Source organism: Crotalus tigris, unplaced genomic scaffold, assembly GCF_016545835.1.
Source record: "Crotalus tigris isolate CLP2741 ecotype Arizona unplaced genomic scaffold, ASM1654583v1 scf7180000024151.2778019, whole genome shotgun sequence".
Lineage (NCBI taxonomy): Eukaryota > Metazoa > Chordata > Lepidosauria > Squamata > Viperidae > Crotalus > Crotalus tigris.
This window is the reverse complement of record NW_024100413.1, coordinates 1,709,424-1,951,352: the sequence shown is the minus strand read 5'-3', so window position 1 is coordinate 1,951,352 and position 241,929 is coordinate 1,709,424. Positions and strand designations below refer to the sequence as shown.

Here is a 241,929-nt window from a genome sequence, read left to right as displayed (position 1 = left end):
TCACAGCCACCTATTCAGACAAGTTCTGTTTGGAAAAATTTAAAAACTTTCTCTTATAATTTTCATTCATCTTTCTTTGTTCAAAATACCATGGCCTCCTTTCCAGCCCATGCATTTCTTCTTAAAATATATTGACTTAAAGGAACGAAGAATAAATATATCTCCTGTTATCTGTTCTATTAGTAATAGAAAGTTGCGTTGCTAGTTTCAAAGAAATCCATTCTAAATTCCTTATATTCAGTATGTCAGTTTTGCCATATCTTATAGTATACATTGCTTGGACCACAGAAAGTATATTTTTAGCATGAAACATAGTTAGTAATTTCATAAGGTATTCACAGAGAAGGAAAGAAATCCTTTCAGCTTGAATGCAAGAGACTCTGAGGTACCATTAGTTTAATACAGTGCTGAGCTCTTCAGTTTAATCAGCAAGCATGTTTGGATCTTGTATAAATAATACTTTCTTTCTGGATGGATGGATTTATACCCCCCTCAAAGGAGGGTCCCATTCAGCTAAGTCATGCAAACTTGCCTAAAAGAGAAGTTCTGTTTTCTATTTTCTAAGAAACCATACTGACTCAACAAAGCCATGATTAGTAAGAAAAGAACAAGGCAAAGTCAGAATAATGTACCAAATAATTGAAAATAATATCATAGGGATAAAGTGATAAGCTGAGTTAAATGGTGGCACATATGATCAGCATACAGCAGTTATAAATGAAAAGATATGATTTTATAAAAAAAGCATAATTCATTATTATTATTACAAAACCAGCAAGATATTTGGACCACATCTGACATTTTTATCCACCTATCAAGTCCTTCCTGAGGACCTGGGATAGGCAAATTACACTGGCATACACAGGCATGAAGAATCAGGACTACACCTTTACTCAACAGCAGCACTAAATTGGCCCTAGATAAGAATCAATGGAATTTGGGGGGGGGGGGGGCTGGACTTGGATCACTTATGGCAACGTGACAACTCCAGACTAATTTCTCTCTTGACTCCACTCACAGGCTCTGCTTCTTTTCCTATTACCGGTACATTTTACTGAGAATGAAGTTGCTGTATTTGGACAATGGTGAATTGAACTAAAAATTATTGAGTTAATCCAGTTTATTTTTAAAAAGAAAACTAATAGGAGACATGATAGAGATTGGACAAACACATGAGGATTGGAGTAACAGTGATTGCTCATCTTGCTGATTGTTTGCTACCTGTAGATCAGTGGTTCTCAACCTTTCTAATGCCGCAACCCCATAATACAGTTCCCCATGTTGTGATGACCCCCAACCACTTATACATCACCAGGTGCCAGGGGCATGGCCAAAGAAAAGGGGGAAAAAAGGGTGGACAGCCTTGTTTGGCGACCCCCGTGAAATGGTCGTTCAACCCCAAATGGGGTCCCGACCCACAGGTTGAGAAGCACTGCTGTAGATCATAGGCTGACTACCTTGAACACCAGTTGCTGAGGTCTAGAAATGGAGGAAGACAACTGATCTATCACCAATAGTTAGAAACCGACTAGCGATACTGGCTGCTATGTGGCACAGAATGTTGGATTAAATGGCCTGATTTAACAGGTCTCTTTTTATAATTTTAATTTACTGAATAAGTTTATTGAACTGTAGTTAAGGTGTTGGGACTAGACTTACATCTACCTTTAACCATGGAAGCTCACTGGGTGATTTTGGATCAGTTGCTAAACCAATCCAATTCTCAGAATAGTAATTTCAGCTCAACCCAATTCACAGAGCAGTAGTTGTAGTAAAGATCATAAGAGTATACCATCTTCAGCTCTTGGAGGAATGATGGGATATAAGTCTAACAAACAAAAAAGCATAAACTAGTCACACTTGTCAAATTTATATAAAACACTACGCCACAAACTAGCTAGCTACCTTTTAGTCACATACAGTATGTTGCATGAGTATGATGTCAGTGTCCATGCAGAGTATGTTGGAAACATGAGCATTCTATTTCCGATCCTCTTAGAATTTTAAAAAATCTTGATTTGCTGATTTCATGTAAGTGCATTAAGAGCAGGGGTCTTCAAAGTTGAACTGTGTAATGATGTCACCATGAGCATGCCATCATTTTGACATGATCTTGGTTTGCTGTAGAAGTCCATAGTCTAACCTGGGACAAGTTAGCCTCCTGCATCTCTTCCCAATATTTTCGTCATAGTGAAAAATACTCCATATCTGGATTAGAGGAAAAGAAGTCAAAAAACACAAAGACCAAAGCAGCTATAAGACATGCTACTACAGTTAAAAATAAAAAGTGTTGTTATCAGAAATGAGCAGCAGTGCCTAGTAATATTATAAGAGATGCAAGTGAGACTGAGCATTTGTATTTGTCCCTTGATGACTTACCATTTGATTGGTGGTAAGACGATCAGAGCTTGCATCAGCAGGTTTTCATGTGTTTGTCTTTAGGCAATGGAAAATTGCTAGCAGGAGCAATGTTTGCCTTTCTCTTTCTAGGGAAAAATCAAAAGAGTTAGATCAAAGCCTATAGTGCTGACTCTTCTTGCTGAGTTTGGCACCATTAGGAGTCTGCTTTAGTACTATTGATATAACAATGCTTGCAGGCTTTAATAGCACAAAAAATGACAAACGCTGGAAGGGGAGAATCAACAGAATGATTCTTTCTGATTAATTCAAATGTTTAACTCATTATTTTTGCAAGTTATACATTTAAGAATCTTAAAAATTTGCCATAATTGATAATTATGCATTTGGAGTTATTAATGAAGTTAACATTTTGCTATCTAGGTTCTGTAACTGGTGACTGGAAAAGTGCTGTTATTTAAAGCAGAAAAAAAAAAACCTTATGGAGAAGAACATTGAGTAAATAGAGACCAGAGAGCATAATAACAGATAAACTGCTAAAGCAGACAGTCAAATTAGATATTAAAAATTAAAAACTGAAGGGCCTTCCCCCTCCCCAAAGTAAAGATACAGAAATGAAACCTATGAGCTAAAAGAATGTAAAGATATGAACTGTAAGTGTGCTAAAAAAAAGGGACATTTGGGACAGAAGTCCAGCTAGGCTTGATACAATGATAAGGAAGGAGAAAGGAAGAATGCAACAGTAATGTATTATTCAAACATAGTCATAGTCAGTTGAAAAACATTGGAAACAGGTTTTTCATAGAAAGCAAACTGATGAAGTTGATTTAATCTCAATAGAATACAAACTATTAATTGGAACCAAATATGCTACGGTAAGCTAGAAAATCCATCTCATTAAAAGGCCATCCTTTTCTCAAAGGACTTCAATATATAGTCCTTTGAAATCAATTCATTACCTGGAGATCATTTGGAAATTAGTTTCTCCAGGAACATTGTCCAAGTTAATCCTGTTCAATTAATTCTTGACTATTGCCTTTCTTTCAACCAATCTTCTCAGTCATAAATTCATCACTTCCTTCTCTATCTCTTGTCTGTTCCCTATTAGTCATCTGTAATAGCTTATATCATTGCTATGGCAATGTAATGCCAGTCATAATTAGAAATAGGCTGCTTCAATCATAGATGGTTGATTCTGTAAGACATTGTAAAGATTAGCTAATGTGAAAATGGCCCAAGTCTGTCTGTCTGTCTGTCTCTCTTTCCACATATATACTTTTTCTCTACAAATATTATACCATCACAATTCAATGGCCATTTTCACAAAGTGGTTGGGGGTTTGTTTGTTTATTTATTTATTATATCCCACCTTTATTTTTACAAACAACTTGAGGTGACAGATACACACAATACTCCTTCCTCTTGCTATTTTCCACAACAGCCACCCTGTGAGGTGGATTAGGCTGAAAAAGAGAGACTGGCCCAGTTGGCTTTAAAGGCTAAGACAGGACTTGAACTCAAGTTTCTCACTTTCCTGCTTGGTGCTTTAATCACAACTAGACCAAACTAACTAGCTGTGGCTCAAGGTATCATGTTTATTGAGCTTTGTATATTTCAATAAATTTATACCTACCATGATTCCCTCAACAAATGTTGTGGAAAAACAATGCTTGAAGCCCTCCTCCCCTGATGCATATAGGATGGCCTGGAGAGAAGAAATTATTTATTGATTCATTTAAATCTGTAGCATATATATTTTTCAATCCCCTTTGGCAATTCTCAGGCTATAGGTTATATCCACCTTTGCCAGTAAACCTAGCAGATATGTAATTTTTTTCTCCCTTCAAGACAGCTTGATACGTACACAATAGATTATGCTGATTTATGTAAAGTGCATGCAGTTATCACTGGTATTTTACAAGAAAAAAGGACAGCTTGGAATATCCTTTTGGAATTAAATAATAATTCTGCTGACATAGCAAGCATCTCCAAAGCTTTATCCAGTAATAATTATTTAAAATTGTAACTGACAAGATAGTGATTCACTGAAGTGTCATTGAGAGAAAGGAATAAGTTAAGGATAATTAATTGGTGAGTTTTGGAATCCTAAAACCCCAAACTTAACCTGTTTTGTTGGCTAGATCCCTAGTCACATATATATGTTTTTAACTTATGGAAAACAATGCAGTACAACACATTTTTGACCTATTGATGCCACATTGCAAAGTCAAACTTATATTGATTAAGAAAAACATATGGGAAAATATATCATTAATCTTTTATTTGATTTACTATTGATTTTGTAAGCTTGTTCCAACGTATATAACAATAAAACATTCAAAATAAAACTGCATTAAAATTAGCCATTAAAATTAACAGTTTGAAAAAAGAGATGCATTTTTAGCTTGTTTCCTAATTCCCAGGCATGTAGAGCAGGGGTTCTCAACCTTGGCAACTTTAAGACTTGTGGACTTCAACTCCCAGAATTCCTCAGCCAGCAAAGCTGGCTGAGGAATTCTGGGAGTTGAAGTCCATAAGTCTTAAAGTTGCCAAGGTTGAGAACCCCTGATGTAGAGTTTCTACAGAGAACATACCAAAGGCAGGAAACCTCAGGGGAGAAGCCAATTTCTATATACTTAATAGCTGAGCTTTTGGCAATGGAGGCATTCTTTGAAGGCATCTCCCATTGATCTAAATAAATATGCAAGTATATAAAGAGAAGGCTATTAGTTTCCAAGCCATTTGGAGCTTTAAAAGTAGTATCATCACCTTAAATTCAGCCAACAGACAACTGACAGTCAGTGTAATACTGTGCATCACATGACCCAAGGTCTTGCACTCTTCAGCAATCCAGCTCATTTTTTGCTATCTATGGCAATTTCTGAATACATTTCAGGGACAGTCCTAATCTTAATGATTGCTGAAAAAAAAACTATGATGAAATCATACTGAACAGTTCACTAGATATCCATGCTAGCAGTTTATTGCATTTTTCACTTGGTTCTATGATGACATAGGCCTAATAGGGACAGCTTTTATATAATCACGGAGATGCCTGGATGATCTTACAGGTCTCTGTTGTGAATTGAGCATTAGTGGCTATCAGGAAAGAGCAAAAACTTGAAAAGAAATGCATTCCTGGTAATTTGTTTGCATGGTTAGAGATGATGGTAGTTCAACAATTTTGATAGTCAATTGTTTGGAGAAGTCTGGTGTACTGTCTTAAGCCACTGCACATTCTCAACTTCTACTTTGCAGTAGAGGTATCCAATTATCACTAGTTGAATTTTTGCTGTTTAGGTATCTGTGCAGTGCATAAAGTACGATTTAACTAACTTTGCATATGTGCAGGTCATAGAAAATTAAAAGGGCACATTGAAGAGGCTTCTTAATTACCTTTCAGATAGCTATTTGATCTATATGAATTACAATTGTCCTTGCTTTTTTAGCTGGTCTTGACTTCTGTTACAGCCCTTTGCCATGTAGAATACTATGCATGTTGTTGATTCCCAGTCTGTTTGAATACAGTAGATAATCCATAATGGATGCTTCCAATTAAAATAAATCATTAAAAATACTTAAAAGGCCACAATTTAGAAAACCAACAAATGACATACAAACTGATGCCTTCAACAGACTCTGTAAGTCCATATGAAGGTGTCACCCTGTATCTTTTTTGGGTTCATCCTTTTGGATCTTTTGTTGGTTGTTTATAGCAATATGAGCAGATGGTATCCACTTGCAGCTTTGTATATTTGAGAGAGGTGCAACTCTAGAGTTTCCAGTTTCTAGGTCTTACCTTGTTGACATTTGGCTTGCACACAATATCAAAAAGGATCTGTGCTCAGCTTTTACAATGTTAGTAGTTGTTTGGCTTTGTCTACATAGATCTTGACAAGGAATGCTGCTACCACTAGGAGTTGACAGTGTTGATGGTTTAAAGCATGGGTGGCAAACTCAATCACATCATGTATCATGATGTATCGCAACAGTTTTTGCCTTTGTGGAGCTGAGGTGGGCGTGGCCTGCACATGACACATCTGGCCTGCGGGCCGCCAGTTTAACACCCCTGGTTTAAAACAAATACTGTTTTTTTAATAGTGAGGTCCTGTTACAGAAATATGTACTATAGGGTCTGCATGTGCCATTTTGCAAACCTCTGACTCCTGTGGTGATTCTCAAAATATTTCTACGATGTGGTCCAAATAAAGAATTTGGTTAGGCAGCCTGATGCATACTGGGATTCCTTGTACCCCATGGAGAAGCTAGAGCCTATAGATTCTCAGCTCAGAGTTTCCACAATGTACTAAGCCAAACCCAAGCAAATCACGTTATGGTTTAGCACACTGCTACTTGAAGCTGAGCTATTGTGGCTATGTAATTTATGGGTTAAATTGCTGTCTTTAAAAGTTTATCTATATTGTATGTCTCTATATTTTTCTCTAATTTGGCATACAACCCCTTATCCTACCAGGCTAAGATAATATTCAAGTGAAAAATGTAATCTCTAATGGTGACATTGGGTTTTGATGGCATCAATTTGTGCAGAAATGTCTATAAAATCTGGATGATTTTAACATAATTGTATGGAAATTCAATACTACATATTATACATTGTATAATATTGTATATTATAAACAAATGCAACAAGCAGGAACAAGGCAATAGAGACAGTAGAAGTTGAATAATTCTCCCCTGGCTTCATAGAAAGGTTGACTGTGACAAATATAATCAGAAGAACAAACATGCAATAAAAATAATGCCTTGAAGTTTCTCAGTCATTTCTAATGCTCCCCAATGTCTGTCTTCCACACATTGTAACAGTTATTAGTTGAATTATTGTTATTTAAGAAGAAAATTCTAAATTGCTTGCATGAAGCCTTGAATTAATAATGCCTGGTATTTATCCAATTAGAGTGCTGCAACAACACAAAATCTTAATAAATTCATAAACTGAACAATACAGTCTTTTTAGAAACCTGCTTTGCTTAATTAACAGCTACTCTGTTGTTTTTTGTTTTTGCTTCAAAACTATGGATATTATTGTCTTTATTTAAATTCACATATCCTTCCTTTTTAGAAAAAAATGCAACTATAAATCTATCTGATGTTAAAATGGCTCTAATGATGTCAGCTTTTAAAGAGTCTGTAAAGATTCCATGTATTCATTTAAACTTTCCTATGAATAAATCTAGTGGTTCTGCCTATGGTTTCAGTTAGAAATAGGATTTCAGTATTTTGGTTAGGAAGGGGAGTTTTAACTTTTGAGATATTTGGTTTTAATTGTAATTTTATTAATACTTTATGTTATGTATTGAATATATATAAAGTTGTGTTAATCCCTGCTAAAGTGAAACTAACAACTCCAACTGCTTGTAAAGCTAAAATGAAACTAACCTTTAGATGACCCTGACTGTTAACTCCAACTGTTTTGGAGGGAAACTTTAAACATTCATATTTGGGCAAGTTTTTCAAGTATTGTGATTGGTTAAGGCCCTGTGGGCTCAGAGTATAAATTACAGGCAATTGCCTGCATTTTTCCAGTTCTAGTTTGAGTCAATAAATAAAGTTGTAACTATGGTGGTCTGCTCCTTGCCTACTGAAGCCCACTACACAATACTTTATTTCTTTTATGTGGCCTAGAGGTTAGAGCTACCATATTTGGCTTGAAAAAAAAAACCCTGTTATTATTAAATAAATCCTTTTTTGTGTCTTCTACTGGCTAACATATATGATAGCAAGCTGGGGAAATTAATTCAAGGTGTTGAAATGCTGGAAAGATGTTTGGTTGCTGGTATTTCAATATTCACTTAATGGGAAGACAGCAGAGAAATAGAAAAGCATTTTGAAAACTGGTATTTCAGATATTCTCCAGTTTCCTAATCTAAATCAACATCACTCTGAACCAGCTGTCAACGTCTAACCCTTAGCCTGGAGCTGCTGTTCAGTTATTCAAATGCTTTTGACTCTTTATGACCTAATGAATATCATTCCAAAAGGGATCTGTCAGTAATGGCTTGAGTTCTTGTAAATTTATGTTTTTGCATTATTACTGGTAGGATTTAGCTGCCTAGTCTTCTGGCAGCTTTTTTCAATTGCCTTTGTTTTTTACATAGATCAAGTTCTTCTGCAATGACTCTGTTTCTTCAAAGCAACTAAGCTTTATTTCAAGTGAATGGTCTGGTTTTGGTTCATCTGGTAGGGAATGATTTGTTCTTCCTATGGTATCTTGGAGTAGGACTACCATATATGGCTAGCAAAAATCAGGACAACCACTAGAAAGCACCAAGAAATGTATCTAGATGTAACCTGGATTTTTTTCAGGTCAGTTATAACTCCAAAGAAAGTGGCAACCAAAAAACTTAGGGTTGTTGCAGGAATGAAATCTCTCTTTTTGATTTGAAAAACCCTTCCATATATTCTTGCAACATTACGGTGAGATTTTGGAATGGAATATTCAGGCAAAATGTTCAAAGTTCAGAAATATGCATGTTTTCTTTCACGTTGGTAAATGTCTTGAAGTGCACTTATGCTAATTTATAAAGTTTGACTGTCAATCAATTAGCTAACAGGTGCATATAGAGTAGATACTTCTTAATCACTGCTTGGTTTTTTAATCTACAGGTGCAAGCAATGCCATCTTTATTATAGCCAGGTTTAAAACTGCATTGAAAGCAGTCCAGATAATCTGCTTCCTCCAGGACCTTCTGAAGCTACAACAATTTCCTCCTAAGGACAAACTTTTTACCATATCACTGGATGAAGCAATGTTTCTTGAGGATGGAATAGATCACCCTCTCCTTGTATACAGGCAGGACTACATTCTCACTGAAGATGAATTTGCCACTATCTAGGCCCAACTACATGTCTTTTTCCAGAATGCCTAGAAAAATGTCCAGCCAGGAAAAATACATTGAACCAGCTTAATTTCATCAAAGTTGATGTAACCATGTACTTAACTGGAGCCACAGAACATTGCTTTCTTGCATTCTCATTTCTGAATCCCTCATAGACGACCACAGTCTGAATGAATATGGATAATTAGATCAAATTTAATACTGTTCATGCCTAAATTTAATTGGAGCTCTATATGATAAACATATAGTTGCTTCCTTGACTTTAAAGAAAAATGATTTTCAGATTAAGTGTTCACTGGCATCCAACATCAGGTACTAACTTAAAAAAATTACAGTAGCTCTTAGTATGAATCAAATGCCAGCCTCTCCAAAAGGTATTAATATGTTCTTAAAAGGATCTTTGTAAGTAATGGCTGCATTCATTCTTCATGCTAAGCCATTGTCTAGATTGTTTTTGGCTTAATGTGATATGTAAATAATTTAGTTGTATCTGTAAAACAGGCCATTACTTCTTGCTCAATAAATCATTTTTTTTCTAAAAAAAGAATCCTAAGTTATCATTGTGGTTGATATCTGCTATTTAAAATGTTTTGTACTTTGTCATGGATATTTATTGTTTGTTTGGATATGCAATTTTTCTGTGTTTAGTACACAAGGAAACTTCTATGAAATATTTTAAATCCATGTATTATAAGAATTATGTAATTCCTAGAGTCCTTTAAAAATAAAATGTCACAAATATTAGCAAATAGCAAACAGGATGACCTCTTTTCCAAGTACCGTGCTGAGCACTCCATATTCATAACTATAACTATAAAAATTCTGTCTTGTATACACAGAGAAGAAAGATAAAGTGTCTGAAATTAATTCATGCTAGCTGATCTGAGCTGCAAAAATTTAGATAACTACAGGATGGCAGCACAGAGCTAAATTGTCCTATATTTTTTGGGTGCAATCTGAATTTATGGATTTATGTCTTCATGGTTATAAAAATTGGCCCCCTAAAGTTCAAGATTGTGAAAATTAGATGCCTTTGACACTTTTATCTCTGTTGTATCCTTGGTATCACATTTCTATTAATTATCTAAAAAAGAGAAGTGCACAGAAAGTTTAAAACAGTAGCCAACCTGAATTCAATAAAAACAGACAATAAAAAGTGAATAGGCCGTGCATTAGGATTGCCTGACAAACAACTTGTGAGCTGTGAGAATTGTGTTTAAAAAGATGGCAATACAAATGTTTTACATAAATAAATGAATGCGCTAATAAATCTGGCTTTCCTCATCTTTAATAAACGTGAGAATATCCCAATGATGGATTTTGCATTATGGTAAAAAGACTCATTCAAAAAGAAGCAAAAGACATTCTATTGAATCTCCTAAATTTAATAGGATTGCAAGTAGTCCTTGATTTATGACCACAATTGGGACAAGAATTTCTGCTGATACCTGAGGCAGTTGTTAAATGAGTTGTGGCCATTTTTACAACCTTTTTGTACAGTTTTTACGTGAATCACATTGGTTGTTAAGTGAATCATTAAATAAATCCTACTTCCCCCATTGACTTTGCTTCTCTGAAGCCAGCTATGAAGATTGCAAATGGAGAACATATGGTCCTGAGACTCCGCAACTGTATAAACACATACCTGTTCCTAAGCACCTGGATTTTGTTCACTTGACTGTGGGGATGCTACAATGGTCATAAGTGTAAGGACTGATTTCAATGCCATTGTAACTTTGAATGATTGCTAAATGAATGACTGTATAACAAACTGGCAAGTATATTTTGCTACAATAACTTCTGATCATATTCATTTAAAATAAATGATTTTTTACCTCCTATAAGATATGTATATTTGAGTGGACAGGTGTAATAATAAAAAGCACATCAGCCTAGCTGGACAATTTATTTTATTTATTTTATTTTATGAGACTTATATACCACTTTAAGTGCAAGCACTCTCTAAGCGGTGTATACCAGTAAGCAATGTATATATATATTTACATTGCCCCCAACAATCTGGGTCCTCATTTTACCTACCTCGGAAGGATGGAAGGCTGAGTCAACCTTGAGCTGGTGAGATTTGAAACGCTGACCTGCTGAACACAGTCAGCTAAAGTGGCCTGCAGTACTGCACTCTAACTGCTGCGCCACCTCGGCTCAATAATGAAGCTCAAATCGGGCAGTCCTAAAACATATCCTAGAAAAATTGATGAGTTTAGCTGCAAAGAGTGATATATCCTATTGCTAATAGAATTCTGTTCAGTATTTCCTAATTATTACCTCCCCCCCCTTTATGGATTACTGCCTTGTCATGGTGAAGGGGCTTGCATAACTCAATGAAGCTATAAGCTATGCCGTGCAGGGCCACCCAAGACGGACAGGTTATAGCAGAGAGTTCTGATAAAATGTGATCCACTGGAGAAGGAAATGGCAAACCACTCCAGTATCTTTGCCATGAAAACCCCATGGATAGTACTAAAAGGCAAAAAGATATGACGCTGGAAGATGAGCCCCTCAGGTCAGAAGGTGTCCAATATGCTACTGGGGAAGAGCAGAGGGCTAGTACTAGTAGCACCAGAAAGAATGAAGCGACTGGGCCAAAGCCGAAAGGACGCTCAGCTGTGGATATATCTGGTGGTGAAAGGAAAGTCCGATGCTGTAAAGATTTTTTCTCCATAGGAACCTGGAATGTAAGATCCATGAATCAAGGCAAGCTAGACGTAGTCAAAAAAGAGATGACAAGACTGAACATCGACATCTTAGGAATCAGCGAACTAAAATGGACAGGAATGGGTGAATTTAACTCAGATGACCATCAGGTATACTACTGTGGGCAAGAATCCCTCAGAAGAAATGGAGTAGCCTTCATAGTCAATAAAAGAATAGGAAAAGCAATACTGGGATAAAATCCCCAAAATGACAGAATGATCTCAATTCGAATCCAAGGCAAACCATTCAATATCACAATAGTCCAAATCTATGCCCCAACCACTGGTGCTGAAGAGGATGAAATTGGCCGGTTCTATGAAGCCCTACAGCACCTTATAGAATTAACACCAAAAAATGATGTCTTTATCATCATGGGGATTGGAATGCTAAGGTAGGAAGCCAAAAGATAACCGGAATAACAGGCAAGTTTGGCCTTGGAGTATAAAATGAAGCAGGGCACAGGCTAATAGAATTTTGTCAAGAGAATACGATGGTCATAACAAACACTCTTTCCAACAACCCAAGAGACGGCTCTACACATGGACATCACCAGACGGTCAACATAGAAATCAGATTGACTATGTGCTCTGCAGCCAAAGATGGAGAAGCTCTATACAGTCAGTAAAAACAAGACCAGGAGCTGACTGTGGCTCAGATCATGAGCTTCTCGTTGCAAAATTTAGGCTTAAATTGAAAAAAGTAGGGAAAAGCACTAGGCCACTCAGGTATGAACTAAATCATATTCCTGATGAATATACAGTAGAGGTGACAAATAGATTTAAGGAATTAGATCTGATAGACAGAGTGCCTGAAGAATTATGGATGGAAGTTCGCAACATTGTACAAGAGGTAGCAACTAAAACCATCCCAAAGAAAAAGAAATGCAAGAAAGCAAAATGGCTGTCTGAGGAAGCTTTGCAAATAGCTGAGGAAAGAAGGGAAGCGAAAGGCAAAGGAGAAAGAGAAAGATACACCCAATTGAATGCAGAATTCCAGAGAGTAGCTAGAAGAGATAAGAATGCCTTCTTAAATGAACAGTGCAAAGAAATAGAAGAAAACAACAGAATAGGGAGGACCAGAGATCTCTTCAAGAAAATTGGAGATATGAAGGGAACGTTTCATGCAAAGATGGGCATGATAAAGGACCAAAATGGCAGAGACCTAACAGAGGCAGAAGAGATTAAGAAGAGATGGCAAAACTACACAGAAGAACTATACAAGAATGAACTTAACATCCCAGATAACCACAATGAGATGGTCACTGACCTCGAACCAGACATCCTAGAATGTGAAGTGAAATGGGCCTTAGAAAATCTGAGCAACAACAAAGCTAGTGGAGGTGACAGTATTCCAGCTGAGCTATTCAAAATCTTAAAAGACGATGCAGTAAAAGTGCTACACTCAATTTGCCAGCAAATTTGGAAAACTCAACAGTGGCCACAGGATTGGAAAAGGTCAGTTTACATTCCAATTCCGAAAGAAAGGCAATGCCAAAGAATGTTCAAACTATCGCACCATTGCACTCATTTCACATGCTAGTAAAGTTATGCTTAAAATCCTACAAGCTAGACTCCAGCAGTATGTGGATCGAGAACTACCAGAAGTACAGGCAGGATTTCGAAGAGGCAGAGGAACTAGAGATCAAATTGCCAACATACGCTGGATCATGGAGAAAGCTAGGGAGTTCCAGAAAAACATCTACTTCTGCTTCATTGACTATGCAAAAGCCTTTGATTGTGTGGATCACAACAAATTGTGGCAAGTTCTTAAAGAGATGGGAGTACCAGACCATCTCATTTGTCTCTTGAGAAACCTATATGCGGGTCAAGAAGCAACAGTGAGAACCGAACACGGAACCACTGATTGGTTCAAAATTGGAAAAGGAGTCCGGCAAGGCTGTATACTGTCGCCCTGCCTATTTAACTTATATGCAGAGCACATCATGAGAAAGGCAGGGCTAGATGAATCAAAAGTTGGAATTAAGATTGCCGGGAGAAATATCAACAACCTAAGATATGCAGATGATACCACTCTAATGGCAGAAAGTGAAGAGGAACTAAAGAGCCTCTTGATGCGGGTGAAGAAGGAGAGTGCAAAAGTTGGCTTGAAACTCAACATTAAGAAAACCAAAATCATGGCATCCGGCCCTCTCAATTCCTGGCAAATAGATGGGGAAGAAATGGAGGTAGTGACAGATTTTATTTTTCTGGGCTCAAAGATCACCTCAGATGGGGACTGCAGCCAAGAAATTAAAAGACTCTTGCTCCTGGGGAGGAAAGCTATGGCAAATCTAGACAGCATTCTAAAAAGCAGAGACATCACCCTGCCAACAAAAGTGCATATAGTCCAGGCCCATGGTTTTCCCAGTTGCAATTTATGGCTGTGAAAGTTGGACCATAAGAAAGGCTGAGCGCAAAAGAATTGAGACCTTTGAACTATGGTGCTGGAGAAGACTCCTGCGTGTCCCTTGGACTGCAAGGCGTTCAAACCGGTCAGTCCTAAAAGAGATCAACCCTGACTGCTCTTTAGAAGGCCAGATCCTGAAGTTGAAACTCAACTACTTTGGCCACCTAATGAGAAGGAAGGACTCACTGGAGAAGGGCCTAATGCTAGGAAAGATTGAGGGCAATAGAAGAAGGGGACGACAGAGAATGAGATGGCTGGATGGAGTCACTGAAGCAGTAGGTGTGAATTTAAATGGACTCCAAAAGATGGTAGAGGACAGGAAGACCTGGAGGAACGTTGTCCATGGGGTCGTGATGGGTCGGACACGACTTCGCAGTTAACAACAACAACAAATTATTACCCAGTAAACAGAGAAAACTATGAAATTTTGTTAGGCAAAATGAATTCACAATGACTTAATAGTGAGAGTGGTAATCAAACCCAACATCATCAATCCAGGATCATGTACCTATAAATGAATCAATTTAAAGATGCATTGGGGAGATGTTCATTTTTAAACATTGAATGGCAGAACTTACTATATAAAATACAATTAAGTTACATAAAATATAATTTTAATTGGCAAATCCTGAAATGGAAATATACACATCTAGGTTGTCAAATTCCATATGTAATTTAAAAATCAACCGATTTATGCTAATATTTTTGGGAGTCTAATTTGGCAATTCTGACCAATTCACATTTTAAAAAATTAGAACTGGACATAGACATTTTTCAGTTTAGATAATCATAATTTTATCTAGGTGGTCACTAAGAGTTGACATAGACTTGACACCACATTATCAGTCACTTAAATCATAATTTATATACACGACAATTTATGTAAGAGAAATATGGCTCTTGTAACAAAATTGTAATTTTGGGTTACACAAGTGTGTACATGTTACTATCAGGTGGCTCTAGATCAGTGGTTCTCAACCTATGGGGCGCGATCCCATTTGGGGTTGATCGACCATTTCACGGGGGTCGCCAAGCAACGCTGACTGCCATTTTTTCCTTTTCCGGCAGGTGCCTTACCTCCCTTGGGCTGGTGGCCCAGCCAGTGGTCGGTCTGCTCCATCTCTGCCACTTGCCAGCTATGCCTCGGCCGGCGCAGGGGGCGGCACCATGCATGTGCGGCGCTCCCGGGCAGGGAAAGTCCTCGACCTACGACCGGTTGGGTAATCCTCGACTTACGACCGGTTTAGTCCTCGACTTACGACCGGTTTAGTCCTCGACTTACGACCAGTTGGGGGTCGCGGCATTAAAAAGGTTGAGAACCACTGCTCTAGATGATACTCATACACGAAGTATCCCTCATCCATAAACAAGAGGTAGTATATGGATGAAGAATGACAATTTTGAATAGTCATTCCAAAAAGTTCTCTATGTGCCTCTTTGGCAACTGAAGTCCATGACACCAATATTTTCATTAATTACAAATATTCAAAATGTGATTAACCAGAAAGTTAATTTGCAAGTCATTGTACTTGAAGGTATAACTATTCCTCATTTCCCCCTCTCCCCCAGATTTATATCCCATTTTCGTTCCAGGAGTTTAAGATTGTATTCATAGTACACATTTTCTATTAGCCCCCACAATAATTTGGTTTTATAAAATAGGCTGGGGTGAGTGTTAGTGATGGACTTATAATCAACTAGTAAGAGCTTCTATGATGGAGAGTAAATTTGGTCTTCCCGGCCCTAGGCTAACACTTCAGGAATCGTACCCTACTGATTCTTTAAAATGAGTATTTTGAATTTGTCCAAACGTGATGGCTAGAGACTAATGTGCTGTGAAAATACCAATGTTAGATTATCAGGGCCCTGTTGCACACATTTTGGAAAAAATTAAGAGAATTATATGCAATATTTAGTTTTTAATGAACAGCTATCCCTTCTTTAAAGAAAAATCTACAACATTTAAAATTATAATAATAATAAAAACCTCTGCAATCCTTGAAAACTTGAAAAGAATGGGGGGGGGGAAACCCAGCTTTCCTAATTAAGACCATTTCAAGGAACAATATGTCATCAAGAAGCTTGAGAACCATAATTAAGGTTATGAACTACCACATGAATATAAAAGACATTCTTTTTTTAGTTTTTCAAATCAAATATGAATGTTATGACTTCGGTTTTGTCTGCCTGCATTTAGATAACTCTGAGCAATGGATGAGTCATTTCTTTTCATGTATGAATTAGTGCTATTGTGTTCTATAATCTGTTCTCGAAGATGAAGATTTTTTTGTTTTCTTTAAAATTGTATATCTGTGTGATATAGTCTCTCTAGGTGAGTTTTCAAAATAAAGAGCATTTCTTTCAGAGCTTGCAACAAAACATTTTATTACTCCACTTAGGGAAAAAAAGAGACAGAAGAGCAGATGTTTTACAGTTTTGTTGGAGCCAGAAATTCAGCTGATCCCAGTATTAGATGTACCAAAGTAACATCCTAGAATTGTGGGATTAGAAGAAGTCTCAAGGATCATCTAGTCCAGGGGTCCTCAACCTTGGCCACTGTAAGACTTGTGGACTTCAACTCCCAGAATTCCTCAGCCAGCTTTGCTATTAATAGATTTATTTTGTTTGAGATGAGATGAAAGGTCATCTATGATATTGAAACTGTGATGCCCCATTCAAATGTGCAAATGATGTTCATTGCCTCACTAAATGTCAATGTCAGCCTTTATAATATTGAGTCCGGGTTACCAGAGGAACTCTATCACTCCAATGGGATTGGCCTGCCCCACTTGTGCCAGCAGAAGGGTATGCTGTGGACCTTGTCAGCCAAGGAAATCCAGCTGGAGATCCAGGAGAAGATCCTTCTCTGATGTGGCTCCCCACCCTCTAGAACATTGTATTCCTTGAGGTAAGATCTACTAGGGTCCTCTTGACCTGAAAAGGCCTTAAAACCTGGTTCTGCCAATTGGCCTGGGGCCCAGATCAGTGTGTGCCATTTTGGAAGTGATTAGTGGATTAAATCAAAGATTCAGTCCTCCATATTAGCTAATTCTCTGTTGACTTTAATACATGAATTGTGTTTAATATTTTACAATATTGTTTGATTATATTGTAAGCTGTCCAAAGTCAATGTGATGGTGAGATGGGTGGCATGTAAATTTAATAAATATTTTAAAATAAATAAATAAAAAATCTCCACACCTGCATTCTGTTTGTCAGGTAATCTGACAGGTTCTCAAGTTCCCAGGGATACTTGCTTATCTGCACCCCACCAGAGAAGACTAACTAGTGGTTATTTTTTATCTGACAGTTAATGCTTGAATGGAGAGGAAGCAAAGTCAGAGGAATTCATCAATAACTTCTTTAATTTGTTCAAATTAAAACAGTAAAGAGAGCATCATTCTCCAGCCTAATTATGGAGGCAAAATAGAGACCAGCAATAACCGAGCAATTTGTGCTTGTGTAGGTTTCTGATAGCTCATAGATTGGAGGATAGATCTTTACATACCGCTATGGCTGTAGTGAAAGATGTTGGTTTCAACAACATCGGAAATAGCATGGGTTGCATCTTTCTAAGTATATGTTAAATCTGAAAGTCAAAGCAAGATATAATGAAGTGTGTACCATTGATATAGCATGTTTTATCAATAACACTTAGAAGATCTGTGAATATTCTCTACACAAAGCTTATTTTAATGGAAATGATAATTCTGAAAAACATTAAGTGAAGTCATTATCACACCAATTTTCTTGATTATTCAGGGAAGGGATTTGATTTGAAATGAGATTATATTCATCTATTATTAATCTAACCTCGAAGTAATGTATTCTAGCATTGAGTGGAGCTGAAAGGGATTGACTTCTAAGACTTGCTCATGACCATGCATAGATTCAGCTGTACTGCAGTACTATCCACTAGAGAATCCACTAATTCCCTAAACTTAAATTGGATCACTTTCAAGATTAAAGGCCAATGCGATCTGCTTCGTGATTAGTGATAGTTCAGTTTTCTCCTAAAACTTTTATTTATTATTGGTGAATAGACTGAAAATATATATATATATATATATATATGTATATATATATATATATATATATATATATATATATATACACACACACACACACACACACACACACACACACACACACACACTTCAGTTTTAAGTGTGGCTTGCAACAACAACAACAACCCCCCCCACACACAAAATAGTACAGACCGATAATGTATATTTGTATCAGGCAACTTCAAGAAGAGATGGATGTTTAAAGAGACAAAGACAAAAGAAAAACAATCTCCAAAATATAAGAGAAAAAATCATTTTGCTACAGCCAATAGTGTACTGCTGATTCTACATATTTGTATTTAATTTTATGGTTCACATCTGGCAGAACTGGATGTGGATACCTTCTGATTTACTCATTTGTATTTTGAGTAAATTTTGGTTAAAGGAAATAATGAGAACTGGATAGAAAGCTTGTATCCTTTTCAGCTGCAGAGAAATATGCCAAATGCATTATAAGTGGAAAGGCAGTCAGTGTAGGCATTTTAAATGTCAGATTCTATAGACTTTCACTGAAGAGGTGGAGGTCTTCATACATTTTCCCCATGTAGACTGCATTTTAATCAAAAGAATGAGTCACTGGAACCTCCTACTCTTCATTCACAATTGTCAATATGATACTGTGACTTTTCACAAGTGCAGAACTTCCCTTGGAAACAGCCATTTCTTTACATTTTCAAAATCTGTCATTGATTTTACAGCAATTATGAATAAATGTTCAAAGCTTGAAATAAAGATAAAAAAGCAGCCACAATAAGCTCAGAATGTTTTGATGGCCTAACTATACATGAAACTATTTCAGGTTTGGACATAATATACCCAGATATAATTTACCAGGAACATTCCTACTTTCTTTTCTGAACTTTTGGGGATTTCTTATTTTGGCCATAATAAAAGGTTATTAACTTCCTTGGATCTCAACATGTGCAGTACTTGTCATTGTAACTTCTTGGTTTATATTCTTTATTAGAATTGCATTTAAACAGATGCTGGAATACGTCTATACCTTCAAAAATTAGAATAGTGTAAGCCATGGTATTCCCTGTGTCCCGTATGGGAGTGAAAGTTGGACTGTGAATAAGCAGAATATGAAGAGTATTTATTCATTTGAATTGTGGTGTTGAAGAAGACAGGGAAGACCTAACATAACCATGCCTAAACTATTACAAAGTTATTATAATGCATTAATATAGTTATTTCCTAGTTAGTGTCCTTCTGAAAGCCATGTGTCAAGGTTCTGACTAACGAACCCAACCAAGTAAGCACCAATGAGATGATCCAATCTCTTTATGCAAAACTTTATTGAGTACATATTTCGGCATGATTGAAAGCAAAACCAGCTCTGATTATTTCCTGCGTGAACTGCTATAACTAAAACACACAATTCTCCCAATGTGCATGTCACATTGTCCAATCAAGTGTCAAAAGGCTGTTATGAGAAAGTGTCTCTGTGAGTTGGTAAACACCTTCTGAAACATCCTTGGTTCACCTGATCGGATTTCTTGTTGTCTGGAGTCTGTATTTCATTTTTCTCCTCCCCTCCCCCCTAATGCATTGGCAAGCTAAGAAGCAGTAAGGGTGGCAACATTGTTCATGCACTTCAGGCTTGACACCATTGATATGATGTGCAGACTCACCCTTCTTTGATGAGTCTCACTTCACAGTGAAGAAGGGTACATCTGAATAAACTCAATTTCTGGTGACTTTATGACATATTCATATAGTTTTCTTTGCAAGAGCATAAAAATAATTTTCCTTTATTAGGAGGAGGTTTTTTCAACTTCCAATCTTTATATTTTATGACATCCCATCCAAAATCAACAAATGTTATAAGAATTCCAATCTGGCAGATGACAGGGTATAATCCACAGATAGGCCACTCCTAAGGAGTGTCATGTTAAAAGTTGGAGGGATTAATGAATGTATTTACTTATTTATAGTGTTTATAGGCTGCTATACTTCAAACGACTTTTGGAGGTTTCCAGTATAATAATACATAAAAAAATAGCACAATAAAATAAAAAAAACACAAGCAGCATTTGAATTATGGCAACAACTTTTGCATTTCAGTTATTCTGTAACCAAATCCACTTTGCTAGCTTTTCTAAATACAAGCTGGGAAAGGCACTATAGACCTCGGGTGGTGGTTAGGGATGACTATTACAAATAAGCAATAGAAAAAGACATCTTTTAGTGCCTCCTTCACCAAATTAATGTTTGGAAGGTACTTTAAGCATCTCTAGTTGCTGATTTTATTCAAAGGAATCCATTTTAAAGGGAGCCAGGTCAAAATGTTCACTTTGAAATACACTTCAAGAGTACTGTAAAATAATGTAGTGTGCCCAAAATGATTACATGATTAAGCACTTACATGATTAAGCATTCACCTGACAATATGTGGGCCACTGCATTTTGCACCATCTCTGGCAACAGTCCCCAACCTTTCTGGCTTGGCAGCCCTGGAGGGGTAGGGGATGGTCCCGTGTGAAGGGTGGGTCCTCTCTTGTTCACTTATGCTCACACAAATGGAGCTTCGAGTGAGCACAATTGCCCACTGCTCACAAGTGCAGCTATGGGTGAGCATGAGCGCCTGCCACACACGCACGTGGAGGTGCGTGCACATGCACACACTTGCCTTCTTGCGTGGCCTGATTCCAAAGAGGCGGCCTGGACCATGGCCCGGGGGTTGGGACCCCTGATCTATAGTTTCTAATTAAATTTCAAAGGCAGCCTTGTATAAAGGGCTGTGTTAAGGTATAAGTAACTGTTCCAGAACTCCTGTTCCAGAAAGTCTGCAACTGGCACATCAGCCAAACTTGCAAAGGCTGCCAAGTGACAATCATATCCAACACTCTGGCTGTGCCTGAATTTCAGATCTTGACTAAATGCTTGGCATAACTGCCTGCCAGGTTGCTCGGAGAATCTCCAACAGCCACCAGGGTACATGAGTTACTAGGGATGGTCCATCTGAACCCTGAATAGATAGTGACAAGCAGATTCATTCAGACCAAGGAATGATTATGGCAAAGGATGATGGTGATTTGGAGGATGCTTCACTCTAAAATGACTCTTGGTGGTTTACAGTTACATCCCATATACAAACACTCACTCCAAAAAATAAAGCAGCTAAAGTTTTAAAGACTTTCAGGACATCACCAAGGTGGGAGTTACATGGATCTCAGGGAATGGGGAGGGGGAGATATCATTCCAGAAGGTAGAATCCTTAAAACATCCTCCATTTTCAGATTGTACATTAACAACTCTGAGGTGAAAACTAACATGAGTCAAGTTTGAGATTTCATGGGATAAGATGATGGTATTCGTGGAGGCCATTAATTCCTGAGCCTTCCCAGAACAACCCTTCTGCCTAGGGAGATTGAAAACCCCAAATAGTCAGAAAACTCCAAAATCAGCCCAGCAATAAGGTATGGGTATTAAGGAAGGGATACTGCAATGTAACAGTGTATCTGCAAGAACATTTGAGCCTCAGCTTTGTTAGAAAGAGCAGCAAAGCACAAAATTAATGGGGACTTTAAAAATAATGGGTAATGGTAACAGATTTGTATTATAGATCTTTCAATTAGAACAGTGGTTCTCAACCTGTGGGTCGGGACCCCATTTGGGGTCGTACGACCATTTCACGGGGGTCGCCAAACAAGGCTGTCCGCCATTTTTCTCCCTTTTCTTTGGCCACGCCCCTGGCACCTGGTGATGTATAAGTGGTTGGGGGTCACCACAACATGGGAAACTGTATTATGGGGTCGCGGCATTAGAAAGGTTGAGAACCACTGAATTAGAACATCTAAAATAGCCTTGATTAGATCCAGGGGTAGGCAACTTTGGCTCTTTTATGACTCATGGACTTCCCAGAATTCCTGAGCCAGCCATGTTGAGGGGAAAGGGAGGAATTCTGGGAGTTGATGTCCACGAGTCATAAAAGAGCCAAGGTTGCCTACCCCTGGGATAGCCTTTACATATTTTGAGCATTAGAAGAAAGCAAAAGTAAATTCTTCCTTTCAAAAATTTCCTGCCTTTAATTATGCAATACTCTCCCTTGTGGCCTAAGATACTATGAATAGGACAGGTACAACTTAACATGCTGGTCTCTATTTCAGGACACAGCCATAGATTACAAACCACAACAAAAAAAACACACATTATGACTTAATACAATATGTGAAACCTAGATGACTCAGATTTATGCTGTCATTACTTATTTTACTATGGTTTATAAATAATTGTTTTCTATTATAGTAATCCAACATCATAATAAACAATCAATAGCTAATTTCACGGAACACTCTGTTAAAATCAAATAAACCATATTACTACTGTGTTCAAATGAGATACTATGCTATGGTATGGCTTAATTTTGGCTTAGTGTGTCATGTGATCCAGCCACTATGGTTGGCAGACCATGTTTAGCCAGGAATGGTGATTGTTTGTTATTGTACTTCTAAAATTAACTATTATTGGCTCTTTATAATTTGTTGGGTATGTAAAATCCTTCATCAATCTGCTTAGAATTTGAAAGCAGTGACTGATTCCATGGTGACTTTCCCATTTTATTAAAATAGCTTAATTTGTTTTCTGTTTCCCTTGTAGAACAGAAATGGACACCAGTGGATTAGCCATCTGGATCATAATGACTTTTGAAGCAGTTCACTATGACAAATGTTGAATGCCTTGTTATGCAAGCATAAAATAAGCCATGTTGTAAAATAGATTATTTAATTATGAATGCAAGCACAGAGGTAATTATGGTAAACCAAGGTGTCTTTGGGGAAATTTATTAGTTTTATTAGCAGAAATTTAGAAAAGATTAGTTGATAACCAAATACACAGAATGAATTCAAGTCATAGAACTAAGCCCCCCATGACTTAATTAAAAGCAGGCTCAGACTTCATTTAATTCATACTTAGAATAGAAGCACTATTCTTGCGTCCATTCTTGCCACTGTGTAATGATTTACAGCCCCCTCCTTTATCATTACACTATGTATTTAAATCATTTTAAATTATGGCTTCAGATATTAAACTACATCATAGGCACCCTAGTATTACAGGGAAGAATTAATTGCTCTAAGTGTGGATTGAAAACCATAGGATTAGATTCCACCTACCATTGTGCTCATAGTATTAATTGAAGTAATTTCCCCCCACTATATTAAAAAATAACATTAAATAGATGGTGGATTTTTTTTAAAATAGTGACCCTAAAGGCAGCTAGCTGGCAATCTTCCTACTGTTTTTATGAAGGCTAATCTTATTTTGAAGATTGCTGTTTAATTACCAGTGAGAGTTATCAGCATGACATTGTGGTTAGAATGTCTGTGGGAGACCTGTTTTCAAAATTCTGCTTGACCATTAAACTTACTGGTTCAATACTGATCCCTTCCCCAGGGTGACAATAAAATAAGTGAGAAGCAGAAAGTGAAGTATGCATATAAATTAGTTTCCTGGCAGAAAGGTAGAATGCAGGAAACTAAATATAAGAAATCTAATAAATTTTCCTTTTGGTTAGAATAGCACATTTTTCATTTACAAAGACAAATATACACGATCAAATCATGTATTGTAATCTACTGGATACTTTTGAGAGGCAGTGCAAAGAAAAGGTGCACCAAAACATGCTTTTAGTTTAACATGTCACAGCTTAGTTGTGCAAATATGCTTTAAATGTTGAAGATCAAAACACTCTTTTTTTTTCTCAACAGCCCCTAGATTTAAAGACCTATTCCTTTTAAAGTGGAGTCATAACAGAACTAGAAGTTTAAATTTTAGATCAAAACTAAGAAATTATAGCTGTAATCTTAAAGATATTTGGCAACTCATCCATTAAATTCTGAGAGATTTAGTTCTAAATTAACAAGTGTAAGTAAGGTGACCAATTGTCCTCCTTTAGGGAGGACAGTCTTCCTTTTGTGAGTTCTGTCCTCCCTCGAAAAGTGTCCTCCTACATGTCCTCCTTTTCGATATTTGAAGACTAATCTGCAGGGCTTTTTTTTCTCATAGAACTCTCAGAACGGCGTTCCAGCACCTTTTTTTGATGGTTTTTTTTTTCAACTTTTGCATGAGCTGTGCTACTCTCGCTATTGGCTTTTGAAAGCCAATAGGAATTGTTGCTGAGCGCGCCAAAACACCTGGCCGGCAAACTTTGCACATGTAAGTTGTCTGCAGCAAAGGCGAATTGGCAGGAACTTTGCACCCCTCCTTGCTATCCAACTGCACCATCTCCTAGTTAGTCCTGAAGACACCTAGAGGAGACTGGAGTGGCGACACCATGGTCACTTTCTCTTCATCTTCGGCCCTGCTAGGGCAATAATGGCTGCAGGTACAAGAGGCAGGGGTGGCGGGGCTGCTGCAGGTGGGGGTGTGAGGGGCAGCGGTGGCCAGCTGCCCCCTGTGCTGTGGGAGCCGCGGGGCCTGCTCTACATGGGGTTGCACAGGGTGGGGGGTGGTGCTGACAGGGTGGCTGCAGACAGGGTGTGTCGATGGTGGGCTGCCCCCCCCCCAAGGCTAGAGCTGGTGCAGCTGGTGCTTTGGGAGCTGCAGGGCCCGCTCTACACGGTGGGGCAGCAGTGCTGGCGGGGCAGCTGCGGGTGGGAGCATGGCATGAAGCATAATTACAATATAAAATGTTATTGTTACAAATGTTTTTATTATGCATTTATCATATTATAGTGTATTCTGTATTATTGTTGCAATGAATAAAATGTTTTTTTTATTTACGATATTTTTTTCTTCAATTTATTTGTGTCCTCCTTTTCATTGTAAAAAAGTTGGTCACCTTAGTGTAAGATTTTATTGAATTTGAAAATTAAATTTAAATGCAAAATTAATAAAGTTAAGTTGAATTTATGGCCAAACTGCATGCAATGCCCGGATAGCTGTTTACAGAGATTGTGCTCGCTTAGTTACTTCTAAGTCCAACATATTGTTTGCCTCTACCAAATCAAATTATCCTGAGTTTGGGACCATTCTGAGGAGGACCATGTGAATTGTTAACTTAAGTACTTCTGGTTAATGACCTAATATTGACTAGGGTCACTAGTTCACCAAGGATGTGAGACTAAAAATACCAACTGCCCCATTACAAACTCCCTGGCAAAGCCTAGCAGCCACAGGACACGACTTTTAAACCCTTGACTGCAAGCAGTTGGGAAAGGGACAATGGCTATTACTCTCCTAGTACAACAATCCTAGGATATTGGCCAGCCCTTAACCTCGTTAGTAAGACTGTATGTTTCCAGCAGCATCAATAAACTACTGCGACGTTAGCGCCTGCCTACTGCAGTCGACTAATCTCCGCAAAAGGGGCGCGGATCCGCCTGCTCGCCAGCGGTCCGTCCCAGAAGGGAAGCCATGACGGATCTCCCTGGGCGAAACTATTCGTCTCGAGGGGGCGGGGCTTGTTTTCGGGCTAGCCCGGCGGCGTGTGGGGCGCGCGGTAGCCATGGCGACGGTTGCACCTGCTGCCGCGAGCCGGCGACATGTACGACCGGGCTCCCCGCTCTTTCCCTCTGACGGTGGGCTGCACGAGCCCCCACCTAGGCCCCGGCTGCTACGACTTGCCTTCCCAGAACAGACAGATCCGAGGTGAGCGGCGGGAAGACGGGAAACGAGCCTCCCTTCACCCCGCCCGAAACGTTATCTCCTTTCTCCTCGCGCGTCTCTACGACATGCCATTATGTAATGGCCGGAGACGGGGGTGGGTGGATGGGGAGATGAGGAGAGGACTTGCTACGATCAATCTGGCCCTGGGAGCTTTACAGGCCAGCAACGCGACGCGTCTTCCCCAACTACAGTAGCCATTCACTAAAATGTATTGAGACCTTAACTTTCAGACTGCAGCAAGGGCTCCTGGGAATTGTACTCCCAGTACATCTGGAGCTCTTAGGCTGGAGAGTAATTTCCACTACTTCCGCCCTGAATTTAGTGCAGTGTTTCTCGACCCTGGCAACTGTAAAATGTTGGACTTCAGATCCCAGAATTCCTTAGCTGGGGAATTCTTAAAGTTGCCAAGTTTTAGAAAGACTGAATTAGAGCTTTCTTTTTTTCAGTTTCCAGGAGGGTTAGATTTTTCTTAACATCTTCTTTGTAAAAGGTGTTCTTACATAGATTTTTTTCCTGTTTGCCTCTTGATTAAAAATAAGCTTAAAATTAACACGCACTACTTGGTATGTTTCATCCTTGCAACTTTATGCTTTGATCTTGTACATGTTTGCTCAAAACTATGACATTGAGACTTAAGCAGTGCCATGCAGGAGTGTTAAATAGGACTTTTCTGAGCTGCAGTCTTAAAATGTAGTTAAGTGGTTGGAAATTAAGTCGGTTTGTAATGGGGCAGTTGGTATTCTTTTTGGATTTTGACCCCTTCCTCAGCTTTCATCAAAGTGATGGTGGAATATTCTCTCCAGAAAGCATTTACCATGACCTGACTGAAGGATTCCCATGCCAGGAAAAAAAAGCACCAGTGGCTTTTCTTTTGTGGGCAAGTTTTTGATCACATGTAGTTTCCTTTGGTAGCCCTTTTTCATGAGCCCCCATTGCTGAATTCCCATCATACTTAGAATAGAATAACTTCATTGACATTTTAAATGTACACTAATCAGCATACATTAGGCCTTTCCATCTGGTGTAACCATCAGATTTGTTTAACTTGGTTAAACAAGTTAAAAACCAGACCAACGGTGTTACAATTCCTCCAATCACTTGGACTAAAAGGGGAAAATAGCAGAACTCTTGCCAATTTCATCTAATTAAACAGAAAGAAAGATGCAGAGTGAGAGAAAATAAGGCCCAGTGGACCTCTAAAAAATAACTGTTTTAAGTTTAAGTTTAACTTATGGGAAGAGTTGGGATTGTCCAGCATCATCCCTGACTGAATTACTGGACTTATCGTTGGGTTGGTGTAAGAGTTCCCGAGGGTGTTAGTATTCAGGGATTTCAATCTACCTCCTTGTGACATTGAGTCTGGGGCAGATCTGGAGTTCTTGGCCTTCATGGCAACCATGGTTCTTTTTCACATTATTGAGGGCACAACACATAATGGTGGTTGCATGTTAGATCTGGCTTTTGTCTTGAGGCAGTTTCAACATGATCTGAAACATTAGCATTAGTCCATTGCTATGAATAGATCATTCTCATCTTTCAACTCACTGAAGTCACCCCTTCCTGCAGGAATACGGTCTGTTTCATTGGCCCATGTCAAGGTATTGATGGATCCAGTGATATCTCAGAAACAGTCGGGGATTTTCTCTGAAGATCCAACAGGCAATTTGGCTAAGGTCTTAAATGCTGTTTGGATTGATGGGAGACTGGGATCTTGGGCCATATCACCACTATGCAATGTCAGCGTGCTGATATCAAGGTACACATTAGTTTATTGAGGAGCTTCAAAAGATGAAGGCTTCCTCCATTGGAGGAAAACTTGTAGTGAATGTGTTTGAAGTGGAAAAACCCTATATTGCTCATAGTAATGAGAACAGCACAACTTCAGTATTTCTCCACCATGATTGTGTCCAATACCATCATTTAAAGTGACCCACTCCATGTTGTGTCCCCAGGTCACAGGCTGTTCTGAAGAATATTCTGGGTACCTGGTGGATAAAGTTATTCAGATCTACTCTGACTGGGCAAGTCCAGTTGAAGTGCCTGGGGCCCAGTCTTGTGATACAATCTGGAATGAGTTTGAACCAGTGGGCCTTAAGGAAGTAGACAGGGTTCTTTGTGCTGTCAAGTTGACAGTCTCTTATTAAACCTAGTATCCTCCTGGGTTGTGAAAGTGTTTAGAGGAGATGACCTATGATTGGCTTCCTTGATGATTCGTCATGGAGGGCTTTATAGATCATAATCACTGCCTTGAATTGTATCTGGAACATTGGAACCCAGTGCAGCTCACAAAGTAGCAAGATTTTGTTTTATGGGGGACAGAAAAGCCATAAGCACTCAATCTTGGCAAGCTTGAACTGGAACCTGTTCTTCCCCATCCAGACCTTTGCAGCTTCCAGACACCAGAAAGACCCTTGTTACCTTCACTTGGACAGCCTGGATGGAGATGGTTACCTGAGTATGTTGTGCATATCTTTGCTGTATTCGTCCTGAGTATGAAAGCAACATTGTTCATTTTTTGTTTCTTTTTGTATCATGAACAGTAAACAGCATGACTTTCTGACAAAGTGACTAGTTCACTAGTGCCTAAGGTCAATCTGTAGTTGGTTCATTTCACCTTTCCCAAAGGCTTTCCCGCATTCATGCTTTTTATGCTCCATTTTCTCACTGTAGTTTTCCCTTTAGAAAGATCCTCAGCTCTTTATCTTCAGTAACATCTTAGGTGGCATGTGATTAACATCCAGACTGTGGGGCCCCCACCCATTATTATATTATCTGTTTATTTGGTTTTCTTAATAAAATGCAGGTGTGTTTGGTGCTGCTTTCCCCCATCCTGTATGAAATGATTTTTTATGTCGTCACTAAAATGGCATTCTGCTTCCATTATCTTCCTATATTTCTGCTGCTCAGTAAGAACCTCCTTGCTTTAGTTGAGCAGCTGGGATGACCTTCACACCTTGGATGATCCTTCTGATATTATATACTCTTGGCATACATGGACCATCATTCTTTGCTCATCCCTCCCAGGAGCACTCTTTTCCACAATGAAGCAGCATTGGGAGACGAAGGTGTCCTTCATATTAATATTATTCACAGCTGAGTAAACAGCAGAAAAATTCTTAAAAATGCATATATGTTTTCTCTTCAGGTGGCTATGCTCCCTTTCTTTCTCTGGCAAGTCGTGGACTTGAAGTTATTTCTCAAAATGATGAGGATGATGTTCCAGGGCCAGGATCCTATGAGATTAATAGAATACAGGTAGAGCCATATTAATAAACCTGATATAAAAGATATAAGATATTAAGGAATGGTAAATGGATTTATGATATAGATGAAAACTTGTATTTCTTCAAAAATATTTTTATATGGCTTTTCTATTTCTATTCTAAATTAGTGATTTATTTGATGTGGCAGTTCTAAATGCAAGCAATTAGTTGAGTTTTAAAATTCTTTTATTTCCCACTTTAATTTATCACTCCTTTCTAAAATGGTTGTCAAATTATTCTAAAGTTTTTTTCCCCTGTTACTAGGTGATTGGACTAGATCCACTGATGGATATTAGAATTTGTAAAAGAATAGAGTGCCAAGAACTTCAGAGAAGTTTTTAAATTAGTATATATATTATGCTCTGAATCATCTTACTTTTTATACTTTTAAACTGCACTAACTTGTGGCTATGAAATCTATGCTGGAAAAAAATTGAAATGTTTTGTTTTAGTTACAAATCCTAAATTTTCCACTTAAATACCTCTGTGACAACATACTGCATTCAACAATTTGGCAACATATTACATTCGGTCTTATAAGCTATTCATCTCAACAGAATATTATTATTTTTAATTCACAAGATAATAAAGGGAAGATGGGATTTTCATTTTGATTTTTAAAAGCTTCTTTGCTAAGCTTTATTTAGCATTTATGAAACATGTATCAGCATAATTTTTGAAATACTCTGTGAACAAGCAATAACACAAAAGCATTCATTTTAAACCAAGGCCAGGGGTACTCAGGTTCTAGTCATGTCTTGGGCATAGAAAGCAGCTTGGTGACTTGCGACTAGTCACCAGGGGCTCTCTTCGCCCTTAGAAGACAGGAAAAATAAAGCATATTTGAAAAATATTGCCGATTGAAACTGCATGTAATTCACTACTATGTATTCACCAGAAGTCACTGACAGAAACACACACACACACACACACACACACAAACAGAAAGTTTGTTCTCTCTCTCTCTGTGTGTATTCATTTTGAAATGGGGAAGCAAAAGTGTATGAGTTGCTGTGTTTTTGCTTAATAAATATTTAGAAATAGGATATTTAGGATTTAAGTTATATACACAACGGATTTAAATGTGATTGCTTTTTCCAATTTAAAGCATAATATTAGTGTACAACTCCAAAATCAGAATTATTTTTTTCTCACTGGGTATTGAACATTCTGGTGCAGCTTTGTAGTTACGACTTTTTAACAGCCTGCACTAAATGCCTAGTGGTTTGCATACTAAAATGGCACTATAAAAATAGGTGGACTGTGAAAACTTAGGAACTCTTTGTTTTAAACATCTTTGTACTCTCTACTATAAGCTTATCATTACTATGAAACTACAGATAGAGAATAGAAATTCAATTAGACAATATCTAATACAAATAACGCATAGTAACAATAAGTAGTAGAATTAATAAGTAATAATTAGAATTGTTAGGAGCGCAATTGCTCATGGTTAAAGACAGCCTGGGTTCGAGACTCAAGTGCTGCGTGACAGGGTGAGCTCCCATTACTTGCCCTAGCTCCTGCCCACTTAGCAGTTGGAAAGCATGCAAATATGAGTAGATACCATTTCAGTGGAAAGCATCCTATGCCCCTTGGCTTATAGTCATACTATCCACATGACCATGGAAATGTCTTCAGACAATACTGGTTCTGTTGGTTAAGAAATGAGATGAGCGTCCCTACTAGAATCGGAAACAACTGGACAGGGAAAACCTTTGCCTTTAATTAGAATTGTAAGCTGCCCAGAGTTATTTGGTTGAGTTGGGTGGCTATAGATATTCGTATAAATAATAAATAAATAAAACTCAGTGCCCTGAACTCAGTGCCCTGAACCAATTCACAGGAACCAGGCTTCAGTATTCAAAAGTATTTGGGATTAAAAACAGTAGCTGCAGTATCTACTGTAAAAATATTTTTTGAATAACCAGAGGTTTTTTTATTAGCTTCAGAAAAACTGACAGAGGAAGAAGTATACTTTGTATAAAGCTATTCCTAAAATGATGAACGCATTGTCCTTTACCTTCTGATTCCTACTGAACTTCAGTTAGTGAGGGAACAGAGATCAGAAGCTGATCCTGACCAGAACATATGGTATGGCATACATGAGAGAGATAATGATTTTCGAATTACTAGCCATTTTTGATCTTTTAGAGCTAAGAAAAAGCTCCTTAAAATGGATGGGATTTTTCCATTTTTAGTCAGGCATGTAGGCAAAATATTTAATAATTTTAACTTTTATGTAGGTGCAACCTGGGATATTGCTTTATGATTTATTGTCTTTTGTGAACCCAATCTGTTGTATTCATTTAGAAAGTCATGGCAAGAGTGGGTTTGCATGATTTCTGAACCATATAATCTTTTTCTTTACGAGTTTGGTTGGTCTAAGCCACATGATAGGACCTATATTCTCATTCTTGGTAAGTTCATGGAGAGTACGGTATAACCAATGATTATTACTGCATTATGGATGATTTTCCTGTTGTTGTTTTTTTAACTCCAGAAAACTATTAAAGGAGGCAAAAGTCCTCAAAACAAGGAAAAGCGTTTTAAAGTTATAATTAATGATACACCTGGTCCTGGAACATACTGCCAACCTCCTTCATTGAGTCCAGAAGATAGTAAGACAAAAAGACCATTGAAAATGCCTTCTGCACGGGTAGGGCAACATAAAAATGAATATTGTTATTTAATTTTTTTATACGAACAGTTGACATTGATAGTAACATTTTATGTAAATGTTTTCTGTAGTCAGATACTTTCTGAAAAAAGTCCTGTAAAAGACAATACATTCTGGAAATTTCTGTTTTGTTGAAGTTGCAAATATAAGGACTTTGAAGCCTACATTATATGGAAATGTGTTATTAACTATGTAAATGCTTGTATGATTTTTGTTCATCTTTTGCACACATATGTGAGGGCAATGGACTGAAAAAGTTACTATTTTATTCCTTGTAGTGGTTACCAATACTTCTGTTTCAATTACCAATGTTATATGGTTGCAGTATGATTTCTGAATTATGATGAGATTTTTGCTGTGACAATTTTCTTAGAGCAAAACAAACAGATTCCCCTTCACCAAAAATTTGCTATGCAAATATAAGCCTCTGTTTCAATGTGTTATGTATATGTCTGTTTGTCACTCTCTTCCTGAAGAGTTTTCTGAGAACCTTGGGCAATTTTTGGCAGAAATATAATTTCTTTCCTCTAAAGACTACTTCTAAAAACTAAAACACTACTTCTCTGCATTAGGGATGTGCAAGCTGGGCATCTTGTGAAGGCAAACATGTTTGATGTAAATAAACCAAAGAAAGAATTGTTTCGAGAATGCTTGAAAAAGGCTGGATAAAATGTTCTTCAAGGAATTTTATTTTTTATTTAATAAAACAATTGAAACTCAATAAAACAACTGAAACTCATAGAGAATTGGAGAACAAACTATCTTTGTTTTGTAAATATAATTGTATTCTTTTCTCTCTCTCTCTCTCTCTCTCTCTCTCTCACACACACACACACACACACACACACACACACAATCTGTAGAGATCTCATGATCACTCTTTTTATCACAAGGTGGAGCTACCTTCAGTTTATCCTTCTCCTTCATGAATAATTCCTTGATTTCAGGGTATTGGAAGGGAGGTTCAGGCTTGGACATAGAATGGAGATAATATGGGTGGCTGGATTTTTATCAGACCTTGGATGAAGGAAATTCATCCTGGTTCTTTGAGACATCTCAGTGGCTTTTGATAGCCTGCTAGATCTCTAGGTTGCAGCAGTTCTACTTTCTTCCTTAGTGGATAGTTCCTGTCAGTGATGGCGAAGCAGGAAAGATCAACTCAATAGATACTCCTTTGTGGGATGCTGTGGGATGAGTCTCTATCATCTCTTTTTTAAATTTACATGAAGCTACTGAGAGAGGCTTTCAAATTTTGGGTTTCAAGATCATTAATATGCTCATGATACTCAGCTTTACATCAGAAGCCCAGTCAGAATGGTGATTCATTTGAGGTTTTACCCTGGTGCCTAGAGGTTAGAAGGTTTAAACTAAATCCTAGCAAGAGAGAGTTACTATTTGTTTGGAGTTCTCTATGCGCTCTCTCTTGATGGATAGTATTACCCTTGAAAGAGAAGATCTGCTATTTGTGGGTTCTTTTGGATTCATAGATACTGATAAAACAGCATGAGGAACTTCCCCCCCAGTTTGGCTGGTATTCCAGTTGCAACCCTACTTGGGTTGGGAGGATTATATAGAGGTCTTCATTCCATTTCTGGTTATAGTTTGGTTTATTTTATTTTATTTTTATTTTCTTTTAAGAGCCGTGGTGGTGCATTGGTTTGAATGCAGTATTGCAGGGTAATTATGCTGACTGCCAGCTGCTAGCAGTTTGGCAGTTTGAGTCTCACTGGCTTAAAGTTGACTCAGCCTTCCATCCTTCTGAGGTTGGTAAAATGAGGACCCAGATTGTTGGGGTCAATATGCTGACTCTGTAAACCACTTAGAGAGTGGTGTAAAGCAGGGTCCTCAACCCCCGGTCCGTGGACCAGTACTGGGCCACAGCATGCCAACAACTGGTCCGCGTAAACAAGCAAAGCTCTATCCATGGGATGCAGGCAGCACACAAAACCACGCCCTCTCAGGTCCATGGAAAAACTTTTCTCCATGGAACTGGTCCCTGGTGCCCAAAAGGTTGGGAACCTCTGATGTAAAGCACTGTGAAGTGGTATATAAGTCTAAGTGCTATTACTATTATTCATTTTGGAACTTTTATTATTATATATTTTATCTTATAAGCCACCAAGAATCTTTAGGTTGTCTATATATATGATAAACAAACAGTAGGTCATTTCTTAAAGATAGACCAATGGGATGCAATCAAGAGGGCCCATTTATATAGATAAATATATTCTCTGACAAAGATGGCAGTAAGTTTATATATCTTACAAAGGCCTTCCACAACTGGTGCTTTTTAGCAGTAAGAGATCTCATTTCCTGTTTTCCAAGTTAATTTCCAAGAGATTATGCTGAATTCAAGGCACAACTGGATAGTAACAAAGCTGCCTTAAAGAATGAAGAAAATTATAAGATACAGAAAATGCTGGATATGCAATAACAGAGCAATCATAATACATGTGGCTGTGGCAAATATCAAAATAACTAATCTAAATTTAAAGAAAATGTTTGACTTTGAACCTCTTGGAAGGTAATTAAATGGTAAACTCTCTGAAAATCTGGAATAATCTGATGAAATGTAAAGCACTGAAAGATATTACTGAAATGAAGAATGAGAGAAGACATTCAGCATGCATTAAAGGTGAAGTGTCAAGCGTATTGTTCAGAAACTCAGTTACTATAGCCTTTAAAAGGAATCATAGAAGCTAAGTTCTATAATAAGCAGATTTGTTGATTTATTGTGCCATCAAGTAAAGTGTTGAGTTTTGATTACTATCTAGACTTGGCAAGATTTCAGAAGTGGTTTGCCATTGCCTTCTTCCTAGAGCTGAGTAAAAGAATGAATGACCCATTCAGCTGATTTTGTGCTTAAGGCAGACTAGAACTCAGAATCTCCTGACATGAAAGAAATCAAATTCATCGATTACCATATGTTTCCCATGGTTACCTCTAACCAACTAAATTATAAAATTGCCAATTCTTGCCAGCAGTAGCAATAGAACTTGTGTATTATTCATTGGTTTCAGCTAAGAAAATTCCTCACTATTCAAGAAATCACTTAGGTAAGAGAAGCATTAGACAAAAGATAACTACATCTTTTGATAGAAAGAGTGGTATTAAGAGAGATTACTACTGAATGATCTCTCAAAAATCTGCAAAAAATATATTTCAAATTCGTTAAGAATAATTTCCTACTGAGCTTCAGAAAACTTGGATGAAATGGAATGGAAAATGATTTTTTTTATATTAAAGATCTATAGTTCAAATATACCCTGTTCTCTTTGTGATTAAGTTCAGTTCTGTAATTTGATGTTCCTTTGTAAAATAAATTCCAATCTTGTATTATCGATAGAAGAAAATATTTGTAGCTCAGGGTTGAACTGTGGTTGCTCTCTGAATCTGGTGTGCCACAAAAATCAGTGAGCACCAAATACCCCACAATCTTGTATTATGTTTTATGGTTAGAAGAATGGGTTATAAAGGAACTAATAATACTATATTTATTTCCAGAAAATTGCAGGCTGTATCAAATATTTTCGAAAGTCAGAGGCTCCATCCATTCCTTCTCAAGGACAAGCATTTGGTTATGAAGAGGCTGAAGATGGGACACTTATAAAATTTAGCCAACCTGTAAGAGACAGTACGTTGGGACCAGCATACTATCAAACAGTATATGTAAGTAATTTTAAAAGATGGGATACTGTTCTTGGCTTTATAGGATTATGAAGTTGATACTCAGAGCTTCTGGAACCCAAGAGTCCTAAATTGGGGTTATCAGGAACAATCGTATGTTAAGCTAGAAGTAAGTGATTTTCTACCTAAAAAACCTCAGCTTTCCATTTCTTAATTTTTATTATCCAATGCATTTGTCATACAAATGAAATCCTATTTATGGTACTTCACTTTTCACTGGGAAATTTAGTGGTTTTGGATAATCAGTTACAATATCGCTGAGCTTTAGTGCTGGCCATGTTTAACTTGAAGTGATCTATCCAAGGTACTGAAAGCTTTGCCTCTTCCACTACTTTGTGATTTCACTACTAAATTTTGGGCATTCCTTTGCATTTACAGGTAGTCCTTGAGGTATGAACTTAATGGAGCCTGCCCATTAGGCTCATAAGTAAAAAAAATCATCAAATGAATCAGATTCAATTTTACAAATGTTTAAAATCAAATTCATTAATTAAATCAAATGGATCGTTAAATGAACAAAGATCTGCTTTGTTAATTGATCTCTGCCTGAACTGAGGGGCCTTCCAACTGCTGCCAGCTACCAATCAGCTATTTTCTTCCACTCAGGAACTAAATGCCTAAAAGCAGGCTGCATCTCCTTTGCAAAGTTTTTTGCAGTTGCCACTAATTAGCTTATGTCTCCAACTAGGCCAGGGGTAGGCAATCTTGGCTCTTTTATGACTCGTGGACTCCAATTGAAGTCCATGAGTCATAAAAGAGCCAAGATTGCCTACCCCTGAGCTAGGCACTCAGAGAGTGATGGGGGAGAGGTTTACAGAACTGTTGACTTGCAACAGTAACAGAGATGGAAGGGACCTTGAGAACATCTAGTCTAACCCACCGCTCTCAGAAGAGAGTACTGTATTTCTGATAAATGCCTATCCAGTCTCTTCTTAGAAGCTTTCAGTAATGGGGCACCCACAACTTCTGGAGGCAATTTAAATTTAAAACCTACAAACTACAGTAATATTTGCTAACCTCCAAAATAAAAACAAGGAAGCACAACGTTATAGAATGCTTTGTGAGGAGGCTGGCTAGCATTTCTACAAGTATTGTACTTAGAAACACAGTAGTAAAAAGAAGAGCAGTTTCCAAAGTGCTTGCAAATTGTTTGTTTCTAGAGTAACAACAACAACAATTTAAAATACTTACAGAAGCAATTCTAGTCCTGAAGCCCAAGCAGCAGCAGATTCTTTACCAGCACCAATGAAAAAACTCGGCACCAGCTCGGCTCTTGTTTGGCTATGTGACCAGGGACCCTCCCCCCAAAAGCCCTGCCTGCTTTGTAAGCCGAACGGCCCAGGCAAGTGACAGAGTTCAAAATGGCCGTGGCTGCAGCAGGGATTGAATTCAAGTCACATGGTTACACAGGGCTTTTTTTTGCTCGCGGTTTTGAATTTCGAATTAATTCATTTTTGTGAAAATTCTCTAAATAATTTTTTGTACCTGGGGGATTACCTGTATACATATAGTCCTTGACCATTAGTTTAGTGACTGTTTGAAGTTACAATTGCAGTGAAAAAAGTGACATAATTATTTTTCACACTTATGATTGTTGCAGTGTCCCCAGGGCCATGATCAAAATTTGGACGCTTGGTAACTGCCATGTATATATGGTGATTGCAATGTCCCAAGGTCATGTGATCTCCTTTTGCAACCTTCTGACAAGATTGCAAGCAAAATCAATGGGAAAGCCAGAATTCACTTAACAACCATGTTACTAATTTAATAGCTGTAGTGAATCATTTAACAACTGTGGCAAAATTTACTTAACAACTGTGTTGCTTAGCAATGGAAAATTTTGACTCAATTGTGCTTGCAAGTTGAGGAATATCTGTACTGTAGGATTTAGTTGCCAGATTGAATTCTCCCTATCTTTTCGGTTCCAATCAACTGATTCAATTTTTTTTAGCCGATGACTATCCCACTTGTTCTCAGTAAGTTCATTAACTCTTCATTAAATCTGAGATATTTGTCCTTATACATAAGCCTGTGAGTTGTTGCACTTCTTTTACTTTTTTCAATTGACACTTGATCAATTGTATTGACCTTATGCATAGACATTTGATCATTTTTGCTTAAGTATGACTTGGATCTTGTAGCCAGGCATGAGACCATTTATGTATAGCATTACTTTAAGTTGCTTTGGCAGAAGCAATAAAGCAAAATTCATAGAGTGCTATGATACATTAGATCAGGCATGTCAAATTCACGATGTCATGTGGCGTCGCATAATGTATCAGGACTTTTCCCCCATTGCTGGCAATGGGGTGGGCACGGTTTCGGCATGACGCATCTGGCCCGTGGGCCAGCAGTTTGACATGCCTGCATTAGATTAAGATGTAGAAGTATTGGGAAGATTTATATGTGCCATCTGAATGAGAACCATCTCTCCTGGCACATTCAAACTTTGGCAATTTTTAGCAAATCTAAAAATTTATAAAAATACAACTAACATTACAGCCTACAAGAAATAACAAGCTTTATTAGGCGATATAACTTTATTACTTTGAGTTGCTTGGTTGCCCCATCTGATAACATTTCTCTATATATTATATGGTGGTGGCGAACCTATGGCACGCGTGTCAGAGGTGGCACTCAGAGCTCTGAGTTAGCTACTCGCTAACTTGCCGAGGTCCCACATGGCTGGATGCATCCCAGCACCCATGTGCTCGCTGGCCTCTGTGTGAAGGGGCCGATGGTGTCAGGCAGCAACTGCCTCGGCCCCTTCCTCACCTTGCCCTATGACAATGGCACCCCCGCCCTGCCTTGTCTTGCCTTGCCTCACCCTGCAGGACGAGCCTCCTGCCCACCACCCCACCTGCCAGAGACCCCCTGGATCTCCCGCAACCTTGCCCGGCCCCCATAGGCATCCCTCCCCATGAGCAACATTGAGGTGATCACGCCCACCTTGGCAACACCCACCCAATCTGCCATGACCACCACAGCCACACCCATCCAGTGAGCCATGCCCACCTGGCACCTGGCGATAAATAAGTGGGTTTTGGATTGCAGTTTGGGCATTTGGTTACTAAAAGGTTCACCATCACTGGTATATATTAATACTATATATTATATTTTTTGGAAATTAATTTAGTTTAGTTTATGGAACTGATCTCTCAATGTGGCATACATACAAGGAATCCACATGTGAACATGCAAACATTTTTGTTTGCATAACGTTCTTTAAATGTTGCTATAACGTACTTCTGTGGATCCATAATAGAGGAAATGGGAGGAAGTGCACATAAATCATTATAATGTTTCTTGGCTTATTGCTTTTGTTCCTTGGCTTTGTACTGAGTCATGTAGGCATATTATTCCTCTTTTTTTAGAGGAGTGACTTTAAATTCCAGTAGTATAACTATTTTTCTTAGTGTTCTTTTTAACCCTTAGTATTGGTAACTTGGCATAAAAGAGCAAGAACATAAAATACACATTTTGGCAGACATAATAATATATAGTACTTGTGGGTATGAAACTGAGAGGCTTTTTACCCTTCATTGGGAGGGAGGCTCTTTATGAGAATAGAGGTTATTGTTGAAGACAGCATACTGTATGCCTTTGAACACTGATTGGTCATCTGTAAAACTTAAATAAGATTCCTGTTTGTAAAAACCTACCTTAGCCAGATATACTTCCCTCATCTTCATCCAATTTTGTCCCCCCATCTTTTTTTTCTTTTCTTTCCTTATTGATATATCTCCCACTTCCTAATTTCCATCTTGATATTTTTATTTTTTTCTCTTCTGCTGTGTGTCTCTGCATGCATGGAATAGTACATTTTTCTGTGTGAGAGTGGTTTGTGGATATATATTTGAAAGGTTGATATATGCAGATTGCAATCAATTAATTTTATAAATGTGGTGCTTTTATTTTACAGGCAATTAATTTTAATCAGTAGTTATTAATTCAGTTAATATTAATATATTTTCTGTCCTTGTCTTAGCCTTTTTGGAGTGTTTTTTCTGGCATAGTATAGATACATATATACATTTAAGTATACACATACAACCATGTATAACTGGTACAAATTCATAGTGGGTTGGTGGTAGAAATCTTTATTATTAATTTCAAGTAAAGTTAGCAAGTATAGGTGGACAATGTGGGGAAGATAGAAGTTTTATCTGTGTGGGTTTGTGTGTGTGTCTCTATGTGTGCCTTCTTGCCTACTTTTCCTTTGTAAGAAGGATTGACTTAAATTCAGAACCCTTTTGCTAGCTATCTCTGTAGAAATACCCTCTGTACATAAATAAATGCTCAGAAGATTTATCAAAGGCCTTGAAGTCTTGTCAGAGGCTTTGAAGCATCCATGACAAATATCCAAGCAACTGCAACTGTTTCATGGATTCGAGAAATGGATCTGGAAGAGTCACTATGCTCACTGAATTATTTTCATAGAGCTAATTATTTCTATGCATAACGAAATAATTAAAAAAAGGTTTGTAGATATTTCATTGTATAATTGCTTTCAATATTTTTAGTTTTTTACTTTAGAATCTAGATAATGAAGAATATATATTTATTAAATGCATATGCTGTAGTCTGATATATTCTCAGATCTTAAATTTACATGTTCTTTAATTCAACAAAAGATTTTGAAAGCACACTTACGACATATTCAGCGCTTTGTGGAAGTCCTGAGGCAACTGCAAAAATCTTTCACAGGCTACATCTTTAACAATAGAGAACAACAATGCAACCTTTGTGCTTAACTAAAATAAATATGATGTCAATATAATACTGCTTGTAATCCTATGAGCGGTAGGTGAAAAGCAGTGGTGTTCTGTTATTCTGTTTCTCTCGTTTATTGTCAAATCAGTTCCAAGGGAGGACCTCTTAAAAGACTGACCACCAACAGAACTTCATTAGTTGCCTACAGCTTAGATCTTAAGCCATTCTTAATAAGCTACAGACATTCACGATGACTTTGTGCTTTCTCAGATATTGGGTGGAAGGCCCATAACTGCACACAACCATCCAATCTGAAGCAGATTCTCAAAAGCCACAAGATACAGCAGGACAATGATACCAATATGGGAACCAGATTCTATAAAATTCAGATGTCTACTTTGCTCTCACACCAACACCTTTACAGGCCCCAACAGGTACACTCATAAGATTAGAGGTGTATTCTCCTGCTCTTCCCCCAGTGTAATATGTGCCATCATTTGCCAGCAATGCCAATGCATAGGACAGATTTTTCATAAAAGAATTAATGTACAGAAGTTTAACATCAGGATTGAAACCAATTCTAAAATAATATGGCAAATCTCAAAGCGATTATTTTAGAAAAGAATATCACAGTATCATTGAGCAAGAAATTGTTTAACTTCCATCAATCAAAAGTTTTGAGCAATCTTTGAAGGTCTGAACCAGGGGTGTCAAACTTGCAACGTGACGTGTCGCGGTGTATTGTGACTTTTTCCCCATTGCCTGCAATGGAGTGGGCGTGGTTTTGCCATGATGCATCCGGCCCATGGGCCGGCAGTTTGACACCCTGGTCTGAACAGACAGAATGGTGTTTTAATGCATTACAGTTGTAACTTGCAACTACATAACCAAACTGTCTTCCTTTCTTTCCCCAAGAAGTAACCCTAATTTAAATCTCACATCAGTCTAGTCCTCTGTGCATATGATGAAGTGAGTTGCAGCTCACTAAACCCTATGCTTTTTAATAACATTTATTACTTACAAAGAAAAATCAGCCTCTTAATTATAAGTTTTCAGGCAGTGCATTAGAGGGCAGCAGAGTCATTCAGTTGAGCTCCAGGATTTTGGCACTGTAAAGCATTTTTCTATGGAAAATTGCCTGTATTAGATATTAAAAAAGAAAAACCAAATCCTTAAGCTTTTAAAAAGATTAAGGATATCTTATTAAGAATTAAATGAACTATAGATGATTCTATTGATGCATCAATGTTTTATTTTGTTTTTATGAATTATTTATGTTACTGGCTTTGTTTCCAAAAATGATTTGTTTTATTATAATATTCCATAGTTATCTTTGAGTATTCTTACTGATTGGAACCTATATACCTAAGTTTCATCTTGCTTATTGCCATTCCTTCATTTCACTGGAGAACGGGAAGAATTGTGTTTGCAAAATATGGAGTGGAATTAGGTGCTATGATAAGGATGGGACTGTTTTGTCTTGAAAATCTTAAATATTATAAAAATGGTCTACAGAGCCTAAATAGATACTATAGAGTTCCATGAGAAAGGAGAAGAAATAGAACATGCACTTAGTTACCTGTTCCAGAGTAAGTTTTTTCAGGTGAATTGTTGCTGTTTTTTTTTAAAAAAATCAGAACATAAGCTCTCCTCAAATCTGCTAGATTTTAGTTAGAGGTTCAAGGAGGGCAAAATTTGCTAAAGCATCTATGATTTTGTTGTTGTTATAGATATTGAAGCCAAACAACAAAATTCACTTCTTGATTTCCTTCCAAATTATTGCATAACATCAAAAATAGACATAGATATGGTTTCTGGGTTCTTCTCCTCCTTCTCTTCCTCCTCCTCTTCATCTTCATCCTCCTTCTCCTCCTCCTCCTCCTCATCCCTGTTTCAGGACGGATTTATCAACAAACTGGTTAAACATATAAATGAGATAGTCATTGATTTGTACTTCAACTGAGTTTAATATGCCTGAAACCTAATGAACTTTACTTGGACCAGGAAGAGCCATAGTTAAATCCTTATCAACCATAGGGATCAATAAATGAGTTTGGAGCAATGACTTTCTATCACCTCATCCTATTTCACAAGGTTGTTTGCAACTGTTCTGGCCCAAGGGAAAAAATACAAATAGGTCATGGAGGTGAAGTTATCCTCAGGTAGCAAATCTAGTATAGTATCATATAATATTTTGATTTATTCTTTTATTGTAGACAGTGGATATTAGGAGTTTTTCAAACCAGTATTAAGAGAAAAGCATACAATGTAAGTTTTTTTTTACCATATTGGAAGACTACATGCCATCCAGAATCATTTTTGTGAGACTAGCAGTTATACAAATTTAATACCTACGTGGTTAAAGAGTGGTTGTAGGAGACCTGTTTCAATTTTTCTTATTAACATTATATTCTACATAATGTGCCTTCTATTTTTTGTTTTTGTTTTGGAGAACTGTATATGCAATTATGACAATGATTTGAAGTGCTTGCAGCTGGTTGCTTTTAATAATAGAAGACATTTCATGTTTCTGAAAATTTCCTTTCCAAGCATTTTGAAATATGATAAATACTTATTTCCATCTGAGGCAGTATGGGATGCAACCTGAAATCTATGTAGTCTATCTTACATATTCATGCTAGGAATGCTGACACTGATAAATTACCTAATGTTGAGAACATGCTGGGAAATACCTGTGCTGCTGCTGTAGCACTGACAGACAGTCCATTAGTGGCAGAATTAATGCACTTTGGGACTTTTAATTCTTCATGGAATCTATTTCCATATTTAATTACTGGAAAGTCGTGGAAAAAAGTTCTAAAGTACCTTCATCCATTTTTATTGTCAACAGGAGTGTCGATTAGTAATTCTTCAAGTTATATTGTAATATTCACTTAAAATAATGCACCTCCTTGCTGAGTTTGCTTCAATTAAACCATATTTTATTTGCTAATGACATAGCAAGATGACAGCGACCTTGAAGTTGGTATTGTCAACATTTCTTGGCAAAAGAGGATGATGATTTAGACTTAAGAGGGCATCCATTTATTCTGCAGTCTGTGTTTTTAAAAGGTTTGTTTTTTTAAAAAAAATCCATTAGGGATTAGGATTTTATGTGACTAATGCACAGGTTAGTGAGTTAAGTATCAGTCAGTTTTATATTATTTTTAATGCTAAGGTTAACCTAGATATAGGGAAGGAAATAATTATATTCAGTTTATTGAGTCTGAGAAAGAATAGCTTGTAGTCAGAGTGCCTGTTAAAATTGCTTTCAGAACTCAATTGCTAGAAATGCCTTTTGTAAATGTCAAAGAGATATTGACTGAAATGTTCTTTCATAGATACCAAATTTAGTTATTGGGTTTTTAGGTTTGTAATGAAACAAAACACATATTTTCATAATTGCAGAAAAACTTATAGAATCAACTCTTTAACATCAACCCTTTTTTCAGCAAAAGTTGAACAAACAAATGCACAAAAAGCAAATAGTACATAATTATGTGGTTTTTAAAAATCTTTGATACTATATAGTTAGCTCTGTCAGAGAACTGCTGTTAAACTTCTGCTGTAGAAAAAGATACTAGATAAAAGAATTGTGGGACTGTAGTGCTAATACAGATACTTAAGTATATGCTCTCTTAAATTTTCATTGCTTAGAAGCATAAGTACAATCATAAATATAAGAAGTACAAATATGTGAAGTTTTGGGAGAATAATAAGGAAATGAATATAGGTAATTACATACTAATAGTACACATGCAGAGAATGCTAATTAAGTGTGACTCAGTTATTTTTACATTGCCAAAGCTTGCAGCAAAGCTGGTGTATCGTGTGTAATCTATGGAAGCAAATGTTTCAGTACTATTAAACAAGTATTTCTATCATTCTGCATTTCTGTTTATTCTCCTAATACCAAAAGATGATTCTAATAATTTAGTAGTAAAAGTCAAAAGAATATATTCAATTGTTCTTTTAATTTCTTTGATTAGGGCTAGTTTTTTAAGTACACTTCCACAATATTTTTGCAACATACATATATCTTATTTCCAATTACCATAGGAAGAAACAAAGTAGTACTGAGATTTACAAAGAAGTAGCTATTAAACTGCTTGTTGAAGCTATTGGTGAGGAAACTATTAAGGCTGGATCCATGGAGGGGTGCCATTTAAGTGATGGGCCTATTTGAAGTACAAACATAAGATGAACAATGCTTGATCTAAGTGAGTTGCAGAGCATAGTGGAGAAATTCTGAATTGGTGAAATAGATTTAAGCAATTCAAAATGTGGAAGGAAATATAACATTATTTTAAATAACTTATTTTTCAAAAAGCCTTGTATCTCTATTCATGTTTTTTTCATTTAGACAGTTTGTAATTGTTACATAGTTGTACTGAATGAGTGAATTATTGAGATGTATTTTTTCTAAATTCATAATAAAAAGCTTCTTACATGTAGAAAAGAAAGGAGCAGGTTAGTCCTGCCTAGCACAGGAGATAGATCGTCCCCTCATTTTTTTATATAAAGATCATTGTGTTTTTTTAGTAGAAAGGGGTGGATGGGGTTTTAGGGTTGTGTCACATATTTCCTATGGAGCTGCAAAAAAGGTACTGCTCAAATAACTATGGAGAGCTTTGCCTGCTGTTTCTGCCAGCCTGAATATCACTCTTATCAGGTAATTTTGGCAGAATAAATTTGCTATTTGCCCATTTTCAATCAGCATTTTGCAACTGAGTTATTGGAAAGAGGAAGTATCCTCTCTTCACATGCATGAACACATTACATGCACAGAATCTCCATTTCCACCCTGCAATAAGCATTGCTGTAGAGGAAATATGAAGCATTTTTCTCTTCAGGAAGTAGGAACAACAAAATTTGAGGAAGCTACAAAGAAGGTGCCTTTCCTTCCTATTGCCCTTGCTTCTACCCTTTGCCACTATCTCATTCTGTGATTCCATGTTGCTGCAATGAGAACAAATATCCCAACACAGTCTTCTTCACTGGCAGCATTTTTTAAAAATAAGAAAACGGATGTTGATTGACATCTCTTGCTACTGTTAGCACAAATGGATTTGGAAAAGCCTGTCTGTGTTTGTAGTGATATGGGAACTCTTGAGCAAGTTTCTTTGTTAGCAGCCCTTGCTGAAATGGCTTCATGAACATAGGACATCTCAAGGTTTGTATTCATTTGGAAATAAGGTTCCTTTAAACTCAGTGGGACTCGTTTTTGAACAGAAAACATTAGAATTGCCTATTTTGTGACCCGTTACAATTCTGAGTCTTGTTTTCTTTTCAGATTTGAGCAAAGCAAAGTGAAACAGAAGGGTGTCATGATAATTTCATTCAGTGAGAGTAATATATGTAGGACTATTTGTATATGGACTGTAAGAGTTTTAATACACCTTAGTAACATTTACTGCTTATTTGGAAATTTCTTAGATTTGTGAATATACCTTTTAGAAACCACTGGATGGTGCTCTAATTCCATTCCTATAACACTATTGTACTTTTGTGTTCTTTTTCTAGTTTTGCAGGTTACAAACTACTTCATATGTAACATTGTCATGTACATAGAAAACAATTGTCTGCTTATCTATGTTCAGATTTATTCAACCAATTCACTGATCCAGGGGAAAAACTGTTGTCAGATATTTTCTGCTTTATCTATTATAAATGTATTTGTACCATATCTGTGGTTGTAATAGTGATTAGTTTTATATAAGCATCAATTCAATTTACTGAGAAGAAAAATATAGTAGTTGCAGGATATGAACTTATAACTGTGTGTTTTTGGATTTGTTCAGGTACATAAAATGTAGATTTTCAGATTTTGGCAGTGGTATGGATTATTCATTTATGTCTGAATTATGCAGTATATTAACTTTAATATTGCCTACGATTGCTGAACTTATACTATGAAATTGTAGCTCAAACTTTGCTTATGTCTTCTGAAAAAACCGAAAATAAACTCTGTATTCATTTTCTTTCAGAATGAAACGTATCCAACTTTGAAATATAAAGGGGTGCATTTTGGCAATTTGACAGAAAAGCGTCTTGAATTTAAGCCACATGAGGGCCCTGGACCTGCACACTATGATATAATTCCGTATGTAATTCAACCAGTACTTTGAATTGTTTTTGCCCCTTGTAACATTGTAACCAACAAATGCTGTGTAATTCTGGGGGGAGGGGAAGACAGGGAGGACACACTTGGGTTTTGAGGGTTGTTTGGAGGCCATATTCCAAAACCAGGATAATAAAAGTGAAACTAGGATAATGTTGAATAGTTCTAATTATATAGTTCACAGACTCCTAAAATTGAAGTAATATAGGGCAAATAAGCTCATCACTTCCCTCAGAAATTGGTTCTGTTGTTGAACTAATCTTAACATTATAACTTCTTTTCATAAGTTAAACAAGAATGGCTCTTATCTCCATTATGTTTTTCTTGTCCAGTGGTGGGATTCAGCCAATTTGCACCACTTTGGCAGAACCAGCAGCTAATTTTTTGTTGCCCAGGTCCAGAATGGACCTCCAGAAGCAGCATCCACACAGAGAACTGGTTGTTCACATATTTGAATTCCAGCACTGGTCTTGTCCCCTCCCCCCCGTTTGTGTGTGTATGTGTGTGTGTGTGTGTGTGTGTGTGTGTGTGTGTGAGAAAGAGAGAGAGAGAGAGAGAGAGAGAGATACAAAACAGATCTTGATCTTTTTCTATTTCCAACACTTTCAGATTTTTTTAAATGTGCTCTCCTATCTCCCTTCCTATTTATGAAATATATACAGGAGTCTCTCCTCTAAGCCCTAGTTCTTAGCCTTTTAAATTGTGTTATACATATGAGCTGGAAAAACATTTCAGGTCTCTAGCATTTATATCTACAGCTTACGTTGGTTAGATATAGTCTTGGGGCCTCATGTCATGCACTTTTCATTCAACCATATCCCTCATCAATTTGAAGATACAACAGCTCCCAAACTTGCCTTTCCCCTCCCTCTGTTCTTTCATGCCATGCAATTAAATGGTTCTCAATGGTTGCATCATCCCTCTCATCTCCAGTTATTTTAATATTAACTATGGTTTGCTTCAAAGAAGCCAAACCTTCGTTATTATCACCTACTATACTGTCAATTTAGTGCAGAGCTAAGTAGCATGTTCTGAGAAATGACTGAAGGCAGAAAATTTGTTGCTTATTCATGTTGCCTGTAAATAATGTTAACTTGTCAGCCCATCTGTTTCTTTATGATCAGTGTTACTCACTGATAGTTATCTCTTTATGAGTCCCTAGACCAGATTTGTTTTTCAGTATGTGTATGAAACTCTTTTTAGTTAGAATTTAAAGAATGATTTTTCTTGATTCATTTAAGTTCTGAAGGTCAACCTGCACGCAAAGACAAGATATTTCTGTGTTGAAATATGCTGATTCTTCTATCATGGCCATCTTTGAGCTGTTTTTCTTATAGTCTTACTTACTTTGACTAAAGATAGAATAATTTTTATAGAAAATAGAAGGAAAAAGAAATGAGGATAGGGTTGATTTAAACTCCTATCTTCATGTATGTTCTTTTTACTCCTTCAATTAAATTACAAGATGCTACAAGAAGAATACTAAAAGTTTTTGAAACAGGGATGCATTAAAGATACAAATCACAAACAGATTAGTAATAATAAAAACAAATAGCTACAGTTTAAATTTCCATAGTTTTATAAGGCATTAATTATTTATTTAATTAATTAATTAATTAATTAATTTGATTTTGATGCTGTCTGACTCCAACCAAATGGCTTCATTTTATTCAAGCATCTAAACATCTGTTCCAAATTCATCTTTTTTAAAGCATGCTATAAATAAAAAAGGAAACCTAGGATACAGAAATCTTGCCTTGAACAATTAATTATACTTTTTTCAAAATATATTTTCCTGTGAATCTCTGGTTTTGGAAAGAAATATGACCTAAGAGTAAAGCAGCTAAAAACAGTAAGAAGCTTTTAAATGTTAAGAAGAATGTTAAACAATACTGTGGTATTTGTAAAGAGCCAATTTGGTCTAATGGTGAAGGCATCAGGCTAGAAACAGGGAGACCAAGAGTTCTAATCCCGCCTTAGCCATGAAAGCCAGCTGGATGACCTTGGGCCAGTCATTCTCTCTCAGCCTAATTCACCTCACAGGTTGTTGTTGTGGGAAAATAAGAAATTGGATTTGTAACAATGGTAAAGGCAGGATATGAATACATAAACTACCCATTGCTAAATTATTGCAAGAAACATAATTTTTCTGCATCTAATAGTTACACAGCTTTCTAGGCCTCCTCTGCCTCTACTGCAGTTTGATTGGTAATTTACATGCAGGAAGAAAACTTGAAAATGAAAAATAGATCTTATTCCATTATACAGTATAAGTGGAGGCTATTCTATTAGTGAGCAAACTGGCTTTTCATTTGTTCTTGCAAAAGCAGCTGTTTTTAATGTTCCTCTTGAGGGGAAAAGGGTAAAAGCATTTTGTGCATGTTTTAGGAGCTCAGGCATTTAAAAGGCAACTCATAAATCTCCTCAAATTTTCTAAAGGGAAAGTGCAGTGCATTGTGAAAATGTCAACATCAAGAAGGAAGACAAGAAAAAATGTGTTCTCTATATTCCACGGTATCATGAAGAAATAGTATTACAGGAAGAAAAAAAGGTAACGCTAACTGAACATAGTCATTTGCAATATGTAGAAAATTATTTATGACGGGATTGAAAGTTCCCATTTGAAACAGCATACGTTTTAAAAAAAGGAACATGAGCTGTGGAATAAAAATAATTGGTGGGCTTTTACAAAGCAGGGCTTTTAGAAGATGAATTTGCATAGATTTAAGCAAAGTATGATATATTTTTGTTACATTATTATAACACATTCTTTTGTATGACTTTTGAAAGTCATGGAAGAATTGAAGAAACAGCAGGAAAAATGCTGTATTGTATTTCTTCCAAATAGGAAAAAAGTCACAATTTTCACTCTTATTTTTCAAATATAACTTTAAGAGGATAGTTTTCAGTTTGGTGAGTCATTCCTACAGCTTATGGAGTATCCATTTTTTTTTTTTGGTCTAATTCTTTAAGCACTCATACTGTCCCTGCTGTTCCATCTATTTATCTTTCATGTCCACATTGCTCCAGTATATCAGACAATAGCTTCACTTGCCAAGTACTGAGATTTAATAGCATCATTGTGTAAGCATTATAAGATGAGTAAATAGGCTTTTCTTGTTTTGTTCACATGGCTCATTTCCCCCCCCCCCTCTTTGCTACAGAGAAGCATGTCTTCTCTGTAGCATGGCCTATCTTCTGCATGAGGTTCCCCCTGAAATTTAAATGGCTCTTGCCCTGTTGCTATTTTGAAGAGTCCTCAAGATGTGACTCTCCACCCGGCTTTTGGTAAGAATGATTGATGTCCCTTTTCTTTCTTTTTCTTGTTCCCATCTGCGTTTGTTTTCTTTGCATCTTTTTTTGTTTGTATTTCTTAAAATGCTACTTCTTTTTAAATGTTTTAACAATTTGTAAATTGCCCAAAGTTGTTGGATGGCATATAAATTATTATTATTATTATAGACTCTATATAGCATCGATATCATGGATAATAGAATAACAAAGTTTTTAGATGGTTTGTTAAATTAAAATCTTGACAACTGTGAGGTTATTTTATTATTTGCTCATTAAAATTATTTCCTGCTTTTTATTTGTGAGCTCAAGATAGTATATATCAGTGGTGGCGAACCTATGGCACAGGTGCTAGAGGTGGCACTCAGAGCTCTCTCTGTGGGCACGCGCGCCGTCGCCCCAGTCCAGCTGGGTTTTATAAAACCTTTTCGCTTTAGGCCTCTGCCGCTGTGTGCAAAAAAAAAAAAAAAAGGTTCAATTAGTCAATTTCAACTTCTTGCGGGGAAAAAAAAGATTTTGCAAAGTTGGAATTGATTGATTGAACTTTTTAGTCCCACCCAGTCTGCACAGCCACGCCCACCCAATGGGCCACATCCACCCAATTGGCCAAACCCACCCAATGGGCCACATCCACCCGGCATTCGATGATGCATAAGTGGGTTTTGGGTTGCAGTTTGGGCACTCAGTCTCTAAAAGATTCACCATCACTGGTATATATAATGTTCCCTTTATGGTTTGTCATCATTTCAGTTTTGGAGGCTCCTAAGTTAGGGAGATAATCCCATGGCCTTTGTTAATTCTTGATGAAGACTTATTTTTATTGAAATACTGCTGTCAGCTGGGTCTTTCTTAACATAATATAAAGGATGGTACAGGTAGTCCTCAATTTACAATCATTTGTTTAGTGAGCATTCAGAGTTACAACGACACTTATGATGGTTTTTCACACTTAACAACCATTACAGCAGGCATGTCAAACTCGTGACGTCATGTGACATCGCGCGACGTATCACAACTTTTTCCCCATTGCCGGCAATGGGATGGGCGCAGTTTTGTCATGACGCATCCGGCCTGCGGGCCGGCAGTTTGACATGCCTGCATTACAGCGTCCCCACAGTCAGTTTCACTGACCTGGGGTCATTTGATGATGATTTGTAACCTTCCCAGTCAGCTTCTGACAAGCAAATTCAATGGGGGAAGCCAGAATGGCTTAATGACCGCATGATTCACTTAACAATTGCAGTGATTCACTTAATAACTATGTCCAAAAGGTTGTAAAATGGAGCAAAACTCACTTAACAATTGCCCTGCTTAACAATGGAAATTGTGGTCATAAGTCGAGGACTATCTGGTTATTACCTTTGGTTGTACATGAGAAAGTTGTTCACTTAATTTCACTTGATATTAGCAAATGGCAATATAACAAATAAGTATATGAGGATGGAACAATAAGGCAGATAATTTAAAAGCTAGACTTTTCCTTTGTACTTATTCTTTATCCCCATGTTATCTATATGCAGCATTCCCACAAAGGTGTACTTGAAGTTTGTTATTGATACAGAATGAAGTTTGAAGGAACAGTATTTTGAGAATCCAAGTAACTATCTATTCTTCAATTAATCATCTTCTCTCTTCTTTGGGGTATTTGCTGATTTTGCTAAGTATCATATCACCAAATTTTCACTTGTACATTCCTATTCCTGTTGGCAGAAACAGATGGAGAAAGAGTAATTACCTTTCATGTTGTGTGCTTTGATATATGTGATCTATTTATATGATGGATATTTATATATGGGATAGCAGGTTAGAGTTCTGCTACAGAATTTTCTGGAATTCTTTCTTCTAGTATATGAGATACAGTAGAGGAGAGATACAATTATTTTGTACTTTGTAGGATAGAACTGACCTCTGAATGACATACCATACTGTACTGATTGACCTCCATCTTATAATATCAACTAACTTTCCCTCTTATGCTTACAAAGTCTTGATGATTTATAGTTAATCATCATTCAGTTTGACTATTGTAATGCACTGTACACAGATTTATTGGAATAGCTATAGTAACAAAACCTTGCACGTCTGAATGTGCTTCCCTTCCTTCCCCATTTATTTTCATCTGAATTGGGGTGGAGGTTGTATTTGAGGTATTTTCCTAAACCACTTTCTTGGTCTGGGTTCAAGCCTCACTTATGTGATTGTTGCCTTTGTAATGGTTTTTCCATATTTTCTTCAAGGACATCCTCTATACTCATTACGATAGCCTTCCTCATATACTTGAGAGTCCCATGTGGAGGCAAAAATGTGGCCTTCTAGTTACACGAAAAGTCTTTCAGTTGAATGTGAGAAGAAAAATCTAAGTAAGATGTTTGATAGCAGAACCAATTATCAAGAGTTATATAACTATATTGAAGCAGAGGCTGAATAGCTATTAGTCAGGAACGCTTTTTAAGATGGCACCTAGGAGAACATGAAGGTTGTGGAGATTGGGCATTGGTGGAGAAGTTGGTGGAGAGGTTTGAGGGACTAGAGATGAAGAATGGAGAGTAACCACCAACATTAACCTCCAGCCCTGCAAGAAGGGACAGCTCTGACCGCCACTCTGAACACAGAAGCCCGAGACATCGTCGCTCTTCTAGAACCCCTGACCATCGCTACCATCAGTCACACAGCCCAGGGCTTCACTGTCGGTACCACCCAAGCCCGAAATCTATGCAGGGGGAAGACTCAGAAGTGAGCCTGCAACATGATATAATGCAACAGCTGTGTGACCTGTTGGCCAGGCAGCAACAGGTGAGAGCGCTGCAACTGTTGGGGCCCCTGCCACAATTGGGGATGCCACAGCCGCCGCCACCAGGAGGTCAGCAATCGTTGAATATGCAGCAACCACTGGGGGGCCTGCAGCAATTGGGAGCAAATGTTTTTCTTTACTTTTAGAATTCAGGTGCAGCGGGGGTGGGTGGGATGTAAGCTCAGTAAGCCATAATAATACTGCTGCCATAGGAACTCAAGGACAAGCTGATAACGTTTTGGTGGGCTGAGGAGCTGAAGAGAAAGCCCACGCTTGAAGCTAATTGGGGAATGTGTTTTATGACACTTTATTGGGCATGGGAATTATACTTTGTTGCTTTGTATCAGGGGAAAGGAATTTAGTTTTTGGGTTCAACTATGTAGTGCCGATACTTTGTTTCCCGAATAAATGTTCTTTAAGGAAGAATTTTGCCTTGAAGTTCTTTTGATGGGTTTCCTCTATCGGAACCATGACAATAGGTTGGTTTAGATTACAACTGAACGTGGGCCATGATAGGCACGGTGAAGTATGACTAAGTATTACTGACTGTAGCTCTACAAACAACTGAAAAACAAAAACAAAGCACAACTGGATAAGAAAAGGAAGCAAAAAGAGAGAAAAGATAACAGTAAAAGAAGAATTTGGCTGCTATAATATGCCATGCTAGCAGTGGCATATGGTGGAGACAGTGAGGGAGGAGTGATGCAAGAGGAACCATGCCAGTGTTGCTACACAAATAGTTCAGATCAGCCCTTAGACCTGCTGGGTGAATGCTTGGGAACAAGAGGATGGCCTCAGCATTCCGGAGCTCTGGAGGGCCTGGAAGCTATAAGACTTTGGTGCATTTTGCATAATATTTCCATTCTAAATTTTCTCACTTCTTTGAGTGTCATGTGGTGTGCATGTTAAATAACGGATCATTTTGCAATCAAATGCCCTACATGATCTAAACTCAGTTTATCTGAATGTAGGTCCCCACAAGGTCTTAGAATATTTCTATCTTAGATAGAAATTTGACAATTTTAATGTGCTATTTAAAACTTGAGCTATATTATATTTTAAACATAATTGTCATATATTATTTTGGTCATACCTTTTGTGTTAAAATTAATTTTTAATTTTACTTTTTACATTTACATTTAATAGTGTTAATATTTTGAGAATAATAAATAAAATATCCGAATATATCTACATGGCTGACTAATGGATTATTAATTCTTAAAATATAAGCTTTCTCCAAACCTATGAACAGCTTACCCATAATGTTATTTCCTATCACTCAACTATCTGTTTTTATAATGGTTTTATCTTAATTTATTATTTTATCTCTTTTATTGTATTGTCCACATGTGATTGTTCACTTAGGGCAGGGGTGTCAAACTGCTGGCCCATGGGCCGGATGCATCACGTGGAAGCCGCACCCACCCCATTGCTGGCAATGGCAAAACCGGCCTAATATGTTGCGTGACATCACGTGCTGTCGCGAGTTTGACATGCCTGACTTAGGGATACTGAATCATACAATGTGACCAAAGGTGCCTAAAATTTTGCATATAACTGTTTAGTGAACCATGCATTGCATGCATAATATGGAACCGTGTTGATTAGTATTTTACAAATTTTCTAGAGAAATCAAGGGAAGCATTTTGGGTGGAACCTTGAAGCAACTAAGTCAGTGATGGTGAACCTTTTAGAGTCCAAGTGTCCAAACTGCAACGCAAAACCCACTTATGCATCGTCGGGTAACGGGTGGATGTGGCTCATTGGCTGGGTGTGGCCAATTGGGGGGTGAGGCCCATTGGGTGGGCATGGCTGTAGTGATAACGGCAGACTGGGTGAGACTAAAAAGTTCAATCAATCAATTCCACCTTTGCAAGATCTTTTTTTTCCCTGCGAGAAGTTGAAATTGATTGAACCTTTTTTTCTTTTTTGTACACGGCGGCGGAGACCTAAAGCGAAAAGGTTTTATAAAACCCAGCTGAAGGCCTAGGACTGGGTGACGGTGCATGTGCCCACAGAGAGGGCTCTGAGTGCCGCCTCTGGCACCTGTGCCATAGGTTCGCCACCACTGAACTAAGTAATGGAATTTGGAATTAATTTTAATCAATGTTTCTTTTAATTGTGTTACTGTATTAATGAGCGTTTGGTGAATGAATGGTAGGTAGAAAAAGGTATCTGGAACAGGAAACATTGCATTGCAACTCATTTAGCATTGGAGTTAGTTACAAATGGCTATTTTTATGTTTGGAAAGACTTGATGAAGCGGTAAATTGTGAACATATTGCACCTGAATGTTCAGTGTACTAGAGCAGCTCATGTAGTTCATCTAGTAGCAAATTTCTTATTCATTCTCCTGCTTGTGAAAGTAAAATTATTTTTTTTGTATGCTTCAGAATATATATAAAGATCAAACTGAGAAAGATGACAGGAAAGAACAAGGCTGTCAGTATAGAAGAGAGGTAGTAGTAAGACTGATGATAGTCAGCAGTACTCATCTTAGCTTTTCAAGCTTAACCCTTTTGTTCATCAATCAGTTTAAAGTGGCAGGTAGTGACCATTAGGAGGATTCATTAGCACCCCGTAGCAGGTTTGTACAGGGTGACCCACATCTGTCTTTATTAGAAGTTTGCTAGTTGCCAGTAGTGAACAGATGGATCATTATTGTCTACGTTGCCCTTTGGGTGTACCTGGAGGACAAGCAAAGTCATCCTGAGCAGGACACACAAAGAGGAAGAATTTGAATAACATTATGATAGGCACTGATGGTTACTGCTGAGGCATGTCTCTTTGACCTTGGATGAAAATCAAAAGATAGTAATTACCAATATTTGGAATTCAACAAATTTTGCTAACTATTTTTGCAAGAAATAATTTAGCAGGGAGATGTTGCTTGTTTTGCATGATAAGCTTTTTTTTTTAAAGGACAACAGTTATTTTTCCGTAGGTAGAACATTTATTAAAGATGGGACAACGGAAGGAGAATTGTTTAGATAGATATTTCAGATGCTGATGAAAGGTAGTGGGTCGTATATGGCCTGTGCTAAAAAAAATGAATATTTGTAAAAAAATAAAATAAAAATGGAATAGTTTTTCCCATTTTCTTAGGAGGAAGCGAATGTTGGATATGTTAGGAGACACCCTCAGGTGAATTGAGTGGGAAGAGAGTACCTGAGAAGCATGTCTGATAGTTAAAGGAAGACATGAAGTCAAGAATTATGGATGTTCAGTGCATGTAGATTGAAAATAGAGTGAGTCATCCTCAGGTGATATAGAGAAAATGAATGAGGAATGATTTGCAAAAGAAATATATGGATAAGTGATCTATAGAAAAGGAGGGGGAAAACCAAGAAACATGTAGCTGGATGGAGCTGATGATTTCTTCATAAAGAGAAATGTAAGAAATTTAAAAAACCAAACGTACAACATGGAAGTAAAATGTGTGGAAGCAGGCAAAAATAATGTTGCAAATAGCAGCCATTTGACTGTGGGATGAATATTAACTTTAAGGGCAGGTTGTAAGTAGCTTTTTAAAAGTGTCTCATAGTTTTGAATGGTTGTTAAGTGGCTGGTCATAAGGCCTGCTTGGAATGTATTAATCAGTATATGGTTTTGATGGAAGCAAGGATGAATGACAAGGACAGAAAGTTACAGAGGGTATAATAAATAGTCTGGATATAAACTAAATTTAGTTGGATTTTTTTCTGCTTTTAATTTCTTCTGCTTACCACATCTTACTTTTTTCTGTTTACATATTGTTTGTACTAAAAGGGAATAGTCTAGTTTTGTTTAGCCTTTTCAGATCAGCTATAGCGCGTATTACAGGTAATCCTTGACTTAACAACAACAATTGAGCCCAAAATTTCTGTTGCTAAGTGAGACAGTTATTAAGTGAGTTTTGCCCCATTTTATTACATTTCTTGCTACACTTGTTAAGTGAACCATAGCAGTTGTTAAGTCAGTAACATGGTTAAGTGAATCTGGCTTCCCCGTTGACTTTGCTTGTTAAATGGTCACAAAAGGCAATCATATGATCCTGGGACACTTGCAAGCATCATAAATATGAACCACTTGCTAAGTATTCAAATGTTGATCATGTGAGCATGGGGATGCTGTAGTGGTCATAAGTGTGAAAAACAGTCATAAGTCGCTTTTTTAAAGTGATGTTGTATATTTGAAATGAATGGCTATAAGTCAAGTACTACCTGTATTCTAAAATAGGGATATGATATTACAGTTTTCTGATGCTAAGCTGTTCCAGGTGTTAAGTAGTCTTGGATGGGAATTTATCTTGAAAAATATGCTACAGAATCTCACATTTGATCAGGGAAATGTGTTGATGCAATTATAAGACATAACAAAAAATCGAGTGAACAAATTTCCACTTAAATAATTTATGGAAAAAGCTAATTAACTAATAATTGTGAGTTTTGGTGGCATTTGTGTCATCTTGATCATAGGAATCAGCATAATGTGACCTACTTATCAAATGGCAAAATAATACAGATAGTTCAGTTCTTTTTTAAATTTTCAGAGAAAAATATTTTAAAGAAGACTTCATTATCTAACGAAGTTGTAAAATTGAGTATAAAACGTGGGTTTTCTGAATATACTATTAAGGTAGGGTGACATTTACAGCTGTTGCTGGCATTTGCAACTTTTATATTTAATACTATCTTGTGTTATATTGTCAGCTGTGAAAGTGAGATTTGAGTAATTCGAAGCAGCAATATACAAGAAACCATAAAAACTGTAGTTATAATGTCAAAGTCACACACGAACAATCTGCATTTATCTAAATCAGTATTTCTTGTCTTTACTTAGAAGTCAGATAGGAAAGAAGCTTCCTTTATGATTTTTTGTAAGAATCTTAATATTTTACTTCTGCATGAACATCATACTGGGTAGCTATAAAATATAACCAATGGCTAAATTTACCAAGTTTTTATTTTTTTGTTTAAAAATATATATTTTATATTTTCATGTTACATAAAATATATATTTTAAAAATGCTATATTCTCTCTCTTGCTTATGACTATGTATGTCTTGCTGATTTCTAAATATGCCTTATTGCTTTTTCAGATGTGCTGCTACCCTTCAGGTCTTTAATTTTAATTGTTAAGAATTCCAGGGTTCTGATTTTTCTTTTATGCAGTATTCCTGCACTGCTGGATAACAATTGGATATGCAATGTACACACAGTTATGTCTGTAGGCACTGCAGTAGACCTCCACTATCTGGTCTTATCTAATTATATGCTTTGTTAATATTAAATGTAACTGATTTTTTTTTATTTAAACAAAGCTGTGAGGGGCAAAATTTAGGCATCATATTTATTTGATTAATAAATAAAATAAAAGCAAATTTAAAAACTGGAAATAATAACAAATGTAGAAAAAGATATGACTATTGACCATGTAATCAGCAGCTGAGGGAAAATCAACCAGTTTACAGTATATGGCAAGGTAACAAAAATGATTTATTGGAAATTATGCAAATTGGATTTGATGCCCCAGCATATAGGTAAGATCAAATTTTATGGACAACTACAATAGTTTCCTTGTATGTGAGTTTTTCTTGTAATAAAGACTAATAATAATAATAGTAATAATAATAATAATAATAATAATAATAATAATAATAATAATAATAATAATACAGTTGGAAGGGCAATCAGCACCTGGGCAATCCCAGTCATTAGGTACACAGCTGGAATAGTGGACTGGACTCAAGCAGAATTAAAAGCAATGGATAGGCAGACCAGAAAAATAATGACAATGAATCATGCCCTTCATCCACGCAGTGACATTGATAGATTTTATCTACCAAGGCAAATAGGTGGGCGTGGAATGCTACAAGTACATCAGATGGTTGAAGAAGAAAAAATGGCTTTGGAAGAATATCTGAAGAACAATGATGAAGATGTACTGAAATTAGTATATCAGGAAGGCTTACTGACTACTGGAGAGACCAAATTGGCCTACAAGAAAGACCAAATGAAGAACAAAATAGAGGCATGGGAAGACAAAGCACTATATGGCCAATACATTAAAAAAATAGCTGGGAAAGAAGATAATAACAAGACCTGGCAATGGCTAAGAGCAGGAATATTGAAGAAAGAGACCGAGGGACTAATTCTGGCTGCACAAGACCAAGCCTTAAGGACAAATGCATACAAAGTCAAAATTGAGAAGACAGCAACAGACAGTAAGTGCCACCTACGCAAAGAAGCTGAAGAAACAGTGGACCACTTGGTAAGCTGTTGCAAGAAGATTGCACAGACTGACTACAAGCAGCAGCATGACAAAGTAGCAACAATGGTGCATTGGAAGATCTGCAAAAAATATCATTTGCCTGTAAACAAAAACTGGTGGGATCAAAAAATAGAGAAAGTCATAGAAAATGATAAAATTAAACTGCTCTGGGACTTCAGAATTCAAACAGACAAGCACCTGCAACATAACACCCCAGACTTAACAATTGTCGATAAGAAAGACAAAAAAATCTGGATAGTGAACGTGGCAGTGCCTGGAGACAGCAGAATAGACGAGAAAGAACTGGAGAAGATAACAAAATACAAAGACCTACAAGTAGAAATAGAAAGACTGTGGCAAAAGCAAGCGAGGATAGTACCAATAGTAATAGGCGCCTTGGGTGCAATCCCAAAACAACTGGAACACCACTTGAACACCATTGGCATTGACAAATTCGCTATTAGTCAATTGCAAAAGGCAGCCTTACTAGGAACTGCTTCCATCCTGCGATGATATCTGTAATACCATCAAACATCCAAATCTGCCTATCCCAGGTCCTGGGTAAAGACTCGATAGGTAGACAAAATACCAAATCCAGTCTGAACATCTGGCTGATTGTGCGATGATCCATAATAATAATACAGTGGAAGGGACCTTGGAGGTCATCTAGTCCAACCCCCTGCTCAGGGAAGAAACCCTATACCATTTCAGACAAATGGTTGTCCAGTCTCTTCTTAAAAACTTCCAGTGTTGGAGCATTCACAACTTATGGAGGCAGGTTGTTCCATTGATTAATTGTTCTAACTGTCAGGAAATTTCTCCTTAGTTCTGGGTTGCCTCTCTCCTTGATCAGTTTCCATCCATTGCTTCTTGTCCTGTCTTCAGGTGCTTTGGAGAATAGCTTGACTTCCTCTTCCTTGTGGCAACTCCTGAGATATTGGAACACTGCTATCATGTCAGCCTTAGTCCTTCTCTTCATTAATCATCTTTGTTGCTCTTCTCTGTACTCTTTATAGATTCTCAACATCTTTTTTACATCGTGTGACCAAAACTGGATGCAGTATTCCCAAGTGTGGCTTTACTAAGGTGTTATAAAGTGGTATTAATACTTCATGTGATCTTGATTCTATCCCTCTGTTAATGCAGTCTAGCACTGTGTTGGCTTTTTTTGGCAGCTGCAGCACACTGCTGGCCCATAGTTAAGTGATTGTTCACTAGCACTCTGAGATATTGAGCAAAGTACCTTCTATACCAGTGATGGTGAACCTTTTAGAGACCAAGTGCCCCAAAACCACCTCCACCCCCGCCTGCCCCCCCACCTGCCCACAGGGCCACCCACCGCCTCCATGGCCCACAGATCGCCCAGGCGGCCCAGCAGTGCCATGGTGGCCACGCCTTCTGCCTGCGCCCTGTATCATCTGCACACGACAGGGCGCAAGGGCGGAGTTTTGTCCCCACTGCCTGGCTGCCATGTCTTGGCTGTGCTGCTCTGCGTGGGTCGCGCCCGGGGTGACTGTCCTCCAGGGGGCTGCTGGTGAGGCCACTGAGGGAGGCGGGACTGGGGCAATGGCACGCGTGCCCACAGAGAGGGCTTTGAGTGCCGCTTCTGGCACATGTGCCATAGGTTCACCACCACTGTTTTATACTGTATCTGTGTATTTAGTTTTTCTTGCCTAAATGTAGAACCTTACTTTTTTCACTTTTTACTTTTTAAATAAAGTTATTAATGCCTTTATTACTCATAATGTTTTCTGTTGTACTTAATTATACAGTATTAGTTGATATTATTTGGTTTTTAACTGAAAACCACCATTAGTCTATCACAGGGGTAGGCAACCCAAAACACTTAAAGAGCCACTTGGACCCGTTTCCCACCAAAAACAAAACACTGGGAGCCGCAAAACCATTTTGATATCTAAAATGAAGATAACACTGCATATATCCTTTTTTACCTTTATTATAGGTGTGTGTGTGTTTGTGTGTGTGTTTGTGTGTGTGTATGTATGTGTGTGTGTGTATATATATATATATGTATATGTATGTATGTATACACACACACACACACACACACACACACAGGTAAAAAAAGGATATATGCAGTGTTATCTTCATTTTAGATGTCAAAAGGGTCTCTCTCTCCCTCTCTATCTGCCCTTGGTCTGCCACTCCTCTTCCCCCGCTCTCTTTCTTTCTCTCTCTCTCTTTCTCTCTCTCTCTCTCTCCCTCTCTCTCTTTCTCTCTTTCTCCCCCCCCCTCCTATCTGCTGCTCACCTGACAAGCTTCAGGCTGTTGTCCAACAAGATCAGGGGTAGTCAACCTCGTCTCTTTTATGACTCATGGACTTCAACTCCCAGAATTCCTGAGTCAGCCTAGCTGGGCTAGCTAGCTCTCTCCTGCCTGCTTCCTGCAGAGACGCAGCAAAGGGAAGAGCTCCGCCCAGTAAGCTTTTCAGCTCCTCGGAGAACACTGTGAGTGCACTCTCTTTTTTTTATACACACACACACACACACACACACACACACAAAAACACACACAGAGAGAGAGAGAGAGAGGGAGAGAGAGAGAGAGAGAGAGAGAGAGAGAGAGAAGCAGGGAAGCGCAATTCCTCTCTCTGTCTCTGTCTCTCTCTGCAAAGGCAGAGGAGGCTGGGAGCCGCAGGGGAAGGCCCAAAGAGCCGCATGCGGCTCTGGAGCCGCAGGTTGCCGACCTGTGGCTTAGGCCTTTTAATAATAATAATAATAATAAAAAGATCCAGTCAGATTCCTTCTGACTTGTTACTACCATAGATTAACGTGATTCTTTTCCAACACTGCCAGAGGAAGGAGAAATTTTCTAATTATTTCTCAAGGATGGGACTCCCTTTAGCAATAGCAAGACCATCAATATTCAAAACGTTCTAATGCTGAAAGAAAAATCTTCATCAGGGTCCAGTCCAAGCTGGGAATAAACAAAACGGAGGCTGCTTTAGAAAGAAGGTTGCAGTTTATTGAATAGGAGAGCCAGACAGAAAGATGGCTCTGGGAAAACTGACCACATGTAGCTGGGAGTGGTGGGTTTTTATATCTTCTGGGCCTTTTGAGGTTGTTTCTTGTTGCTGTTTGAGGCTTGGTATTTCCTGTGTCATGTACTTTGACCTGAGTCTGAGAGTGCCCTTTTGGTACTGATGGTTAATCCTATTATGTCCCCAAAGGTCATGTCTTTTAGAGTTTGGGTGGGGTATGTACATTTTAGGTGTCTTTGTTTTCCTAATCTCTCCAGTTTCTAGCTGGAAGGCTCCAACCTTTCTGAAAGGATTATTGAATTTGCATTTCTAAAAGCTGGCCTCTGCTGAGTTTTCTGGCTGGGGGGGGGGTGTAGGAGAAGTTTCTGCCTTTTAAGATCTTCTCCATTATTGCTTTGGGGAAATATATTCTGCCTTTTTAATATTCCCCCAAATATTTATTTCTCTGGATTCTTCCCACACCAACATATTCAAAATGTGTTGGTTACCACGATATAAAAAAGATGTTGAGACTCTAGATTAAAGTATACAGAGAAGAGCAACAAGGATGATTAGGGCAGGGGTCCCCAACCCCCGGTCTATGAACTGGTACTGGACTGTAGCATGCCAGCAACTGGTCCGCACAAACAAGCAAAGCCCCATCCATGGGATGCAGGCAGGACACAAAACCACACACTCTCCGGTCTGCGGAAAAACCTCTCCATGAAACCAGTTTCTGGTGCCCAAAAGGTTGGGGACCTTTGGATTAGGGAACTGGAGGCTAAAACATACAAAGAATATTTGCAGGATTTGGGTATATTTAGTTTAATGAAAAGAAGGACTAGGAATGACACGATAGTATTCCAATATCTAAAGGGCTGCCGCAAAGAAGAGGGGATCAATCTATTTTTCAAAGCATCTGAAGGCAAGACAAGTAATAATGGATGGAACCTAATCAAGGAGAGACCCAATCTAGAACTAAGGAGAAATGTCCTGATAGAACAATTAAGCAGTGGAACGAGATGCCTTCAGAAATTGGGTGTGCTCCAACACTGGAGGTTTTTAAGAAGAGATTGGACAGCCATTTGTCTGAAATAGTATAGCATCTCCTGCTTGAGCAGAGGGTTGGTCTAGACCAGGGGTAGGCAACCCAAAACACTTAAAGAGCCACTTGGACCCATTTCCCACCAAAAACAAAACACTGGGAGCCGCAAAACCCTTTTGATATCTAAAATGAAGATAACACTGCATATATCCTTTTTTACCTTTATTATAGGTGTGTGTGTTTGTGTGGGGGGGTATTTGTGTGTGTGTGTCTGTATATATGTATATGTATGTATGTATGTATGTGTGTATATATATATATACATACATACATACATACATACACACACACACACACACACACACATACACATACACACACAGGTTAAAAAAGGATATATGCAGTGTTATCTTCATTTTAGATGTCAAAAGGGTCTCTCTCTCTCTCTGTCTCTCTCCCTCCCTCTCTATCTGCCCTTGGTCTACCACTCCTCTTCCCCCACTCTTTCTCTCTCTCTCTCTCTCTCTCTCTCCTCTCTCCCTCCCTCCCTCTCTCTCTCTCTCTCTCTCTCTCTCTTTCTCCCCCCCCTCTCCTATCTGCTGCTCACCTGGCAAGCTTCAAGCCGTTGTCCAACAAGATCAGGGGTAGGCAACCTCGTCTCTTTTATGACTCATGACTTCAACTCCCAGAATTCCTGAATCAGCCTAGCTGGGCTAGCTAGCTCTCTCCTGCCCTTCCTGCTTCCTGCAGAGACGCAGCAAAGGGAGGAGCTCCGCCCAGTAAGTTTTTCAGCTCCTCGGAGAACATGTGAGTACACTCTCTTTTACACACACACACACACACACACACACACAAAACACAAATACACAAACACACACACAGAGAGAGAGATTGAAGCAGGGAAGCGCAATTGCCTCTCTCTGTCTCTCTCTCTCTGCAAAGGCAGAGGAGGCTGGGAGCCACAGGGGAAGACTCAAAGAGCCGCATGCGGCTCCGGAGCCGCAGGTTGCCGACCTGTGGTCTATCATTATAAAAATACAATGATCAAATACATTGGAGGAAGATGCGTGGGTGGGGGAGATTACCTCAGTGACTTGTAACTTTCCCTGCCAGCTTTCACACTGACTTTCTGGGAAAGCTGTCAGGTAAGGTTGCAAATATGATTGTTAGGTGCTACAACCAGACATAAGTGCAAACCAGGTGCCAAGTACCCAGTTCAGTCAGTAACTGTAAGAGTACTGAGATGACAAGAACACTGAGGATTGGTTATAACTATCATTTGTAATTTTGAATAGTTGCTGAATGAATGGCTATACATCGAAGACTACTTCTCTGTCTCTTTCTCTCTCTGTCTCTCTGTCTCTCTCTCTCTCTCTCTCTCCATCTCTATCACTATTTCTCTTTATATCATATCGCTCCCCACCTGTATGTGTGATATATGTCTTCCTTAATCTTTGTCCTTTACCAAAAGCCTGGGAGTTTGAGGATTTTGCACAGTATCTCACCTGACCCTAGCACTGCATTCTTCTGAACTGTTCCTGGGATCTGTTGGAGCCACTTGTGTGTGTGTGTGTGTGTATGTGTGTGTGTGTGTGTATGTGGTATGTATAACAAATGCATATATTGAAAAAAGGTTGTGAGGACACTTGGACGAAAGAGTTGATAACCAGTTTAGTGATGTTTTATGGTTTCTTTTTCCTGACAGGTGCCCTCAAGGGGTGTTAGAATTTAACTTCTTTAATCAAAATGGCTGAAAATTATAGGAGTTGAAATCCTGCATTTCTGGAAGACCTTAGAAAGGAAAACATTAATTTAGGCTAGGAAAATTGATGGCCGTTCTCTACCAAAATGAAGAATTCATCACACTCACATGGTTACTGTTTTCTTATTCTCAGAATAACTCTGCTCATCTTGTAGATGAAGAATATTTTATAAACCATTTACTATATATGATTGCTCAGGATTTCATCTGCCTAAATTATAGCATAAACAAAGGCATATTTGCAGGAAGTATTAGAACACATACATATATTCAAACATAAATACAAGGTGTAGAGATTAGTTAGTGTTTTCCATATTTTAAAATAGATGACTACATTCTGAATGTCAGAGGAGAAGGTATATAGTCTCTGAATAGGTTTAGTCCATCTAATAAAGAATACAGTTAACTAAGCCTATATTCAGCTCTGGGAAGATCGGGGGGGATGGAGAGGGAGGGTTGGGGTGGGTGGGTTAGGGTTGTTTTTTTTTTTTTTTGCTTTTTGTAAAAATATCTAAAAATTTTCAAAAAAAAAATACAATCATAGTAATCATATTTTGAAATAATCTTTCATAGCTCTTTTCAGTGTTTCTATGAATCCTTATTTTTTTGTTTTGCTTCTATCATTAATACCTTAATCTCAATTATCTTTTTGTAATTTCAGTCACATAGTTTAATTAATATTACCCATATCTTCTTAATTTATAAAACCCACCAATTATGTACTTTCCTTAATAATAAATAATCAGCATTCCCATGAAAAAAAAAAGAATACAGTTACCCTGATTGTCAGAAATAATATACCTCAGAATGAATAAAACACTCACTAGGATAATAAAGGTACATATTCAATATTTCATGATAGAAGTGATTTATTTAACAGTCACTAGTACTTATCACATTAAAAGTGGCATTAATTGTTTAACTTGAGTAAGGTGGGGTACTTGGCTTTTATTATGTTTTACAGAGTTATTTCAGTTGATTAAAATATATTCCACTTATAAATGATATAAAAGACAAAGTATTTTTCGTTCACTTTACAAATAAAATAAAATAAAATTTGCCACTGTGTTAGAATCACACAGTAATGAATTGTGTTAAATATCAAAGCTTAATTGTATATGCTTATATATGAGTCAGATTCTGGGTTGTTTAACCTAGTTCTGTCTATTCAGAAACTCTTCAAAACATCAGCAGTGGCCCTCCTGAGGCTTACTGCTTACAATTATTTCAACTGGAGATGCTAGACATTGAATTTGTGACCTTTAGTATCTCAAGTTTAGGCTTTGCCGTTGAGCAGTAGTATTGCAGGAAAAAAAAGAGAGGAAATGTCCTCCTGGGGAAACATATTATGACACATGTGTTGATAATTTCTAACCAGAACTATTAAACTTCTTATACCCTAACATTTGCCCAGTTACACAGCCTCTTACTTGATGTCTGTTTGTAAGAAGCAGTGTGAACCAAATAATGTATGCCTTGTAATTATGTGACAGATAAACGTATGCCTTTTAAACAGGTGAATTATGAAAGAGTGAACAAATGTCATTTTCTAGCATGATTGTTAATGTTACTCTTATGTGACATATACCCTACAGCCACTCCGAAGTACTACATATCTATAATCTTGTTAATCTTTAAAGCAACCTTGTAAGTCAGTACTTCTTTGTATTACAAATAAGAATCTGGTTAGAGAATTGCTGTAATGAGTATATAATATAGTTAGTTAATGGCATGTTGAGATTTGAATGGGGATCTATCTTTCACCTACTCTATCACTGAATTATTGGAAGATATCCTGTGAATTTGCTTCTGCCCTGCACTATTTAGTAGTAATATGGGTAGACCAATTTTAATTCACTTATGCCAATTAATTGAAATATCATCTAAAATGACTTTACCTCTTCCAATATATGCTTCTCTTTTTTAATGGACAGACTAAAAGTGTAGACTGACAGCAGACCATTCCTTTCTCTTGCTCTTTTTCTGTCTTCTATGAATTTTCTACACACAGCAAATTATATCTGATTATATTATTTTTGACTGCACCTTTTGGGAATGACCCATAACAATGCTGGGTTCCTTTGCTTAAAAATCCAGACAGGGAGCATTTTCTGATGCTTTTTGTATTCTATTTTTGAATGTTCAATAGTAATATTTTAGTTTATGTTAACATTGAATCTTAGATGTTAATACAAGTAAGCCTGACATTTCAGTACACTAATTGGTCTGTAATAAATGAACTTGAGATACAGGAAATAATATGAACATATTGACGAACCATAGAATTTTTTTTATATTAAAGTAATTGGCTGCTGCAGTACAAGATGTTTTTCACAAATATTCATATTTGAATTACTTTAAAATTATGGAAATAAAAGTATATTAAGAGCATTGTCATCACTGTACTGTACTGAGCAATGCCTTTCTTTTCTTTTTAAGAAAAAGAAATTGAGGCAATGGCCCGGGTGAGTGCTTCAATTTTTAACTTAATTAAAGTGACTTTCTTCTGGTGCAATGGAAGCTATTCCCAGAGGCTTCATCATTGTTTTTTCAAATTTAAGAAATTTTTCATGCAAACATGCTATTCTGTCTTTAAGTCTTGCATTTTGTTCTTTCATAATTGGCTCTCTTCATTTCTGTCTCTGTTTCTGTCTTTCTGTCTCTTTATCTCTCCCCATCCGCCAATCGTACATAAATACAGTTGCATAAGGAAATTGTTATGTCACTTATGCTTTTGATTCTAAAAGCCACTTCATTTTAGGCTCATCCATATATCCTAAAAGTATTTTCAAAGATACATTTTCCTTTCCACCTTATCTTGGGATAAACTGTTAAGGCAAATGTCTATTGTTACCTATTATTATAATGGTTACTATTTTGTCAGAATGAACTCAAGTTCATCTTGACAAAATATACTTTACTGCAGAGTTCCACAACCTTTCTGACTTTGTGGACCAGCTGGGGGGGAGAGGGGATGGTTCCACGTGAGCGACAGGCGAGCACACATGCGTGCGCAGTTCCATTTGAATGGTTCCACTTCTGCGACCCAGTTCTGAAGGGCTCGAGGCCATGGCCTGGGTTCGGGGACCTCTGATTTATATATATTTGTGTATAAGTCCATCACTAGATACTATGACCATAAATTTTTAACCAAGACACCATAAAAAATAAGCTATCTGTAAATAAGCTAACGCTCAACATTTTTGTATGTTTTGACTGTTACAATTGGCTTACCTCTGGGTGGCACATTTTTATGGTATTTGGGCCTATATATATACTTTACAAAAAAGCATTACTGTAAAAACTCATGGATAAACCCATTGGATAAGATGAATAAATTTTGGGGGATGTATTTTGGCATCTAAAATTCCCAGTTTATCAGAAAGTATGTGTAGCATTTTGACCTTCCAAGCTTTTAAAACAGCATTTTATATTATTGTGTGGATCATAAAGAAACTGAATTGGTAGAGTCCTAGTCAGTAAATTAATTAAATACCATAATTTTATGGGAAGATAGCTTTGAAGAAAGGATTGAAAAAGCTATCTTGGCAGCGTCCTCTGACAAGTCAGGGACAAGTTCACAATGAATACTTCAAGTTCTCTTTCAATTTTAGGTTTCAACTGGTTTTATTCAGCAGATTAATAGATACAGTCTGTTTTGTCACACATAAGTGCATCACTAACTGAACAGATGAATGGTTTCTCAGTAGCTTCCACTGAGTTTTGTATGACACAAGAACAAAGATGAATTCTCAATTGGAGCAACAAGGAGGAGATGGTTTTTCAGTTCCAGAGTTTCCAACCTTCTAATAGATTATTTCTCAAAAGGGAAAAATTGTCAGTGAACGAGACCTCTTTAACTTTTTTTTCTCTTTTTTAAAAGAAAAATAAGCTAATGAGTTCTGTTTTTAATTCTGATGACCTTGAATTGGATAGTGTTTTGGTTCCATTAATGGCTTTCAGAAGATGAAAAAAATGCAATGGTAGCGCAACAGTTCTGAGAGAGGTTTAAATGGGGGAAAATGATAGGACGACTGTGAAAGGTAAATAGTAATCATTGTTCATTAGTGATTACTGAAAAAAAGACTTCTTAAAAAGGATAAAATATTTATCTCCTGGTGGAATTTTCAGTAGGTAAGGTCCCAGGATTAATTTTATTTTGATGCTAATTTTCTTATTAATATTTATAGCGTCTCAAGTACAATATTCAGTCCCTTTAACAGTGTAATTGTATTGGTAGTTCTTTTCTTTTTGTCAAAAATTCCCCATCCAATGAGTTTGTCTATCTTTCTGCCTAAAAGACAAATATATATCAAGCAATGTTAACAAATTCTCAATACATATTTGTGTTTGTGTGAATTCTCCAGGTAGTTTAGAAACATGGTATTATTATACATATATTTAAGGCAGTAATCTGAATGCCTTCCTGATGTATTAATGTTCTATTTGTGGCTTCCTGTCAGGTTGGGCAATTGATACATATTCCAAAGGCAATATTTTGTAACATGAATCATTCATAACCTAAATCTGAACACATTTTTCTTATATAATTTGATTGATTGCCACAATATGCTTCAATCTCATAGCTACATAGCACACAATTTACCATATTTAGCTGATTCCAATCTTTTAGAATTTAATTAGCTTAGTTTTTTCTGTATAGCATAGGTTTATCTCTTTTATTGAAGCACGATACATTTCAGCCTTGAGTTAAGTAAAGTTTATATACCAGTTATATAAATGAATACTGTCACTTGAAAACTTTGCTATGTTGTGAAGTAGAAGGCATGTTTTAAACAATAATCAACCAAGCATTGGAAACTGTCCACTAAAATTCTTTTTACATTCAAAACTCTCTTATTACCTTAATACAACCTAATCTCCCAGAGCTCCAAAATTGCCAGAGACTATTTTGTTGCAGAACTCCTTCTGAGAGCAACTGTCTGGAACAGTTTTCGGTGATCTCAGTTCTTCTCCTTGTCTTTATTCTAACATGGTCATGACCCCACTTTTTGCAGAATCATCTTCAAGCTGCTGTTTATTCTCGACTTCCTTCCTTCCTTCCTTCCTTCCTTCCTTCCTTCCTTCCTTCCTTCCTTCCTTCCTTCCTTCCTTCCTTCCTTCCTTCCTTCCTTCCTTCCCTACTTCTCTACCTACCTACCTACCCATTTGTATGCAGCTCAATCTTTCAGATTTACATTGAACTGGCTGTCAACGCTGCTAATATTGAATATTCTTGCTCTGACAATATATGCAGAACTGTCTGGTATTTTTAGAGTTAAATCAGTAGACAGTGAAAGGGGAGGAGAATATAAGGAAAGCCCGGGAAAAAGAAACGGAAGTGAATCTTTGCCCTCCAAGTTAATTGGAAGATGTGAATCATGACCCCAAAATAGGGGAGGGGAAATGCCTGGAATGTTATGTGCAAAGGAAAGGAAATTCAGATCTTAGCATTTCCACCATGCCGTGCTGACATCTCTGTAATACTAATAAAGGCTTTTTAGGCTAAAAAAATGCCTGAAAGTTCTTTGAAGTGTTTTGTTAATCAGACACATGACATCATGCTAAGATCTCAAATCCTTTTCAAATGACCTGGGGTTCTGAACTCCGTCCACTGCCTCTAAGCTTGAGAGGAGCTGGTAAAGATTCAGGAAAAAAAATCTCTATCATGAGAAAAGGGAGTTTACTTGAAGACAGCATGCTGTGGGAAGATGAATTTTGGCAGACACATACAAATCAGTGGAATGGCAGCCAGCCAGCTAAGGGAGAAAGAATTTGGCAGATCGCCCAGCCAAGAGCAAAGACTTCAAAAGCAGAATGCAGAGATAACGAAGTTTTGGGTGAGTCGCTGGAAAGATTTCAAACCCCAGATGTGAAAAGCATAAATCAATTCCTGCAGAGAGAAGCCTACAGCCCCTCCCTCGTAGATCAGACCCTGGGTTCCCCAACCAGGGACTGCAGTCATGAAGACAGAGTGCATCCCAAACTGAGGCCTCTGCAGCAATGGGCAGATTGGCACCCCCCACAGATAGATGATCAGCAGCAACTGAGCTTGCCATAGCTAATAGAGGTCTTGCAGCAGCTTGGGATAGTGCAAAAACCAGGAGAGGGCCTGCAGATGAGGGAGGCCCAGCAACCACTCCCACTTGCACAGCTACCATTGGGAGGCATACAGCAGCAGGGGGCACCACCAGCCCCCGCTGGCCAGCAGCAGAGAGCCCAGCAACTGTTGAATCAGCAGGCAGAATGGGGCCAAAAGCAACTGGAGGTACCACAAGCGCGGAGACTAGTCCAGCAGCTGTGGAACCAGCAACCAGGGTGGGGCCAGCAGCAACAGCCCATATTGGCACCTCTTTTCAGAGCAACCTTCGATGGGGACCCAGAGAAGCTGATGTTTTTTCTCAACCAAGGGTTCTCTCACTTGAACTGCTGGGCCTACACTATCCGGACCCAGGTGCCATGGTTGACGTTATTGCGTCCAACCTAGAGGGAGAAGTATCTGAATGGCTGAACAATCTATATAGTGAGTAAGCCCCTGAACTGGGAGATCCCCACCTTTTCCTAGATGATCACCTCTCTCAGGCCTGCATCTATCGAGAAGTACCTGATCGGCTACAGGAGTGGTACCAGATAGCTGTGAAGCTAGATGTTAAGCTCTTTCGCTATAAGAAGCCTCCCCCACATGAACCCGAGCAGCAACCAGCGCTACCCGGACAGCAATCACCTCCACAAAAGCCTTCTACTACTGCAATGGTGAGAAACCCAGGCCACCTACACACCCTTCCTTTAAGTGTTTCCGGTGTGGACAAGGACATCGAGCGGCCACCTGTCCAGTCCCCTACCCCCGACTACAGAGCAGACCAGAACCAGCAATATGAAAGAAATCTGCTCAGCGGCTAACGAGAGAAAAATCCAACCGGCTCACGCAGGAACCTGTCACCCAGATTACAGCCCCCACACAGGAGGACGCCGGGACTCCGAGTGGACCCACTCCTGCTCTACCCTCCTTTGACAGCGATGATGAAGGAGAGAACGACCCGATTGTGAGTTGACAAATTCTGCCTTTTTCGCTGGCCGCCAAACTTATAATCCCTAAGTCTGGGGCACAAATGGACTTAAACGTGCTGATTGATTCTGGATGCACCCGCTGCATTATTACTCTGCTGTTTGCCATGAAAATGGGCATACGAGAAAAACAGCTTTCCAAACCGGTGAGGTTTGAGCAAGCTGATGGCTTCCTGATGGGAGGGACTCTTGTCACACAATTAACCAAGCCCTTATGCCTAGAAATAGGTGCACACTGGGAGTTCATTCGCTTCCTGGTGGCTCCAAAAATGACTGAGGCGGTGATCCTAGGGCTAGCCTGGTTAGACAAATGGAAGCCATTTATCTGGTGGGAGAAAGGAATGAGAACTGTGAAACTACCTATAGAGCCTAATCCCCCCATTGATTCAACAGATGTTGCTGGGCATCTTAGGCCACCCAATGAGCGAGCGCACATGGCCGCCTCACTGCCTCCAGGCGAACCAGTCATCCCAATGAATACTGGGACCTGGCGGAGGCATTTAGTGAAAAAGAATGTGATGCCCTCACAGACCCAATGACTGTGCCATCGAACTGGTGCCAGGAGCCAAACTCCCACGACCAAGAATGTATGCCATGTCCCCCCTCGAAATGGAGGAGATGCAGCGATACGTGAACAAAAACCTAGCGAGGGGGTTTATTGAATGGATCAAATCTACCGTGGGAGCCCCTGTGTTGTTCAAAGAGAAAAAAGATGGGTCTCTTCGTCTCTGCGTAGACTATAAGGGTCTCAACGCTGTGAGTGTGGAAAATAAATACCCCATCCCCCTCCTAAAGGATTTATTAACCCATCTGGCTAAGGGTAGTGTCTTCGCTAAATTAGACCTAAGAGAGGCATATTACCAGGTGAGAATAAAAGAGGGAGAAGAGTGGAAAACTGCCTTCAACTGTCCTATGGGGAGCTATCAGTTCAAAGTCATGCCATTTGGACTACAGGGGACCCAGCCATATTTATGCAGTTGATTAATGAGGTCCTACATGATCACTTGTACAAAGGGGTTTTGGTGTATCTTGATGATATCCTGATATACAGCATGAATATGGCTGATCACATAAAGCTAGTGAGAGAAGTATTAAAGAAATTATTGAATGCCAAGCTTTATGCCAAATTGTCAAAATGTGAATTTCACCAAACCCGATTAGACTATCTTGGCTACAGAATTTCCAACAAGGGTATTGAATGGATCCAGCCAAGGTGAAAGCTATAATCAAATGGCAGCCCCCAAAGACTCACAAACAGCTCCAGAGCTTTCTGGGTTTTTCCAACTTTTATCGTCGATTCATCCCCTCTTTTGCCGAGATTGCCCTACCCCTTACAGAACTACTCAAAACAGGCAAAGGAGGAGGGAAGCCACGACCAGGCCAACCATTAGCATGGACAATGGGCTGTCAAACAGCTTTTGAGAATTTTAAAGAGACTATTTGCTGCTGAACCGGTCCTAAAGCACCCCTGCCCAGGGGAACCCTTTGTGATTCAAGCCGACGCCAGCGGTGTGGCAATCGGAGCTGTGTTACTGCAAAAGAAGAAAAGTGGGATCCTGCAACCCTGCGCCTACACCTCTAAGAAATTTACTGAGAGCGAGCAGAGATGGGCAATCTGGGAGAAAGAGGCCTTTGCGATTAGATGGGCACTATTAAACTGGCGACACTATCTAGAAGGGAGCAAAATAGGGGAGGGGAAATGCCTGGAATGTTATGTGCAAAGGAAGGGAAATTCAGATCTTAGCATTTCCACCATGCCGTGCTGACATCTCTGTAATACTAATAAAGGCTTTTTAGGCTAAAAAAATGCCTGAAAGTTCTTTGAAGTGTTTCGTTAATCAGACACATGACACTGGCAAGGGCTCAGCTTTACTTCTAGAGAAGGACTATTCCATAATATAATGCCTTTCCTGAAAAACAGTTTTTGCTCACTTTAGCTCTATCTTGAACTTTGAGTACTGCAAGCAACTTCACTGTGAGAATTACATCATATGGATCAACTTTTGTTGGAGAAGGAAGTCTTGAAAGTGCTTGGGAACAAAGCCATAGAGGACTTTATTGATCAAACTAGCACTCTGAATGCATCTGGAAACTCATTAATATCCACTGCAGGGCCTGCAAGTGAGATATAAGTACAGCAACTAGACTCAGTTGAGATGGGGTGTTGTGTTTTGGGCGAACTATATTTTTTGAGTATTCTTTGTAGACAGCCAGACACAGAGCACATTGCAGAAGTCTAACTACATGTTAATAAGGACATGAGTTGCAATAGTTAGATTTTCTCTCTTCTGAGCAAAGATCCAAAGCCTCCACCTGGCCATCTAGAAGTAATCATGTTTCCTGGAGGACTCCTGAACTGCAGACCTGCTGCCTCTAAGATAGTACTACTCATCAAATTACAACACAGATAGAGAACCAAAATGACAAATAGTAACTATTTACTTCACTGCGGTTTGTCCCATCCAGACCTCAATAATCTGTAGACACTGGAAAAAGATTTTGATGGCCAAAAGTAGCAGCACGAAGCTAGATATTACTAGCATATTGATGGTAACAGTAGCACTTAGACTTATATACCACTTCACTGTGCTTTATAGCCCTTTCTAAGTCACTTACAGAATCAGGATATTTCCCCCAACAATCTGGGTCCTCATTTTACCGACCTTGGAAGAATGGAAGATTGAGTCAACCTTGAGCCAGTGAGAATCGAACTGCTGAACTGTAGGCAGCCGGTAGTCAGCAGAATTAGCTTGCAATACTGCATGTTAATCACTGTGCCACCATGGCTCTATGGTAGCATGCCAAAAATTGCCAGTTGTTACCTCTCAGTGGCTTCATATAAATGTTAAGCAGCTGTCATGAAAGGACCAACATTGTGATACCCCATAAGAGACAGTCATTAAACTGATACCATCCTTCATCGCCACCAGAACTGCCTTCTGAGGTAGGAAAGGAACTATTTTGGTTCTAATTCCCAATCATCTTAGGTAGACCAGAGGCTATGAAGGAAGATGTCAATCTAATAGCCTCTCTCTTATGGGGTATCACAAGGCTGGTCATTAACCTAGGTAGACAATCTATCCATCACTCAAGATGAGTCAAGACTTTGGTGAATATGAATAATTTTATTGGCACAATGCTGATTGAAATGGGCACAGTTGCCAAGCAGGAGCAACTTCTAAACATCCGTTCAAGAAGGAATTTACTACACCGAACAATGCAGCTAGCTGACAGTCTGCTTATCTGTGATATTAGGAAGGAAAAGCATTGGCATTTCATCTCCATTATAGTGAGCTTGAGCTTGTATTTATATTGTTAAGTTTGTTATTGGCTTTTTGCCACTAACACGCCAAGTGTAATTTCTGGTATTTCATTTCCTGGAACTTTTTGATAAACCAGTGTGTGCATTTTAATAAAGCAGTGTTTGGCTCACAGAAAGAGATTGTTCAGATGGAATCTTGTTGAGAATCCGGTTACCACCAGTTTCCAGAAACTGCCTATCAGATTGCTGAGCATCAACCCCAGTACACTCTAGAAGTTCTCTAGATCCATTAGATATCTGAGCTGGACATGCCTAATGTTTTCTTCTCAATATTTTGAGAGTTTGTCCACCTGTCTCTATACATGCATGATGCATCAATCTGATAAAAGCTTTTATAGCAAGCCTACTATACTCCACAATGAAGAGCTATTTTTTTTTGGCATCCAGCAAATGCAAAAGAACTGTAGCATATGATTGAGTGAAGCTGATTTGGTGATTTATTTTTGACTTGACATTTGCTGATTAAGTTGTATTACAAGTGATACAAATAATAATAATAGTTTCCTTCGCAAAGGTTAACAATTACATTAAAAGCTTCACTTGACAATATAAGGAGTAATCCTTCAGAGTTAGATCTCCCTGAAACTCTAGTGGCTGTTACATGTTTGGATGTTTCATCATTTTTTTTTCTGTTTTTCAGGGTATTCCAGGTCCCGGTAAATATAATATAAAAAGTCAGTTTGGGAAGGCAGATAGCATCATGAAAAGTGAAGCTCAGCATGTTCCTTTTCTTTCTCTTTCTGAGGTAAAAAGTATTATAGTTCTTTCTCATTTGCAACTTTTTTTATATCGTTGGCCTCTGAGAAATTTGAACAGTTTTATGGGATTTTGTTTGTAGAGGAAACAAACAAATGTATTGTGATACTTACAATACATTAAATAGAACATAATGGCAGCAGACAGACTCTGAACATAAGTTCTTATAGATTCTAATTATTCACTAGATTATTTATCAGATCCATAATTAGATATACATTAGATATACATCATATCCAAAACACAACTGTAGCCAGAGATAATTCAGTTATATTCCATTACAAATTTTGGTCTCTCTCTCTCTCTCTCTGTCTAATTCCTAAGCATTGAGGATCATCAATTTTCTAATGATGAACTAACTGCTCTTATGGTAATGTTACACAAAATGTAGTGTGCTTGCCAGAATTTTTAACAGTTTCTGCATGCATGGCACTGCACAGAGAATGGAAATGTCAATTCAAAATGTCAAAAGATTAAGAATTATATATAAATAAAGAGCAGATAACAGAGGAACAAAAACACAAACAGCCAATTTCATTACATATTCAATGGCAAAGAAACCCAATTCTGAAATAGTAGTGTAAGGCTCTTAAGCATTACTCAACCTAATTATATAGATTCTTCTTCAGGATGTTGTGTTTTCTTGGATTCGGATACAAAAAAAATCAGAACATTTTGTTGCTTATTCATGGAAAATAAATTATTTCCAAATTTGGCTTATGCATTGAATGGAGCAGGTTATAAAATATATTTGTTCGATATCATTTCATTTTACTGAACATGCACAGTCAACAAATGCCTCCTGGCATGCCTCCAAAGCTTTTCTTATCTGTGGTTTGTAATCAAGCTAGGATAAATAGACAGTGAACTCTGGATATGAAATGGCATAATGAGATGAATATAGGTCTTAGCAGTGTTAGGTCTTACGTCTTGAGCATGAAGCCATCTGCAGTCATCAAACATCTTGGCACTTTAAAATTGCCTTAATTTTGCAGAGTCTTTGCTCATGGCTGTTTTAATATAACCATAGTTTTGCAGGTGAGATGGCTGGTATAGAAATTTGATAGATAGATAGATAGATAGATAGATAGATAGATAGATAGATAGATAGATAGATAGATAGATAGATAGATAGATAGATTTTAATCTTTTTTGCTCCAATGTAGATTTAATAATTATCTTTATGCATCTAGCCCTGGTAGCTTAGGAATGACTGAAATAGCAATACCGACAGGTTCTTGCTGCTTCCATCACAATGATAAAAACAGAAGTGGTTTTGCAGGATTGAAGTGCAAGTTATATCCCAGTTGTCTGGTGTGTGTTTAGTGTCATAATTTAGACAGAAAAGAGGAGTGACTTGTATCACACTGTTGAAGTGCTGGCCCCCTAGTAGTGCTGGTCAAAATGGCTGGCCACGTCCTACAAAACATTGCATGAATTTATGTAATAAATATACTGTATCGTACTTCTGAAAGCAAACTTCCTGGCTACATAGATGAATTATTTGCAAACAGGCCATCATGTCACTTACAACCTCATTTCTGCCATGGTCATTAAGCAAATCAGCCATAGTTACATGATTACATGATTATGAGTTGCAGTTTTACTGCCAGCTTCTCCATTGACTCTGCTTTGCTTTTACACCAAAATAGAACTCTCTTTACTCAGTAACTATATGAGCAAGTTGCCTGCTATTTCTTTACTTACATTCTCTTGCATTTTCTTAGAGGTTTGCCCCTGTGAAATCTTATACTCCAGCTCCTGGCACATACGATGAAACACGCTCTGCTCTTGAATATTTGAGAAAACCGTGTAGGTCAAAAAGCATCCCATTTGGCCATACCTCAGTTCGATTCACCGAAGATACCAGATTGCAAACATCACCAGGTATATCTTCATCCTCTAATCTGCCAGAAAGGAACCCTGTAGAGTTGATTGGGCCTCTGGCATCTTTCCCCTTCTCAGTTATCCTTTCAGTCTATTGCCCATGCTTGGGGTTCAAAGGTCTTGTAAAGTGATTTTGGTTTTTGAACTGTTTCTGTTGGTTCATAAACCTTTGTTTTGACACTGGTAAAATATCAGTTATCCAAGTTTTCTTTTAAAAGGAATATGTTTAAAATTCAGTATGAAATATGATAAATAGGATCTCATAAAGTGAATCTTTTCAGTTATAGATGTGCAACCTAGTCTTATGCCTTCAGGATAGAAAAAGATGACAAATGTCAAATTAGCAGCTCAGTTTAACAGCCACAACAACACAATAATATTGTGTTCACTATAATTTTAGACAATGAAGGTCCCATGCATCTTCAGTAATCCAAACTTCCAAATCTAGATTTGGTTTCATTTATAGAATTATTCTCAAATGATAAAGAAGTGACAAAATAATTGCATAATTTAATTAACCAATTTTTTATTCATGCTGATATTACGAAGAGATCAAAAGAAAAATAGTCCTTTAGAGATTGTATTTATTTTATAATGCTATTTGCATATTAGGAATACCTTGTGAAGTTGACTGATTTGATAATCCTAAATCTCATTGTAATATTTATTTTGCATTGGCTTTGGGGAATTATTTATTTCCTCATTACCTGAATAATAGCTACTAAATAATAGTTTTCAGTCTCTTTCTTTCTTCCCAATACTTTAGCACTCTTATTAGCGTATGCAACTGCATTAGGCTGCTAGGTCAAACATGACTTCCTGAATGTCAGTTAACTTTCTTGTCATTTAATCTTTTCTGATTTCAAAGTTGAATTTCTCTTTAGCTTGCTTGTTACTACTTCTCAAGGGTCAGATTTTAGTAATTAACCTCCATCTGCTTCTCTCTACATTTTAGTTTTTGTAACACATGGTGAAACGGATGCAACCACTGGGTGCATTTTCCCTCTGGGAAATTAAAATTGGAGGTTGTATTTTTTGCTGTGGGAGTCTGCCTGTTTTAGCTGTGTTCTCTTTTTATATCTGTAAAAATGATACTATAAATTTCTTTAATGCTCTCTCAATCAAAGGAAATTTTATTCTGAATATCTCATTGTGAAAGAAATTGACAATATTTAGTATGTTCTCAACTTGTAACCATTTGTTCAAAGTTACAATGGTTCTGAAAAAAAGTGAATTACAACCAGTCCTTGCACTTATAACTGTCAAAATATCCACAAGGTCATGTGATCAAAATTTGGATGCTTGGCAATTGGAAATTCTGGTCCCAATTGTGGTTGTAAGTCAAGAACTAATACTGTATATAATGTATAGAATAAAATATGTATATATTGAATGTATAAAATGTATAGAATGTATAACATTCTACTCTGCAAGATAAGTACACTGCTTAACTTCAATTTTTTCATTGTGGCAAAGGGAGAACCATCTGAACAATTCAGTGGGAACAGTACATTGGTCAATCAAATATAGAACATCGTTTTCTCTCAATAATTTTATTTGTGATTATATTATACAAGTAAGATGTATACAGCTACAAAATAGATCTAGCAAAGAAAATAAAAATAAAAAGGCACAGAAAAAAGAAGAAAAATAGAACTACAAAAAACCCTCCCCATTTACCACCAGCAAGTATAATCAACATTAAAAATTTATCATTAACTCTTAAAATAAAACCAAATATCTTTTCATTTCATATCTTCTCTCAGTTTTTTATAAGTCTTTCTCTAAAACAGAGTTCCCCAACCTTTCTGGCTTTGTGAACCAGGCAGGGGGGATGGTTCTGTGCGAGCGGCTGGCAAGTGTACAGGCACACAGCTTCATTTGTGCGAGCAGCATGCCCACTGTACACGCAAATGGGGCACACATGCACACGCCCACTGCTCATGCAAGTGGGGATGTGCTTGTACACGTACCCACTTGCTCGCTGTTTTTGTGGCCCAGTTGCAAATAGAGGTTGGAGACCCATGCTCTAAAGCCTTGTACCTATTAAATATCAAAATATCTAGTAGTGGTTATCAGAAATCCACAACATAAATATTAGAAATTATAACTATTTCACATAATCTGAATCCTTTCCCTTTAATAAATCCCCCTCTCATTTCCTTTCTTCAAATAATCAAAATTCAGCTACAAATAATAGCAGAAATAACCATTGTTAGCCAGTCCTAATCAAGAAGTCATTAAATATTTCCCAAAATAGTAGCCCATTATTTCAACCTTGGTCAAATAAATTAATTTTGAGTTCTTTCTTCTTTCAGCCTCAATCTCTAGCAGATGCTAGAACCTCAAAGAAAGTTCTAGCAGATGCTTTCTTATGCTCTCTTCTTCTCTCTCTCAAAGTTCTTTTCCTCCTTTTTACCAAGCTCACTTTGTGCTTCCAACATAGCAATTCCACCAAAACGTCTTGTAAATTCAGTATAAAGAAATAGTCTAACTCTCTCACCTGTTTTATTATTTGTACTTTTTTTTCAATTTTTGAGTCATCATCTTTCATTTGTAAATCCAGTATTTCCATCTTCTTCATGTAAACTGTGATTTTTAATTCCATCTATAAATCAGTTTCATTCAATAGGGCTTGTTCATCTGTAGTTACAGCAACTATGCTTAATAAAGAATTAGAGTTCAAAAGTTTCCTGTTACAATGAATCAATTTTTTTTCTTTTAAAATAGCCATCTGGTACCCACTAATGTCTTATCTTTGAACTCTTTTTATCAACCCAAGTGAAACAGAGTTGTTTTCATGAAAGAAAATCCTTTCAATCAATATCAAAATTTTAAGCCAAATCCATCTGAACCCCTAATCTGCATGGAACTTTCCAGAATGTACAATAGTCATTTTCTTAATTTATATTCCAAAAATGCAAATCTTTAAATTTATAGTTGAAGCACTTTTTTTTAAAGAATTGAAGAACACTCTCCCCCAAACATTTCCCACTATGAAGGTTCTTAATCTTTAAAGAAAACCAAAGAATAAAAAAAATATAGTCCAAAGCGATTAAGAGAGTGCATTTTGGCAACATTAGCAGCTATAAGCTTGATAGAATCCTATGCCTCTCAGCTAATCACAAGCTGACCACAAAAACAGAGTTTCTGTTGTCTGCCTGTAAAAACACAGTTACACAGAGCACCTATGGGTAATCTAACACTCTTAATTCCAGATTCAACTTCAGTTCTTGCATTTGGGCATTTTTTCGTCCACAATATATTCCTTTCTTTTAGAGGAAACATCGATTTGTCAATAGGCTCATCAGAATTAAAATGTAGAAAATCTCCAAGAAAAAAAAAGGTTTCATCATGCATGTTAATAAAATGAAAAGTATGCTGGGAAAATGAGCTAATCTGATCAAAAGTAAGGTTCATTCCTGTCTTAAATTTTCACTTTAGAATTTGGTGATACAGTAGGTATGGGACTCAGAACTAGGAACATCATAAAATGAAGGGTGGGGGGTGTCAACTAATTGTGTATCTTAGATAAGCAGACCTTGCAAAAGTGACAGAAAAATTATTTAAAAAGGTACTGCACATTCTCATTCTCTCTCTCTCTGAAGTTTACAAATAAAAACATAATTAAAACAATTAAAATAGAAATAAAAGCAACTTAAAATTACACATTAAAAATGTAAAGGTTGAAAGATTAAAGAGGCGGGGGGGGTGTCCTTAGGTCACCAAACCACCTGTTGGATTGCATATCACTAAATGCTAAGAAGTAGATAAAGCTGAGCTTTTAAATGTAGGTGTATAGGTTTTTGGTCTTAGAATTTTAAAAGTAAATAACTTATTATTATCCAAGTATGGAAATATTCTAGCTATCTGAAAATGTGTGACTTTATTTTATATACTTGCTGCAACTGTCAATGTCACATCTTCATACTCTTTCATCTCTGACAAGGTCACCCTAGTTGATAGTCTGAAAGAGCTATTTATCCTTGTGTTGCAGATCATGCTAGTTATCCTAACATTGTAGAGGTCATCAGCATCATGACAGTCACTCCTAAGACAAATAGTATCTATTAATATTATTCTCAAGAGTGCTGTCTTTTTTTAAGAAACAAAGCACTGAGTGAGGCTTGTATAGGTAATCAACTACTGAATACGCTAGCTATAGATATTTGGGAAATATTATCCTATGAATAAGCATTCCTTCCATTGATTTTGAGGAAGTCCAAATTTTATCAGATTCTATTTTTCGAATCAAATTTTCATTGTAGAAATGTTTGACTGCAAGCAAATGTAAATGAAATTTATCATTAAAGGACACAATGACCTTCCTTCATTTATTTACCTTGAAAACAGCTACTGATATATTGTCCTTTCTACGTTTATTTTTCTTGCTGCTCTCCTTCTGGGTCCTTGAGCACATACCTTTGCTTATATCCTCTAATCCACAAGAAGTCTGTCATTTATCTTTAACATAACCTTTTTTTTGCTGAACACAGCATTTATTGTAACTTTGGAGAAACTTAAATAAGGAATTTCCTGTCTGATGAAGTTGTGTATCACTGGTTCCAAGTAGTTACAGAGTTTCTGCATCAGTATTTTTAGATTTTGATTTATATTGTTGAAGTCAAGATGGTGTTCAAGGTCTCTGCAGATGGCTTCACAAGCACACCTTATCAGATCCAAATCTGTTAAGCTTCAGCTATTTTGTGACAGTGTAAGCTTTTCCCTGCCATAGTAGTAAAACATAAGATGAGAAAGTAATTTGATCTAGTCTTTTTCCAGTTTATATTGTGCCTAGAATTAATATTTCGATGATCTTTTTTGGTGATTGGTTCAGTTTTAATACTGAAGTTGATATAATGTTCTTTATTAATAGAGTTCTGTGGTTCAGAGCAATCTATATAGGATGGGTTCCTTATCGATATTTAAGTGAGCATTATTGTAATTTAAAATAGGTGGTGCATCATAAAAATGCTTCAAATTATAATTTAAATTACTATAAAACTTAACCACAATTTGTAGATGAATTTTTATTTGGACCAATATTGTTGTACATCATCCAGAATCACTTTTGGTGAGATGGGCAACTGTATAAATTAGATAAATAAATATTCAGAAAAAAAACTCTTTATTTGTCAGTATATATGATATTAATATGAAGTATATTTACTTAAGAAAAATAAAAGGGTGCAGTTATTATATTTGATAGTTTTTTAAAGGAACAAACCTATGAATTATACAATTTATTCCATATACATTATAGAACTCTATACTTAAAATTATAAAAATGAAGTAACCTAGTTCTGTTCAAATCAAGAAACTCTTATGTCAGAAACCTGAGTGGTATTACTGTAGCTGTACTTTTGTCAGCTACCCAGAGTCATATTTGTGAGATGAGTGGCCATTTAAATAGATTTAAATAAAATAAATATCTAAGGATACAGCTCATTTCTCGGCTCCCATCATTGTATTCTGATTCAATTAGCTAATCTTAATTCTAGTTGATTTAAGCTTATTTGACTGAAATTGAATTATATTTATAGGTTTCAGAAATGGTAAATGTTTATCCATATCATTTTATTTTGCTTAAGATTTCAGTTCAAATGAAGCTGCTTAATTTCATTGTGCACTTGCAGGTCCTGCATTTTATAATATCCACAATTACAGAATTGCAACACCCAACCTTAAAAATGTTCTCACAGAGACAAAAAAGAAAGGAGCATTTGGATCTACAGTTCCTCGATTGTTATATTTAGTTAAGAGGGAAGCTTTTGCTACACCTGGACCAGCTGATTATCAGGTAACATTTTTTGTCCACCAGTCTGTCATTGCTCTAAATTAAAGCAAGGTAACTCTCTTCATGAAGAATGGGTAGATCAACCATGATAGCCATATGAAAGTCCTACATTTAAAATTTTTACACAGCTGAATGCCAGATACTATTGCCTTCTTAATTTTCTAATTTCTAATAAGAATTATGGATTATTAGGCCACTTACATGGTCCAATATGGGCTTTGTTCATGTTCCTCTACAAAGAAGCAGACACATATGGGTTTTGAGTCCTGTGTAAACAAATGCAGATTTATTGTTTTGCTCTCATTGCCTTCATTGGCAATGGTGGTGCAGTGGCAGTATGGCAGGCTAACTCTGCCCCAGTCTTGAGTTTTATCTTGAGAGCCTCAAGATTGGCTCAGCCTTTCATCCTTGTGAGGTCGGTAAAATGAGGACCCAGATTGTTGGAGGTAATATGCTGACATTGTAAAGCTACCAGATTGCTATAAAGCACTATGGTGCAGTGTATAGGTCTAAGTGCTATTGCTCTGCTATTTAGGAATTAGTTTAACTTTCTTCTCAACTAATTGTTTTTAATCTTACCCTTCTCTGACCCAATTACCCTTCCTCTCTCTCCTCATCACAGATTTGTAAAGACATCTGTGAATTCATTGTAACTTATCTTGAAGTTTTTGAGCAGCTTTTACATGAAGCTAGAAAAGTTTAGGACTTGGATACACTGTAGATGTATTGTGTGATACTTTAAGAATGCGTAAAGACATTGTCCATAAAATCTTATGCTGCAGGGAACCCACAGTTTGTACATACACAGAAAGCAATTATCTACACTTTGAAAATTCCTAACATTTTAACCCTTGAGAATCATATCCCTCTTCAAAAATGTGTTTATGGGTGGTATAGTTTGCCTTTCTTAAGCAATGTCTTTTTAAATTAGCATAGAAACTCTTATCTTTCACACACACACACGCTCCCATATTATGAAACATAGTAAGGATGACAACCTAGGTATCCATTAACATTCCCTGATGACTTAATTTAATAGAATTACAATCATGTGGAAGATGAAATGAAAACAAATTATCAAATATATTAGTTCTAGGGACAATTTTCTTCAGAATATTTTAGATGTAAATATTTTCCCCTTAGATTCTAATCAAACTGAAGAGCTAATATTATATTATAGATAAATTTAGAAATGAGTCTCTTGATAGCAGAAATGAGAAGAGGGTAGGAAGTACTGTGAAGATAGAAACAAAAGACATAAAATATTATAAGCCTATCCTTAAAAATTACCAAGAGCAAATTAAATATATACAGTATAAATACACACGCACAACACCCCTCTGGTTATATAAATATCCCCCAAGCAGGTAAAACATACATAAGGAATATCATATAATTATCAGAAATAATTCATACATATTCCTTTTTATATATATGTACAGCCTTTATATTGCCTTATGCTAAGGTATAGATCAGCGGTTCTCAACCTATGGGTCGTGACCCCATTTGGGGTCGATCGACCATTTCTCGGGGGTCGCCAAACAAGGCGATCCGCCATTTTTCCCCCTCGGGGGGCGTTGCCGTGCATGCGCGCCGTGCATGGGGGCAGCGCCGCGCATGCGCAGCACGTTTGTGTGGCGGGGGTCGCTGTCACACAAACGTTGAGAAGCACTGGTATAGATGAATACTATACCTTTTAGTTTTATGTAGAAAATCTTCCTTTCATTTAGTTAAATGTAATTTAAATCAGAAGTAATTTACAAACTTTGGTAGGAGGAAATCAATGAATGTATTACTTTGGGGAACACATGCCTTGAAGATGGGGGAGAACATCCTCTCATATACAATATGCTAGTTTTGATGGAATTAATCTGTATAGGGATTTTATAGATTTTATTGAACAGTACAATATTTATACAAATGAATTTACAATAAAATCTAATTATTTGATAAACAATAAAGACTGCAATGGATTGTAAAAGTCCAACTGGACTTCAAAGTATTGTTGTGTATTTAAATTTCAGATGAAACAAGCTGTAGAACAATCACATAAGAAGAAAAAGGAATTATCTGTTTTTGTATCAACAATTGAGAGAATTCCAGCAATCCACTCAGTAAGTTATCTTCAGACTGAGTTTCTTTCCTTAATAGTGTAGGAATAAAAAAAAAATGGAGTAAGAAGTAAAGTTGCAAGTCATATACTTCAAAAGTATGACTCCACTGAAGTCAATATTTATGTGAAACAGGAAATTTTCGCAAGTGTTTAATACAGATAGAAGATAAAATGCTATTAAAATGTGAACATACTTGAAATATACAAGTAGCCTATAAAACAATGTATTTTTATGAACCTGGTAAACACTGAGTGGTTAAAATTATTGTGACACACACATCTTGCATATTTCTTCAGCTAAGAGCTGAAGTGTTAATTAGATAAACATCTGCTTTCCCAATGGTATATAATCGAGAGACAGGTGTTTAATTGAGGCTAGTTAAGAAGAGTGTTAATTACACTTTGCATCTTAGTCCTCATCCTAACTTGGATTGAAAGGCAACAATTTATCTCTTGTGTATTTATTCAGACATGGAATTATAAAATGTAACATTAGTAACTGATTATAGGTAGTCCTCGACTTACGACCACAATTGAGCCCAAAAACTCCAATGCTAAGCAAGACAGTTGTTAAATGAGTTGTGCCCCATTTTACAACCTTTCCTGCCACAGTTGTTAAGTGAATCACTGCAGTTAAGCTGGTAACATGCTTGTTAAGTGAATCTGGCTTCCCCATTGACTTTGCTTGTCAGAAAGTCACAAGAGATGATCACATGAATCTGGGACATTGCAATCATTATAAGTACATATCAGTTGCCAAGTGTCTGAATTTTCATAACATGATCAAGGGGATGTTTCAACAGTCATAAGTGTGAAAAATGGGCATAAATCACTTTTTTCAGTGCCATTGTAAGATTGAACAGTCACTAAATGAATGATTGTAACTCGAGGACTAGATGTATCTGTAGGAACAATTGTCAAATAATATAGGAACAAATATATTAATGGCCACTTTGATTTATGGAGATAGAGTTCTAGGGCTGATAACATCACATTTTTAAGGTAGAATATCAAAACTTGATAATCCCCATTCTGATAAATTTGTCAGCTTTTCAAATATGCAAATTTTGCTGTCCATGTGTCTTGCTAGTTTTAAGGATGTGTATTTGAAAAATCAGCCATAAAACATGAATCTGTGAGGCCCAAAGTCAAGAATGATACATGGCAATTCTTCAGTGCTAAGTTCTTTATTGTTTCACACCTATAGATAAAATATTGCAAGACTTAAAACTCCATTGTCTGCATCTATAATATACTCTGTAAACTAGTAGGGAGGCCTGTCTCCACCCTCTTTCTCTCCCACATAATTTCTGGGCTGAGTTGCCTCTTCTCTGGAATGCACCACCTTCCTTCCTGGGGATTCACTTCCTCACTACATTCCATTACAGAATCTTTTGACAAATCACCTAATTCAACAAGAACAATGATGTTGGATCCTTTATTAAATGGTTTTGCTAAAGCCAGGTTACTTTTTATAACAGGTAATCCACCATTCCATATAGTTTCTTCTGGTGTGCAGAATTTCCGACCTCCCCCTGGCCTTCGCATCCTGCCATCAGTTTGTGTTTTATAAAAAAGTTGTGGACTAATATAGTGTTGTAGACCTTAACCCTTCATTTCCTTATCATGGGACACAACCAGTCTTTTTACTTTCAAAGCACAGATTAAAAGTTCTTTTCTGTTCAGTTCTTAATGTCTAATTAATATTAATAACAAAATTAAATTTGATTCAATCCATGTATGGATTTTCAAAATATTCAAGTTTTCTTCAAATACTATGTTTGGTTTTTTTGGAAGCACATGGAAAAACGAATTCTTAAGCTATATAGCTAGTAGATAGTATATAGTAGATAAGATTTATTTAAAATTATATCATGAATATCTTGCCCACGACTGGAACTTTGTATACAATAGACAAATATTATATGATATTTTGTAGAATTTTTTCAGATAATATGCTAAAAGGAAAAATAAGATACAAGGAGGAGATTTATAATGAAAACTAAGTACTAATTTTCTTCCCCCCATTTCCTATTCTTTCTTTTCTTTCATCATTTAAAGCTCTCTAAGTTGTGTATATATTAAAACAATGTATGCTAGGTACCATAGTATAGTGTGTACTAAAATAATATAAGATATATGTTGTAATCTTAAGAATATGTTCACAGACAGTTCTGGTTATAGTTTTCAGGTATTTGATTAAAAATTAAAGACTAAAATATATCAGGATACTGAAAATCAGTAGAGCCAGTATTTTATTTCTTATCGAAGTAAAAACATGAACACTTAAATCTCATTTTCTTGTGCTTACACTTCATTCAGGTCATATTGCTGAAAAATAATATCCTTGAATTTATATTAATTACAATATATATTAGTATCTGGCCTCATGCGATAAGTTATAACTTATGATGTTTTAATTGACTATAATGAATATTGATGTGATAGTGCATATAATAACATGCCAAAAAGGTAATATGTTGCACCTGACCTCCTATAGTTGTTTAATTAAAAATATAATTTAAACTAATTTTAAACGAATGTATAAAAAAACCATTAAAAAACTGAATGCAGTGGAAATAGAAGCAAGCGATATGTGCTGTCCCAAAATTAAATACAGAACATTGCTATATAAAATTCTTAAGATGGCAAAATAGAGCGCAAGTCCAGGAGTAATTATAAAGGCAGAAAATTTATCTGTAATTCTGATGTATATTTACTGTCAGCGCTGCAAACATTGGATGTTCCCACTCTGACAACTAATGAAAATGCAGCCATGTTCTCTTTTCCTTTAACATGCTTTTTCTTGTATTTAGAAATTAGGTGCAGAAGGGGGGAGAGATTGGAATGAAAGCTCGAACTCAGGTAGCCATAATAATAACTCTGCTTTGTGGGAACCCAAGGACGAGCTGATAAATTTTGGCAGGCTGAGGAGCTGGGGAGAAGACCCTCGTTTTAGGCTAATTGGAGAATGTGATTTATGACAGCTTATTAGGGGTGGGAATTGCACTTTGTTACTTTGTATCTGGGGGAAGGGAATTTAGTTTTTGAGTTCAATTAAGTGCCAATACTTTGTTTCCTGAATAAAATGTTCTTTGAGGAAGAATTTTCCCTTGAAGTTCTTTTCAGGGGTTTCATTTATTGGAATGATGACATTTACATTATTAATATTCATAATACAGTGTTTAAGCACCCTATTTAGATTAGAGAAACTAGGTTCTTGGAAATGGCTTTAGGAGGGATAGCCTTTTTTCCTGTGATCCTCTAAAGAATAGAGCTTTACTACTGTTGTTAACAGAAAGATCCTGGGATTCCTCAGACCACACAAGAATATTTATTAATAAAGGCAAGGTAAGGAATAGGACTGTTGTAGCTCAGAGGTTCTCAAACTTTTCTTTACCATGGACCACGGACCATGGACCCAAACTTAACTCAAGATTTAAATCATAACATTTCTTCAAGCCTTCACAGATTCCTTGTGATCACAGTATGGTCCCCCCAGGGGTCCATGGACCACAGGTTGAGAACCACTGTTGTAGCCAATTCCTTTAATTTTACAATTTACCTTATGTCCATGTCCTAATTGGAATTGTGTACTTTATCGATTATCTATGTGTACTTATTTTTGATATGAGTCAATAACAACCTTATGGTCCATGATTAAAATGGCAAGAGGGTACTTTTTACCATTTTTATCATTTCTGCCAATGCAAGCGAAACTATGATTTTCTTACCTTTAGTGGATAATGTAATGAAATTCTGTTCCTTCCCAGGGTTGTGTGTTTTGCATATTTATCTGAATTGGCTGTACTCAATATTTTTAAAGTATTTATATAATAAATTAAAATAGTGGACCAGGATGGTTGACGATTGGTTTGATATTTGGATTCAAAAGTAACTTGAATTTAGGTCTGAGGAATTATTGTTTTACCTGCAATATTTTCTCCCTTTTGTTCCCTGAATAAAAGATTATATGCAGCTTGCTGAACGGTGTACCACTCACATCCATTCACATTTGTCATGGTTTAAGCATCTGTTCACACAGTTGGAAATGAGGAAATTATACTGAGCACATGGGAATGGAACAGTATCTATATGCATATTTTTAAATCTTGTTCTACAATATAGGAATCTTCCACATTAACTAGCTACACTCCTCTGCACAACATTTTCCCCCCAAACAAGTACCCCATTTCTTAATGAGCATGATAGCATAACTTGATAATAAGTTATTTAAACAACATTTAGACACACTGTAATGAGTAATGTGAATGTTTTGTATGTTATCTCTGCACACCCTTGGTGAATGTGGGGATTGTATGAAAAAGTTTGTTGTGGGTTCCAGTAGTTAGCCTAATGAAATATTTCTGGCTAGCTAGAATTTATTGATAAAATGTTTCTAGATAATTTTCATGAAAATCATAGTTTTGCTAATCCATAGAATGTGGTTTTACCAATTCAGACGTTTACAGGTTTGTTGAATCTGGTCAAGAACACTTTTTCTTCTGATTGCTAAAATTAATATAAATCAATCAAAATTTATTTATGGTCCAAGACTAAACATACTAAAATTAGTATTTTTGCAAATGATATTCTTAACTGAATCTCTTATTATTATTTATTTAAGATGTAATCATGACTAGATGGTCAAAAATCTAGGCATTTGGGCTTTCACAATAGCTTACAATGTTAACTGCTCAAATAACGAAATATGATTGTAAATCCAATTGTATTCACTAGTGGTATTTAACAAAAAAATGTTTGTAAAGTTAGGTGTTTGCATGAAAACAACTTAACCTTTTTAAACTCATATATTGATTTGTAATCCTTTCATAACATAAGTTTTACTGTAAATTAATATTAAATTAATAGAAGTAAGATTTATTTATTTCAAACAAAACTTAATAAGTTGCAAATTTTCTCTGAAGATTTTGAACCTCAGTACATCAAGAAAATGTCTCTCCCTAAAGGCAGATATACATAGGAAGATCAGTGAAAGTAGTTGTTATAAGTATATTTACTAATGGATGAATTGTTCAGTAATATTAATCTCTCTCATAACTGAATCTCTTCCTTCATCAAATCTAGGCCTGGATGTCTTCTGAAGTTGTATAAAATAATGAATACATACTATTTTTATATTATAACGAGCTAATTAATTTTGAACTGACTTTTAACTGTCACATTTAAGCAGCTTGGGATTTATATGCAACTGTATTAATTGCTCATTCTTTCTATTTGAGCAAACCACTCATTGTATTTTTCCCATTCAGTTTTGTATTCCAATCATAGTCATTTAACAACCATTTACTTTTGATTCTAATTCTTCCATTTTACCATACCTACTTCTTAAGTTATCTTTTGTGCTTCATGTAACTTATTCTAATATGCCCAACTTTCATATAACAGTGGGTGGAAGCATACTCCTATACCTGGCTACTTTAAACACAACTACCTATGTCTTTGATATATTACGAGGGCGATTAAGAAATTAAGTGTCTCAATTTGAGTGGCGATTATGTTGAAAAGTAATGTAATGTTGTAGTTTTCTAATGTGTATAATAAAAGTTCTGTATCTCCGAGTGTCTGTCATTGATAACCAAATGGAGATTTATTTCCGAATTGCCCTCGTAATTTTCTTATTAGATATATTTTGCTACTGTTTGAAGCAGCTTCTTCCATATCCTCATTTGTTCTTTTTGTCTTATATTATTTGATTCCAATTAGAAAATTTTATGGTCTTTTATTGCTTTTTTGTACAAGATTCATATTCTTATATTCATTCTATTTTGCTGTAGTTCACTTCTTTGTTTTTCTTCCACATCAATTTTTTCCCCCAGTACCAATGTTTGGTACTACCAAATAATGGTCTGTCCTATGTTCAGAATTTCTCATCGCCCATGATTTTTTCACTAAGCCTTTCAGCCTTTCATCATTTAAAAAAATCATTCATTTTCCATGTGCATGCCGGAAAAAGTATGATTAAATTATATATTTGAAACTGACTCCCCCCACCAAGCAGACACTCAACAAAGAATCATAACATTGATTCAGTTTCACATTTTCTGATAGCTGTTTCTGTCCCATCTCATTCTCAACCACTCATGTTGACTAGTATAATACATTTATCTTCTGGATCACATTAAGTTAGCATGCCCCCAAACTGTCTTCATTTCACCATTTTTTCCTATTCACTTAGAGCAGTGGTTCTCAACCTGTGGGTCGGGACCCCATTTGGGGTCGAACGACCATTTCATGGGGGTCGCCAAACCATGCTGTCCACCATTTTGTTCCCTTTTCCCTAGCTGTCCTACTCCCTCTTATTGGTGGCCACACCCACTTGGGGGTCACCACAACATGGGGAACTGTATTATGGGGTCACGGCATTAGAAAGGTTGAGAACCACTGACTTAGAGTATAACATTCAACTATAACCATGCAATGGATTCTCTGTTTCATATATACCCAGAACAACATAGGTGGTATAATATGTACTTTTAAATGAGTGGCCCCATGGTAAGATAGGTGGATACTATTACTACTACTACTTATTATTATTATTATTACTACTATTATTTTATTTCTTTCATTCATAATTCACCTACAGTAGATATTCATTGACTCCATCTAAGAATAGATTATCTTCATTTAGATTTCTTACACCTTCCTTCCTCCCTTAGTTTCACAATCTCACAATTTATCTCTTTTCTTTCCCTCCCTCAATTTCATTCATTAATTGAAATTCTAATCTACTTACTCATCTGGCAGTCAGAGTTAAAACTTTTCCCCTTCCTTCCTTCCTTCCTTCCTTCCTTCCTTCCTTCCTTCCTTCCTTCCTTCCTTCCTTCCTTCCTTTTCTATAGCCACCCAACACAACCAACTGACTTTGGGCTGCTTACAGTTCTTAATTATAGAATGATTAAAACATTTTAAAACAATAAACAATGTCGTTGTCATTACCAGATGGGCCTATAGATATTGACTTCCACCACTTATTATGTCTTTGGACAATTAAGGCTTTCACATGACACTTTTAGGAAGATAGAAAAGGTGATTGCTCAATTACCAACCTTAATCACATCTATGTAACAAGGAGCATTCCTGCTATTAAGGATAGTGCCGATAAGTTCTGGCACATTATTCTGTCTGTCACAAAAATAATCAAAGGCCATTTTTATGTAAGCTAGGATTTCTAATTTAAGGGATTTTCTTGCAAGCCAATGTACTGTTAATGTCATCCCATCAACTAGCAGATCATACAGCATGCTGATACACTCAAGATAATTCAACTAGGACAGTCAACAGAAACTAGTAGACCTCATCCATGAGCATCAACTAGCAGCCAGAAGATAAAAAGTTTTCACTACACATTCAACCAGTTTCAACTGGAAAATTGTGAACACTTTAGACCAAGTCAAATCTATAAACACTACAAAATTCTGGGATCGGTATACCTGGACCCTGTTTTTAAAACAAGCCTTGATGGCAGTGGGGAACATAGTTAAGAGACAGCTGCAAAACTCAGCTATCTCATTAGTTGTATCAAGTTACCAAGTTCAACCAAAAATCACTAAGAGTACTCAGAAAGTTCCAATATACTCACCTATGACTTCTATAACAGATAATGACTTGATGAAGGTAGTTCACTTTTTTTATGACTGTTTAATTTTATTCACTTTCAATTATCTCTGAAAGTGTAACAGTTTTATGTGTTGTTCCCTTTAAGAATGTTTCAACTTTTGATCTAAATGTCAATATGAAAACAGGAATCATCAATTTTGATCTTTATGCAAAAAAATTCAGTAACATTTACACTGAGGAATTGACATGTGCCTCTAGCAACCAGCTGCTTAAGCTTTGTGCATCTTGCTATTTAGAAAGTCAATTTATTTTTGCAAAACTTATGCACTCTTATAAATGAATTTGAGACTGCTGCAAAATGAGACACACTAATCAATTCAAACTCGGCAGTTGGCAGCTATTAATTGCCATTTACAGACATTTAAATGCAAGACTTGTGATTGCTTTGATTCATAAAATGTTGAAGATGCTTTTTAATGTGAAAAGAAATCCTGAATTCATTTGGAATTAATGAATGATGTTCATTACTTTTTAAAAACATAAAGTCAAATTTCTGAAGTATTCAGCAGACCAAGCAGCTCTGCTTATAAATATGAGATAGTAGCCATGTAGTATGTAATTTGTAATGGATTTATTGGCTGCAGAAATGAGATGATTATTGAAACAGCTTCTGTTAATGAGATATTAATGGTTATTTTCTATAGGGCATTTTTAAAAAGCCTGTAGCTGTTTAATATATTTGTACTGGGAACTAAGTAATACAGCACCTTTCCTACTTAACTTTACTGTTGGCCAAGAATCTGGGGAAATGAAGGCTTATCTAAGTAAAGAAAACATATTGAAATGCAATGTTTTTATTTGCACAAAATAATGTAAAAGAGAATAGCAGTGCAGTGATTTTTTTTGCTCTGCCTCAGCTTCCTGATGAACTCGCAGCAGCCTAGATGCCATTGATCCTGGATCATTCTGCCTGTTTCTGGGGATTTGGAGTGGATGGCATGGGCTGCACTGAGGTTCTCTTTTGTCCAGGGCTAGTTCCAGTCAAAATTTAAGGGGGTGAGAGGATAAATTTTCCCCTTATGTCCTTGCATTCTGGGGCATCTTAATGTTTGGGGTTTTCCTCCCTCCTATGTAACTCCTACAAGACTACTTAGTGAGATCATACATAGGCAAAGAGCTAGATATCCTCAGTATTCTAAACAGTATTCAACTATTCATCTCAAACGTGGGCCTTCCAAATGATGCTGTTAAAATTTTTTCTCAGTGTCTAGATGGCAGAGAACAGGTAAAGTAAAACAGGTTCAGACCCAACTCTTGTAAGATTGAGTGGTTGTGGACTGAGAGACCCTAGGTTTGGGAATTTTCCATCTTTTGTATTGAAGGGGTTGCATTGCAATTTGGAGGGTTGTCTGACTCACAACTCCTAGTATAAGAGCAGGTGGTAGCCATAGCTCAAACTCCATCTTGTGCATCAGTTTAATGTGTTCGTGGATTGTTAGACCTTGCTCATAGTCACTCATACCTTATTCAGCTTATGTGCAGATTACTGTAGTGCATTCTTTATGGGGCTGTCCTTGGTGACTACTTGGCAGCTTCAAAGAGCCGTTTAATATAGTATTATCAATCTTGTGTTCTTTTATAAATGCAATTTAGAAATTATCTGTCATTTTTATAGGTCTATCGCTCTCCTGGGAGATCTGTATTCTTATGAGAATAAAACATACATCAAACAGCAAATATTAAGGCAAACAAATAATAAAAATTAAGGCAAGCTCTGATCTGCTAGATAGTAAGGAAGAGATTAAAAGGACAAAAGATATAAAGAAAAAGGGCTATGGCTATTATTTTGCATATGCAAGTAAGTGTATTGTTCATTGAAATCTAACTATACCATAGCATAGCATAGTTGGTTAGGTTTCCTACCCATCATCATCTTTTCTCCCCAGCATGAATGACAGAATCTTGTGCTCACATTGGAGCACAATTAACTATGATATCCAGAATTAGGCGTGAAAGTGTGACCATTTAATAGTTTTTGTGTATTGTTATTGACTAGTCTGAATTAGACTGTTTGGTTTCTTTTAATGAATCCTTAAAAATGAGACTAGCTTAGAAATGCTGACAAGACTCTTAATGTCATTATTTGAAAAAAATAATGATTGAGTATGATCGCTATAAATAGATGAAGCAATCTAGTCATTTGCCATTGAAAGTCATTTAATAATTCCATGCTGAGTCCCTTTCAACAAATTTAATGAAAACCAGCATGATATTCTGACAGTTTCTATTGGATTTTTCTGCCATTTTTGTATGCTCTGTGGCATGAGTGATTAATATAGCCTCTATTAAACTAGCATGCAAGGCTCTCCATCTTTCTTGCGTCTCCCAAACTGGCAGACCTTTTAGATATTTTGTCCTCCAATTTCAAAAGGTGTATTCTTTTAATTTTTTTTTCAATTGCCTGGGAAATGACATTGGTAAGTAAGAATTTTTTACTTTTGATCTCTCTTCCCTACCTCTTCTAATAACAGTGCAATTTTTTTCAGAGATCATTTGAGCAAGAAATATTGAGCTGATTTTCAACTTACTATAAAATTGTATTAATCAGAGGGGACCATTCTGAAATCCCCTTAGTTAGCATGAGAGTAACATAGCTCTACATCATGTCATAATTTATTGATCTCCTTGGATATGTGTTGGTGGCATTTTAAGCTGGACTGCTCCCACAATGAAATAATTTTGTTGTTTGCTTTTACTTTTCCAATACTGTTTATTATTATAACTGATATCAAACAAGTTATGTTGCTTAATAAATCAACAAGTATATATCAACTTGGACAGAATGTAAGATTATCACATGTGTTTTTATTCTTGATGTAACTTTTTGTGCCTCTCGGGCTTCACACCAGGACACAACACTAAATCTTAGCTCTTGAAGTACTTAACCTCTTATTCAGCAATTGGTCTAACTTGTCAGAAGGCTTTTAGACACGATTTAACTAGATTAGAATCTTTATTGAAGACCAGAATGAAACCATGTATACACCAAACGATTTGACTTCTACAGTGCAAAAGAATTGGAATTTTATATACATTTTGACTTAATGGATACTGGATGTTTCTATTGATTTCTTGGAAGGCAGCTGATCTATATTTATGTAATGGCTCTCTGGAGCCCAGGAATCACTGTTTATTGCTTTGTCAGATTCAGTCCTTATATCACCTCTAAAAAACCATTTGAAAAAACAGAGGGCCCATTGAGTGATGTGCCAATGCAGCAGAACAGCTATAATAGGAGATTGGATGCCATTGATGCAGATACTGAAATGACTGGGTCTGTGTGTATAGGATACTTTGAATTCCAAAGTATGTAGATATGAACTGATGGCTTCCTTCTCCAATTTCCCATCAAAATTATTTTGCAAAGTTTATTTTCACTTTTCTTGAAATTCTGTAACATAGTTTACCTCAGGTGGAATTTTGTGAAATCATTAGATGTATGTTCTTATTAAAAACCTTTAGCTTGCTTTGAATCCCTACTGGTGTTGCAAATGCCGTTTTCTGCCTTAACAACTCTAAATATTGTAATAGGTGTCATTACTGCTTCACAGTGAATATTATGATAGAAAGTTAACCAAAAAATAGTAAGAAACTCTGGTTTTTGTAATCTTTGCAATAAAGAACCAATGTAAAGTAGTGACTGAGGTATTGAACTAAGACTATGGAGTCCAGGTTCAATATATTATCTAACTACAGCAGATCTCACTCTTATCATTTTAAAGATTCAGATGAACATAATTCTGAGGATATTAGTTGTAGGATTAATATTGAGGAAGACTCTCATTTATATTACTCTCATAGAGAACTCTGGATATACGAATGTCAATGTGATAAGATTCCAGAGATCACAAGTACAGACTGGGCGAGACCTGGCTGAAAACCAGTAACTGTGAGAGGGACCTTGGAGTCCTAGTGGATGATCACTTGACTATGAACCAGCAGTGTGTAGCAGCAACCAAAAAAGCTAATACAATCCTGGGTTACATAAACAGAGGCATAGAATCAAGATCATGTGAAGTATTAGTACTGCTTTATAAAACTCCAGTAAGACTACACCTGGAATACTGCAGCCAATTTTGGTCACCATATCACAAAAAAGATGTTGAGAGTTTGGAAAAAATTCAGAGAAGAGCAAACTAAGATGATCAAAGGCCTGGAGATTAAAACATACGAAGAACGGCTGCGGGACTTGGGTTTGACTAGTCTAGAGAAAAGAATGACTAGGGGTGACATGATAGCAGTATTCCAGTTTCTGAGGGGCTGCCACAAGGAAGAAGGGGTCACTTTTTTCACCAGAGCATCAGAGGGAAGGGCGAGAAACAATGGTTGGAAACTGATCAAAGAGAGAAGTAACCTGGAATTAAGGAGAAACTACCTGACAGTGAGGACAATCAACCAGTGGAACAGCTTGCCTCCAGAAATCATGGGCACTTCATCACTGGAGATTTTTAAGAAGAGATCAGATAATCACCAAGAAGAGATGATATAGGTTCTCCTGCTTGAGCAGGGGGCTGGACTAGAAGACCTCCGATGTCCCTTCCAGCTTCTATTCTATTCTATTCTATTCTATTCTATTCTATTCTATTCTATTCTATTCTATTCTATTCTATCCTATCCTATCCTATCCTATCCTATCCTATCCTATCCTATCCTATCCTATTCCATTCCATTCCATTCCATTCCATTGATTGCATGTGCTCCTTAGGCTTTTCTTGTAGCCTATAACAGCTTGTGAGAAGGTATTCCCACTCCCCACCCCCCACCCCGGTGTTTAGAGGATTGGCCTGATTGAGGAATAAATTGCTAATAGCAGTGAGAAACCAGTGATCCTTATATATTGTTATAAAAGGTAAAGCCACTAGTACTGGAAACCAAGTTTTCAGGAGAGCAATCTCTGAGAAGAAAGCTCCTCTTCCCTCTAAGTGACCCTTTAGAGGCCTGTTGCCTCATTTGCATCTTCAGTTTTGGCCTTCCTATGCACATTATTCAGACCCAGCCATTGTGTGTCATTGCTTCTATCTCCTCAGGCCTCAAAATCTCACCAAGTTAAATTCAGCCCTTGTGTATTAAAATGCAGGAGAGTTGCTCAGATAAATATTGATGGTGCTATATCAGTCTTTATTTCTAGTTCGTCAAGTATTTTCCTTTCCCCCTGTGGTAGACAGAACTATATTGTACACCTTAGAGTATTACATTCAATAGGGATGTCCTTTGGGTGAAATAAATGCTAACTTGTCCATTAATAAGCAATTGTTCCCATAGTTGCTTATAATGATGGATGTGTTGCACCGACCTCTGACTACTGATTTAAGGAGCATTGACTGGCATCAGGGGAAATCCCTCGTTGTTCCAGATTTCAGGCGACATAAATCAAAACAGTCAGATGTCATTAAATGCTCTCAATACCAAGAAGTTTAGCTGTAGGCAACAATGAATGGTTCTACAGAGGCCGCTATTATATATCCCAAGGAGTTGTCATCTGACAGCTTTTACTGTTTATGCCTTGCTTTTTGATAAATTGTTGGCTCTTGATAAAAACTAATTTTCAGATATTTCATGAGAGGGTTCTTTTCCTGCAGCTGCTCCCACCAAGCTTGGTCATGCAAGCTTAGAAACAGAACATTGCTATTCAAATGCGAGGCTGTTTGCATGGTAGTGTCTTTGAACTGCTATAACTATGAAGGGAAAATTCACAGTGACAGGACTCTGTGCTCTTGGACAGCGCTGTATGGAACTAAAAAACCGTGTTTTGTGCCAGAAGAGAGGGGCTGATGTTTGGGTAATGGAGGAGGGAGACATTTCTATTATGAGAACAGAGAAATTTGGGAAGGGGAGGGTTCATTTTTTTTGACAGCAAGCATCAATATGAATGGGGATCTTGCTGCACTGTAGTCTTACTTGGTTTGAAATATAAATTTGTCCAATTTGTAAAGCTTGGATTATATTTATGAATAGATCATTCTGTCTCACAGCAATTTTTCTCTTCTGGGAACATAAGAAAAGAGAAACGGAGAGTATTCGTGAAAAACTAAGCGTTTAGAAGTTCTCGTATCATTATTTTTGATCTATTCTATAGTCTTTTTTCTTGCATAACTGAGGGTATCAAGATCAGTGTCAGTGCTTTGGCAATATATGCTCATACATTATTCTGGTCCATTGACTTTGTTCTGACAATAGTTTAAAAATGTATCCTAGAAATCTTCATACTTTGTGGTGCAGAATGTTTGGGCAGATGTTTGATATGCATATTTTTGACACATCTTTTAGAAGTACCCTTATTTGATGTAGGCAACAAGTACTAGTGCACATGGTTTAAATGCAACCTTTTTTTTTTTTACTTGTGTAAAGGAACAGTGCCAAATATGTGGTACTTATCCCTGTTATGAATGGGGCTAGTTTCCCAACTGAGCAGGTGTGTAACTTGGAGATTCTTCTGAATAGGATTCTCTTTTATATCCCTGATTGAGATAATAGCCAGGAATATTTTTTGTGTCAACTGTGGTTGATATAGTGACTGAATCCCTTTTTGGAAGAAAATGGTCTTAAAATTGTAGTGTATTGCATTGATGACTTCTAAGATTAGTTGATGTAATGCTGGAACAGCTTTTTTAAAAAAACTAATTTGGAAATCTCAGCTGTCAGCAGTCAAGTAGCTTTGAACTGTTTCTCAACCTCAACCAATTTTAAGATGTGTGTGGCCTCCCACTCCCAGAATTCCCCAGCCAGCATCTTAAAGTGGCTGAGGTTAAGAGGCATAGCTCTGCAAGAACTCGGCATCCCCATTCCGCTTGTGTTAAAAGGATTGCAATGGCTGCCAATTTGCTTCTGAGTGAATTATGGGTGTGCAGTGACTTGGATTTGAAGGAAAAAAGGTAATTCAGAGAATGCAAACAGAAGGGCTTTTCCCCCCAATTTGTTAAGCTTGCTTTTTCTTAGAATGCCACAACTGTAAATTAACCGTTCTTTCACATGTACGTAAGTTCAAGTGACCTCCAATAGATTTAAGGAAAAAATGGTCTGGTTTTATAAGAGGTCACTCTGGAAATGAGCCACTTGGTTGAGTTCTCTCATTCCAGGTGGGGAAGGAAAGGAGACAAATTGTGATTTAAATAATGATTTAAAAATTCAAGACCTTCTGACATGTAGGTTCAATTTGCGTAACAAAAAATTCAGTATTCATATTCAGTTCAATAGAAATCACATGCTAATTGTGCAAATGATGGATTTTGATTGTTCCATTCTTTGCTAATTACTCCTGCTAACTATGGCATGTTTAAACAATGCTTAATGTAAATTGAATTAGAATATGTGAAGCCGCCATCATCTTCCTCATATTTATCTACCTCCACCTCCATTGGAAGTTGTACATTTCTTTGCCCCATCAGAAATCAAATTAAAATTTGTTATATGCATTTTTTCATATCTTAGAAATGTACTGTACAAGTAGTCCTCACTAAGCAACCAAAATTGGGACTGGCAACTTGGTCACTAAGCACTGCAGTCACTAAGTGGATAATCACATGGCCGCATTGGGGTTATGGCCTTTACCTTTGGCTGTTAAGCGAAGCAATGTGGATGTTAAGTGAAAAATCATGTGACTGCAATATTTCTTCCATCTTGTGTTTTAACTCTGTTACAAGCTGGTTATGAAGTGTGCAAATGGAGATCATGTAACTGTGAGATATTGTATTGTCGTAAAGGACAAGGATTAGTTACAAAGTTATTAGTGCTGTTGTAACTTCAAATGGTTGTTGCACAAGCAGTCAGTAAACAAGGACTATCTGTATCAGAAATTAAGAATTTCTTTGCTCTGCTTTTCTATGTTCACAGAGGTATAATATTAGAAAACATTATTGTAATAATTAATGTATAGTCCATTGTGCTTATCCCATTGCATGTGTAAGCCAAACTTTTCTGGCAGTGTGAAACACCATTAAATGTTAACTGTTCAGATCATGGGTGTCAAACTCGCCACGACGTTTCACGAGGTATCGTGACTGTTTTTGCGTTGCTGGAGCTGGGGTGGGCGCGGCCTCTGTAAGATGCAACCAGCCTGTGGGCCAGAAGTTTGACACCCCTGGTTTAGATAATCCCAACATTTCATGCACAGTATTATTTTGTTACTCCAAAATAACAGCTTTGCAAGCTTTGTTTACCCAGTTGAAACTTCAGACAAAATTAGTTCTTTGGGTACCTTAAAATAATAAAGAACGATATTAATTTATTTGACAAAAAGGTGCAATAATTTAATATTGTTATTTTCTCTGGAAGGGATGGCCAAGATAGAATACTATGTTTGCTATAATTACATTCTGAGAGTTATCTTCATGGATTTATTTTCTTCACAGAAGAGATATTGTTAGGAAAATCAGAACAATATTTAATTTCTTTCCTAGTGGAGATTCATTGTCTTAAAATGTTTAGACAATAATTAAATCTGAAGGCTCTCTTGAATATCAGTATCTCACAGAATGTCATAAATTACTTTCCTAAATCTCATAAATTGGTAGTATCATCTTAGCACTTTTCTTGATTGGGAGACAAAGTCTGTGTGAGCAAATGCTGTGCCTGATTTTTCTTCAAAACCTGCAAAGTGGCATTTATAGTGGCCCAATAGGATTGTAGGCAGATAGAAAAGTTAAGATCCTGGATATAGAGAAATATTTAATGAATATACCTGTAGATTCTTGGTCACAATGTTAGAAAGTTGGGGAAACTTCCCTAAACTTATGAGAAAGTTCTTAATTTCTTTTGAATCAAATGCTTGGCTTCAGTAAAGGAAACACCACCTTGTTAGCAATATATCTGTAGTCTGTTTTCCAATTCTGTTCTACTAAACTTATTTAGAAGATTTACCAGGATAGATGGGTATTTTGAGAACTACTTACTATAGGCTTATTTTTTAGGAAAACTGGTGTTCACCACCTTTTTTTATTCCTTTATGGATCAGAGGATACACAACAAAATGTACTTAAGAATTAGCCCCTGGTTAGAGGAAGATGACTTCCATATGTATAAGAAATAATGAAGATTATGCTGTAATTTATACTGGTATTTTGAAGTAAGTTTGTTTCTTTTATTTGGAAAGAGAAAATACAGTTATTGAGAACCTCATATACTGCTGTTTTGAAAAGATTAGAATTCCAGCTAAATGTGTCCTCCACAAGAGACCACAAACTCATTTCTTTCCTTTGCTTATATATTTGCTTGTTTTGGATGAACCTGGGTGAGCACTGAAAACCAACCAAATAAAATGATAGCTAGTATCCATCAGTTGCTGACTGAAATGGCGGAGAACTTCAGTTTTCTAATAAAACAGGGATGCCTCTCCAGGGATCATAAAACAAACTGTATTAGCCCACTTATCAACCCTAACCGTAACCTCCTTGTTTTGAGGTCATTCAGTATAACTTTTTTGTACATTTCTGCAACAGATACGTTTTCACATCTTTTTTTTTTGAAAAACCAAATAGATTATAGCTGTTTGCTACATGTTAATTCTGAAAAGCATTCTCATTTTGTATTCCATAATAGTGCACTGGAGTTTGTTCTAAACTGTAATTTTTTCTTGCATATATTTAATTTTGAAGAAATAAAAATATTTTAGAATTTGATAATATGTAATCTTGACCATTAAATATAGAAACATGTTAAAAGTTTGAAAATTTTGCAAATTCAAACACTATCTCCACATTTTTTATTGTTACAATTATCTTGCTATATTAAGATGTAGCTTCTCAGGAATGCTTAATGGGATGCTTTATGCAAATATTATAAGGCTCACATCGTATGAAACTTTGGTTTATATAAATATGTAAATGTCAGTTCTTCAATGGTATTAATTAATGATAGTCTCCTTTATAAAGTTCCTCAAACTTCTTTCTTTCTTTCTTTCTTTCTTTCTTTCTTTCTTTCTTTCTTTCTTTCTTTCTTTCTTTCTTTCTTCTTCCTTGGGAACAAATAGTCCTCTAGATTTTGTGTTGCTATTTTGACAGTCTATGAGATGGCTGGCTAAGCACAAAAATGATAAGTTCTCTTGCAGTTTGCCAAGCAACTGAAGCCTTGTTTGGGTTCATATATTCATATATTTTGGTTGTTGAGTTACAGTTGACTGGGTTCACATGACAGCCCATGGTTTATAAATCAGAAGAGCTACGTTCATGAATTATGCTAAGCCAAAAGCACCTCCCCCCCAAATCCCACACATATTTAGAATTAAGTAGAAGCATATTACATGCCCTGTTTCAATTATTCATGGATCATTTTCCATTGTGACAAAGTATTACTAATATTCAATTTAAAGTTAAACGGAAGGCGTGAAGTAGAGTTGAAACAAAACTACAAGATGTTGTTTTAATTCAGTCCCAATCTAATCTGAAGTAGAATGATAGACCCTAAAACATGGTTTTTCAATATTTTGAACAATTATTAAAGAGCCATTTGGGTATATGGTGCTATATTTTAATTTTTTATGTGTGCTGTTTGTATTACTATATTTTTATTACATAAGCGACTTCAATTTTAAATAAATATCTCCAGAGCTATAATTGCTGATTATTCCCAGGTGCCATTGATAACCCAGTGAACTTGGTACAATTACTCTTGCAGTTGATGCATTGTTAAGATAGGATGCTGCCCTTGCTGATGTAACCAGTTTTAAAAAGCTTGGATGAGAGATTACTTGGAAGTATAGGACTATAGACTAGATCATGCGGCTGGGAGCTGAAGTTCTCAAGTCTTAGTTGCCAAAGTTGGACACTCCTGGGCTAGACTGAGGTTAAAAAATTTCATAGAAGGAACCACTGGTGAACTATAATTCCAAGAAAATTATGAGCTGAGCTAAACTTGATTGAGATTTTCCTTTTATTTAATGCATTGGAACTCCTTGTGGGGATTTCCTTAGCTAATGAAGTCTAGCAGCTGCCATGTGTACATTTTACTGTGAAAAGAAATGGTACTATTTACATGTTTCCCCATGCTTAGCTGAGTTTATTTTAGAGTCAATATGAAATATGGGGACAAGATTCCATAAAGTTAAAAAAGTTTAATGGGCTCACTATGGTTTCAGATAGCCCATAACTCAGAAAATTGAAGGAAAGAGTAAATCAATAGAGCAAGAAAAGAAAAAAAAATTGGCAGATTGATTGGCAGATTTTCTTGATAGGTTGGGCAGGAACAAACAGCTGATAAAACATGGGAAAAGCAGAGTTTCTTCTTAGGAACATGTTTTCAGTTCCTTGTGGTCTTCCAGGGAAGAAAAGTCTATGGAATAAAGTATTCCAAAATACAGTATATGTAGATAGTCTTGCATTTTTTATCTTTTCAGAAAGAAAGGCCGTATAGTGAAGCCTTAATAATAATTCTTAGTAAGAAACATATAGAATCTCTCTATACATGCCACTTTTCTGGCATTTCTCAGGACATCATAATTAAGAGAAGATGTGTTGCCTTGTTTTGCAGGTTATATGGTGCTGTGTATAAGCAGTACAGCTTTAACTTTTTAAGACTGTTAAATGCATAGCTGATTAGTGAGGCAAACTGGCAGTCATCATGGCTGATTTTCAAGGCCTGAAAATAACCTGGTGGATGAAAAGCAGCGGTTCATTTTACAATAGATATAAAATATTTAATTTTACTTTTGCTTTTTTGTAAGATTTTTCTTGTTTGATGGATGGTTATATCTTAACCATTCTGCTGTGCTTAGAACATATTGAGATAATAATTTAAACAGTTATAAACATACATGTTGCAACCTCATAATGTTAATTGCAATATGACTACTATAAGAGTCATATTATCAGTTGATTCTTTAAAGCAGTCATATTTTTTTTCATGGAAATTTGAAAAAAGGAGCTGTTTTAAAGAAGTACTGTGCTCACACTTGTGCAAGTGCAAATCCCTTCTTTCTCATCCTTTTTGTAGCATCTTCCATAGCATCTTGTTTTCTTACTCTCCTGGGCCATTGCACATCACAAATAAAAAAAAAAGCATCCTTAAAATTTCAAGTAAATGACAATAAAAATATTCCAGTACTTAAAAAAATAACAGTGAAGAGATTCTCTGTGCATTTAAAACAAAATTATGTATTTTCATATTCTGAAAAAGGTTTTGGTGCACTTAAAAATTTCATCTGCTCCTTGCAACTGATGATAGTTAATTTAAAATTATTATTGTCATTATTAATAGTAATGTTTCTTTGATGATGATTAACATACTGAAAGAACTTAGCAGAAAGAATTTAGAAATGATGAAAGACTAAATGTTTTAGTTTAATTGGAAATGATTAAAACTGAAATAAACAGGTTCATCCTTGATAATAAATTAACACTTCAATTGGAATAAAGCAAGAATTGTTCAGTTAAGAAATTCTGAATAAGGAAATACATTATGATTTTGCACTCAGTATATAAACATAAATATAATATAATATAAGAGTTTAAAATTGTAGTGTAGAAAGAAATGAGCATAGCAATAAGTGAATCCTAATTGCATTTAAAGGTTTTTTTTGCTGGAAATACAAAACTGTAGCCAGATCCATGATTTTGTGGCCAAAATATATGAATACTTTACTAAACTTAGCATATTCATATTATTTAAATCTTCACCATCTGCTTTATAGAAAATGACAATACAACTCTCTCTTTAGGACATAGAAAGGGTACTTTCACATTTGCAAGATTCTGTTAATGTAACTTTACAATATAGATAGAGATTTATCTTTACTCCTGGCTGTACTTCTTGTCTGGACTAATTCGTAAGGCTAAATCTGTCCTGCCAGTCTCATAGTAATCCTCCCATCCCTCCATTTACTCTTCTGAAAACTAGGGAAAGTCCTTTCTGAGTTGCTTTCATTGCCCCTCCTTTTTCATACTCAAATTTTGTTCATCAGGATGTTGTCTAGGCTGCAGGTCTTCCTCCTGTCTCCCAAGGTCATTCCCATATTCCATTCTGCTAACAACTAAATAATAATAGGGCTTGCCAAGGTAAGTGTGCTGCCCAGAGATGTTATCATGGTTCATGTCACAATTCAAATGGAACAGCAGGGGTGTGGCAGTTTCTGCACTGTATCCTTTTCTAAACTTTAATTACAGTATGCATGTTTTAAAATTTCAGGTGCTTTTTTAGCATTTTCTCTCTTAATTGTAGCTTTTCTACACTAACATAAATTGTGGTGCCTGGCTTTATCTTATATATTCTTTAAATTATAGGCAGTTCCACCTCCAGGTTCTTATGAAGTTCAGAAATCATTTGAGAAATCACAGGGTAAGAGTGAATATATGCCTCCAAGAACTGCGGTGGCTAGAAGAAGGCATGCAGCTTTTCTCAGTGGAACGTTTAGGGAAAATGCATTAAAGACTGAGGACGATATACCAGGTAAGTACATTATATAATTTTCAAACAGAATTACAGCTACATACATTTTAATGATGATGTGTCATCTAAATACTCATCTGTCTGCTTACCATCTATTTTTAACAGCTTCGTAAGATGTAATACTGGTTGTCTTAACTTCTTAGCTGGTTAAAGAAATGTTAGGAAAGTTTAATTCCCCTCAGCAGAGGGTAGCACTTGGCTGAGCTTGCTGTACTTGGAAGATAAAAAGGGACAAATACTGGTTAGACCTTGATAATGTTAGGCCCGGATGACAGACCAGTCGGTCAATTTTTGTCACAACTCATGGATCTGGAGTTGTAAGGGACCTTGGAGATCTTCTAGTACAACCCTCTGCTCAGGCAAGAAATCCTATACCATTAATTTATATACCTATCAAGAGTTGAGTTAATGTCCATGGGGCTTATATCACTATCACCACCATCACCACCACCACCACCATTAAGAATACTAAAAAACTAGAATCTAGTGATAGTGTTTGTCATATAGGACGAGAAGTTTCTAAATATGAAGAGACATCAAATGCAGAAATGAGAATTATAAGCAAGATTTCTTTGTATATTATCCCATGTTTTTACATATGGAAAATGATCTGTTTGTTCAGCTTGTCCCAAATAATGGCCATGCAAATTGGAAATTATGGGAATTAAAATGTAACATATACAATTTATTCCTTATGCTGAGCATTTATTTATAAAACCAACAGCCTTGTCTTACCCATTGAAGCACTGCTGCATCTTCTGCTGTGCTACTGTAGAAAAGACTTTTTGAAGGTTAACCTTGCAACTTGCGCTAGGGAAAAAATATGCCAGATTGTTTAAGCAAATCACTGTAGAGAGCATAATCTTTTACCCCAAGACATACAGTAGATCTACCACTTTGAATTGTTACATTAAAAATGCATCAGTGGCAATCACTGTTCTGAGATTGAGATGATAGGATTCATTCTAGACACAAATAAAGGCCATTGGTTCAGTGGAAAGATCTTCTGTTTCCCAAAGGATTTTGGATCTGGATAGACATTTTGTTAATATGAGACTCTTGTCTATTAAATAAAATTAAAATACAGGAATGGATCAGCAAATGTTCATTTTATTTCAGTAAAATTATTGCTTATAAAATATAAAGCTACTTTATGATTTTAAGCACTATCTTAAAATATTCAACATTATTAAATATAAGTATAATATTTATTTAAATTTTGCTACTTTGAAAGTATAGACATATCTGTCTCTGTGTGTTTATGTGTGAAAGAAATGCAGTTTAATCTCATATATAATTATTTCTATTACATTGTATTTGGTAGATATATGAGCTTGGCTTAGTTCAATTTTTATGTGATTGATGTTTAACACTTAATTAGTAATAACATGAAACAATGTACTCTACAGCTATTCATTCATTATGTTGGTTCTAAAAGCTACTGTTCGAATCATTGGTAAAACTCATTATGTTTCTTGGCACGTTCACACAGGAAATTACTTAAAGTAACAAATAAAATTTATTTTCAAAATTAATTGGACAGACCACATAAAGGTAGCTGTGTCCACTTTTTCTATGGCTTTGTCCAGTTCCTTTTAATATAACAGGTACTGTACTGTGAAAGCTAATTATATCATCTACTTAGTTTTTGGCTTGTAACATTGTACTCCAAAATAGCTGAAAGTATTTAAACTATACTCTTAGGCTGTATAAGTAAAATCAGAAAGTCGAAATAGTAACCTTTTGAATAGGGCTTCTGGATTTTTACCATGATCTATTCATTGACTCAATGCCCTTTTGAAAGGCAGTGCAAAGGGTACCTGAGGTACCTACATTGTATTTTCTACATGTGGGCTTGGAGATAAAGTTGTGTATTATTGATTGATGTATTCAAGCCACCAAACTAACTAAGTAACAATCCAATAAAAAAACAATATATAATAAAAATATGAAACATTGATAAAACAAAAATAACCATTGTCAGTAACCAAAATCCATCCTTGTGTCAAGTTTACAACACCATTGTAAAAATTCTTCACCATCACTGGATCACCAAACACAGTGACAGACCTATTTCTTTAGGATCTTCTGAAAACCTGGCCTGGTCAGGGCCAATCTAAGTTCTGGAGGGATGCTATTCCAATGGATGGTTGCCAGGGTAGAAAAGGTGCTCTTCATGAATCTCACCAGATGACACTTTTTTCACAGATGAGACCCATAATATACGTCTCCTGCTGGTCTAGGTGGGATGAGTAGATATAACCAAAATGAAGCGGACCACCCAAATTAACCTGGTCCCCTGTCTTATAGGGCTTTATAGGCCAATACCAGAACCTTGAATTGAACCTAAAAGTATACTGGCAACCAATGCAGCTTGTGTAGCTCAGGTGTAATGTGTTCTAATGAAAGAGTGCATATAACAACATATAACCATCACATTTCATGCCCACGTGTGCTTCATATTGCTGCTCTTGATAAGGAGACTGCAGGACAGTTGTTTTGTGTGAGTTTCAGCTCGGAGAGACAAAGGGATCAGTCATCAAGCCTACAACCACAGTGGAGCCTTTAAAGGATACTGAGTTTGCTATCCTCGGTTTCTAACCACTTTTGGAAATTGTTTATTTAACCATCTTAAAAGCTATTAGAGATATTTGGAACAGGTTTAAAAAGCCACCCAGTAAGCCCATTTTTATTTCTGAACAAAAGAAAATTAACTATAAGTTTAAAAATTTGAAATAAATGGCAAAAACCTAAGTAAGATTTTGAAGTAAGAAAGGCAAGAGTCCAGACAAATTTGGAATATTGAAACTTTTACAATAAGAGTTTGGAACTTACTATTTGGAACTTATTATTTAAAATAAACAGCATTTTGTGGGAAACAATGTTTTGTCCCTTTTAAGTCAAAACAGAGATTAAAGACAAAGAAACTTTTGTGATGGGACAAAGAATTGAAAAGAGATCAAATGCTCTGACAATATTTGAATGAATTAAAGATTTTCAGAAGTAAAGGAAAAGAATATAAAGTTGGTTTGTTTGATCAAACTTAAAAACATGTTTTTAATAAAGGATTTATAAACCCTTTATGGATTTTTTGCTGATACCAGGATTGAAAACTTGGTCTTTTACAGGTTTGCTTATACATAAGGGATGTGTATTGGAAGAGGAGATATCTATTTATAACCTTATAGGGGTGAAGTGCCACCAAACTTGTTTATACTTATAAGGAAGGTTGGAAATCACTTCTTTATATATTTCTTTTTTTCTTTATCTCACTTTTTTCTTTTCTTCCTTCTTTACTGTTTTCTCTTTTTTACTTTTCTTTCTTTTTTACTTTCCTTTGTATTATTTTATTATTGTAATTAAAATGTTCATTTAAAAATTGGAAGCGGGACAGCAACATCAGGAAGAAGGTGTATGAGAAGCAGAAGACATACCAGGATCTGAAGGAGGACCTGGAGAGGAGGTGGAAAGTAAAGACCAAGGTGGTCCCAGTAGGAGCACTTAGGGCTGTGACTCTTAAGCTGGGACAATGGATCAAGAACAACATCAGAGATTTCTATCCAAAAAAGTGCAATGGTAGGAACAGCTAAGCTACTGTGCAGAGCTCTTAAATTGCCAAGCCTCTTGTAGAGTAGGGGTCCCCAATCTCTGGTCTGTGGACCAGTACCAGGCTGTGGCTTGCCAACAACTGGTCTGCACAAACAAGGAAAGTCTCATCCACGGGATGCAGGCAGTGCACAAAACCACACCCCCTCCCGTCCGGGGAAAAACCTCTCTCCACATAACCGGACCCTGGTGCCCAAAAGGCTGGGGACCTCTGTTGTAAAGTATTGAGGAAGATATACTACTGTAATGCCCTGAAGACAGTTTTTTTTAAAAAAGTAAATGGACATTTTGTTTGTTTATTTCTTCTTTAGGGTTTTTTTTTAATGTCTCTTACTTGTGCAGCAGTTTCTTCTGCTGTATTCCCTTATACTCAAATGCATATCAAAGTAGTAATTATTAGATGTAATATAGTATGAAGAATTGCTGATGGGGAATGGAGTTGTGAGAAATAATTTCCTCCATTTGAATTGAGCAGCATTATATCATAGCTACTATGGTTACAAAAAAGATGTTATCAATAACTTCATTGTGCTATTGAGAAATAATAGCTTTTACAATTCTCAAAACACTACCTGGGTTTGGACTACGCTTGTGATAAGTAGTCAGTATTTTAATGTTTTGTGTTAAGAAATTATGATATTGATGGATTTCCTCCTTGCCTAAAACCTGGATTTTAGCATCCTGTCTCTTCTACTACCATGGATGATGTTTCTCTAGTTTCCAATCCTGCAAAATCTGAGCCCATAAATATGCCATTTCCTTGTTAAGGATTAGAGAATAGAAAGATTTAGGATGACAGACTAAAAGTCTGGATTATTTTCTCCTGGGAGAAGTGCAGTTATATATAAATTGACTTCTCTTCTCCTAAAGCAAATTTTGACAGCACTGTGGGGTTCATGCATGAAGGGGAATCACTACTATTGTTCACTAAAATGAACTATAATCTTTTGAACAGAGTTTTTGTTTGTTTTGGTTATGTTTCAGATAATAATTCCATGGTTATTTGTAATAAGTATGCCTTTCTCTTTTTCAATGCATTTTGTTTGGAAATGAAATGTTATCTAAAGGGACCTCTACAGTGGATCCCATTGCTTCCCTTGACTACTGTATCATAACTCTTAAAATCATAAGTGGAGGCTTGAAGATCTCCAGATACTTGTTAGTTGGAGTAGCAGGATCTGAAGGTTCCCAAGGTATTCAAATTGGTCTGTATAGAAACAACTGCAAGAGAAGGCAATTATGGCTTGTTCCTAGTGAACATTTGAAAATATTGGCACACTGTGTTATGCAGGGTTTTTTTTTAACCTTTCTTTTAGCATGTAAAAATCTGATAGTTTTTAAAATGTGTGCTGAAATCTCTTGAGACAGCAATAGACCGCTTAATATTTTGGACTGAAGTACTATTAATGAAGAGCTCCTGTCAACTGCCTTGTTTAAAATGCTCCTGAACCACATTTAATATCAGTACAGATGCCCCTTTCTTTTCCTCTTCTGAGAGAACGTCAAATTTTAATAGTGTGGAAAAAATAAGAAATAGAAGAACAGGAATATCAGTGCAGAGTAGGAATACGCTATATAAGAATTCTTTTTTCCTTTAATGCATATGAATTGTGTTAGTAATAAGAGCTGCTTTTTTCAAAGCTTTCCATACATTTGTTCTTTGTCAGGTTTCAGTTTTTAGTTTGAATATTCAGAGCAATTGTACAAAAATTAAATGGTAAATTGAGATTTACCATGTTCCCCAATTTTTCATGTTCTTTCCTTTTTGTGAAATTCTAGATAACTTTCAGATTCATTTTAAATACCTTACATTTAAAATTACTTTCCTATTGTCATATTTAGAGTTTTAAAGATAGGCATAAATCAGAATATTAGAATAGCACAAGATCATTTCAACATTGCATCTAGTCCAGCATCCTCTAATCTGCTACTCTTATATCTACTGTAGATGTTTTTAGGATGTCTTCAGAAGACCATGACAGGTCTTCAGCCATCATCACTTGGAGATAATATGATTTTCAATATGGAGAGTTTCCTTAGCAATTGTAGTTAGTAGTTAGATTTGACTTGTTCCCAAATCGACTAATTGACCATATCACATTTAATTAATGCATGCTTTAGTTCTCATAATTTCTCTTCCTGAGAATGCCAAAATAATAGACAATAAATTGGAATGAAATTCAAATAGTCATGCTGGTGTATAAGCTGTGCTTCTAGAACATTTTTGAAATGTTTGCTGAAAACATTGGTATTTATATCAGAAAAGAATGAAAAGATTCTACATCTTGAAGTTCTTTACTTGTTTAGTTGTCTATGAAACTGATTTTCCTGGTAGGAGAGAATCAATTGCACCAACTTTCCATTGTATGGCATTCTATGGTTTCTGTTTCATGAGCTGAGTAATTTAGCATAGTTGGACTAATATTTTATTCTTTCTCATATTTTTTGTGAACTTGGCTAAACCTTTTAAAGAAAAAGTAAATAACTTTTACTTATTATCCAGCTATGTATATATGACCATTGAGGTGCATGAAACCTGGCAAAGAACAAATTGCAGCCTCAAATTTTTACATACTGTAGGTAGTGTTAGCAAAGGCCATGGAGAAAATCTTACTCAGGCTCAGCCATAGAAAAAATTGGGGAATTTATAGTTGGATAATTGCCATTACAAGAAAGATAGATGTTGAGGAAGGGTTGAATTAAATAAGAGTATTTAGAAGCAGCAAATTATAATCGTAATTACCAAAGGTGAAGGCCATTTAAGAAAATACATTGAACTATAAGAAGTATTTAATATTTAAAAGCACAGAAGTGAAATTATAATGTCAAACATGTCTTTTCTCTTATTCTCATCAAAAGGGATGGTAATAAACTTGTTCTGATTCTGAGCAGTATGATGAATATATATAACTGGGTCTTGGAATACTTGTGGTTGTTTCACATATGGCAAAATTTCTTACTTAAACATTGCTTTTATGGATGAAGCTTCATATACATACCACCCTAAGTTTATGCTTCTAGCTTCCAATACAGACAGGGCATGGTCCATGACTTGCTGGTCCATGGAAATATGACTGTTTAAACAATTATTTAAATAATACAAGCCTATATTCCACTATCTGCATTTATAATATTTGAAAGAGGAGGTAACATATATACAGAGGTTATTTATAGAATAGAATCATATAAACTTTACTAATTTTATCAAGTTATTGCCCACATGCAAGTTTGGGTACAGAACATCCTTTCACAAATGGTGCTGAATGCCCAGACACTGTGATGCAGTGGCAATGGAACATCTGACATTGGATGTACGACTGATCTCGCTCTCTCTATTCACAAACTGTGTTTCCATCAACATATATTGGAGGCTTATCATTACAGGAACAATTGCACCAATGCCCAACATATAGAATTAATGCTAATGTTACCTAGAATGTACTTATTTGTTGTTTTTTGTTATACTTTCCATCAGCTATAAAGGAGATTTCCTTTATTTCCCCAAACATTTATCCCATGAACTGTTCTCGGTCAAGAGAGAAGGATTGGCCCAAAGTTGTCCAAAAGTTTCATGGCTGAGTGTTAGTCCTAGCCCAACAGTTTAATTAATATAGAATCTTGAGTCTCAAGGAAGAATTTAAAAGCCACTGTAAAATCACAGTGTTCATATTTTGAGTTTTAGGTCAACTAAACTTGCTTTGGTTCAGGTGATGCTATCCTGCAAAAAGCTCAGTAGATATTCAAGGAAGGTTAGAACTCATTATGCTGTTTAGAATCTTTTTTGGTATCCTTTAGATTTGTTTTTCCTAAAGTTTTTGTAGTTCTGCAACATCTTTGTTTTCTTGAGTATGCTGAAATATTCCCTTTTCTCACTATGTAAAGCTGTATGTAATGGCAATATGTCTCTAATAATTCAATATCTGAGTCTGCCGTTATAGCATGAATATTATTTTGGTAAAAAAAAAACTAGCCCTTTTCTGGACTTTAGGTCATGCTTGTCTTTAAATCATGGAGTAATAGTTTTCTCCTGCTGCTGTTATACAATTTTACCTATCAAACTACATGTTATATCAATTTCACTTTTTCCTTGAAGTTCTTTGCTTACAACATTTACTGTTACAAATAGTCCTTTTCTATGACCATCAGCAATTGGTTGTTTTTATGTAGCCTGATAAAAATAATAATAATTTTTTCAAAGTTATCTTTCAAATGAGATCAGAACAGATTTGCACTATAATGAACACAATGGAAGGTATAGCTGTATTAATAATTAGCAAATTTTAGAATTGTCTGTACCAGAGAAAAGCAGGGGGCATTCTGCATTGGAATTTCAAATGAAACATCAAAGGTAGTGAAACAAAGAACCCACAAATGCTTGAAAACATTAAGATCCACTACTCAGTTGGACTTTTTGCAGTATGAACCTAATAACACAAACTGAAGAAGAGAACAAATCTTGCTATGAAATTAATTTTTAGAATTTTATGCATTCTAAGTTTCTGCACTGGCAAAATTTGAAGATATTATAATTTTACAGCAATGTACAGCTTCTATTTTTTTTATCTATAGGAAAAGATCTTCTGAAACCTTAGAGAAATATATTGTCTTCTTGTCATATATGACCCACAGTGTGCAAAGATCTGTTTTTTAATATGGTATATTGGAATGATCAATTTCTCATGACAGAAAATGACAACTTTGGGATATTGGAAACTAGCTAGTTTTTGTCCTAATTTCCACATATTCTCTACTCAATGATTTTATTCCTCCAAAGTTGTACTTCCCTTGATGATCTTTAGTGCCAAAATGGAATTCATACTTTTGGGACTGAGTTATTCTGAACCAGAACATGTGGATCTGATATATTAACAATACCATTGACTATTATACAGAAATTATTTGATTATTATGATCTCACCTTTTAAATATATAATTTAAGGCAGTGAATATTTAAGACTCCTGCCTCTTCCCCCCATCCTCCAACAACTGTGCGAAAGGTTGGACTTCATGACTAGCATAAAATCAACCAGTCTGCTGTTTTGGAACCAGCACTTTAACCGTTACACCAAACTGGCCTCATATACTACTGCTTGGAGCAACCACACAAACTATGTTATTGTACTTTGTATGGTCCCCATTTGGATGTTATTATTTGTGCAGCATCCGTAACCTGCCATAGACTCATTTATAACATATAACCAGTTATTTTCAGATTTGTATATTAACTGATACTAATGTTGTTATATACCCAAAGATGGAACAAAAATGCTTACCTACAATGGAAGAATGGACTTTGAAATTAATGGATAGTGAAATTGACTTCTTTTCTTAGAGACAATAATTTTTGATTAAATTTCTGTGACCTGGAGGCTATTGATAGATTTCTTATAGAATACAGAATAAAGAAATTCTTTTTTTGACTTTGGGTTTGAAGACTAGGTTGGAGTTGACTAGAGAAATATTGTAGTTTTTTAAATATAAAGTTATTTACTATCTTTTATATCATAGTTGTCCAACCTTTTGGCTTATCTGGGCTCCACTGAATGTAGATGAATTGTCTTGGAGTACATATAAAGCATATAGTACAGTTTATATATATTTACCTTGAATATATATATTTTACCTTGAATGTGCACCCTGTCAGCCCAAATATGGGCTATGTTAGCAACCTAAAAATGTAAAATGATGTCGCAGTTGGCGACTGCTGCTTGTACATGGCTCTAGATTGAGCTGATACAGGCAAAAGAAAAGAAAAAGAAAGATTTCTTTCTCCCATATTTGGGCTGACAGGGTGCACATTCAAGGTAAAATCTCCTCCCCCTGTCTCTCTCCTGACAGCTAACAAAGTGAGAGAGAGCCTGTGGCTTAGAGGTTGTAACAACTGCCTAACATGCAGATAGCCCAGGTTCGAATCTCAGAAGAGTAAATATGGCTGAAGAGAGTTAAAGGAACTCAAAATAGCTATACCAGTTCTCTCTTTACACACACACATACATACATACAGTAAGTAGCAAACTTTCTTTATTTTTTATATTTTTTATTATCTTGTAGGGCCACATTGCTAGTTGTTCAGGACCACATGCAGCCTCCGGGCCATGTGTTGTACATGCCTGTTTAAGATGAAATTAAGGGAAGAACATTTTATGAATACTGGCTTTTATCAAATTGACCATTAGTATTTTAAGATATTTTATAGACGGTGCTATTTCTTTAAACTAAGATAAAAGTAGGATCTACTAATCTACTTGTATTTGTACGCTTTCGAACTGCTAGATAGGCAGGACCTGGGGAAGAACAGGAGTTTACCTCGTTGCACAATGCTCAGGTCTCGAACCTGGGCTGTCAGCTGAGAAGCCTACACACACACACACACACACACACACACACACACGTACATATATATGTATTGATGGACATAATATTGGCATGGAAATAAGGCAATTAAGATCAGATCTGAATGTGAAACTTGCCTATTTCATTCTAGTATAGAATACATATGTGTGAATTCACACAATACTATCTTTTGAAAGAGGTTTCATTAATGTTTTCCATTGATAACTTTTTCCTCCTTTTATGCATCTTCCCTCATACTAATAATGATAGGTTATTTTGCATATAAATAGACCAATATTTGTTGAAGCAAAGATCTAATATGTTTTTCCATTCCCTGGCCATTTTTAAATAAGTGGAGATATTGCAATAAATTGTAATAATTTTGTTGGTCAAATTGTTTGGAGTTCATCAAAGGTCTTTGAGAGTTTTGAACACTACGGAGGGTTTAAATCTCAATTAAAGTAATAGGACCGTGAAAATATCTCTTTTGGTTCCTATGGAGATGTTTTTATACTAATCTTGATAGGAAAAAAAAATCTTGAAACTTTAATATGACCTATTGAAAATGTTGATTGTGACTCTCAGGGAATCTGTTCTTAATTAGTTTTTTGGTTTTTTTTGCTCTTTTTCCTCCTGTGTTGCTTTGCTTTTCTAGTATTATGTTAGGATTTTCAGAATTTAAATGTCAACAATACTGTGAGAATATTCATTAATTAATGTCGAGAAATAAGAAGTCCACTCATGCAACAGTGCCTTCTTGTCGCAATGTGTGCAGCAGAAAAATCAATCTTAGGAGATCGTGACATAATCAGTATGAAGCTTATAATCAAAACAGGAGAATTTTAACTTTTTTTTCGGAACTGAATCTCAGCCATTCCAATTTATGATCTGATTCCTCTTTTGTGCAGATTTATTCCGTCCCTTTCTGATAAGCTTCATATCCCCAAACAAGCATGTATTTGCATTTTCACTCACAAAATTGTGTATGAATGAATGATGAAAGGGAAACTTTGATGATGTTTCTTATTTAGGAATTTGTTTTATGTTTCAAATATATAGCCTTGGGGCAAACAGAGTGATGACAAATTCTCTTGATGAATTCCAAGTCTCATTCCCTTTCTGCAAATTATAGATAATGGTACAACTGAACAATAATTTCATAGACTATTAAAAGTTGTTATTATAATATAAAATAATAATTATTGCCACATTGGTATGTATAATGAACAGATATGTACATTCTTCTGACCAGTAGATGTCACTCATTGTAAAGTGAATGAAGTTTCAGCTTTCATGGGAAATATTAACAATCACCAAATGAATGGAATCAGTTGAATGAAAGTTTTTGAAAACTGTGGCACTTCTCTTGGGTTTTGTATTTATGTTCATACATATAGTAGGTTTTTCTACTTTATAGAGGAGCATTTATTTAATTGCTTCCTAGATATATTTTTATACCATTCAATTGCAAAGAATCAGGAAAATTTTCAAGGACAGTATATACCACAGAACATAATGTAAATGCCATTTTACCCATCAGTAAAAATGAACATCTTACTAACACAAAACAAATAGCCTCAAATAACGAAGATAAAAGTCAGCACCTGTGCTTGCTTTCTAGCATAGAATTGTTTGTACAGCTTTACATAAAATAAGAAGGCCGATGGCCAGAAAAACCTGAGCATTAAGGGGCTATAATTGAGGAAGTCTGCCACAAGACCCACAATGCTTTAACTTCATGGTTGGGGAGCCAACCATGATAACTGAAGACAGGTAGATTTTAGATCAGTGGTTCTCAACCTTTTTAATGCCGCGACCCCCAACCGGTCGTAAGTCGAGGACTACTCAACTGGTCGTAAGTCGAGGACTACTCAACTGGTGCAGCACCGTTTTCAGAATGGGACTTTTGGCGGGCTCAGCAGGGCAGAGACAGCCTGGACAATTCCTATTGGCTTTTGAAAGCCAATAGAATTAGACTCTATTCAAGAGAGTCTATTCTATTGGCTTTCAAAAGCCAATAGAATAAAAGGGAATAACACAGCTAAGGAAAAGAGGAAAAAAATGGCGGACTGCATTGTTTGGCGACCCCCGTGAAATGGTCATTCGACCCCAAATGGGATCCCGACCCACAGGTTGAGAACCACTGTTTTAGATAGAGGAGACAGTCCTGAGAGTAAGTGGATGCTGAGCCATGTAGGATTTTATTATGGTTGTAAGTCATGATAGTCGTAAAGCGAGTCACCATCTGTCTGGACTCAATTTTACGACCTTTTCCAAAGTGATTGTTAAGTGAACATGGCAATTAAGCAAATGAGTTGTTTGCTATGCGGTGGTTTTTGCCAGAAACCAGAAGTAACAACAACAACAACAACAACAATAATAATAAAGTTGGAAGAGACCTTGGAGGTCATCAAGTCCAACCCCTTACTTAGGCAGGTAACCCTATACCATTTCAGATAAATGGCTATCCAGTTTCTTCTTAAAAACTTCCAGTGTTGGAGCATTCACCACTGCTGGAGGCAGGTTGTTCCACTAGTTAATTGTTCTAACTGTCAGGAAGTTTCTCCTTAGTTCTAGGTTGCTTCTCTCTTTGGTTAGTTTCCATCCATTGCTTCTTGTGCTGCCTTTAGGCAGTATGGAAAATAGCTTGACTCCCTCTTCTTTGTGGCAGCCCCTGAGATATTGGAACACTGCTATCATGTCCCACCTTGTCCTTCTCTTCATTAATTAGACATACCCAATTCCAGCAGCCTTTCCTTCTATGCTTTAGCCTCCAGTCCCCTAATCATCTTTGTTGGTCTTCTCTGTACTCTTTTTAGAGTCTCAACATCTTTTTTACATCGTGGTGAGCAAAACTGGATGCAGTATTCCAAGTGTGGCCTTACCAAGGCATTGTAAAGTGGTATTAACACTTCACGTGATCTTGATTCTATCCCTCTGTTAATGCAGCCTAGCACTGTGTTGGCTTTTTTGGCAGCTGCAGCACACTGCTGGCTCATATTTAAGTGATTGTCCACTAGGACTCCGAAATCCCTCTTTCTCTAAGTAAACCCTGCTTTCTAGGAAAACTCTCTTAAATCATGATTATGTGATGGCAGGATGCTGCAAATGACTGTAAATGTGGCTGATCATGGAGCACCCAAAATGTGGCCATGTGGCCACGAAGGGGCTGACATTGGAACTTTAGGTCATAAGTAGCTTTTGGGGGGTCCATCGGAACTTTGAACAGTCACTAAGTGACCACTCAAGGACTACCTGTACCAGCAGGTTGTAACTAGAAGCTCAGTGTCAACCGAAAGGAGCCAGGATGCTGCATTGAACCAGTTACAGTTTTCAGGTCTTCAGAGCAAAATGTATGTTCCTGACTTAGACATTCTTCAATTACTTTCTAAGGCAATTTCTTCAAATATATAAAATATTTTCACAAAATATTGTCTTTTGCTTTCTAAACAGATCACTATGGAATTATGAAATATTGGAGTTGAAGCAGGCTTCTTATCATTACAGTTTAGGAATGGGTTCAGATGTTTACACGAGCCTTTAAAGATGGGGTTTATGTCTGTTTATTTTTTAATCATTTATATTATATTTTTGTACATTTTTGTAAACTACTATTTGGACTGCATTTATATTTCTTCTCAGATATTGTGTAACTAAAAATGTGTGAGCAGTGCTGGATGACCATTACTATGTCACAAACTAGACTTCCATTCTATAAATATGGAAGTGTGCTGTAGAATAATATCTGGGTTTGTTTTGCTCTATGAAACGTGTGTCTCAACAAAGAAGAATCAATATATAATTTATGTCAAAATTTGGAAGTCTTCAAGATGCTCAGAATTACAATGGTTATTTATTAATAATAGTTGTATGGGGGATAGACTATGGCTAATGAGTAAGTAAATAAATAGATGGCTGTGTTTATTTTTATCATGCTGATTGTACCTAGTAAAGAGTAACTCTAAACCTCTATGAAATTTCTGAAATAGTATTGAAATAGTATTGTAGTAAAATTAAAATTATTACTGTAGATTTTACTGAAAGACATGATAACATTAATAACACATTTTCATCACATTTCTAAGCAGTATTGTTCTTTCTGGAACTTTATTGAAAATAGGCTGAATATGAATACAGAAATAGAAATGTTTATTTTTTTTATGCCACTAGATGTCCATATTTAATAAGATTTGTATTTCTACTCTTGTGTTAACCAAAACTGCAATCGGCTATCATTTTGAGTAGCCCTTACAGAAACATAATTATGTTTTATCCCTCAACCAAAGTTATGGGATAAAAAGTTAAATAATGGGGAATACTGTTGGAGATAGATTATAAACATTAGCTATAAGAACAGTAGTGTTGAAGAACTACGCTGGGGGCGGGTTCTGGGAACAAGCATTCATAAGTTAGGGTCAAAAGCCATACTAGGGTATGAGATCATGGAGCAATAATGCAGAATAAAGAGTAATCAAGAAGACAAATATACTTTGTTACTTGAACAAAAGTGAGCTAAAAGAATAAGCATTTTGTTCTGTTTTGTCTAACAAGCCTAGTCAATTTTTCCAATGTTTGAAATTACTTCACTGAGAAGCTGTCTTTTGTATTAATTTAACTTAAATGAGCAAAGCGCACATATATCTAGCAGCAAAGTCAGTTATAAATTAAGCAAATTCTCAAGGTTAAAGCCTGCAATATATTTGCTTCCATATATCCTAATTAGCGAAGATTGCACCTAAGTAACGTTGCTTGCTCAGCAGAGATATATCTTGTTTATGTCGCATGTTCATCCCTGGTTTACTATGAGATTGAACTGTACGAAGCTAAGTGCTGACAACCAATGATCTCTCAGTTTGTTTTGATAAGAGCCTGGGACACCTAGAAAATGCTTTTAGAAATGAGGTAGCAGTTTCAGCACATTAAAAGCAAGCACCCTGACAAATAAATTGTGCAGATCATGACAAAGGTGACATGGGTGGGTGTTGCCTTCAAAACAACTTTGAATATATCATACCACTTTTCAGTGTCATATCATTTTCTCTTGGATACAGTTCTTAAAGCTCTGAAAGTATTAACTGATCTGGACATACAACTCATTTAAATGTAGTTCAGATATAGTGCTTCCAAACGTATACTAGTAGTGAAAATCTGATTTTTTATTTATTTTTGAGACAATGTAATGACACATGCTGCAAAATACAAAAAAATAATAATAGCATTGTAACATTATGTACAGTATTTTAATTCTTCTACATAGCTGTTATGCTACCTATTTGTTAGTCAACTCATTTGCTATTATTTGTTGAACCAGCCCTTTAAGTGTCAGCCCTTTAAGGCAGGTTAGATCGGGGTTTACAATTTTATTTTATTGTTGTAGTAATGTAATCTTGAAAGCCTCCTGGAGTTTCTCTCTGCCCCATCTTATAGAAAACACAATCAAGGTTGAGTTTAAGTTCCTTTCTCATGCTTTCATCCTTCTAGGACTGAATTACTATTGGTTCATTAATTCCTTTCCCAAGGTCATCTCTATATTATGTTCAAAATTATAATGGATAAGAAAGTAGGCATGCCCCTTCAAAATGAAAATCAGGTAGTATAAAAGATATATAGTTACAAACAGACAATCAGCTAAATATGCAGGCATTTATTCAATAATACGAAACTACAAGATTTGTAGCAATTAATATTTTGATTTTGACTATCCTCATACTATTAAGACTAGAAGTAGGCAGCAGGATACTTCAAATTCATCTTGCATTATGTTTCCTTTTATATCACTTTATTTGTGCCAAATAAATGGTAGACAAGTGAAATTTTAAGCTAGAAACTAGAAAAACACACTCAAGTAAGCTTTAGATTTGCTTTAACTTTAAACAACAACTATTCATTGAAAGTAATGTAGGTGAAACATTTTTGGTCTTAGTAAATAGAGATTTTCTGCCCTAATCAATGTTGGAAACTAGGATGGCTTCCCATATGGCACACAAATCTGTTGTTATGGAATAAGGCCTATTTAAATTTGGTCTGTGGAAGAAAGAGAAAGGGCAGAAATAATTGCCATTATTGAAGAATGATGCTATGTCACAGCCTATTAACATATGGGGAACTTAGCATGTTCTTCTCTATGAATTTTGAAAACCTTATGGGAGTTGAGTATAATGGATAGCTCCATTTTCTAGCTGCCTCAGTGACAGTATATAATTCAATTGGTTTTGTGGTCAGGAAGTGCAACAGTAGGAGTTTAATATCTGTATCTGTGGAGATGACTACAATTTATTCATAACTTCAACTCACAAACATGGATGATCAATCTTTTGTCAAGAAATGAGAAAGAAAGAGAAAGGGCAGAAATTTTTAGTTTCTGATTGGTGTGAAGAAAAAGCCAGCAATGAGTTAATATTTCTTATCATCCAGCTAGAGAAAATTAGATGAAAAAGTTCAAATAAGGCCCTTTCGCCTATCCCTTTGGATTTTATTATTATTATGTAGCTGTTTGCCTAGGGTAGAACTCTTTTGCTCTGTAACTTCACTCTTAATTTTCATTCCACTTTAGAATCCTTTATTCTACCCTTTTCTGCTATTCAATATATTCTAGTTCTCTAAAACTTATTAAATGATTCTTTCCTCCGCATGATTCCTTTTTGCCTATTCTGATTTTTTTTCCAAGCACATTCATTTATATCATGTGGTAGCCTTTGAATAACAGACTCCATTAATTATAAATAATGATACTATATTGTCATTTTTTGTAATACTTTTATTTCTGCCTTCTGAGGAGTGTGAAGGCAGTGAACAAAATTCATAATAGATTATAAGAGGTTATAATTGCAGTCATAATACCTTGAAACATTAGTAAAGTTTTCTGACATTTGTAAGTGCTATTCAGAAAGCATTACATTTCCTTTTCACATTTTTTAAGCACTGTGCATTGTATCTCTGCCATATAGGAAAACCCTCATATGTATGAATATACCTTTCTTTAGTATTCTTTTATAACTGTACTGAGCTGTGATAATTTCTTGAATTGAGTATCTCCATTGACTAAACAGTCTGGGTTCGAGATCCAAACACCGCTCAATGGGGTGAGCTCCTGTTACTTGCTCCAGCTCTTGTCCACCTAGCAGTTGGAAAGCACGCAAATGCAAGTAGATAAATATATATCACTTTGGAGGGGAGATAACAGCATTTCTTGCACCTAGGCATTTAGTCATGCTGGCCACATAATCACATAAATGTCTTCAGACAATGCTGGCTCCCTTGGCTAAGAAACAGAGATGAGCACTGCCTCCTAGAGTAAGACACCGCTGGACAAGGGAAACCTTTACCTTCAACTTTACCTTTATTGACTGAACTATACATATTCTGCGAAACAGTTTTAGTTTTCCATCTCTAATTCAGTATGAATTGTTTGATTCATTTTCTTGGGATTTGTGATTGGTTTTGGGTTCTAGAGATTGGTCACCCTTCCTCCTCAGTTTTAGTTTAAAGCCCTCCTGATGAGTTGGGCCAGTCTTTTTTCAAGTACATTTTTGCCTGTTTTTGTGAGGTGCAACCCTCCCCTTGCCAAGAGTTCTTTGCGTAGGAAATGCTGTCCATGGTCCAGGAAACCAAAGTTTTCTTGGTGACACCAACCCTTTAGCCAGTGGTTTATTTCTAAAATTCTTTTTTCCCTCAATGAGTGTTGGCCTTTCATTGGGAGTACTGATGAGAATACTACTTGTGCTCCTAGCTTCTTAACTTTATTTCCTAGTTGTTTGCAATCTCTCACTATTGTACTCAGGTTGTTTGTGGTGTCATTTGTCCCAATGTGGAGGAAGAGGAAGGGGTAGTAATCTGTAGGTCTAATTATTTTGGTTAGCCACATCTTTGATTTTTGCTCCAGGGAGACAACATACCTCCCTGGATTGTATGTCTGGTCTGCAGATGGATGATTCTGTTCCTTTGAGGATAGAATCTCCTATTACCAACACTCGCTTATATTTGAAGTTGTTTCTTTGCTAGGGGTCTGCATCTTTTCTTTGAGGGAGAGCTTGTGGATTTCCATCTAAGGGGAGAAATCGATTACTCAGTTTTAATGGGGCTGCTTCTGGTTGGGTAGGATTGGACAGAAGGGCTTTGTTTGTTGTATGCTGTTTCTTTCTTTGAGTATTGTGTTTCCTTCTGTGTGTGACATATCTCCATTTGTTTTCCTCCAAGGGTTTATCAATAGGGTCAAATCCTCTTGGAGTTATTTGTTCATTATTTGGTTCGGTTTGGGGTTTGGCTAGAATTGCCTCTAAGTTCCTAACTTTTTCCTGTAGTAGTTCACATAATTTGAATCTAATGCATGTATAGTTTGGGTGTTCTTTGGGCAGGAATACATACATGGAACATGTATTGCATACCACAATAGTATCAGTCACCTGTTCCATGAGTTTGTTGTTTGAAAATCCCTCTTTTTGGTTGGTGGATGTGCTTTGCTGTTAGCCTTGTTTCTAGCTTCTCTATTCTGGGTTATTATGCCTATTTTTCTATCATTTTTTCTGCCTGTTTGTGCTACGTTGTTATTTATTTAACCTTCTTACTATTGTGTTAGTTTTATTTATCCTTTTCTTCCCTCTATTTTTTTTTTAACGTTTTTGAGCTCCAATTCCTTTTTGTTCTTTACTGGGGGTCTTCCCTACTTTCCTACTGGGACCTCAGACTTAATTGTTGCCTTCACTTCTGTTGCTTGCTGCTCTGGCCTCTTGTTGTTTTTTCTGACAGCTCCCTTCTGTCTTTGTTCTAGTCAGGCCTCTGTTCAGCTTTCCAGTCGGCTCAGCTGCTCTGTCTGGTTTGCTTCTCTCAGCCGGCCATTGAGAAATCAGAGAGCTCTCTGGCTCCAAATGTCTCTATTGCTGCTGCTGCTGCTGTATTTCTTCCCCTCCCCCCAGGTTTTGCCACCTCCAATTCCTCTCAGCCAAGGGATTGCTGTAGGCCTAGACCAGGCTAGCAGGAGGCGGGGGAGGGGGCTGCTGGTCTCATTGGGGAGGGAACACCGATCCAGTCCTCTACCTGAGGCAAGTCTCCCCAGGGGAGGGCTGTGGGGCTGGAAGGAGGCAGGGAGAGCTCTGTGGGAGTTGCGCTGTTTCTGCTTTGCTGGGCCCTGGGTCGGGCTGCCTGGCTGCCCCCTCGAGCTGGGCTGCCTTGATTGGGGTGTGGGCAATTGCTGAATAAATGCTGTGACCCACCAGTTTACTGCTTCCAACAATCTCCCTCCTTGTCTGTTGTTCAGATGCCGGTTCGCTGCTCTCCATTGCCTTTTTTCCCAATGTTGGGCTGTTTAGATGTGCTCTGGAGCTGGATCTCTCGTTCTCTGTTGCCGGTTGCCTCCGACTCCACATGCAGCCATTCATTCACTGCGTTCCTGTTTGCTGGTGTTTTCCTCCTTGCCCCAATTTCTTCTTTTCCTTTATCCTTTCTATCTTCCTTATCTAACTTTCTGCTTCTTTTTCCTCATTCCCCACCCCCCAGTACCTTTCTACTTAGTTTGGTTACTTCTCTCCCCATGATCCAATACCGCTTCCTATACTGCCGCCATCTGAGTTTCTTTTACTAAATCTGTCATCAGTTCTGTAAGAAATCAATATATTTACTAGAATGTACTGAAGGCAGCACAAATAAAGGCCTAGAGCAATTAGGAGCCATGGTTCTTTTCTTACACATTCTAACTTTGTTTTCACACTTATGACCACTGTAGTATCCTCATGGTCCTGTGATTGAAATTATAACCAGACAGTCATGAGAGTTTTAGTACTAACAGAATAACTGAGTTGTGAGGGAAGTTAGCCCAGAGAAAGAAATATTAAAAAGGCCAGAAAAATACATTTTTCCTCAAAAGGACTTTTTAAAACCAAACCTGGCCCCAAATCTATCTCTCTGCCCCAAGCAAGACTTTAGCCCCATACAAATGCAGATGTAAAACCATCAGAAAGTTGGAGCCAGAGCAATCAAGAAGACAAAAGAGAAGATCTGCATACCCCACCCAAACTCTAGGAGTCATTAGCCCCATCACTTGGGAAGCAGGATATGATAATAGAATTAAACCACAGATATCAAGGCCTAGACAAACACTCAGAAACAGCCTTAAGGTTCATGCCACAGGAACAGGAAACTATTCCAAACAAAAGGCTAAAGGGGGTATAAAAACCTACTACACCATGTGCTCAGCCCTTCTCTCCTCTGCACTTTCCTGAAGAACCATCTTTCTGCAATAAACTGTAACCTTCTTCCCAAAGCAGTCACCATGTTTGCTTATTTATTCCCGGCTTGGATGAACCAGGATGAAGATTTACTTCTAACAGTTGGAAGACACTTTTGAGGTCTTCTAGTCCAAGCCCCTGCTCAGGCAGGAAGCCCTATACCATTTCAGACAAATAGTTGTCCAGTCTTTTCTTAAAAGCCTCTACTTTTGGACCACCCACAATTTCTGGAGGCAAGTTGTTCCATTGATTAATTGTTCTAACTGTCAGAAAATTTCTCCTTAATTCTAGGTTGCTTCTCTCCTTGAGTTTACTACTTACTCCTTACTAGTTTAAGCTAACCTTATCCCTATTTATAAATAAGGACTAATAAGAAGAAATTAGATGTTTTGGTTGGTGTAAACAAAAGGTTCATGGCAACGATGAACATAGGGCTTCTGTTCCAGAACAGTGAATATAGGTATCACCTAGCATTATGATAGCACTCACTTTTAACTTTGCAGCGATCAAAAAACTGAGTTGAAGAAATGACAGGTAGACTATGGTGTTGGTCTACAATTTAGATGGTTCCTGAAGAGACCCTGGAAACCCAAATGGCAGGAGGAGTGTGGTTAACTGTATCTGCTGAGGTGGTTACAGCACCAGTACAGTCTAGGAAATAGTTCTGTATTAACTCTTTGCCCCCAGGCCTTGGAAAATTGTCACCTCAGAAGCTAGAATGATGACTTACTACCTAAGCTGTTTAAAAAAAAAACTCAAAAGAAAATGATAGAAAGAAAATTTTCATTTTTTTCTGAAGAATTTTCGATCCAGAGAGATGAATTAAGTCTTCCTGGTAACTTGCTTACATAGCCTTGCATCAATTCCCAGGGGAACATCTGTATTTGCTTTATCATAAAATTACTCATCAAATAATAATCCTAGTTATCTTGTCACAGAAGAGGTAGTTCTCTGCTGTTTCAGATCAATTTTCTTGACTCCTAAAGAAAACAGTATGCAAAGGTTTTTGCACCTACTTTGTGGCAATAAATGGGCCACAAATCAATAAGATTAATAGTTGTCCAGTAAATATTCAATATATGTTCAATATTCTTGACACACGTAACACATGTGAACTGCAGATTACTTTTTACACTGCAATAAAAGTAATTACTCTAAGTATTATAGGATTGCAGACTGTTATCAATTTAATTAATTTATATGGATCATAGACTTCATGCAAGTTTTGATACAAACCTTTCGTGCATATCCAGTCATGTTTCAATTAAGAACCATATCTACTAGCCTATACAATATTAGCATATCAGTACTAGAACAGTGTAATTATTACCCAGTGTAATCCGTAATTACAGAAATAAACTGACATACATGTTGAATAGAAATTACATATTTAACAGGCCATATCCAGTACAATTCATGCCATATGAGCTTGTGCAAATTCCATATGAGGTTTAGTCTTGTGCCTTAATTTTTCTTTTAATATGGAGGAAAGGGATTTGCATACAGTATGTTCGGAGATAATGTTATAGCAACTATTAAATTTCTGCCCTTCATCTTTAATGTTGCATAATCACTTTTCTCACCCACACCATTATTCATATTTAGCATAAGAGCTATCTGGAGAATACCTACAAAATATCACTTGCATAAGGCCAGTGTTCTACTCTCCATTAAAGGTCTCCAAGCGTTTCTTTTATGGACTTAACCTAGAGTGACTTAGAGTAAAACGTGATTTCGGAAGTGCTTTGTGGAAAGCATTGCTTTCTTGAAAACTCAGCAGGTTTAATCATATCTTCTTTGCCCAGATTGTTATGAATACTCCATTGAGTCCTATTAACCTAAATGTTTTCCTTATCCAACATTTATAGAGTATGGTTCTAGAAAACAAACTCTCTTTGTTAAATTTGCCTTCTGAATTAATGGCACAAGAAAACATACAAGCATACATCATCCTTTGGGATAGACATACTTTATTGATTTTCAAGATTTCAGTATGAAAAAAAGTGTAACAATTACCTAAAGCAAATTGGAATATTTTCTTAATGCTTTTTTAACATTCATATTTGATGGTTGCAATATTAAAAAAATAAATAAATTACAGCTAACTATACGTTTGGGACATATCACAGAGAGAACCTACACTATCAGATGATATGTGATACAAGATACTATATATTATAGTGAGATTTGAGCAAAACCTTTGTTTAACAATTAAAAGTTAACAAATAAATATTAATTTTGCTTATTTACTTAAGAAGATTTCAGCATCTATACCCTATAAAACAGAAAAGAGAATTGCCAAAAATTCATCTTGTATTTTGAACTTTCTGAAGTGAAAAGAAATCTGAATAAATAGAATATTCTTTTGGAAGATCAAGAATCAAATTATCTTTTTTTCAATGTGTTTGTTTGTTTGTTTTTACAATTGCCTTGTTTCAGGAATTACAGATCTATGTATATAATATGAAATGTATATACTATATTCTATAATGCGTTATCATTCAATGTGAATTGGTTTGTATATATTTACGAGCAAAATGTAAATAGCAATGAATCAGTTTGATAGTTATTTTTTCCTCTCTCCATAGAGGAAGTGTAACATTAACTATCATGGGGGTAAATTGGGGCCCGCACAGGATTCCTGGAATTCTGCCAACTGATGTCCTTAGTTTCCCCAAAACGCCAATTTGACAAAGCATATTCAGAGTGATTGAGACACACCACATTGTATTCAAGTGATATGTCTCGTAATTTGCCATGCAACATTAAAAATGACCGAAGCACCTTTTTAAAAAAATATTTTCACCTGCTGTATGAATTATTGGGGAGGGCACATCTATCAGTTAACTGCAGCCATCACCTGAGAAATTGATAAATTTATGCCCCTGTTCAATGTAGTGCAACCAGAATGGAATGCAGACATTATATGAAAGAGATTTTACTGAATTAGAGAAGGAATCCCAAAGACGTGGCTGCAATTTTTCAAATTAGCTTATATGCCAGTGAATTGAAATAAAACCAGAGTGGCTTACAACAAAATAAGATAAAATCAATAAAACCATTAGAGATTGGCAGATCAAAATAAATTACAATAAATAGAACAGATTAATACATTAACTGAGATTCAGTTTGGTGTACTGGTTAAGGTACTAGGCTGGAAACTGGGAGACTGAGTTCTATTTTTGCTGTAATTTTATTAAAGGTTGAAATTGCAACAGTAAAAACTAATACAAACTAAAAAAAGAAGAGTAAAAAGAAAGAGTAGATGGTACTGAAATGAAAAAAAAATAGAGAAATAGAAAAGAACAAAAAGTAAGAAAATAATCAAGAAAAAAACATAATGAGGTGACCTCACCTTCATCACAAGTATAAACAATTTTAATAACTTATCACCTTCTCTAAAAATACAACAAATGATCTCTTCTTCACGCATTCCAACTCTTATCTATAAACAAATCCATAAAGTATTGTTAATTCAGTCCTTGTCCATTAACAGTTACCATAAATAATAACATATCTATTTTAACCTTCATCAAATAAATTAACTTTACATTCCTTTCTTAATTTATAACAATCTTTAGTCCATTCAAATAATGTTTTAGAAGTTGATTTCTTTTTATTTTTTTCTTTGTCCCTTTTCACAAGATTCTTCAGTATTTTAACAAACCTCTTTTGTAAATCCAGTGTAGGAAAATTATCCAGGTCATCTACATATGCAGAGCTGATATGAAGGACTCATATGTATCTATTCAATGGGAAGTCAAATGGGAACAGTTTGAATGTTCATGTCCTTACGTATATTGAAATATGGAAATACAATTTACTTTAATGGAGATAGACCATTATGTATTACCTAATTATTTCTGAGATTAATATTTTTGCTTTGGGATTTATACAGAGCCATTGGTAATTTCTTGGAAAGGATATTTTTGCATTCTTTATGTTGGAGATTATGGGAAGGAAGGAAGCCTTAGAACTAGTTGGTGCACAGTTCTCCAGTGTAATTGAAAGTGCATGATATAAAAGTGAACTGACAACACAGTGCAAAAGGCAGAATGTCTGCAGAGAAGGCAATTGGTATTAGAAAGACAGAAGCAGCATTTTGGCATCATATTGCAAGGCCTGATAGAAGCAGCGAGAGGCTGCAGATGGATGTTTTTAGTATTGTTAGCAAGTTTTGAATTATCACAAGAGCAGTTAGAGCAGAATCAAACTAAAGTCATGTGGTGCATTACATTTAATGTACCATGAATTTTTGATGGCAAAATCCTACTTTTATGCAAGGATGATTAATATGTGAAGCAAAGCTCTCAGAGTTTTATACAGCAACCATAGCTGTGAGGCAAAATGAGTTACCTATATTATAGCCATATATGCAGTAACCCATGGTTAGTTGTCACTAGTTGCTTCCTTTGTCACAATGTCACAATGAGATGCAACTTTCTCTCCATAATTTTTCATTCCCTCTCCTTCAATTTAACCAGCAGCGATGTAGTAACATGGTATTCTCAGTATCTCCTGTAAACCCCATCTCACTGGTCTTTCCACCCTTAAATATGAAAATGCAAGTCCTTTCATCTCATTACTTTTATCACTCAAGTCTTCTTTCATATAACTAATGATATAAATTCAAGCCTACCATAAATTCTTCTTTAAGATGTCACAACTAGGAATAGTGATTTAAATTTTAAAAAACATTAGAGTTAAATTTTCTTAGCATACATTACATTTTATTAATAATAAAGTGCATCCTATTGCATGTATTATATATATAAAACATACCATGTTATATCTTACGTATTGTTGTTGTTGTTAATTGCAAAGTCATGTCCGACCCATCGCGATCCCATGGACAACGTTCCTCCAGGCCTTCCTGTCCTCTACCATGTTCTGGAGTCCATTTAAACTCACGCCTACTGCTTCAGTGACTCCATCCAGCCACCTCGTTCTCTGTCATCCCTTTCTTCTGTTGCCCGCAATCTTTCCCAGCATTAGGCCCTTCTCCAGTGAGTCCTTCCTTCTCATTAGGTGGCCAAAGTATTTGAGTTTCAACTTTAAGATCTGGCCTTCTAAAGAGCAGTCGGGGTTGATCTCTTCTAGGACTGACCGGTTTGAACGCCTTGCAATCCAAGGGATCCAAGCACCATAGTTCAAAGGCCTCAATTCTTTGTCACTCAGCCTTCTTATGGTCCAACTTTCACATCCATATATTGCAACTGGAAAGACCATGGCCTTGACTATACACACTTTTGTTGGCAGGGTAATGTCTCGCTTTTTAGTATGCTGTCTAGATTTGCCATAGCTTTCCTCCCCAGGAGCAAGTGTCTTTTAATTTCTTGGCTGCAGTCCCCATCTGCGGTGATTTTACGTATTACATACTGTATATATATATATATATATGTATGTATGTATGTATGTATGTATGTATGTATAGGTGAAGTCAGTGGTGGGATTCAAATATGTGAACAACCAGTTCTCTGTGTGGATGCCACTTCTGGAAGTCCATTCTGGGCCTGGGCAACAAAAAATTAGCTACCAGTTTTGCCGAAGTAGTGCAGATTGGCTGAATCCCACCACTGGATGAAGTATGAATTGCTATAAAATAAACAATGTGCATAAAAAGAAAAAAACTGTCAGAACCCTATCTTTCTATGGGCATGGGGATTCCTGTTCTTTTTCAGGTTCTGTCATTCTTCTGGGGGGAGGGGGAAGTTTGGGGTTGCTACAATATATTTCCTTTGCTTTGTTCCTGGCTCTGTCCTCTTTGATGTATCTTTCTTGGGGTAAGAATGGAATGTGCCTCTGGCCATCTGCCTTGTCTCCGGACATAGAAGAAGAGGCATAGAGACCTAACAGCCTTGGAAGCGACACCTTATCGCTCCATTCCTACAACATTTTCACATCTGTGGATTGGCCCATTTGAACCATCTGGATGGACAATTGGGGTGGGGTTTTCATTGATTATTTTGACATTGATTTGCGTGGGAAATCCTCAGATTCTGCCTTCTACTACTGCTGTCAACACCTTCCAATAAAAGTTCCTTTTGAAATGATGTCCATTTCAAGAATTCTTCTTTCCTGGGAGGCTTAATTGAGGCAGGTCCTTACAAAAACCCTAAATGTCACCTGTTTAATTTAGATAAAAATCCTTTGTTTTTGCAACTCTTGATTGTAAACTGTTTATAAACATTCTGTTTTTATCTAAAAGTAGTAGTAAAATGACTAGCAATTTAATGGTACAAGATCCACTATCTCCTGTAACAAAATTTGCACAAATGCTTCATTATGCAAAGAATCATTTTTCAGTTCTCTTTGACTGTAGTAAAAAGGTACTCAGTGAGGTTTTACAGCAAAGATATCCACTTTAAATTACCCATTGTTCATGTTCTGTGCTTGTTTGCCCTGTAGCAATGGCTGACATTTCATAGAGATTGAACCTGCATAGGGCCAGAAAATATATATAATTATAAGAATCACTTTCTCTTGATTTTCCCATTATGTACCAATCATGGGAAAGGCAGGTATTTCTTAGGTGCTTGCTACAATAAGAAAAAAAAGTTTTATTTATTGACCTGTAATTAGAATGTGGCATTTTGGTAAATTAATAGACAATAGCTTTTGGTATAATTTGGTACTCACCAGGTGCTGCAGGATGTGCTAATGAAAGTCTTTGATCTATATCACATAAGTGGTAGCGTATAATAACTGAAACCCCCTAGTATGATCCCCAAATAATTTTTAAAAATTTTAAATATGCTAAAACAGGCTCCTTAATAAAATATTAAATATTGTTAATTATTGTTAAATATTGTTATATTTAACAATATATTTGTTATAATTTGTTATAAGCAATAATATTTACAATATGAAGTCAGAGTTACTTTACTGCTTTTGTCATCTCCTCAATTAATGTAAATTCCATGTTACATTTTGACCCAATTTATGTACAGTAAAGAATGCTCAGGAACCTTATTTTTCCAGGTTTTGGATTAAATATAAAGGGACAGGCAATAATCATTATGATGTGTAGAAAATAGATGAATTGTTTAGGGAAAAATGGTAACCTAATGGGAAAGTAAAAGGCAAAAAACAAAAAATGAACAATATCCTGTCTCAAAATAATTCTCTCTTGATTCTATTTGGTATGGTATGACAAGAGTAGTGAAAAACTGGAGGCTTTGAAATACAGATGCATTTCTGTAAACCCTTGCATTGTCTGTAAGAAGTAGTCTACTGCAGTCTGTTGTTGTAAGTGTCCTCTAAAACCTCATTTCTGTATAGCAGTAGCAGCAGGAAGAGACGTGTAACCTGCTGATGATTCTTTCTTCTAATCTATGGTTCTGCAACCCAACTAACCAGGGAATTCAGTAACTTCATACAGGTCTCTGTAACTCCTCTTTTGATTGGGTTACTGGATTTTCATTACTCCTGCCATCTCTACTCTATAACTTACTTAAATATATTGTGCGGAGATTAAGCCTAGGTCAAAAACATTACAGCATAGTTATTACTAGTTATAGGGAGGTGGGTGGTAGTTTAAGTAGGTACAATCATGCCAACAGAATAAGGGAACTTTCTGTTCATATTTAACTGAGCAAGAAAGAAAACATCTTAACGATTGTGTCATTTACTCTAAAGGATTCATGAGAAATTTGTGGAACTCATTTGGGTTAATATGCAGATAGAATAGTAAATATCTGTTGGATTTTAAAGCTTGAATGTTGTGCTGCACTTTAATCTCCAACAAGTTTCAAGGAATTGCATACAGTCCTATGTATTTGAACTATGTATTCTGAACAATGTTCAGAAGCAGCTTCTGTGGAAATAAAACAGGTGCATGGATATCTGCAACTGTGATGTTGCCCAGAAAATAACTTATTTGTCCCTTCCTAACATATAAACATTTCTGACATTGGTTGAGGTTTTACTGCCTATGTCAGTAAATTGTTCAGTCTTAGCTATTTTAAGCCCCATGGAGAAAAGATGGTTGTAAATACAATAAATACAAGCAGTGAGGTGTACTCTGCTAAGATCACTGCTTATTGTCACTGTACAGTCATCACATGCTGACCTTTGTTACTGTGAGCTTCATCTTATAGTTTGAGAGAAAGAAAGTCTACTTACCCGATGAAATACTTTTTTTTTTGTGGTTCTCTTTCTTTTTGCACCTCAGAATTTGACAGGCACCTACCACAAAACGAACAATTTGCTCATTCCCTGCAGGTATTATTTCACAAGGAAAGAAGTTATTCTTGGCAGTCTCTGAGAATGGCTTGCAGGCATATAATGCTATAGCATTGTTAAGACTGAGTAGGTCTGGTTCGGACAGTACAATAGCGTCTAGACTTGCTAGGTAATCTGCTAGTAACCTTCCCTCAAAGAAGTCTATTGCAAAAAAAGAAAACATATATCAGCCTGTTTGTGGATAGTTTAGGTAAAGTTTATATTTTCTAAAAAAAATGAAAAGAACCAATACACATGAGATATTATATTCTGATAATATAATGGATTGTGGTAATGGTGTGAACTGTTTTCATTTTATGTTACTCTAGAATGCTAATTCTCATAACTTGTTTCTCTGTCAATCTGTATAGTTTGATGATAAACCTCATGTATGAAGAAAATATGAATTTATCTTTCTGCATTTCCTTTTTTATTTTTAGGACCAGGGACCTACAGCCCAATAGTTGACCAGCCAAGCATGAAAGTCTGGGATTCTCAAGAACCACGTTTTAAAGATTCAAAAGACAGCAATCCTGGGCCTGCTTCATACGAAGTAGGTTGACAACACAGTGTTATTTGGCAAATGGTTGAACCTGGTCATGCCTTATAATTATGTAACAGATACATAATAACCTGCAATAGTGGTGTCATTTTGGTACCTAACATCAGGGAAGCAAAAGGTTGGATTTATTTTTAACAAGGTAGGAAGATGACACCCAAAGAATGCTGCATTTATTGTATTTATTGCTGTGTCAAGGTTGTGCTTTACCAGCGGGTCTTCAGAAGGAGTTTACAGGTTTGGTTGGAAGCATTTGATCCATTAACAGTTAGTTAAACATATAGGGTATTATCTTGTTGATGAGATGTTGATGAAAGAGGAAGCATAGAGATCATTGCATAAATGATATGAGTGGATATGTTAAAATATGCCTTTTGATTGAGATAAATTGGATAGAGTAGATGTTTTAATCTGGTGTTGCAGATGTGAACATGCATTAACTTAAAACTTTTCCCCAAAAGGTTGGATAATTTCCATAAAGGATCCTAATTTGTAGAATTTTTGATGTTATAAATGTATGGCATTTTCCTTATGGGGAAGCTAGTTAGATGTTATTCAATTTCCGAAGACATTTATTCTTTTGTAATTGAACTGACTGAAATGAAATACAAGTTTTGCATTTTGGAGAACAAGTTACGCTATCTTACCTTAGGTCTATTTGTTACATGTATAGTTTAATTTTGTATGGTATAACCTTTATTGTGAGCCACTAAGGATTTTGGTAAAGAAGGAGGATACAAATTTATGTATTGATAAAGGCTTATTAAATAGCCAGGGAGCCTTTATTCACCAGTGGTGATCCTACCTGGAGATAACACATGCCTCATTACTATTTACTAATTTACTGATTTGCTTGGATCATTCCAATATGCAGTTTGAAGGCCATTTGGAAATTTTAACTAGCCCAGAACACAGTAGCCTGGTTGTATTTGGGCATCCACCATCAGGAGGACCCAGATTGTTGGGGGCAATGTAAATAGATATATACATTGCTTACTGGTGTACACCGCTTAGAGAGTGCTTGCACTTAAAGCGGTATATAAGTCTCATAAAATAAATAAATAAATAAATAAATAAATATAATATATATGTGTTTTAGGCCCTGCACTTGATTACTATTAGCTTCAAAGTGAAGTGCTGGCATAAGTTTTAAAAAATCTTTAGCCTCAGAGTACTTGCAGAAATGTCTTGTCTGTTTTAGCCATCCTGTCCCCCAAGTTAGCACTCTTTGGAGGACCTCATATGCCCCCCTCCACATTTTTGTAAGAAAAGACATAATTACACATTGGAATGCCATTTCTTCAACATTTGATCTGACTCAACTGGGTTTCTGCAAGCTAAAAAAAAAGAGTTATTTCAGGCAGCTAATGGTGGCATCAGCTGAATGCCATCACACTGATTAATGTAAGTTAAAGCATTGATGCATCCCCATCCATAAGAACAGATAAAAGCTGAAACTACATAGACAGTGTGGAATAAAATGATCTAAAAATGACAGAAATAAAAAAAAACAGAGCCCCAAAAGCACAACAGTATATTAACCCCAGGCCTGGGAGTAAGGCTGTATTTTCCCAGAAGCCTAGGAGAGAGGGCAGTGTTCTTATCTCAGGAAGATGTTATTCCAGAGGGATTAGTTTTTGTAATCCAAAATGTTAAGTTGCTGATATGGCTATAACTAGTAAAGATATACAAATGCTTGTTCATGTATTATAGATGAAATAATACAGAAATTATAAGCACCAAAACCCTGCTGTATTATGTATATTTGTGGCTTTCAGCTTCTGGAACGTTCTTTCTCTTGGAAAGTCTTTGTGGCTATTTGCATATATAATTGCCCAGAGGTAGGCCAAGATTATCTTTTTCAAGGAAACCTTAGAAAAATAGCACTGATTCATTTTTTTTTTTCTGGCTATGATTCCAGGCTACCAGAAATATATTTCCATGTAACTCTTCTCTTTCAATTATATTTTGCAAGTTTTCATTATTACAGCTGGCTCTGGGCCAGATAGGAGGTTAATGATAAGTTTTCAGAAGGCAGTGAAATGTTCCATGTATATATTTTATGTGCTTTTTTATTCTAAAATGCTGTCAGTTTTAATCTGAAAGATTGTCAATATTCTTATTATACCAGTGATGTTATGTGGACCCTTACGAATGGAGTAATCCTCCTTGGCCATCCTGGTATGGATATGAATGAATGTGCCTATGTTTCTTTGAGGCAGAGAGAAGAGAAAAGGAAAGATCAGTGATTTAGCCTACATTTGCTAAAGTATATGTATTTATTTAAAGAAATGTAATAAAACATTGACTGAATTTTGTTACATTGAGATACAGGCTTAGTTCATATTATCAATGAAAAATGTGAATAATAGTTCTCATTGCCAAATCTACCCTTCTGATCTTTTCAAATGTCACTAATATCAAGTGTACTACATCGTCTGCTTCGCTTAATAATGACACTTCCAGGCACATTCATTCAGTCGTGTTTTTAAAATTAATATACTTCAATTGCTTTGTATGAATGCTTTGCTGGCAACATCCCTTGAAAGGGCACTGCAGATCATAACAATATGCACTAACTTCCTCTTCATTTATTTTAGTCAAGACCTGATGCAAAATATTATGTAGAAATCTACTTCTTAGCTGGTCCAAAATCAAACAAACGTAATCCTTTATTTAAATCAATAACATTTATTGATTTAAACCATTTACTAAACCATTAGTAAAGAGCCCAAAGGATCCCTAAGACCGCCCCCACCCACCCAGACAGGCAAGACACCAGAATATAAAACGACAGCAAACAGCACCTCCTTACTAGCACTGATGATGTTACCTAGTTAGGGTAATGAAACGTCTGCAAGAAAACAAGGAAGCTCTGAGAGCATCAAAGACCCCTCATTTCAATCCTGAACTACAAATGTTCTCCTTCATTGGTACTTTGTAGACCTTTCTATTCTTGCATCCTTTTGTTCACAAATCCATATACTGCTCTCTACATTGCATGCTGTTCTTTATATCTCCTTTTAATCGCCTTTCAATTTTAGCACTGTTTCTGGAAAAAAATCCAGCAGCATAATTTGTATTTTATTTTTCCCAAATGTGCAGGTATTTAATACAAACTGCAATGGTTAACTTATATACTGCATTTATAAATTAGTCTATCATTTAAAACAATTTCTACCTATTAGCCAATTTTACAACATTTCTGTCATGTTGACTGACTGTCACCTCTTTATTTTGACAATATAAAAATTGGTGTCCTTTAATATTCTAAAAGATTAACACAACAGTTTTTTAATTAACATTTTTAATAAAACATCTGTCAGCAGTTGAAAAATATATTATCAATTAGGTCTTTGGTTTAACATAAGCTATAATATGAAAACCTGGAAAATATGATTGAAATGAAATAACTCTGTAGAGGGATGTTTTGTAGTTTGAAATATGTTACCATTTATAGGCAGCATATTTGAACTTTTGTTTACTAGTTTATCTAATATTTATTCTTAAATTGGATCCAGAAGTAATGTGGGTATTTATTATGTTACATTATATATCAGACATAGATCTGTTAAAAAGATAATACTTAAATGTACATAAATGCTTACAATTGTCAGCATAGTTAGCCATAAGGAAAATTAAGGAGGTAGAATTCTAAGCAATGCTCTGTTAATTTATTTATTAAACAAATTTATATGACCACCCAACTCACATACAGATTGCTTTGGGCAGTTTACAATGTTAATGTATTGTTACACTATCTTTAGAACTAATGTAACCTTTCTCATATACATGCACACATTTTGATAGTAGAAATGTGTATTCAGATGATTTAAGAAATATATCATTCTCTTTAATCCTCCATATATAGTGCCTCTGTGGTGCACTACTAGTCTTAAACGTGATTTGCTCATTTGCCTTTCATAATCTGTGTAATAGATTACTGCCTGAGAAGACAAATGAGGACAGTCAAATTAAGATTCTGTAGTTGAATGGGCCAGATCTCACCAAATTTATGTTATGCACTAAATTGCTTGTCAGTTCTCTTATGAACTGCACACACCCCCTTTTAGTATACTTCAGATTTTTGAAATGCAGTGATTTTGGTGATCAAAACATAAAGGTCTGTGAACAAATGAATCAGAAGTATATCATTGAAAGACTGTAAAATATGCTTTAATGGAATGTACAGAGCTTTCTACAGCATCCAAACTGCATATGCTGGTGAGATGTTAGCTTCTACTTTTTTTTGAGAGAGAATAAATTATTAATTCATTTTTCCGGGTGACTCTAATGGCATTCTTCCCCTGACCATTGTTTGCCAAAATGTTGTAGATTTTAGATTAATTACCAGTGAAGCTTCGAAAATAAACCTATCATAGTGGTAAGAAGACTTAAACCATGAGTTAGTACTATGCTGATACGCTGAAAGAAAGATCAGCTGAGGTTTCAAATCTCAATTGCTCTTTGTTACAGCTACTACTCCAGCTTATTGCTCAAGAGATGATTTTATTATACAGATAAATAATTTGTCCACAGCCATGAAGCATGAATCAAAGAACTATGCTTCTACAATAAGCAGCTGTGATATTGGGCAGAAACCTGTGGGTTTATATTTACATTAGCAGTCTCTTGCCTTATAATGTACTGTACACAGTGCTTTGCAAGTGTGATGAAGCCTGGCCTGGCTGTAACTTCCCATTCCCGTAGTGTCGGAGGAATCTTTTAAGGTGCTTCTGAGTTGAAAGTGACATCACCCTTACCTGTGGGATGCCTGTGGGGGCTTAGAATAGAATAGAATAGAATAGAATAGAATAGAATAGAATAGAATAGAATAGAGCTGGAAGGGATCTTGGAGGCCTTCTAGTCCAGCCTCCTGCTCAAGCAGGCGAACCTATACCATTTCAGACAAGTGGCTGTCTAGTCTCTTCTTAAAATCTCCAGTGATGGAGCGTCCACAATTTATGGAGGCCAGCTGTTCCACTGGTTAATTGTCCTCACTGTCAGGACGTTTCTCCTTAATTCCAGGTTGCTTTTCTCTTTGGTCAGTTTCCAACCATTGTTTCTTGTCTTGCCTTCTGGTGCCCTCTTCTTTGTGGCAGCTTATTTCATGACCCTGTCAAGGAGCTGGAGCAAATGACGGAAGCTCACCCCGCTATGCATCAGCACTCGGGTCCCCAACCCAGCGTCCTAACCAAATGAGCCATCGTACTCCTCTGATTGTAACTAAGACTTTAAAACATAGATTTGATTCTCTTTCACAGCAGGAGTCAAAGGCTGAAAATATGGCTTGCTAGGTATATACTGTACATTAAAGCAAAGAGACAAAGGCTAAAATGTTAGCAAAGAACTATTTTCATTGTCAGCAAAGGTAATTGAATTAGCAGGTAATTTTTGCAGCATTTTGAAAAAAGTTAGGAAGAAAGTAGATGCCTTATTGACAGTTTTTATAGATTGATTATGCCCCATCAAATTGTTGTTGACATCTAGCAACCACATAGATAGATTTTCTACATGATGAACAGTTCCTAATCTGGTCTTTCAGGTCTTCAAACGATACAGTCTTCACACTGTAACTGGAGTCCCTCCACCTTGCTGCAGGTCATCTTCTCTTTTCTTCCACCTTTCTCAGCATTAGAGCCTTCTCTAGGAGCTAAATCTTTGCATTATGTATCTGAAGTGGATAATTTCATATTATTCAAAGACCTAATTCTGATTTATCATATTTATATTGCCACCCATCGCATGACTCTGGGAAATATACAAACAAACCATAAAGAAGAAAGGAAAGGCCCAATTCCTGGTTCTACCAGATATAACTCCTTAGCAGATGGGACCTCAATTAGCATAATGATGATACCTTAATATAGATGTTAAAAAGAAGCAGAGAGAGCACTGCGTGTCTTATATATTATGGGCTGAAGGTTTGACTAGTATCAACCCCAGAGAAACCCCAGGAGAAATACAGTGTCACTCCCCCCCCCAACTTGCAGAGCCAGTCCAGAAAATACTATGGTTAGTGAGTCCATGAGAAGGCTCCTGAAAAGAATGGATGCCCAAGCTCCATCATGCTCCCACTAGAAATAATTTAAAAGCATAATCAATGCTATTTCTGTCCCATACCCAGGCCTGAATCCTGAGTGAAAGAGGTCCAGATAATATGCTTTATTAGGGTCCTCTGAGGCTACTATACAACTAGCTTTTCTTAACACCTTCCCTAAAAGGGCTGGGTAGATATTAGACAAAATGTGTTTAATGATTCACTTTTTTTCTTGGCTGTCCACAGTAGTCTCAGACTCTTCTCCAACACCAAAGTTCAAAAGTGCCAATATTCTATCATTTCCACTTCTTCCAAGTCCAACTTTTGCTTCCATAGATTGTCATAGGGAATACCATGGCTTGTCCAATTTTGATCTTGGTAGACATAGAGCCATCACAGCATTTGAATATATTATTCAATGACTTTATGGCTGCTCTGCCAAAGAATAAGTCTGTGGCATGTTTCTTGACTGCTTTTTTCTTTGCTATTGATAGTTGAGCCTAAAATGCAGAAACTCTCCACCAATCAATTATCTTTATTGCCAGTTCTAAGGCTGGTGGTTGTACCTGGATGTTAATAACAGTTGCCATTAGTTTGATTTACTTTATTTTTATTTTAGTTCCATTTTTTTTCATTGTGCTCCTTGACTTTTATTACTAGAGTTTGCAGGTCCTTTGCATTTTTGGCCATCAGGGTACTGTCATTGGCATAGTGCATATTATTGATGTTTCCTCCTCCAGTTTTAAAACCATGCTCATCATATCTAAATTTGTTATTCTCAGGGGATAAGCAGACCATCATTTTCTGATTGTTCAGTATGAATTGCATTGTCTAGAGCATTGAGGATTAGTTTTGAAAAAGAAAAGAAAGGCAGAGAAAGTAGAAGAAAATGTCATCATTTAGCTCTTGGATATCCTTTAGGAATCCAAATGGAAAATCAAAATTATTCTCTCTCTTTGTCTCTCTGTCTTTCTCTCTCTCTCTCTCTCTGCATCTTAAGAACAGTGAATATTTATTCTTTTAATCTCTGTTACAAGTGAAGTTCTCTGAGAGATTACAGGTTATATGGTGTACCTTCATGGAAAAAAGTTTTATGAAGCATCATATGTATGTAATTTTCTTGTCCCCTTCCAAAAGAACATTTGATCAATATGCTTTGAAGGCAAGGGTACAATTTGGTGGTTCAGTGTTCAGCAGTGTATTTCATCAATTACCATCTTAGTATATCAGCTATATATTTTCCCCGAAAAATACTAGCTATTCTTACTGGTAACATCCAAGTTATTTGTTGTGATGGAGTATACACAATCTTTGAGTGTCCTTTGGGTACTTGATATAGAACAGAATATGACATATTATTGACAGCAGCTAAATGAGCATGTTTTACCTATAAAAGAACTTGACTTCAATTTCTTTTGAGGCACATTTCTACTGCTGATCATAATACTAGAACTAGCAGACTTGAAATAGTACTGCTTCTGTATTAATGTGACCATAGCCATCATTGGAGACATTTGTTACTAGCCACCGATAGGAAGAGACAAAGAAAGTCTTAATAATTATTTCCTAACCCAAGAAGTTCATTGGGTCCTCTGATTCTTTCTTTTAAACATTAGAGTTAATTACAAGTATTACAATATCTGAATAAGACTGTTATATTTATTTGTGCCTTGGTTAATTACTGTGGCTCATTGTTCTTACTGAATTTGAGTGGCTTACATATTCAATGTATAAACTGAATATTAGCTGACATGGAGCTATTTGAAGGGCATCACGTAGAAAACAGCAGCCATTCTCTGCTGCGTCACAGGGCAGGACTAAGTCTAATGGGCCTCAGTTATATACAAATGACTAGCTTTTGATTGTCAGAAAAAAACCATGTGATAATAAGATATTTGAATTTGCTATCAGTTCAGAAAACTTATCTGCAATGCAAATAAGTTACTTTTTATATTATGTATGTGTGTGTGTGTGTGTGTGTATCACTTTTCCACAACCTTCCATCACACAACTAATTTATAAGTAGCTTGGGATTTATAATATAAGTGTTTTTGAATTCTAACTTTTTGTTTATTTATGCAATTTCTATAGCCACCCATTTCAATCAGTGACTCTGGGCAGCTTACCCAATTATAAAAATATAAAAGCAATTAATGTGATAAATAAATGCATAAATGCTTTTGTATGGAATGACCAATGACAGCAGACATTAAAGAAAATGTCCTCTGTTATTTTACCTGTGCAGGTTGCTATATTTTTGATTGTGCTACAATTTAAAAACTAATAATTGTTTATAAGTTTTTATGATCAAGCTAGTTTAATAGCTACAAGCAATTTTGAACATCTGTTAAGAAAATGGAAGAATATATAAAAATAGCAAATACCTTGTCAGTTTAATACATTTATTATTTATCTGTTTTATTAAAAACATTGTAGCTGACATTCAGCTTTATTCCAAAATGCATTTGGTGGTATACTTAGAACTTTTAAAACTTTATACGCTCAAAAAACGTTTAAAGAGCTACATGTATGAATATAGAAATTGTGAAGTCTAATGTTTATCAGTATAATGAATTCACTGAAATACTGGTCATTTAATTTCTCTCTGTTTTGTTATTGTTAATGGCTCAGACTATATTTATTCCCAGTCATGTCCATATATCTTCTACTAGAATTACAATGAAATCATTTTGTTGCAATTTAAACATGTCTGAATACTTGACAACAAAATTTAGGGGTGCTGATTATGTAGCACTTTAATCAGCCTATCTCTGCAGTAATCTTTTCAAGGATCATACCACATGAGAAGATATTTAAGTGCCATTAATTGTAAAGTAAATCTTTGACAGAAATTTTACGCTTTAGATACATGACTTGATTTTCTCCAAATTTTGGATTTTTTGGTCATACAAGGCCTTTTGATAATGATGAATGACAAAAGATACTAGAGTTTTGAAAGAAGTACTATAAATTAAGCCAGGTCACTTGATTCCAATACAGGACTCACTGAAAATAGGAAGACATATTTTTATAGGCTATAAGTTATATATAATCTGATTCTCAAATGTACTACATCTTTCTAGAGGATTGGAGATATACATCTATGCATACACACATATTGTGGTGGCAATTTGCCACCACAAGTTAGAAGTACAGATCTTTTAAGTCTCCAGTCCTTAAAGCATCTATTTGGAAATATGTTTTTGTAAAATGTTTCTTTTGAATTTTTAAATCTATAACAATAAGACCATCTTTCCAAACCCGGTGCCTTACAGATATTTAGATTTCCACTCTCATAGCCAGAGCTCAAGTTTTAAAGTCTAGTTTATCCAGAAAGCACCAGCTAGAGGAAGGCTGAAGTATCTAGAAATAATGATCATGGTCATGGGCAGAAGTATTTGTTACAAAATTGGTCTATGAAATCTGGGCATCAAAAAGCTGTATGACTATTAGATGACAGTAAAATTCTACAGAAAATTCCAACTTTTGCTATTATTTAGTGGTTGTCTGGAATTTTCACATCCTAGGTCTGATAGCTGTATTGCAGAAGGCTATAATAGAACTGATTCCAGATTTTTTTGTAGATAGTAATTTTCCATCTTACTCCAAAGTCCAAAGAATGAGGGTCATCTTACCTAAGGTCACCTATGTATATACAATAGGTCTACTTAGTCAGCATCAAAAAGAATTGTGCAGCCAAAGAAAAAAAAACTCCTTCACATTTAGATTAAAAAATTCTGATAAATAAAAGCAAAACTATAGAAAGTTTTTCTATTGAGAACCTTTGAGAACCAATTTTTGAGTAAGGGATGTCCGATATAGCTGTAGAATGTCCTCACCATTAGATTTCAGAGGAATATAAGAGCACCAGTCTGTTTTGCACCTCTTTCACTGATAAACAGAAAATAGCACAGAGGCCTTTGCAAAAGTGCATATGCTTTTGGCAAGTAATCCATTACTCAATAAGAGAGGTATCTGACAGCAGCATAGGAATTAACAGCGAAGGGAATGTGGAATTTGGAATCATCCAATTGCAATGGACTTCAGCAAATATACAGATTTGACTTTGAACCTGATAACCCAAGCTATTCAAAAGCTCAAGAGGACATTTGTAGTTGTATTCCCAGTATGGTGCTGCCACATGTCCTGGATTGACTATGTTGACCTGGAATGATGCAAATTGTAATCCAGCATATCAGGAAAACATTGGGCTGAAGAAGCTCTCTGATATGGTTTATTTAGTTATTTTTAATTTCTATATGATACTAGTATGTGAAGAAAAAATAAAGGTCAAAGGGAATCTGTTAACTCAACAGGGCTGATTGGTTACATTAACCATGTAATGCAGCATCAAGATGCCAAATTAATGATTTAACCCAAGTGGGTTTATTAAGCCACATCTTTACAGATTCCACTTTAGTTTTAAGTGGGCTCTGTAGGAATTGAAATATAGTCAGGCAAATCAGATTTGCAAAATTATGTTGTTATATCCACACTTCATAAAAGTATAAGCCTTCCTGTGAAGTTGATTCTTGGAGTGATCTTCTGGTGGGGCTGACAGTCAAGTGCCATTAATATATTAATGATATTTAATCCTGAGTTCTAATGGGTTACCTCATTCAGTGGTCTCATGAAGATGTTCAAAAGAAGTGTGAGAGAATCAAGCCATGAAGCATCCTGCAAAGCAGGGGTGTAGGGCTAGACCTCCCCCCCCATACTAACATTGAGACAATAGAGGAAGGAGGAGAACCACTAAAGAACAATGCCTGTTACTCTTAATCCACTGAAGTGGTCCAGAAGGATGCCATGATTGATGGTATCTAAAACTGCCAATAAATCAAAGAGGACTAGAATGGATATACCGTATATTCCGGCGTATAAGGCGACCGGGCGTATAAGACGACCCCTGTCTTCGATGTTGAGTCGCATGCCTAGAAAGTTGTCTTATACGCCGGAAACTACTGTTATTTCCGGCGTATAAGACAACTCGGCGTATAAGACGACCCCTGACTTCGGCACCAATTTTAAAGCTTGTGAAAGTCGTCTTATATGCCGGAAAGTATGGTACTACCCTTATAACAGATATTCTGGAAGTCATCAATGCCATCTCAGTGCCACATCCTGGTCTAAAACCCAGGTGCTAAGGATCCAGATACTCCACTTCTTCCGGTGCCCTTGAGCTACCAACTTCTTAACAACCTCCCCCCCCCAAAGGGAAAGCTGGTACAATAGCTAACGTGGAAGATGCCACAGAATCCATCTTCTGAAGGATATCTATGGCTCAAATCTATGCACCACAGGCAATTTTTATATATATGAAACTTGTTGAGAAAAGGGAAATGTAGAGAAACAAGGGAATGCAACAGACAATTCCAAATAAATCCATGCAATTAGTATCTGCTCCATGAATTAAGTGTAGGATTTCAGCACAGGTTCAGAGTTATTTGCAGAGGGGATTTCAGATTTCACAATCATTCTTGGCATTAAATTACAAACTCTCCAGACATTTACAATATTGTTCAGTGATTCTTTCAGATTAGAATGTTTACTTCAGACAAGCCTTAAGCATGACTGATTGCCAGCTGTAGTGCAAAGAAGTCAGAAACTTTATATTATGCTGCAGAATTTAAATTTTAGGGAGTTTTACAGATATTAGGATGGTCTTTTGCTAGTACTGGCAAACTGCTGAGAAATGTTTACAAATTATAGCAGGTCTCCGTAGTCTGGGAAATCACTATTACTATAATATTCGCCATTAAAAGAAATGGGAAATTTTCAGAGCCCCCTGTTTAATTGTCCCAAAGGTGCTTCCCCCCCCCCCAAAAGGGGGAAAATTTCTCCTTTGAAATTTTTTTGCTTCTCATCCAAGAAGCTTCTTCAGTTCTAACTGACTATGTGGAATGCAAATAATTATATGAATCTATATAATTTATATAAATTTCCATAGACATCGCTCTGTTTAGTTGTGGTTAGGCTGGCTCCTCTTTGTTCTTTCCTTCTGTTTGGACATAATTCTCAGGTTTACAGAAAATGAAGAAGAAGTGAAAATTGACCCAGTCAAGCAAATGTTCTTTCTTTGGTTTTCTAGTGGTTGACTCATTTAATGACTTTGTGGCCAAACTCAACTTTCTAAAAAAAACCCGTTTGCTGAATTATCCAGCCTCCAGCTAAATTTCATCAAGTATGCCACTGTATAAAAACGCTTTTATAGCAAAACCTCTCTCCTTTTTGTTTCTTTTAGAGATTCAACAGATTACTTCCATTTATCAAATTTCAACTTACCAAATGCTTTAGTGATTGCTGCAGTGCCAAGTGAGAAATTATGCATTATGATACACAACAAACCATGATATAATTTGCTAGTTTTGTATTATATAATGAGTGAATCTAGTCAGTTTCTGTTCCTCTGTGGTTAACTTAAAATCAATCTTCATTGTTCAAAATATAGTAAGTCAGTCAATCTAATTTCCCATCTCTTACAGGTATTTTATGCTAAACTTTGCATGCTCCCCAGTTTCAAAGTATATTCCATGTCCTGGCTTCAGCCAAGGCAGAAAATGCCCATGCAATGGGCAGGCAAAGTGCAGGGAGGATGGAGGCTTTTGTGAGAGGGGCTGAGACTTACAGAAGTGATGGGTAGGAAAACACACATTGTGGAAGTGTGGAGAGTTTGGAGCAGAGCATTTGCAGTGAGGTTTGAGAAGATAACAGGAAGGCTTGGATGAAGAGAGAGCAGCAAGTGGGCAGGGGAGGCAACACAAGAGTTGTTGGAAAGCAGGGCAAAGAGTGTCTGAGATAACAGTTTACTAAAGGCTGAGGAAAAGATATAATCTGAATCAAACGGCCCATAAATAAATACCACGGAATGTCTTGTAAAATACCAAGGGAAGACCAGAGACTCAGTCAGGGACAAATCAAGAGCAGGAATGCACAAAATCAAGATCTGAAGTTGCTTCCAGCAATGGAAGCAGTCCCTGCACAATTTAAATCTCCCCTCTTCCAATTGTGCACAGCTCAGGCTTTCCTTGCTGTGCAGTTTCTAATAATGAGGCACCAGGCTTGCTTGCAGTGTCAGCATCTTACCGCTTGCTCGTGAAGCATTTAGTTTGAGGGAGTACAGGATTTTCAGGCCAGGGGATTTACCTTGCTTCTTGTCACATGCATTAGCTAAAAAGGATAATTGCTGAGTGACAAGGGACCTGGGAGGGTGTCAGTGTTGGATTCAGTGAGTGCAATGCATAATGCAATCTGATCCTCTTGTGTCTTGAAGCTGATTCTGAGGCCATGGCAGTATAGCTGTTTTTCTCATATTAAGCAGCTCTGTGATCTTGTTTGTTTGCTTGATTGGCCTATCTATACACAGATAGTCCTTAGATTATAAACACTCATTCAGCATGGTTCAAAGTTAAGACATTGTTAACTAAAGAGGACTTATAACCGGTAAGTTTCAGCTGTTGCAGCATTCATGCAGTTTGCAATTTGGCACTTGGCAACACCTGCAGTTACAACAGTTAAGGTGTCTCAAGGTCATGGAATTGGCATCTTCCCACAAGTAAAGTCAATGGAGAAGTTAGCAGAATGTTGCAATTTGTTCCAGATCACATTGCTTTTTCATCTACCCTCCTGTACAGATAGTTCTTGACTCATGACTATAATTGAGCTTGGAATTATGGTTGTAAGTCATTGCAGTCATAAGTTAAGGCATCACATAATTAGACCTGATTTTTTTGACATTTTTTGTGGTGGTTTAGAATTAAATCAACTCAATCATTAGTTCAGTGGAAAGCTCTTTTTAAAAACTTCCATTATTATCTAGGCAGCTTTGTATTCTGAACTTGGAACTTTATTTTTAACATTTTTATAATAAACACTATTATTGCAGTTGCACTTTCTTATCAAGCAGTATCCTATATTACCAGTATCCTATATTACCTATATTATGATGATCTGAACATCATAATAAAACACCAGGTTGAGTGGAAAAGAAAGAGCTACATTTTGTCTGTGTTAGAACCATTAACTGTAGTCAAGGTGCCTTTCAGCAGGAAGGGATGACAGATAGATAACATTCACACCACCAGAGGCATCGGGGACAGCAAGAGACAGAGTGCACTGGGATACAGGCGCTCCTTTTCCAAAGCACTAGCAAGACAAATGCACCTATTGTCATCGCTTGCCTGCCTCCCCTTAGCCATTAATATGACAGCATTGTAATTGATGGCCTGACATGGGACCTGTTCTGAAATTTCTTTTCCCTTTTGAAGCTACCCCATGTAGTTTTTGGATAGTACACAGTTGTCCAATGTATCAACCAATCTGTCTTCCAGGTTCAATCTATGCCATCCTAGTAATGACAGAAAATCATACATACTTGTAACAAGAAAGATATTATTATTATTATTATTATTATCATTCATCGCACAGTCAGCCAGATGTTCAGCCTGGATTTGGCATTTTGTCTACCTATCGAGTCCTTACCCAGGACCTGGGATAGGCAGATGTGGATGTTTGATGGTATTACAGGTATCGTCGCAGGATGGAAGCAGTTCCTAATAAGGCCGCCTTTTGCAATTGACGAATAGCAAATTTGTCAATGCCAATGGTGTTCAAGTGGTGCTCCAGTTGTTTTGGGATTGCGCCCAAGGAGCCTATGACTATTGGTACTACCCTTGCTTGCTTTTGCCACAGTCTTTCTATTTCTATTTGTAGGTCTTTGTATTTTGTTATCTTCTCCAGTTCTTTCTCTTCTATTCTGCTATATCCAGGCACTGCCACGTCCACTATCCAGACTTTTTTGTCTTTCTTATCGACAATTGTTAAGTCTGGGGTGTTATGTTGCAGGTGCTTGTCTGTTTGAATTCTGAAGTCCCAGAGCAGTTTAATTTTATCATTTTCTATGACTTTATTTTATGATCCCACCAGTTTTTGCTTACAGGCAAATGATATTTTTTGCAGATTTTCCAATGCACCATTGTTGCTACTTTGTCATGCTGCTGCTTGTAGTCAGTCTGTGCAATCTTCTTGCAACAGCTTACCAGGTGGTCCACTGTTTCTTCAGCTTCTTTGCATAGGCGGCACTTACTGTCTGTTGCTGTCTTCTCAATTTTGACTTTATATGCATTTGTCCTTAAGGCTTGGTTTTGTGCAGCCAGAATTAGTCCCTCGGTCTCTTTCTTCAATTTTCCTGCTCTTAGCCATTGCCAGGTTTTATTATTATCTGCTTTCCAAGCTATTTTTTTCATGTATTGGCCATGTAGTGCTTTGTCTTCCCATGCCTCTATTCTGTTCTTCATTTGGTCTTTCTTGTAGGCCAGTTTGGTCTCTCCAGTAGTTAGTAAGCCTTCCTGATATACTAATTTCAGTGCATCTTCATCATTGTTCTTCAGATATTATTATTATTATTATTATTATTATTATTATTATTATTATTATTATTATTATTATTATTTGGGCTTGATGGTGACCGGATTAGTAGTGATGCACTGCATGGTCTATTACACAGTATTGTCTAAGTTCAGAAAGATATTTATCAGCATAGAAAGAAATCTCAATGTAATTTAACTCATCAATCTATCATGACAAGGAATTTTGCATTTGAATGCTCTTTCTTATTTAAATGTGTTCTAGATGCATATCCACATTGAGGTGGAGGGAGAAAGAGGAAGTTCAAAAGCTATGTCAAAATAGGTATGGACTACCATACTCTGTCAGTATGCATTAAACCAGTGAGATTTCCTTGAACCCAGAGCAATCTATAAGCGAAGGTGTGAATCTGAGAAACACCATTTTGTTTCCATTCTATTAAGTTTTAGAAAAATATTGGATTTCTGAGAAATTAGCAAGCAAAGTTAATGGGGAAGCCAGTAAGGAAGGTCACAAGTCACAATCATGTGATGTCTCACTTAACTGTGGCATTTGCTTAATAACCATGGCAAAAAAGGTCATAAAAATCAGGTGCAATCACGTGATGCCTCATTTAATCATTGCACCACTTAATAACAAATTTCCCAGTCTCCACTGTAGCTGCAAATCAAGGACTATCATAATTTGAAATGTTAAGCATTTTTGTTTAAGCAGAATATTTCTTGAATGGTGATGGTGTTTTGTCATGAACAATTGCAGTAACATCCTCCCTCTTTTTTTGTTTGTAAATCCCATGCTGTCCAAGTAAGTGCCAATATAATTGCTACTAATAATTGCTAATAATTAGAATCATAATTGTGGGTTTGCAGTTACAATGGTGATATTATAAATAAATAAAGGCTTTGTTTTATATTTCGGGCAAACAAAAAAGTGCTGTAGCAATAATATGTATGTATGTATGGTTGGATGAATGCATGCATGTATGAGGGATAGGCAACCTTATGGGACCAGGGTTTTTGACACCATGTCTTAGACATACATATACACAAAGAATGCCATGAGAGAATTTCTGTGTCACAAAGGATCCACATACCAGAAGAAGTTCTCCACCATCCATCGGGACTTTATTTTGGTTCCTAGCAGTGTTGTGTGAATAAACAGCACATTAGAGACTGGTACTTTGTGTGGCAGTTCTCAATTTCCTAATTAATTAATTTCATAAAATAATTAAAGTAATCTTTTTAAAAAGTCAGATGGAACAGAGAGTTTGCTTGGCCTCATGAGGGGCATCTAGGGCCAGACTGGCCTGCTCCTGGTTTACACAAACTACTATATTAATTTTGCATTACAAATTTAAGTATTTAATTCCTGAAGTTTAGGTGTTTGCAGAATTTATTTTACGTTTGAAAATTGGCTTCAAAAAGAGCTGTACTTGTAAAACAATTTTTGTTGATTTTGGTTGGCTGAATAGATAGTTCTCAAAGCAGTTTAGAAATGCACTCCCTGGAGTAGATGTTTGACAACTAAATATGTTTCACACGTTGACATCTGGAACCTGTAGCAACGCTCGATAATAAAGCATCTGTGGAAATTGACAGCAGGTGCCTGGATGGAATGCTGATTTGGATCAGATGCAAATCTTCAGTGATGAAAGGCTAATAAAGCATTTTATTCCAAAAGGTATTATATAGTATAAATTTTAAACTCCTTCATAAAATTGTTTTGGCTCTCTCCATCTTCCATCCCAAGGTGGATGTCTCTAATCATGCATAGCACTTCGAGAAAAGAAATACTGACATATAGTATCTCTGATTTATACTTCAATTTGTATTTTTAATATGTTGAAGAAATAATTCTAGATTCAAACATTTCTATACAGTCATATGAAGATATTCAATGTATTTAAGAATAAGAATTCAAAACTGTGATTGATGAATAACAAGTCAGACAGAAAAAGACTTTTTTTTTTAAAAAAAAGAAACCTATTCAACATTTTTCTTACAGTATTAACTCAAGGGCAATTCAGAAACAGTGGTATACTTGTCATTTGGAAATGTTTTGGCAAAATAATAATATTAATTATCTATTTTATTTATTGGTTATAGCTGAAACTGTAAGAATAGCCATAGACAGCCTGGAAGGATTGTTTCTCAAACTCCTATTTAAAACATTAGTATCAATTATAATAGAACTAAAATAAATAAATAAATGCAATAAAACACCACCGTAACAATCTATATACTCTTGACAAATCCTTGGACAAGTCCCTGCAGTTTCCTTGGCAACCTTTCTGGAAGTAGCTTGTGTTTACGTTCTTCCTAGGGCTTATAGATAGGGACTGACCCAAGGTCATCCAGCTATCTTCATATATGGCCATTTTTAAAAAAATTGTTTAGACTGATTATAGTTACCAGTATTTTGGATAATCTGAAATCTTGGTTAGAGTAACAACAGTGTTGCAGTAACTAGACTATGTGATTGGAATTAACAACAGCATTGTTATACTTTTCCTTATGTGAAAAAGAGTTCACATAATAGTTATGTGTTCATTATTAACATTATTTTGAGAGATTGCAATTTTAATCACATTTAATCTGGACTAGTCAATAATTCAGTCTGTAACCCTGAATTATTTGCACTGCAGTGAAAGTGGAGTTCATATTTAATGATATAGTTCAACTATTTATATTTTTAGAGAGCCAGTTTTATCTAATGTCTAAGGCAGTGGGGTAATAGGAAGGAAACCCAAGTTCTATTCCTGTTTAGTCATGAAAACCTTCTGAGTGACCTTGGGTGAATCACAATCTCTCATCCCTAGAAAGAAGCAATGACAAACCATTTCTGGAAAATATTGCCAAGAAAACTTCATGGATTTGTCCATGTAGTCATCAAGAGGCAAGACCCAAAGAACTGGTGTATCTATGAGTGCAACTGTCCTAATCAGATAATTAGGTGGAACTTGCCACTCTAGATATATAATGGAAGTATAGTTATTTTCTGCCTCTCAGACCTCCAATTGCCTTGTCTAGGTTATTGCTACTACTAATTTAATATATCACCTATAAATCACTAACATAAAAAGGCAGAGGGTCATCAAGTGGATATACTTAGAATGGCAGCTGGATCTGAGAAAGATGATTCTATGCTTGGGATGATTCTATGTTTTGGACCACAGAATAAAATTATAGCATCTGCATTCCCATGACTGTATTGAAATATATTCTCCTTTCCATTGTGCCTCTAAACCTTGTAGTACTAATATATATATATATTATTAATTATTGATCCAATAAGATAGCGTGTTGTGCTTCTGTATTTGGGGGTATCTGAGAAAAACTGGGAAGACTTGCTACATGGGGAGAAAATTTCCTTCCTATTTTGCTATTGTCTACCATACCTGCTGTTTGCAATGTTGTAAAATGATTCTGACAAGCTTGATGTGTGCCAGAAATCAGCAGGTCCACTGTTGGGAAGATTATTATCATCCCAATATAATAAAACACATCTTGAAAAATACCTATAATGTGGGCTTCTTTTTCCTGGCACCAACAAATCATTCTGTTTATTTTATACTATCCGCTAGCACTATTGTGTTGAAGGCTTAGCATTTTCTTTCAAAGTTCATTTTCTGGACCTTTAAAATCTGCAGGAAACACTTCACTTGTAGATGAAATGTCGCATAGAAGAATTCTGCCTGGGGCATCTTTCCTTTTCCTTCCTCCAAAATTGAAGATGAGATTTCTGAAAGTTCAATCATTTAATGTTTGAGGGTCCCCTCCCCACATTAACCAGTGGTACCTGAATTTACTTCCTCAAATAATAGTGTTTTTGAAATAATGACACAGGGTGGGTGTTGAAGCTGACACTTTCAGGCTTGCTCTAGTGACAAGGAAATGCAAAGGAAGTGAAGTTATAAATTTAATTTTGAGCAAAGGTCCATATATGCTCTGGAAAAGTCAAGAAGAGTTAATTAAGCTATCCATCTCCTTCAGTCACTGTTCTTTGAGTTGATTTGTTTGCTTTATGGGTCCTTAACCTGGGCTGACAGCTATACTTTAGGGATCTCAGGTAAAATATACTATCTTTGTTCACATTTTCTTAAATCATTTATTAATTAATTTATTCTTTATACAATTTCTGTATCTACCCATCTCAGTCAATGACTTTGGGCGGCTTATAATGAAAAACATATTATATTATAATTAAAAATACTAAGAAGAGTTTAAAACAATAAAAACAATAAAAACATCCAGATTAATATGAACAGAGTGGAAGAGACATCAAGGGTTCTCCAATATAATCCCTTGTCAATGCAAAAGATCTGCTGCCACAGCATCCCTGTTTGGTGGCATCTACTTAAGCATCCATCTAGAGGAATTTGTCATTCGCTGAGTGTGTCTTTTCCAGTATATAAAAGCTCCTATCTCTGGCTTATGAGTTAGGAAATTTGCATGTTTATCTGTGAAGCTTATTTGGGCAACTCATTGCATTGCCTCTTCCAAGTTCCTTGGAATATATTTAGAATAGTTTTAGGATAGATTTTATATGTTTGGCCTAGAGTAGCTGAACCCATTTCAGTATACCTACTTTTATTCAAAAGCTTTTGCTCTTACCACGTAAATGCAGTAAGCAAATGATTACAACTCCAGTCTTTTGTCCTAGACCAGGGGTAGGCAACCTTGGCTCTTTTATGACTCGTGGACTTCAACTCCCAGAATTCCTGAGCCAGCATGGCTCAGCATGGAAACCTCTCCCTTCCCCTCAGCATGGCTGGCTTAGGAATTCTGGGAGTTGAAGTCCATGAGTCATAAAAGAGCCAAGGTTGCCTACCCCTGTCCTAGACATTCAGCAGATTTTTTTCCCCATCAGTGTAGATTCCTCCTTCAGCATTATCAGCTGTGTAAAGATCTTTTTTTGAGGGTCAGATGAAATGGGTGTTCCATTACACTAAAAAATCTGGGCCATTGAAAAATCTAGAAATGCTGCAATGGATAAATACTTTATCCATCTATATATATATATATATACTTTATATAATTGTGGTGAAATGAAACAAGATCAAGACTGTACATTATCCAAAAGTAGGACCCAAGCATTGAATATTGGGTTACAGATTCAGTTGTGCAGTATGACACTTCCGTGTCTCCGATACTTAATTATTAGCAAAAGGATTTGGGTGGGTAAGTAGTGGCTTTGTTACCCTATTAAAGTTGTCTTTCCTTCTCCCTACACCTGTTCTTTTCTATACATATTTCAGGTTTCACAAAGGGATGTGAACTTGAATTAGGAACCATATTTCCCAGATACCAGATATAATTTTTGAAAAGCTACTGTTTTGTCTAACAGATAAAATCTTTAAATCTTATATATGTTCTGTGTAACTAGTGGGCTGTAACTCTCTTGCAAGCTAAAGAATACTAAAAGATGAGGAATCAGAGTAAATTGACGTGCTAAGCAGTTGTCTGAGTTCATGCTCACGATAGTTTGCTTGGAGTTTCCATATTTCAGATAATTCCCTGAATTATACTTTAAAATGTGTGATTAAATTCATCAAAAACACTTGTCTTTGAAATTAAAAGTCAGAAAAAAATGTTCTTCAAAAAATAAGAATTATTCCCATATATTAATATGGGTGATTCATTTAAAATAATTTGGCAACTCCATCTGAAAATATTTCTAGGCTTTATCCAACTAATATCTCTCTGTCTGTCTCTGTCTCTGTCTCTCTGTCTCTGTCTCTCTCTCTCTCTCTCTCTCTCTCTCTCTCTCTCTCTCTCTCTGCGTGCACACACATACAAACACACACACACATACATATATATATACACACACATATATTTATACATATACATATATGCAAATAGATCTGGATTTAATAACTGGAAAACAGTGGATAGCCCTTTAGCAGGTATGTGATTTTTATATTCTGAGAATTGCTTCTGAACAAGTGTCACAACAATAATTGCCAACAGAATAACAACAAAGGTTTATTGCCTTGCTTAGTGGCATAAATATGAAATAAGAGTGTTAATTGGGTATTGCCTCCTGGATAGTTAGACATGCTGAAAAAACATATTTACTTGTATACTTTTTTATACTTTTGTAGACTACAAGTAGGGAAGTTCATTTTTTTCAGTTTACTCTGGTTAAAAAATTGCTATACATGAGAACCAACATATTAAGAGAGTAAGGTTTTAATTATCTCCCTGTGTACCAGAGCTTTGACTTTGTTTTGTGCATTGTGAATGTACAAAGGGAGATTTAAAAGGAGATACTTTCAGTTATAATATGAAGTGGATTGTCCAGGTTTGATAGTTAAATACTTATAGTAGTATCAAAGCTACTTTGGTCTAGTGATTAAGGCACCAGGCTAGAAAGTGGGAGACTATAAGTTCTAGTGTGGTCTTAGCCACAAAAGCCAGTTGGGTGACCTTGAGCCAGCCCAACCCCCCTCAGAGGATTGTTGGGGAGAAAAGAGGAGAGGAAGGTGTGCTGAATAGATTCGCCACCTTGAGTTATTTGTAAAAGTAAAAAGGCAGAATACAAATAAATAAAATCAGGCTGGTACTGTTTTTCTGCTTTAAGTATACTTTCATAGAATCTCAGCTTCATAGAGATGGAAGAAACTCTAGCCTAGAGGACATCTAATCCAACTAATGGCCCAATGCAAGATCCACTAGAGCATTTCTGAAACATCCAGTCTCTTTGAAGAACTCACGACTTAGTCTGTCAGCCTGTTCCTTTGACTAATAGCTTATAAGGTCAGAAAATTGCTCTGACATCTAGCTTGAATCTGCACCCTTGTAGTTTTAAATTTTGATTCAGGTTCTCGGACAAGAGATAATGGCCACATCTTCTACTATATGAAAACTTTTGGATATTTGAAAACAAACATATTCTAATCTAAACACTTAGATGCTTTAACTATTATTCATTGGGCTTATTTTTCAGTCCCTTACCATCTTGACTGTTCTCTGAATTTGTTCCAATTTGTCACTTCACTTTTCAATTGTGTTGCTTGGAACTAGTGCCTACTAGAGTGAGTGACTATAACGAATTACAGTGACTAGTAGAACAATTGCTTTCCATGATCTGGACTCTATAATAGAATAGCAGAGTTGGAAGGGACCTTGGAGATCTTCTAGTCCAACTGCCTGCTCACACAGGAGACCCTATACCATTTCTGACAAGCGGTTCTCCAGGCTTTTCTTAAAAGCCTCCATGATGGAGCACCCACAACTTCTGAATGCAAACCGTTCCACTGATTGGTAGTTCTCACTGTTCTGAATGTTCCTGTTAATGTATCCTAAGAGAACATTTATCTTTTTAGCAGCTGCATCACGTCGTGGTTCATGTTTAAGTTGTAATTAACAAAGATGCCCAGATTCATTTCACATTTGCTAGTGCCAAACCAGGTTTCCTCCTTCTAATAGCTGTCCTTCCTGTTAAATTTCGGTATTTCTCTAAGGATTACCAAAAAGAAAACATAATGTAGTCTTCTTTAATATATGCTCTTGGACAGCAAATCCTCCTTTCAGTGCAATTCCTCTTAATAACAACATTTTCAATGTGTCATAGTCTCACTTGTCATTCCTTATGCTGGTAGTGTAAATGTTTATTTGTTTCAATTATGTTCCATTATTAATGGAATCACTTTTAAAAAATAAATGTTCTAAATGCTGTATTTTGTTATGCATTTTCTTTACTTTTCAGTCACTGATAAGTACAGTTTCATATAAAGAATTGTTAGTAATTGCTTTTGTTTGGACACTTATTGGATTATATTACTTTTGGTTTATAGGTACTAGGAACGTTTCAAAAGTATAAATGGCTCCAAACTTTAACTTTTATATAACACTTCTGTAACAGCTTCATGAATTGGTATCCATTAAAACCTTTTAAGCACTACAAAATAAATCAGGCAATGTTATATAGTTACATAGAAAATATTTTAAAGAAGTAACTTGTGTTAGAGATGGTACAGGCATTTTACATAAGTGAATGATTTCACCATAAAAATACTAATTTTAAAAATCTGTATTTTCTACAGATCTTTTTTTCTATTTGTGTCCATGTCATAAGTTGTTGTTGTTGTTCACCCACTAAGTCATGTCTGACTCTTTGCAATCCCACGGACCATAGCACTGTGTCCTGGAGTTTGCCCAAATTCATGTTCATTGTGTCAGTGACACTATCTAACCATCTTATTCTGTGCTGATCCCTTCTCCTTTTGCCTTCAGTCTTTTCCAACATCAGGGTCTTTGCCAATAAGTCCTCTCTTCTCATTAGGTGGCCAAAGTATTTGATCTTCAACTTTAGTATCTAGTCAGCCAGTCAGGTTGATTTCCTTTAGGATTGACTGATTTGGTCTCCTTGCAGTCCAAGGAATTCTCAAGAGTCTTCCCCAAATCCAGAGTTCAAAAGCATAAGTTCTTTGGCACTCAACCTTCCTTATGGTCCGACTCTCACAGCCATACATTACTACCGGAAAAACCATAGCTTTGACTATATCCATGTCATATACAAATCTATAATTCATTGCTTAACAGAATCTGTAATTCCTAGGCAGGATAGTAGCATGGACCTCTGTGACTTTGGGAATGGAGTTCCCCATCTATCCCCTCATCCAAATCATTGATAAAGTTGTTGAAGAGCATTGGGCCTAGAACAGAGCTCTGGGGCACCCCACTACACACTTCCCTCCATGTAGATGCAGTTCCATTGAAGACCACATGCTGAGTACGGCCAGTCAGCCAGCTACGAGTCCATCTGGTGGTGATGCTGTCTAATCCACATTTTTCTACCTTATCAAGTAGTAGATTGTGGTCTACTTTATCAAATGCCTTACTGAAGTCCAAGTAAATTATATCCACAGCATTCCTCTGGTCCACTAATTTTGTCACCTGGTCAAAGTATGCAATAAGATTTGTCAGCATGATCTGTTTTTGACAAACCCCTGTTGGCTTTTGGTAATGACTTTGTTTGCCTCTAGGTGTTTACTGATTCATCGCTTATCTTTTCCAGAATCTTCCCAGGTATTGAGATCAGGCTGATAGGTCTGTAGTTTCCTGGATCTGTTCTCCCCCCCCTTTTTTTTTTTGAAGATGGGAACTAAATCAGCTCTTTTCCATTCCTCTGATAATTTCCAGATGCTCTAGGATCTTTGAAAGATATAGTTCAGTGGTTCTGAGATCACTCTAGTTTGACCTGTGTTCTGTTGCTTGTGCTTGCATAATACTGAATTCCAGTATTGCATGATCATTCTCCCCCAAGGTTCCTGTGGCTTTCAACACCTTCTATCATTTCATCTCTGTTAGTGAGAATTAGGTCCAATATGGCTGATCCCCTTGTTTCCTTCTCTACTTTTTGGGACACAAAGTTGTCTGCTAGGTTTGTCAGGAATCTGTTTGATCTTCCACTTGGTGCAGTGTTTGTCTCCCAGATGATGTCAGGGTAATTAAAGTCCCCCATTACTATTGTGATATGCTTCCTACATACCTTAGTTAAATTACTAGCAAAAAGTTCATCTATTTCCTCTGTTTGGTTGGGTGGCCTATAGTAAACATATATGGCAGTGTCATTTCCCCCCCCCCCTTTTATATTGACCCCAAATGCATTCAAGACAGTTTTCATCATTATTGTGCTCTATACTCTAACTTAAAGGACAAGAAATTTCCCTGGCAAACATTGATGAATACTTAAAGAAATAAAATTTGCTGAATTAATGCAGAAAAGTACAAACAATTAATAAATAGAACTATAACAATAAGGGAAATTTTTCCTTTATCTTGAGCATATAAGTGTATGAGAGTTAGAAACCGAGGTTCTCTTAACTTTTTGAAAAAGAGTGGGAAGTGATATTTTCTCCTTTCCTGGTCTCCTTTAAACTTGGTATGCTTTTCCATGAACAAAAGGAATCCTTAGCAATCTAGGATAAAAGCAAAAGCACTGAAATAACAGGCTCTTAAATCTTGAAATAGATTTAATTTTGAAATCTAACAGTTTGATACATTTGAACATTTACCTGCGCACCTTTATATTCATCAGCCCTGGGTGAGATGAAATTGTCTACAATAAAAGACGTAGCCTACAGTAAATAGGAAACACACTAATTTTTAAGAAGCATGCACATGTACTCTATAGGAACACCTGAAGTGTTTTCTTTTTTAACAAAATAGTGGGTTTTTGCCAGCCTTTGTAACACAAAAACACTTTTAATTATACATGCATTCAAGCAGCTGCTCTATCCCAGCAGTTTTGCCAGTTTTTGTGGCCACAGATGTCCTTCACAGCCAGCTGTGTTTGTTTAGTTTGAAGTTCTGTGTCATTATTTGTAATTGTGGTTATTTTAGCCTCCAGTCTCCTTTTTAATAAACAAACAAACAAGCAAATAAATAAATAAAAGTTCAAGATTTTTCTGTTTAAATGGAGAGATGTACAAGATCTTTGTTACTTTCTAGATGGTTTTGCCAAATCTTTTTGTTAAACGTGACTGTACAGAGTAAACAAATTAACTAGAGAAAGGATCACAGATACTGCACACAATGAATGGAGAAAAGGAAAATGCTTGGGAACTGCTCTGAGTGTATTTGTTTGCTGTAGTACTGAGAGGCCAGCCTGAGCACTTTGGCATAACTAGGTTCAAGCCTCTTGAGTAATGGCTTTTATCATTTTCCCTTCAACATTAATTTGATATTCACACAAATATTTACACGTTTGTAAGTGCATAATAAAAACTGTCTGCTAATAAAAATAGTAAAAAAAAAACCCTAATGGTAGATAATAGAGAAAAATGCTGTGTTCAACAGGACAGCGTTAGCAGCTATTATCAGCTATTATGCTGATAATCTTGGTTGGGAACTGAGGATTGACTTTTGAAAGATTTGAGAAGCTTGAGAAATTGTGATCTGTATATTTGTCTTCTGGTTGGAGAGAAAATGTTGGTACTAACTATTCTGATACCAGGAATAAATGGGTGAATCCATACAGCTATTTATCATTACCATTTATCTTGCAAAAATAAATATGTATGCAAAGGCTTATATATATTTGAACTATACTGCCAAACATTTAGTATTCGTTAAGGCTTTACTTGTGATTACATGAACAAAAATGTTTTTTGAAGTTTTACAAATATAAAACAATCCGGCTCATTAAAATAGAAATGTATTTGGTATATATAAAAATAGGTAAATATATCAGCAAAAACAATAATTCACAAATAAGAGAAATTTGAGATTTCAATCTAACAAATTTTCTCCTCTTTGCAATCTGTATCACAAATATACAGAAAACATTCTTAATTGATCTTAATATATAGCTGCTTCTTCTCAGAGATGCCAGTTTTTCTTCATAATAATAAATAATTTAATAATAATTCCCAATTGGGAAAAATCTGGAAAGAAATATATTGGAAATCTGCAGTGGTGCATTCTCAATGCTGGTAGGTTTAATTCCTGGTTGAAGTACCGTGTTTCCCAAAAAAGAGGCACCAGGTCTTATTTTCGGGGGGTGTCTTTTCCACTCACCTTGTGGCGGTGGTATCAACAGCCCCATCCAGGGGCCCCACTTCTTCTGTGGCTGAAGGAGCAGCTTCATTCTGCAGCTGAGAATGGAGCTCTGGCCTGTATTTTGCCATCAGAGGACTTCTGGAAAGGCCTTTGCAGCTGAGAATCGAGCTATGAATGGAATCCGTAGCTCAGTTCTCAGCTGCAGAGGCCTTCTGAAAAGGTCCCTGACTGCAAAATGCAGGCCGGGGGATGCCTCAAAAAAGTGGCCTGGCAAGGACAGGCAGGTGTCAATTTATGGGAGGCCTAGTAAGTGCGAGACACATGGGGCAGTCCCACCCCCCTACCCCTGCCCTAGCTTGATTTTTAGACATTGTCTCGCCCCAAAAGTAGGGCTTATTTTTAGGGTAGGGCTTATATTAGGCTTACCTCCAAAAATCAAGCCAGGGCTTATTTTCAGGTTAGGTCTTACTTTCGGGAAAACATGGTAGATAAAGTAGATTAAATCTCTTGTTTTTTTCTTTATACTCACATATTTTCAAACTTTCTAAGTCTAAATGGAAATGAAAGGTGCTTTGAAAGGGTTTTGACACTCAAACACTAACCATCTATTTGTCATAGCTTAGGTTCCGTTTTCAGCAAATACCTGGACTACAAGTCTAATGTTTCAGTGTAAATTCAATATGGAATATACTATATAACCATTTAATGAGAAACAGGTCACTAGACTACAAATTTTTTCAAAAGTTTTGTTTCCTGAAAAACGTTTGGTGCTATTTCAAACTGAACATAAATATAATTCAGAATGACTGTAACACATAGGAAGCTTGAGAAATATGAAATTAATTTTTAATAACTATAATGTATTATAAAATATTTAATTGCATAATGTTTACTGCATACGTTTAACAGGGCCAAAAGTATTTTGCTGGAGATTTTCATTTGTAGTCATTGTCCGACATACCTCATAATGTCCAACAATAGTCAGCCATCCTTGATAGATTCCAGTTGCCCTAATAATGTTTTTCCATTGTGGCAATGGTCTAGTCTAGTGAAACCTTTCACCGTGTTTGTTACTGATTATACTTAGATTTTCAGGAAAGAAGTCAAGTATGAATGCAGAAAATGAATATTCAGTGACATTTTGCACTTCAGGATCCTATATGAGAAATATCCTTTAAAATAAATTAACTATATCTAGTTTATAGCAAATTATTCATTATACTTTCCATAATTTTCTATACTTTCAAGGGATGTATTTTATATGGTTTCAAAATACATCATTTTCTTGATTTTTATTGAATATTCCAGAGAATATTTGCAAAAAATTGCCCAAAACTTACTACATTGGATGAGTAAAATGCAGGAAAGATCAATTAGTCCCATAAGATTAAGTTATCCCAAAATTGCCTGTTTTGAGCATTCATAAGTTTGTTAATATGGTGTTAGAGAGTAATACTGTTTAAAATTAAAAATGTACTCTACAATTATTAATTAACATATTGTAAATTATTGTTAGATCAGCAACTATGACTTTATCATGAATAAAATCCTAACGCCGGAACATGAAATTAAGATATTTTGGATATTTCTACCATTTTGAATGTACATGTAGGAAAGTGTTGATGATATATTGGCTGGAACTGAATAATTTCTTTTAAAGAGAATGAGTATAATTTCTCTGTTCTCTCTCAACTTTGACAGTAAAGCATGAAATAAAGGCATAATGGAAAGAGATGGTCATATGCATCGTGATCTTAAGTAAATGCCTTTTATCTATTAGAAATGAAAGGAAAAAAGCAATTGGCTGGCAGTTTGGAAAGCTTCTTTGCCATAAACATTGATTTCTATTTATGAAGCATTAAAGAAAGTCTTTCCTTTTTTATTTAATTTTAAAATGTGTATTTGAAACAAAGCCTATATTTTTCTTGTCTTTTTGGGGAAAAAACTTTCATCTGTTTATGATATTACTGTGATGACTTTCCTTTTGTAATCAATTACATCCAAAAAGCAAAAGGTCACAAAATCACAGAATCAAATAGTCAAAGAAATAATGAAGTAGGAAAATGCCAAAATGCTTTTTAATGTTGCCCATTTATGACCAAACTGAAAACTTCAAATGATAGGATTTCTATAAAGTACACTTAGAAATAAATGTACAATTAGTGCAATGATAACTTAAAGTTATCAGCAGCAAAGGTCAGGGCAGGAGTGAACAGGACAGGACAGGACAGGACAGGATAAGATTTGAGACTCAGGCACTTCATGATTTGAATTGCAACTGGCAACTGGATACGTTTTGACATTAAGGACTGAATTGGACATTAATTGCTGTTTAGGATATAGTTGATCTGATCACCGTGTAGTTTGTTTGGTGAGATCCAAGTGTATAAGCAACACTTGGATCTCACTAGGTGATGTTTGAATCAGGCATTCATGATTCAAAATTGACTTTCATGACAAAATTGAACCAATCACCTGCACCATTTCTCACCCCAAGTGTAAAGATGCTAATGATGTCTGTTTCTGCTTGGCTGCCAATATTTAGGTAGAAATCATCTAGTGTGAAACAATTACTTTTTTGGGCACTTGCTTCAGAGAGTACCAGTCGTTGGGGCACATACTTAGACAACTATGATTTTTGAGGGGGTTGGCATAGTTTTGAATGGTCATCATATGATATTTAATCATCACAAAACTTGGGTAAGTTTCTTGCCTATGATAAATGCCACTCTATTTGTTTTCCTGGTAACATGTTTTCAGTAATAGATAGTGAATTCTTCACACTGGAAATAGTGATTGCATATCCAATGTAGTTCACTGATGCCAAAGAGATTGATTTTCAACCTGACCATCTCCTGTTTGATGTTATCTAATTTATCCTGGATCATTACTTGGATGTCCCACATTGCTATCTGGCAATCCAGACCCTTGCTTTCACCATCTTACCTCACTAGGATTGGCCTGTTCCACTTGTAGTAGTAGTAGTAGTAGTAGGGTTGGAAGGGATCTTTGAGGTCTTCTAGTCCAACCCCTCAGGAGAAAACCTTATATCATTTCAGACAAATGGTTGTCCAATCTCTTCTTAAAAATCTCCAGTGTTGGAGCATTCACAACTTCTGGAGCAGGTTGTTCCACTGATTAATTGTTCTAACTGTTAATCAGTGGAACAACCTGCCTCCAGAAGTTGTGAATGCTCCAACACTTGTGCTGGCACAGGAAGCATGCTGCAGGTCCCATTATTCTGGTTGACGGGGTCCAAGAGGAGGTCATCTCTGCTGTTGCTTCTGCACTCTAGAACATCTTGCCCACTGATGTGAGGTTGGTCCCAACCCTCCTATCTTTTCTTATGGGCCTAAAGAAGTGGCTGTGCCAGTCGGCTTGGAGTCCCAGTGGGGAACAGCGCAATGGAGCTCATTGATTGAATAATAATAAATCCCACCTCCCCTCACTTCACCCTCCCCTCCCCATGTGTCCTTGGTTTTAATGTCTTTTTATGTCTTAACTGTATATGTAACTGTAACTGTATATGTAACTGTAGCTTACAGTTACATATACAGATGGGTGGCCAATAAATTTTATAAATAAATAAATTCACGGATGGCTGCATCCGCAGCTGGGATTCCTATTGGAATTGTCCCAGGCATGTAATTAATGTCTCGATTACTCCTTACTCCTTATTCTTCCTTAGTAGCCTATTGAGTATATTGTGGCTTTGCAGGGGGTGTGTGTGTGTCTTACCACTGGACATCGTATCTGATTCATTTGACAGCCTTTCCATAAAATTTTCTTGATGAAGTTTTTACAAGGTACCAATTCTTAACTTCTTACCAGTCGTGATTCAGAATCTGACTCTGACCTTGACTCTGAGGATGTTGCTCCAGTTGAATCTGTGGATTGTCAGCTTTAGGACTATAATTTTCAGGAACCATTGAGCCAGGGTTCATTTGAGGCTGATCAGCCACAGGCATTTTCTGTTCAGCTGATGATGAGGCACAGCCCCCCAAGTCCTAACTGTAGATGCATGCAGCAGTGTGCAGAGCAACACTCCTCCGTGAGGCTTCTCTTTAGATCAGGGGTCCCCAACTCCCAGTCCATGGACTGGCACTGGGCTGCAGCATGCCAGAAACCGGTCCGTGCAAACAAGCAAAGTCCCATCCAAAGGATGCAGGCAATACATGAAACCACTCCCCCCTCCAATCCACAGAAAAACCTCTCTCCATGGAACTCGTCCCTGGTGCTCAAAAGATTGTGGACATCTGCTCTAGACAATAGACAAAGCATGGACCAGATACCTGCAGAGAAATTTATGTAATTGCTTTGCCTTCAGCCTTTGTTGGAAACAACTGTTCGAAATCCTAGTTTGTGACTCTCATTCCTATGTTTACTTATTTTTTAATGCTTGACTTTTGGGCTGATCGACTTGGCATATTGACTCCTAGAACAAATCTGGACTGCTCTATTGCTGCTTGAACTTCTTATTCAGGCAGTCTCTCTTTGTACAGACTCTGATTTACAATCTTGTTACAACTTACTTGACTCCTTAGCAACTATGTCTGCAGCAGACATAACATACTTCAATTCTTCCCATTTATCCTGACTTGGGACCAGCATGCAAGTGCATGGCTAAACCTTTTCTACATTCTGTAATTGTCATTCTTCTCCAAGGCATTGCAATAAGAAACATTGCTTTAGCTCCAGATGATTCTAAAAATATTAGATTTGATGGGCTAAGCTGTAGGACATATTGGTAGAATCATGCTGTTTAGATTTCATACAGTAAACAATATTGGAAAAGATGCTCCTGTTTATTCCTCTGGAATTCTCAACAGCTTTTGATATCAGTAATTCACCTGGGCTACTGGGATGAGATGAGACTGGATCCTTATGGAATGAGATTTGAACTGAATCCATTAAAAATAACTCTTTTTTTCTCACAATGTAGTAATGGGGGACTCCTATTTGATGCTCTAGGCTAGGCAAAGGATTCAGTGTTTCTTATCATATATCTCAAACTTTTAACAGACATAATTAAATGGCCAGGGAAGGTTGTAGGAAACATGTCCCATGGTGCAACAGTTTTTCTTGGTATTGATTTATTTCCAGGTATAATTCAAAATGTGGTTGTAACCTACAATGTCTAAGTGACTTTTATCAGTCTGTTTGAAAAACTATTCTTCCATGTAAACTTGCCAGATCTTTGGGAGAGACCCCAGCTTTCCTTTTTATTAGGAAAACTACGGATAACTAATGGCTGACCTATGTTTTAATCTGGTGGGTATTGTTATCCCTTATCGGTGTTTTTCAGCATTTGTGTGTGTTTGTGTAGGCTTATATTTGTGTTTTACTATTTTACTGTTGGCCATCATGAGTGTCTTCTTTGCTTCATATACAAAACAATTGTGAGGGGTACTATCTAGATATTCAGTCACACATCAAAATGTCTTGGAGCATCCTTTCTGATTTTGCAGCCATATATAACTGTGTTTCCAATTTTTCATCTTCAGTGGTTTGAAGAGCTCTTTGATGAGAACAGATTGCTGCTGTTGCTGAATTTTTCTTTCACTGAATTCATACTAGCAGATACTTTATACAGTGATGGCAGCTGCTGATGTTGACCAGCTAAGCCTAATCATGATTTTTGGCTCATTGATCAAATTTGGAACAGATTTTTTTTATGCAGTAGAAAGTGAAGCACAGTCCTTTGCTAAATAAGAATGTTGCAACATCACTTATTAATGCTATTGTTATTTTCTCCTGTCAGAATAGATCATTCATCACATTATTAAATCGCTTGTCTTGAGCACCCTTTCATTTCATGTTGTTTTAACAACATAGAGTGTCTAACTATAGTCCTGCTTTGAAGTCATTTAATATCAGCTCTGTTATCTTTTCAAACATTGACATTAAGAGGCATTAGTAGTATAATGAGTAATTCTTAGGCTGAACCGATCCATCTTGAGATTGTTGAGACTTACCTCTTTAGACTGTTATCTTTAGAGATGAAAAGCTTTATCTGTATACAATAAGCTTATTGTACTGATAACAAAGAAGAAAGCTCAGTTCTCTGTGCACGCTCTAGAGTTCAATACTCAGTGGGTCTCAACCTTTTTAATGCCGCGACACTCAACCGGTCGTAAGTCGAAGACTACTCAACTGGTGCAGCACCGTTTGCAGAATGGGACTTTTGGCGGGCTCAGCAGGGCAGAGACAGCCTGGACAATTCCTATTGGCTTTTGAAAGCCAATAGAATTAGACTCTATTCAAGAGAGTCTATTCTATTGGCTTTCAAAAGCCAATAGAATAAAAGGGAGTAGCACAGCTAAGGAAAAGGGGGAAAAAATGGCAGACTGTGTTGTTTGGCGACCCCCGTGAAATGGTCGTTCGACCCCAAATGGGGTCCCGAACAGGTTGAGAACCACTGTTTTAGATTAATATAGCCAATAGACTTATATATCCAAGATTTTGCATAACGAGGAATCTAACTATGCTTAAACTAAGTAGGAAAGAAACAGCTAATTTCTATCACTATGTAGGCAACCTTTAGTTTAGAGATATTCCAATTAGTGTTAAGAAGCAAGGCAATGAGTGGAAAAGTCCATTAACAATCATACATACATATACACACACACACACTTATATTGTATTTGAAATGTCAAGCTCCTGACTTGTTGAATTGTGCGCGTATGAGAAATTGTCATGTTCTCCTCCCTTAGTTTGATTACTTTCACAGGCTTGTTATGACGCTTTCGTGAGGTTTTTGCTAATCTAGTTTCTCACATTCAGAGCCATCTACTGTAGATTCTGCCGTTGATACAAAGTCAGTTGCAGGGATATCCCGAACATTCTCCAGTATAATTAAATTGGATCAACTTCTGCTTGGGACTGCTGAGGACATAGGCAGGACCTCCTGTACTATATACCATCACTTTTCCTCTGTTGTGTCCAGCTGGGAGGTTTGAGAAATGCCTAAGTTAGTAGTTTACATATCTCTCTGAGGGAGATATTGTTTAAGGAGTCATTAGACCAGAGGATCCTTTGTAGACAGGGAAATATTGTTTTGTTTTTTTTTAAAGTTGGATGATCGGGTAAGATGATCGTAACAGTGATGGCTTCTCAGCTATAGATATTCCTGGAGAATCAGATTATTTTGTTCCATTTCAGGCTTTGGAACAGGCTGTGGAATGAATCAGACTCGGTGGGCTCAGTGTAAGTTCTTCATTGTGGGCTTAAGAGAGGGAGAATGACTCTAGTGGTCCTTGTCGGCCTCCCAGCTATTTTCAGTGCCATCAACCTTTTCAGTACTTCTCAATTATCTAAATAATATGGAAATAGGAGGTTCTATTTTCAAATAGCTATTTCCTATCTCTCAGCCATTTAACTAGTTTTTCCTTGAAGTAGGTATTCTAGGGCTAAATTCTGTTTCCAACATTCTTCAGTCATCAGGATAAGTGGAGCTGGTGCTATCACAATGCTGGTGACATTAAAATAAATTTCTCGGTGACATCTTTAGATCATGATGTATCTCTTCTTAATATCTTCATATATTAGGTATGGATGCTAAATTGAAACTGTTTCTAGCCAAAATGGAGGAACTTATTGTTAAATAAGACTTATTTAAATAAGTTAAATAACTTATTGTTAAACAAAAACAAAGACTTGCAAGAAAAGTCAAACATATAAATAACAAAAAAGAAAGTCAAGGAAACAGTTGGTGCACTAAAGAGAGAACATGGCAAGGAAGTAACAGGCAGAGAGAAAGCAGAGCTACTTAACTCATTCTTTGCATCAGTCTTCAAACAAAAAGAAACTATAAACCAACCTATCAAAAACATAACTGTAAAAGATGAACTAGAAATAAAAAAGAAAATGGTAAGAGAACAGATGTCTGACCTTGAAGAATATAATGCCTTCAGAAGTTGTGGGTGCTTCATCACTGGAGGTTTTTAAGAAGAGACTGGACAGCCACTTGTCTGAAATGATATAGGGACTCCTGCTTGAGCAGGGGGCTGGACTAGAAGACCTCCCAGGTCCCTTCCAGCTCTATTCCGATTATTATTATTATTAAATGTCACAGTAGCAGAATAGTAATAGCCTTGTCATTATTTAAATTGCTTCAGATGTTAATATATTGGGTTCTAATTTTGATTTTATGTATTATTGAAGGATATGAAGAGATAAAATAAAAAATCATACCTGCTACCAGAATATCATAGTCACCATTTTAACACTATTATCAACTGAACCCATTGATAATATCTTGATATCTTTAGATTGTTTACTTCTAATCTTATTGCTGATAAATTTATAGAAGCTTAATATAGTCTACAAAGGTGCACAGATATAATATTCATTCCCTGCTGTATTAATTTATATTAAGATGTCTCTTGCATCAAGCACTCAAGCGTCGCACATCACTCATATCTGACCTGGGTTGTCGTTTGTTGAGATTTTTGTTACAACACAAATCAGATACTGGGACCATTTTAAAGAAATGATTCAGAGCAAATTGTAATGAACCTGCGTAATTGTTTACATGTTATTATGTGGAAAAATCAGGTGCTGAATGCTGATTTTTCAGATATTTAAATAAATAATATATTAAAAAGTAATGAATATGTTTATATAATGTTCTGTTCTATTTCTCTTTAATTTCTTAATGTTGATGTGATACAAGGAAAGTAAACTGTCAATCGAGAGAATTACAGTTTTTCTTTCTGAAAAATTCTGACATTGGAAGTTCAATTTTGGGGAGGAACACTAGTAGTTCTATAACAATTCATTCTCTGAGTATGCCTTTTTGTCTAACAATAAGGATTGTTTCTTTTGATGCATTATGAGGTGGATGGATTCATTTTTTTCATTCTACCTGCCTATCTTTGTATGTAGTATTTCAAAAAAAAGAAATGCAAAATCAAGGAATAAATATTCAACCTTTCTCACAGTACATAGTCTTGCACTGTCAAAATGTCACAGGTTAATGGTAAAACTGAACTTCATTTATCTTATTCTGACAGCTCAACCAACCTAACACAATCTAACAACCATATCTGTCCTGAGTCAGGTGATTTTTCCCCCAGTCTTTATTCTTTTTCCTTTGAAATTACTTGGAACAATTCAGTGATTTTTAACAATTCAGGTGATTGTTGCCTGTTGTGTTTCCTTTAATTGTTCCTTCAGTGGGGTAGAGAGAATGGAGATAATCAGAAGAGAGAGAAATACTAAATTATTTATGCATTGAAATGTTTCAGGATGAAGTCACCGCTATTTTAAAACAATGGATTTTTTAACCAGGAATTACAGGGAATACCAAGAAAAATGACAGTTATGTATTTTTAATTTCCAGATGGTTCTATTATGCTTCTTTTATTATTCATTAAAGTTAAAAGACTACTATGTGGAGTTCCAGCTAATTTTATCCTGCAGACTGATAGGATTTTTAATCAAAGCTGTCTGGGACAGGATAGTAAATGAGTTGAAAAGAAATGTAATGCTGAATTTTGCTAGTATGAATGTGAATATAAGAAAATAAGATGTCCAATTAATGTAACCATGCCTTTTTGTTACAATTGGTGGATAAATGATAAAAGCAGGAGGTTAGATGACTGCCATACTTTTCCTCATTTTTTTGGCAATTTTGCTTTGTCTATATCAATAATAACAATAATACTACTACTACAATTTGTAGCCTATAACAATGGTGTATCTGTGAGGAAACTAATGGTATGTCAAGCCAATATGCTAAACTTTTAGGGAATGTAAGCCATGCTTCTCCTGATGATGACAAAATGTAGGGCCAAGAATGGATAACCAGCAATCATTGCCCAGAGATTTAACTTATAAAAAGCAGATTCCACTTTAATGTTAGAAAAATATTCCTGCAGTACCAGTAAGAACAATTTGATAATGGAACTAGTTAAAGTAGTGTTTGAGTAGAGACTAGACAATAATCTGTCTGGCTTCTACAGGAATAAACTTTCTGGGTAATTTTCATTGGGATTTTTGCAATGAACAGGCTGGACTGGATGGCCTAAATGTCCCCTTCCATCTGTACGAAAAAGATGTCCCAAAGATGGAAGGGTACTGTACGTTCTTGGAAAAATTAGAGGGAATGTGACCTTCCAGGGGAAAGAAAAAGTGTTTTGAGGATGGGGTGGGGTGGTGTGACTTCAAGTTAGTCTTAATTTCAAGCAACTGCCTGGAGAAGTCCTTCCAGATTTCTTGGCAAGATTTTTAGAAATGGTTTGCTTTTGCCTTCTTCTTAAGGCTGAAAGTGAGACGACCAAGGTCATCCAACTGGCTTTGTGCCTGAGGCAGGGTTGGAATTCATAGTCACCTTTTTTCTTGCCTGGTACTTTTAACCATTACATCAAATTGGCTCTCTGCCTACCCTTACATTAAAAAAATTCTTTAGAAAATTTTAAAGCTGGTTCTAAATGCTTTTCTTATTAGATCAATGATATTCTTTGCTTGTATGAATCTCATGGCTTTATGATAGGTGAAAGAGTATAATTTTTTCCTAAGAAATTAATTAGGGCATTGAAAAATCTGTTCTATAAAATCTTTTACCATGTTTACAGTATTTGCCTTAAAACCTAAATTTATGCCCCTGTGAACCATTACAGAATTTTGCCTATGGCCATATTTCATATTTGCCATATTTGCCTTTGCCCATATTTCATTTTGTATTTTCTCCTTAATCTCAGCAGACAATATTTATGCTGTACCGTGTTTCAAAACTGCCCCCTGCCCCAATATAAAGGTTCAGAATGATGCTAAAATTAGGAATAGACATGCTACGGAAATAAATGTAAACATAAATAAAACAACACAGATGGCTGACTCTTATGGCTTATATAATTAATAATGAAGAATGGAAGGAATATAACACTAGGTTTCAAGGTGATGTCATGTTTACAGTATATTTTTACGTAATTTATGTTTGGTACAAATTGAATACATTTTCCCTGCTGAATGGCAGCTAATAGAGATCTAGCATAATGGAATTTTTATGACAATAGTTCAAGTAGCTTGAAGTATAATATTTCTGCAGTTTGGCACAGTAATAATCAGTGTGGTCATTAATAAAAACCTAAACAATTAATAAATCAACAATAAAGAAATGCTTTTATTTATTATAGTTTCTGTAAAGTGTTCTATTATATTGTAGGGCTGTTGTGAAATTAATATGGAAAATAGATGAAGTTGCACTTACAAAAAATGGTGATGCCTACTAGCATGACTGAAAACTATTTTAATAAAAGGAAATGTATGTAGCTCAGGGTTGACATGTGGAATCCTTGTCGGAGGTTGGTTGTTATTTTGATAATGGAACACTTGGGTAGACTTGAGTTTCTAATTTGCCACTGTTTCTTCTGCCTAGAATATCCAGGAAGGATACTGTATTGTATGTATGTATGTATATATGTATGTATGTATGTATGTATGTATGTATGTATGTATGTATATATGTACTGATTGTGATATGACCTTTTATGGCTAAGTTATTGAGGGTTCTTTTGACCAGGTTATCCAGTTTCTATATTGGGTTGTTATTTATTGGAATGTAGCTATCTTTGTCCGCCAATAATTCTTTGGCTTTATATATTAAGTTCTGTCCATGATAACCATGACGTGGCATTTGTCTGCTGGGAGGATAGTGATGATTTGATTCTTCTTTAGATTTTTAAGGGCTGCTCTATCCTCTGCTTTGAGTTAGTTCTGATTCTGTGTTCAGAATAACAGAATAATAGAGTTGGAAAGGGCCTTGGAGGTCTTCGAGTCCAACCCCCTGCTCAAGCAGGAAACCCTATACCTAAGGTGACCAACCATCCTCCTTTAGGGAGGACAGTCCTCCTTTTGTGAGTTCTGTCCTCCCTTGAAAAGTGTCCTCCTACATGTCCTCCTTTTCGATATTTGAAGACTAATCTGCAGGGCTTTTTTTTTCTCATAGAACACTCAGAATGGCATTCCGGCACCTTTTTTTGATGGTTTTTTTTCAACTTTTGCATGAGTTGTGCTACTCCCCCTGTTGGCTTTCGAAAGCCAATAGGAATTGCTGCTGAGCGCGCCAAAACACCCGGCTGGCAAACTTTGCACATGTAAGTTGTCTGCAGTGAAGGTGAATTGGCAGGAACTTTGCACCCCTCCCTGCTACCCAACTAATCTTCTAGTTAGTCCCAAAGATACCTGGAGGAGACTGGAGCGACAATGCCACGGTAACTTTCTCTTGATCTTCGTCCCTGCTAGGACAATAATGGCTGCGGGCACAAGAGGCAGGGACGGTGGGGCTGCTGCAGGCGGGGGTGTGAGGGGTGGCGGTGGCCGGCTGCCTCCCGTGCTGTGGGAGCTGCGGGGCCTGCTCTACATGGGGCTGCGCAGGGCGGTTGCAGGCGGGGTGTGTTATTTGTGTCCTCCTTTTCATTGTAAAAAAGTTGGTTACCTTACTATACCATATCAGAGAAATGATTGTCCAATCTCTTCTTAAAAACCTCCAGTGTTCTTCTGGTGTATGGTATGATTGTTTGCCTTATATTTTCTTTTGTCTCCATGGCAAGTCCTGTGGCTTTCAATACTGCTTCTAAGGCTGCAAAGAATTCTGATTAGCATCATCTGTATTATAGCTGAGGCCTTTTTGGAGGATATTGGGTTTTGCAATGGATAGTGGACAGCTGGACATCAACCCAATTGTGGTTGTACAGTTTGTCCAATTCTATCATCATTCATTGCCATATATCAAAAACATCTCAGAAACAACCAGCACACTATTACAAGCATATGGCATCAACGTGACACATAAACCAACTAAACCTTCCCAACCTAAACCTTAAAAAAAAAACTCAGTAGCCCAAGAAAAAAATCAAGAATCATCTACAACATACAGTGTAAGAATTGTAACACTTCTAGCACTGGCAGGTCCAACTCTGAAGGAAAGGAAATAACATTATCTCCACTGTAAATGTGCATATGTAAAATCAGGTGTATGGGAGAGCATATCTTCTTTATGAGCTGCCCATTTTTCATCACAAATAAACAAGAGCAGAAATAACAATTCTTTAGCCAATTTAAATCAAAATAGTATCCATACCTGTATTTGAAGAAAATGTTTAGCTTTTGGCTCATGAAATAGGTCTTCCTTAGGGCTGTAGAAATTGTTTAGCAACCTAAATGGCGAAAGGCCTGAAACTGAAGGCCCAGTAGCCTGTAATTTTATAACTCAAATTACAATAACAGTTTTTGAAAAATGAGAATGAGCTATGGTTACTTATAACTTGAGAAATAAACTCATTTATTGAGCCCCTTTAAAAATATGTTATTCTTTCTTATGTGAACCTTTTTTCCTTCCCTATAAAAAGGTAACCATAGCAATAGCTCCTTACTTTTCCAATTTTGACCTGCATCATGTTTTCTTGTCAATAAACACACTACATATACTGAAAGACACAACATTTCTATCAAAACCAATTTTTTTGTTAGAGTTCTCTGACTTGATTCAGGAATAATTTAATGTAACAGCTTTATTTTTGATTAAATCTGACCTTAAAAAGTAATTTTTGAAGGAAGATTTCCACCTCTATGAATCTATTTTTTTCATAACAGTCCTTACCTCAAAAGAAAATAGTGTGATCAATATGAATTTATGTATGTATGCTGTTTTATTTTTTAATATAATAAAGTAAAAAGATTAGGATGAAAATCTAGATCAAATTGTTTTGTTTTGTCTTTTGTCTCTTTATGAAGATAGACATTACTCCAGTCTGGTCTTCTGGGACCTCACTTTATCTGTCTTCCATGCTTTTTCTCAATATATTTTTATCCACTTTCTTCAATTGTCTAGTATAATGTATCAAGTGTCTAGTGTAATACTTCAACTCTTACTTAACCTAATATTCAGGTTGCCTGACCTTTTTCCCCGTTGAATTATACCATACCATTCCCCCTGTCTATGCTAATTTCTTTTATATGACTATATCAATCTGGATGGAATCTGGCGAAGCAGATTGGCTGCAGGTCAGCAAATACTGTATTTTCCGGCATATAAGGCGACCCGGCGTATAAGACGACCCCGACTTTGGCGCCGAGTTGCATGCCTAAAAAGTCGTCTTATATGCCGGAAACGACTGTAATTTCCAGTATATAAGACGACTCGGCGTATAAGACGACCCCCGACTTCGCCGCTGATTTCCGCACGTTAGAAAATCGTCTTATACGCCGGAAAGTACGGTATATAAAACACAGCTGTATACTCTCTCCTTAGTTGAGCCGAGGTGGCGCAGCAGTTAGGGTGCAGTACTGCAGGCCACTTTAGCTGACTGTGTTCAGCAGGTCAGCGGTTCAAATCTCACCGGCTCAAGGTTGACTCAGCCTTCCATCCTTCCGGGGTAGGTAAAATGAGGACCCAGATTGTTGGGGGCAACGTATATATATATATACATTGCTTACTGGTGTACACCGCTTAGAGAGTGCTTGCACTTAAAGCGGTATATAAGTCTCATAAATAAATAAATAAATAAATAGTCATTCAAACTATAAACTGAATATATATTGAGGAAAGATGGATTAGAAGAAGACTAGCATGGTTTTAACATTGGAGGAAGAACCATCAAGAACCTGTGCTGTTCTGACGACAGTGTACTGGCAGCTGAAAATATAAATGATATGAAGCCCTATTAATGAAATACAAGAAGGGCAGAGAAAAAGAAATGGAACTAAGATAAAATATAAAGATGACCACTAATAAATAAGCATGTATAGAAACCAGTGTCAGAATTGAGAGTAAAGAAATTAATGCAGTGGCTAACTTCTCCCTTTTAGGATCAGCTATTACTGTGAAGAGATTAGCAGTTAAGAAATACAGTGCAGAAGTAACAATGATATTCAGGTGCTCAGATAAAGATCAATACCACGCAGGTAATGATTTTCCCTACGACGTTCTATGGAACTGAAAATTGGACTTAAAAGAAGGAGGATGGAAAGTCTATTGACACTTTTGAACTTTGATGTTGGAAAAGACTTCTAAGAATGCCATAGGTAGCTAACAAAACAAATGGATCACTGAAAAAGATCAGGCCAGAGCTATCAGTCAAGGCACAAATGGCTAGGAACAAATTATCAAAGCCGGACATATCATGTAAAGGCTTTACTCTTTGGAAAGATGAAAGTAAAGACAAGGAAATGACCAGCATCAATGTAGGTGCATTTAATTACAATGACAATGGGAAGATTTGAAGGACCTGATGGCATATTACCATAAACATTGATTAAAGCAAAGCAATTGCATTGGGGTCAGAGTTTAGTTTTACTTGATGTAACAGCAAACTCTGAGGTAATGAATTAGAGAAGAGATATGGGGGTTGGTTTTTTTTGCATTTCTGATCTCTTTATGGGTTTTCTTTAAGCTTTTATTTGCCATTGTAGGAACTGAAGGCTGAACTAGAAAAGTTTAGGTGTAATACAGCTGAGTCAGCATTTAACTAACATTCAACTGCCAGATTGATTAGAGTTTGCACATGATAAGAGCATCTTGTTCTTCATCTCATTGGCAAAATTACTTTGACTGGTCCTGACCAGTATTGATGGAATCCTAAAGTCCTTTAAGAAGTAAGAGGTTTTGCATCTAGATCACTGGTGTAAACTAACTTTTTAAATTGCTGTAATAATACTGACAAATATAATACCTGATTTTCCCTGATTTTAATTCTCACTAATAGAGATGAAATGATAGAAGGTGTTGAGGTTCAAGGAACCTTGGAGAGGAGTGATCATGCAATATTGGAATTCAATGTTATGCAAGCACAAGCAATAGAACAAAGTCAAACTAGAGTCTTGGACTTTAAGAGAGCTAATTTCAATAAACTTAGAAACAGCTTGAGAAAGATTCAATGGATGAGAATCCTCAAGGGGAAAACAACCCAAGAAGATTGGGAGATTATAAAAGCCCAGTCTAGCACAATACCAATGAAGAAGAAAAATAATAACTGTTAAAAGAAAGCAGAATGGCTCCATAAAGAACTCTTAATAAATTGAAAGACAAAAAGGACAAGTATAAAATGTGGAAAGAGGGACACATAACTAAGGCAGAATATCAGCAAATAGCCCGAGCCTGCAAAGATGAAGTGAGGAAACCTAAGGCTAAAATGAACTAAGGCTTGCAACAAAGTAAAAAATAACAAGAAAAACTTCTTTCAATATGTAAAAAACAAGAAAAAGGTCAAGAAAACAATATTAATGAGAGAAAGTGGCAAAAAGATGCCAAGCAACAGGGAGAAAACAACTTATTTAACTCGTTTTTTGCATCCATCTTTACACAAAAGGAAAAAAATGGTCCAACCTATCAAAAACAGTAAAAAAAATCAGATTAGAAATACAAGTTAAAATAGGCAAGAAAATGGTAAGTGAGCGCCTGCCCACCCTAGACGAGCTCAAATCACTAGAACCAGATAGATTACATCCCAAGGTTCTGAAGATGTGATCTCAAAACCACTGAACTATATTTTTCAAAGATCCTGGAGCATTAGGGAATTATCAGAGGACTGGAAAAGAGCTAATGTAGTTCCCATCTTTAAAAAAGGGAAAAAAGTAGATCCAGGAAACTACAGACCTATCAGCCTGATCTCAATACCTGGGAAGATTCTGGAAAAGATAAGTGATGAATCAGTGAACACCTAGAGGCAAACGAAGTTATAACCAAAAGCCAACATGGGTTTGTTAAAAACTGATCATGCCAGACAAATCATATTGCATTCTTTGACAAAGTGACAAATTTAGTGGACCAGAGGAATGCTGTGGATATAATTTACTTGGATTTCAATAAGGCATTTGATAAAGTAGACCACAACCTACTACTTCATGATAAAAAATGTGAGTTAGACAGCATCACCACTAGATGCTGGCTGACCAATCACACTCAACTGGTTGACCAACCGCACTCAGAGTGTAGTCCTCAATAGAACTGCATCTACATGGAGGGAAGTATGCAATAGGGTGCCCCAAGACTCTGTTTTAGGCCCAGTACTCTTTAACATCTTCATCAATGATTTGAATGAGGGAATAAATGGGAACTCATCAAATTTGCAGACAACACCAAGCTGGCAAAAATAGCCAACACTCCAGAAGATAAGCTTAAGACACAGAAGGATCTTGACAGACAAGAACATCGGGTCGCTATCTAACAAAATGAAATTCAATAGTGAAAAAAGTAAAGTTCTATATTTAGGCAAGAAAAATCAAATGCGTAGATATATTATAGGTGGTACCTGATTCAATAGTAGTAACTGTGAGAAGCATCTTGGAGTCCTAGTGAACAATCACTTAAATATGAGCCAGCAGTGTGCTGCAGCTGCCAAAAAATCCAACACGTTCTAGGCTGCATTAACAGAGGGATAGAATCAAGATCATGTGAAGTGTTAATACCATTTTATAATGCCTTGGTAAGACCACATTTGGAGTACTGCATCCAGTTTTGGTTGCCACAATGTAAAAAAGATGTTGAGATTCTAGAAAGAGTGCAGAAAAGAGCAACAAAGATGATTAGGGGACTGGAGGCTAAAACATATAAAAAACGGTTGCTGGAATTGGGTATGTCTAGTTTAATGAAAAAAAGGCTAGGGGTGACATGATAGCAGTGTTCCAATATTTCAGGGGTTGCCACAAAGAAGAAGCAGTCAAGCTATTCTCCAAAGCACATGAAGGCAGGACAAGAAGCAACGGATGGAAACTAATCAAAGAGAGAAGTAACCTAGAACTAAGGAGAAACTTCCTGACAGTTAGAACAATTAACCAGTGGAACAACCTGCCTCCAGAAGTTGTCAATGCTCCAACACTGGAAGTTTTTAAGAATTGGACAGCCATTTGTCTGAAATGGTATAGGGTTTCCTGCCTGAGCAGGGGGTCAGACTAGAAGACCTCCAAGGTCCCTTCCATGTCCGTAATTCTGTTATTTCCATTTGTGTTTTATAAACTTTTCACAGCAAGATGAAATTTGAAAGTTGACAAAAGCAACCTAAATTATAATGATAAAAATAACGAGAATATAATAGGTACAAGGTAAAAAATAAGAAGACCTCCAATTATAATGTCAATGTAGTGATAATATAGTTTCTGGGGGGAAGGCACAGGGAATTAATGTGCAGCAAATGTTTTCAATAAAGCTATTAACTTGAGAAGATTGGAAGCATAGCATAGCATAAGAATTAGCAGGAATGTGGGGCAAAATGATAATACTGCATGGTTGATTATTGTAATGGTATGTGGAGAAAACCCTGCGAAATTAGTTGAAGAGATGATGTCTAGAGAACAGTCATTTAAGATATGGCATAGCCCTCAGCTGGATAGTAGGTAGAACAAGAGGCTCAGAAGGGAACAATCTTTCAGACTTGAAAGACTGAAAGATAAAGGTAAAACAGACAGAAAACACAACCATGTGAATTATTTCTATTTATTGTAAAGCTACATTAATAGACTTTTGCAAGTCTGAAAGTAAAGATCTCCCACAATTTCCTTTATAGCCTGAGAAACTAGACAGGACCCTTTCTAAATCTTTTATTCTACGTATTTGTATTAAAAATGGACCAAATTTTCAAATCTTTATTGAATTTATTCTATAAATTTATTAAAGACCTAAGATGGAGAAGACATTCAACTATTGGACTTCGACCATTTGACTTCTAAACAAAATTAGTTTTTTTTTTAATCTTCAGCTTGTCCTTTTAAATCCTTGCACATTCCAATATTGGTTCATCCATCCAAGTATAGATTCAATTCATTTAATCTGAATTTTGTGTTGATTGATTGACACTTACTTAATGGCACATAATCAGCTCTTAGCAACTATGTAGGTAGATTTTTTTTTCCAATGATGATCTGTTCTTAACCTGATCCTTCAGGTTTTCCAAAAGTTGGGTTTTATATATGCAAACAATTAATGCATTCCGGGGAAATGGAATTGATTATTACACCTAATGTGTCTTTAGAAATACCACTGAGAAATACAGCCCATATGTTATGAACTGCAAAGGAAAAAATCATTTTCTGTGGCAAATTGAATGATAGTTTTCACAGTGTAGATAACTATTTTTCTTACTGTTATTGTTTCATGCTTTTGTTTTTTCTCCTGTTTTTATAAAGTCTAATAAAAGTTTTAAAAAATACATAAAAACTAACACAAACTAATAAAGAGCAAAAAAAATGAAAGAAAGAAGAAAGAAAAGATTAAATATGCAGAAAGAAGCAACAAAAACAAATTAAAAAAGAAGCTTCCAATATCTGCTGCTGCAAATATAAGTACATTTACAGTATTAACTCTCGTTTCATGGTCTTATTGGGATCTCCACATCTTACTTGAACATTTGAGTGAAATGAAATATGTTTTTCATTATATTTACATCCTTCTGTCTTGATATGTTGTTCTTTGCTGCTACAGAGAACAAGTGAAGTACAAAAGGTTGGGAAAGTTATTGGGCTATGTTGATTAAAGAAATTGGTGCAGAGCTTTACAGAAATGGCCATATTATTGCAAAATACATAGAAGCTGACATGTTGAGATTGCAGTCTGTTTGCTTAGTTAAACTTTTATGTAGTGTACTGAATGAGAGTTATAACCGAAACAGTATAAGACATTTGGACAAATTATGCTTGGAGCATGCACAATTGTATTTTTCACTTTCTTTATGGCATATATTTAGATCTGTAGTTGCTGTTCTCCCAAAGATCTCAAAGCTGGTACAATATTATACAGATATATAGTAGAAAAGCTAGTTCCTTGTTAGTCCAAATCTATAAAAGCAAACTAAAAAGGAAATGTGGTAGATAAGAGTAAAAGAAAAAGCAAGAGATTATAAAATTATGAAGGAAAAATATAGCAGCTGTTATCTACAACTATGTACTGTACGTTTTTCAGATCACTTTCAAATAGATTATTGTGATTACTATTAATATATCATATTTAAAACAGTACCTACCTTTATTTTTATAGCCAAGTAGCTGTATTCAATCTAATTTCTTTAATGATTTTGATGATGGTAATAATATATATTCATGAAATCATAAAATTGGAGGTAATAAAAATAATAATGGCTAAGAGGCCTTAGCCATGAAAGCCAATTGGGTGACTTTGGGCCAGTCATTCTCTCAGTCACTTTCCCTACAACAATCACTCACCTCACAGGGTTGTTGTTGTAGGGAAAATAGGAGGAAGAACATGTGTTGACTGAAATGTCATGGAATATGCTTATTCAGACTTTTCTTAAGATAACTACACTTATCATCATAGCAGAAGAGCAAGATTGATCAATGTTTGGTACATGTAAATCCTGACAAAGTAGCTTTCTGTGTAAACATTAACAAAAATTTTATGTTTCATCTTAACAAGATCTAAGTACTTACATAAGTGCAATAGTCTTATGTAGAGGTGCACTACGGTAGGAAAAATCTAGAGCTGAAGGCAGGAGCCTACCTAATATCTGGTGTATGGTATTAGGTTCCTAGCATGAATCTACCTAATACCATATACACCTCTGGGGTTCATATTAAAAAAAAATCATGCTATTCCTGTTGAATCATTTTCTATCTGTTTTACGGATAGCTTCATTTGATGCATCCCCCAAATGCCTCTGCTCTAGAGTATTCAAAGTAGTTTTATGCAAGGACATTGCCACCCTTAGAAACAAGTACTTCATTATTCAACTAAATTTAGTCTTATGAGGAAGTTTTGACTCCCTGCCACCAGAGAAGGTCACGTTCTTTCATTGACATGCTTGTTCACTTTCTAGCGCAGTGGTTCTCAACCTTTCTAATGCCACGACCCCATAATACAGTTCCCCATGTTGTGGTGACCCCCAACCATTTATACATCACTGGGTGCCAGGGGCGTGGCCAAAGAAAAGGGGAAAAAATGGCGGAGAGCCTTGTTTGGCGACCCCCGTGAAATGGTCATTCGACCCCAAATGGGGTCCCGACCCACACGTTGAGAACCACTGTTCTAGCGGTTTAACATGACTTTTAGTTTCCTTCTCTAACAAGCATGAGATTGTTTTTGAGATTATTGCAATAACGTGAACTTGAAAGTATGTGATTCAGTGTAGGTAGATAATCATTAAAGAGTTATTTTAATTGAATTAGAGAAAGGAGCTAGAAGCATGGCCTGCTTTTAGGCAGAAATATCAAGTGGGTACATTTAATATGCTCAAGGAAACAAGGATTTTACTTAAAAAATAATCCCTGCAATATTATGTTTCTGTTGCCTTCTGAATTTTAGGAGGACTGCTCTTTATTTTAATGTGTACCTTAAGTTTAAGGACTTGCTTTGATAATTCAATTGAAGTAGAAAGCTTTAGGGAGAAAACCAGACAATGGTATTTAATTACATTTGAAAGTTTTATAGTAGATTGTTTGCTATAATTACCATTAAAATTGTTAAGTGATAAAAGTTAAAGCTTGTTTATTGATAACTAGAAATAACTATAAAACATACCTTGTTAAGATTTATATTCTTTAATTTGTTTCTGAATAATTATCGGTGACTTTAAATGTTCTGCCGCTCTACATTCGAAAATATGGGCCCAAGGTGTTGTATCTATTTACACATATAAAAATCAATTTTCAGCATTCCTTCACACACTTGAAAATTGAGATATGCTTATGTCACTCAGATCATTTCACTGTGTCTGGATTAAAACACTGTAGAATGAATTGTGAATGCCCAATTCACAAGAACCTTCTTTCCAGGATCCTGTGAAATTTTATAATTCTTTCTTGAAACAATCTAGATTTTTTTTACAGGAATAGGCATATCCAGGTATTTTATGACATACTGATGTTTGACAGCACAGCTTTATGTCAGACAGATATATGATGGAATAGTGAATGACTCAAGGGAAAGAGAGAGACTGACTTGATAAGATGAAATGTTTAAAGAATAAAAGATAGTATATAGATGCAGTGATAGCAGTTTGCAAAGGCAGACATGTATAAAGAAGTATAGTTACACATTGTTGGTCTGAATTAGTTTTTCTATGTTCCGTTTTCATTTTCTTATCATTCTTTTAGTCTGTTTGGCTTATTATTTCTTATACATATTCTGAATAACATTTATAGGCCAAGATAAAACAGGATAATGTGTACATACTTACTAGTCTATTTTGGGTTCAAAATGGATCTATCAGCCCGTGTTCTGTGCCAGCCCTTTTCTCCCTCTGTTAGTTCTTTTTTATTTTTGCATGATTTTTTCTGATCAGCATTGTGCTTCTTTTGTTGTTTCTGAGCAATATTAAATGTAAATTAAAATATTAATAAAATTAAGGGAATATTATAGTTTACGACAGTTGCTTATATGTAATGTAATGCTATTTTTTTCACATATCTGGGTTAATAAATACCAGTATGCAAGTGAGATGCTTTACATATTGCCAAATTAAGTTTTTTGGTTTTGTACTGTACATATTCCTGATAAAGGCAGAGACAATGTTAAGAAATGAGATGTAGTGTGCTAATTGAAACCTGTAATTCAAAGCTGATAACATGAAATACAATTAAAATATTATAGAAAAAATATTTACTGGGAGATATGGCATTTCACAATTTAATTAGAACATTTTAAAAACTTATTTTTAAATTATTTAAAATGTTACAGACATAATTTGTACTTTCTAAAGTTAATTTAAGCAATCTCAGTTCTTAATATTGTCATTTGAAAATACTCATCATGATTCCATTAGGGATTACATTTAAAATTGTCTAAAATAGTCCTGCTTACTAAATATATACTATTTTGCTGTAAAAACAGTCAAATTTACAAAAATACAGAAGTGTTAAATCAGAAGATAATTTTGTAATAATCCAAGTTATACTAATAACTTGATTGTAATTACACTCCTAGTCAGCATCCTATTTCTTCTGAATAAAATAGCAATTAACTTTAAAACCTTTCTTGCCCTGAAGGAATGAAAAATTATATTTCATAGTACTGTATCATGTGGATTTGAGTTTACCTTTTCCACTCTCATGTGAAAAAACACATTATATTCTTGCTGATGTTGTCATAGATTGATCTTAATAGAAAAGTTGACTTTTTCTAATACCGTATCTTGAAACTGCTCAGTTAATGTAAAATATTACAAGATAGTTTTATGCCACTATTAGTTACCGGTATTTAGTTTAGGATTAAACAAGCATCTGTCTAGAAAATTGTTACTGCTAGCTTTATATCATTCAAAGTAGCATGTTTGCACAATTCTAATGTTCTTTTATAACTTATTCATAATAAGGTTGTTGCTATTTCCAAAGGCTATTTTAATTTATCCTTCATCAAGTAAATGTCAGTGTTATAAATAACCTTCCTTTCTTATCACGGTCTCTTATCTCGCAGAATGGGTTAGGAGACAATATATAAACCATCCATTCTATTTTCCCCTCAGCTGATAATTTTCTCTTCTCCAATATCTTTAGATACCCCAGCATGATACTACTTGATGCCCTTTAACTTGGTCTCTGGAAATTTGAGGAGTTTTAGACAAAACAGAACTCAAAGCTTTAGTTTGAAAATATTGCAGGTAGCGTGCTTAATCAATCAGACTGAGCCAAGATGTATAGCACCTTGAAGTAGCTACAGCAGTCAGTGGAGAGGGTCATTGTAGGCTCAACTCCAACGTTGCCGCATAAAATGAGACTTCTGTTCTATCTTTGACTTTACACAGGATTATGAAGTGGGGAACGTTTTATTAATGGTCTAGTACTATTACTGCTGCAGAGATTTACTCAAATGGTTACAGAGTTGTGGCAGATGTTTGGACAGTACTTGATTTTTATAACTTCTTATTTAGATTGTTTTGTTAGCATTTAAAAGGTAAAGGTTGTTTATGAAATGTATATTCCATTTTCCCTCTAGGAACTCAAAATGGCATACATGCCAAGTAGAAGGTGTAGAAATTTTGGATGTTTCAGTATCAGATTAAGGAAATTCGCTTAATCTGATAATGGAATGCTTTTTTTGTGTGAATCACGGGGAAAAAATTCTGCAAGAGATATTTTTTTCTCCTAGATTTCTATCCGTTCATGAGTCATTGTAATACTAGCAAATGAGTATGAAGCAGACAACTTTGTGTAGTTAAAAATTCCATCTATTGCATTAACTCAAAGCTTAAATAGCAAATACTGTAGATGCAATGAAGATTAGCTTTTGACATTGTCTTCAGAGTCTATGTCATCTAGTCTGATAATACAACACACAAAAGGAAAAAACCCAAAGTAGACCAGAAAAACATAATAGTCGAGATATAATGATAACTTCACAAATTGCAGCATATAATGTCAACCTTGAATAACGTTTTTTCTTTACTTCATAACAGATAATAGCATACCAAGACTTTCACTACCCTAAAATTTTAAGTATAATAAAATGGGACATAATCAACAATGCAACTTGGTCAGATGAATGTTAGTTTCACTTTAGAACAATTGTACCAACCATGTGTATAGGAAAGTAATTCTAGGAAGAGGTTCATGGCAGTTGTCAACCCTTAAAGAGATTAGATGCATTTGAATGCCATTTGTCTGTGAAACACTATTCGTTTTTTACATTCATCTTGTTTGGGCTCTTACTATAACTATTCATATAGCAAAAATGTCAGTGAAGTCAGAGTTTGCTATTTATATATTGATTTTATTCCTGCAATGGCCTGCTGGGTTGGCTGTATTGACTCAGCTAGTTGAAAACATTTGCGATTGATCCTGTTTTGCTGTTGCTTTATCTTTCTTTCAAAGGAAGTCACTTAGGGACAAGAAGGCACTTCATTGTAAAAAAGAACATCATTATTGTTCTGCAATTTAAGTCTTTAAACAGTGCAAGAAAAGACGAGATAAAGTAGTGATTGTGGCAAATGGGAGCCTAATATACATGGCCTGAATGTTTTTCTTGATTACTAAATAGTTCCTTTTCCCCCCAAAACAGCATAATAATGCTGTGATTGAATGGGTGAATTGTGAATTGTGAATTTTCCAAAATCACAAAATGCCTTCCTCAATCTGAGAGCACTTTCCACTGCAAAGTATGTGCCAGAAAATAGCTTACAATGTTCTATACAGTGGTTTTCTGGGGTGCTTTGATGTAATTTTGTAGTAATTTTTTTTTATTTAAACCATTCAAATGAAAGTTTGGGAAAGCTGAAATTAGATAAATTCGATTATGACAAAAATTCACCAGGAAAACAACCACTGTAAAGTCATAGCAATAATAAAATACTGCCTTTTTAAAATTAATTTCAAAAGTCCTGTGTTAACACCATTATCTATAAAGAAAAATCTTTTCAGTAAACTTTCTATCAGATGTTACTAACAAATCTCTTTTTACTGATGTTATTTTTATACCAGCTTTAATTCTGACTGTCAACACTATTAAAGATGTGGTAAAAATAGGATTTATTTGATTAGGACTAATTTAAAAAAATGCATAGCAGTTTAAAACTGTTATGTGTTGAGAAAAAGAATACTGCTAACAGGTACTTTCAGGAAGTTTTAAAAGAATTCTAGAAATGTATGTTATCAGTATAATTTTAGTGCTATTATTATTTATTGATATTAAGCAGTTTCTGCAATAAAATAACCAGTCCAGTATTTGACGTTAAAGCTCTGGGACAATTTAAATGCTCTGCTTTTTATGATATCCATGAATACATGGCAAGGTCAAGCAGGTCTGATTCCTCTGTAACTGCAAATTTGCAGATGTCAGGGGAAAGTACAGATTTCCCTTCACACTACATTTAATCCCTCCTCCTCCTCCTCCTCCTCCTCCTCCTCCTCCTCCTCCTCCTCCTCCTGAATCTATTTTCAAGGTAGCCTATTTGTACTAGAATTGATTGTTTTTCCACAGTTTTCTTGGGTTGAACTGGGCTTCCTGCCCTGACTTTCCCCTCCCCTCTTTTTTCCTTTTTAAACTTCCTTAAACTGGGAGATGGTATCTTGATTATGTCCAGATCTGATCAACTAGCTGGGTATTATGCTGTATTTAATTTTATATGATTACTTTTCTTCTTTTATTTTAGATGACACAGGAATAGTGTCATCACTTAGTCATATACATTGAGTATTCTCCAGGTTCCCATAGTTCTATATTCCCAGATGTCAGATTCATTGTAGATTTGATTGCTCTGAAATCACTGCAAATTAACCACTTCCAGCTTTAGAGGAATATATTATGAATGCATACCTCTATTTTTACGTATTTGTTGTTACATAGATCATTGCTGTTGTATTGCCTTAAGTCATTTCAAACTGAAGGAAGGATGGATGGATGGATGGATGGATGAATGGATGGATGGATGGATGGATGGGCAGATGGATCAAAATGAGAACCAAGAATAAATTGGATTTAGTATGGATTCCTTGGAGAAACGATCCTTTACAAAAGAATAAAAAATGTTAAATGCTTTGCTTCTAGACTTTTGCTTAATGTAAAATGTAGGTTAGTTTTTAAATAACACTGTTTCAAATTAGATGAAGCCCCCTTTTTAAAATCAAATGCAAGGTACAGCACAGCCCTAAAAATTATTGTCTCTTTTCCTCTCATTTATCCATCTTTCATACTTTGAAAACATTTTGCTTTATGCCACAGAGCTATTCCATAGTAATACTAAAATCTGCCATATTTGACAGCAGATGACTATGGCAAATGGTATTATTTATAGTACAATTTGTAAAAGAAGTTAAAATACATGGGTCTGCTGAGGACAAGTAGTAGGGATTGTCAATACCAGTGGTCTATTGATATTTGGAATCAGATTAGTTTGAATTCACTAAGCAACATATGTTCTCATGATTGTCATTTAATGACCAGAGAACAGGAAGTAAGGCAGACTTCCATGGATATCTGCTGTTCATTGGAACTTTTAAAATAAGATATACAGACAGACACCTATTGTACAGATATATTTGTGTGTTCATGTGTGTATCCGTGTGTGTTCCATTTTTCTTCTTCTTGTGCCATATCCGTTATCGAACGTTGGCGATCATGTTAGCGATCCTGTTTTTATCAGCAGCCGCACGAAAAAGTTCTGCTGAGTTTTGTCCAAACCAGTCCCTGATGTTCTTCTTCTGCCTGGATCTCGTTTGCCTTCAATCTTTCCCTGGAGGATTAAATGGAGTATGCCGTATTTTTCTGGGTGTCGCATTACATGTCCGAAATATTCTAATTTTCATTTTTAAATTGTTTTGATGATTTCCCTTGGCTTTCCCAGGCGGCTTATCACCTCCTCATTTCTGATTTTGTCAACCCAGCTTATATGTAACAGCCACCTGTAAATCCACATTTCAGATGCTTCTAGTCTTTTCAGCTGGCCTTTTGTCAGAGACCAACTCTCTACTCCATAGAGCAGCATAGAAAAAATATAGCATCTGACAAGCCTGATTTTCAGTCTTAGGCTTATATCGTGACTGCAGAAGACCTTTTTCATTCTGAAGAATGCTGTTCAAGCTTTCTCTATCCTAGTCTTCAGTGGTCATGTCCCAGCTTTCATGTAAATGTTCCATTTTTAAAAAGCATAAACTTGAAAGAATAGACTGTAAATTTAGAGAACAAAGATAATAACTTTGTTTTTATGTATTCTGAACTCTATAGTTTTATACTGCTTTTTAAATTAACCCTTCCTGCAAGTGATAATCAGCCTGACGTACAAAATGAGATGTCCTCCAGTTCGTTTTATAAGGTCAATGTATCAAATTCCTAATATATTATTAGCAAGCAAAGAATATTCACAATCTGACGGTTTTTTTGATAACAGTTTGTAACATAATATAGTAAAAGCATAGATGAAATTTTAATTAGCAGTACATTGGCTTTAATTGAATTTTTGAATGTTTGGAAGTATTTCTGTAAATAATGATATGCTGTGGCTTTTTTTTTTTTTTTGCATTGCTTTGATTCTCAAAGCCTTGGGGTGCCACATTAAATCTAAAGCAGAATAATGAAGACAACTGAGACAATAGATGCTTGGTTTCCTAAGTTCCTTTATGTTTTATGATTAAATTACAATCTATCATTCAGGATTAATGAGCTAATCCTGGGAGCCATTTCTGCATTTAAAAGGACCACAGGGTTTCATCTGGCACTGTCATTAGTTGTATTGTATTGGAATCACAAACCTTAATATTATGCCATTTTCCCAATATAATATATGCATGATCGCCTCTGATCATGTTACCTCTTGGGGAGAGAAGGTTGAGATAAGTTTGCCAATCTTTGTTGGGTGCTATTATTTTTCATAACTTACTCTCTTATCTACCAAAACTGCAAATACCAGAATTACTGCAGTATGAACAATCAGTACATGTTGTATTAATGGGTGTGCCATATGTAACAATCCTACCATATTTGGGCTGTAAAATGAAAAAGAAAAGCATAACATGTATAGGATGATCTAATGCAGTAGTGGCAAACCATTTGGCACGGGTGCCAGAGGCAGCACTCAGAGCTCTCTCTGTGGGCACATGCACCATTGCCCCAGTCCTAGGCCTTCAGCTGGGTTTTATAAAACCTTTTCACTTTAGGCCTCTGCCTCCGTGTGCAAAAAAAAAAAAAAAGGTTCAATCAATCAGTCAATTTCAATTTCTTGCGGGAAAAAAAAGATCTTGCAAAGTTGGAATTGATTGATTGAACTTTTTAATCCCACCCAGTCTGCCATTACCACCACAGCCACTCCCACCCAATTGGCCACACCCAGCCAATGGGCCACACCCACACGGCACCTAACGATGTATAAGTGGGTTTTGGGTTACAGTTGGACACTCAGTCTCTAAAAGGTTCGCCATCACTGATTTAGTGTAAGATGCTGGCCAATAGCATTATAATCATGGCTAACAATGAATTGTACTTCGCTTAAGCTGAATAAATATTGTTTGATATTTTAACCCATCTAACATGTAAAGAAATTATATGTGTGAGTATAAACCAACATTAAGAATGCTAGGAAAATGTTTCCAGCAAAGTTTATCTGTTGTCAGTAATTAGCACACTCCTTTACATTTCCAGAAATTCAAAATTGACTATAAACCTTCTTGTTTTGATTCATCAGAAATGCCAATCATAATCCTTTAATTTACACAAGAAGGGTTACTAGCTAAATCTAAGGAGAAAGACTTCACATTTCTAGCAGGAAACATTCTGTGCTGCTATGAAATATGAAAGTGATGGAAGGCTGAATCCCAGGAAAATTTATTGCTTGCTTGGCAGCTTGTCTGTTTAGCCCTGCCAATCATTTCCTCTCTTTCAATTCTGCAAATGCATGTAGTATTATTAATTTCCTAGTGTCCAAACAGTCTCTAGAAGTGTTTTGCAATAAATAAGTAAACTTCTTTACCATAATGCATTTCACAAATGAAGTACATTATAGAGTTCTGTGGGAATATTTTCTTTCTGCACTAGATTTATATATTTAATTTGCAACCCAGAACACTGACATTTCTAAGATTTATTAAAATTTCTAAAGGTAGTCCTCGACTTACGACAAAATTGAGCTCAAAATCTCCATTGCCAAGCAAGAAAGTTGTTAAGTGAATTTTGCTGCATTTTATGGCCTTTCTTACCACAGTTGTTAAGCGAACTATTATAGTTGTTAAGTCACTAACATGGCTGTTAAGTGAATTTGGCTTCCTCATTCACTTTGTTTGTCAGAAGGTCAAAAATGGTGATCACATGACCGTGGGACACTACAATCATGCCAGTTGCCAAGTGTCCAAATTTTGATCACAATACCATGGAGATATTGCAACAATCGTAAATGTGAAAAACAGGTCATAAGTCACTTTTTTCAGTGTCATTGTAACTTCAAATGGTCACTAAACAAATGGTTGTAAGTCAAGGATTACTGTATTAAGTTTGTTCTCAGTATCACAGTCCTATAGACAAAAAAGGAATACTGAATTCAATAGTATATTGAACGGGTGGAAACTAATCAAGAAGAGAAGCAACCTAGAACTAAGGAGAAACTTCCTGACAGTGAGAACAATTAATCAGTGGAACAACCTGCCTCCAGAAGCGGTAAATGCTCCAACACTGGAAGTTTTTAAGAAGAGACTGGACAGCCATTTGTCCGAAATGGTATAGGGTTTCCTGCCTGAGCAGAGGGTTGGACTAGATGACCTCCAAGGTCCCTTCCAACTTTACTATTATTATTATTATAGTATTTATTTTCAGGTAAATTAATAGCAATAGCACTTAGACTTATATACCGTTTCACATTAATGTAACAGTTTACGGTATGGCTCATATTCAATGCGTTCAAATACCTGTATATTTTTGCAGAGTTTATTTTTTAAAGCAGGAATGATAGTATGTATTTATCATTTATCTCCTCAATTTAGCATGGGTCATTTGTTTTCATAAATAAATAATGATTGATATTGGATTGCAGATATCTGTCCAGCAGTAGGATTTTTTTCTGGTCCCATTTAAGTATTTGGATGAGTCTTTCAATGTATATGAGAAGGATCATGGATATTTTTTCCATACATTGGAAAAAAATATATTTAGCCACATACATTTAGCCATGTATGTGGCTAAAACTCAGTTGTAGTCATTTGTTTGTGTCTACCAAACCTTCTAGAACATGAAAAGTGTGCTGTTCTCTGAATAAATACGCCTTATAATAACTATGATTATAAATAATAATTGCTGCCAAAATGCCATCATTTTTATAAAATAGAACTACAGTAAAATAAATTGGTATGCAGCAATATGACTTAAATTTCCTAATTTCCAAAGGGACATTGTTCTTCATACATATTCAGGGCATGTAATAAGAATTATAACACTATGTTTCCTATGGGAATGCAACTGAAACACAAGCAGATCCTAGTTTCCACATGACACAATTAGGAAATAATTAAACTAATTATAATTGCAGATAATGCAGTTTGAAAGTGAAGAAAATCTAAAGATTAGCTTTTGATATGAGCTCTTCTTCATGAGATGATGCATTCTGTGTTATCTTTGATGCTGGCATAGACAAAATGCTACAATGTGATGTACAGTACCTAATTTTGATTGGCAAACAAGTCAATTGTATGTTTCTTTCAGGTTAATTCCTTTTCTGAAAAACTATGTCATTCTTATTTTTTTTTAACTGTAATATAAAGTAAGTAGAAATTAAAACATGGAGGGAGGCAAAAAGGAATGATTAAAGCAGGGCTTTTCAACCTTTTCACCCATTGTACCACTTTTAGGATAAGGCAACATCCGAGTGCCACCAGACGCCTAGCAAGGTGTCAAAAACTTGATGACCCCCCCAAAAAAGGAAAAAGGTGATGAAGTGCAGGCAGTCCTCAACTTACAACAGTTCGCTTAGTGACTGTTCAAAGTTACAATGGCACTGTAAAAAGCGCCCTCCAAGCCACAGTCGAGCAAGACACCTGCCTGCCCACCCAGCGGTGTTCTTCCTCCTGCCCAAGGTTTTCATTATTGTGAGCATTTCTGTTGAGGATTGGCAGCGGGGATGGGGTGGGAGGTGTTTGGTTTTTATTCCCCCCTATCTACTGGGTGGTTGCAGCAGGTTTTGGTCACTTCACATGACCCTGGGACACTGTGACTGTCATAAATATGAATCAGTTGCCAAGCATCTGAATGTAAATCACAAGACCCGGGAGATGCTGCAACATTCCAGCTGATCGGCGCTTCTTCTGGGCTCAGCAGAAGCACCAGGATCAGCGCCGAGCTCCAGCTGGAGCCTGGCACTGATCCTGGCGCTTCCACTGAGCCCTGACAGCCCTGCAGCTCCAGCCATCTCTCGTTCAGGCTTGTGCGGTGCTGCCACCGGTTCAGCTCATTCCCCTCCCCCACTACCATTTTTCTAGAATGGTCGCGTACCACCTGCCAGGTGCCAATGTACCACAGGTGGTACCCGTACCACTGGTTGAAGGATACTTTCCTACACATCTTAGTTGAATACTTAAGTCTTCCTTTGTTTTTTGTATGGACCTTTCTACTTTCAGAAATGAGGAGCTTGGTGAATAGCATATATAGCCTTCTGCATTCTTTCCAAAGAAGAACTTGAGCAAGTGAATATTGCTGATAGATGAATCATTTTAGGAAGAAGAGGCTAATCGGATATTGGGGGAAAACAGTATTAGGTTACCTTTATATTAAATAATCACAGCTTAAAATAAGTATGATATAAGGTTGCCATTTATTTTGATAGTTGATGTATTGTTTGCCAGATAACATCTATGAAATTTTTCAGATTTTCATTTTCCATTTTATCAGTTTTAAGTTTTGTAACACTGTACTTGTCCAATGAACTTTAGAATTCAATAATTCACTTGAACTGTTCTAGTAAATGTCACCTGCTTTGAAACCAAAGGATCTCAAATGATTAGCACCATGCGTTAAATGCTTTCAATCCTTAAATGGTGAAATCTCTGACAGAAAATCTCTTTAGTTTAGTTAGATCTTCAGTAGATGAAGTAGTGTGGGGGAACGATTTTGGGAGACAAAGCAGAGAGATACTTCCTAGGGAATAATCAGATAAGAGACAACATATCTCTCTCTGCAGCATAGCTCCCAGTGGTGGGATTCAGCCAGTTCTCACCAGTTCAGCAAAACCGGTAGCTAATTTTTTGTTGCCCAGGCCCAGAATGGACTTCCGGAAACGGCATCCACACAGAGAACTGGTTGTTCACATGTATGAATCCCAACACTGATAGCTCCCCACACTTTTTCATAATCAGTAAGCTAAATGCAGTGTTCATTTTGAAGAATTTTCATTGAATAAGAAAAGACAGAAGTTTAATATGAATGAAAGGCAAGCAGAAAACAACTATGTCTAGAATTTCACAGGATAATTTCCATGAGTTAATCAGGCCAATAACATAATAAAAACCAGATTTGGAACCACCGTAGAAATAAAATGATAAGTAAATTTTAATTTTATAGTATGTCATTTTATGTTTTAAATTACAAAATCCCCGAGTATACTTAATAGAAATTACATTCCTATCAATTACTGATCTGCCGGATAATTCAATATTACTTAGTAAACAATTAAACTATTATTTTTTTCCTAATTATGTATCTGCTTTTTGACATTTATATTTTACCAGTCTTCTCTGAAACTCAAGATGACACACTAAGTATTCTCAAGAGTGGTAGTTCTCAATCCAGATTGCAGACTTGCTTAATTTAAATAAACTATTTGCCCTCAGTCTAAACTTTTTGAAATCATATGAAATGGAAGGATCATAAGCCAATGATAGAATATGTTTTGCAGAATAAGATTTGGGTAATATATCTTGTGACCGTGGATTATTATCAGTCAGAGCAGACAATTGTAGATCAGTGGGAAATGTGATCCCAAAATCCTGGAAATAGAAGTGAGTTCCTGTTGGTAATTAAATTTATCTAGATATACAAATGCGGTAATAATGCACTATTACATATGATGTTTGGTTAGTTAGGATTAACAAAAATGTCAATAAACTGTTATCTTCCAGGGAACGAAGCACCAGAATCACATTGAATAAGTAATTATAGCCACTGTACATATTTATTATCTTAAATCTACATGCTTTAGTCACTTTGCTGCATTGTGAAGCAGCTCTGATAAATTTTTGGCTCATTTCACAGTTTCCATTATCCATTATTTTATTAATTGTCAAAAATATCTGCTAACTTTTAATTGTACTATAGAAGTAGAAAATAGGTATGACTACTCATATAAAATTTGGTTATATGTGTTCTTTAAATGTCCTATCTGGTCTCAACTAAAATGCATGGGATTACCTTTTTGCTAGTAAATGGGCTGAATTGTAAGATTGGGAACAATTAACAGTCCATTTAAACTGGCTTTGTTCCACTGATTTCAACAGCACATTCCTTTGTGTGTCATTTGTGATTAAATCTTTTTGTGTAATATTAAGAAATCTTCCCACTCAGACTCTTAAATGAAAGTAATTCCATTTCAGTGCTCTCCATTGCTAGTCTGTGTCATTCTTAAAAGAAATTGACTTTGATCACAGCAATGGCTGTGTTTTAAAGTCAAGAGGTTAGGCATCTGCATTCTTTCCACTTTCTGAGAACTAGACCTTGAGATAGTAAAAGCAAGTAAATGAAAAGCAAGTATTGTATTCATATTTACAATTGAAAATCATGAACAAAATCCAAGTCAAGAGTAGCTTTGATATATCTTCAATAGCATGATAATCACACTTCCATCTTTGTTCTATAATCAATATCAGCTGATTAGTGCAGCGTATTTCTTTTTCATCTGTGTAAAGAAGTACTATCTTTTCAACTGAGTTAATATACATCTGGGAGGAAGTCAACACAGTTATCTAAATCTCTTAAGTTTTACATAAGTCATATGTCTCACTACTGTTTTCTTTAAAAAAAATGCATTTCAAAATCTGTAATTGTTAAAATTATGCAGACTTCAGTGGATGAGAATGGATGAGAATCTTCAAGGGAAAAACAACTCAAGAAGCTTGGGAAATTTTGAAAAGTGAGATTATAAAAGTCCAGTCTAGCACAATACCAACAAAGAAGAAAAATAACAGCTTTCAAAAGAAACCAGCATTGCTGCATAAAAAACTCTCTGATAAATTGAAAGAAAAAAAGGACAAGTATAAAAAGTAGAAAGAGGGGCACATAACTAAGGCAGAATATCAGCAAATAGCCCGAGCCTGCAAAGATGAAGTGAGGAAAGCTAAGGCTAAAATAAACTAAGGCTTGCAACAAAAGTAAAAAATAACAAAAAAACTTCTTTTAACATGTAAAACAAGAAAAAATAAATGATTGGTCAATTAGTGAGAGAAAGTGGCAAGAAGGTGACAAGCAACAGGGAGAAAGCAGAACTACTCAACTTGTTTTTTGCATCCGTATTTACACAAAGGGAAAAAAACAGTCCAACTTATCAAAAACAGTACCATAAAAAACAGATTAGAAACACAAGTTAAGAAAGGCAAGAAAATGTTAAGTGAGCACCTGTCCAGCCTAGATGAGTTCAACTCACCAGGACCAGATGGACTACACCCCAAGGTTCTGAAGGAATTGGCAGATGTGATCTCAGAACCATTCAACTATATCTTTCAAAGATCCTGGAGCACTGGGGAACTACCAGAGGACTGGAAAAGAGCTGAAGTAGTTCCCATTTTCAAAAAAGGGGAAAAAATGGATGCAGGAAACTACAGACCTATCAGCCTGACCTCAATACCTGGGAAGATCCTGGAAAAGATAATCAAGCAATGAATCAGGAAACATCTAGAGACAAACAAAGTCATTACCAAAAGCCAACATGGTTTTGTCAAAAGCAGATTATGCAGACAAATCTTATTGCATTCTTTGACCAGGTGACAAAATTAGTGGACCAGAGGAATACTGTGGATATAATTTACTTGGACTTCAGTAAGGCATTTGATAAAGTAGACAACAATCTACTACTTGAAAAGATAGAAAAATGTGGGTTAGAAAGCATCACCACCAGATGGATTTGTAGACATACTCAGCATGTGGTCCTCCGTGGAACTGCATCTACGTGGAGGGAAGTGTGTAGTGGGGTGCCCCAGGGCTCTGTTCTTCAACGTCTTCATCAATGATTTGAATGAGGGGATAGATGGAGAACTCATCAAATTTGCAGACAACACCAAGCTGGCAGGAATATCCAACACTCCAGAAGACAGGCTTAAGATACAAAAGATCTTGACAGACTTGAACATTGGGTGCTATCTAACCAAATGAAATTCAGTGGTGAAAAAAGTAAGGTTCTACATTTAGGCAAGAAAAATCAAATGCACAGGTATAGTATAGGTCAGGGGTGTCAAACTGCTGGCCCGCAGGCTGGATGCGTCACACCAAAACCATGACCACCCTATTGCCGGCAATGGGAAAACAACAACAACAACAACAACAACAACAACAATAATAATAATAATAATAAAGTTGAAATGGACCTTGGAGGTCATCTAGTCCAACCCCCTGCTCAGGCAGGAAACCCTATACCATTTCAGACAAATGGCTGTCCAATCTCTTCTTAAAAACTTCCAGTGTTGGAGCCTTCACCGCTTCTGGAGGCAGGTTGTTCCACTACTTAATTGTTCTAACTGTCAGGAAGTTTCTCCTTAGTTCTAGGTTGCTGCTCTCCTTGCTTAGTTTCCACCCGTTGCTTCTTGTCCTGCCTCCAGGCCTCTTGGAAAATAGCTTGACTCCCTCTTCTTTGTGGCAACCCCTGAGATATTGGAGCCACTGCTATCTTGTCACCCCTTGTCCTTCTCTTCATTAAACGAGACATACCCAATTCCAGCAGCCGTTCCTTATATGTTTTAGTCTCCAGGCCCCTAATCATCTTTGTTGCTCTTCTCTGTACTCTTTCTAGAGCAGTGGTTCTCAACCTGTGGGTCGGGACCCCTTTGGGGGTCAAACAACCCTTTCACAGGGGTCGCCTAAGACCATCGGAAAACAAATATTTCCAGTGGTGTTAGGAACCAAGACACCACTCCTCTATCCATCTCCAGGCTGATGTACTTATGTGGACCAGTCACACATGTGTAGAGAGCAGCTAATGTGTAGAAAGCAGTGCAGACCCATTTTAGCCTCCCACTAGTCGTCCTCTCTTAGCCATCTGACTTGGTGCTCTCGGACACCATCCTCTTCTTTCCACCCCTTCAGTTCCGTCTCCGTTCAGTGCTGAAGTGACGCCCTCTTTAAATTAGGCATCCAGGCAGCCTCAGCTACTGCCCTGAAGCCAAGATGGATGCAACCATTGGCAAGCAGGGAAAGGAAGTCGCTGAGAGCAGCTCCTCCCACGTGACATGTGCAGAAGCAAAATGGATGAGTGATCATGAGCAAAAAGAATCAGGTTTCGTATGTGAAGCCGGCTGAACGCGCTTTCCTGAGTCATTTCAAAGAGCGAATCGGCTATTGGGAGGGGTTCACAGTGGATACCAAGGTAACAGCATCAAACTCCCCCTCCTCTTTTTCCGTTCCTTTGACCTGTCCTTTCCTTAAAATCCATCTCCGGATCCTTCGTTTAGCACAAGGTGGAAAGTGGTAGCCACTTTCCCACCAGGGCTGTGAGAGAGGACTGGCTAGACTGGTGTCTGAATTTTCTGAGTCGGGACCACATCTGAAATACTGCATCCAATTTTGCTTATCACACTACAAAAAAGATGTTGAGATTTATTTGCAAAGAAGAGCAACTAAGATGATTAGAAGCCTGGAGACTAAAACATATAAAGAACAGTTGCAGAATTTGGGTTTGGCTAGTCTAGAGAAAAGAAGGACTTGTGGGAGACAGGATAGCAGTATTTCAATATTTGATGGGCTGCCACAGAACAAGTAGACTTGTTGTGGAAGATGATCTTCATTGTGTTCTTGCAAAGACTGCCCTGAGAATTTCTGATCTGGTGAGAAAGAAGCAATCTCAACCTTCGCACTGATGTTGGCTTTTTACGCATACTGTCGCAAAATGTAGCAATGTAGTTTACTGTTGTTATATTAAGACTGTTACCCATGCTATACCATGCTTCAAGACAAAATTTCATTTATTTGCAATTAGAAATAAATATTTCACAATATATAATTACATATTGTTTTTGTGATTAATCACTATACTTTAATTATGTTCAATTTGTAACAATGAAAATACATCCTGCAGATCAGATATTTACATTATGATTCATAACAGTAGCAAAATTACAGTTATGAAGTAGCAACAAAAACAATTTTATGGTTGGGGGTCACCACAACATGAGGAACAGTATTAAAGGGTCGCGGCATTAGGAACGTTGAGAATCACTTAAATATGAGCCAGCAGTGTGCTGCAGCTGCCAAAAAAGCTAACACAGTGTTAGGCTGCATTAACAGAGGGATAGAATTAAGATCATGCAAAGTGTTAATTACCACTTTATAATACCTTGGTAAGGCCACATTTGGAATACTGCATCTAGTTTTGGTCACCACGATGTAAAAAAGATGTTACACCCTAAAAAGAGTACAGAGAAAAGCAACAAGGATGATCAGGGGACTGGAGGCTAAAACATATAAAGAACGGTTGCTGGAATTGGATATGTCTAGTTTAATGAAGAGAAGGACGAGGAGTGACATGATAGCAGTGTTCCAATATCTCAGGGGTTGTCAAAAGAAGAGGGAGTCAAGCTATTCTCCAAAGCACGTGAAGGCAGGACAAGAAGCAATGGATGGAAACTAACCAAAGAAAAAAGCAACCTAGAACTAAGGAGAAATTTTCTGACAGTTAGAACAATTAATCAGTGGAACAACCTGCCTCCAGAAGCTGTGAATGCTCCAACAGTGGAAGTTTTAAAGAAGAGACTGGACAGCCATTTGTCTGAAATGGTATAGGGCAGTGGTTCTCAACCTGTGGGTCGGGACCCCATTTGGGGTCGAACGACCATTTCACGGGGGTCGCCAAACAAGGCTGTCCGCCATTTTTCCCCTTTTCTTTGGCCACGCCCCTGGCACTCAGTGATGTATAAGTGGTTGGGGGTCACCACAACATGGAGAAATGTATTATGGGGTCGCGGCATTAGAAAGGTTGAGAACCACTGGTATAGGGTTTCCTGCATGAGCAGGGGGTTGGACTAGATGACCTCCAAGGTACCTTCCAACATCATTATCATCATCATCATCATCATCATCATCATCATCATCATCATTATTATTATTATTATTATTATTATTATTATTATTATGGATCATCGCACAGTCAGCCAGATGTTCAGACTGGATTTGGCATTTTGTCTACCTATCGAGTCCTTACCCAGGACCTGGGATAGGCAGATGTGGATGTTTGATGGTATTACAGGTATCGTCGCAGGATGGAAGCAGTTCCTAATAAGGCCGCCTTTTGCAATTGACTAATAGCAAATTTGTCAATGCCAATGGTGTTCAAGTGGTGCTCCAGTTGTTTTGGGATTGCGCCCAAGGAGCCTATGACTATTGGTACTACCCTTGCGTGCTTTTGCCACAGTCTTTCTATTTCTATTTGTAGGTCTTTGTATTTTGTTATCTTCTCCAGTTCTTTCTCTTCTATTCTGCTATCTCCAGGCACTGCCACGTCCACTATCCAGACTTTTTTGTCTTTCTTATCGACAATTATTAAATCTGGGGTGTTATGTTGCAGGTGCTTGTCTGTTTGAATTCTGAAGTCCCAGAGCAGTTTAATTTTTATCATTTTCTATGACTTTCTCTATTTTATGATCCCACCAGTTTTTGCTTACAGGCAAATGATATTTTTTGCAGATCTTCCAATGCACCATTGTTGTACTTTGTCATGCCGCTGCTTGTAATCAGTTTGTGCAATCTTCTTGCAACAGCTTACCAAGTGGTCCACTGTTTCTTCAGCTTCTTTGCATAGGCGGCACTTACTGTCTGTTGCTGTCTTCTCAATTTTGACTTTGTATGCATTTGTCCTTAAGGCTTGGTCTTGTGCAGCCAGAATTAGTCCCTCGGTCTCTTTCTTCAATTTTCCTGCTCTTAGCCATTGCCAGGTCTTGTTATTATCTGCTTTCCCAGCTATTTTTTTAATGTATTGGCCATGTAGTGCTTTGTCTTCCCATGCCTCTATTCTGTTCTTCATTTGGTCTTTCTTGTAGGCCAGTTTGGTCTCTCCAGTAGTTAGTAAGCCTTCCTGATATACTAATTTCAGTGCATCTTCATCATTGTTCTTCAGATATTCTTCCAAAGCCATTTTTTCTTCTTCAACCATCTGATGTACTTGTAGCATTCCACGCCCACCTATTTGCCTTGGTAGATAAAGTCTATCAATGTCACTGCGTGGATGAAGGGGCATGATTCATTGTCATTATTTTTCTGGTCTTCCTATCCATTGCTTTTAGTTCTGCTTGAGTCCAGTCCACTATTCCAGCTGTGTACCTAATGACTGGGATTGCCCAGGTGTTGATTGCCTTTATGGTATTTCCTCCATTGAGTTTGGATTTTAAGATCTTCTTCACTCTCTTGATGTATTCACCTCTAATCTTTTTCTTGACTTCAGTGTGCTTGATGTTGTCAGCTTGAAGGATACCCAAGTATTTGTAGTACTCTTCCTCATCCAGACTCTTAATGTTATTTTCGTGGGGCATCTTGATTCCTTCAGTTTTCATTATTTTTCCTTGTTTGATAGTAAGTGTGGCACATTTGTCCAAGCCAAACTCCATTACAATATCTTGGCTATATATACGGACAGTGTTGAGCAGCGATTCTATTTCAGATGATGTTTTTCCATACAGCTTCAGATCATCCATATAAAGGAGGTGGGATAGTCTGGCAGATGTTTTTGATGTTTGATAGCCATGTCCTGAGTTATTCAGTATTGTTGACAGAGGAAACAGTGCAATAACAAATAGTAATGGTGATAATGAATCTCCTTGAAATATTCCTCTCTTGATATTAACCTCTCCCAGTCTCTCACCATTGATCTGCAACTGTGTCTTCCATTGTGCCATCGATCTTTGCACAAATTTTCTGATGTTTCTACTGACTCCTGTTATTTCTAGGCACTTTATTATCCAATCATGTGGCAGAGAGTCAAATGCCTTTTTGTAGTCAATCCATGCCACATTCAGGTTGGTCTTCCTTCTCTTGCAGTTTTCCAAGATCAGTTTGTCTATTAGGAGTTGATCTTTTGTTCCTCTGCTATTGGGGCGGTTTCCTTTCTGCTCAGGTGGAAAGAGATTGTTTTCAACTAGATGCTGTTGCACTGCATCAGCTACTACACCAGTTAGTAATTTGAAAGTTGTTGGTAAGCAGGTAATTGGCCTGTAGTTACCTGATGTTGCCCCTTTTGCTGGATTTTTCATTATTGGGTAGGTTTTCCCAGTTGTTAGCCACTTTTCAATTTCTCTTCCTTGTAGTATACTGTTGTTTCAACCAAAACCCATGCAGTTCATCTTCACCTGGTGCTGACCAATTTTTGATTTTCTTTGCTCTTTTTTCTACCATTTTTGTTGTTATTACTAGTTCTTTCATTTCAGCTTCTGTTTTATTTGCATCCACCTCTTTTAACCAAGCGCATCCTTGTTGTATTTCTTTGGGTTATCCCATATCTGCTTCCAGAACTGCACTGTTTCTTCCTTGTCAGGTACTGACTGATTCCTTGCAGTTTCTCCATTGATGGATTGGTAGAAATGTTTCTGATTGGATTGAAATTGGAGGTTCTGCTTATAGTTTGCAATTCGAGCTTCATATCTACTGATTTTCCTGGCTATAGCTGTTATTTGTTGCTTTATTATTTCCAGTGCTTCCTTGATCTTCCTTGTTTCTAAGTGGTATTTCTTGATTAGGTATTCTTTGGTCTTCTTGTTCTTCAGCTTCTTTTCTTTCATCTGTTCTAGCTTGCTTGCATGTGATCTTAACTTGCTGATCTTATTTTCTAGTCTAACCTTCCATTTTTCTGGTGCACTGTTTGTTTTTCTTTTTTGTTGATTTTGCATCCCAGGTATTCTGTTATAACTGCAGCTGTGCTGTACATTAGTTGGTTTGTTTCTTGCAGTGAATTGGTGCTTATACTTGATATTGCAGTATTTGCATTTTTTAATGCTTGTGCTAGCTGTTTCTTTGGAACAAGCTTCAATGCAGTTAGCCTTATTCTGTTGTTTTTGTGCTGTTCTAGATGCTCAGTTATTCTTTGTTTCAATTCTTTTATTTCTTTAGTTAGAGGGTTTTGTTCTTCCTGAGGAAGAGGTGCCTGGTTTCCAAATGAGAACAGTTGTATATCTCTGCTGGATTCCTTCACTGCCAACTCCCCCTGGTTTGCCTCTACATTCTGAATTACTTCTGGTAAGGCTTTGATTTCTTTGCCCCGGGTAAACCTTTGCAGTTCGTCCAATTCTGTTTCTGTGAATACTTTATTTCGTGTTATAAATCGGCGTTGATCTGCTAGTCTCTGTTCTGTTATTTCTGATTCTGGATGTTGTTCTTTCCAGAACTGGTGCATTCGTTTTAGATATCCTCTTCTTGTTGGACTTGATCTGTAGTAACAGATCATTATTTCTTTGTTTTCAATCACTGTGTATCTGCGACGGGTAAACGTCTTTTCTTCCAGTAGTTCTGCAGCTGCTGGCCCTGGTTGCTCAGCCAACAGTCCTGAGTCCTGTAACCCATTTTTCACCAGATATCCAGGAACTCCAATATCTAGCGCGGACCTTGTTAACCCGGGCGCGACGTCCGAGCCGGTATGGCATTCTGAAATTTACGTCTCACCATATTTTTTATGGGAGAGACACTCTTTGTCTGACTCCTCTGATGAGACCTGTCCAGTATGGTTGAACCTCTGGCATAGCTCTCATCTTCCTTAGAGTACACAAGCCCCACAACCACGTCAAGGTAGTGCCTCACTGGGGGATTATTATTATTATTGTAGATGGGAAATTGCAATGTATTTGAAGCTCTACCAAAGTGCTGCCTTTGGTTCATTTTGGTAAGAACTAACATGTGATTTTGAACAAAGAATAACTCATGAATCAGTATCTCCTAAGACAAAATTAAAGGTGATATTTTTTTGCAAATAAAATGAGCTGTTTTTCATTAAATATAAATATGAGGTCTTCTCATATACATTTTCCAATATCAGAATAAACATATTTGATCAATATTTTTTTTTCTTGAACAAGAATGATTTAGGCCAGAAAGAAGATAGAAACAAAACAATAGTCAAATAATCTCTAACTTCTCAGACAAAAGCTAAGTTGTCTTTAGGTTTTCAGATACTGCTTAAAGTGGTTAATGAATTCCTAACTAAATTGAATAATGCAAATGCTATAATTACCATATTTCTGAGAATTTTATCTTTCCATTCTTCTTAATTTTTATTTCCTTCTAGTTATTGCAGAAATGAATAGCAGCATTTTTACTAAAATTGAACTATTTACTTTGTTTTAACTTAGTTATATTATTTTCTTAGAACTATACAATCTGAGCCCCTAAGGGTATCTGTAACCCTACATGTGGCTTTTGATAAATTGAATGAATCCAAGAATTGTTACCAAATAATAATGTGTAATGTAACAGAAAGGAAATGTATAACAGATATTAATAGAAAACTATCATATAGTTACAGGAATATTTTTCAACAATAATTCTTGATATCACCCTAGTGTAATGTTAGCATTAATATGGATACTAAACACCATGTGTGACATAGAAGGAGCACTCAGCTGATTTTACAGAATGTGGATACATTCAGTGTGCAGTTTGGAATGAATTGAGATTGGGAATTATAGAACGTTCTAACTAGTCATTTGCTGACTGTTTTATAGGTTTTGTTAAGTGTCCCTTGGTGGTATGGATTGCTTTTGAGGAGATGATATTTAATAGCAGAGGAGTGGATATGAGATTAGAATGGCAAAGGATAATAAGTGGGGGGCTCCCTCAGTGTCCCTCAGGGGTTGAGGAATGCTAAATTAGAACAAAAGAGAAAGAATGGAAATCAAAGTACCAATGGGACAGAGAGAAACTTATTTTATTATTATTATTTTCAATTTTACTTACATGCCATCCATCTCACTGTCTGAAGTGACTAGAGAAAAAGGCACCGGTTGTTTTCAAGGATGGGAAACTGAGCATTAGAGTCCAGTTCTCATTTCTGATGCCCTGTCCTCAAAGATTGTCTTGTTCTAGAGGAGATACACACATGCACAAAGGAATTCACTTACAAAGGCTTTGCTTTAATCACACTATTATGAGCAGTGACAGACAGTGTTTAAGCAAACCCATGCAGTTTTGAGCATTCCCAAATCTCTTGAAAACTTGTCTATGAGAAGTTTCTTGTAACGAAAATCCAAAGCAGCAGACAGAAGTGTCATTGGGCACAGTCCAATGGTGTCAGTGTCAGAGGTAGGTCATCAACTGGTCTGGAGTCTAAGGACAGTTTCCACAGGCAGGAATTTCCCCTAAGTGTGCCAGTTGTTCCCAACAATAAAATTAGATCATGTCTTACAAAGTTATCTAGGCTGAGCATGAGACTATAAGCAACTGAAAGTCCTGCAAGGCCCTCAGTGTCAGACATGGTTGGATTGGTTTATATGGATACTAGAGGCCTGGGTGTCTAATTAATAAGCGAGGACAAAGGTAATTTTAAAATTCAAAACATGAACATTGCAAAGCAATGTTAGTAACTTTGGTAGTGTGCTGGATGGGGCTCAACAAGATAATCAATAATCTTAGCCTTTGCAATGAAAATAAATATTAGAGAACTGATTGGGAGAATAATACAAAAAAACATAATACACGAAACAAGTAGGCGCCATTGTGCAAAGCACAAAATATCAGGTTATACTCTTCCAACTTGCCTTAGATATATGAACATATCAAGACGGGACATTTTCCCTTGTGGGGAAATGCCTTGCTCTTGAGAGTTTCTTGCCTAGCTGTTAATTTTGCAATGGCATGTATCAAAAGTTCTCAGGGAATAGTTCCTTTTAATTAATGTAAGAAAACACCAACAATTAGAACAGTGGTTCTCAACCTTTTTAATGCCGCGACCCCCAACCGATCGTAAGTCGAGGACTACTCAACCGGTCGTAAATCGAGGACTACTCAACTGGTGCAGCACCGTTTGCAGAATGGGACTTTTGGCGGGCTCAGCAGGGCAGAGACAGCCTGGACAATTCCTATTGGCTTTTGAAAGCCAATAGAATTAGACTATTCAAGAGAGTCTATTCTATTGGCTTTCAAAAGCCAATAGAATAAAAGGGAGTAGCACAGCTAAGGAAAAGGGGGAAAAAATGGCGGACTGCGTTGTTTGACGACCCCCCGTGAAATGGTCGTTCGACCCCAAATGGGGTCCCGACCCACAGGTTGAGAACCACTGAATTAGACTATGGCCATATTTTTTTCCTGAAGAATATTATTCTTTCTCCTATCATATTCAGACTTTTGGCATTCCCCATTTTTCTTCATTTATTTCAAGGGGGTGCAGAAGAACCCAGTTAAAAGGTTACATCCCAGTTTTGCTTAAATGAAAAAAGAGGAATATGAGTAGAAATAATTCTCATTTGATTTCATAGCCACTGGCAAATCTTAATTGCTATACTTTCAAAGATTATATTTGGTTATAATTATCCTAGGTTAAATTCCAGTGGGTAACTTTGTTATAGCATGAAAAATTATATAAAATCTGCCACTGTTATTATTAGTTTCAATTTATAATGGACTTTTTCATAATAGGTAATCAGGAATCTAACTTTGTAATTGTTAAGGAACTTAGTAGACCATAAAATCTGAAATTCTACACTACATTGTGGCTTTTTAACCATATTCTACTGAAACAAAATTAGATGGGTATACATGTCATCATTTTTATCCAACTCTCCTCTTGTTCCATGATTATTTCCTTTGACAGGATTTCTTATATACCATACTGATATCAAAGATTTTTTAAAAAATCTTCTTGATTATGTGCTGTTGGTAACAAACGAATGCTCAAAGGATGTCTTAATATTTACATATTCCTTTGTTACCATTCTTAATTTTGCTGTCCAGTCAAAGATGTCAAATAATTACAATAATAGCATTTCAGACAAGTTATGTCAGCCTTATGCATACCATTAATACATTAATGTGTCAAAACAACAGTGAATGACACAGCTGTAGGCAGTCTTAAAAGCTACTAATGGCTGCCCCACTCCAAGGAATTGATTTGCAAGCAACCCTAAAGCTATAAAACTTTCTCACTGATATATGGTTTCACAAGCTTTGTACTTATGAGTCACCTCACTTTTAGCAGATAGCTAATAGTTGCTTTAATATGAAAGCCAGCCACAGAAACAACATGTTTCATTTTGCCCTCTTAGACAATTACTAATGAATGTCAGTAGTAAAAATATATCGCTTGTCAAATTCAAATATGCTTTTCTGGTATATTTCAGGACAAAATCAGATTTACAAAGATATTAATATTATAAGGCTTTCTGTATTTTTATTAATTAAGTTCAGTTTATTGGATAACCAAGCAGAGTTAAACCATTTATAATACTAAAGCATAGAAACAAGATGAAGCACAATATGAGAGAATACAGTGGTAACTCGGTACTCATTTTTAATTGGTTCCGGGAGGTGGGACAAGTACTAAAAACAATGAGTGACAAACAAACCACATGACTTACCATGTGACTCTCTGTTTCAGCCAGGAAGGACTTCCTGTCTGTCTCTTTTCCTATGTCAGGGACCTTCCCAACATCGCTGACTTCCTCTCCATTCTCCTGAGCTGTCCCCATTTTCCTATCACAATGCATTGAGTACCAAACAAAAGATGAGTACCAGGACAAAATTTTTGAAGCAATCGAGTCCTGAGGTACCACAATAATGCTTAATACAGATTACAAAATCAATAAACTATCAATTGAACCTCCATTAAATTTTTTAATTTCTAGGATTGGAAAGCACTTTCTTAATGCATTGAATGTACAACAGCCATAAAGTATTGTCCTTAGTCTTATTCATATTATCAATTAAATTTGAATGTATTAAGTCTTTTTCAAATGATAAGCAGTCATCTTTATCAGAAACAAATTTATCAGATGGAAAATGTATATCAGGTTTGAGAGCTTTGCATTATGTAATTTCATAGAATTGGCTTCCTGTTGTCACTTGATTCTCCAGGCCAGGACTATGTAGATTCTCATTCAGTTGTTTCAATATTAATGGACTGCAGTCCATCATTAGGGGAAATAGGAGACTGGAATAATTAGGCGGCTTCTTCTTCTTCTTCTTCTTCTTCTTCTTCTTCTTCTTCTTCTTTCTCTTCCTCTTCCTCTTCTTCTTTCCTTCCTCCTTCCTCCTCCCTCCTCTCTCCTCCTCTTCTTCTTCTTCTCTCTTCTTCTTCTTCTTCTTCTTTCTTCTTCTTCTTCTTCTCTTCTTCTTCTTCTTCTCCTCTCCTCCTCTTCTTCTTCTTCTTCTTCTTCTTCTTCTTCTTCTTCTTCTTCTTCTTCTTCTTCTTCTTCTTCTTCTTCTTCTTCTTCTCCTCCTCCTCCTTCCTCCCCTCCTCTCCTCCTCTTCTTCTTCTTCTTCTTCTTCTTCTTCTTCTTCTTCTTCTTCTTCTTCTTCTTCTTCTTCTTCTTCTTCTCCTCCTCTCCTTCCTTCTTCTTCTCTTCTTCTTCTTCTTCTTCTTCTTCTTCTTCTTCTTCTTCTTCTTCTTCTTCTTCTTTTCTTCTTCTTCTTCTTCTTCTTCTTCTTCTTCTTCTTCTTTCTCTTCCTCCTCCTCCTTCCTCCTCCTCCTCCTCCTCCTCCTCCTCCTCCTCTTTCCTCTTCTTCTTCTTCTTCTTCTTCTTCTTCTTCTTCTTCTTCTTCTTCTTCTTCTTCTTCTTCTTCTTCTTCTTCTTCTTCTTCTTCTTCTTCTTCCCTAATTTGAATACCACACAAGGAGTTGCTGGTTAGAACATAGAATAATAGAGCTGAAAGGGACCTTGGAAGTGTTCTGGTCTCACTCCCTGTTCATGCAGGAGCCCCTATACCATTTTAGACAAATGGTTGTCAGTCTCTTTTTGAAAGCCTCCAGTGATGGAGCATCCACAATTTCTGAAGGCAAATTATTTCATTGTTTTTCCGCTCTTCTGTTCTTCTGTTTTACTTCTCTTTGTCATTGTTCTTCAGTTCTTCTGTTCAGGCCACATGAGGGCCATAACTCAATGGAACGGGCATGACAATTATGAATGCAGCCCTGTAATGATAATCCAGGGAATATAAGATGGGATTAAAGAGTAGGATATAAGATGGACAGCAGTTAAATGTTTACTGTTTACTGTTTTATTAAGGCCTACTTAGAATTGTAATATTAGGGTGGCATATGTTTTGAACTCTAAGCTCTAGATTCAGCCTGTCTGAGTTCATAAGCCTTCTGTTTCTGAAATATAGTTTCCATTTAAATTTGGACTTATTTTGGATTTCAGAGGCAGAGCCAGGATAATTTAAAAAGAAAGAAAAAACCACTACCATGTAATTCCAAGTTCAGTGTGCCGTCTAAGGTGTGAATACTTTTAGTTAATATTTTCTATGAGGCTGGTTTAATTCTCTCAGCTCCATAAACAGTAGAATATCAAGTGCTATACTTCATTTTCAGTTGGGTTTTGCTTTCAAAAGTGCTGAAAATATAATTGAAAAAATCAAATTAAAAGTGCTAATTGTTTCTCCGCTATTCTCTTGATGTTATATATGCTGATGGGAAATATTGCTTCTTCACTATTAAAGAAATTTATCATTATATGAATCTATATCCTGGAGTCAGTAACCTGTGATAAAATGACAGGCATAAAAGAAAAAGTAAATGGTGGAATTAATGTAGTTCTTTTTTTCATTTCAAGAATTGCTGACAATTTGTAGATACATCAGCTCAGTTCATTCAACCTTTAAATTGTCTCTCATGTTGTACATAGCTCATATACTGTATGAACAGTAAAATTGTACCATAGTTGTGTATAATATTTGGGAGAGAATATCATTTTATCTGCTTCTAAATACATTGACTGAGCCTATTACAATGCATGTCATATAATAACAGTATTCCACTAGTCCTGAAGATGGTCATAGACTGTGGAAACACTACAGAAGCATTCAGGCAATCATTTCATTTCAGGAAACAGTTGAGGTTTATGAAATGCATTTTGAATTCATATAGTGCTTATTGCTATATTGTATGCTACAACAGAGGCATCAAGCAATCATTTAACATTCTGTGCAAATCGTTCCTATTCATCATGCAATAGGAGAGAATCTCAGCTTACGTCCTATAATTTCTCTGATTAAACAAACCTAGGGTCTACAAAAATTTTAATACATTTAAAAATAGTGCAGTGAAGTTTTTTAAAAAAAATAATGCAGGGGACCATAAAGTTCTGGGCAGAAACATGAAGGAACTGGGGCCCCAAGTTATGTTCATTTATTCATTCCTGTTGGAGGATATGTTGCAGAATAGTCATTGAAGAGAAAGAGGAATATTGAAAATGAACAGTCAGCTACCGAGAGGATGCCAACGGGAAACGTTTGGGTTGTTTGATCATGGGATGTGTTTCCATGATGACTCCTGGCAAAATACGCGATGCATTTTCCAGAACTGGGAAGAATTTGTTTGAAATGAACCTTGTAAACTTGATTTTGAATGAAAAATCTCTGGAAGAGATAAGTGAATTCAGAAAGTACATTAGGACTGGGTCTGGATAGGTGTTTCCAGGATGTGAAAACACCCAAAATGGAAAGGAATAGTTCAAACTACATAACTTTCACAACCAGCACAAAACTATGCCCCCCCCCCAATCCCAGGTCTGAAGCCAACTCAAAAGGATACTATGGTCAATAGTATTGAAAGTTATCAAGAGGTCAAGTTTATCAATGGATAAACTTCCTCCATCTTGCTCTTGTTACGCATCATCTAAAAGCAAGACAAATGCCATATCTATCCATATCTGAACCTGAAACCTGGCTGTAAAAGATCCAGATAACCTATCTCATCCAGGAATCTCTGTAGCTGCAGCGTGATTACCTTCTGAACATGCCGTGAGTTTTTATGGGTAAGAGGGAACTTGAAACTCCCCAGACCTGATCCAACATCTTTGCATTATACCACATTAGCTATGTGTGGAGAGATTAAAGAAAATGAAATTTGCAGCGACATGCTGACTCGGCCGCCAAGGCAGTAGGATGTAAAACATTTTTAAAAGACCAAAATGTCCAGATAATATTGAGAAGAGGTTCAAACAGACATGTCCCCAATTCACTGAAATATAAGAAGGAGGAGGAGGTATAGCATAGTCAGTCTTTCAAGATTCTGTGGTCCCAGCCACTCTGTTCTATGATGAAAGAAACGAAAGGGACAAAAAGCACCATGCAACTTCTGTTGCAGAATGTATAGATCCCTAGAATACCTGTAATCTAGTTCACCCTATAAAGAAAAGTGGCATTTCAAACTAGGAAGAGCCTGTGTGTCCTCCCTACACAGACACATTGCAACAGACAAACCACAGGGTGCAATTAGAAGGGATCAAAATATTTTAAACATGTCAGATTTTTACTTATAAGATTGTACGGGATGTGTGCACAATCCAAGTGCCATTCATTTATTTATTTAGATAGCTATTACCCAGCCTTTTCATCATATTCTCAGTTGCTTGTAATTAAACTCTGAAGATGAACAAATATGTAAAATCTTACTTTAATTGTTTACATGGCAGAAGGGGTATGAATGAGGCTCCTGACTGAACCAATATATTCAGCTTCAATCTGCATTCTTCTGCATGTCAAATTAATCAGTTTGTCTTTCCAATAATAACAAGATATCACCAACCTATGTTTGAGAGACCTTAAAAGCCTATTTCTGCAATTACCAGTATGGTTGCAAAGATGAATAATAGACTTTATCCAAGGTACTATATTTTATTTCATAAAGCTGATGAAGCATTGGGACTAAATAATAGGTCTGTAGGGCAGGGATGGAGATAATTTGATTTTTGAAGGCCAATTCAGTCTATGTTCACCTCCCAAAAACCAAACTGAACCCTGTGGATATTTGTATATTAGTAGAAGAATAGTTTTATGTATATGTAGGAGAATGAAATAGAGCATGGCCAAAAGAAACATTAATATGTATGCACTTTTTTGCCTTCTGTTTTAAATAATGCTCAATGAAAAAAAATTAAACAATTTTAAATTTAAATGCCAAACCATGTTATCTTTTTGCAGCTAGCAGAATTGCATAGCCGAAGGCTATACTCTCAGAAAGGCTACATCTTGCATCCTTTTGAATTTTCATGAACTGCTTTTTGATTGGCTGCAATTTAATAGGAATGCAGAATATTGTGCCGTCAAAAGGATTTTGATGTCGCTGCACAATCCATTGTATCGTTACCATTATGCCTTAGTAAGCTTATAATTAACTAATAACCTTTATCTAAAGAGAGTTTGTATGCATATGAAAAAGTAAATTTCAGGACCCCTACTGTTTCACGAGATGATATTTTGTATGAACTCATTAATTTGAAAATACTGGTTCTCAAATATATTCTATTTAAAGCTCAAGGCCAATATGTTCATATTTTTTGCATATCAGCATCAACCCTACACAAAATAATGAATAAATCATACAGCATCATATAGCAAACAATTTAAGTATTTGGGTGGGTAGGATGATTTAGCTCATGAGGGCAATTTAAGATCTCACTGGACTTTTTATGTGCTTTTGGATAAACTGCCATGCAAAAATGTTTCTGCTTTAATCAGTAATTACTTTTGATAAGTTATGATGAGTGTGAAACTCTTGTTGTTCCAAGGACCATTTCCCTGATGCAGTATGCAGGTTCTGAGGTTTTGCTTGATAAAGAAATACAGGAAACCAGAAGGTGCCTTTAAGTTTTACGTTTTTATTCAGCTGAATAGAGACGGACTCCTCTAAATGAGGGGAGCCACAAATGGCAAGAAATCCTTGTATTTATTCTGTATAATTACATAAGCAACCCATCCAGCAGAGATGACACACATAAGATAAAGATTTCACCCAGTAAGTCTGGCACACTGTAGATAAGAAGGGAGAAAGCAGAAGTAGCTAAACATGTCCCCATTCGGGTGTTTCCCTAAAGATATCGTATGTTCTTGGGTAGGTTAGGACATTGGGTGTTATCCTTGCTGTCCTTTCATGACCCTGCATCCAGGACTACAAGTGACCAGAGGGGCCATCTGTATATTGATACTGTCTCCTAAGTCCTGGTCAGCATCCCTTCAAAATAAATCTGAAAGCTACTGGGCTTAAACTTGAGTCAAAAGTGAGACTCTGGAGGAAGTCTGAATCACTTGTTTATAGGGCAGGGGTTTTTGAAATAACATCAAGGCCCAAAAGCTCTTTTAGGATTATAGCATGGAACTTTATACGGAAAATCTGGAAGAAAAAAAACCTCACATATGGAAAGGTATAACTGGACATGCCTCCCTTTGAGAAGTATGTGTCCTTTATGAAAATCGCTCTTATGAGAACTATGTAGTTTCAGAGGTATATTGGAACAGGAAGAGTCCACACCAAGAATATATAGCTTCAATCAGCTTAAGTTCCACCTCAGTCTTTGCATAGCACATCAGATCCTGCTCTTCAAAATCAGACAAGGCCATGATCTGATAAGAGATGCTTTATAAGTACCTGCAAATTCACTGTGCAAGATTTTTTGAGGCCATTTTCCTCTAGATACCAGTGAGCCTTGTGCAGTACCTTGAAAATATCTCCCCCCCCCCTCCTTGGACTATCCTATGGTTTCCCTCGAAAAACAGTTGGGATCTTCTGATGATTCTTGAAGAAATTTCATCAAGGCAAAAGCAATTGCTACAACACTATTAACATTAATGCTGCATTATATGCACCTTCAGTCAAGTAAGCAGAAAAAAAAATATTAGATCCACCCTAAAGGTTTTTTTTTCATAAATCAGAATTTTTTAAAGAGTTTTATCAAGTTTCAAATTGTTGGTCACCTTGAATGTCCTATAGCTAGAAATAACGGAGACAACAATAAGGGTTACTGGAAATAACATAATGAAATTTCTTTGCATTTTTTCCCTTATTTATACTTTTTTGTTCCAATTTGAAATTCTAAGACAGTTTTTCATTCTGAATATATAGCTATAGGCTTCAGTCTCCAATTTATGTAAAACACTAATTCTGAGAACCTTTGATTCATTGTTGATTCTTCTAATGCACAAATTTCTTGCTGACTGGCTCTGTATGATATTGTTGTGTGCAGTTGTAAGAAAAAAGGTGCCGGAACTCACATCTTGTTAATTTTTTATTAAAAAAATTATATATTCAGTTCTTAGCAGGACCCGTGGTTGAAAAGTAATTAGTATTTTTTTTTTCATTTTTAAATTTGGGGTCATACTTTTACACTAAAATTTTGAAAAATATTTTCAATTCACCAATGATTTTTTAAAATAAAGAAATTATTTACCTTTCGCACTTAGTCAATTACTGTACGCACCCCCACATGTCAGTTGTGTAACGAAGCATATTGGTCACCACCTGCAGTAAGCACTCAGCACATGACCACACAACCAATCACAAGCCGAGCAGCACCATCACAACCAGCGCAGACGAAGTACGCATGCATCGGACTCGACACACAAGCAGCCCGCATGCACCATTTTAATGATTTTGCTGCCAACCTGCTACACTCGACAGGGCGATTCAAGTCCACATGGACCAAACATCAAATTTTCAAAAGTTACTTTTAAAACTTGGAAAATCTGTTGAAAAAAGGTGCCAGAACTCTGTTCTGGTGCGTTCTATGACAAAAAAAGCACTGGTTGTATGCATATTGTTCAATATGATTTTATCCCATGTTTTACTCATTTTTAGAGAATAGCTACCATTGTCTTTTACACAGATATGTGTACCATTATTCAGAGCATCTATTCTGGCTAAGATGTTAGGCTTATGCATAACATCAAGGTACCGTATATGCCGCCGTATTAGGCGACCCAGCGTATAAGACGACCCCCGTCTTTATAGCCGGGCCGCATTCCTAGAACGTCGTCTTATACGCCGGAAACTACCAGTATTTCTGGCGTATAAGACGACTCGGCGTATAAGACGACACCCGTCTTTGGCGCCGATTTCAGCGCTCGCGGAAGTTGTCTTATACGCCGGCATTTACGGTAACTCTTTTTGCACCCATGCTCTGTTCTTCAGAGAAACATACTGTAGCTCTATATTTTCATCCTTAAAAAATAGAACAAGCTTTTTTTCAATTTTTATTATTTAATTAACTACAGGGCCCCCTTCCTTTATGACAGATTGGTCTTCATATTTTGATACAAAATCCTTGTGTATCAAAAGTTCTGAGGTGAGCACAGGGTTCACATAGGTGAGCACAGGGCTCACATAGCTCTGGGATGTGATTGACACGTGAGGAGGACATATTTATCATTTAGTTAAAATATTTTAATCCATTTTTGTATTATAAAAATACTAAATTGGGCTATTTTGCTGCCTGATGTTTTTCTGTAACATCAGACCTGTCATCTAGCGTTCAACTGATGGTTATTAGATGAGTGTTAGACTTTTAAGTGTCTCTATTCTGTTGACCTGGACTTAGGGGACAGTATCAATTGTGAATACGTGCAGATGGCCCCACTATCTCTGACCACTTGCAGAACCATAAATGCAAGGTCATAAAAGGACAGCAAAGGAAACACACAATATCCTAACCCACCCAGGAACATATGGTGTCTTAAAGAAACACCTAAACCACCCAAAAGTGTTTTCCAATCATGTGAATAAGCAAAATCAGGAATATCAGAATGGACGGAACGGCTTCCATAAAAGCTACAATCTGTGAGGCAACTTTAGAATATCAGAATGGACGGAATGGCTTCCATAAAAGCTACAATCTGTGAGGCAACTTTAAACTATAAATTAAATTAATTAAATTAAATCTCACTAAAGCCCTATGTGGAAAATAGTTATGCTCTGACCTTAAACCTAACAAGACTCTGATTCAATGTGGCTTTCTGAAGGTTGTCTAGTCAAACAAATGGAAAAACCAAGTAGTAGAGGAAATGATTGTGGCTATCTTTCACTCATGTATATTTTGGATTGTTAAACCAGGAGATGATTAACAACAACATTCTTTTCTAAAAAATGTATATTTATTATAAAATTTATCCTTTTATTATGTATAGGAAGACATACTCTCTTTACAAATATTATATCCTTGCAAGAGAAATATGTAGGAACTGGTACTTTGGCTACTCATTTTCATTATGCTTAAATCATTTTGCTGCCAATTCATTAAAAATGTGAGGCTGAATAGCTCATATAAATTCACATTTCTTTGGAAGAGTGCTTACCAGAAGCCTACAGGGTTCTAATAATAGTGTGTTGATGTAAAAAAAAAAATTAACTGAGTTGTTATGGGTATATACCAATTAACTCCCAAGAGGTTTAGTCCCACAATAATCTTATGTGTTCACTAATGTTATTGTATCATATTGTCAGGTTATTAATTTAAAAATGATTATATTTTTCTTGCATTCTAGAAGATTCTTAGAAAACTTTCATGTATAAGGTTAACTTTCTTTTACAATTTTTTCCCCAAAACCTTTCCCATATTTCTATACTTTACCATGTTGATATTTTGCAAAATGTATCTACAGCAGCACAATGCATGTTTCTTTTTAATTTTCACAGCTCAGTCCACTTTTAAGAGATACTGTCTTGAAGAGAACATACAATGTAACATTAAATAATCCAGTTATGATTCGAGTGAGAAGTTCCATTTTTAAAACTGCAACAGGCAGAGAAGACCTTTTTTGTACATCTGATCAACAAAACTCAAAAAAGTGAGTATGGAAGTCTTCTGCTTCTTTGTTTATTGATATAGCTAAGACATTTTATCCTGTGAGGGAGCTTCCATATATTTACCTCATGTCTTTCCCAATGCTGCCATTTTCTTCCACCATACAAGCGTCATCACTACAGGTGGTCCTCAATGTACGGCCACAATTGAGACCAGAACTTCTGTTTTTAAGCAAGGGAGTTGTTAAGTGAGACATGCCCAATTTTACAATCTTTTTTTGCTTTTCGTGAAGCGAATCACTGCAATTGTTAAGTGAATAATGTGGTTGTTATAGTAATCTGTTTTTTCCCATTGACTTTGCTTGTTAGAATCTGGCTGGGAATGTCACAAATGGTGATCACATGGCCCTGAATGGGATTTAACTGATTCGCACTACTTCGGCAGAACTGGTAGCTAATTTTTTGTTGCCCAGGCCCAGAATGGACTTTCGGAAGCGGTATCCACACAGAGAACCCGTTGTTCACATATTTGAGTCCCACCACTGTAGCTGGGATGCTGGAATGTTGCAAAGCTATACCAGTTGCTAAGCATCCAAATTTTGACCACATGACTGGAGATCCTGCATCAGTTGTAAACATGAGGGCCAGTCATAAGTCATTTTTTTCAGTGTCATTGTAACTTTGAACAGTCACTAAACAAATGATTGTAAGTTGAGGTCTGTCTGTATTGTTCTGCGTGGATAAGGAAGGGTGCTGACTAATGGTGGAGCAGAAAATGTGATGCTCCAGATAGCACCCTGCTCTCTGTGGTGATTGGGTGGAGGCCGGTAGCTTATGAAGTCCTGTGGTTGCCAGGAGTCAAGATGGACATGAAGGCATTTTTAAAAAACTTTAAATAAATGGAGGAATAGCTTTTCAGTAACTTACAACTCAAGAAAATACAATTTGCTAATGTGAGAGCAGTATAATAATTTAGCTTTGTAATTATTTAAGGCAAAGATTTTGAAACTATTATATGGAAAAGGAAAATAAAATAATTTTGAAGATTAGTGTTAAAACGTATCTTCATACAGTTTTTTTAAGATATGTAAGTACAATAACAAAGAAGAAGGAATGAAATGCTCATTTTCAACTGAACATGTTGGAAAACGATGTTAAATGTGCAATCCTTTTTGTTCTGTCTCTTTACAGGCAAAATGAAGCTTTCATATCTGATAATAAGTGATACCACTGAAGCTTTTCTTGTAAAGAAAACCTTGATTTAATGTCTTGCATCAACTGCCCAAGAACAAACACTGACTTTCACTCTTCAGAAATACAACATCTATTCTGAGAAGATACTTTTTTATGTTTCCAAGCTTTTCTTGATCACAGATCCTACCACATTATTTTTTTCTGCATTCGTGATATGTATCGTTGTATATCAAGAATTAATAAAGAAACCTAGGCAATATTCCTGTTCAAATGTTTTCTTTGAATGTATACATGCTGTAGTTTTAGATAGATAATTATTTTTATTTATTAAATTTATAAGAGCACCTAATTCTATTTCAGTGTTTCTCAACCTTAACAATTTTAAGGCATGTGGACGTCAACTCCCAGAATTCCACAGCCAGCAATGTTGGCTGTGGAATTCTGGGAGTTGAAGTCCACATGCCTTAAAATTGTCAAGGTTGAGAAACACTGTTCTATTTAGATTGGGTTGAATACCACATTAAATCATATTAAAACAAACAATAGAGCAATAAATCTGCCACATCTGTCTCCCTATTGAATGCCGGAATTGTTTCAGCTGATCGGACTGGCTAGGTGGGCATCCCCTTCCTCTCTCACACCTCTATGTTCATCCTTCCTCAGGTGGCACGCATGGTGGAAGAGGACAACCATGCCAGATACAATAAGTGTACCAGTCTTCGGTCAAGGATATACAAAAGGAAAAAATAGAATAAATACATAAAAATACAGGTTTTTAAATGAAGCATTAAACTTTAACTACATAAAATAATATTGATCAGTCTTTCCATTATGACAATAAATGAAGTACATATGCAGAGAATGTCATCAATTCAAGATTGTACAGTAGTCAGTTAATGTAATTTTAGTTACATAAGGATTCACAGTAAAAAAATGTTAAGGATGTAGAGGACAAGAAGGCCTGGAGGAACGTTGTCCAGGGGGTCACGATGGGTCGGACATGACTTCACAACTAACAACAACAACATCATTCATATAAGACACTGAGCTTGTCAACCAGACGTCAACAGTTTAAGACCCAAATACTGTGTGATGGGGTTAGTTCCTATCAACCTAGCAGTTCGAAAGCATGCAAATGCAAGTAGATAAATAGTTACCACTTTAGTGAGATGGTAACAGCATTCTGTGCACCTTAGCATATAGTCATGCCGGCCACATAACAATAGAAGCATCTTCAGACAACACTGGCTCCCTCGGCTAGGAAATGGAGATGAGCACTGCCCTCTAGAATTGGATACAACTGGGCAGGGAAAATCTTTACCTTGATAGGGAAGATGATTAGACCTAGATAATCACATCATTTTGTGACTATAAATCCACTATTATGCCATCAGTGATTTCTCTCTAGACAATATTTGCAAAATATGATTTAAAAAAATATGATTTGCAGATGACACCAAGCTGGCAGGAATAGCCAACACTCCAGAAGACAGGCTTCAGGTACAGAAGGATCTGGACAGACTTGAACACTGGGCACTAACTAACAAAATGAAATTCAATGGTGAAAAAAGCAAGGTTCTACATTTAGGCAAGAAAAACCAAATGCACAAGTACAGCATAGGTGGCACCATGCTCAATAGTAGTAATTGTGAGAGGGACCTCGGAGTCCTAGTAGACAATCAGTTAAATATGAGCCAGCAGTGTGCGGCAGCTGCCAAAAAGGCCAACACAGTACTAGGCTGCATTAACAGAGGGATAGAATCAAGATCACGCGAAGTATTAATACCACTCTTCAATGCCTTGGTAAGGCCACACTTGGAATACTGCATCCAGTTTTGGTCACCACGATGTAAAAAAGATGTTGAGACTCTAGAAAGAGTACAGAGAAGAGCAACAAAGATGATTAGGGGACTGAGGCTAAAACATATAAGGAACGGTTGCTAGAATTGGGTATGTCTAGTTTAACGAAGAGAAGGACAAGGGGGGACATGATAGCAGTATTCCAATATCTCAGGGGCTGCCATAAAGAAGAGGGAATTAAGCTATTTTCCAAAGCACCTGAAGGCAGGACAAGAAGCAACGGGTGGAAACTAATCAAGGAGAGAAGCAACCTAGAACTAAGGAGAAACTTCCTGACAGTGAGAACAATTAATCAGTGGAACAGCCTGCCTCCAGAAGCAGTAAATGCTCCAACACTGGAAGTTTTTAAGAAGAGACTGGACAGCCATTTGTCCGAAATGGTGTAGGGTTTCCTGCCCGAGCAGGGGGTTGGACTAGATGACCTCCAAGGTCCCTTCCAACTTTACTATTATTATTATTATTATTATAAAATATTACTTTTCTTTAGGTGACTGTAGAATATATGAGATACGTTTTTTGTCATTCCCATTATCACTGGCTGTTGTAATCTCATGTTATTGCTGGTATAATTAATGGAGTTACATAAGATTCAGGGTGCAAGGTAGCCAAAAAGGCAAAGATGGAAAGGGGAAATAGGCAATTGTGAGGAGTAGCAAGGGAGGTAGGCCCTTATCTTGAAACGATCAAGGCTTGGGCAGGGAGGGCCAAAGACCAGAATGGCTTAGATTCAGGTGGATCCTTGGCTAACGATGGGTAGAATTCAGTTAATGATGACACCAGGAAGTTCCAGGATTGCTGTCGCTAAGCAATGTGGTCATAGGACATCAGTCTTTATGACTGCATTGCTTAGTGATGGAAATTCAATCCAAATTACCATGTAACTTTAAGATTACCTGCATTCATTTGGAAACCGGTAAGCTTTCTATAGATGATTCAAAGATAATAAAAAATATTTCCATGCTTATTATATTGTCTGCTTTAACATTAAATTCTATTATATGGAATAATTGGAATTTTAGTAACACAAAGAAGGAAAATGAAGCCTGATTTGTCCAATTATTTTGGCATGGTAAGATCCAGGATAAAATCAACCAAGACAAAAGTTTTGTAGAATAGCTCAAAAGGAACATAGACTGTCACGAAGAATTGAACTAGCTTCAGAATAAGAACATTAGTTTAATTTGTACTAGATTCACAAGACTAGCGCAACTATATATGGAGAACATATTTGGTTCCATATTTCCAGTTAAAATTATTTCAGAAATAATTTTATTCCTGAAATAATGATTAGGGCACTGGAAGCTAAAACATATGAAGAACGGTTACAGGAATTGGATATGTCTAGCCTAATGAAAAGAAGGACTAAGGGAGACATTATAGCAGCTTTCCAATATTTGAAGGATTCCTACAAAGATAAGGGGAGGTCAAACTATTTCCAAAGCACCAAAAAGGCAAGACGAGAAACAACGGATGGAAACTAATAAGGAGAAATTTCCTAACGGTGAGAGCAATCAACCAATGAAACAGCTTGCTTTCAATAGTTGTGGATGCTCCATCACTGGAGGCTTTCAAAACAGAAGTATCTGGGAAAGACTTTATTGGACTTGGAATTTTCCATTATTGAGTAGATTGACAAAGCAGTTTCATAGCTTTAGGTACATTCACATATCAAATTCAATTAAATCTTGAAAGTGTAAATTGGCTCATATCTCTAGGTCAGTGAATAGCCAGTCCAGATTTACCCAATGCAAATGGGTTCCATTTTAGGAATGCCATTTTAGGAATGCCTGTGGAAGTAATTGATCAATATGAGAAATAGGGTATTGCCTTCTTTAAATCAGACACAGCACTGGAGTCACCAGATGCTACATTTAGAATATAAATGAAGACATTTAATTTTGACTGCAAATTGCCACTAGCCTGCATATACAATAATGTGTTCTGGTTCTTCCATTATCGATACTAGTAGAACTAATTACCATGACACTGTTTTGAAGAAAACAGTTTCTAGCACTTAACAAGGTGTTCATAGCAATGCAGATTCATAAGGGATTGACCCCACAATCTGTTACTGTTGGGACTTTTCCTCTTCTAGTTTAATGATGAATGAAACTTAATATTTAAATAGGCTCTAAACTGATACGGAAATGAAGACTATTAATGAAAGACTTGAAATCTGCACAATTTGTATTCTTGAAAGGAGATTCAAAATGGTTTTATGTAGACAATATGCAGATATAAAGTGCCAGTCTTAACAAAGCGCAAAAGCTAACTACCAATTAAAAAGGATACTGAATATATCATTACTATATTCAGCAATCAAGTGCCTTAAACTCACTGTACTCCTTTTGATAACTTTTTTATTACATACTAATAAAGACTTTGTAGAGCTACTAAATCACAATCAATTATGAATCACTCACAGTAATATTGGATGTATGTTGTATGCATTCACATGCAAATTCCATTTTAATTAATTAAAAACATTTATACGCAATGGGCAAATTGAACTATGACAAATATGAAATGTATCTTATTTCAAAAATAACCATGTTAAGACATAGAAATGGTTAACATATAAATTACAACAAAGAAAAAATGATATTGAAATTACAGGAAGAAATACTGTATTAATAGATAACAGGTCCATGCAAAAAAATTTTATTAATATTATTCCAGCATGTAAAAAGTAAGTGAAATTGTTTTGGAACACCCAAATAAATGAAATTTACTGAGGATTACTGAGGAACAAAGATAAATTATGAATGGACTATGAAGAGGGGAAGTTTGTGAAGCTATAAAAAGTGATTAAAGCACGAAAGGTGCCTGGACCAGATGGAATTATCAGGTTGTTGTTGTTAGTTGCGAAGTCGTGTCCGATCCATCGTGACCCCATGGACAACGTTCCTCCAGGTCTTCCTGTCCTCTACCATCTTCTGGAGTCCATTTAAGCTCATGCCTACTGCTTCAGTGACTCCATCCAGCCACCTCATTCTCTGTCGTCCCCTTTTTCTATTGCCCTCAATCTTTCCCAACATTAGGCTCTTACCAGCCCTCTGCTCTTCCCCAGTACCATATTGGACACCTTCCAACTTGAGGGGCTCATCTTCCAGCATCATATATTTTTGTCTTTTGGTACTGTCCATGGGATTTTCATGGCAAAGTACTGGAGTGGGTTGCCATTTCCTTCTCTAGTGGATCACATAGCAGAACTCTCTGCTATGACCTGTACATCTTGGGTGGCCCTGCACAGCATAGCTCATAGCCTCATTGAGTTATGCAAGCCCCTTCACCATGACAAGGCAGTAATTCATGAAGGAGATACTTATTATAAATATTTTGAAGATGAACTTTTACAACCTTTATAAAACATGATGAACTTTGTCCCAAAGGAAGGAAAGATACCGGAGAATTGAAAGAGGCCAATAGAGCACTATACCTAAAGAGGGACAAGATTTGATTTTAACAAGAAACTATAGGCCAATATCCCAAAAGTGCTTTTTCAAGAAGAAATTGGACTTTGTTTCTCCTTGAAGATGTTTCACTTCTCATCCAAGAAGCTTCTTCAGTTCTGATTGAATGGTGAAGAATGAAAGGATTTATATTCCTTGCAGTCATCTGCTCATTAGCATTCTCTCTGAGAGGCATCGAGGCCACTTGGAGGTTTATCTGTTCCCTCAGGGTCATCTGAATAGTGCAAATGGGTGTGGGACCTTCTTGCAATTGCTGAAAGAACTGTGTTGTAAACAGGAGATAGGTGGTGTTGTATCTATTCTCTATCATTCAGTCAGAATTGAAGAAGCTTCTTGGATGAGAAGAGAAACATCTTCAAGGAAAAACAAAGAAAGTCCAATTGCCTCTTGAAAAAACACCTTTGGGACAACCATGACCTGGATGACAGAAGCTCCATAGACATGTAGGCCAATATCATTACTGAATTATAACTACAAATGGTTTACAACAATTCTTGCTAATACTGAAAAATAATTTTGCAAGAATGTATTCATGAAGATGAATGTGGGTCTTCACCTAATGGATAAGTAAAGGAAAATGTTAGAAATGTGTTTGATATTTTGGAATATTTGAAGTAATATAATGAAAAATAAGCTGCATCAATTTTACTTAGATGCAGAAAAGACCTTTGATAATTATAACTGGGCTTTCTTGTTAAAAGTTTTGGAAGACGTGAACTTTGGAGATAACTTTATAAAATGGGTAACACTGATTATTTTTTTTTATGGAAATTCCCTAGCCTTTTGGACTTCAGTCAAAACCTCTGCTGTTTAAAAGCAAACAATATACCTTCTAATTTGTGCCAATAAATAGAATCTTTTTCTACTTTAATCTATCAGTAAAAAAAGAATACTCTTTTCTCTAATACAGGGTTTTAATAGGAATTTGTTTAAGAACAATTACAATTGTTATCAATCTTCAGACTTATATTAAAATGCTGCTACAAATCTTGATCCCTTGCTTTCTTACTGACAAAGTGCATCAAACCATTCCTTTGGACAATTTGCAAATCTTGAATTCATTCTATACACTTTATCAATTCTGCCTCTATATCTTTCTCTTCCCAATCCAAAAAATTCAGCGACACCTAGTCTACCATGGGTGCTCAACCAAAACCCTGTTTCCCTTTCTTCAATCAGGAGATACTCTACTCTTAAAATCCAGAAAAAGAAGGATTGTTACACCAGCAAGTGGAATGGAAGGGAATAGTGTCAACATTATACTTGTTTTAATTGTTAACAACATCCTGTGAAATGGTATAAGAGTTAACTACTGTGTATAATTAGAAGATAATGTTATACTTTCCACAACTCAATTATTTAACTTTTCTAAACTAAGCACACATCTTGAAAACTGACACAAAATCTAGATTCATAACACCCTTCCCAAGGTTATAATTATGAATTACGGCAGGCAGCACATCATAGCATTTACTGTGCTGGAAAGTGTCATCTTTGAAAAATGAAAGAAAAAACCCAAACCCACAGACTTGCCCTTGTTTTAACAGTAAAACCAACTTTTTTTTATTTCAATCACATATTTGTACAGTGAAAGTGACATTCTCAAACTGTTTCTTCTATAAAGCTTAATTTGTAAAGTCAGTGCATCATCTAATTTTGATGACAAGTGATAACATCTATGTAGCACTGGCTTTTTTTCACTGCTAAAACATTTTGTTATCTAAGGATATAATCCTAGTAAGAGTTAGTGGGGGAAAAAAGTTCTGTTGGCCTCATTTGGCCTTATGTCTCAGTATATAGGCCTTGAAGTCTGCTATAATGTTATTTTGAAAGTATCAAAATCATACTTAATAAAATACTTATAGAACATACTCAGAATTTTAGAAACATGGCAAGAAAAACAACATAAACACATAAACATACACACATCCTATATAGTCCTTATTTAGTAAGTGCCTCATATAATGACTATTCACAGTTACAATAATTATGAAAAAATACAGGTAGTCCATGACTTACAAACACAACTGAGTCCAAAATTTCTGTTGCTAAGTGAAACAGTTGTTACAGTAAGTGAGTTCTGCCCTATTTTATAACTTTTCTTGTCACAGTTGTCAAATGAATCGTTGCACTTGTTAAATTACTAACATGCTTGTTAAGTGAATCTGGCTTCTCCATTGACTTTGCTTGTCAGAAGGTCACCAAAGGTGATCACATGACCCTGGGACACTGCAACCGATATCAATATGAATCAGTTGCCAAGCATCTGAATTTTGGTCACATGACCATGAGGATGCTGCAACAGTTGTAAGTGTGAAAAACAGTCATAAGTCATGTTTTTCAGTGCCGTTTAACTTTGAACGGACACTAAATGGCTGTTGTTAGTCAAGGATTACATGTAAATGTATGAACAATCCTCACATTTACAACATTAACAGTTCTGCAGAGCAAAAGAGAGCTGAAGTAAGAGCACAAGCACAGTCATGATTTCACCTAAAAAATGTTTCACTTAACAACCGAGTTGCCAATCCCAAATGTGGTTGCTAAATGATAACTCCATTTATTTTGCCTGAATGGTTACATGATTCAGACATGGTATCAATGGCATGATTGCTTCTTACATGAATTCCTTTTTTTAACTCATTGTCATGCCTCTGTCTGAGCCTGAATCTGCAGAGGAAAATGAACTGGAATGGGACCCTATGGAGGCTGAGGGAGAGGTGTCTGTGTGAAAGAGGAATGTGGGGAAGAGCAGGCCGAGGCAGGCCAGGGCCCCTTCAGGATTGGAACAGGAGGAACAGGAGAGGCAGAGTTCAGGCGATGAGCAAGGGCCACCCCCACCTGATCCTAGAACAGGGAGAGTGGAGAGAAGGAGAGAACAATGCAGGCAGGCTCAATTACTCGGGAGGAGAGTGTCCTGTCCTTCTCCACAAGGAACAACTGAAGATTGAGATTTAAGGAGACGCTATGGGGAGGGGCATTTGTTGGGAACAAATGCTGATTCTTGGATTGTTGTTTATTGTTCCAAACAGAAAATCTGTTTGGAAACCTGGAAACTCTAACTATTGGATTGAATGACCATGTTACTTGTATGTTTAAAGACCTCGGACTATATTTCGGATTCTCTCTTTTGAAAACTGCTCAGGCAAGATAGGATTCAAACAGACTCATTAAGTTAATGTTTTCTTCCTTGTTATTTCTATGGCCTTGAGTATTTTCTTATGCTAATCAGACTGTATTTGAACCTACTTTCAGCTAGAGTTGGCTGAAGGGGTGTGTGTGTGTGTGTTCTTTTGTTGAAGGCTTGCCAGAAAACGTGGGAGCATTTGGGGAAAATTTGGAGCAATAAAAGAACTGTTTGAATTGCCAGCTAACTGCATTGCCTCTGTGCTGTGCCCTGGGTCATCACACTCATATTTCCCCCACCATAGAATCTAGTAAACATGAAAATAAGGGTACAGTTAATTTTTTTAATCAATTGCGACGGACAAACATTATCATGAAACTGAGTAACCTAAATTCATGTGGAATTGAGGAAAAAATATAAAAAATCTAAAAAGCATAATTTATTTTAGAAAATTAATATACATGTTGATATTTATTAATTCTAATAAACCTGGGTAACTGATAAAGTGTAAGTTGCAATAGGCCTATTGTCAGCAATATATGGAAAATATTGCTGCCAACAGACCTGTTGCAATTTATACTTTATCAGTTATCTGGGTTGAATTGAATTGTGGCTTCTGTCTCTGATTTTTCATTATTTTAATTTTATCTATAATAATTTCTAATCTGGTGATTCAATAGTCTTTGTTTATACATATCTCAATTGTTAAATTAATTATCTAAGATTTTCCAATGTTGAACAATTATTATTTTACCAGCTAAAATTATGTAAATAAATGCTCGTATTTTAAAGATTTGACCCCACAAATAGATGCAATAACCCTAACTCTGGAAACCATGACATTCTTTGTTAATGATGCTTATCTCTTCAAAAATAATTTCTATCATGTGACCAACACACATGAAAGAAAGCTCCTTTTGGTAGACATCCTCTCAAGCATTTGGAAGAATAGCTATGAGATAGAAAAGGATGTGCCAATCTGAGTGGTGTCGTGCCAGCAATTTATAATCTTTCATTGCACTTATGGTGTTCATAATGCTGCTATTCTGTCTCCTCAAAAACTTTACCAACATCAGGACTGTTATCTTCCTTTTAAATCAAGAAGTGGGTTTTATCTTTCTAATTGCAATAGCAGTCTACACATTTCTGAAATAGTTTCTTTGGTTGTTTGAAATAATAAAGTATTAAATTCTCAAAATTGTTGTAAAGGTGAGTAAATGAAATTCTAACATATATATTACTCCAGGGGTCACCAATCTTTCTAGGTTGGCGGCCTGGTGGCAAAGGGAGGGACAGGCACCTTTATACGCGCATGCGCACAGGTGTAAATGTGGCTGCATGCTTGTGCACACAAACGGGACTGTGAGCATGTGCTCATTGCAAATGGGGCTGCTAGCACTGGCTCACAGCTTGGCTAGTGCCGGCACACTGTTTGTGGCTCGCCTAGCCCCAATGAGAGGCTAGTGGCACAACTAGTGCCGGTGAGAGGCTCATGGCTCGTGTAGCGCTGGTGATGGGCTCATGACTTGGCTAGCACCAGCACACAAGTTGTGGCTTGACTAGTACCAGCTCGCAGTTTGGGTAGTACCGGCGCAAGGATCGTGCCGGTGTGATGCTCGCAGCTTGGCTAGTGCCAGCGCAAGATCAGGGCGTGAATGCACACACATGTGCCCGTGCATTGGCCAGCCACTCACACAGCCCAGTGGCCAAAGGCCACAGTGCGATAATGGGCTGTGGTCCATAGGTTGGGGACCTCTGTATTACTCAATAGAGATTTAAGTTGATCCTGAAAAATCATGGTGGCTTGTCATCTACTTATTGCTCTATCTGTTCTTTATAGGTTCCTTATTGCTGTAAGAATATTTTATTCAACGGAGGTTATATATACTCTCAAAAGTTTTATTTGAGCCATACCGTATTGGTTATCCTGTTCTATATATGCTACAAAAGGAGTTTGTACAAACAATTTACAATTGCCTTGTTTAGCAAGTGCCTTGACAATGATTATTCACATTATGACAGTGAGGGAAAAAGTAACTTTGTGACCAATGCCCACATTTATAACCTTGGCAGCATTTTTCTCTCTCTCAGTCATATGTTCACCAGTATAGTCAGTATGCATTGTCCTGTGCCTAACCTGATTTTTTTTCTCTCCTTCCTGTTTGAAAAGTGGAGAAATCGCTTGAACAAACGTTCTCTTCCTAAACTGCTTTTCTTTGCGGGGCAGCTTGTCCCTAAAAACTGCTAATTGCAAGTTAGTAAGCTCAGCTCTGTGGCTTCCAATGGAAAAGAATGGCAGTTTGAGCCACGAGTATATGTGCCAAAAATAAAAATGGCTTCCTAAACTGATTTTGGATTATAATTACTGTTGTAGGAGTAAAAGGCAAGCTTGTTTGATGGACTTTTCCTTTTTCTCTCTTCCTCACTGCATTAATTGCCTTTCATTGGTTCATTGTTGTCTTACACCAGTGTTTCCCAAACTTGACAATTTTAGGGCATGTGGACTTCAACTCCCAGAATTCCACAGCCAGCGTTGCTGGCTGTGGAATTCTGGAAGTTGAAGTCCTCATGCCTTAAAATTGTCAAGTTTGGGAAACACTGTCTTACACCTCTAACAACAGTGATTCTGCTGAATTAAAATTTGGATTAAATAGGATTTAAATTCTTGTCATTGCTTAGAGTAATTGTTTCCCACTCTGGAATGATCACCAAATGAGATGGGAAGAATGTTTTATTTTTTTGTGGGGGTGGATCGGAGTAAACTTTGCTTTGACCTCCCCTTCATTTGCTTGTTTTTTTGGTAGAGATTTTCAGAAGCTTCTCTTCAGTTGCCCAGTGTTTGAAATTTGGTCAATCCACAGACATTTGGATCAGCATTTATGAGCATTAATCTTTTGCTCATGGGGCAGAAAGTCTGACTGGTTGTTTTCAGGGTAATTCTTCAGCCGTTATCTTTGGCCACCAGGATTAGAGTGCTGCTGGATAAGCATGGAGCTAAGAGATATAAAACATATCCATTAGGAATATAGCCCACAAATTAATTTGGACCTGATGATTTACAGGGATATACAGGAGATGTAAAATTTGCATCCATTGTAATATGTTTTCTACTACAAACCTGCATCAATAAAAAAAAATCAGACCTAATATGTTTTTCAAGTCATTGGGATTTATCCCTGTTCCATTAGAATCAGGCCATTATGTTCCTCAACACAGAAGAAAAGAATAAAGGGTGCCACTTTTCTTTGACTAAGTGGATTGGTTCTGAAAACACACACACACACACACACACACACACACACACACACACACACACACACACACACACACATATATATATATATATATATATATATATATATATATATATATATATATATATATTTCATCTAGTCATGTTTCCTGTCTGGTCTATCTGCACTGAGTCTCAAAGCATACAAACTTGCATTTAAAAGAGGAAGGGAAGATTAGGCTTTCAGTAATTATGATAACGAAGATGGAACAGGAAAAAGCTTCTCTAAGATTATTTAAGGTAAACAATGCCTCGAAGTTCTTTGAAGAGTTTTATCTCTCTGAACCATGACACTTTACTTAGCAAGGAGATTAAAAGGGGCTTCTTCATTGCTGGACTAACATTAAAGGCACGGAAACATGAACAAAAATAAATGTGTGGTACATTCATCTCTTGGGAAGATGATTGGAGATGATATCCACAAGTTTGTCTCTGCTTTAAGTGAGGACAGTAGAGGAATAAGACTTCTCCACTGCAGCACTTTTTCCTTTCACCTTGCAGCAAAGAAATCCTTTTCATGATGAACACTGGGAAGAAGAGGTTGAGCAGTTTTACAGCTGTCATTTTACTCTACTGACAACTTGCTAGAGTGAAGGTGTGAGTTCAAAGTGTCAGCTATCCAAATCATATTACTCTTCCTCATCTAGACTTCCGTTTGGTCCCTGCCCATCTCTGAACTGCATAAGGCTGTCTAATGGACACTTAGACTAATTATATCTAACCTATTATCCTAGCTTAAGTACCAATTTTATCCACCCATTAGTGATTGGAAGGGTGAAATTTTATGCTTTGTGTGAGAGAAGGCATTTTGCCAGTTTTCTATTAGAATTCTTGGGATCTCATATACTCAAACACATGTACACATCTGGATATGATGACATAATAAAGAATTTTAGCATTCAAGCAATTTATAACAAGGTCACCCTGATTTCTATTTATACATATAAAGCTGAAGCATATACAATATGCATAAGATGGCATTAATTTTCAGATACGTGGTTTTTTGTTTATATGCAAAGCTGTAACAATGTATATGTAGTCTTCAACTTACAATAGTTCATTTAGTGACGGTTCAGTGATAATTGCAGTATCCAGATGTCATGTGATCAGCTTTTGTGACCTTCTGAAAAGCAAAGTCAATGGGGAAGCTAGATTCACTTAGCAACAATGTTATTAACAACTGCAATGATTCACTTCTGTGGCAAGAAAGATTGTAAAATGTGGCAAAACTCACTTAAGAAATATTTCAGTTAGCAATATAAATTTGGGCCTCAGTTGTGGCCGTAAGAGTTATATCTATTTGTGACTCACAGTGGTTGAATTTTTCTGGGAAGATGCAGTGGGAAAGATTGTGATAGAATTGGGAAGGGACGTGTCATGTGATAGTGGCAAAAACAGAATAAAACAGTATTTCTTTTAAGTTCATAGAATCAATGAAAACTTAACATACCCGACAGTTATAACTTTAAAAAATTAATTTAGGGAACAATCTTAAACTCCTATGGCTATTTTTTCTACAGGCAGAGACCACATATAGCAGAGGGCACATTTGTGGGTGTTTGATCACTAAGCATATCATTATGAAAACTCAAATTTTTCCAGGTTCTTGAGAAGAAGAATGACTTTTTAAGTCTATAACGTCCATATATTTTTGGTTTCCAGTAAAGAACTGTTTTTAGGTTCCATTCTCCTTCATTTTTAGGTATTATAATTAATTTAATAACAATAACATTAATTCCAGTTAAGATCGATATTAAACACTTTCTATTACGACCTTTATTTTATAGAAATAAGTCTGAATTTTTCAGTAATATCTACTCCTTTGTTTTCTTCCTGCCATGAAGTACATTCAGAATGAGTTTAATTAAGTGCAAATAAATGTTAGTCTATAACGTTACAAAAGGTTGCTATGCACCGATAAATCATAATTAAATGTTTTTAGGCTAATAGTAGAAGCCATCTACAGTTAGGTTGCTTCCAACAAATGTTAATTGTTTTTTAAATGACATATATTCTCAATTAAAAGGCAAACAAATCTGAAACCCATTTTTGAAAACCACTGGGGTATATACTTCTTGAGTGAACAGCATGCTCTTTATTCATCAGGAGCTATTTAAAGAAGGGGAAAATCCTGGATGACAGCTTTCCTGGGGTTAAATTGAATAGGCTGGATTTAATGTGACCTGTTTGCTTGTTACTTTGGTGAAAGGTGTTTTGTTTGAACATGACCTGGATTGTTAAGAAAACATGATCTCTTCCTAGAAAATGGTATCAATCTCATACAAAAATACTGTAGTAAACAAAGGACAAAATGATCAGACATGAAGGTCTGGATATCTGAACTTCAGGGTTTACTAATATTACAAGGCCGACATCAGACAATTAGCTAGTGCAGTGGTTCTCAACCTTTTTAATGCCGTGACCCCCAACCAGTCGTAAGTTGAGGACTACTGAACCGGTCGTAAGTCGAGGACTACTCAACTGGTGCAGCACCATTTGCAGAATGGGACTTTTGGCGAGCTCAGCAGGGCAGAGACAGCCTGGACAATTCCTATTGGATTTTGAAAGCCAATAGAATTAGACTCTATTCAAGAGAGTCTATTCTATTGGCTTTCAAAAGCCAATAGAATAAAAGGGAGTAGCACATCTAAGGAAAAGGGGAAAAAAATGGCGGACTGCGTTGTTTGGCGACCCCTGTGAAATGGTCGTTCGACCCCAAACGGGGTCCCGACCCACAGGTTGAGAACCATTGAGCTAGTGGATGGTATTAAAAAGACATGATGAGTTGTAACCTCTCTAAAATCTTTCCTTTTGTATGAGATGTATGTTTGTTTTCGGTAAATGTTTTGATTTAATAATAAATGTAGGCTTCAGGCACCTATACTCTTCAAACACTCTTAAAAATGTTCCCAAAATTTTGTGGGTTTTCATCCTTTGAGGCAGATGATTGAAGGGCAAGACAAGCACCTTGAAATTTATGCCTCTTAGGCTGAAAATGTTAGGATTCTGGTAATGATATGTCAACCGCCATAGTCATCTGTGAACTTTCCTGATGTGAGAAAGCTTGAGATAAACGTGGATGGAAGTGAGGAAAATTGGAATATTTATTTATAGATACTTTACAGATAAATTTTTGTGTTATGAAACATAGTTTAATTTAATTTAATACAGTTTAATAATTACAGATGTAATACATGTTTGGAAAGGAATGCAAGGAAGTAATTGTTCTTTTATTTCCTTTGCTATATTGCTTTTTGGATGAGAATAAATATTCTAATGACTTTAAAGATAAGCTACTCCCGCTTATTCCATTCTCAAACTTGCATTTTTCCAGTTGTTCACGCCTCATCCCCTGAAGAAATAAATAAAGAAAGAAAGAAAGAAAGAAAGAAAGAAAGAAAGAAAGAAAGAAAGATTCCTCACTTTGTAACTACATCTGAGTGTGTAGGGGATGAATAAACTCTTACTTTACAAACTCTTACTTACTTTTGGTGGTCCAGATTGTTTACTAAAAAACCCTAGATATATTAGTTATCAAAAAACTTGTTGCTAATTTTTTATTTAACATTATCCAAACATTCCTATCAATTATTTCCTTCTCTGAATGTTTAGGGTTTTGTAATGTTGTTTTCTTAGTTTGGTCAATTTAAACTAGGTCTGAGCTTCAGCAGGCCAATTTAAAAATTAAAGAAAGAAACATTTCTTATGTTAAGATGCTCAGAATCCTTGGATTCTTAAATAATAAATTACAAATGTACAGAAATGGGGAATTCCCAATTCTATTTGCTTTTCAATCCAATTATTATTATTGGATTCCAACTGAATGAACGAGGACTTATTTTCGAGTACATTTGTATAAAATAGCACCAACAATTGTTTAAACAAGCAGTAAAATGATAGGACTGGGCTTTAGAAAAACCATTTTTTTCCAGCATAAGCATTTGATTTTCCTACTCTGAAATTTCAGAATTTACTAAATTTACTAAAAAGATATTTTTTTTAGCTTGTGTCCAGATAATTCAGAACCACATCAGTTTAAATATGAGTAATGAGGGAGGCTTGATGCATTCAAAAATCAAGACACAGTTGTTGAGTGAGCCTCTTCTGTTGAGTGTATTCATCATATTTGTAGTATATTGGGTCATTTGATCATTTATTGATTAAGCATGTCTGTGAGCCACTACTGTTACACAATTACAGTAAAAAGATTTATTCCTGACTCAGTTATCCTTTGTTTGGTCAGTAGAAAAAAGACAATAGTGTTTTGTTGCATCCACACCAGTCAGGGATTGAGATTAAATTTGTATGCTTTCTGAAAACTTTAGGTTCAATTCTGTGATCCCCCCCAAAGAAGGGATCACAGAAATGCAATCTTATAATATGACTGAAGAAAAAAAAAATATATTGAATGCATGGAAAGTAATCATACTAAATGTATTTAATTTCCAGACAGATTTGGCCATTATCTCAGAGCACTTTAAAGATGAACTGATGTATTATTCTGGAAACTTTTTGGATTATAGTACACTTTGCACGATACATGGATTATAGAGAAACTATTTAATTTAGTTGATTTTTCCCTCTAATCCCTCCTATTCCATGCTTTTGCTTTTACTCATTCCTAGAATTTAAAGGGCAAGTGTGGCTTTAGATGCTCACAAGCAAACACAGACACACAAAGATTTTACAATCTGATTTAAAGAATTAGGAATAATTTTAGATGTGCTATTGGACTGATTGTTTTTGGTATTTATTAACATGTTTCCACTGAAGCTTTCAAAGCATCTACCAAAGCAATCAGATGGAATAAGATTTTAAAAGTATAACATTAAATTTCTATGCTATCTATCTTATCACGAGGTGACTCTAGGTGGCATAGAACTAACACGTGGCTTCAGTGGTGCAGTTTATTCACTGAATCTAATACATTAACTATAATTCTAAATCAGCAATATTAATCTTCTGAGATTAAGATTCCACATCCACATCATGTGCAGCTTTCTTTCCTTTCACCTTTGATGATTTTAGTTCATTTTAATGTTAATATTTATTATTTTAGTAATAGTAATAGTAATAGTAGTAAAGTTGGAAGGGACCTTGGAGGTCATCTAGTCCAACTCCCTGCTCGGGCAGGAAACCCTACACCATTTCGGACAAATGGCTGTCCAGTCTCTTCTTAAAAACTTCCAGTGTTGGAGCATTTACTGCTTCTGGAGGCAGGCTGTTCCACTGATTAATTGTTCTCACTGTCAGGAAGTTTCTCCTTAGTTCTAGGTTGCTTCTCTCCTTGATTAGTTTCCACCCGTTGCTTCTTGTCCTGCCTTCAGGTGCTTTGGAAAATAGCTTAATTCCCTCTTCTTTATGGCAGCCCCTGAGATATTGGAATACTGCTATCATGTCCCCCCTTGTCCTTCTCTTCGTTAAACTAGACATACCCAATTCTAGCAACCGTTCCTTATATGTTTTAGCCTCCAGTCCCCTAATCATCTTTGTTGCTCTTCTCTGTACTCTTTCTAGAGTCTCAACATCTTTTTTACATCGTGGTGACCAAAACTGGATGCAGTATTCCAAGTGTGGCCTTACCAAGGCATTGAAGAGTGGTATTAATACTTCACGTGATCTTGATTCTATCCCTCTGTTAATGCAGCCTAGCACTGTGTTGGCCTTTTTGGCAGCTGCAGCACACTGCTGGCTCATATTTAAGTGATTGTCTACTAGGACTCCGAGGTCCCTCTCACAGTTACTACTATTGAGCATGGTGCCACCTATGCTGTACTTGTGCATTTGGTTTTTCTTGCCTAAATGTAGAACCTTGCTTTTTTCACCATTGAATTTCATTTTGTTAGTTAGTGCCCAGTGTTCAAGTCTGTCCAGATCCTTCTGTATCTGAAGCCTGTCTTCTGGAGTGTTGGCTATTCCTGCCAGCTTGGTGTCATCTGCAAATTTGATGAGTTCCCCATCTATCCCTTCATCCAAATCGTTGATGAAGATGTTGAAGAGTACTGGGCCCAGAACAGAGCCCTGGGGCACCCCACTACACACTTCCCTCCATATAGATGCAGTTCCATTGAGGACCACTCGCTGAGTACGGCCGGTCAGCCAGCTACGGATCCATCTGGTGGTGGTTCTGTCTACCCCACATTTTTCTATCTTGTCAAGTAGTAGGTTGTGATCTACTTTATCAAATGCCTTACTGAAGTCCAAGTAAATTATGTCCACAGCATTCCTCTGATCCACTAATTTTGTCACTTGGTCAAAGAATGCAATAAGATTTGTCTGGCATGATCTATTTTTGACAAACCCATGTTGGCTTTTAGTAATGACTTTGTTTGCCTCTAGGTGTTCGTTGATTCGTTGTTTGATTATCTTTTCCAGGATCTTCCCAGGTATTGAGGTCAGGCTGATAGGTCTGTAATTTCCTGGATCCATTTTTTTTCCTTTTTTGAGGATGGGAACTACATCAGCTCTTTTCCAGTCCTCTGGTAGTTCCCCTGTGTTCCAGGATCTTTGAAAAATATAGTTCAGTGGCTCCGATATCACATCTGCCAGTTCCTTGAGAACTCTGGGGTGTAATCCGTCTGGTCCTGGCGATTTGAACTCATCTAGGCTGGACAGGTGCTCACTAACGATTTTCTTGCCTATCTTAACTTGTGTTTCTGTTTTGTTTTTTGTGGCACTATTTTTGATAGGTTGGTCTGTTTTTTCCCTTTGTGTAAAGACAGATGCAAAAAATGAGTTAAATAGTTCTGCTTTCTCCCTGTTGCTTGTCACCTTCTTGCCACTTCCACCCACTAATGGACCAATCATTTCCTTCACTTTTTTCTTGTTTTTTACATGTTGAAAGAAGCTTTTTTTGTTATTTTTGACTTTGGTCGCAAGCCTCAGTTCGTTTTGAGCCTTGGCTTTCTTCACTTCATCTTTGCAGGCTCGGGCTATTTGCTGATATTCTGACTTAGTTATGTTCCCCTCTTTCCACTTTCTATACTTGTCCTTTTTATCTTTCAATTTGTCAGAGAGTTCTTTATGCAGCCATGCTGGTTTCTTTTGAGAGCTGTTATTTTTCCTCTTTGTTGGTATTGTGCTAGACTGTGCTTTTATTATCTCATTTTTCAAAATTTCCCAAGCTTCTTGAGTTGTTTTCCCCTTGAGGATTCTCATCCATGGAATCCTTCCCAAGCCCTCTCTAAGTTTATTGAAATTAGCTCTCTTGAAGTCCAAGACTCTAGTTTGACTGTGTTCTATTGGTTGTGCTTCTATAATGTTGAATTCTAATATTGCATGATCACTTCCTCCCAGGGTTCCTATGGCTCCAACACCGTCTATCATTTCATCTCTGTTAGTGAGAATTAGATCCAAAATGGCTAATCCCCTAGTTCCATTCTCTACTTTTTGGGAGACAAAGTTGTCTGCTAGGTTTGCCAGGAACCTGTTTGATCTTCCACTTGGTGCGGAGTTTGTCTCCCAGTTGATGTCAGGGTAGTTAAAGTCCCCCATTACTATTGTGATGTGCTTCCTACATACCTTAGTTAGCTGACTAGCAAAAAGTTCATCTATTCCTCTGTTTGGTTGGGTGGTCTGTAGTATACACCTATGGCAATGTCATTTCCCCCCCCTTTTATATTGACCCAAATGCATTCAAGACAGTTTTTATCATTGTTGTACTCTATTTCTGTGAAGATGTAGTTATTTCTTATATAGAGAGCAACTCCACCTCCTCTTTTATTTGGTCTGTTTCTTTTAAATAATTTAAATCCCTCTAGCTGTGTGTTCCATGTGTGAGTTTCATCCCACCATGTTTCCGTAATGGCAACAATATCGTATCTGCCCTCATTAACCTGAATTTCTAGTTCACCCTGTTTGCTGTTCATACTTTGTGCATTGGTGTATAAACATTTGAGTCCTTTGTGGGTGGCCCTGTGTTTCCTTTCTACATAACCTGTGTGGTGCCTGAGTTCCCCTATTGTCTTACCACCTATTTGGTTAGTGCACTTTATATGGCACTCGCTATTAGAGGCTTCATTTTGATTGGTAGCAAGGTTGGTATTCTTGTCCACACACACATCTGTGCTACATGCACTGATAGCCCTATAGTTTTTAAATTGCCGGGGACAGGGTTGTTCCGTATCAATTAACTCCCTGTCCCCGCTGTTTAGTTTAAATTTCCCTCCAGAAAATCTGTGAATTTATAGCCGAGTAACTCAGTCCCTTTTTTTGATGGATGCAAACCATCTCTTTTGTACATCTTTTGATTGGACCAGCTACTGACATCGTGACTAATATATCCAAAGCCTTCCCCTTTACACCATTCCTTTAGCCACATATTGAATTGTGCTATGCGCTGGCCTTTTCCGTTTTGCTCCTTATACACTGGTAAAACCTCTGAGAAAGTAAGCCTACAGCCTATTCTGCTAAGTTCCTTCCCCAAGCTCTGGAAATCATTCTGCACAGAGAGTACATCTTTTTGGGACAGATCATTAGTGCCAAGGTGTACAATAGCCTCCACATCACAGTTCTTGCTGCCATTCTTGATTATTTTAGAAATACGCTTCTTGTCCCTACTGGCAGTAGCACCTGGAAGACACCTGACCTCTTTCAAAGCCTCTGTGTCCTTTCCTAAATTTACATCCCTTATAATTGAATCACCTACCAGAAGGTAGCTTCTCTTTTTGGGAGCCTTTCTATTCTTGCATGACTGATGTGCAATACCTGATTCACACTTCTCCCTATCAAAATCTAGTTCTTCATCTCGGACCACAATCCCCTGCTTATTTGAGTTATCTTCACAAATACCTTTACCAGTCTCCTTAATGTCCCTATTAAGGTCAGCAAGAGCACTGTAGCTGTTGTGCAGGGACACAGCGAAAGCTTTGTGTTTATGGTTCACAGCTCTCACCCTGCCAGATCCCACGGTTGTCCACACTGCCCTTTTCCTGCAGGATCTTTGTGGTAAAGGGGGCTGATAGCAGGGAGGCTTACTAGAGTAGAGGGGCTGAACTGGACACCTAATTTCTGCCCGAAGAGCACGGATTACAGACCCTAGGTAAATGATCTGTCCTTGTAGGCTAGTGATTTGTTTACAGATAGGACAGTTTCCAAGTTTGAAAAGGGTACTGCGAAGGACGGCTGCAAAGCAGGTGTTGCACTGAACTAAGCCGGACATCTTAGATACAGGGGATGTCAGACACACTTGCCCTGAATGTACTGCTACTGTTTGTGATTTTTAGTTATATAGTTATATAATTCGCGCGCCGTTAGGCGCGCGGGCCGCTACTTTCCTGGTGGATTCTCCCAAAACTTACAGTTTAAGCAGCAGCTGGTGGAATGTAGCACGTTCCAGCAACCCGATCAGAGTTGGAATGGGGTTTAAATAGAGTATAATACCCTATATATATAATGGAGATCCAATCAGGGCCTTGCTACTTTCCTGGTGGATTCTCCCAAAACTTACAGTTTAAGCAGCAGCTGGTGGAATGTAGCACGTTCCAGCAACCCGATCAGAGTTGGAATGGGGTTTAAATAGAGTATAATACCCTATAAATATAATGGAGATCCAATCAGGGCCTTGCTACTTTCCTGGTGGATTCTCCCAAAACTTACAGTTTAAGCAGCAGCTGGTGGAATGTAGCACGTTCCAGCAACCCGATCAGAGTTGGAATGGGGTTTAAATAGAGTATAATACCCTATAAATATAATGGAGATCCAATCAGGGCCTTGCTACTTTCCTGGTGGATTCTCCCAAAACTTACAGTTTAAGCAGCAGCTGGTGGAATGTAGCACGTTCCAGCAACCCGATCAGAGTTGGAATGGGGTTTAAATAGAGTATAATACCCTATATATATAATGGAGATCCAATCAGGGCCTTGCTACTTTCCTGGTGGATTCTCCCAAAACTTACAGTTTAAGCAGCAGCTGGTGGAATGTAGCACGTTCCAGCAACCCGATCAGAGTTGGAATGGGGTTTAAATAGAGTATAATACCCTATATATATAATGGAGATCCAATCAGGGCCTTGCTACTTTCCTGGTGGATTCTCCCAAAACTTACAGTTTAAGCAGCAGCTGGTGGAATGTAGCACGTTCCAGCAACCCGATCAGAGTTGGAATGGGGTTTAAATAGAGTATAATACCCTATAAATATAATGGAGATCCAATCAGGGCCTTGCTACTTTCCTGGTGGATTCTCCCAAAACTTACAGTTTAAGCAGCAGCTGGTGGAATGTAGCACGTTCCAGCAACCCGATCAGAGTTGGAATGGGGTTTAAATAGAGTATAATACCCTATAAATATAATGGAGATCCAATCAGGGCCTTGCTACTTTCCTGGTGGATTCTCCCAAAACTTACAGTTTAAGCAGCAGCTGGTGGAATGTAGCACGTTCCAGCAACCCGATCAGAGTTGGAATGGGGTTTAAATAGAGTATAATACCCTATATATATATAATGGAGATCCAATCAGGGCCTTGCTACTTTCCTGGTGGATTCTCCCAAAACTTACAGTTTAAGCAGCAGCTGGTGGAATGTAGCACGTTCCAGCAACCCGATCAGAGTTGGAGATCCAATGGGGATTTCCCAAAACTTACATAGCAGCTGGTGGAATGTAATACCCGTTTAAATAGAGTATAATACCCTATATATATAATGGAGATCCAATCAGGGCCTTGCTACTTTCCTGGTGGATTCTCCCAAAACTTACAGTTTAAGCAGCAGCTGGTGGAATGTAGCACGTTCCAGCAACCCGATCAGAGTTGGAATGGGGTTTAAATAGAGTATAATACCCTATATATATAATGGAGATCCAATCAGGGCCTTGCTACTTTCCTGGTGGATTCTCCCAAAACTTACAGTTTAAGCAGCAGCTGGTGGAATGTAGCACGTTCCAGCAACCCGATCAGAGTTGGAATGGGGTTTAAATAGAGTATAATACCCTATAAATATAATGGAGATCCAATCAGGGCCTTGCTACTTTCCTGGTGGATTCTCCCAAAACTTACAGTTTAAGCAGCAGCTGGTGGAATGTAGCACGTTCCAGCAACCCGATCAGAGTTGGAATGGGGTTTAAATAGAGTATAATACCCTATAAATATAATGGAGATCCAATCAGGGCCTTGCTACTTTCCTGGTGGATTCTCCCAAAACTTACAGTTTAAGCAGCAGCTGGTGGAATGTAGCACGTTCCAGCAACCCGATCAGAGTTGGAATGGGGTTTAAATAGAGTATAATACCCTATAAATATAATGGAGATCCAATCAGGGCCTTGCTACTTTCCTGGTGGATTCTCCCAAAACTTACAGTTTAAGCAGCAGCTGGTGGAATGTAGCACGTTCCAGCAACCC

The 241,929-nt window shown here is 36.6% G+C and overlaps 1 protein-coding gene across 2 annotated transcripts; it reads left to right on the top strand.

Moving 5' to 3' along the window:
• The first annotated feature begins 25,787 nt into the window (after positions 1-25,787).
• On the top strand, positions 25,788-219,103 carry STPG2 (sperm tail PG-rich repeat containing 2). Of its 2 annotated transcripts, XM_039322888.1 has the most exons (14): positions 25,789-25,996; positions 29,160-29,269; positions 31,781-31,936; positions 35,462-35,626; positions 46,345-46,460; positions 48,918-49,029; positions 75,627-75,731; positions 77,470-77,629; positions 83,266-83,429; positions 85,451-85,540; positions 106,389-106,554; positions 135,377-135,489; positions 217,545-217,696; positions 218,844-219,103. In XM_039322888.1, the coding sequence occupies exons 1-14, from the start codon at positions 25,891-25,893 to the stop codon at positions 218,875-218,877; spliced, it is 1,749 nt and encodes a 582-aa protein (XP_039178822.1). In that variant the 5' UTR covers positions 25,789-25,890; the 3' UTR covers positions 218,878-219,103. The 2 variants fall into 2 exon arrangements, with proteins under 2 accessions (XP_039178823.1, XP_039178822.1); XM_039322889.1 differs by lacking the exon at positions 31,781-31,936 and having other exon boundaries at positions 25,788-25,996.
• Positions 219,104-241,929: the final 22,826 nt, after the last annotated feature.

Coding starts and splice junctions, on each gene's coding strand:
- STPG2 (XM_039322888.1), top strand. CDS start 25,891: ATGTACGACCGGGCTCCCCGCTCTTTCCCTCTGACGGTGGGCTGCACG. Junction 29,270..31,780: donor ATGAGATTAATAGAATACAG/GTAGAGCCATAT, acceptor TTTTAACTCCAG/AAAACTATTAAAGGAGGCAA. Junction 31,937..35,461: donor TGAAAATGCCTTCTGCACGG/GTAGGGCAACAT, acceptor ATTTATTTCCAG/AAAATTGCAGGCTGTATCAA.